The sequence below is a fragment of the Cyclopterus lumpus genome, chromosome 18 (assembly GCF_009769545.1).
Source record: "Cyclopterus lumpus isolate fCycLum1 chromosome 18, fCycLum1.pri, whole genome shotgun sequence".
Classification (NCBI taxonomy): domain Eukaryota; kingdom Metazoa; phylum Chordata; class Actinopteri; order Perciformes; family Cyclopteridae; genus Cyclopterus; species Cyclopterus lumpus.
This window is the reverse complement of record NC_046983.1, coordinates 11,252,560-11,523,287: the sequence shown is the minus strand read 5'-3', so window position 1 is coordinate 11,523,287 and position 270,728 is coordinate 11,252,560. Positions and strand designations below refer to the sequence as shown.

General features: G+C 42.4%; 5 protein-coding genes and 1 non-coding gene across 14 annotated transcripts; 5 read left to right on the top strand and 1 right to left on the bottom strand.

The window, feature by feature from the left end:
• The first annotated feature begins 6,541 nt into the window (after positions 1-6,541).
• LOC117748154 (ADAMTS-like protein 1) lies at positions 6,542-81,487 on the top strand. The gene is made up of 28 exons (XM_034557788.1): positions 6,542-6,657; positions 6,769-6,835; positions 7,210-7,308; positions 26,656-26,772; positions 55,521-55,648; positions 60,623-60,668; positions 61,009-61,245; positions 62,420-62,546; positions 62,995-63,069; positions 63,990-64,147; positions 65,896-66,007; positions 66,194-66,332; positions 66,451-66,501; positions 66,602-66,806; positions 67,818-67,965; positions 68,050-68,134; positions 70,847-71,187; positions 72,411-72,540; positions 74,714-74,924; positions 75,017-75,196; positions 75,328-75,481; positions 75,607-76,615; positions 76,718-76,845; positions 78,216-78,336; positions 78,545-78,749; positions 79,235-79,344; positions 79,501-79,721; positions 80,611-81,487. Exons 1-28 carry the CDS (start codon positions 6,542-6,544, stop codon positions 80,718-80,720), a joined length of 4,830 nt encoding a protein of 1,609 aa, XP_034413679.1. The 3' UTR covers positions 80,721-81,487.
• Positions 81,488-82,802: 1,315 nt separating this feature from the next.
• LOC117747623 (NACHT, LRR and PYD domains-containing protein 3-like) lies at positions 82,803-87,769 on the top strand. 7 transcript variants are annotated; one of them, XM_034556998.1, is made up of 7 exons: positions 83,246-83,314; positions 83,537-83,681; positions 84,156-85,878; positions 86,056-86,139; positions 86,278-86,361; positions 86,781-86,858; positions 86,959-87,769. In XM_034556998.1, the coding sequence occupies exons 3-7, from the start codon at positions 84,212-84,214 to the stop codon at positions 87,275-87,277; spliced, it is 2,232 nt and encodes a 743-aa protein (XP_034412889.1). In that variant the 5' UTR covers positions 83,246-83,314; positions 83,537-83,681; positions 84,156-84,211; the 3' UTR covers positions 87,278-87,769. The 7 variants fall into 7 exon arrangements, with proteins under 7 accessions (XP_034412886.1, XP_034412891.1, XP_034412892.1 ...); XM_034556995.1 differs by lacking the exon at positions 83,537-83,681 and having other exon boundaries at positions 82,803-83,314; XM_034556999.1 differs by lacking the exon at positions 83,537-83,681 and having other exon boundaries at positions 83,199-83,322.
• On the bottom strand, positions 87,401-87,474 carry trnai-aau. Its single transcript has one exon. It is a non-coding gene; the product is annotated as a tRNA-Ile (tRNA).
• A 56-nt stretch (positions 87,770-87,825) lies between the features above and the next one.
• Positions 87,826-94,366, top strand: larp7 (La ribonucleoprotein 7, transcriptional regulator). Of its 2 annotated transcripts, none has more exons than XM_034557003.1 (13): positions 87,826-87,968; positions 88,370-88,569; positions 88,661-88,761; positions 88,872-88,955; positions 89,356-89,520; positions 89,645-89,744; positions 90,200-90,508; positions 90,676-90,829; positions 90,952-91,094; positions 91,562-91,728; positions 92,246-92,405; positions 93,480-93,571; positions 93,955-94,366. In XM_034557003.1, exons 2-13 carry the CDS (start codon positions 88,377-88,379, stop codon positions 94,030-94,032), a joined length of 1,746 nt encoding a protein of 581 aa, XP_034412894.1. In that variant the 5' UTR covers positions 87,826-87,968; positions 88,370-88,376; the 3' UTR covers positions 94,033-94,366. The 2 variants fall into 2 exon arrangements, with proteins under 2 accessions (XP_034412894.1, XP_034412895.1); XM_034557004.1 differs by having other exon boundaries at positions 87,833-87,968; positions 90,952-91,088.
• A 28,790-nt stretch (positions 94,367-123,156) lies between these two features.
• LOC117747738 (collagen alpha-1(XXV) chain) lies at positions 123,157-254,800 on the top strand. Its single transcript, XM_034557171.1, has 36 exons — positions 123,157-123,453; positions 123,621-123,690; positions 200,120-200,164; positions 203,576-203,583; positions 213,949-213,975; positions 215,909-215,935; positions 221,566-221,637; positions 222,269-222,385; positions 223,513-223,548; positions 228,479-228,505; positions 229,864-229,908; positions 231,955-231,999; positions 232,524-232,550; positions 234,482-234,526; positions 239,550-239,582; positions 239,970-240,005; positions 241,844-241,888; positions 243,373-243,435; positions 244,485-244,553; positions 245,311-245,355; positions 245,784-245,828; positions 246,083-246,160; positions 247,261-247,284; positions 248,463-248,507; positions 248,623-248,667; positions 248,851-248,931; positions 249,056-249,118; positions 249,207-249,257; positions 249,569-249,595; positions 250,015-250,095; positions 250,495-250,530; positions 251,027-251,080; positions 251,207-251,260; positions 251,502-251,528; positions 252,720-252,773; positions 254,307-254,800. The coding sequence occupies exons 1-36, from the start codon at positions 123,157-123,159 to the stop codon at positions 254,430-254,432; spliced, it is 2,070 nt and encodes a 689-aa protein (XP_034413062.1). The 3' UTR covers positions 254,433-254,800.
• A 6,086-nt stretch (positions 254,801-260,886) lies between these two features.
• etnppl (ethanolamine-phosphate phospho-lyase) lies at positions 260,887-268,619 on the top strand. 2 transcript variants are annotated; one of them, XM_034557549.1, is made up of 13 exons: positions 260,887-261,016; positions 261,392-261,510; positions 261,950-262,109; positions 263,401-263,475; positions 263,941-264,034; positions 264,542-264,658; positions 265,443-265,525; positions 265,796-266,021; positions 266,678-266,832; positions 267,241-267,330; positions 267,784-267,914; positions 268,079-268,149; positions 268,337-268,619. In XM_034557549.1, exons 1-13 carry the CDS (start codon positions 260,958-260,960, stop codon positions 268,436-268,438), a joined length of 1,482 nt encoding a protein of 493 aa, XP_034413440.1. In that variant the 5' UTR covers positions 260,887-260,957; the 3' UTR covers positions 268,439-268,619. The 2 variants fall into 2 exon arrangements, with proteins under 2 accessions (XP_034413440.1, XP_034413441.1); XM_034557550.1 differs by having other exon boundaries at positions 260,888-261,016; positions 268,340-268,619.
• Positions 268,620-270,728: the final 2,109 nt, after the last annotated feature.

The window sequence follows — 270,728 nt, the reverse complement described above, 5'->3', positions numbered from 1 at the left end:
CCACGTCCCCTTCTCCGTCAACGTGATTGAGCGCCACCGTTTTATCTCGTTGTGTGTTCCCGGACACACAAAGAAGCTCATTCCCTGCGCGCATCATCTGGCCTGCACATTTCTCTCCTACACAGCCCATCACCAAAAAGAAGAGGCGGCTCTGCCTTGGCACCGGCACACGCTCCGAGTTCTGTTCCGTTCTGCCCCGGCCTTGACCTCGGATCCGTCCCGCGGTGCGATTGCAGCGGGAGTGCCGGGGAGTGCCGCTAACGAGAGGGGAGAGGGAGTCCTCGGTTGGGGGAGCCTCTTGTGGCGCCTAATTAGAAGGGAGGGCAGGTGTGTGTGTGTGCGTGTGTGTGTGTGTGTGTGTGTGTGTGTGTGTGTTGAAACAGTACTGTGGAGGATCACTTGAGAGAGGACGAAGGCAGACCGGACAGTCCAGGGGGAGGAAAGAGGAAAAAGGATATTGGAGGCGAAAAGGTCAAGAATGGTAAGCAAGGACAGGAACAAGACAATGGTCATGCTTTATCCTTTAGTAAGGAAGTCAAGCTAGAGGGCTGAAGGAAAAAAGTGTTTTGGGCAAATTAGGCCGTAAGGATTCAAGGATATGAAAAGAAGTGATCGGGTCAAAGCAAAGATCGGTGAAAAAGAATCAAATTGAATAACCTTTTTGTCAAATAAAACAGACAAATATATCAAAATATAGACTTGGAGCAGCAAAGATAGTAGGAGGGGCGTGCCACGCGAGATAGATACAACGGAAGAGCTGAAAATTAATGGAGTGATAGTGATGGCACAATGATGTCTGTAGAAGTGGGAGGAGAAGAAAAAGAGCAATATTGATGGAGTGAGAGTGGAGGAGTTGCATGAAGCGTGCACGGAGAGCAAAAGGCCAAGGCAGGGCTAATGCAGAGCAAAGACCCGAGCGCAGAGCTGGAAAGCAGAACATAAATATTCAGCTCCTGGGAGGAAGTGGAGATGCAGTTATTCGGTATCCACTGGACTTTTTGACTGGCATGAAAAACAAAGACAAGACTCCTTTTGGAAAAAAGGGGAAATGGAGGTTGCACGCGAGCGTGAGAAAAGCAACGTGTAAGGATGGAAAGGAGGACCGGCGGTGCTGATGTCGGACCACGGCCGGCTGCGGTGACCGTTTGCAAGAACAGTGCGCCCCCCCCCCCCCCCCCCCCCATCGAAGCACATGTGACCACGGCGAGGCGCGCAGGGGGGGGCCCTGCGCCCCTCGCCGTGGTCACATGTGCTTCGAGTAAACGCAGCGCCGCCACGACTAAACACTGGAAACCCCGTCACAAATGATGTGCCATTAGGATTACTGTGCGTACGCCCACAGAGGCGGATTGATGAGCATCTCATCACGCAAAGTATAGGTTTGTACTGTGGATCTCTGTGGGAATGCGCGTGCGTCAGTTTCCATGTTTTCCCTTTTTGATTAATGGCCGACATGTGTCGAGCAACACGCATTTGATCCCACTGTGCGTTTGCCTCTCTGCGTCGTAGTTTTTCATTGCATTGAACAATCCGCCTGATCCGTGTGGAGTTCAAATGGTGTGAATAGCATATGCTCAAGGGAGCAGTGCATGCACAAAGGGACAAAAGCCGAGTGTATTCATGTTGTTTTAAAGTCAGCGTTGGATTATTGCTGCGTTGGAGGACATTGTTGGTGACGGGTATCGCCAAGCTCAGCCAGGAATGAAGGCTTGAACCAATCGGGCAACGAATTTGGGAAATGAGAGTTAGATGGTTTCCGTAATTAAATGTGGCTACAGCCAGCAGTCGATTAGCTTAGCTTAGCATAAAGACTGGAAACTTGGGGAGGGGGGGGGGGGGGGGGGGGGAGATACAGAGAGCCTGCTTAAAGTGGCTCGATGTTGCACTTGAGTAAACATACTTAGTTCCTAAGCACTAAATATCTCTGTGTGTGTATACAGTCATGTGTATGTATATATATATGTGTGTGTGTGTGTGTGTGTGTGACCAAGGGACCATTCCCAGGCTATTCACAGGGATTACCGAGGCCGCGGTGCCCTCCATAAAATGCTCCAGCACACACGCTGCGGTGAGCAGTGACACTGCACAGATGAACAGTGGCGGCCGCGGCACAGACTTTCTGGCCCCTGCGAAGAGGCCTGGGTCTCCCCTTTTTTTGAGGAAGCCCGCTGCCCGACAAATCTGTGTGGTCCCGGAGCATGTTTGTGTAAAGTATGAAGTGTGTCGTAAGTGTGTTTATGTGCCATATGTAAGAGTGCGAGGTGGAAAGTGGGAGGTCATGGGAAATAAAGGCGTGAAAACACACAGTGATCTCAGGAGATCTGTTACAGCGAAGGCAGAATTTCAGAAACGCGTGTGACCGAGATTTAGCAATAAACGCGTGTTGTTGGGTTTCAGCTCGTATTTTGGGGCCATTTGATTAGAGCGTTTTCAACCATGAAGATGACATTTCTGGTTTAAGAGACTCTGGGCAGGTCTGAACGAGGAAGGAACTTGACTGTGAACTTGAAATGACCTTTTTATTTAAAGCCTGTCCAGTCTTGTTATTTCTTTTGTCTCGAAAATGATGATTGTATGTTTGACCTCTGGGAATACACCCCCCCCCCCCCCCCCTCCGCGAGAAATAAATGCACCTCGCAGGTCCTCAGCTCGCTGGCGGCCGATGTCTCACCGTGGCGACGCATTTGACGAACCGCCGTGGAATTCCGTCCCAGCATACCACTATCCGGTGACATCATCGACACCGGTGTCTCGCTCTGCTCTCACTGGGGTGTTTTGAATATATGGATTCCAAATCCTCTCAGCACCCCCCTTCCCCTGCCCCTCCCCTCCTCCTCCTTCTCCTGTCTCCCCCGATGACAGGTCTGCAGCTTGAAAAGTATTTGGCAGCCATGACCTGGAGAAGTGCACATTTGACGTTGAGCATATCAGTCACCCTTCATTCCCCCCCGCCCCACCCTCGGCGGGACGTACAGTAATGCCCCTTTTGTGGTTATCAGTGCGGCTTCTTCTCTCATCTCGCCGTGATTTGCCCCATAGCTGGAATAGTTGGGATTGCGGTGACCAGGTGGCCTGTGAAGCCACCTCGATGATATGACAGATACCGCATACTCGGCTCCGTACGAAAAGATCCTAAACTTTGTGTTCAGATCATTTAAGCTCAACGTTGAGCGACGGACGGATAGCCGCTGAAGGAGCTGTGAGTAAGGTGCAGGGCAGGTGAAACCTGCCGTCTGTCTCCCACGTTGACTGCTCTTATTACGGTTATTGACAAGGTCTCTCGACACACACGGCATCTAAATCTGGGACTAGTCGAGCATTGACATCAAAATGTGATGCACTGAAAGGCTTGTTGAAAGGTGTATGTATATAGAGTATATATATGATCATGTATATGATCCATCGTCATGGGATAGAATCAAGGTTTTCACCGTTTTTAAACCCATTTAATTGTTCGATCTAAATAACTGTAAGAGGCCTGAAGAGGTAAAACAATCAAGTGTTTCACAAGAAAAATATAAGTATCAGAACACGATTTGTCTTGCTTTCTGCATCGTTAGTCAAGTCGTGACACTTGGGTTCCAATCCGCAGGTTGGGAAACTGCCAATGATTACTCCAAGAGCCTCTTTTGGGAAAGATACAAGAGTAAAAAAAGGGGAAAAGCAAAAGTTGATTTTTTAAAATTGCTGATTAATTTTCATTAGTGTTTTGTTTTAACGGTAATTCATTTTCTAATAAATGTGGCCTCCCCATCACTGTCAAATGCTTATTAAACATATTTGTTTAATATGTTTGGCTCAGTATTCAGTATTTAGTACCACTCAGCGGAAATCCTGAGTCATGCCTCAGCAAAGTAATTATCCCTTTTATGTGTTTGTTATTCTCCCTCAAACCATAATTTTTCACTTCTGTTTTCCCTCATAGTTTTGCTCCTTGATTTTGATTGTCCATTGTTTGGAATAATCCTAAAATGACCGTATTTTGGTCAAAATAAAGAGGCTATGGGCCTTAAACCTCTACTAAATCTCTCCTGGTCGTCAGGGGGCAACTCCTCTGGTTGCAAAAAGAAATCCAATTGTTTAAGTTAATGAGAAAATGGCTCTGATTCTCACTTGATTGGGGGGGGGGGGGTTGGTTGGTCAATGATAACGGTTTTGATTTGCCCAAAAATGTCTTATTCCGTGATTCAGACGTACTTAGCTCCACCCTCTTCTGTCACCCTCTTCAAGACTTCCAAGCGGCAGTCTGCAAACCACTGGGTGACGTCACGGTCCACTTCCTACATGCAGTCTGTGTGGAGGACCAGAGAGCCCGAGAAATAACACCTCATTTGACAAACACCTGCTGACATTTGAAGTTCCTGCAGGGGGAAAAAAAAACATCTGTCCGTTCATCCGTCACACTCAATATTTCATACGAGATTTACTCCAGGTGCACTCTACCAAATGGATTTTTGATCAAACTTTTAAGACGTCAGAGCAGAATGTCAATAAAATGCAAAACAAACGTGCTCCCATCGAGCATTTTTGATGCCGACTTGTTTTGTTAATGCGGGAGGAAGATGGAATGAGGGAGAGGCTGACAAACAATGGCAGGCTGTGTGTGCGTTAGTACAAGGAGGGAGCAAGAGCCATTTGTATGTTTTTAAGTTGGTGAAAGACGCGTGTGTCAGTGCGTAAGTGCGTGAGCTGACGTTGATTGGCAGGAGGGCGCAGCAGGAATGTGCCTGGCTGCAGCTCTCTGCGGGACAAACTTTCTCTCATCGCATGAGAGAGTAATCGTTACGGGCAAATCATTACATGATCAGAGGGAACCGTGTCCGTGCCAAATATGCACAGCCCTCGAGAATGTCTTTTTTTTTTTTTTTTTTTTTTTTGGTGGTGGTGGTGCTTGGGGGAATGATCAGAGAGAAAAGAATGTATGATACCAACAGGATGAAGATTTTAAGACGGGATTAGTTTGACCGGAGGGTGGGTACCGACTTGGATCAGTGCTGGTCCGGTGCGTGGCAGCTTGGCAAAGGAGCCGGAGCTGTGGGAAAGTGGTTAACCTCGACCAAAAGAGAAGAAACGGGCTTCCCGGTAACGCTTTTTGTTTGAAAAAGAGTCATTTGTATGGTTGTGATAAATCCTTTTGGATGGAGCAGAGAGATGTCTTAACCCTAACCAATAGTTGAAGGCCGATAACACACGTTAGTTCATCATCACCGTTCCAGTGCCAAACATTGTCCCGAAGATAACATCTGTAAAATAAAATCTCAATAAAAAAAATTAATTACAGCAACATTGCACAACAAATGCAATATAAGAGAGGGACAAATGTTTAGTAAACGTCTCAGTGATTAAACATTTAACCACAGAATGTGATGAGTAATGTCCTGATCTGCAGTCCACACACACACGCACACACACACACACACACACACACACACACACACACACACACACACACACACACACACACACTGCAGAGAGAAGACAAATGGGCCCATGTGTCCAGGAGAGGTGACATAAAACCTTCATAGCACGGACTGGATAATGGAAATGGAATAAATTTTGCAAATATTGGCCAGTGAGTTTTCCCACAGCACACGACATGTTAATTAGGAGCCAAACTCCCCAACAGTTGGTCGATCAATCACTTCCAACTTTTTTTTTGTCCGAGCACATCACAGTTCCACCTAAATGTAGCTGGCAACGGGCCTTTTCGCATAACTGGTTTGGTATTTATTGCACTTGCCCAAAGCTTACAAAATGCCAGTCCCTCACCTCGTATTGAATGATGCTCACTCGCCCAGTGTTAATATTACAACGTGTGGTTGTAATTGCCGTGGCTTAATCTATGCTGACAACAAATACTTTTTGCAAGGGGAATATTTTCCTGAAAACCAGACTGAGCTTGCAGACCTCTCTCTAATATATATAACAGATGTGGAATTGGGCAATGCGAACCAAACATTTAGGTTTACAGACCACTGTGACACTGAGAGACAGCTACCCGATGCAATAAAGTAGGGTGGGGCCATTCTTTATGGGATTTAATGTGCCATTAATCAAAGCATGTGCGGCAGAGGTATCGGGTTATTATTTGCATGTGGCTCCAGCTGTTAAGTAACTGGATCTGCTGCCGTGTGCAGGTGTGTCAGGCTGACACCGCCTCGGGGTGCAGCGGAGGATGTAGGTTCATGTTCAACAATGTGTGCCAAAAAATGTCTCGCTTTTTCTTTTTTTTTCTTTTTTATTACTTTTATCCGTGCATCCATGTGTGTCTGTAATGCAACCCGAGGTGATTCCTGCCCCAACATGCAACGATCTTTTGGGTCGCTCCAAAAAGTAAATAGTGTGAGCTTACATGTCTATCTTTTCATTTCACTGCCGATGTTTTTATCTATACTTGATTTACGTCTCCCGCTTTGTTTGTGCTTAATAAGAAAGCCCCGGCGAGCAGAGTTCAGGGACTGTTCATAAATCCCCGTTTCATTTCCTCCCGCTAGCCTTTGCACACTCATGGTTTCGGCTTAGCTCCGCAGTGTGCTCTTACATGCCCACCGGCGAGCCCTGCTCCTGGGTCTGGGGGTTCATCCACAGCCTCTCCCTTTTCCTGGCTCCAGCCCACTTCAGCTCCCCAGGCTTCCTGCTCATCAAAGGTCAAACGCGGTGTGTGTGTGTGTGTGTGTGTCTGTGTGCGGGAAAGAGGGAGGCCGATGACCAATGCATGCACAGGCCATAGGTGTGCCTGCACGCCCTGCGGGGGACCCCACCCTCTAGGTTGCCTCTTCCTCTGCGGTGCGGCTGCAGGGTGAAGGTGTGCATCAGGGCCACTGAGGGCGGGAGGGTTTCCACGAGGAAAAAAAAGACAGTAGAAATATGGTAGTAGCCTTCAATCTGTTGAACGTGTGTTTGTGCAACTCGACAAACGTTACAAGCTGATTTATTAATGGTATCTGAATGGAGCCTACGTGCATCAGGCTAGTTACTGACAAAGTTTCCGACTGTTGAGATAGATTTGGATGCTTCTCTGCGATGATCCAGGGCAGAGGAAGGATTGCTTCTTTTTTCCGCTGCACTTACTGGTTTGTCTGGAGGCTTGGCCAGTTAGTTCCCAGACTTAAGAGTGCAGATGAACCCACTAATCATACATTCACACGCACAGAGCAGCAGAACTCCCACGTAAGAAGGACTTTGTGACTGCCAATCGTTGTCCGACAGGTCAAAGGTCATATCCGTATCAAGCTGTGCAAGTCGAGGGTATTTACTGTTCCTGGACGTCCACCTAACTCGCATGCCCGGGTTATCTGGATGACGCAAGTGAGTCGGGGCAGATCCACCACTTGTGCCTCGTTAATATCAGGCGCACCCAGCTGCTGTCATAGTCCGGCTGCGTGCACGGCCCTTTGTGCTGCCATTGTCTGCTACTTCTGCAGAATCATCTTTCTGTAATATTAGCGATTAGATCAGATTCAATATTGTTTGCTTTTATTCTCCGATGCTCTTTTAGAAGAAGTAGGGCAACAAAAATGCAATAACAATAATTGAAACATTAAAAAAAAACACACACAGTGTTTAAATTTGAAAATCCATAATGCGGCTGTGTATAAAGCATATCGGCACACATAGTATAGTGCAGTCCTGAGATAATAGTAGGTTTCTCAGAGTAAGAATAGTTAAGAAATTCAGAAACCAGAACTAGAAAATATCCCAGCTTGTGGTGCCAAACTCACTCCACAGTTTATTAGTCATTTTTTTGTATTTCGTCAGATGGAAAACATTTTATTACTCTTACATTTATTGAGCTCTTGATCCAAAAGAATGTGACCACTGAAGATTAGTTTTAAATGAGTTTTGACACCATAAATGGTCTATTAACCTTTCAGTTGTTGATAGGAATGGACAAGAGAAGAGAGATTGAAATCCAAAACATTTAGTGGACAAAAAGCTCACGTTAAGCTTTGGAAAATATAAATGTTGCGGTTGTGTTACCGTTGAAGCAACGTTTAGTTTTAGTCAAATTTAAATCATTTCATTATTGTATGTTTGATTTGTTTATTTGTATGTTTTGTTGTTTTTTTAAGCTAAAGGCATTTTAGTCTAGTTATCGTCTAGATTAGGCGAGTGTATTTTGAAGATGATATAAGGTCAATGAAAAGTAATATGAGCAACCGCAGCAGTTGTGGATCTAGAAAATATTCATGATGTAGCAAGAGGGTGGCATGTAGACGTTGATCACTGAGCTTAATGTGGCCATAACATACCATTTAAGTTATGTGTTCATTTGCATTGTTTTTTTTTTGCACTGCTTCTTGTTTAATTTTGAGAATTTTCACAGATTCATTTGGTCTATACATTTTTTTTTTCTTTCAATAACAATGTTATGATAATGTGCCAACTAGCAAGCAACATAAAAAGCACCAAATTCAACTTCTGAAAAAGGGATTTAGTAATTTAGTATTTATTGAAAAAAATAGATGACAACTTTTCATTAGGTTACTAAATAAAACAATTTCAAAAAAATGTTTGTTTAGTATTAGTCTTGTTTTCACTGTGACAAATGGGTTGTCATCAAATGTTTATTGTTATAGTTTTAATTAATGAAATTCCCACTGATGTCAGATCAGTTTTACAGTTTTATCGTAGGCAGTTGTGATCTGAAATAGTCTAAGAACATAGAGGTCAAAAATAGGCGAGGCAATGAAACACATTTCCCCTCCGTCATCACCATACTGTAGCTTGTAACGCTGCTGTCACACACAACACACCCCACACATGTCTTTACTTCTCTGTCCTTTCCGTGACCCATAATTCCCTTCTTCCTGCCCACCTAACTCTTAAAGATTAAGAGAGTGCTCAGTACCTGTACACCTGCTAGAGGCATCACATTTACGGGCACCAAGGTCATCTCAGGGGCCCAGTTGGTTTTCTAATCCTTGGAAACAGAAATGGAGAGCCCGTCCAAGGTCAGGCTGTTCAGTTTCCAAGGGGGATCCGTTATTGGAACAGCCATTGTTCATCTTGGGAGGCCATCTGTATCAATATCAGAATTTACAGTGCCAAATGCAACTTATTGGATATCGTGTTTTCTTGGCATTGCTGAGATGTTTCATTGTCTTGATTTTACCTTGACTATGGCTGGGGCTTTTGTCTCAGTGAAAAGACAAAGAAACACACGGAAGGTTTTTGTAGAGGTCGTGCCCTCGTTCCAAAGCACAGAAGGGTGTTTGGTAGCGGCAACAGTTAGCTATAAAGCTGTACTTGAAGCTTTCATTGGTTCCATCCCCCCCTCTGACTTGAGATATACCCTCAGGATCTCTCAGTGTCACCTGGATGTCTGTAGCCAATGTGAAACCGGCAGAATGCGAAGCCATCTCTGTTACACACACCAACAACAATGGAAGGGCTGCTTGGACCACATTTTGAAGGTTTTGGTTGCAAGGGCAATTTTGGAGCTATCAGATTGAAACTCAAGATGCAAGTCAATTCTGTCAGGAATTTCTAAGAGGGATGTGCACCCTTTTTTGAAAGCCACTTTCTTAATGTAAGAAAAAAAAAGCTTTCATGGCCAGAGAATGTCTATTACAATGGAGTTAAGGATGTCGCGATTGGGTTTTAGCGTCTCAAATGTCTCCAGTGTTGTAAGTACTTTGTGTCTAAATCTGTCTGTAACAAAGCTACTCAGGTATATAGGTGGCCTGAATGTCCTTTGATAAGAAGCATGGTATTATATTTCCATAAGTAGATGAGTTGTTGGGGTGTAATACTATTCCATTCATTTTAGGGGCACTGTTATCTGTTGTGTTATTGAGTATAATCCAAAACTAAATGGACCCTTTTTAGGGTCTGGTAGCTACGTCTCCCTCCTGCACATTCATACTGTACTGAGATTTTCCACTTCTAGCACAGGCTCAACTAAATGATTTATGTGATACCCTCCTGTCTATGTGTGTGTTAGCACTGTAAATCGAGCATGATCCATCTCTTAAAACTTCACAATCCTACAGGATGGTGAGAGAGCGCCGAGTTTGCACACTGTTCCTCCTGACAATGGACCTCGATTCAGTGCACTCAGCTTGTGTCGATTTTAGCGCTGCTGAGAGACGGCTTTCAACCACTTGGATGCTCTTAGGTTTCATGCCACCAGGGGTTTGCTCTTCACTCTGCAAGGATAACTTTTCTTGCACAAACTGAAGCCACAGCCAGCAGGTTTTAAGAGACCGATCCCTCAAATTACAGGGGAAAGCTGCCTTCGCCAGCTCGCCTGTCAAGTTTGTCCTATTGAGAGTAGAACTGTAGTCGCTCTTTCGGGAAGGCATCAATATTGTAATACCATCAGGGCATTTTCTGTCTGCGCTAACAGTTCAAAAGAAAGCCATTGGTAATGTTGTTTTTTTAATCCAGTATTCATTTCAGAATACATCACGCTGTCTCCCATCAAACAAAGTTAATTGGTGCCCAATGGAGGAGTCTAACAGATGATATGATAGAATTTTTTTTTTTTTTTTTACATATCACTAGGCCTAGGATGCCAGGTCAGCGTGCCCCAGAGTTATGATGGGGGGAAACTAAAAATGTCTTCCCATAGTTGAAATGGTGTCTTGTCAGTAATCTTCTGTGAGCCTTGTGCGTTTTTTGACTCGCTGGTTTCCGAAAAAGGGAAGGACCGGGAGCGGGAGGCACCCAGTGATTCTTCGGCAGGCGTGTACTGTAGCTGTGCCCGGCAGTGCCAAACCCCGCTCCCTGCTGAGATGACCCTGGGCACACGCTCCAGCTGTGCAAACACAACTGCATTGCTGAGCACACACTCACGTTCAGGCTGAGCCAAATCCAATTATTGGCCTTGCCTTGAGTTTTTTTTTCTTCTTCTTCTTTTCGTTTAATTTCTGTAGCGCATATTCAGCAAACTTTCCTGCAGTGCATGTGAGCAGCGCTGCCAGGCTGAACAAGGCTGACAAACGCACCTCTGTGGCTTTTCCTTTCTGCGATATTTCTCTCGTGTGAACATTCCCAAGCTTGTCAGCTTAATTTCTCTGCCTTTCGCTAATTTTTCTTCTTCCCAAAACTCCGCTGTGACAGTGGGTATCCATTTTGTTTGAAGAAGAACCACCAAAGTCAACACGGAGGGCATGCGAGACACTCCATCGTCGGCCAGTGGACAAAGTCCAACGTTTTTTTTGTCAGGAGGGCTCAACCCGTCTGAACACAGTCACCCATCCTGTTATGTTACCTTCAATGTCCTGTTGTGCTTCAGGTCATATCATCCAAGAAATAAGAAATACAAGAAATCAGACGCTCATACAAGTTTTAAAGAGACATTGAGGTTACTCACACACGTCCTGCGGGCATTTAACAACATCTCTTCTATTACTGGTCTCCAGTAATTTCTGAGAGAAATATTGGACTCTTTCGCTCCCAATCTGTCAGCCGTTTGGTGCTGGGCAGGTAGCACACTGCTGCAGCCTGAAATTCCGGTCATGAGAGCTGTGCGAGTGTATCAGAAGAGGAAAGTTGTGAGGGGTAAAGCCAAAACACATTGTGTAACAATGGCCAAAACTTTGAAAGTTAAAAGTGGTACTTTAAACATAATTTCCCAGTCTGTTCCCAACTTGCAACGTTGTGTAACTTCCCCTTAATCTCGAGCATGTTTCCAGGTAATACAACCGTCTGACGCTGCACAGATTTCCACTCTGAATGATTCACAAGAGCTTATGAGCTGGGAAGCTGCCGCCCCACTCAACTGATAAAGCCATTAAATTGAATCTCACTTGTGTCCAGCTTGGTGTCACTAAAGGCAGCTCAATTGATCAGTTTACCAGGTATCTGCAGACAAAAGGCTGCTCTCAGCCTGGTTCTAGGAGAACAAAAGCAGTAGACAAAGGCTATCACGTTGCCGTCAGCTTGACGAGCAGAGAGGCAACGTGACAGCAGGCGTACATGAGCTGACATTTTAATGGCTGCAACCTTGATTTTATCAGTCCGAAATGTTGAGGAGAGAATATTACCACAAGTATCCGATTCCAGCTACAAAGACACACACTAGGCAAAGGCAACACATTTAACATGGCGTACTTATCCTCTCATGTAAAGATTACAATTCTAATAAATACAAAAATGTAATTTCCCCCACATATTTGGAAACTGTCCAGTGTTATCGTAACTGTCAACAGCTTGTTTAGGGAAGAATGTATTCGATATTTTTGGGTGAGATCGGTACAAACAATCTTTCCATTCCAGATGAGCTGGTGTGCCCCTCACCCCTCACAGTGTATATAAACTTACCGTAGTAGAAGCTACTTTTGGCTCTGCTGTTGCTTTGGAGCAAAATCATTTTCCTGAGATAACAGAGCGCTTGTCGGCTGGGCCCACGGGGCGCCCTGAGGCAAAAACAAACATATGATGTGCTGTCTCTCCCCGTCGCTGGGCCCATATGGGAATGACCTACCATGCATCGAATACAAACAGAAGTTCCTGGAATTTGCAGGTGTGTACATGCGAACAGAAAATCGTTGGAAACCCCCCCCCCCAAAAAAAAACAAGAATGCAACAAACACATCACCGCAAACCACAGGAATCTCTATTGGGATATTGCTATCGACACGGAGAGTCAAACACTACGTCATTCACAGTCTAACACACACGCAGGATGTAAAATTAGACAAACGGTAGTGGACTCACACACGGTGTCAGATAAATCTCCACGGCGTGTTCTAGGGTTCAAATGGCGCCGCCAATCTGTCTCTTTTTAATACGAGGGGAATTTGGAGGACGTAATGTGCCAACTCACCCAGCAACCCCTCCCTTCAAACGCCACTTTGGCTGAGTCCCAGATGTCAGGGACATCATTCGTCGGACCGCTCCCTCTCGCCGGCAATTACACAAATATGACAGGGATGTTTGAATAACTTTTTTCTTGACGTGCTATCGTTGTCGTAAGTCTCGGCAATCATCCTCCATTATTGCCGTCAACTACCGCGGCTAGAGACACTTGTTTTCTGTGTGTCTATCAGGCAGAGCATTTTTTTTAAGGTTACGTAATTAAGGTATTTTTGATAGCAGATCTGCTGAAAGATTATTTTTGTTCCTGTTCCTTCGGTTAGAAGAGCATCTCTCGGTGTCGTTGTCCGTCAATCTTCTGGAATAATTGCACCCGCTGGAATCTCTGCATACTGACAAGACAATGGACGGACGACATTAAGCTGTCACATTATGTTGACACTGTCATCGTGGACCGGTGGGGGAATACGCCGTTGTCCCTGAGCTGTTCCGTGTGTCTCAGATATCGTTCCTTTGGGTGATTGTCATATTTAGAAGACCCGAGACAAATCACTGGGTTTCCCCAGCTCGTCTGTCAGAACGATGATGATGTTGTGGTTTGTTTGGCCGCAGGAGAATGTCGAGTCAAGTGGGGACGTCTGGGAGTGCCTGCCAGACGGAGACGTGGGCTACAAGTGAATCATGTTATTGTCAGTATCTTTCTGGTTTTAGGGCAATCCGAGACTGACTGTTCACAGAAGTTGGGCCAGAAAGTTGCCTGTATGTATATGTATATGAAGAATCTATTACAGATGAATTATAAAATATCTGTACAATTTCTGATGTAAATTAGTTGTGTTCTCTTTGCTTACATACTAGACACTTGTAACTGCAGAGGCTCCTATCCTGTGAGCTGTACTGTAAATTTACAAAAACACTATCATTATATATATCTATACCATAAAAATGATGTGACAATCATAATTGTAGGTTTAACAGCCTAAATGCAGTGATCATGTATCATTCTGACTATAATGTCTTTAAAAAATGTAATCGCACAACAAATTCATGACTTGCGTTCTATCATGTTTTGTTGAAAGATAGGGTACAGCAAGCACACAGCAAAGAGAAAGCAATTGACATAAAGTTTATGTGTAACTAACAGGCAGACAACTTAATGGTTAACAATTAAAGTTCTTTCCACTTTGTGCCCGTTGTACAGCTGTCTTTTAGTAATGCAAAACCCAATTGAAGAATGGAGGGTGGATTAGGGAGCAGTGGGCTGGATAGTCAAAGATGCCTCGCTACAGGCGGGGCAGCATTTCAGTATTTGCCTCGCTGCCAGCCAGATGAGATCAGGGCTTGAGAATGCCACAGAATATGGAAATTAAGATTGTTGGATGGTCAGGCTACGCTGCAAATGAGGGGCTTAATTTGGGAGCAGGAATGCAGCGGCAATTCGTCGGTAACCGCAGACGGCGCTCTGGAGAGGACCGGGGCTTTTCATGGCGCATGTTGATGTCGGCGAAAACAGTTTGGAGAACTCTGCGGAACACATTTGTTGGCCCCCTCGCTGTGGGATGAGAATCGGTTCTTCACAGATTGCGCTTTTTCTCTCATGCGCTAGTGAAGAGTCCTTTGCACTACCTCGTTGAACACCACCAGGTTCAATCTTTTTTGGCCCCTCAGTGATGTGTGGTCGTGATTCAGGCCAACCAACCGCTTGCCAGGTTTGTTCTGTGTCTAGTTCAAAGAAAACAAAACAACGTTTACTGGATTGGTCTACTGGGAGGTCCGGCATTGGACGGCTTTGCATGAATTTCATGGTGGGATCCACGTTTGGCACGTTGCCACTGTCGATTCCGCAGAGGCTTCCATTGGGATGAATACATGGGTCAATTTGGAGAAATTACCAGATCTTAGGGTGCTACTTGATTATTTTTTTTGACCCCAAAAAAATGGCCAAAGAGTTACCAACATCCAGAATGTGCTGCACCACAGGTCAACATTCAGAAGACATATTATTGAACAGACACATATTTGCAATGTAGCCCACAATTTTATGTTGTTGGATTTCCCAAATGTTGTTTCAAGAGAGTCTTAAATAAGATACAAAAAAGTGAACAGAGCACTTTTCATTTGAGAGGCCATTTCTGCTCCCAGGTCAGTTTGAACTTCAAATGGGCTGCTTGAATGTTCTCAAGCTCATACTCCCACTCAATTATGATGGGATGTTTGTTCTTTGGCAAAATACACTGATGCTTATCAAATAGTTTTATCTTGAATGTCTCATTAAAGTATAAAGTGATGGCAGTAAAAGTATATAAATTGTGACATATCAAAATGGTCTTTTGATTGAATGGAAAATATTTGTATTTATTTCACCTCTTTGATGAGGGAAATGACTAAATCCTAAATGAAACGTTAAGGAGAATTCCTGGGGCGCCTCGACAAAAATACCCTATAGAAACTGTTTTCATCAATCATCCAATGACGGTCACCTTTATGTGTGAAGAATTATCCTGGTGTTTTGTTCAGTGCACACATGCACTGAACAGTGAACTCGTTGGCCTGCGACACGTGGAACACTGTGTTGTATTTGTGCCACCCAGCTGTCAATTATAAACCCTTCTATGAATTGATTTGATGAAGGAGGACAGATGTTTGTATATGTGTGTGTGTGCAGTATGCGTTTATGAACAAAACTCTGAATATGAAATCCACCGCTAAGATTCAGTATGTCTCGGTCGCCGCTTTCGTCCGGGCGGGGGGGGGGGGCCTTTGTGTTTTACGCCCTGGCCATCACACACGGCTTCATTACTGATGGAAGTTAGGAGTCACCGTTACCGAGAGAGCCTCAGATCGGCCAGTGAATCGATCAGACTAATGAAATGCTGTGATTGAGAGCTGTAACACAGCTGCTGCAGGCTCCACTCTGTCCATGTCTGATGGTTGGACTGCTTCCAGGGTTGCGTAAATGTGATAGTATGCAGCGTTCACTCTCTCACTATGCAGCAGATATGGTTCTCAGTGATGCTTTCGGTTAGTTACACCAGTGGTTCTCAACCCTTTTTTCTGTGAAGTACCTCCTCTGGAAAATATGTACCCCCTAACCAGCGCAAAGCATTTCTGGTTGAAAAAAACTTGAGAACCACTGTACTGGATATTGGACTGACTTGTGTGTGGACCAAATTCTAGGGCAATCCATCCAGTAGTTGTTGAGACATTTCATTCAAAACTCAAAATGCCAGTAGGATTCATCCTCTGGGAACTATGCATGTCTGATTGTCCCAATTCATCTAGTAGATGTTGAGAAATGTCACTGGATGAGTGAATGTTATGACTAGCTAGTGGCTCTAGCTGAAAAGTCACAGTATTAACAAATTCATTGGGATTCATCCTTTGGGGACCATGCACTTGTTTCCCAAACTTCATGGCAATCCATCTTGTCGTTGTTGTTGACTTCACTCTGAAGACAGCATTGCTGAAATCTCTCCGGTTATATTTAATGTGCACAATAGCTTTGACTGGTTCAGGGAATTGGCCACAGACAGAAAAACTGTATTTAATATTATCCTGTATTTATTTTGCTCAAACGTCCTCAGATACGGTTGTTGTTTTTCTCTTCATGTTTAAAACTTGTGTACCTGCCCAGATGGTTTCTTGAGACCACCTATCGCTGCCCCCTCAGTGTAACCGATAACATTTGGAAGCTCCTCTTTGTGGGACACTAAATGATGGATTTGGCCAATTTGCTTTTGAGCCGAAGGTCAGTAAAAACAGAGGAGGTGGAGATGGATGATCTTGGGAAACCTTTTGAAAACGTGATTTGGTCAGGATTGTCCACCCTCGCTTGCTTGAGTTTCACACTTTTACATAACCTTCCCGCTCGCGTTACAAGCCGGAATCAGCTATAACACAGGACCAAGGCCATCCATCATAACCAGAGGCAGTAGTCAGAGAAACAAGTGTTTTTTTTGGTCTTTTTTTAAGTGGATTTTTTTTTGTAAGTGGATTTGATGGAAGATGCAAACTGGGTGGATGTCATAAAGCAGAGCAATTATGCTATGTTCTTTCACTCATTGGACTGTTAGCTTGGCCCAAATGATGCTGGGCCACAGGAAATGAACATATTTTATGATTCAGAACCCAAAGTCATGTCAGTTCTTTTCGGTTCTTTTATGTTATCTTGACAAGCTATTCATTCTATCTCAATGTGCTGCCTTAGAAAAATAGTTGTGGCTCTCTACTCTCTGAAGCAATGGACATTATGAACATTATGCGTCTTCTCAGACACAAAACATCACTAAACAGCTTTTAGTCCAGCAATGACATTCCTCTGGGATTGGGACATACACTTGCTGCAGGGTGAACTGGCATGTATCAAGAAACGACATGCTGTCACACCTGTATGTCAAGTTGGGTTTTTGTCCTGTCTCCATGTTTGTTTTGTGACTTCCTGTTTTATTTTGGAAATTAACTCTCCTTTCGTTTCAGGTTCCGTGCCCTTCCTCTTGTGTCACCAGTCTGATTGTCTTCCCTGATTCCTGATTGTGTCCACCTGTTTCCCCACTTCCCTCATGTGTACTTATAGTCTGTGTCTCCCCTTGTCCTGTGCCAGTGTGTCTGATCCCTCGTCCTGCACACACGCCTAGTCATAGCCATGTCCAGGAACCTAGTGTTAGTCTTTTCCAGGTTTTTTCTCCCTGTGATTTTTTGTTATGGAATAAATATACGGTTAGTTAAATCTCCACTCTGTGTCCGAGTCCTCCTCCACAGTTCCCGCCGCGTGACACATGCGATGTGTTCAGATCTGATCTTCCCTTCTCTTCCGTCACTCTGCCTTCAACAGCGCCGCCACAGGAACCTATGTGGGCCTGACCCTATATGTGCTGCTGTTACTGATGTACAGTATAGCCCATGGGTCCAGTGTGTCATTCCCATCATCAGGCTTATTGTACTTTGCTGTATCTTTTAGAGGGCCCGCTTTAACCTTGTTTGGACACAAGTAACACATCTAGTAGTTATTTTTCTCTCCAACAGCTGCAAGTTATCCAAGTCTTATTTTAAAGCTGCATGAATGAGTTTCTTTGGCTACGTACTGTAGTGGCATAACTCAAAAAGCGGATCGTCACACGCGCATTTGATAGATTATTGACTTATGAGATTGATATTGCTGGCGAGAGAGAACAGTTGCGTCTTCATGCACCCAGAGTAATGCAGCAGTATCGGGGTTCATTTGAGAGTGCCGCTTTAAAAAAAATAGTCATCAGAAGAGAAATAAGTGAATTCATACATAGTATTCAAACTGTAGCTATTGGTTATTCGCTGATTCATTGTTTTTATCTGGCTACTGAGCCGAGTCCCTGTTCACCAGACGGTTACAACGGATAACCGGCTCCGTTGTAAAGACTCCCACCCTTTGCACAGGGAGTTTCAGCTTCTCCCTTCTAGACGGAGGTATTTAGTACCACGTTGTAGAACAAAGCGGTATAAAAAACGCTTTGTTCCAGCAGCCATCATTCATTCAAATTATATCAGTGCACTGATTTGTGGCTTTGTGTACTTTTGTCATCATAGTCTGTGTTGATTGTAATGTGTGTCGAGATGAATGCAAACCAAGTCTACCTACGGGGGAAAAAATAAAGTAACCTAACCTAACTCTGTTTAGTTCATATAAAGCGCTGCGAAAAGTAGTCCTAAAGCACCAAAATGATTTTTACACTACCGGTTCCCTTGTCTGGCAGGCAACGCTTTCTTTGAACGGATGCCTGAAATAAGGTCGGTGGTTAACACAAGAGGTTTTAAAGTTTTGTTCTACGCTAACAAGTGGGCGACTAAAATACGTCATCACGCCAACGAGACCGCCTGTACAGCCTTGTTGTGTGCGTGCACTGATGCGACCGCCGTGTAGTTCATTTTCAGCCTCGAGTTAGCTTTTTACTTCTGGGAACCATTGTGACTCCTGTGTTGGCCTACAAAAGTACGCTACGTCATCCCTGCACCACTTCATATTGCCTGTGTACCTTCAGGTTGCTTGAATATTTTCCACATGGAGAGAAAAGCTGTTATCCAGATTTGTAAGGAGGCCTCCTGTAACCACTCCATCAGAAAGACATTTTCTGCACAGCTGCTCGACTTGTGTGTTTTTTTTTTTTTCTCTCACCAGCTCAAACAGGATCTTTGCGGAACGCTTATTTTTTTTTAAGAAACACTTTCCCTGTGATGCTTCTACTGTACAGAATGATCCCATTCCCTTTCCAATCAAACATGTCATAACTGCCACTGAGGTTGAATCGTGTCACCACAGTGTCTGTGGTATCCAGTGTGTACTGTATTAAGAAAAAACACTTGGTTTTCGTGGTTTTACAGTATTCTTCTGTACTGGCATTGTAACTGCACGCCGTGCTGCTCTTTAGGCTGTCAAAACTCTTTTGATGGCCTCATTAAAAAACCTCCACATTAAATGTAATAGCAGTCGTTACCTGACTGAGAAACCGCACTGCGTCTGGTGCAAAGATTAATGTTAGCGGTGGAGCTTTTTTGTTGCATTTGAGATGTCTCCCTGCTGGTTCACGTGTTACAAAAGGCTTCAGCTCTGGATTTCACGGCTCCATCTGTTTGTATTGTAAGCACAGGGGTGTCCCACCACATAATTAGCCCACAACTTAAGTAGAAACTCCATGATGAGCCCTCGGGGGGGCGCCCACACATGGTCGGCAGGTGTACTAACCTGTCTACTTAGCGGGAAATATGCTACCTGCTAACGTGGCACATTTGGACCGGTCAAGCACTCGAGTTGCAGTCGGCCTGTGGTCAGCTCGGGAGTGAGGAATTGTGATTTATTGTACGAGCACAGCCGGGGTGAGCATTACAGTATCTGGTCTCTGTTCGTACTGCACGCAGATATTTTGCGGTCGGAAAAGGATTTTCTCAAAAGCCAGCGGATGGTTGAGGAAAAAACTGTAACAACTGTGTTATTAAATGATCGATGATGACCTCTACAGATGACTTCTCCTGTTGCCTTATACAGAACAGCCACGGGACACAGTCGGTGGACGAATCCCTCACACCCTCTGACTGAAGGGGCTGTTTCTTGGAGCCATCAATCTTGTTCCTTCTTAATAACCGAAGAGACCTTTCCTTCACATCCCAGATATGAGATGGCACCTTCCCACCAAACTCTTTGCGAGAAAGTGATCGATCAATGAATACTAATTATTCCTTTCAATGTTTAAGGATTCGCGTTCGCCGAGCTTTTCATGCCCATCATCCCAAATGAACGTCCATTATAAAGTTCACATCGACAATCACACCATTCGAGAATACTTGAAACATATTTATTCAATATAAAGTATCATAAACTATGAAACATATTTACAAAGCCTTAAATAGTCCACTTTGTGTTGTGAATGTAAGGCTTTTAACTGTCGTGTGGCAGCATTCCACGGTGGCAGGCGTCGATGTCTTGCTGACTGCTTCTTGTCAGATGATAAACACCTAAAAGAGTAAAGCATAAACGGTTGGAACGGATGCATCCAAGGATGTATCATGTGATGCTGCTGGTGTTGACTGATGTTACAGGCTGCAGTTATGATCGTTAGCAGGCCGACCATGAATAAAGGTTTGCAATGTACGTCACTCCAGCTCTGCTTACGTCTTGAGGCGTGACTGTTCGGCCGTCACTGATAATGGTGGCCATGTGAGATTTTTATTGTTCTGCTTTGACAAAATAGTGACGGATCCTTGCAACACACCCTGCATCGACAACACCTCCTTTGCTTTCAAGAACTTTTCAAAAGTCTGCAAATGGAGAATTTACCAATAGCTTTGGTATTAGTTGGTATCTAGTGTCTGGAATTAAAAACAACAACAACAACAATTAATACATTTCTTTCAAATTAATTATTGTATAGCTTCTCTGTAAAAAAAAAAGGTGGACTATTTTAATTTTGAGGCATTTTCTGTTACATTAATGAGGAACAGCGTTCACCTCTTTCTCCTTACTAGCTTGCAGTGCTGTATGTAGCCGCTACGTTCCTGGCAGGTGTCATGTCGTCTCCGTGGCCTGTCCATTGATGATATCTGTCCATAATCATCTTCCTGGCGTGCAGCCTGCTCCTCACAACAGCCAAATCTGGAGGGTACCAGTCTTTGGAGCTCCTCTTCCTCTCACTTTGACATTGTTGGGCCTCTTCGCCATGTCTGTACCTGCACTGGACAGATGGAAGTCTGCGATGTTCAGGGGTAATGACCGATCCTACTGCCATGGCTCCTGAGAAGCAGAAGTAAACACCTCGCATCCGAATGTGCTCCTGCTGGTGTCTGTTGGTGTCTGTTGTTCAAGCGGCGCCGCACGGCTTATCATGCAGCGTCAGGAGCGGAGTGAGGAAACAGTGTCACTGCAAGTCAAGTGCTACGGCGGTTAAAGTCTGGTGTTTATTGAGGATATCGACACCATCAGCACTCTTATCCGTCTACAGTTGATAACACAACTGGAAGTGTTGTTTATCGCATTATCTTTCTGACGTCTGTATGATGTGCTTCTTCCTTCAACCATATTTCAATCAGGGAGAGACCCGTTAGATAAAGAAAGGATGCATGTTTATTGTTAACAGATGATATGAAATGATGAAGTCTCAGAGTCTTTGGCGCTTGGACTCGGGGAGATTTGCAATTGAGGGCCGACTGCCCCGATCAGCAACGAGATAGATCCCCCCGTGGAGTCCAGACCTGGTGGTGATGAGCTGATGGAATGATGAGTTGATGAGGCTGATGGATCCGTGAAGACTGGGCGGAGATGGGGAGGTGGAGGGGTGCGTAACAGCAGCATGAAAGAACTGAAGGTAGAGAGACAGTCATGTTTAAATGAGACAGCACCAAGATGATTGGCTAACCGTGTCATTGTTTCCGTGTGCTTATTGGATGGAGGGCATCAGCTGATCTGCGCAGCTGGTGTCATGATTGACGGCGCAGAACAATGACAGCAAGTAAACAATGAGTGAGCATGCGTGAGGAATGATTGGCAGGAATGTGAGGAATGGATGGCGGGCTGAGGGTTTCGGTCTTCCTGTCTGAACTTGCGCTAGAGCTCCATATGGGTGTGATGCCCCAAACACATCAACATATGGTGTTACAATACTGTCCCACGACATGTTGAAATTAGTCCATAAAGGATGATGAAGTTTGCTGTTTGGCTTGTGTCATCCTCTTGAAATTTGTAGCGGTTAGCGGATAATTTGAACATGCACCACTTTATGATCACTGTCACATATGACTATATATAACAAAAACCAGTCCATACTGGCATACATGGGCCCATTATACTTTTGACAACGCCCATCAATTGAAATGGGCTTTTCTCTTCCATTCTGTCTAGAATTAATTGATCCGCCTCTGCATTATGTTCCGCACCAGTATCCTGTTTCAACAGGAAATGCATCAAATTAAACAGGAACATGCTGTTTCACGAGGACTTTAAACGCCCGTGTCAAAGAAGTGCACGCATCATTAGGAGGGTGCCACGCATCGTTATGAGACATTAAAATGTGAGAGCAACAGAGTGTGAACGCGAAGGGATGTGATGACAGCGGCAGGCAAAAATGTTCATCCCCCCCCCAACACTCCTTCCCTTGAGGCTTCACTCCTTGTGCCGTTCAAGATGAGAAGTGGTTGGAGTTGAAGAGGGCAGCAATGAGACAGTTTGAGCCGCTTGCCACTCTTCTCCTCGCGCTCGCCGGACAGACTGCACTTGGGAGACGAACGTCAGCAAATCAGGTTGAAAGAGATCTGGCAGAGAAATTCCGGGGGAAGGTACATCTTCAAAGGCGATCGGAGGAAGGAACGTGAAGATAACTAAATAATCCATCAGGAATCAGAGAACGTGACGAAAGGGCTTAGTCATGAGCTGTTGCATCGCAGGTATCCCGTGTGAACGCCCAAAGTGAAAATTGTAACCATCGGTGTCTTCTTCCTCTTTTTACGCTGACTAGTGGGGTTGTTGCCTGAGGCCAGCCAAGACTCTGTCATGGCCTTCCCTTTATCAGCCCTGAAATCCTAAAGTGGCTGTGGGCTTTGGTCTGTAATGAACATATATCAAACTAAGTGCACCCTAATCCCATGGTCCCTTCATGGTGAGCGGAAAAAAACGGATCGATTTGCGCGGGCCGGGGACAGATATGGCAAAAGAAAAAAGGGCGCCCTTTTTCTCCTAAAGCTTATGAAAGAGGAAGGGACAAGGAGGGGAAACGAAGGCCACAATGTTTCCTCCTCCAAAATGTGTTAAGTAAAAGCTCACATAAGTCCCCTAGAAAGTGGATTAGCAAAAATATCTTTTCCTCTTCAGGTTTCATTCAGACAGGAGCCAGTCTCGAAAAAGTTGTGTCCTTATCTAAACATTGGACGGACTCTTATTAATCAAAGGCAGCAGTGCAAGAAACATAAGTCTCGGTTTTGGCCTAGTGCAGCATGGTAAAAGTCACTTGCGTTCCACAGTTTCAACCCAAACAGTGGAAGCTGGCACCACGTTATAGGAAAGCTCAATTATAATATCAAGTTGGTGTTATTACTGTTGATTATGTGCTTTTGAAGACCTGACTTGCCCCCGAGTTCACTTCCTCTCCTCTTCCCTGGTTGAGACGTGCTCTTTGAAATCCAACCCGCCACGGAGGTTAATGAATCACCGGCCTGGTTCACTGTTTTACTTTCACTCTGGGCCTTTGTCACATTGACGTACACATACGCACACGTTGGATTTGAGCCTGTAGTTTTGGAGATCGGGATGCCCGTCGGAGTTGGTTGTTTCAATCGCCGCTGACCTGCAAACCAGCAGCGTGTGTTTTTCTTAACCTGTCATGTTCATTTGAAATCAAATCAAACATTGCCTGAGTTTGTGCATGCTTGTACAGAATCGGACACATTCACGTTAGATCGCAGACAGAAAAAAGACTCAATGTGTTGGTGTTCAATAGGGCTGCCCTCATCTATCTATATTTCACAGGACTTCAGGTGACAACTTTGTCCTGGAAAAAAAAAAACGACATTTATATCATGCAATTTAGTTTTTGTGATCGTTTTTTTTCGACAATACCTGCACTAGGCAACTAAAGAGTGATTAAGGCTATGGTGATTATTTGAAGGCAACAAACGCTTTTGATCCCGGACCTGATTTTAGTTTTTTGGCCACTTGGGGACGTAGCTGTAAACACAACATTGACATATTATCCACTTATAAAGTTGTTTTGGCTAATGTGTTAGCAAAGCAGTTTCCTATAAACACATTCAGCAGATGTGTATCAACATCAGTAATCATTTGGAGTTGGGTTCCTGGCTTCCAGGCAAATATAAGTCCAATCTTTACCTTTCTTGTACCACCAATATGTGGCTCTTTAGCAGTTAGCTAATTGGCCAAGTCTAAAACCAAAGGATTTGACCGCATGGTGGCGCTAGATGAAAAGCCATGGGAGCCTCGAACGTTGAATGTCTGTACAAAATGTCTTGTCAATCTATTCAACAGATACAGTATTTCAGTCTGGACCAAAGTAGTGGGCCGACTTCGAGCCACGCTGCTAGTGTTGCTCATGTAAACAGTGGAACGTTGACTTGAAACATTTCACAGGATGCTTTGACTTTTTCAGTATTTGACCAAAACCTAGGATATTTCCATTTACCTCCTGCCGACAATGCCTCTCCTGTACAGGAATGCACAGTACCTGTATTGCGTTAAAAAAATATGAATATCAGTGAATATATGTTAAATAAGAAATAAAGGATAATAGGATTAATAAAGGATGCAGTCAGTGTCGCCAACCCCCTTTCTTTACACGATAGTGTAACCCGGCATTTGGACCCTCTTTTGAAATATCCAGTCCTCTGCCAGATCTTAATGGTTTAGTCCAGTGGGGGTGTGCAGGATGCTTGACATTGGCACCGGACAGCCAGTTTAGTTTGTTTGCTTAAGGAAAAGGGTTTGATAGATCCCCCTTTTGAGACGGCAGTCATGTCAGTACAGCTGTCATGCACCATTAGCCTGTGGCTCAGTCTGGTTCCAGCGTATCGCACGGCCTTTAATAAGGAAGATGGATGCAAACGTCAAAATGACAAGGGAAGGGTTGTCAGATTTGTCCGGCGTTAAGACACTAAAAGGGTGAGAAAATAATTTCTTCAGACGGTGTCAAAAGTCTCTTGAGAAACAAGCAATCGGCATGTTCATCTCGGCCGGGCCTCCATTTAGCCCTGAGCGAGGACATCTGGTCACTGAAGTGGTTTTCCGGCACATCTTAGCCGACACCTACATCAGCAAAGCTTCTCTTAACGATTGTATGCTTGACTTGTGTTGGCTTTACCCCGTGGCTTGGAGTTGTGCAACATTTTAATTTTTTAGCATCGATGGCAGGAAGGACACGCTTCAACGGAGATCTCATGTTATATTCAGGAATCCAATAGTGGGCTGTATTATGATAAAGGTTTTTCATATCACTTATTTGGTTTCCCATGATAAATGCATTCAAGTCAAAGTTTTTTTCTTCTTTTTGTTAACTGCTGAGTCATTCTGAGAAACACATGCTCTAATACATTTCTAGCAATGTGTTTTTACCAGTTTCTCTCAGGTAACATGAGTTCTTTAGACTTGCAGACCCCTACACACAGCCACTTATCATAAAGACTATCATAAATAGTCTCACATTACATTTGTTAAGCGGACTCTTTTATCTAAAGCGACTTTCACAACGCATTCAACCAGCAACAAACATTGGAAGAATTTCTAAAGAAACAGACAAAAAGTTATGTCGCAGCACAACAGCTGCCACATGTGCACACCCGTACCTAAGGATCTCGTACATTAGGATCTTGGTCATCTGAGGAGGCTTTTGCCCACATTTTACTGCAGTGACCTATGTGTTGTTACAGATGCCTCCGCGGTGTAAGTGACGTCCGCTAAGCGGTGCTGAGTGTAGGGCTTTGGACCAGATTGGATTCGTCTTATTTAAGAGTCCATTCGGTTGCTCTTTCCCACACAAAGCTGGTGTACGTTTAGCTGCAGTTGCTTAGCAGCACTTCTGCAACCCCCTACGATGCGAAGAAACCCCTAAGTACCCCAAACCCACATCCCCTGCTCTGCTCTGCTCCGCCTTGGCAGAGGCCCGGGAGGCACGCAGTTGACCCGGGTCATTACAGAGTGTTTATGACCCACGGAGAGCAGCTGAGGGCCTCCGCTCTGTGAATTTGTGCATCCTGGAGAATGCGGGCCCTCTTGTGCTGCTAATGGGCCCTATCCGCGATGCACCTCGACCCCCACCCGTCTCTCTCCCGAAGAGGTATGTTACTACGTCTGCTGGTATCAGATCTCTCGTCTGCTGTGAATTCCTCCAGGGACCTGTAACGGTTCCCCTCATCAAGATGGACGTGGGGTCGAGAGCACCAACCAAAAGAAGAAGGAAAAACATAATCCTCACTAAATGATTGAAAACAGAAACACGAAACATTTTAATACAATGTACTTTGTTTCCCACCATCACCATTGCTCTAGAGTGGTGAAATAGCATGGGCTGTTGGAAAACACTATGATATGAATAACAAAAGCTTCGTTGCATCACTGTGCTCTGGTTTAGTGTAATCGGTTCCTCTTTCTTTTTTCTTTTCCCCCCATATGGACGACCCGTACTTAAATAATAAGTGATACAACATGGCGTGCTCGTCTAAAAGCCTGCTTTGTAACTTGTGTGTTGTTTTATTTGACTTTTGCTCTGATTCGACCGGGCACTTTTTCTTTTAGTTCTCATCGTAAAAACCCAGCTGTCACAGGCTCCTCTGGCTGCGTCACACAGCCTCGTCTCGCGGCATGTTTGTCATCAAAAAGTGCCCACGTGGAACCTAAAGGACACCTCTGATGGATTCTTCTTTGTTTTTCAGGTTGCCGTTTGGGCCAACGACGGGGACGCCGTGTTCATCAGGGAATTCACCCTGATTCGACGAGACCACCTCGCAGAAGAGCCTCTCCATGATGGCAGCCAAAAGGCAGAAGACCCTGTAAGTCGCTGTCAGCAAAACAAAAACAAAAAAACGTTACTTATTGGTGAACTCCACCTGCTTTTTAATTTTCAAACATAAACTTCAAATGTCGAACTTCCCCCCCTTTTTTAAATAAGAAATTAAATGAGATGTCAGATTAAAAACTAAATCAGCCAATTAATCTATTGCGGTGTGTTTACGTAACGCACCACACCAGAGGAGTGAACATTCTGCCGTGTTACACCTCCGTAATGAATACTAGTGAATGATGATCGTGGGACATTGTTGGGAGTGAAGGGCGGGTTGACCCAGCTTGAGGCGAAACACACGCACTTAACACGTCCGAGGGTGGGGTGGCTTTCCTTTCCCCCTTTTTCGCATTGCACTACTCCCACTCTGTCATCACCTTTGATGAGACATGAGTCCCGGCCGGAGCAGGTTTCTGAAGCCAATCTCTCACCCAGATGTTTTATCTAATTAGGTGGGTGGGAGGGTTGAGCCTTTGACTTAATATATAGGATATTTAGCAGCGCGTTGAACACTGATGAAATATAGTGACACTACTTTTGAAACATTCACATGAGCAGGATAGCCTTTCAGATCAGTGGCTGGCAGAGGTCATTTTCAGTTTTAACTGAGGGGGTCCGAGATCATTCTGGTTCTGGTCTCGTGATCTATTATTAAGTGTAATATTCATGTTAACTGTCCTACCAAGTGACATATATTTGACAGTGTTTTGTTCCATCGTTGCTTTTTAAATGCTCGTTGATATCCTAAAGGCAGACTTAATGGAAAAAACATTTAAAAACAATCAGAAGTCAAGAATGCAAGCGCTGTGGTACATGTTTATAGTACTGTCGTTATAAACCACAAACAGCTATATTTACAGCATTTGAATTTTGTCTTGTAACCAAGCAGCAGTGTGATTTATGATCCGCTGACCTCAAGCTAATGTTTTTATTTGCATCAGCGAGCGGTTTTCAAACCAAACATCTCACAAACGACATTTATACATCCACTCCCACATACTGTACGCATGCCATCCAGACTTCAGTTGCTCTTTATGGGTTTCATTATAGTGAATTTGGTTGAATTATTTTGCCATCAGCACACAGGTGCAACAAAATCATGTCAGTTAATGGAAGAGTTTAACATTTGGGGGGCATTCACTTACTTTGCTTTCTTTCCAAGACTTGAGATGAGAAGAGCTAAAGAGCCAGAAGACAGTTAGCTAGGCATAAAGATAACCTAAGCTAAGCTAACCAGCTGGCATATACGAGGGTGCTATTGCTCCTCTAGCTAACCCTCTGCCAGAAAGTTGATACATTTTTCTCGAAATATAGAACTATTAATTTAAACACCTAGTATTTGGCTGGATTATCTAGCTTTAAAGAAGAATAGTACTTCTCCCTTAGTTTGTGTTGTCTGTAATATTCTGTCTCTGTTGACTCTGCCCTTTGACCTTTACATCTGAAGGAAACCGACGGTGTAGGATGACTCAAACCTGTAAACCGCTTTATCGCATATTAATGTCTGTGTCGAGACGGGCCAGAAGGTGGTTTCTTAAAGGGAATAGCCGTTCGCTGCTACATGTATGATGCTAACATGTCTTCAGATGCGGAGCCTGCAGACTCCCAGGAGCCGTACTCGTGATTCCTCTCAGCACGGTTCGGGTCTCGACGCCTGTAGCGCTGCTCTGTGTTGGATCTTGGTTCAATATTAAGCTTGATTCCAGGCCAAGAAAAACGCAGCTTAATTAGCAAGCAACCCAGGAGGCGAATCTCAGACTCCAAAGTGTATTCGCTGTCTCCCGTTTAACTTTCTCGAGTATGTGCCAGGGTCGGCTGGTGGGCAATAAGACTGACCTCCCTAACACCCTTTACCCTATCCCTCAAGAGGGCCACAGATGAATTGTTCTCTCCGAAGGAAAGTGTTTTTCCTGGCAGCCTCAGCACGAGCTACTTCGATGGAAGAGAGCTGTCTTTAACAGCTTAGGCCTAACATACCTTTGTAAATTAACCCATATTTATTATGTGATGGCAAGCATGTACTGTAGAGCTTCAACGATGTCAGCATTAATAAACAAATATCAAGTAAGTTTATTTGGTTGAGAGGTTACTGAATTAAAGTGTGTGGGGGGTCTGATGGCTAAAATGTTAGCCTCTGAGTCTGAGAAAGTTTTTTTTTGTTCTCCTCCGTAACATGACTGAATGAGTAAGACTATGAAGATAAACAGAAAAGCCGGTCATAAATCTCTCTACGACTATTCCCACTCATTGTTTGGCCATGAATGAATTTTTCCAGCAGCAACTAACTCAAAACCTGCAAAATAGGTTTCAAATATGTTTTCTACTTGCGTTGTCAGATTCATTTAACTGCAGGGAACGAACCTATGACTGTTTTATCTCTGAAGGTAAAAGCTGCGTACCTTTCTGTCCCAATGGGGACGATGCACAGGTCAGGTGGCAGCTATTACCCAACCTCGTGGTGATTGAAAGACAAAAAGAAAGGAGGACAAAGGACACGTATTGCACTTCTAATCTTAGATAGAAGAGAGAGAAACAAACAGTCGCTGGTAGAAAGAGGGACGCACCACACGGTTTTCTCCTCAGCTGGCTGCTGTCTAGACGGCAAATGTGATCATCCTGTCAACAGGCAGCTTTAAAGTGTGTTACTGAAAGGTGATCCTTCATTTACCGGAAGGTGCGCGTATGCGTCAGTTTCAAGTTGCATTTGTGTGATATTGAAGTTTCGTAATAATCGCATTAGTCATTTGATCAGTTGTTCATTCTCAATATTGATTGGCGCCGCTTTAAAGTACAAATTATTATAATTACGACTGTTATTTATATCTAAAAGCTCTATACCTAAAGTAAGGGAGTTGTACAGCAGGAGAGTACACAAAGTACTTCTAAGTAGTTCCTTCTCTCTGTAATCGCTCCACTGAGGGTCAGTGTGCACTGATCGCTGCTCTTGGTCACACATAGTGTTTTCCACACCAATAAGGGCCAGGATATTATGGGTTGTGACAGTGAAGTGTTTGGTAATGACATGTCATTAGAGCGCCACTTTGCAGCAATGAGGCCCCGGTGCGAGGACACGTCCACTCTGCCTGTCCTCGCACGCCTCGTGGAATGACGGTTACGACCCTTTGCGTTGTTGTTGTTTTGTTCTTTTTTTTCTTTTCTCACCATCTTTCTGTGAAGATGTTCGAGATTTTCTTAGGCGTGTCTTCCTCTCTGCCTCTCTCACTTCATCACATGCCAAGCAAGTCGGGCCTTAATCTTTTTACACGCTCAATTGCACCTCAGGCAGTAACCGTCTGGGGCTTTTTAAAAATATATATATATATATTTTTTTAAACCTTCAGGGTGAACAAGTGCTGAGACGGTTCCGCCTTTTGGCAGGGTGTCAGGGTTTCGGAGTAATTGAGGTCAGGCGAGTGGGGCCAAGGGCCAGTCGGGGTGGCAAGCAACGGGGGGGGGGGGGGGGGGGGGGGGGGGCACTCAGTGTCCAAGACAGCAGCAGCTCGCAGGGAGAGAGGCCCATCGCTCAGCTGCACGCCGTCTTGGCAGCTGTGTTTTGCATGGAGCGCCAGGTGGAAAGGGCAACGGTCTTGCGCAATTAAACACTTCATTTGTCTTCATTAAAAGGATGGGCATGTTAGTTTTGGCAGGCTGAGAGGATGTTTAGGCTTACGTTTTGGGTTTTTTCCACTGCGTGATTTGCCGCCTGGTGTTAACAGCGCTTCAAGTTGAAGCTTTAGGGGATTTTAAAGCTTAAATGTCAAGAAAAATGCTTTTAGCCGGTGCACACAACCCTTATCGCCTTAAAGGTACCCTGTGGAGTTTCTGACCACTAGTAGTGCTATCGGGCAAGGTATGAGAGAGTGGGTCCCAGTTCTGCATGAGCACATGCATAATTATACACAGTCGTGTCATGGTTTTCCACTTTTGCACAGATTCACTGTTTTGAATTATTTCGCAGAACAATGTTTTTCTTTGCACTTTGCATATTTCTTAGGCCCCAAGAATCCACACAATGTGTGTTTGTTAGAAATAATAAATGCCAATATAATGTAAACATGTTTCAAAGAATAGTTTGACATGTTGGTAAATACACATATTCTGTGTCTTGAATAGTTAGATGAGAAGATTTGGGCTGAGCAATTAATAGAAATGTCATCAAAATCGCTATATGGTCTACTGTAATTTTCAATTCATAGTAGGCGCAAATTCCCTTTTAATTACATATTGACGTGTAGCAGAGACGACTTTGCCGACACATCATATTCTACAGACTTAGGAAAACATCTTTGTCTGGCACAGATCCCCAATCAAGATCATTCCCCACCCTCAAATCTTGAAAATAATGTCGCAATTACAAATATGAGTCAAAAAAATCTATTTTACATTTTCAAGATTAATGCCAACCCATGGGCCGGGACCAGTTGGCTGAAGCGACATATTTACTGTACAGATGAGAGTGATATCAATCTCATCGGCCTCAAACAAGCGTTTTTCTTTTCCAAAATGTGGAACTACTCCTCTAACCTCGAGGATCGTTGGATCAGGTTATTCAAGCAATCACATACAACCATATACAAATCTTTCTTTCTTCAACATCAAACCACAGTGAGAGGTGAAGCATTTCATAAGGGGGGGGGGAAACCCATTCTCTTTTTCTTGACTCGTATCTAATCGATACATGAAGACCCTACATTCAGGATCTGTCCTCGTTGCATGATGCGTTGGACTCGGTTGTTTATTAGAAACTCCATTTGCTTCGACGCGAAACCGCTGCCGTTGGGTTGGAAAGCCGTGGGTTAATAACTGCTTTTCGTGGTTGCCAGTGATCAACCCAGTGCCAGTGTTTAGTTTGACTCCATTTGAAAGTACAGCGTGCACTAGAAATATGTCCGTTGCGCATTTGGAATGGGAAAGAGAAAAGACTGAAGAGGGGAGCGGTGCACGATAGAGACATTTTCTCTTGGAGAAAGTAGCCGAGTGCTGGTGAACGCGGTGTAAAGCCACGTGGCTTTGGACCGGAGAGCTTTCTCTCACCCCGGTGTTTGTTCCATCGACATGTGTGTTCAGTAAAGCCCTGGCCCTCACTGGGCCACATCGAATACATCTCCCCACCTCGCTTGATGTGGTGGTGTCACACCAGTGTGCTGTGGGTACTGCTGAGGTAATACCACCGGGGATAGGAATGTACCACATTACCCACATAACGTGTGTGTGTGTGTGTGTGTGTGTGTGTGTGTGCAGCCAGCGGTGGTGCGTCTGTTGCTGGCTACCGTTGCCCTCACACATTACATGTCATTTAGCTGACGCTTTTATCCAAAGCGACCTGCATTCATACACCGTAGACACAGCGACAGGGTTTAAGTGTCTTGCTCAAGGACACGTCGACTAGGGCTAGCGGAGCCGGGGGGATCGAACCCGCCGATCGTCTGATTTGAAAGCCCGCTGACCCTCAGACTCCCGTCTGCGCTGCGTACCCTCATGTGATCCCACAGTTGTTGTGAATTTGCTTTTTTGCGATACACGGGAATCCACGTGCGTGTGATTTCTGCCCCTTGTTTTTTTTTTTCTTTTCTTTTTTTTTTCGAATTCAACACGATCGCGTGTCACCTCGCTCACGCAGAGCATCCAAAACTATGTCTTTGATTAACGGGTGAAGCCTCCTCCCTTCCCTTTTCTCCCCACACACTCTTCTGTCCTCACCTCCTGCAGGATCTGCTCCTCCTCGGCGTGTGAAGGCACGCACACGTTTTTTTCTGGGCAAGTGATTGATTTCTAATTGTTTACATTTCTCTCCCTGTTGCAGATGTTTGTGTTCTCCTCCAGGTTCGGCGGGCGTTTACACAGGCATGCACGGACACAAACAGGGACGCGCTCGTACAATGGAGACGTGTTGACGCCAAAGAGTTTCATCCAGGAATTTTTGGAGGACTTAGCTCTGGGTTTTGGCACTGCGTGTACTAATTGCCTCCAAGTTACGATTGTTACTAATAAGCCTCTTCTTTTTTTTTCTTTTCTTCTCTTTTTTTGCGTCGGCGAGATCAGTCAAGGCCTTTGCCATGAATGTGGTTTCATTCTGGTTGAATAAGAGGGTCATACGATAAATACATTCATTTTTTTTTGCTCCAGAATATTGCAGCCAAAAAATAACATTTCAATGTAACACGTCCTTGTTCTGGGTGGGAGTCCCGTCCCCCCCTCCCCGCCCGGACTTTTGGACTTAACAGCCGTTAATAAAAAGTCTGGGACAAGATGTTTTTCACTCCTGTGGTTCTCGACTTGACAGAAACTGACTGCAGGGTGGCAGTTACTAACTTTAGTGGCACTCCAATGTAAGCTTCTGTGCGAGGCAGTTTCGTCGAGGGCTCTTGGCTCAGGCGGCCTGCAGTATGTAGCCAATATCCAGTGTAAGCAACAGTGTGAGACCGGGTTGCAGCAGGAATACGCTGATGCCGAAGGATCCATGCCACCCATGCAGAGCAGAGTTTCTGCTCAGCAGTGGGCACGGTGCAGCCCGAAGCAGATCCCGGTGTTTAATGTGGACTTTAATGGCTCTGTGTGGTCGTGACTGGGCATGCACAGTGCAGTCGCAGAGCAAACATACACATCTCCCAGTTTTCCTATCTGGAAAGCCACTGGAAAGTGCTGGTTTGCGCTCTGTAGGGTTGGCTTGCTCCAGTGTATCTAGCACAGCAGTGTGGTTTACAGGAAGGAGGGGTACCAGTCTAAAGGGATGCAGATCCATGAGACTCATAGGCCTGATTGAGGATCCTGATGAACTTCTGTGGAGGTGTTTTGCACTATGCTGTATTAGTCCAGTATTAATGGGAACGTCTTTTATGAAAACGCCTCAAGTCGACACTGTACATAATATCTGAAGATAGTAAAATGTGTCGAAGAAAGAAAACCCAAGATGGAACATATTTCAGAGCTTTTTAATGGATTGGAGGAAAACTTACCAGCAACTATTTTAGAAAAGGATTAATTGTTCGGCAGTGTTGCTTCAGAAATGGCTTAAACATCTGCCGGTTCACTGTGTTTCAGACAAAAGAAGCAGTCTAAGGGCATCAGAACAAAGAGAGATATTATCTGGCAGATTAATAAAGAAAGAAAGTAATTGCTAAAACATTTATATTCAGCAATCATGCAAGGATAGCGTGTAATGTCAAAATGCATATAACGTCAAAATGTAAAAATAAGTCAAAATCATCTGAGAAGATCAGGTTTTCTCTTACTAAACACTATCCCATCGTACAACAAATCCGGAGAATATTATTACAACGACATTGGAGAGAGACTGTAACAGCCAAGCGGCGGATTCATAAAAAGAGTCTTCAATTTCAATCATTTGTCCAACGAGGCATTTTTTTTTCTTCCCCCAGCTTATGCAGTATTATAATCATCAACAGTGTCCATCACCTTGTTCAACAAAGTAGTCGTTTTGGATGACTGGAAGCTTCTTGTGCCAAAGTGTAATTTAAACCTTGTTTTTCTGCGGGGCATATACCGGTGGAGCTTGTCTCTCTGTAAGTTGTGTATTCTTGAAGGAGTTTAAGTCCCTTATAGGCCGGTGCTTAACTCCACATATCTGGTTGCTTACAGCATATTCAAAGAAGGTTTTGATCTGCTCAGTGAGAACGCGGGGGTCTCTCTCTCTCTCTCTCTCTCTCTCTCTCTCTCGTGCATGCTGAGAACCCATCACAGAGTACTGTGAGCGTAAACATGAGAAAGTCAAGACCACGAAGTGTGTGTGTGTGTGTGTGTGTGTGTGTGTGTGTGTGTGCGCGCTGGCCCACAAACACATGCGAGCTCACACCCTCCTGCACACAATCACGGACGCTTTTTCGCTCTCTGGGAGCCCTGGGAGAGAAAGAAATCTGTTCACAAACCGCAACGATTGAAAAATGAACAGTGAACAGTGCTTGCAACACGAGAAGGCGTACTTACACCAAACCTTTACACAACGCGGCGGTAAGCCGTTGACTTCAAATTAGCGTGATTTAAGGATCTTTTTAGGCTGCAGGCAGAGATTCATGCGAGTCTCTCATTCACCTTCATGTTCGCGTCTCATGTTCGCACGCACACACACACACACACACACACACACACGCACGCACACACACTCTCTCTACGCTTCTCCAAGGCACAAAGCAGTGGAGCTTGCCAGTCTGCAAATGGTATTGAAGAATTTTTATGGTCCTTGGCCGGCGCTAAACTCTGCATCCCTGGTACCTCGTTGAAAGGATGCAAAAAAACAAAAGACTAAAAATTCACTGGTGTTTGAGGGGCAAAGTTAAATAACTAGCAGTCACGAGAATGAGCTCTCTGGAGATGTGTTGCGGGGCCGTTTTATTTCAAGGAATCAGTACATTTGACATGGCTCCGTTTTATGATTGTTTGACTAAGCTCTTATTTTATGACCCTGGTGAGTTGGCCAAATATAATCTGGCTTTACCACGCACGAGCAGATGAAGGCCTATTTAAACAATTTAAAAGAGATGTGATTCACTGCTAATTAACCTGAGTTTGTGTTGTTTGATTACAAAACTGCAGCCGTTCTCATCCAAAGTACACAAAGACCTCCGCCAAACAAAGTCAAAGTCAAACGGTCTAACAATGACCCGTACAGTACCGCACATGCACATGTTTGAAGGATATTCAGTGTCAGCAGAATGCCTTTATTACAACTTTCTTTCTTTTTTCTGCCTCTGCACCGACGACAGCCGCGGCCTGAGGCATTATATTCTTGGGTTGACCTTGAAGAAATCCCATCCTTGTGCAGGCAATATTTTAGGAATGCTAAAAAGGGAATTTTGTCAAATTTGGCTGAAACGTTAACACTCGTAGGGGCCCAATTCCAAGCCGACTTCTACACCCTCCCACTCTGTGACGGACCAGACATAAACACAATGTATTTACTTTTTAATCGGTAATGTCCGTATGACATGTCCATATTTCAATCCTTTATCCTAGTTTGACCAGTTTACGGGTCAAACTCGACGGCTGATGTTGACGTTCAGCAGGGGCAGCTTGTCAAGTCGGCATCGATGCACACTCGCTGCTGCAGGGTTTTTATAACCCACTTCAGATTAGCAATAATTGGTTCGGGATGACGCGTAATATTGCGGAACCTCAACCATACATAAACAACCACACAAACAGAAGTGGGTAGAAGGAGGGGACGGGATTGGATTTGGGCCGTGGACTCGAGCATGAACTGAATATATTTTAGTGAACGAAGGTCATCGAATCCTCAGCAGACATGTTTTTGGCCATAATTTAAGGATTAAAATGCACATTATGACAATTTCACACAAATGTCTAATAGGATAACTTGATGAGACTTTTGGACTCAACTTGAGCTGTTTGCAGAGGCGACAACCACGCTAGTTAAACATCTCATCGAAGCAGAAGCAGCTTGTTTTTTTTTTTCCGAAGACGCGGCCTTGTGGTCTTCCACAGATGCACGTTACCGTCTCCATTGTTACAATAACTCCACTGTGGTTCTGGTTTAATTGGTTTTGCTTGTGAGTGCTGATGCATGAGGTTTACGATGGCTCGCGGGGTTGATTGTGAGTATATGGCCCGTTCTCTGATTTCGAACACGAGCGCAGAAACCACCGAGTGTTCAAGAAACCGGGCCTTTCCTCTTCATCCGTCAGCGTGGTATTAATTCCAAAGATGCTTACCAGATGCACACACCGGACACTGAATTTTGAGAAGTTGATATTTTAAGCACAGCAAAAGTAGTCAAAAGCCCACGTGTGATGGATGCCAAAGCGATTTAAAGGATCAGGATTTAAGTGTGTGTGTGTGTGTGTGTGTGTGTGTGTGTCCGGCTTCATGAAACGTTGTGCTTTGGGCTAAGTTTTTCCATGCTTTCGCAGTTTTCTTTTTCAATATTTTTCAGACAGTAGGACTTTGTAAGTCAGAAATAGCACTGGGAAAGGACCTTTTTATAAAAAAAAAATTAAAAAAAGGAAAACTCATATCTATAAGTCCTTTATCGACCAGCATCTGGTGCTTTTAAGCGTGTGCATCCTCCCACAACATGCGTGCACACTTCCTGGAATCCTCCTCCCCAGGTTTTCTTTTCCGAATCCTGACCCAAAATCGCAATGAAAGGTGACCCAGCGGAGCATTGAAGCAGATTTATGAGGCCGTAGTGCGCGCCGAAGGTCCCACGAGGACCACGAGGAACACACTGCCTGGAGGACTTGGGCTAAGAGCCAGGGTGTCAACTATTCACGTTGCATTGTCCCCCAATGAAACGTCTGCATTGTGTTGTTCTACGGTTTGTACGTGAAGATAGTCCGTCCGTGATTTATGATATTAATCTTCGCATCGCCGTGGAGCCAAATGCGAAGGTCTGCAGTAACAATATAAAGCCATCAATCATTTGATCACTGAATAACGTATTAATATTGCGCAGAAAGGTTTAACCGCTCATCTCTATTCAGTTAGAAATGAAACGTATGTGTATATATATATAATTATTTTTTAAAAGGAGATGCATAATTTCCATTTCATTCCAACTGACCCCTCCAATATTGAGCACAGTTTTATTTCCGAAGTGAAAAATGTACCGCACGCTGTTAGGTTATGATTTTGGTTTTACAGGTTGAACCACAAGCAAAACCAGCAACATTTCTCACAATCAGCTCTTCTGGATGACCTCACTGGGATAATGATAGGGGATGAAGTGCAGCACAGGAGCTGCTCTTACACACCATCTTTCACTGGCTTTCCCGAGATGATGGAGTGATGGATGGGCGGGAGGTTGAGGCCGAGGTGGAGGTGGGGATGAGGTTTTTAAGGCCTGGCGCTGTTTAGCCCTCAATTGCATGGTGGCACGCTGCAATACACTCCAATTAGAGAGAAGTGTAGAGTGAAGCCCTTCTAGATGAGCTTAGCCTGTGGCTCCTGTCTGGCACACACACACACACACACACGCACACGCACACACACAGGCACTCAAACGGGGGCCCCGGCTGCTTTTCTTATGTTTGTGTATGTCCTCACATCTACCCTTTTCAAGAATTTGACGACTATAGCAAAGTGGGAGAAAAGCGTCTTGACAGTACCTGCTAATGATTTAAAATGTGCACATGTCTGCGTGACGTATGGATGTGTAAGCTCGGTCTATGGGCGGGGAGTGGGGATCTATTTTAACACCCTCTTATTTTGTGTCTGATGCCAGAAGCTACGGGTTTATATAAAGCTCTGCCACACTTGAGAGGGCTCGGACCACCCCAAACACTCCAGACAAGTCTTATCCTTCTTCTATGCACTCTGCGTGTCTGCGTGTGTGTGTCCAAAGCTACTGGGAATTGAAACTGATATTTGGAGCTCAGAGACCTACTCCGGCAATATAATATGAATGAATATTTCATTGGCTTGTCTTACTAAGAAATAATGTCTGTTCTCTTACCTTCCTCTGACTCTGATCTCTCTGTAAAGGTCAGAGGTCAAAGTCAGCAACAGATCTGGTTGGTTTCTCGTTCATTTGGATGCTTGGCAGACCACCTGTAAGCTGTGGGCTACCCTTTCGCAGCTGTTGGACAATGAATAATATATGCAGTATACTCATATTTCATTTAATAAAGAGATGTTGAAAAGCTGCATGGACGGGGAGCATTTATTGGCCTGCCTTTACAATCTGTTTGGAGATGAGCTTTGAAGGGACTTGTAGTTTTGTGTCTCAGACACAAGATGCTGCTCTTGAGCTTTAAAGGCTGCAACGGAACATAGTTCAGGTGTTCAGAGGTTGGTGCGCTCTCGGTTTTTCCATCTCATAATTGATGGAGGAAATGTATGGGAACACATTTTACAGAGCATTTTCCCTGTATCTGTCCCTTTCTTTGAGTTTGAAATAAATCAAGGTGTCAGAAAGCAAATCTCACCCGTGGTAAAGTTTCAAATTGGGTGTCAAGATAGAAACAAACAATGCGTGGGTATTATTATGGGAAGCATGCTCATGGACAATGGACATTCTTCCCGTTTCCACTCCTCTTCTGGCGTTCAGTTTTACCGTCCGACCGGCTGACCACCTCACTGGTGGGGAGTTCACTACAGTAGCATATTTAGACAGCTGTAAGCCCGAAAGCTCCTGTGCAAACAGGGTAGAGGGGTTTTATGGACGGGGCTGCACTGATCCATTGCAGCTTTCTTCCTGTGCGGTTACTCTTCAGTCATGCATCCAATGGTTTCCTCTCTCCCTCCATCACCTGGGCAAGCTTTGACTTAACACAAACCTTTTAGAGAGGACACGTGCACTTTTTGTTTTGTAAACTGTGAAAGAGAAACTAGATGTGATTTCCATGTTTCAACTGAACTATCAAGGAACATAGCCCAAGGCGTGAGTTTTGCAATATAAACTTTTCTCAAAGTGTATTTAAGGGAATTATGTATTACTTGGCATGTTAACGTACGTAGTCTAGACACACACACACACACACACACACACACACTTTTCTGTCTCTGTGTCTCTCTAGCTCTCACCCTTTATCTTGGATCATGTGATATTTGCCCATGCAGTCGCTACCTAGAGGTTTCAAGACGTGGACGTTGTTTTTGTTATATGTGCTGTACAGGACCGTCATGTAGGCTGCATCGTAAAACTGCTTCCTGAACATTAGTTTTAAACGTCCGTCAACTGATTTTAACACAAACATTCATCTATTTCTACGTGCAGTAGATATAGAGCAACGTTATAATTTTTGGAGTCGTGTTTCCAGTCACCTGAGTCCAATTTTCGCTCTCCTTTTCGCTCTCTTTTTGGTCTCCGTGTGACTCTTTTAGCTGCTAAATGTTCCCACATGTTCACCAGCTCGTCGCTAACTTTGACTGTCTACCGTCAAGTGGCGGGCAGGGATGGCCAAATGTCGACCTTGTGGTTACGCAAGAGGAAAAGGTCAGTTGATCACAGACCACACCGATGATGAAAATAAAGTGAGAATACTCACAAATGAATCGGATAATTGTGTCCGACATAGTAAATGGACCTGTATTTGTAGAGCGCTTTTCTAGTCTTCGGGCCACTCAAAGTGCTTTTTAACACTACATGGCACCCTTCACCCATATACTGATGGGAGGAGCCACCTGCCCATCAGGACTAACTAACACTCACACACATTCACGGGAGCAATTTTGGGCTCAAGTGTCATGCCCAAGGACACATCGACATGGGCTGGCCTGGGATCGAACCGCCGATCCTCTGATTTGAAGGACGACCCTGCTCACCACTGAGCCACACTACGCCCACATGAGTTCCCCGCGCAGCCCACACTGCAGCACTCATTTTGCACCATTGGTCCTCCTGTTTAGTTGGCCGGGATGTGGCGCTCCTGTTTCGCCTCTGGTTACATACAGAGTCGTGATGTCAGCTGTTTTCGTTAGCCATTATCTTGTGGTCATACGTCTTTGGATTCTTGGAAGTTTGTTGAAACTTGGCATTGCGTTGCTGCATCAGCCTCACGTCTTGTTTTTGTTCCACAGCAAAGAGCAGAGCTTTAAAGCTCCTCTTCGCTGTCGGGCAGGAGTGTTTGAGTCGTGTTTATTTTGAGGCTTTGGTGAATAACCATAATATGTGTCCCGTGGGCCATATTTCCTTGTTGACCTACTAGTAAGCGCCTTGTATTTGTTATGCCAGTGGTTTATGGAAAAGAAGGGCAGGACGGCGGGGTGTGTGAGTGCTCTTTTCCATATAGATCCGCAATCTGCTCAATAGGTTTCGACAGGCCCGAGTTGAGACGCTCTCCAGTAAATTTTGTACAAGACGGGCGGAAAGAGAAAAGAAGACCCGATGGAGTGACACTCTGAAAAAGAGAGAGAGGCTTAAAGGGAGAAAATGCCGTCGAAAAGGAAGTGCGTATGGTTCAAATGAGTCACTATAAGTGCGATTTCTTTTGTCCCCACTCGTGTCGAGTATGTCGTCCAGGATCTGTCTCTCGTGTACTTCCTTGTCTCCGAAAAAGGAGTGCTGAAGGCAGCACGACACATCCCTCGTAACTTCACACATTCTAACGTAAAGATGACATCATACCCCCCCCCCCCCCTGCGCCTTTTCCGCAATTCGGTTGCATCTTCGATGCTCTTTCCCAGCTGATTACAGCACATGGGTGAGGAATGCTTGATTGCAGAGCGGCACAGTGGCAGGCTGATGGATTGTTTCCCCTCGCTGCTGCAGGACAAAGCCCAGTCGATGTGCTGAAGTGTGGCTGCTTGAAAGAGCTGTCAGCACTCCAAGCACCCGTGGCAAGTTATGGACAAGGAGCTGTATTGCATACGGATTTATGTCCACGTCTTTAGAAGCTAGTATGTTAATTACATTGTGAAGAAAATGAACCTGGGTATTTTCAGAAACTGCTTAGAGGGAAGCTTTGTGTAGCAACTCATCTCAGCACTGCTGGATTGTGCAGATGTTTTATATCAGGCTGGATTCAAAACTAATCTTCTTCCCCTCAATATAGTTTATTATGAACCATGAAGATTTGTTCCTGGCTGTCCTTTCATAACTCATCATTGTACAATGTATGAAACCCTTAATTGGCCCTCTCCCATCACAAGACATTCCGATTTAAATCTCTATTTAAAAGAGTTTATGGTACATTTCTTCTCTACGTGTAAAGCTCTGTTTGATTGGAATAATGTACCATTAGATATTGGATCCATATCATCAATCCTCTTGTTAAAGAATGCCCTGTCTTTGGATCAGTTGTACATATCCATAATAACCAAGAAGCTATTTTTCATTTTGTAGTCCCGAGAGGCAGATGACAACAGACAGACAGACAGCTGACAACAGGTGGATAGTCGACAACAGACAGACAGCTGACAACAGACAGATAGTCGACAACAGACAGACATACAGCTGACAACAGGTGGATAGTCAACAACAGACAGACAGACAGCTGACAACAGACGAATAGTCGACAACAGACAGACATACAGCTGACAACAGATGGATAGTCGACAACAGACAGACAGACAGCTGTCAACAGACGGATAGTCGACAACAGACAGACATACAGCTGACAGCAGATGGATAGTCGACAACAGACAGACAGACAACTGACAACAGACGGATAGTCGACAACAGACAGACATACAGCTGACAACAGACGGATAGTCGACAACAGACAGACAGACAGCTGACAACAGGTGGATAGTCGACAACAGACAGACAGCTGACAACAGACAGATAGTCAACAACAGACAGACATACAGCTGACAACAACCGACGGATAGTCAACAACAGACAGACAGACAGCTGACAACCAACGGATAGTCGACAACAGACAGACATACAGCTGACAACAGACATACAGCTGACAACAGACAGATAGTCGACAACAGACAGACATACAGCTGACAACAGACATACAGCTGACAACAGACAGATAGTCGACAACAGACAGACATACAGCTGACAACAGACATACAGCTGACAACAGACAGATAGTCGACAACAGACAGACATACAGCTGACAACAACAGATGGATAGTCGACAACAGACAGACAGACAGCTAACAACAGACGGATAGACAGAGGGAGTTCAACACGGACAGATTGAGGACAGTAAGGAGCAGTTACGCTCTCTGCTAACAGAGCTGGGTACTAACTAACCATTTCTTTAATTGAGCTTTAAATGAACTGTATGTTTGTAGTTCTCTGATGGACCCTGGAATGGAGTTCCAGTCGATTGCAACTTGTACAGAAAAAAGCAGACTGACTGAAAGCACTTTTCCTGGGTGGAACAATACAATCCTTTCTACCTCTTGTGAGCCGATATCCAGTTTGTGTAATAACAACTTGTTTGAGCGGAGGAGAGGTCAAGCCATGTATAATCTTGTACATGAGACAGACATGCTCATATGTAATCATGTTCTCCCACCTAAACAAGTTATATTGTTTAAGTATCGGGCAATGATGAGAGAAAACTGATTTTTTTTTTATCAAGATTTTTGAGTGTACGTTTATACAATGACTGTAATGGTTTCAGAGTAGTGTTGCTAGCCTGTGACCAGGTTGTTAAACAGGAAGTGATATGGGTAACAACCATAGAATCCAGTATGTCTTAGCTGCCTCTGTTGACATGTAGTTTCGTGTGAACCTGAAATTAGATAGATTAAATCTGACCCGATTATAGACCTTTTTCACCTGAGATTTGATAATTTTGAATCAAAACGTACTCCAAGATACTTGTATTCAGGTACAACCTTTAGCCTCTCCCCAGATACAAAAACATCCAGTTCTACACGCAGTTCCTGCAGCTTCCTTACTTTGTTGAAATGTCCCGTTAGCTTGTGTAACTGATCCCAGATCATTTTAGTTTTACCTCTCGCTTTTTCTATTATAGCTTTTCCTAATTTCTTTACCACTTTGTTCCTCAGCATAGCAAAATGTTGTCTGTCATGGCTCGATTTATTTTTAATTGCCATTTTTAAGACACAATCCCGTTCTGTCATTAATTTTAATCTATCATTTATCCAAGGAACAGTGTTTTATATTTTTGTGCCTACATTTGCAACTAAAATCCTTGATAGTGTTCTCTAATTTATGTGAGAATGTTGTACTGTCCTCCTCAATGTATATTCCCAACAGTAGTTCATCCCAATCAAGTAGTTGAACAGTGTGTTGAAAGTTTTCTAGATTGTTTTTGGGGATTCTAAAAGATTCATCATCCTTGACTTAAGGCCTAAAACGCTTGCTGGTTAGTTTCCTGGCTACCAGTCAGATTGTGGTCAGAAAGACCGGTTACCATATTGAGAGTTTTTAGAACTCTCTCAGGCCTATTACTAAATATTAAATCAATTTGGGTCCTGGAGGAGTTTGTTAGTCTATGTTGGCCCAATGTACAAGGTCAAAGTCATCAGTTATCCATTTAAGATTCATTCTAGATGATTTGTCCTCCCAGTTCATGTTAAAATCACCCATAATAATTACCTTTAATAGTTTCTCAAATTCCTCATAGAAACTATTTTTGGAAGAGGGAGGCCGATAAATTACAAGAAGTGAAAAAGACATTTGTGGTGATAAAATGATATCTAGACCATACCCAAGTCTTTACAGACGGATACTATCTCTCACATAGATCATGACACCACCACCCTTAGATCCAACCCTTAGATGTAACCTGGCACTATTATTGCTGCTGATGGAGCATTTTTGTGGAGCCAGGTCTCAGATAGACAAAGAAAGTCTAAATTGGAATCAAGCAAAAGATGATGGACTTGATCATGTACTTCTTATGTTCAGATGCCCTCCTTAAGAGACCCTTTGGCTTAACTTTAGGATCCCACACAGTTCTTGAATGATTGACAGTCCGGAAGACGGCCCACTTCCTGTTCTGTAAGATCGCGGGATTTAGCAGTTTCTTGTTTACGTTTCGGGGTAATCTTTCCAATTCTACGTGGACTACCTGAACAGATGTCAGCATTGGCCGGAGCATCCGTGGCTCAGTCAGCGCAGTGTCCGCCTCATTTATCAGTGACCTCCATAACTATGTTTCATAACTTAATGCTATCACTGGAAGTCAAACTTTTTTTTAATAATCTATGAATTAATGATACATTTTCATGCACTGCTTGGAGTATGATTTCCATAATTATTATTTATTTTGTCAAATTAGGTATCATTCAATTATTTCCAATGCACGAGGTACAATAACGTGTTGTGATGTTCAGAGATCACTCAAAGCCTTTGGTTGTATGTCAACGTTTGCAAACATGTAAAAAAAAAAGGTATTAACACTATTAAGATGTCTTAATAAGATGTGTGCACATATCAGGGCCCACTTTTGTTCCTCAGACATGTGTTACTTCAGTGTCGCATACAGTGTGGGAACTTTCAGTGCTGAGTTTCACACCCATTTTTCGTCTTTGAATCTTCACTCCGGATACAAGCGGCCGAAATGAGCTTCCTCCGTAGGGTGGCCGGGCTCAGCCTTAGAGATAGGGTAAGGAGCTCGGACATCAGGGGGGAGCTTGGAGTCGAGTCGCTTTTCCTTTGTGTCCAAAGGAGTCAGCTGAGGTGGTGCGGGCATCTAGTCAGGATGCCTCCTGGACGCCTCCCATTAGAGGTTTTCCAGGCACGTCCAACTGGTAGGAGGCCCCGGGGAAGACCGAGGACACGCTGGAGGGATTATATCTCCCGGCTGGCCTTGGAACGCCTCGGGATCCCCCAGAATGAGCTGGAAAGTGTTGCGGGTGAGAGGGAGGCCTGGGTCGTCCTGCTGAACCTGCTGCCACCGCGACCCGACCCCGGATAAGCGGGTGATAATGGATGGATGGATGGATCTTCACTCCGACATTCGCAGAAGCCTCTTTTATTGACCGTTTTGTAAAAATGAAAGCCAACATGTTTCAGCCCGGGACGAGCCTTCATCAGGACATGAGTAAGTGCTTAAGAAATGTTTTGCTGACAACCTAATAGCATTTGTATAAGAGAGAATGGGAGTTTCTCAAAGGGAATTGGAACAATGTGCTTGAGGTGTCAACCATTTTTCTTTAATCGTTTCCATATTTGTAGGTCAGGCACAGGTCATAACAGGGAACTAAAGTGCACACGCCCCTTTGCTCCGCTCGTTATTGCATCATTATTCAGATTTCAGGAGGATGCTCCAAGGGTTAAAGCCTCCTTTGACCACCTTTATCATATTACAATCCCTTTCTCTGACGGTCCCGGAGCCAAAGACAACACAATACATTATCTAAAATGAAAAACACATGTTTTCGATATGACTCAATTTTGGGGTTAAAAACCGAAACCATAGCTGCACAAACAGGAGATCTGACACGTCTTTCTTTGTGGCTAAAAAAGCCTCAACTCTCTTCAAGTGTAAATACACACTTGCACATCACGAATAATAAGCCGCTGACACAAACCAGGTGCCTTTTTTTTTTTTATTTGGAGTTGCTGCTCGGTGTATCTGCTTGGAAAATTGAACTGTTGTGTCTCCTTTCTTAATTATGGAAGAGGTTAACAAGAGGACCTGTTTCATGTCTGCAGTTCAAGACGAGACGTTTTACAGCTTTGAACTTCGGTTCTCTTAAACTCTCCTGTCATGTATGCAGTAATTAGTCCAAGTCTCTCTACATGATGATATTAACTCAAATTAGCTGTTTGAAGTTGATAATTCCAACATTTCCCGTGTTTTGGAGTATTTATTATGCGTAGGTTTTCCATTTCAACCATTTCATCTTTTCCCCTTTTCTCCTTTCTATCTTTTCTAACTATCTATGGATCCTGACATGACCGTGGATGTCATATTTACAATTCCGCAATCCTGGAATCCTATTGCAGCCAAAATCTTTGGTTGCACAGCGTTGATTACCGCAAACGGCCGTAATATTTATTCATCATGGCGCACAATTTCCCACACAGCCTCCTAAACAAGCTGTCCAGGGTTTGTACTTGTCAAAAGTCTTCGAAACTAGTTCTAAACTACCATGGAAAGCAAACTCGGCCCTCCCTTTTCTTTTCTTTTTAGTAGAAACATAAATTCATGTTCAGAGGAGCCAGAGAGCTGTCTTAACCTGTTGTGTTGCGTATTGTCTTGTACGCACACAAAAATCATCATATGTATTGTGTCTTGTTGTTCTCCATGCGTTTGTTAGTTCAGGAAAGAACAACAGAATGTCGACGAGTGATAAATAAAGGACTCAACGAAAACGCACACCCCGTGCTCTTTGTTCTCACCGCTGCTGCCACTGACTTGTAGCATTATGTCACCAGATAGAAGCGCAAGTTCAAGAGCATACTAGTAACTTTAGAGCAATTTATGTTGAAATGCATGCAACCAAAACAAGTTAGTCACTCAGGAAGGAAGGAGTTTTAGAGGGGAAAGAGACGACACGGCCAGGATGCGTGTCAGATGTGAACGACCCCAGATGGACCAGCGATGTCTTCTGTTCAGGAGAGAGAGAGAGAGGCTGCACAGCCATGTTGTTCCTCCAGCAGTGTTAACTACGGAAATGAAGTATCACATGTTTAGTTATTTTAATAGATGATGCAATATCTGGTGCCGGCACGCTTATGTGAGGTCAATCAACTGGAATTCAGAACCCTTGTATGATTTTATAGTCGGACAATATGGAATTTTTGTAAATTTGCGGGTTTTAAAATAAAGATTTAGCGAGGTTAAAGCTGCATTAGTATTCTTTTGGCCTCTTGAGGGCAGCGCAACATACAGCGCCTGACATGCTATCACCCGGTTTTGTAGTTCTGGTGTTATATTGTTATGGCTAACATGGTAGCAAACATTGAAACTATTTAAACTCACGGCAGACTTTTAGCTGCCTTGTCTTTGGAGCTGTATATTTTTGAGATTTGGGGTTTTTGGAATATTTGGTTCTTTAGCTGCTCAGCTTTTACTCACTAGTTGCGAACCGTTTGCCACTACGAGGCACGTAGTTGACTGTAGGTTTTTATAGCACGGTGATAATTATCCGTTGGTCACCCCTTTGACCGAAAAGTGAGTCACGTACTCTAATGTTAACGGAGAAATATTGATGACGCCGTCAGCTGGTTTTATTGATTCGTGTTTTCAGAAAAGGAAGTGCGGATTCAGAAGACTGTCGTGAAAAGGCTATAAAATCCAGATGATATGGCAATATGGTCTCCATTGGGAAACGCAGGGGATCAGTCAAGCTTGATGCCGGCTAGGAGTCCATAAATAAGCCGTGGTGCTTAGTGTCTCCCCAGATCTAGATGCAAGTCCCACGCTCCCCGTTTCCCTCCAGCCCACCTTGGCGGGCCAGTTTAGTCAACTCCAGCGGCTTTACATGGCTAATTTATACCCATCCCCTCCTGTCATAGCCTCTTTAAAGCGCCACAGTGTCCGTGGTTGGGTTAAAGAGAGAGGCATTTGTGGGGGACTGTCGGTGAAGTGGGACCCTGATGGAGTTACCCCTTTTCATTCACTAGAAAGCTGCTAAAACATATGAGCTCTCCTGGATGTGCTAACGGGAAAAGCTCGGTGCTGAGAACCTATACGGACGCAGTTTCAGGAAGCAGTAAATGTCACTGCTCATTCTTAGTTATGTGCCCTTATTCCTCCTCTGCGTTGTGGGAGTTTTAGATGCTCGCTCAGGTGGGATCGGATTGTGGTTACTGGCTTATTCCAAATGTCACGATAAAGAGCACAGTAAATGATGATAAAATATATATTTAAGGTATACTTTCTCGTGAATTTTCTCGTAAGCAGATGTTTCTCCTATTTCCCTCTTAGTTACAAAGAAATCATTCATTTCTATGTGCTAATTGATTTACAATATACAGTCGATCAGTTGGTCCACCACGGAAACATCAAGTAGAGGGGGATTTCAATGAATTCTGTACAGACATTCATGTTGCACCATCATCAGATTAACACTTCTGTTTGATTCACGATTAGATGTCTGCAACACTAATGTACTTTGTGTTCAGTGCTAAATAGCGAATGTTACCATGCTAACACGCGAGATGTAAGATGACGGACATGGTAAGCATAACAGCTGTTACACATCAGCATGTTGGCATGCGGTTGTGAGCATTTAGTCAAAAAGTACCAACATGCTGTATTACTGTACAGCCTTACATAGCTGATCTTGTTGCTTTAGATTCTCAAACCTGATAAAGGAAGCAGATGGGTTATAGCTCATAAAAAACTCTGTTCAAAACGTAATTTATAGATGGATTCAATTGATTTACAATACACTAATGCCATTGTCAACCTGGCTGTATATTATTTGTCCTGTTTAAATAGCAGATGTAAGATATATTCACCATTTTAAATGTTGAAACTACCATCTGGGAGCCATCCAACACAACGTCACCTGGTTTTCCAGGCCTACGCAAGCGGACAAGACCCCTACTATGCAGCTGCTATTGTGAGAAACAAATCATTTTGTTTTCATTGATGCTGTAAAAAGTTCTGGGACCAATATCCAGGCAGAACAAATGTCTTCCTCTGCGGAGCTGCAGGGAGTTACAGTCGGAAGACCTGCTGGACCGTATGCCGGCAGAGATCGGTCCGTTAAAGGCCCAGTTTGTCGTTCCCTTGAGCGCATTATTTATCCCTAAAATGACCCCGCTTGCAGCACTGTTCTTCCTACCACCTCGGCCATGATACACAATCCTCAGAAGATGTGTTTATGGCTCTGTAAATCTGTCATCTTCAGATTACCACCAAATACTGAAACCAAATATTGCTCATATCACTTGTAGACCAGCATTCTTTTTTCTTTTTTTCTATCACCGTTCCATATATAAGTCCTAAATAATCATAAATAATCACGATCAAGTAGTCCATAAAAAGAAAAAAAGGAAGAATCATTAACGACAAAGAGGAATAAGTCAAATATTTAGGGAGTATTTGAAAGCACATGTTTTATCTGTGCTACTGCTTACTTTGAGTTGCTTTTGCAGCTGACCTCCCATCTGGCTTAAATTGGATTTATCTGATTGTCAGGGAATTACATCTTTATTTTAATCCTCTGGTTTCGGGGGGACGGGGAAGTGTGGTAGATTTTCAGCTGCAGGTTGTAAAAAATCGCTGTCCTGGTAAAACATTTTATACTGTGGCCCAGAAAGCTTTTTAAACAATGGCTTTGGTGTAAATCATGCCCGTTGGTGTGGACGGTGGGACGCTATACCATTTGTCCCAACTGAACAGTTTAAGTCTCCTCGTGGGAGTCGAGGGTTTGGGTTGAGTGTAACTTAATGTGGATTCCTGGTAACTTTAGCTTCATTTGTCCCTCTTTCTGAGAACTCTGTGCCTGTTAACTCAGGTCATCACCCTGTGATATTGCAATCTTTTAATTTGACCCTTCGTTCCTTCACATAGGAGGAGAGGAAAGGATCTGTTGAATTTCTGCCTATAAAAAAAAACATTGCCTGTTTCTAATATATGTTATAATGCACGAGAGACCTTTTCTAGTGTATTTCTACCCCACTGTGAGTGAGCAATGTTGGTAAGATGACGACATGACAGTCAGATGGGCCAAGAAACATGAGCAGCCGTTCAAATATGAAGGTTTTACAGTTCCAGTAACTTATCGCTGTGATACAAATGTAATCAAAGCAAACGTAACCTCGAACATATTTAATTTTCTTTTCTCAATAAAAACATTACAATGTATGTATTACAGCTGTTTTATGACCTCCAATTATTTAATGTGTCAGTCTGAAACCCAGAAAAATGACTTTCACTGGCTCTGTTCAGTGTCTGCTGAGGAAGTATAATGAAAAGGACACTCAATGCCACTGTAGTAAAAACACTACCAACATCATTTTCAATTACTAGCTTATATTGAAATGTACCCATTATTACATTTTACAGTAAAATCCCGTAAAACAACATTAAGACAACAGCCAAAAATGTTCAACTGGCAAAAAACATGCTAGCGGGGTTAGCTCACTAGCACTAGTGCTACCTCAGCTACCTCACGATGTAACACAACCTTAGCCTTGATGGTTTTAGCCCCCACTAGAGAGTCTTTGGTAGCTCCTCTTTCTTGCCCTGTTGGACTATGTTGAAGTGATTTTGCCGTGTTCCCAGATTGCAACGATTACTTTAGGGAGTGCAGTGTTATCATTGAAACGATGGCCACCTCTCCACAAATAGTGTGAGAGCGTCTCGTCTGTGGACAATCAGATCTCCTGAACCACTTGCATGCTTCCCTCATGCAACCGAATACCCACGCCTGCCCTTGTGTAAAATAACAATGCTATATATCGTTGTTTTTTTTCTCACCTCATCGTCTTCATTGATTATTGTTTAAACTGTGAGGAGACACCTCCAGCAATGTTGTGGTAGAGGACTGGCTCCAAGTGAGTGTCAGTCAAACACGTTAATTTCCTCCTCGGGTGTTTGGTTTTAAACTCTGGGCACATCATCGATGCCACGGTTTATTTTCTGTAGTCGTACATTTGCAAATCTGAGAAGGATTTCTTCTGAAAGCAAATATGAGACGGTTATGGATTAAGGGGTGCAAGGAGATATGATTTCTGTGTAGACCCTATGAAAACGGGCACGTCCGCTTCTCTGCCTGCTGGCATCAAAAAATACACACGTGTGTGTGTGTGTGTGTGTGTGTGTGTGTAATTCCCCAATTTGCAGAATGTAAAGCCATCCCCCTCGACCAAGTCAAACAAGCCAAGTCCCATACTGTTAGTAGTAAGTTAAGACTTCAAGACTGGTTTGCTGTGTTTAAGTGATTGTGTGTGTGTGTGTGTGTGTGTGTGTGTGTACTGGTGAAGTGTCGAGAACATCCGCTCCGATGTTGTGATTAGGTTTGCTGACTATTTGCTCTGGAGTGCTGCACATTTCTCGCGGCCTTAATTGATACCAATTATGTGGTTTTTTATTTGGTGCTTGATTGGAGGTGCATTTGAAGGGCACAGGGTTTTTATTGTCTTTGGAACGTCACGGTTGGATTCCTACGTGATAGCCCCGCTACCTTGTCACATCAAGGGGGCACCGTTGGGTTGGCATCGACGGTAACTGCTCTATATGTTTTTTAACTTTCTCTTTCAGACTTTTTTTTTAATGTTTTTGCGCCATTTGGAAAGTTAAAACTGGAAAGTTACCCAGCGTATTGTATATATATTCCCTCTGCGCCAAGAGCTGTCCATTCTTGCTGGTAGCTTTTCTCTAAAACCAGAGGTATTGTCCCTCCAGGGGACACCTGGCTTGTTCCCCACCTCCACAGTGCAAATGTTCACCGCCTTTGACTGCCAGATGTTATGAAAGGCTCTATTGAAGTAGACCTCTGGCTCATAAAGAAATAGAAAAAAGTCCCCGTGGCTGAGAAGTCTCCCCCAAAAGCTTCAGTGACCGGACGCTGTCATCTGATTTACACGAGGATCTCACATGTAACTACTTGGAAAGCAAAACATGGTCATGAGGCAGAAATCCTCCTAAACATGTCTTGTGAGTTTTGATACGATGTGTGTTTGGAGTCAGCATAAATGTAAATAAATGTTTTTCTTCCTCAAGATAATCACAACGTCCAAAACGTGCATGCAGATCATCTTGCTCTGTATGACTGAGATCTTTTTGACATTTCCAAAACCCAATGCCGGCAGCAGACTGAGCAAAGCCGTCCAGAGCTGAAAAGAAATGAGAAACAATGGCATGAGCGCAATAGAATGAGAGAAAAGGCAAGCGGGGAGGGGAACAAAGGGATCTAAGAGGCAGACATCTATATCAGACAAAGAAATGGAAAGAATCAAAGGGGGAAGAAAATTGGTTTACAATTGTTGTCTGTCTGCCATTATTCCAACTCCATGGCGTGCGCACACACACACACACGCACACACACACACACACACACACACGCACACACACACACACACAAACGTGTGAAGTTGCAGCTGGCCCAGCTCCTTGTTTGAATGAGCACGCTTGACTGAGGTCCATTTATTGATTGGCTAGTGTGCCAGACCTGAAGGACTCGTAGGGTCCCCCCCGATTACTCCCCCCACATTCACGCACACAAAAACACACGCACACACACACACACACACACACACACACACACACACACACACACACACAGACGCACACTCCAAGTCCTCCTCCCCTCCCCTTATTCCTGAGGAAGAACAGGAGCAAGTCAGAGAGGAAACGGCAGGCAGACAGACAGGACACACAGAGTGACCCAGAGAAGAGGGCATCACACACTTTTTTACATATACAGAAACACACACACTCATAACTGGAGTGAGTGACTCGCACACTCTGACAAGGCATGGAGCAAGATATTTTATCTTGCAAGCTACTGGTGACCGCTCTTCTTATCCTGGTACTGTAATGTTTTGCTTTTTTCCTCCAATGTTCATCTTGAAAAGAAATAGCTTTGTTTTGTGATATTTTTTTTGTCTTTGAAGCATTCAGAAAGCGTGCGTTTTAATAGATTGCTGTGCGTGTGTGTGCATGTGTTTTATGGTGTTTTATGCGGTAGAAATGCACTCCATTCGGCAGTATCTTTAACAAGGCAGTGAGTGTGACCTGACGTGTCTTATTTGCTCCCGCTGCTGAAAAGTCCTCATGCCTCCTCTGTGTTTTTAAGCTGTTTATCTGAGGGGTTTCCGACGCCCCGTTACTGTACACTATAGTGACTGCTTTTCTTGCGGCATGGCGGCGAGTACAGTGCCGTGCCGCGTGGATCAGACGACAAGGGATTCAACAGATGTGCAAATATCGTATGTCTTGCCGACTGAAAAGGCCATCGCATGCTTATTGACACAGTCTGCAAAAAAAAAAAAAAAAGGAACCAGAGTCTGGTTTCTTTCCCCTGTCGAGGAGTTTTCCATCTTCAAGGAAAAATGCCCAACGTCTCAGCTGCTGACAGGTGACTCAAATAGAATCTGTCCGTCAGAATAACTTAATATGGATCTCGCTAGTCTTTTATCATATGCTCATTTTCTCTCCTCCCACTAGATGTAAAAAACATTAAACGGGTGACAGCCACAGGGGGCTTTGTGGTCATATGATTTACTCAGTTTTTCTCTGTAGTTAAAAGAGCCGGAGAGATAAATAGGTGTCTAAACGCTTTGTTGTGTAAATTGGTGCTGTTAACGGTGCAAATGAAACCCTGGGGGGGGGGGGGGGGAGATCAGAGCGGGAGAGGTGGGACGTGCAGTGATGGAGGGCTCGGATCGGAGGGCTCCAAGTGGATATACGAGCCTTTTGATTATTGGATCCAAATCCCAGCAGGACGAGCGTCCGACTTGCCGAGCCTTGTGTTCCTCCGCCTTCACAGAGAACAATAGCAGCACAGTCAGCCAAACAGCCTCCTCATCTCCATTCCTCCGGCCCTCCATCTACCTCCTCTTTCTTCCCCAGCTTTGTTATGCCTCCGACTCTCTTGGCTTCGCAACACACGGCTCCCAGCCGTAATTGAGTGTAAAATTCACTGATTGCTTTTCAAAGGAGAATTGAGGTGGCGCGCTAACCGGCTGCCCAGAGCACAGCCTGTGTTTATTTACTGTGGATCCAAACATCGGAATAGTTGGCACGCGCAGAAAGTAGTGCCATTGTCGATACGTTTGGCCGCATGCTCCGTTGGCTGCGTGTTTAGGTCTTGCCTGTTCCCCTCTGCCGTACCTCAGGCGTCATCGCCACCGACGCCCATTTATATCAGTCCCCACGCAATAATGTAAGCCCACCACCCTGCTCCACAGCATACAGCGTGGCTGCTTTGGCTACCGTGACCCAAAGAAAATAATCAAGGCAGTGTTCTAACCTCGCATCTACTTTCCTCTGCAAGATCCATTCATGTTTGTAGACGAGGCACAATGCCATGCTGTTGGGGAAACGGGTCAAAATAACTTAGCGTAATCTGAGTTTTTCCTCTCGAATCTCAAGACGCTCACTGTGAACCGTTCGTCAGCTCAGTGGGCATAAAGAACAGGTGTTACACATGAAGTTTGCATAGTTCCTGCCTTATTCACTGTGTTCGGGGTAAGTGGGCTTGTTGTGCCTCACATTTCATTCCTAATCTGCAGGATTTGGGATTTGTAAATCAAAAGCTCTGCGGGATGTGCCAGCTCAAACGGCCGTCGTGGCGGTGTAAAGATCCCGTGGCGGGAGGCCTTCGACGGCGCACAAAAGCTGCATATCTGAAATCTTCAAATATTCTTTCATGCTTCACCGACACCAGAAAGACTCCCTTGGTTTTCTGGTTATTGTGGAAAAATGATAATTTCTTCTCGCATCCATCTCTTCCTTTTCATTGCCATTAAAGCCTCTGTTGAATGGATTATTATGTAGAGTTTGCACCTCTAGTTTTTTTTAAAACCTGCATTCTTGCTGCCATAGGAGGTGGATGATTTATACCGGCGTCGATTCCAAGTTCCAAGTCAATTTTTTTAATATAATATTTTACCGGTTGTTTTTGGCAGCTTTCGGGTGGATTACCTCCACAGAGCTCAGCTGTCCCCTATTTTAGAAAGCAAAAGCAATCTGTTTTTCTATTCATACAATCTGAGCCGATAACGTAGCTCTCTAGCTTCATTCAGTCAGACCTGCAAAGGGCACGGAGAAGAGCTAGGCTGCGGAGTAAAGCCAAGACAAAGGAGCGTAACTCATGTGGAGCAGTAGATGATCCACATGAGATGCCAGTGCCAGCCTCACAAATAAACACCTTGTCTAGGTGAGTCAGTCCAGTCAAATATAATCTGAAAATACAAAAGGCCTTGGAGGGCAAATAGGAATAAAAAGAGTGGTGAGGAGGACTTTACTGTCACTCTTCATCTGAGACGCGCACAGAGAGGACTAACCGTTCATAATCTAAAGGATGACTCAGACATTTGAGATATTCAAAGGGTAAAAAGTGGAGAGCTTTTGCTTACATTTCCCCGTCTCTCTCGTCCTGTCACATGCACTTGCGTTTCCTTTTTTTTTCAGCCGCTCCTGAAATTTAGTTCAGGTTCTCAACTCTGTTTAGTCTTTTTATTTGTGCGCTCTGCAAGACAATCTGTTTCAACAAAAGAGGCCACAAGTCATACGGCTGAGGATGATGCATTCAGGTTGCTTTCATTGCAAAAGGGAGGAGAGCATAAGTCAGTTTTATGATGTTGTAATGTTTGGTTGGGTCTTTGGCAGAAATTGAGACAAACGATTTACCATAAAGACGACGTAGCATTGGTTTGAATGGATGGACTGGAAATTGCACAAGCGGTGTGCGTGACGGATCACTCGTGTGTACAAACTCTTCACTTCAACTCATATCTTCTCTCCTGCTGTGTAGAGCTCGCGGACGGCCCGGTCAGAGGAGGACAGAGACACTCTGTGGGATGCCTGGGGCTCGTGGAGTGAATGCTCACGGACCTGTGGAGGAGGCGCCTCATACTCCCTCAGACGATGCCTCAGTTCCAAGTAAGGCCGCCTATCAGCCACTTCTCCCCCTAAAGCCGGAAAACAAGCTCTGTGTGACGATGTAGTGGGCCACACCATGGTTTCTCAGGTTTTTCCATAGTGCAATATACAGTACAACATATTTCCTGATAATGACTACAACATTGCATATTTGAGATAGGGGTGCTGCATGGAAATTATGGCCAAGTTCTGATGCATTTCTCTGAATTGGATGTTTGATGTACTGTCAGGAATCCTCAGTGATTCTCCTTTTAATGGTAACATTTCTAATTGTCTTCGGCAAAAAATGGTATTATTAGAACCAGAGACATAGAAGAAAATACATTGACATTTACGAGTGCAGTACTCAAAGAATGATACTACGTCTTAGACTTATGATATGCTTACATCACAGGGCAGGAGGATGTACAGTAAATTGAAAATGTCTAATTTCAAGATAGAACCTTGCTGACCTTCAGATGAAGGGAAACATCACATGGACAATTTACTTGTTCAAACAGTATTCGGGGTAATCTCCTCTTTTTTAGAGCACAATCCTGACTGGTGTTGGGCTGGTTTCCATTAAAGTGCCATATCATGGCTTTAAGATTCAAGAGTGGGAAGTAGGAGGGGGGTCGGGGCTCTTTTTCTATTGCTCAAGGTCGTTCAGCCAAATAAATCCAGACAGCATCCCTAATAGTGTGAGTAAATCTCACCAAGCGCTCCATTCCCATGGGCTGGAATGGAAGTGCTCACAATTCCTGTGAATGTTAAATATCCCTGAGGGGTCAACTCAGATCACTTGCCCATCCACCTCTAGACATATGAGCCTGAATGATGAATTCATCAGGGACAATAGGGTTCAGATTTTTGGTTAATGTCTCTTAACAAATGTACACATAACAATCGATGTCCCTTAACAAAGTACATGCCACTTTTAATAACGGTTTTCGGCGATGGACTTCGGGCTCACATCGGTTGGATTCCCACCGCTCATCATCTCGGCTTAAGTCTCGGACGAACTGGAACTTGCACTTTGGACCTCTCGGTCCTTTCATCCTGTTGCCAAAGTCACCCGGTTGGTTAGGCTTCAAGCTAAACCTGTGGGCTTCAAGATTAAAGCTCGAGGCCAAGTGCACTTGGTAAAATGGTCAATTACAGATGGATTTGAGGAGCAGGGGAGAAAAAAAAATGAGAAAGACGGAACGAGAGGGTATGTTTTCCATAGCAATGTTGTCACATTTATAGACTGGGAAATAACTGCAGGGTGACTTCACTGCATTCCTCTATTTTACAGTCCCCCGAATGTTTTGCTCTCCCACTAAAGGTAGCCAGTAAGCTTTGCTGCCAAAGTCACCTCTGTTCCACTGTATGGGGCTTCGTGTTGGTGGTGGGGGGAGCAGCCAGTGAGGTCATAAAACATTACAACTGTCCAAAGACACACTGACAAAACAGGGCAGATCATACATGAGGTCACACTCGAGAAGCCAGTCTGTCTGAAGCCAGGCTAAAACGCATAAGGCTGTCAAACCCTCAAACTCAAAGAGCCAGACCCCCCCCCATGTGCTGCACTGTAAACATTGAGGTCAATGGCTTTTTGAGGAGTTCATTTAATGATATCAGCAGCAGGCATTTCTCTGTGGTTGCCCAGAGTGTTGTGGTCAGGCACACCTCAGAATGCTACTGACTGTAAAAGCAATTGACGTGTTAAGAGGTGTTTGGGGTTTAAGCTCCATATGGGTTGTAGGCAGTGTTTGTGTGTGTGTAGACACGTAAGTCCAAGCGGGTGTGTTTACAAACTTGTACGTCCTTGGGCGGTAGCAGAAATGTCGGTGGTTGCTCGGGGGGGGAAACGTCGGGACTCTCCGTCCCACCTCAGCCTGCTGTTGCGTGGGAATGAGGGAGCAGGAGCCTGGAGCCGGGTGGCAGATCAAACGGCGTCATTAAAAAGCGCAGCACAAGGGGCCTTGTGCTGTGTGTGTGTGTGTGTGTGTGTGTGTGTGTGTGTCTCTCTCTCTTTCTTTGGAAAGACAGGGCTGGAAACGGGCCTGCAAAACACCCTCCAAACCACTCCAATTCCCCAACCTTTAAACACACGCATGCGCTCACACACACACACACACACACACACGAGTATAGGGTCCTGCTGGTAATGCAGTAACGCACAAGAGTTAGACAATCTCCCAAAGGGGCACATGGAGAGTACAGACTAAACACCGATCACCCGGGTCTCATTAGTCCCTTCACTTGATCACAATCTCCATTATTAACAGCATTTGAAGCATGTGTGGACATATGGATTGGGTGTCGTGGAAAGAGAAAGCGCTGCTAAATGTTTTATGAGGCTTTTTTTTTGGTTGGCAGAAACGCAGTGAGTTTTTTTTTTTTTTTTGTTATTTATTTTTATAAAAAGAGCCTTAACTTTATTTTAACTTTGTTAAAATAATTGAAATAGTCATGAACCCCATTGATAACCTTCCATCATCAGTTGCAAATGACTTCTCACGGCTGATAAGGATATTTTTATTCTTAATTGGGCCACTGACTTGCTGAAATTACAGGCTGTGGCATTAAATGACTGTGGCATTTTGTAGTTTGGCCAAAGCCATGCCAAAGTTGCGTTTAAAGACGTGGTAGTTAAAAGTGAATTTTCTCCAAGGCAATGACTAATTAAGTTGCTCTCCATAACTTGGGCCTGGCCCCTTGATTACGTCTCTTACTTCACAGAATACGGGTCCACCCTCTGCGTGGCCTGTGCAGCGCTAGAAACACTCGGTGACACTGAGCCCATGTCAGAATCAACAACAACAATCTGTGCACCTGAAATCCAAATTCAGGTGGTCTGTTCCAATTGTCACTCCATCTAGTCACCTCTGGAGATATGTCGGCTCTAGTAAGTCAGTTCATCACTAAGATACCGGGAATTGTTCCAATCCATCTTGTGTATGGACTTTGATGTGCTGGTGGTGCGAGATGAAAATTCAGAGAATAATTAGAGACCCTAGGATTCATCCTCTGGAAACTATGGTCATATGATCCACATTTCATTCAAATCTGGGCCAATAATCAACGAGACATCTCGCTGTGGACTAAGGAAAAGAAGTAGTCCCCTTTTTCTGTTGTTGCTTCATCTTTCTCAACTTCATGTTACGAGAAGAGTTGATGACATATATATGGACATTATTATTTGACTGCATATCCAATATTTTTTACGAAGTTTCATGGTCACAAGTGATTTGAGTTTCTTTCTTTGTCCGAGGACGTCCTTGGCCTGCTCGAGTTGTAACTGATGAGCCAAATAGTCTTTACTGTCTTTTGTGCTTATTTGGCAGTAAAGAGCAGGGTCATAGTCTGAGTTACGTGTTGTGTGCTCTACTTGTTTTTCCTTAAACTACGATGATGCATGATGAATGTGCAGCCCCAGCCCTACTTCTGCTTTGCCACCACTTTGTAGCTTCCAAAGTCGAGAGGAAATGAAAAGGGAAATGAATTGAATTCACGTTGGCTCTTCTTTTTTTTTTAACGTTAAGTCTATATATTATTCGGCCCACTGATCCAGATCTTTGGTACCTGTCTCTCAACTCTTGGTCTTTTGAAAGTCTCTCGTTTGGGTCCAAGCCCTATGACCTGTTTGGCTTGGCAGAAGGAACTTTCTGGGTACGTCACAGGGTCTAATGTGCTTGCCATGCCACGCACTTCACATCCAATCTCTCGGGCTCTCTGGAATAATATCGTAAAAGTCCTCAAGGCCGCGTTAATCCGTGAGTCCAAACTCTGCGATGTTGCCTCCAATCATGATTCCAGATTAGCTAAGGGCCGATGACACTGGAATTCCCAAACTCAAAAGACTATTCTTTGATTAGCTCCTGCTGGGGTCTTAAATAATTGGCCTAGCGTAGCCACCATCAATAGTTTACCATCACTCAGCATCAAAGCACAAAGGAATCCTAATTTTCAATAAGTGGTGAGCTCTATAATTTGAGTCTTGAGTCAAACCGCTCCAGTCTGTTCAGCAGACGCAGCTCGAAGGGCCCGTCTGCTTTACTACTGTATGTGCAGTCCTGCTGGTTTATAAAGCAATGGTTTGTTTAAAGACTGATGGCGAAGACAAATGAGAATTATAGTTCTAAGTATTCCCAATGAATTATTTTGCCCATTTATCTTTTTTCCCCTCCATTTCATTGACGCTTAATGAAACTGGTTTTATCCACATATATTTGTTCCTCCGGGCTCAACTCTTAACATTTAAAAAGTGGCTGCGACGCAGACAACCAGGCATCAGCTTCTTGGTTGCCATTTTTAGTCACCGTACATTTTGAGTAATTATAGTGAAGTTAGATGCCGCCGTAACGAATTGTGACACAAAAGAACGATAGCTTTTATTACAGCAACCTCATTCTTTGTCATGTTAGTTTAATCTCTAATCCGTTAACTTGCCCATCCTCAATTCCTTATCAACAAAAATGCCAATAGTGCAGCTGTTGTCATGTTCTTCACAGGTCCCTGAAAAATGAATCCAGCAGGTTGGATTGCTCGTTCATCTCATCTCTCCCTTTCAAATGTTGGTTTTCTGGACCTTTGCGCCGATTGCTTGTCCATCATCTCTGCTTTGTTTTGCTGTTTGCTGTTTTATACCCTTATCGCCAAGCCCAGTTCCTCATTCCCTTTAAAAGTAGTTTGAAATCAATCGAAAAGGGTTATTTGAAGACTGATATAAATACAGGAGATGGCAAATACTTTTGTACCTCATCATGCCCCCCACTTCTGAAACCAAACATACGCCCTTGTGTTTATGCATAGTCCCGTTGTGTGAATTCAACATTTGAATCTTTCCATCGTAGTGATTCCAATCGCTGCTCTGCAATTTAAAAAAAGAAAGATGGGAGTAAATGGTTGGAATACCCGCTGCCTCGGGCAAAGATCGCTGTTATGCATTGTGTTTTATTTTATCATTCACCAGCTCACCCACATGTTCATTTTTTTATTCTTCCGCAGGACTTGTGAAGGACAGAATATCAAATATCGCACATGCAGTAATGTGGTAAGTTCGGCAAGCTCATCTTTATGTAATGGATGTCAGTGAAGCTTTCAATTGTTTTCTTATTTAAATTAAAGCCGAGCGAGTTGTGATTGCAAATTATGTGTGGTGGGACCGTGCAAATATGACTAATGTTAGTGATTTAGAATTATGTTGCTAAAGAGTAAGTAAGATGTTGGGAGGAGGAGGGGAGCACTAGTTCAACTGTAATTTAATATGAGGATCACAATGTTGAGTTTCGGCAACCGCAGTATCAACAGACCCTCCGCCGCACAATTTTACAATCGGGATGTGCCTGGCGTTAATTGTAGAAATATGGCTCAATATTTTTTCGGACCCTCAGGATTGCCCTCCAGATGCAGGCGATTTCCGTGCCCAGCAGTGTTCCGCTCATGCAGACGTGCGATACCAGGGTCAGTACCACGAGTGGCTGCCTGTGTACAATGACCCGGACAACCCCTGCGCTCTCAAGTGCAAAGCCAAGGGCTTGGGCCTCGTGGTGGAGCTGGCTCCCAAGGTGCTGGACGGGACGCGCTGTTACACCGAGTCCTTGGACATGTGTATCAGCGGAGTCTGCCAGGTAGGAGAAAGAAGAAATATAGACTTGTTGACTCAACGTATTATAGAACTAAAAATAGAGAAGTAACTTGCTTCTTTAGCTTTGTGTTTCAGTGTCGGGACAGATTTCAAAGAAAGAAATCAGTTGTGATTAATGAAATCTGGAATATGTATCCTCCTGATTGTAGTCTCATACATTGTAGTTACATACATTATATTGAATGCAGTCTTGGAGAACTCAAGGTCAAATATGCTATGCATGTGAAGTGTCTACTCAGCTAGATCGATTAAAAGCTTTCAATGAAGCATAAACACATTGAATTCTTGCAGATACTAATCTTTGGATGTATCCAGTTGAATATAGAATCAAAAAAAGAAAAGGCATATTTTGCCCAAAACTGTAAACGCCGATTTGAAAGAAAATCATATACAATCTCGACCATATACGCAAGGAAATTTCTTTAATAGTATACATTCTAATCAACACAATAATAATATATTTACTGGCTCGCATGCATTACAGTGTATTCAGATTCAAGAGCCACAAAGTAAATAATCCAAGAAAAGCTGGACACAAAAGATTGAATTTCAATTCTAACGTCATGCCATCTGCTTTACAAATGAAAAATGAAGTCCCAGTGAGAATAATATTTGAGATTGGGCTTTTGACTGACAGTCCAGGAAATACTTTACAATGCATTTTTTCTTTCCGCTTGAATGAAATGACGTCCCGAGGCGTTGTGTGTCTCCAAAGACACGCCAGGATTTGAATACACTCTCGTACCGTGCTGGGAATCACACTGCGGTTCTGGTTTTGTCTTACCGACAGGAGTCGCACAAAACTCCATCAATCAACTACGGATGGTTGCAGATAACGCGTGATTTAAAACAACGGGGAACATTTTTAATGATCAACTCCCAGCGGATGCTTCATGCAATTTTAGAAATACAAACAATAGATCAGATATGAATATGGAAGAACCCAAAGGGTTGTTTGGATCATTTAATTATAACATTTATGAATGAAGGAAGACATTTTCTTAAATAATCTCAATGTTAATGTTCTAAAGAAAACTACACAAGTACTTACACTTAGCATCTTAATTGGAGTTTATTTTAAAGCTGAAAATGTGAAAGCAAGTGACAATGCTTGGGGGATATGTTTTTATGTGTATGCATGTGTCTATGTATTATAGATTGTAGGATGTGATCATGATTTGGGGAGCACGGCAAAGGAGGACAACTGCGGCGTCTGCAGTGGAGATGGCTCATCTTGCAGACTGGTGCGGGGACACTACAAATCCCAGCATGCTTCAGGAAAAAGTAAATGTTCTTTAATTTAATTTGCCCTGTTTCTAGTTTTGTTTAAAGTCTGAAAATGATATTCCATAAAGTGCCCTGTAATGGCTAACTGTTTAGATTGTTAGGTAATGTGATAATAGGTAATGTGTTCAAATTGAATTGCAAAATGATGTGTATTAATATAAGTTAGAATTACTGTGTCGTGTTTTCTTCACAAAAACAATGTCAATATCATATTAAGCATACAAACTAAACCAACTTGGCTGCATGTAAGTTCACACCTTCACCAATATCTCAACCAAATGGATACAAATAAAATTCACCTCCGTCTGAATGCCGTTTTACCCTTGGATGCTGTCTTGTATTTTACAAGTCCAATCAGTCTGTGTTCTGTTTGACTTTATTGCATAACTATAAGTATTGATCGATACCGTATGCTATTTTCTTCTCTCTGTCTGCCTGTCTCAAGCTGAGGACACAGTGGTGGCCGTCCCCTATAAGAGTCGGCATGTGCGTCTAGTCCTGAAAGGCCCGGATCACTTGTGTAAGTCCTGGTAGGTCTAGGGTGCCCTTCCATCCAAAACAGTTGTACATGATTTTTATATTTGGCAGTGTTTTTTATTGCTGAATACCTGCACATTAAAGTATTCTGCATGTGCTCTGGGAGTTGTTACTGAAGGTCATGTTGTGTTTTTAAAGACTTGTGATTCAACAAAATAAAATTAACCTTTTATTCTAAAATATATTACATGTGGGGCTCTCTCATAAATACTGCTTATAAAAGTATCTTAGGGCAGAATGAAAAGAGCTCTGAGATGGTTTGAGGCTTCCAGCGAATATGACCGATGTCAAAGTACTGGCATCAATCTCCCCGCTAGATCAAATCGATAAGAAAATAGTCCATCTCCATTTACCTGTCCGTTGCTCCACGTTTAGTTTACAGATTGTTTCCCGAGCCAGGCCAAAAGAGCTTATTTTTTTTCTCAATGGACAACTTTTTCATTAAATATTTCCCTCCTTCTTTTTGGGCCAAGGGGCGCTTAAATTGTAGCCATCTGTCCGCACATGATGACGGCTGCAGATTACTGCCTGTTGCTGCGTTTCCCCGGTGCTTTGGTTTTTCAAAGTCCACGCTGACCCAGTCGGGCCAGGCTTGAAGTGAGGTCAAACAGTGGGAAAGCTCGCTGAAGACCTACTTGATCCCCAGCAGCAGCCGGTCCACGTTCTTTAAGTGACTGGGTCTGACGGAAGGTCTGCGATAAATGAAAATCTCCACATTTTTAATCGCATCTTTTTTTTTATTATTTGTTGTTTGATTCTGTTTTGACACGACGGTGAGGAAAAATGTAGCCAATAAATGATGACTTTCATTTATCACAGACATATTTTGAATTAAATGATACCTACGTATCTATATTGTGCCCATTGTGCTCTAGATATATATCTACTTTATTTCTTCTTTAGACGTGGAGAGTAAGACTCTACAAGGGGTCAAAGGTGAGCTCATCTTGGATAAATCAGGACAGTACCACCTGGAGAATACCACCTTGGACTACCAGAAGCTTTCGGATAAGGAGGTCCTGAGAATCACCGGCCCACTTGGAGCCGACTTCACTGTCAAAGTAAGAGCATAATATATATATATATATATATATATATATATATATATATATATATATATATAAATCGATTCAAGTGACTTAAAGCTGCACCAGTCTATATTTTCATTCAGTTCCCTTTGTGTAATATAATGTATCACCCAACTCTTCAGTTTCCCTCAGCTTAAATATATGAAACTTGTATTTAATTCATGGTGGAATGTCGGTCCTTGAAGAAGAATCTTAACACATGTGCTTTACTTACAGTAAGTCTTTTTTAAACATAACACAACATACATTGAGTTCATAAATACAGTTGCGGCTCATAGGTTGTGTGTGTCAGTGTGTGTGCTTACATTCTCAGACTCGGGCCAGTGAGTGGACATTAAAAAGTTATACGGGCCGCGGTCAGGGAAACGCCTGTGAAAACTTCCCCCCCCTCATAAACACACAAGTCAGGATCGGACAATAAATGAGAATTCAGGAGACAGAAATCTGAGAAGCTATAAATGCATAATTTTCTAATCTGTTACAAGGCAAACAGCCAATTCATATCGCAGCGCTGGAAAAAGTTTGGACAAATGGAAAATCCCATTTAAAAAGTTGCCAGACAGTCTGTCCTCTGTAAACACGTGCATGTGAATGAGTGGCAGCGGAGTTTGACTTGTGTGTGTGTGTGTGTGTGTGTGCTGAAGGTATGGTCTGGCTTTGGGCATTTCTTCCATATGGTTGAGGCGTGATGTTAGAAGAAAAAATGTGTGCTGAAATATACACCTTTTTATAAAATGTCCTTCACAAAACACACAGACTAATAAACATGTGACACAAATGGCCTAATTTCTATAGATGCAGTCTGTGTTCTTTATGTTATCGAAGAATCGTTTATCCTGCTACAACCTGGGAATGTACAATAACTGACATTTCAGGTTACTTAGGGTCAAATTCCTCCAATGTGCGTGTGTGTGTGTGTGGGTGGGTGGGTGTGTGAAATTGAACATCTCTTGAACCATTCCGGTATCTACTACAATTTCAGCTGCAGCAGCCTTTCTCTCGGGTCTTAAGTCTTGACTCCTTTTTATCCAAGAACTTTAAAATGATCTGAAAACACCAGTTTGAAAAATCTAGTTTTACCCGTAAATGGTATTTGGTATTTAATATATCTGTATTGACTTCAGCATGGTCTGAGTTGTAGTCAAGTAATTCATTTTCTTCTCTCCGCCCTTTTTATGTTAGCGATACATAAACAACACCCTGTTCGGTCTAATGTGGGCGTTTTGTTCTTTTGGGAATTGCTTGACAAAAGTAATCTCAAATCTAAAATGACTACATCGGGAGTAGTAATGATAGTTTGCAAAATCATTTTTGACTGTGTGCAATGCTATTCTAGTTTCCGGGTCTCACATGGCTGATGCATTGGCCACTAGGGGGCGGAAAGACTCTGAATCAAACACACACCAAAACGGGACACTATCCACATGTGTCACTTTGACTAGCTTGGCTGCAGTTCAGAAAGTGCTCTGCTAAACCAGAACTTGCTGGGGCTTGAATTGCAGTTGTGTGTTAACAATGTTTTATTTCCTCTGCTAGTAGAAACACATGTGGGACTAACACTCTGCGATTTAGTGCACTTCCCGAAACGTCAAACTATTTTGTTTGACTAATTCTGGTTGCATTCACCATCCCTTAGGTGTATTATGATACAATGAAAGCCTTGCTGAAGAGCAAAATAGTGAAACGATTTGGTGGTCTCACCTTGAACACTGTTTCCGTAGGTGCAGTTTGCCAGTGGAGCAGACAGTGTGGTCCAGTACATTTATTACCAGCCCATCATCCACCGCTGGAGAGAGACCGACTTCTTCCCTTGCTCCGTCACATGTGGTGGAGGTAAGCATGGAGTTGCAGTACTAAGCAAGCTGTGATACAGAAAGGTGCTCTCCTGTGGCAGATGAATGATGGCTTCTTTGATAAATGCTTCATATTGAATAAATGCGCCACTAAATCTTTTTTGCAAGATCATTTCTGTCACTTCCTTTGGGGCGACTTGTATAACCTTTGTGTTTTTGTCTGTAGGGTACCAGCTAACCTCAGCAGAGTGCTTTGACCTTAGGACCAGCCGGGTGGTCGTGGATCAGTATTGCCATTATTACCCAGAGAATGTCAAACCCAAACCCAAACTCCTGGAGTGCAACATGGATCCCTGCCTCGCCAGGTAAGAGACAAACCTTATTGAAAGCAACCGAACAATGTTAGCTCCATGTTCATGACAAGTCAACAGCAGCTTGTATAATTCAAAAATCCTCATTTCCGTCATCGATTATACCTTTCAGTGACGGCTACAAGCAAATTATGCCATACGACCTTTACCAGCCCCTGCCTCGGTATGTACTCAAAAAATATGAAATAGTGACGCAGCAACACAAATACTAACATTTACCAGCCTCCACGAGTGACTTCATGACTCAGCTTTTATGATGTCAGATGGGAGAGCAGTCCGTGGACCGCCTGCTCCACGTCCTGCGGCGGGGGCATCCAGAGTCGCTCAGTGGCCTGCGTGGAGGAAGACATGCAGGGTATCATCACTCCCACTGAGGAATGGAAGTGCCTCTACTCCCCCAAGACGGCAATCCTGCAGCCCTGTAACACCTTCGACTGCCCCACCTGGCTGGCACAGGAGTGGTCACCCGTAGGTGCACCTTTTTTAATTCTGTCTTTTGGACATTTATCTTTTAGAGTAATCTATAAAAAATGATTGTCACAGATTACTATTTGTGCACAGTTTTAAGCCAAAATATATAGCCGGGTGCTGTAAAGCATCTCACAAATAGACATGTTCAGAAAGTTCAGTTAGAAATGTGTAGTAACCGAATGTAAATGGATGTCTCTCGGTTTTCTGTAGCCGTTACCACTTGGGAAGTCAAATAGTAGCGATTGGTTCATTTGTCCTCGGAGTCTGTGAACCACCACAGTGGGTCTCAATTAACCCGTTAGTTAGAAGAAGTAAAAAGACGTGTGATTTTGCCGTCTCTTCGGGTATGCATCAGCTTTCTCAACGCGACATGAACACTCACAGCTGCCTAAGTTAAAACACAACCTTACTGTGTGAGTCTGAGTAGCAGCGCTGACCTCAATTTGAGTGTCCTTCCCCACCCGTGCCCTTGAACACACCATCCAAAATAAACAGGGCTTTAATTAAAACCCCAAAGTCAACAGCACATATTCTAAAACTCTTCCTTTGCCAAAAACATCCAGCTTATCGGGGTTCTGGATCATCTAACACTCCTGGTGAGCTTACTCATTTGGCAGGGTTGCTGTTACATTAACCATAAAAAATCTCAAAGAACTTCCTCGTGGGGATTTTTCGGCCTCGCCAGTTATACAGGCACAAGCAGAGGCCCGAGGAGTCAACTTTGTGGCCCTCTGAAAACCCGGTATGCTATTTACCTAGTGCATTCTTCCTTGTGAACTTGCCTTTTTAAATGCTTGTTTTGGCAGCGGATACACAAAGTTCACTCCTGAGCAGAGAGCTGCAGGGGTTTTGGAAGGTCTCTTTCTTTACTTCCCTTGAGTCGAGGGCTTTCTGTCAAACACAAGCACAGAGATATAACCGTAGGAGTAAGACGTAACACTCTATCCGTGTGTGAAGTTGCTCAGTGATTTATAGACTCCGTCTCCTGAACTGTCCTGTCACCACCAGTGCACGGTGACCTGTGGTCCGGGTCTGCGCTACAGGGTGGTGTTGTGCATCGATCACAGAGGGCTCCACGCTGGAGGTTGTAACCCCACCACCAAACCCCACATCAAAGAGGAGTGCCTGGTGACTGTGCCCTGTTACAAGTCCATAGGTGGGTCCAGATTTTTTTTTTTAGCCAAACGTACTCAACTTTCTCTCGTGATGTTCGACCTTTTTGATGGGGATTTTTCTCTAGATACGCTCCCTGTTGAGGCAAAACCTGTGTGGCACAAGCAGGCCATAGAGCTGGAGGAGGAGATCAGCGTAACTGAGGAACCAACGTGAGTGCTATACACACACATAAGCATGCATGCACACACAAAACAAAAGGATATCTGTTGGATAACAGTGATGCAATATATCTCTATTGGCTGCTTTCGTCTCCATTGAAAGCAATAGGAACTGCAATTCAAACGGCATAATATGTAATTCTATGTTGATTTACTGTCCCTCTGGAATACATACCTGCAATATAGGTTTCTGTTGGGCTCTAATACCACAAGTAAGTTAAGAGGATGCAACTGCTACAGTTGCAAATGTCTCTCAAGCTTCATAACCAAGAACAATAATTACTAAAATAACAGTTTTTACAACCCAGAGCTTCGAATTGACCAGGAGGTGAAACTGGAGCAGACAGGTTCTGGTGCTGCCATGACACCACCACAGTCTAATGGCTGTGTTCAAGTCAACGGCTGTTTACTAGTCACAATGTACTGCTGTAGCCCCCGTGTTCTTCCCCTGGTTGAGTGCATGTCTCCATGTGCACCTACCTGGGTGTGCCACGGGACAGTTTTGTCAAGATGAAGTGAAAGTGAGACGTTTGCTGTTTTGCTCCAGTGAAGGTGTGGATCATCCAATCTAAGTAATGACTTAGTAGGTTATGTAAGGAGGTTATGAAGGTAAAAGGGGAAGCTGATGGTGAAAGAAGGAAAAACATCTTTTTAGAAACCAGTGGACCGTTCAGGCACTGACTACAAGCATTACCTCAGCAAGCCTCAGATGTTCCAGATGTTCTCGTCCCACATATGAGTTGACTAATTAAGGCTCTGAAGGTGGACAATGTTTGGACTCGACCCAGTGTCTTGCATGACTTGTATTAGCAACCATGTTAGCCAGTTCATAACATCTGTTACTGAGAGAGAGAGAGAGATGCCAAAGCATATGACTTTGCTCTGTTGGAAAAAAAGAAGAAGAAAAAACACGTCTTTCCTCCAAAAGCACATAAATATCTGTGTATATACAATATGCAGTGGTTCACAAGCCAACAACAATATCTGCCTACCGTATGGGGCCAGGTTACGGATATGAACGGAAAGAGAGGATAATTCTTATTGCACCTCCATTGCCAGACCTTATGCTTGCCCCGAGCCACCGCTGTGCAATTTTTTTTGAAAAATTCAAACTATATATGTTCCACAACTCGGCCAAAAGGGCTTTTTATTTAATTTAATTTATTTTTTTTGTCACCTTACCACACCACCATGAGTAAAGGAGATATTTCCACTGCCGGATATCACAAAAAATGTGTTGTTTCCGTCCGTGAATGAAACCCCCGACAGATGTACTTTTAACAACTGGTGAAGATAAACATGTCTGCGGGTTCGCTTTGTTGACTTTGTTGCTCGTGTTCCAGGGCCTGACTGCCGGTGATTCATTTGTTTGTTTCGCGAGCAGTCGTAAAGAGCTGCGATCATGAGCTCTTTATTGAGGCGTCTTATAAAACGGCAGGGTGCTCTTGTGTTGTGGTCAGACTGCAACCAACAAAGAATGCGGCACATTCGTGCAGGCTGCCGCGTTAATGGACACCCGGAGGAGATGCATGTGCACTGATAATGAAAGTGGAGCGATTCACGGACTGAGGTTAAGAAACTATATTTCTACCAATTGTTTTGACCATTTTGAATAAACATAAAAAAACATAAGAAATAGCTTCTTTTTTTCTTTTCTTTTTTACATTTAATACCTTACCAAAAAAACGTAACACTCGAAGGGACTTGAACGTTACGATATTCTGAGCATTGCCGTGGCAACAAACGAAGACTTGCAAAACGAGACCTCCGCGAGCACCGCTTATGTGCCGAGCGGCCAGCCATATGCACAACAAATTATTACATCGTGACTGTTTCGGTGCTCCGATGCAAATACAGCTACTGCTGATTCCAAATGTACATTTGGGCTGCCTCCAAACACTTTGTTTTCACCATCAGGTGTATATCTGTGTGCAAAGGGGGTGCACCATGTGGTACAAATGCTGTTTGGTCTTTATATCTGCTTATTGAAAAATTAGAATACTCCCACGGCACGACATAAGCACTTATGAACACAAGGCCGATATGATCTTTCTAATCCGATCCAAACATCATTGAATCCTCAGGACTGGGCTTTTTATTTTGGCCAACCCGAAGATCAAAAGAGATTCAAACATCTGTCTGTTTTACGCTTTTCCGGTTTTATTCATTATTTGACACCCTCCCAAAGCCACGGAGAGGTGACCGTTCAGTTTCTGGGCTCTAGCGCTCACTCAACCTTGAATGGCCTTCAGGCGTTCATGAACGCCAACGATCTACGAGTATTTCCTTCTCTGATCTATTCTTTTTTTTTTTAGGATGAGGAAGGATGAGCACGAAAGACATTTATTCAAGAACGACTGATCCTAATGCTTCACAGCTGTACAATTCTCCACAGCAGGAGAGGATTTCATAAATACTCTGTGGGTTTATGAATTTAGCAGTAAATGACAAAAATCTGTAAAGAAAGAAGGAATGCACGAAAAAAAAAAAACCTGTGACTTTCTATCTTAATACTTTCAAGTCAGCACTGTTGGTTTGGAAACCGTCCTTATCAAATACAAAATGTAACTGCCTTTCCAGGCCTTCTTGCATAGATATGTGAAGTAAACTAACAAAATAAACAGCATATTGTTTATCATTTCGTGCGTTGCGATTTAATCGTCCCGTGTATGTTTTCTCAAACCTGTTGCCTCTCTTCTCCAGCTTCATCCCCGGTCCCTGGCAGCCGTGCAGCAGGACGTGCGGCGCCGGGACCCAGCGCCGGGCAGTCAAGTGCCAGGTCCTGCTGTCCTTCTCACAAACTGTTGCTGAGCTGCCGGATGACGAGTGCGAGGGGGTGAAACCTGCCACGAGTCAGCCCTGCTACCGCAGTCCGTGCTCTGGCGTTTTGGGCCAAGGAAAAGAAAGCGAAAACGAGGACGAGGGAGGGGAGGAGGAGGAGGAGGAGGAGGAGGAGGGGAAGAAGGGGGAGACACCCGAAAGAGAGGAACTGCACGACTGGGAGTACGAGGGCTTTACGGAGTGCTCAGAGAGTTGTGGCGGAGGTATGGATCATTATTGCCCTTTTTTAATATGAGAGAGTGAAGAAATAGAATAAGACGGGACAGGAATGCAAAGTTGAAAACTTAACAAGATTCAGTCTGCAACCACACCAGCAGCTCTGTGAGGCCGTGCTAAGGCACATGTGCTCCTGGGACTGAACAGCTGAGCCCCATGGGAATGTCTCTGTTTGTGCAGATAGTGTTGGACCAATTCAATTTGACCGGATTTTGGTAAAAGATGGAAAGTCAACACATTCATCCTGAGGGCGGACATGAATGCGAATGCCAAATTTCATAACAATTCACCCAATGTTTATTGAGAGATTTCAACGGTGGCGCTAGAGGAAAAGTCAGGAGATCACCTTAAGTCAGCGGGATACAACCACTGGGGACCATGAATGTCGATCTTCCATAAAACCCAGCACAGAGTAGTTTTTTTTATTGTATAAATAAAGCAAATACACGATATTGCTCCCAGGCACTGTAAAACCGCACTCTGTCAGTGTCACTGAATGCGTCCCAGTTGCTGTATTAAACAGAAATGTCACAGCAGTAACCGGTGACCTTATGTCCGTGGATGATTAAAGCCATGCACGTATGTGCTTTGAAGTGGAACTAATATAATATCACATGACAATAGATGGTTTAACCCTGCAGGTCATACGTCGCCGACTCTCACAGCGGCAATGTGCACCGTGCCAGACAGAGATAGCTTTCCTAAACATCCAGCCAGCATTCATTGAGACCCTCTTTAATCTCCCCCGCACTCCACATCCAAGCCCGTATGCCTGAATCGTGCGCCTGTGTGTTAAACGTGTGCAAGTGTAACCTAATTTCTGCACATGGGCGTAGGCTTTTGTGAATGCGTGCGCTCACCCAAACCCAACAAACTCCCATTCGGGGATGATTACGGAGCGGTTTCAGATGTCACACACACACCCCCGAGGGCTGCGCTCCTGTGGACCATCACGCCGCTGTGGCTTTTGATATCTGAGTTGCTTTCGCTGCGTCTGCTTGTGATATTCAGTGATCCATAGTATGTGAGGGTGATACCATGGAAGAGATGCTTAACAAGAACATTATGTGTTTGCATTCTTGCCATTCTTTCTCAGAAGATTTGTTGCATTAAAATATAAAAGCACTTGTGATCGAACCCTGCTCATTAGGTGGTTCTCTCCTTGTTCTTTCAACATGCCTTGTGATTGATTGGTGCTGCCTCATCCCAGGTGTGCAGGAGGCTGTGGTCATCTGCCTGAACAAGCAGACCAGGGAGGCAGCAGAGCAGAGCATGTGTGTGAGCTCCCGTCGGCCCCCGCAACTCCTGCAGGACTGCAAAACTCAGCCCTGCCCACCCAGGTACAGTAAAACACAGGCCCACTGTACATCATTGTCATTCACACATTGTTTCAAATAGTATGTGCATGAACATTAAAATAGACTTGATTGATGGATGCAGTAAAAATGAGGATGAATTGTGGGCTGCATTCAAGAAGAAAATATTAATTAAAAACAGGGCTGAAATCTGGCTCTGCCAATGATTAGTTTGCCAAGACTGTAACCCAGAAAACTATGCAATAAACGGGGCTGGGACATTAATGTACCGTTTTCCAGAGCTCTGATGCATCCCTGGGTTCTACACCTGGAACTGCTTAACTTTCAGTCTGTCAAAAAACACACATAGTTGAATCAATTAATCTCTACTAATCACTAACGGTTGTGTTAAAAACCATACAAATCCTTCTAATCCACTACATTATCCATCTCAGTTTAAATCACTTGGGTCCAAGTAATACTGAAGCAGAATGACAGCGATGAATGGTCGTATCATTGAGAGCAGGAAATGAAACCAGAGGGACAGCTTGTGGAACCTGGTCAGAATCAGGCACAAAATATGGCCGACATGTGAAAAAGTTATTTTTTTCCCCTGGTTATTTTACCTTGTGGTGGATACCTCTGCTGCTGTAGTTAGTATCCTCTTTTGAAAAGCTACTCCAACCAAAAACATCTACTTTATGTACAAGAAATGACCTTTCATGAACATATGCCAAAGGGACAAATGCGCTGATCTTAATCTGCTCAATACATTCTGAAATATTTTGTGTTCAAAGTTGACATATAGCCTAAGATGATGATATCATGACGTGTCCTCTGTACGTATATCCTTGTTAAATTACAATTATTGAAATGCAACTACGACGTTTAATGCTTAATAAGTAGGTTGTTGTCACAGCGTGATGATTTAAGAATGAATGTAATTGTGGCTTAAGTCCAGTTTCTTAGTTTATCCAACTGTCATCCAGTGGACATCAAATTGGAATACTGTGGATAAACAATGAGCACACAAAATTCACCGGAATGAAATGCCTGACAGGTCAAACAGCGTGATGTTTGATATAACTCCGCCATGGCTAAACGGTGAGTGGGTTTCGCGGTAGGCCACACGTTTAAAGTTAACACCGTGCGCAGTGTCGGGGTTCCACCACTCGCTCTTGTCAGAAAACCCGGAGGCTTGCAGCCTGCCCGTGTCTGTTTTTCCAGGCCTTGAGCCTTGTTTTCAGGCACAACAAACGCTGTATTGGACTTGTTTCCTTTGGCACTTGACTCCCTCCCTGAGGCCTCCTCACCCTCCCATATTAAGCTACACTCTTTGGATGCTGTTCCCTCAGAAGGGACACGGCCATAGGATTTGGCTTTGAGTATCGTACCGGTCCAGAAATAAGCTTCATTTCCAATTCGCTTCAGCCCCTGGACCCTTGAGTAAATATGAATAGCTTTAAAAAAAAAAAAAATCACCTAATTTGTCAAGCAAGAAGTGAAATCGCTGCCATCTTTGTCAAAGCCAAAGCTTTTAGATGCCTTTTTTTTTACAGGCCAAGCAAAGACTTGGACACATGACACGTCATTTTTTAAGACTATAATAAAAGTGCTCTGAAATCTTTTGAAGCTGGATTCATTGCCCTGTGTGAAATTGTGTTGGACAACTAAATGAATATTGGTACACGGGGGTCATTTGAAAAATGCTTGTGAAGAAGTTACGCCACAGGGATATCTCTCCAATATCACTACATTCGGTGAGAGATTGAATGTTCCTTTGCCAGGATCTTATCTCATGAATCACCCTTTTGGTTTTCACTCGTATTCACTTTCATGAATTTAACTTTCATGAATTTACACATTCGTAAGTCTGCAAGAGTGTCCTCTCATGGGATCAAGTAAAAACACCAAGCACTCTGAACTCCTCCTGACTGCACTCCTTTATAGATTGGATAATGGGGCTACATATGTACACAAACGATAATGTATGGTGATTAATCAGGAACCGCAAAGGTTAGGAGTTGGAAAAAAAGAAAAAAAGCTACCTTATTATGCTTTCTGTTAAAACGCAAAGTGTACAAATGTGTAGTTAACTAGCAAAAACAGGTGAAAATCACAACAGACAAAGTAACCTGATAGCCAGCTGGTTCAAGTCAATGCCGCAGATCGTTGACCACGACATTCAGTAATTTGATGATAAACCTTTTATTCACAGATGGGAAACAGGGGAGTGGAGTTCATGCTCCGCTACCTGCGGAGTGGGTCTGATGACCCGCACTGTGGCATGCACTCACCGGCCTTCCCGGGACAGCAACCGTACTGAGGTTTTGAGGGATGAAGACTGTCAGAGTCCCAAGCCCAGCCCTGTCCAAGCCTGCAACCGCTTTGACTGCCCTCCTATGTGGGACACACGTGACTGGGGACAGGTGAAGGATCTCACTCAGGAAGTTCACCGGCGCAAATGCTTGGCCAAGCACATACTGTTAATGTAACCCCTGGCGCCTCTGTGTTTATGTAGTGCTCCCAGAGCTGTGGTGGTGGATTTCAAAGGAGGCAGGTCCTGTGCAAACAGCGGTTGGCGGATGGCAGCATCCTGGAGCTGCCTGACACCTTTTGCCCTTCCAAGAGTCCCGCAAACCAGCAGCCCTGTGCCAAGCGCGAGTGCCCTCCTCAATGGGTAACAACTGACTGGACCCAGGTAGGCTTTTTTTTACCCAAGGCACTAACCTACCTTTTTTAAAGTTTTGAAAAATCTCAATGTAATGCTATATGTACATTATTAAAGGGTCTGCTCATTTTCATGTCTTATAATATCATTAATTTCCCCAGTGTTCAGTGACTTGTGGAAATGGAATTCAGAGACTACAGGCAGTCTGCAGAAAACAAAGGGAAGATGGGGGACATTGGACCGTAGACTCTGAGAATTGCTCCCCGATGGCCCGGCCCACCAGAATCCGGCCATGCTCCCTCAGGCTCTGTGAGAGTAAGAGACCCTCTGACTGGCTTTATGTCATCCATTTGTACCGATTTATTGTTTGTAGCTAAAAGCACAGAAATACTTAGACAATAATTCTAGCATTCACTTGTCATCTGTTATTTTCATTACAGACTCCGTCAAGCCCGATCCTACCATCCTGGCTCAGAGAAAGGTGTACATCCAGTGGAGGAAGGGCAAAAAGTTACAGTTGGTAGTTGGAGGCTATGCCTACCTGCTCCCCTGGACAACTGTGGTCCTTCGCTGCCCAACCCGCCACTTCCGTAAGGGCCACACCCGATGGTTGAAGGAAGGAAAGCCTTTGGTCGGCCTCCCACACTTCTCCATAACATCACCAGGATACGTAAAGATTCAGCAGCTTCGTGCATCTGATGCCGGGATATACACATGTATCGCAGGTCAGGCGCAGGCACATTTCGTCCTACAGATCATTGGCAGCAAGCAGAAACTCTCTGCCCCAGAGTCATGGCTCCTCGCAGGTGGCCAACAAAAGGTTGAGCAGCCAGACGCGGCCTCAGCTGGGGTAAGCTCTCAGGAGCTGCCCATCTCTCTCAACCGTTATGACAACATTGTTGAGCATTTGCTCAAACTCAAAGGCTCCCTCCAAAGTGAAAAAGACACTGCTGATAAAATACACTCCAGTGAAAAGAACAGGTCTACCCTGGAGGATGATAGAGCAAGCTCAGAACGTTCAAGCCTGTCCGTACTTATCGCCGATACCCACAGGCTAGATGAGATCAGGACAAGCCTCTCCGAAGGCCTCGGAGGGCCATTGGGGGAACAACTCATCGTGCAGTTGCTCAGTGAGCTCACTATGACACAAGGTGAAACCAATGAGTCGACTCTTTATCCCCCAGAAAGTGCAGAATCCTCCACGCAAGGGCCCCTCCTTTATAAACCAAACATCAATGTCCACACGTCCAGGCCAAGAAGCCCGGTAATAATCCAACGCGCCAGAAAAGTGGGAGTGGAAGCGTCGTCTGAAATGATGGTTCATGTGGGAGTGCCAGTTGTGCTGCAGAAACCCATTGCTAGTTTGGAGCTGAGGTGCGAGGCACTGGGGAACCCTGAACCGACCTTGACATGGACAAAGAATGGGAAACCGTTGCATTACAACAGCAGGTTAGAATGTGATCTTCTGTGCAAACGGCATCAACAAAACTGCAGGTGTTGCCGTATAAAAGGTAGCTGACACGGTGGTTGCGTCGTCTTTGTTGTTGGCAGGTTAGGCCTGTTGTTTACCGGATCACTGAGGATCCAGTCTCCAAGCAAGGTGGATGAGGGTCTGTACACATGCACTGCCAGGAACCGTCTTGGATCGACATCTCTTTCATCTTGGCTACAGTTTACAGGTAAGATCCAAAAAAGGCAGCATCTTGCTGCAAGAATGTTTGAATGAACGTTAAGATGTGTGAATAATGATTGTCCAAACAGGAAAATCTAATGAAGCACAAGACATCTAGAACTTTCCTTAAGGGTTCAAAAGTAGAGAAATAGCATATTTGATGTGACATTTTGGGAAATACGTTGATTTGCTTTCTCGTTGAGAGTTACTTTACTCTCATCTGTAAAGTATGCCGTTACAAAGAATAGAGTCAGAATTAAGCTCATGTCAAATTGAGTAATTCCTAATAGACTCTCATGTCGTCCAGTTTACACTAATATGTGTTGTTCCTTTGTGGTTCAGGCTTTAGGATTCTGGGAAACCGTTATGTTCAACTGAGAAACGCACACACAGGCATAGCCACAGATGTACAGTAAGCCTTCACATACCCTGGTGGCTCGTTGGCTGAGTCACTGATGGGGAATATCTGAAGCGTGCCACAACTCGGGTCGTCTCCGAGCGGCGCTGTCTTTCCTCTCTTCGGGGTCGCGACCTCGCTGCTTTCTCATCAAAGCACCGCCCCTGCCGGGTTTCCTGATGCTGCAGCACTTTTCCTCCCCATACGTCAACAATTAGAGGTTCCAGGCAATGTTTCAAAGAAGATTAAGTGGGTGCACCCCATTCGCCTAATCTATACGGAGGATAAAGGGGCTTAAAGGTGCTGAAAAATGTCCAAACTGCATTTTGTCATATTTTCTATTCAACTCGGTTTAAGGTCGTGTCCAATGCAACCACAAATACCGTGAATGCCTTTACAGGGTAATTGAACTTGAAAATGTAATTCTTTCCCAGGTTCTTGGAAAGTGCAGGCTTATTTCTGAACTAAGAGAGCGCCCTCAGTAGAATACAGATGACAAAAACAGGGTTTTCTGCATCTTGTATAATGCAACACTTTTGTGAATCATAACATATTAGGCATGAAATTAATCTGCAGATGCTCAAGTCGGCGTTTCCCACAGGATGTTGTGGTTGGTGGACTTAGTACCCTTCTAGGGAGCTCCAAAGGCCTGCACCCGCCGCGGAAGGATGAAGTCAAATGCCACCACATTCTCTGTGATTAGTGAGAAGTACTCTGCTTTATAGTCTATTTGACTCTAAATGGGACCATTATTTACTAAATGAGCATCATGCGGTATTGAAGTAGACTTAAAACTGGCAATTGAGACCAACAACTCAAGTTATAAATCAAGTGAGAAGTAGGTTGATTTTCTCTGCTTTACAGCTGAAAATCAAGAGAGAGGACGCTGTTCCTATCATCAGGAATATATAGTACATAGTTTGTTTTCTGCAATATACAAGACCACTATAATATCGTTTTTTAATTTAAACTGTTTTCAGGTGGCAAAGGAAGAAACTGTGTCCACGGTAATGGTATGGGAGCAAATGGCCCTATTTGTTCTGAGAGGATTAACAGCAACCAGTCAGCCGAGCTGTGCCATGGACAAGCCTGCCCCCTCAGGTATCTTGCCACTACTACATGTTTGTGATGTTAAATAAGATCCGTTGTCACTGAAATGCTCCATTATCCGAAAGGGCCGTGTCATTTCTGCTACAACTTTTTCATATTCAAATGATCCCAGGACACTTTTGTGCTGAAGACTTCTGGGCCCACAATTATTAATACTTTATAAATTATTGTCCCCCTTTTCCTCTTCGGTTTTGATTAGGTGGCGAATGGATGCTTGGTCTCTATGCTCCGCCAACTGTGGAGGTGGGTCCCAGACCAGGAGGATCCGCTGCATGAAGGGTCCTGAGGGCCGATCAAGAGAGGTGGAGAGCAAGCACTGCCTTGGCACAGGGAGAAGACCCTCTAACACCAGGCTGTGCAACCTACTGCCCTGTGCCAGATGGGCCACTACCCACTGGGGAGCCGTGAGTCTACTTACATTGACCACAAGCACATCTCGACGCGTCTACACGGACTGTGTCACGGCTGTTTATTTGGGCAAAACACAATCTACCTCACAAACTGTGTGTAGGTTGTCAACCGGCAGAGTAACGGACACTTTCTAGTGTTTGTTTTCCCAAACTCTTTTAAGGGGAGGCCCCCCCTGATAATCCTTCCTTCTCTGTTAGAAACCACATATTTGTTGTAGTTAGAGAAGTGACTTTTTTCTGTGTTCACTCTTTCCCAAGTATATTATGAGAATTTCCCAGTCTTGCATAATATTTTTGATTCCATTAAAAAAAAAAAATGTATAAAATATTTGTACAATGCGACATGGTTTAGATTTAAACCTCTCAGTGAGAGTGTACAGGCTTGAAGATGCCAAAACCACAAGAGTATATACAGTAGTTACTGGCAGGGAAAGTATTTTCAAACTAAAAGCTGAATTTGCTTGTGATTGCTCCTTTAGTGTCACGGTCAATGTGCGGGTCCCAGTTTGGCCACACAGCAACGACATGTTTCCTGTCAAGACACAAATGCCACCAAAGTCCCCTCCAGGATGTGCAGTGGACTCCAGAGGTAAATATGGATATCATAAAATGTGCTGCAAATCAACAGTTGACACGTGATGTTGGTGTCCAGTCCAAAGGACACTGATGCCTCAGTGAAAGAGACGCTCACACAGAGAAAGGGGTCTAAATGTTGTCGTAAACACTCTGGTGTTTGTGCTCGTAGGCCCAGTTCCCTGAGGAACTGCTCCACAGAGGCCTGTGCCCTTCACTGGCACATCGGGCCGTGGACGCAGTGCACTGCCACCTGTGGGCGCCACGGTTTCCAGTCACGCCAGGTGACCTGTGCGCACCGTCGAACTGGAAAGGCCGCACGTGAACATCACTGCATGTGGAGGCCTCGCCCTCCCAGCTGGCAGCGATGCAATATCTTGTCCTGTGGCAGAGGTGAGGGGGAGAAAAAAAGAAGACAATGTGGTTTCTTAATATGGGCTAACATCTACATTATAAAAATGATCCTGAATTTTATTTCCGTTGTATTCAATATGGTTTAACTGCACATGTTGATGATTAACTTCTACGGATAACTTAGAACTCAGTCTAAGTAATGATCCCATTAAGGGCATGATTCTGAGGTCGGCTCCTCAATGAATGCTTTGTTGACATTTGTCAAATTCCACCAACCTTTACTGTATTTGATAGATAGATGATAGATATATACTTTATTAATCCCCAAGGGGAAATTTGTTGTCATAGTAGTAACAATTTACAGACACCAAATGGAATAATAAACTAAACACACAAAATAAAATAAATTAAAATATAAGAACAGGGATGACAGATATATACAAAATAAAAAATGTCTTTATATATATATATATATATATACACAATAGAATACAAATAACTGTGCCGTGTGTATTAAGGAAATTCAATTAAATGAAATGTAAACAGAGTGTGCAAAATGTGCAAAATATGTAAAATATATATATACACAATAGAATACGAATAACTGTGCAGTGTGTATTTAAGGACATTAATTTAAGTTTAAACAGAGTGTGCAAAATGCAAAGTATGTGTAGTGTATATGAAGTGTAAATCAACATAAATGTAAATGTGAATGTGTACAGTGAAAATGAAAATGAGTCCCCAGAGGGTCTGGCCAGAGGTGCTTTGTTGTACAGTCTAATTGCCGTGGGCAGGAATGTTTTCCTGTATCGGTCCTTGTGATGGAAGATTCAGAGGTTCTTGAATCCGCATCATACAACACTGCACGGCTCGATACTTGACTATCTGTGAGCGTGTGTAGTAAAAGTGTAACGCCTGTGTGCTCCAGCAGGAGAGTGTCGAGACAGCACAAGGTACTGCGAGAAGGTTCGACAGCTGGAGCTTTGTCCGCTGCCCCAGTTTAAGAGCCGCTGCTGTCAGTCCTGCCAAAACACCTGAGGGCGGGGTTATAAGACGAGGGCCACGCACCACCTGGAGAGGTCGGGGGGAGATGCTCCGACAGCCAACAGAGACTTGAAACCTCGACGCCCCATACTTTCACCCACAGCTGTCGTCAACGATCAGTCTTGGATGGGTGAAGGAATGTTTGGATGGTTGTGATCTACTTTCCTCACAGATCTCATATGTGTGGGTTTACATTTTTTAAGTTTCGAGTGAAGTGACAGACCCGTTAACGAAAGCTTCGCTTTTACTTCTTTGGAAAAAGAAATTGTCATGGAGCTTTCCTAAATTATGCAAACGTTACGTAAGATATATTTCCATTCTGATTTAATAGAGACGTGTGGTGACTGCGCGGCTCCATAAAGGGGAACTCATAAAGGACAACCTATCCACATGTAAGATATCTGGTGTAATTTTAGTTTTCTTTTCTTTTTTTAAAGAATGGGACAACGATGCTGCACCACCGTCTTTCTGTTGTAGCACCATCACTTCATCTCCAACATAGGATGCATATTGTTAAGCAATCTAGCTTTCAATACACAAATATGCAATTAAAATACAGTTTTTTTTCTCCCAATGATTGACTTCACACCCAGAGATTCTGGGTAGAGCCCTGAGCTCTTTATAACCACTGGATAGTTGTGTGTTTCTTCTTTATTGCGATGACCTCCATAATTGTGTTGATAAATAGTTCTGATGCTAAATGAGCATTTAGAGGTATAGGTAAAAACTTGTTTGTATACAGCACAATGCTGCATATAAACAATATATATATATATATATATATATAATATTTGATACATGATCTGCAGTACATTTGGTATCAGCCACATGGTAAAAAAGACCATGATCTTTGCTATTATTTTTGGGTAATTTAGCACGTAACGACTGGTCAAGTCATTCGAAGAGGAACGGTCCTGGGACAGGGACGTCGTATGTGTACAGATTGTAAAGCCCTCTGAGGCAAATTTGTAATTTGTGATATTGGGCTATACAAAATAAACTGAATTGAAATTGAATTGAATTGAAAGGAATTAGGATTGCAGGCGCAGTAACTGCATTTCTGGTGCAATAAAAAGTAGGACGTGATAAAGATGTATCTTGCATTATGGAGGTGTATGACAGTAGCAAGTCAATTTTGGGGGAAAAAAGACTCTTATTTTGCACTCAACTCATCCAAGTCTTTGTTAAGAACATGGCTTGTAGAGTTTTTGTTTTTCTAGTTTGTAAAGTTTCATTGTTTATATATTTTGCTTTGTGATGTTGTTATTTCGTGGAAAGATAATTGTTCAAATGCCCCTTTAACCACTTTTGTGACGTTTAAACACAAGCGGAGCGAACCTGTTCCTCCTCTTCACCAAATGATATTTTAGCTTTAGTGTGACATTTTGGGGAAACAGTCTTCTCCCTTGGACAGATGTTAGTGTCAGTGGAACATAAAACATGTCAATATGAACTCTGTGTTACATTTGGATATTGATTAAAACAGTAGGGAACATCAGTAGGGAACATCAGATCATCATATCATACTTGTTGTGCAGGGTTTGCACCTTTGACATTATGTTCAATACGAATTCCACAATGCTTCATCATCAAGTGCAACACATGCTGCCTCAGCAGATAACGTGGCCTTTCTAGGTGTGATCTTTTGACTTTGTCAAAGGAAAACATCATTAACATATTACCTATGCTCTTAAGTTATGTAGATATTTGTTTTGTCCTCTCAACTATTTATTTTATGTGTGTTCTTGTGCATAGTTTTGTAAATAATTACAGGGGTGGGTTTTAAGTATTCATTTCCCTAAAGGTTTTTTTGGGGTATTTGATGTGCATGCAATGGGGACCCTCTGCTGGTAAACTGATGTGTTGCTTTCTGCTCATGCCTGGTGTATTATTAAATAAAACCAAATACATTCCTTTCATAATATGTCGTGGTTCTGACTGCAGTATCTTGTGAGAGTGTATTAGACATCTAACTACTAAGTACTGTCAAACCAGTACACTCATCCAACACCTTGTGACACACATACTGTGTGGGATGGGAGGTTCTACCATTAACAGGAAGAACAGGACATGCACGTCAGCATTATCACAACCTCGCTCTTTAATCAACACAGTGTTGTAACGCTTTCCTCTTTCTGTATTTATGACACGCAGTTTACATCCTGCTTCTCAGCCATTTGAAGAGGGACATGCGTTCACAGGATTCCTCTAAATTCTGAGGGGGGAAAATTGCTTCACATGCGCTCCCATTGAAACTGGCACCATCACCAGATTGGTGATGGTGGAAAACGGGGGTTGTAAATCTTGTTTGACGGCACTCGGGGTTCTGCGTGTTTCCCTCGTTGACCAACTGGAGGGGCGGATCGACTCTCTGCTGGACATCTTAGTCAGTCGGGAAGTGTTCACTCGGGATGACCGTGAGGAGGTGTTGTGCCGGTTGGGGCCCCGGGCCAGAGTGAGGACGGTGTTGGATATCCTGACGTGTAAAGGCGAGGAAGCGGCTAAGATCTTTCTCTCAATCAGCAGTCATCAGCAAGAGGCACAGACGCACTCCCAAGAAGGTGACGCAGACCAGCCTCGGTCCGTAGGTAAGTAAGTAAGTAAGTAAGTAAGTAAGTAAGTAAAATGTATTTGTACAGCGCCTTTCGCAGACCAGGGTCACAAGGCGCTTCATAATTACAATAAAACAATACACAGATTAAGAAGTACATACACATTTAACCAAGACAACTCAATGACAATCATAGCAGCCCCAAGGCAATTAAACAAAAGCCTTGACAAATAAAAGGGTCTTAAGTTTCTTTTTGAAGGAGTCAACAGACTCCATTGAGCGCAGGGAGAGCGGAAGATCGTTCCAAAGCCTGGGAGCAACAGCCTGGAAAGATCGGTCTCCTCTGGTCCGGAAACGGGTGCGCGGAGCCATCAGCAGATTCTGACCCACAGACCTCAGAGGGTGTAAGGCTGGATCAGATCATTGATATACGGTGGAGCCTGACCATGTAAAGCTCTAAAAGTTAAAACCAGAATTTTACAAATTGATCCTAAAGGAAACTGGCAGCCAATGAAGTGCTTTGAGAATAGGGGAGATGTGTGTCCTCCTATTTGAGCGGGTCAGAATTCTCGCTGCAGTGTTTTGCACTAACTGCAGACGAGACAGCTCCTTCTTGTTTAGACATAAAAATAAACTATTACAGTAGTCTAAACGTGAAAACACAAATGCATGAATGATCAGCTCCAAATCATTTTGTGACACCATTTTCCTAAGTTTGGTATGCTAGTCATTGGCACATTTAAAGATGACTATAATGTCATGAGTTAAACACTTGTTCATATGAACAGTACATTCTGTGGCGTTCAAGAAGCACTATTAAACGTGTTCTTCAGTTGGCACACAGGACAAATCAACATGACTCCTATCTTCTTCTGCAGAGTACAACAAAGTCAAACAAAAGCATAGAGACGTCCTCGCCCGTCGGAGCGAGGGCATGCTCTTCTACAACACTCGTCACGGAGAGAAAATCCTTTTTTCCGAACATTATGTCAATCTGTTGCTGGCCGACGGACACCAGGGATTGGAGAACAAAAGACACGAGGTGCTGACGTTTGGGCAAAAGCGACTGTCTCTGCAGCAGAAGTCGACGGTGCGGCGGAAAATCGCGCCAGCCAAACTCTTTTCAAGCGCAAATGGAAAGCGTCCGGTCAAGAAGGTTCTGGTGTCGGGGGTGGCCGGCATCGGAAAAACCATCCTGGTGCAGAAAATGCTGTTTGATTTTGGCGGAGACCGGGACCATCTTGGATTTGACTTCATCGTTCACATGACCTTCAGAGACCTGAATCTGATCGACAAACCAACCAACCTCCGGGAGCTGGTCCTGCGTAAAAACAGGCACCTCGCCAAGGAACTGGATAACATCTTAGCGAATGACGACAAACTGCTGATCATCTTAGACGGCTTTGATGAGTTCAAACACTACAGGAGCTGCGACGTGGACGCATTTGTGACCGAGCCAGATGAAGATGCGGATGTGGTGGAGGTCTTTGGGAGTCTGATGCAAGGTGAGCTGCTTCCCAACGCTTCGGTCATGCTCACAAGTCGACCGGCGGCCATCAACCACATCCCTGTGGGCTGCGTCGACCGCTTTGTCCTCATCGCTGGCTTCTCCGTCACCGAAGTTCAAGACTTCTTCTTACGTTATTTCCAGGACGGCGCAATTGCGGAACGCATGTTCGCGGTGGTGTCGGCGAACGAACTGATGCTGACGCTGTGCTATATACCTGCGTTTTGCTACATCGTGTGCTGCATCCTCAAAGAAAGCAAAGACCTCTGTGGAGAGGGCCCCAAGACCATGACGGACATTTATGTGCAGTACCTGGTGGCCATGCTTCGCTCTCACACTCAAGCGAGGGCCGAAACATTTCGCCGAGAGCAAGGAGCAGGGACCGTCCAGGCGCTGTCGGATATCGTGCTGAAGCTGGGACGCCTGGCCTTCCAAAAGCTGATGGAGCATCAGACTCTATTCTACGGCAGCGACCGAGATGTTGCGGCGTTAGAGGGATGCAGCCTTGTGAGCACCTTTCTTGACAAGACCGTGGCACAAGAGCCCGGCTGCACTGAGGAGGTTTACTCCTTTGCGCATCTTACCGTTCAAGAGTTCTTCGCTGCAGTTTATTGTGCAGTGACGGATCACCCGTTACCTGATGCACTTCAGCACAGTGCGGGTCTCGGGGAGGGATCCAGCAACGGACATTTGGACCTCTTCAACCGCTTCCTTTCTGGAATCCTCTCTGAACGCAATGCTAATCTTCTATCAAGGCAGGTGGGGCTGAGTTGCCACGAGGACAAAGTGGACGACTATCGTCAGAGGATCATCCGAGAGCTTACAACGCTGTGTGAGAGTGGGGCCCATATCTTAAACCATTTACACTGCCTGTTTGAGCAACAGGACCCGTCTCTGGCCCTTGCTGTGCAACCAAAGACACTGCAGGTGAATGTCAGCGATGAAATACTCTCCCAAATGGATTACAATGCCATCAAGTACTTCTTGAATCTTACAAAGGGCATGATATCAGAGCTGGATCTGACGGGGACAGGAGTAAGCGGTGACGCACTCCGAGGCATGCAGCCCCTGCTGCTCAGATGCCAAAGACTTTGGTAAGTTCCATGTGTCAGCAGCTCATTGTCTAACTTGTTTTGACATGTTTGCAGTTCCATGTGGGTAATGCATATCGCTCTGCCCGCATCAAGAAGTGAAGTGTCAGGTTTCACCACCACCATGTTGAGAAATATATATTGTGGTTCATGCACTAATTCCACTTTTTCATTTTTAAGGCTTGGAGAAAACAACCTCGATATGAACACTGCTCTAGTCATTGCAGATATGCTGCAAGTGTCAGAAAGTATAACCCACCTTGGGTAAGATGTCAGTTGATGAGAAGAAAACCAATATGTATATGTATGGACACAATTACAAGCACAAAGTGGATATAAATAGTACAATTGTTATTAGAAAATAATGAATCACCCAGACATGTTTCACACTTCCCATTTTAGACTTGGATGGTCAGACATCGGTGATGATGAACTACTGGCTATTTCTAGTGCCATACGGGTGAAGAAAAAACTTCAAGAGCTGTGGTAAGAGACATATCCCAACATGTCATGTGATCAAGTATTGGGGAAATAAATTATTTCATCCCCATCCAGTAAACTTACTGATTGGTTAACTTCACTCCGGCTCAGTATAACAGCTGTACAATTAAACAACAAAACAGCATTTATATTCCTATGAAATGTTCTGTATCTGGAGTCTCCTGTCATTTAGTGCTATTGGGTAGTCTTTTCACATTTTCTTTAGCTTTTTGCTGACTAGATGGTTACATACTAAAATGTTAAGGCACTTAAATGGATGGAAGGCTTATAATAACTACATAATGTCTATTAAAAAAGGATATCATTTCATATTTGCAACCTTATTTGGTTGGCGGAGTAATTCAGGTGTAAAACATTCAATACATTATTCAGGACATGTTACTCAGAGCTATATGCCTTCACAGGATGGAGGGAAACCGAGTGACTTACAAAGGTCTGCTGTCACTTAGTGATTTGACCCCAAACCCTCTGAAGAAAGTTGTGTAAGTGTGACTTGTTTCAACAAATAATTATCATACATATTTCAACAATATGAATTGTTTATATATCAATTACGCTTCTTTTGATTCCGTCTTCATACAGAGCCATATGGAATGACGTAGGTGACACAGATCCAGAGTCATTTTGCACCCAAGAAAGCATAACTGTGAGCTTCACAGATGATGATATGTGGGAAGAGTGGGGGAAATGGGTTTTCAAAAGGTGCGAGGTCAGCAGCAACGAGAAGTTAGTGACGGTACTCCACAAAGTGTGCAACATATCAGTCCACTGCTTAGAGGCCCAGTGGGCGAAGACTTTCTACAAGGAACTATCACAGCTCATCAAGCACAGGATTGAGTGCTGCACTGAGGATGACATGAGCAAGAAGCTCAACAAGTTTGACCAGATATTGAACTACTAACAGGAAAAGGACTACACCCGTTTCAAGTTACAAGATAGAACATACAGAATAACATGTAATGTTGAATGCTTTGCATAAACAAACTCATAGTTGAGGACAAGGCTTGTTGAAAGAAAATATTCATGGCCAGTACGGGGATCGAACCCGCGACCTTGGCGTTATTAGCACCACGCTCTAACCAGCTGAGCTAACCGGCCACGAGACACCCCAGCTCGCCGGCACGATATGGTGTACGTTACACTATCACATCATTACTAAAATATCTATTGAAAGACGTTTAATAATGGGACACTTTATTTCTAGTACTATGTATTATCATATATTGATCTGTCTTCTCTTTTAATTTAAAATGCTACTCCTTGTGAATTCCAACTTAATATATGTCATGTGTGTATTACGTGTTTTTTCAATATTTAATTTATTTAGAAAATCTGATCCGATTTGTTGTAACATGTGGACAATTAACAATAAAATGTTGAAACTTCCAACGTATACGAGGCATCTGTCGCATTTTATTTTGGAATAATTTACCGGAAGTTGTATAAACTGCTTCCCCTTAGTCTGTTCTGACGAATATATTCTGCGACAACTCAAGTTATTCATATGAGGTTAGCCAGCGAGCTAACCCGTTTTTCGTTATATTGTGTATATGCAGCGCTTGAATCTAGACGGGATCCTCATCTAAAATAGGGTGAGTTATCTTTATTGTTATGCCAGTTCAATGTTAAGTGAGCGTCGACGTGTTTTGAAAATGCAGCGGGCATAACTATAGCTTTTTAAAAATGCCACTACCCGCGAACCGACATACAAGCTGTTTGCTAAATAAACGGTAACATTAGCGATAGCTAACACACCAACGGCTCGCTAACGGGACCCACGGGCATCTTACGGTGGTTTACTAACTAACGCTAGTGTGGCTCTTATTTATTCAGCTACTCAAGGGGCGTGTTTACCCTGTTGGGTTAATCTGTGTGAACGTTATTTCACGACCAAAGTGTTCAACGTAACGCTTTACGTAAATGGACTCCGTGAATCTCATTTCCTGCGCTATTTGACGAGCGTGCATGTTGCTGACCTGTGTTACCGTCTCAGCCGCAGGATGATTGCCACGGAGAGGGAAGCTGCGCACGCAGAACCAAGCAGTAAGAACAAGGAGACTGAAAAGAAGAAGAGGTCCCGTGTGAAACAGCTGCTGGGTGATGTGAGGAGGCAGGTGGACTTCTGGTTTGGAGATGTCAATCTTCATAAGGACCGTTTTCTTAAAAAAATCATTGATGAGTCGGATGATGGATGTAAGCGACTATCAATATCAGTACATGTATATTAGCCATCTAATCGTTTTGGTCTTAAACATTGTACCAACTATGTTATTTTTTTTTTTAGATGTTGATATATTTATGTTGGCAAGCTTCAATCGAATGAAGATTCTGACGAGTGACACCAAGCTGATTGCCAGAGCGCTGAAAAATTCTACTGTCGTTGAGGTACACATTTTTTTTTTAATGATGTTTTGTTAATGTTTTTGAGAGGTTGTGCATGGCTCTAAACTAATGTCCCATGAATGTAATGTAACACAAATGTGTTTTTGTTTCAGGTTAACTTAGAGGGAGATAAAGTTAGGCGTCAGTTTCCGATTGGAGACGTACCAAATGATGTTGACGATCGCACAGTCTATGTGGTAAAAAAAAAAAAAATGTTATGTTCTTATTTCACTCAAATGTTATTTCACTCAAAAACGCATACAGAAAGACAAATAATTGTATCTTTAGTTGCAAACATAACCATTCCAAATGTGTCCCACTTAATTTTCTGGTGCAGTGTTTGTGAATTAAAGGACGTAAACATAGACCTAAGTTGTCCCGTGTAAACTGTCTATAGGGAAACATGTTAATGTATAATATAATGTATTAATCCATAATATGGCTGTTCATCATCATAGGAAACGGATCTTACATTGAGCTCTTTTCTGCATGGAGACTTGCATACTCATGAGCTGGTTATTTTTGACAAGTGTTATATGCCTGGTGGTATTAACAATACTGTTGGATCATAAGATAATACTTTTATTTCTTCACAAGGAACTCTTGCCCAAAGACGTGACGCACAGCTGGATAGAGAGAGTGTTCACAACTTGCGGGAATGTGGTTTACGTCAGCATCCCGAGATACAAGACCAGTAACGACCCCAAGGGCTTTGCCTTCGTAGAGTTTGAGACGGGGGAACAAGCACAGAAGGCCATCGAGGTGATAACTTCAATACAATCAATACAATGTCATTGTTTCCTAAAATACCTGATTTAAGTCAGTCAGCCCAGTGTTGGATTTTGGCATGAAGAAAACTCACGGACAATTCTGACCGTTGAAACAGATGCTGAACAACCCCCCCGAAGATGCTCCCAGGAAGCCAGGGATTTTCCCCAAGACGAAAAGTGGGAAGTCCTTCCCTCTGCCAGCCGACAATCCATCAGGTACAATTATATGCAGTTGCTTCATTTACTTCCTCTCTCTACCTCCCCATGAACTGAAAATCCCGGTCTATTGAGAAATCTGATGCTGGCATCATATCACTTTTTATATAGTTTTCAACAACATAACAATACGTATTTTCATACAGTCACTTTCTTTGTCAATGTTTCAGTTGTATGTCCTGGTACACATGATATTTAGGTACAGTGTACAACACACAAAGAACAACAAACATCAAATGGTGCTCATTCCAAGAAAAAAAGAAGAGGGGAAATAAGGATAATGCATACAAAATAATTTAATACAAATAAAATAAATAATAATTGTGTGTGTGTGTGTGTGTGTGTGTGTGTGTGTGTGTGTGTGTGTGCGCATAGAGAGCAGTTCAACCACAGGGCCATGAACAACGTTTTTGTTTTTAAATGCAATTTGTTGCATTGACATTCATGTGCGGCAGGTGAGGAAGACGAGAAGAAAAAGAGAAAGAGAAAGAAAAAGAAAGAAGGTGCCGCAGTACATACACTTGCTGAAGACTCCAGAGAGAAAGAGAGGGACGAAGAACCGTCGGCGCCGAAGAGGAAACGCACGGAAACGGGGGATTTTGAATCGGATGTCGGCGCCACTCGGAAGACACCTGAAAAACTGTCGGAGAAAAAAAGACGTCGGTCCCAGACGGCAGAGGACTCCGACAGTGACGTGCCGTCTAAGATGAGGAGGACGAGTGAAAGTGAAGCTGGAGAGAAGGAGAAAGATTTAACTAAGCCTAGTAAGTGATGGTCCACAATCCGGAAACACTGAAGATGAGAAAACAAGTCAAGATACAAGTAGCTTTATTTCCACTCTCTTCACTTCCTAAAAATCTACAATAGATGACGTTTTTTACAGCAATGAAACCAGGAGTTAGTTAATGTGTTAACTGTGTTCCCCTTTCAGATACACCCACTAAAAGTGACACGGAGAGAGGCGTTGAAGAAGGGAAAGAAAACCGAGATGATTCAGCAGTTAAAGCAAAGAGGAAGAGAAATAAGAAACACAAGGAAAAGCTGAAAATAGGGGAAGAAGTCATCCCACTGCGGGTTCTGTCCAAGTAAGATTCCACTTACGTTCTTCTTCATGTGTCAAGAAGAATGAATTCATAATTGTAAACCCCAGACAGAACCAAAAGTACTTCAACACGCTGACGATTTGTTCCTCTCTTGGCTGCATTAGGAAAGAGTGGCTGGAGTTGAAGGACGAGTATCTGACCTTGCAGAAGGTCAGCATGACGTCCTTGAAGAGGTGCATCAATAAGATCGATCACAAGGAGCACAAGAGTCCAGTGGAGAAAAACAACGATGCTCAAGAAGGTAACGGTGAGTTTTGTCCTTAATTATTTTAGTGATTCCAGTTCAGATGGACAAACTGTTTAAATAAGGGTTTTAAAACCAAAAGATCTGAAGATATGAATTAAAGCAAAAGACGGATGCTGAAATGAAGTCCAATGAAGTTGTCCGAGAAAAAATAAATAAATCAGTTTCTTGTGGGAGATATGTCTTTTGTTTTTATAGCAATTTCATAATTTTTACCAAAACTGGTACGTTTTAGTGCTTAACTGTTACCTTCTAACATTGTTGAAGATGACAGTTAAACCTGTCCTCTCAACAGTACCGACATCAAAGCATTACTCAAAAAACATCAAATCAAACTCAATAATTACGAGTCGGTGGTCATGATGGACATCTTCTCAGCAGCGAGATGGCTCTGCTGCTGCCGGTTGGAATACATAAACACGAAGGTTTCAGCTCTGTTCAATGCAATAATGTTTGTTTCCTCCTTCTAGTTGAGAAGAGCGAGAAGGGTGAGAAGGGTGAGAAGGGTGAGAAGAGTGAGAAGAGTGAGAAGGGTGAGAAGAGTGAGAAAGAGATTGCCCAAGGCCCTCAGTTTACCAGTGGCGTCATCATGAAGATCACAGACAACAAGCCGCTGCCAGGGAGGAAGTTCATCAAGGTACGATGTAACTCGTCCGCCCTGCTGGTAGTTATCCACATCATCTATATCAAATCATAAGAAATGACAAACCAAGATACTGTTCGTGACTAAAATAGAATCTGTATGTGGTACAGGTTTCTAAAGAATCTCTTTTTGATATATAAGTTTCTGTGATGGTATCGAAGCATCGTATCAAAGAATGATTTGCCTCTCGTCTGGATTCAAAGCCAGATGGTTAATCAGGTTTCGTAAAGCAACAGTTTTATTTGGATTAGCAAGAGTCCCGTAACATTCTCCAAACAAGCAACGCTGCACCGGTTGGCGTAAGTCACACATAACTGAGCGCTACAAGTTATACATTTTGATATTCAAGAACGTTAGGCTCACCAACACGCTCTGCTGTGTGAGTCGGGCCCTCATTCATTGTAAAGTTCTAACACAGGTTTACCAGTGTTACGAACTTAAATCTCATTCAACAGACATCTATAAGGTTATTGACCAAAGTTTGAATTCTTTTATATATTTTTTTACGTAGGATGCTCTGTCCAAAATATCCCCGGTAGCTTACATTGACACCTTGGACGGCGATGCTGAGGGTTTCATCCGCTTCCACACCCCGGAAGATGCTAAGACCGTCAGTGAGGCGAGAGCAGAGCTACAGAAAGAGCACAGCTGGAAGGTCGAGATTCTCGCAGGTATGCATTTTTATTTCCCTCGCTCACGGTAGATTTATTCTTTTCATCCCGCAGCGCTAATGTGACTCTTGGTCCCGCCCACGAGATCTCCAGGCTCTTAGCAAAGGGAGTCATCCTCGCCTCGGGGAGTCTGCATTTTAAAGCAATGTCAATTACATGTGACGTGTGTCACAGCTGCATCATACATCCATTGTTGTTGTTATAATGCTGTGTTTTAATGATCAAAACAGTTTTCACAGCAATCACGTATATTTATTTAATTCAATTCACAAAGAGCGTAATGAGACAAGAATGTGCAGACATGCCTTTTATGTATTTTATTGTGTGAAGCACTGCACAAATAAAGAGACACATATAAATATCACACTTCTATATAATAATAATAATAATAATACTTCGAATTTATATAGCGCTTCTCTAGACACTCAAAGACGCTTTAAATATATAGGACAATATAATTTGGTAATAATAATTACACAATTATAGAAGTTGAACTAGAAGTAGCCGATATTCAAGGATAAAAACACAAGTAATATCAAGGTGCAACGTAGTAGGGCAAAAAGTTTGATTGTGCATTTGATCATCAGAAGTAACGACACTCATGAATTCAAAAGTCCCGTTATGGTTTGAGATTATTCCAGCTGTGTGTCCCGGCTCTTTTATACGGGTCACGGATGCTGAATAGACTTCTGCGAAGGACACACCGGTGTTTCCTCGCTCCTTCAGAAGCCTCCTCGCTCGTCGTCTCCTCGCGGTGCATTCAAGGGATCGGAAGATCCTCCGTGGTGGGGGAGGGGGGGACGATGTCCGGGTGAAGGGAGGAGAGAGAGGACGCGAGGAAGCACACGTTGGCGTCGTGAAAAGCACCCACAGCCTGTGCACTCGAGAAGAGGACTCGGATGACTGCGCTGGTTTTCATAATTGATGAGGCTGAAAATAATGTATTGGGGCGGCGCCCGTCAGCTCGCCTTCAGTTCTGTGTTTCAAAAGTTTCTTATGAACCTGTGGATTTAATTTTTGGAGTCGTGGGTAATAATATTGGCATAATAAATCTCCATTCAATGACTTTTAAAGGGGACCATGAACAACGGTACTGGCAGAAGATCCTCGTGGACCGCCAAGTCAAGCTCAATCGTCCGAGGGAAAAGAAGAGGGGCACGGAGAAGGTGGGTTCCCCCAGGAAAATACATATACATACATGTTACTGTGCATAGCAATATATTATTAACTATTCCTTTTTGATTGAATAAACAAGATGTTTACTGTAAATTGTATCAAAAGTAAAAGTATGACAAATCCAAATAATTTGGGATATATAATCTTAGTCTGTGACACGGTATTGACAGACATCCATATACACACTGTTTCATATTGCAATATTCAAAATGTAGAACGGGTGGACAGGATTAGGATGCATATTTGAGCTTCTTCTGAATCCTTTTGGATATGTTATTAATACCTGAGAATAATGTTGTCAGATACACTGTCATTCCACCTTTTTTTCATTTAACTATCGCATCTAATTTCTTATTTTCTTTTAACACTTCAGCTCATATCCAAAGCCGAAAAAATCATCCTGGCCCGGGCCAAGGAGGCCCATAAGCACATCCGTTTCCAAGAAGACTGACAGCTGCCGACGCTGGTTTCTGACGACCGTACATGTTTACCGATGTGGACTTTACGTAATGTGATTTGAAGCGTTGACGTTGAATGGGAAACCTCAACAAGTGAAACCAGTTAAAAATGTCCCCTTATTTTGTGTTTGCACTGGAGTTTGGCAAACTTTTCTTTTTCTTTTTATTTGATAGCTTTTTTTTTAAAACAGTCTGTGTGTGATGTAGATATGACTGTTTTAAAGGTTCTCCCAGTAAAGACGTGTCCAAGTCATGCATTTCCTTTTGAGGATATTTGCCTGTTTTGTTTTTTTTAATAAAAAACATAATTCTTTGATTATCATAGCATTTATTGTTTGGTATTTATAACACAGTTGTCCTTGCCATATGCAGTTTGTCTTTTAAAAGAAATAACTTTTTAAGTGCTCCATTACCATAAGTTGTTTGCGTGTTCGTCCTTGATGAAAAGTTAAACTGTTTAGCAGGCGCAACATTTTTATTTCTACACCATTCAGTAATTGTTGTGATGGACCACGTTTAGTCATAACTTGTGTAAACTCGTTTCCCAAACGCAATATGAAATGCCTTCAATCAAGTAGGTTACACAACACTCGAAGTGAGTTGTGCTGTGGAGTATCAGTGAGCCGCTTAATGGTATAAAAATAGCTGGCGTTACATAATCTCGGTTGCGTTTATGGCTTTTATTGTTGTAATGGTAGAAGCTACCCGGAGTAATGCGTGGCAGCACCACATCTCACCACCAGCCTGGTCTCTAGAAGAGCTCAGCTTCGGCTAGAAACCATGCAGGTGATCATTTGGTGGACCTGAGGGGGATCCCCACAAATTCCACCATCGTTCCAGGACACTCTGTGCAAAGATCTGGTCCAGTACATCCTGGAGTCTTCAGTCTCAGGCCAGTTGCATTCCAAGTTGGAAAGTGCTCCATTCTCATCAGGGCAGTGGTTTGTTTTGGAGGCATGACAGCTGGAAGCGTTCTCATCTGATTTGGGATGGCGAATTTTCTGCCGTGTGGTTTTCTTGGGCCTGTCCCGCTCTTCTTTACGCCGCGGCACATCCCAAGATCTGTAATCCTCCTTCATGGTAGTCGTGCCACCGAAGCGCTCCTTGGTTGTGCCTCTGCTCTGCTGAGACGGCGGCGGGGGGCCCGGTTTGGCCAACTGGCACTCGTGTTCCGTGTCGTCTGCCAGTAGCTTGTTTGCGACGGACCAGTCCTTGAACGCCTGAAAGAACGCGCTGGCCTCGTCACAAATGTCTTGGTCCCAGGCAACCCTTGGCTTCAAAGGCACAGCGGGCTCCGCAAGCAGACCTTTGGTCGGGTGCTCGGGCTTCACCCTGTGTCTGGGCTGCACCGGGTGGGTGACGTAGTCGGATCTGTAGCTGGTGACGCTTTCAAAAGGTGCTTTTCGCACCTGTGGGACGGCACGAGAGTCGGCTGCAACTTGGACCGGAGTGTTCTGGAAGCGACCTTGGGAGGGACGGTCTGTGATGACGAGTCCTTGGGTGACTGTCATGCTGTCAACGAGCTTGTATGACAGGCGCTTCTTTACTTTCCACGCCTGGAAATCGCCTGGGAGGGAGGGGGAGGGGGGGGGGGGGGGGGGGGGAGAAGAGACAGCTGTGGGAATTTGAATCATGGTGTGCATACTTGTTGTTTACTATTCCCGCAAAAAAACACACTCTGCTGCTGGTCAAGTTTGCTTACTTTTGTACACTGATGTGTAGTCCTCCACCTTGGAAGCCATCTGCTCTGCTTCAAAGTGCGTCTGATTGTGTGTGCAGCTGCTGTATCTCCGGTGATGTTTGGGTGACTCGGATGGCAGCGGAGCATTCGGGGGTTGTTTCACCCATTTTTTGGTCACACGGATTGATCTGAAACACATGTTAATGTTGGGAATTTGCCTCCTTTGTTTTTTAAACGGTTAGAGTTTCAAAACGTGTTCAATCCCCTATATTCATTCTCCTTCTGCTTTTAGAAATAATGTGCTAACCAAAATAGCTCAATGTGTTCTGCTCAACATCAGTCTCCTACATCTCCCAGAGTGACTTTCACCAACACACCTGGACACCAGGCACCCAGGTGGGGCAAAGAGGCATGGCCCTGCCTCACCCACCAGGAACAGAACATGAGAGCAACAACGTTTGGATATTACCTCAAAGTGTTCTCTTCATTGCTCGGCCCCTTCAGGGCATGGTACGGGTTCCTCTGTGTGGAGCCCGTGACTATGGCCGTGTGGCAGTGTGGGGGAAGGAACCTCTCCTGGTACTCTGTGGCGATGGAGGGCCGCGTCTGGGCTCTCGGAGAGCAGTACTTCCTGGACATCGAGTTCACACTTTCAACATCGAGGCAATTTGTGCCACAATCTACACTAGACATTAAAATGTATAAGAAACACTAGGCCATATCTAAAAGCATAAATATATAACGGGTCAAATGAAATGGAGAAGAAAATTAAATATAACTTTGTTTGAAAACCCTTAAATTTTTTTTTAAAAATCTGCATAAAACCCCCATGCAGTAAACCTGATCACACATTTTTGAAGATGTAGCTAATCCACCCCGTAAAAAAAAAAAGATTTGGTGGAGATGCCCTCACCTCATGGATGCGGGCTGCTGGTCGTCCTGCCTCGGGGTGTTTTGGGGCATCTCGTCCGGTGGTGCACCCGGTGCGCTTTTTGGCGTCCCGTGTCTCCCGTAAATATTGAAGGCTGCTCTGTGACTGCGCTGCTGCAGGCCTACATATGAATTATTGACCGGAAGAACATGGCTGTGTGTAGCACGCAGCGACCGACAGCTTCTAAAAATAAACCACAGTGGATTACTGCGATGCGGGCCGGTTGTCAAGGCGAGGACGCAGCGAGAGATGGTGCGCCTTTGTTTTTGGTGGATAAAGAGGATTCCAAATGGCGCCTGTCGTTGTTGCATAAAAGTGGAAAAGAGACTTTTTGGCCAATACATATATCCAAAGTACTTTATTAGCCTCGCAATATTATGTTGCTTTTGGTTGTGTAATGCTGGACATGCAAAGTGCAGTTGAGTCGTGCGTTCTGTGCACGTGACTTGTCGCAGGACTCAATCTGTCACTTTGGAGAGAGAGATTTTTTGAACCCAGAGGACAGCTTCCTCACCTGGGAAATAACCCTCCCGTACCTGGACAGTTCCCCCACCAAAGCCTCGTCCTTCACGAACGGAGGAACATTCGACACCGTCACTTTAACCGCCGGTGTGTACAGAGGAGAGACGGGGACGTGCGTGTCGGACACCATACGACTCCGCTCTCCACCACCGCGTCCAGGAAGATGACCACGGCTTTGTTCATCCGCGCTGCGGACTTCACGCTGCCGTGGCCGACCAGCACCCCCACCGCGAGGCTGCAGTCCTCCACCGAGCACGGGATCCCGTGTCTCCTGGTTAAGTAATGCAGCTCCATGCTACTGTTTAGCACGGCGAGCAGCGCGCGCTGCTCGGCTGCACACCGACACAAACACACACACAACCCCGTGAAACCTACACCCCGCTACCCGCTCTCGTACCCCACACTACCCGGTGAAAAAAAGAGACAATATTCAGAAAAACGCTCTCAGCTACCACGCTCCGAACTCTCAGCACTCCTTCCACTCAGATAAGAGAGAGAGAGAGAGAGAGAGATTGATTTTTACAAAAACTTTATTTTTACATAGAATACGAACATACAGACACATTAACTAACTAAACTCAACAACAAAAACCCTCAACACCCTTTGTGTCCCTGAGAGGTGGTCCTGAGACCCCACTCAGTATGGAGTCGGGAGTTTCCTCTTCTTCCACCCTCCTGCAGCATCTCCTTCTCAACCTCCTCCTCCTCCTGCAGCCTTTCCGTCCCGTCCTTCTCCTCCTGCAGCCTTTCCGTCCCGTCCTTCTCCTCCTGCAGCCTTTCCGTCCCGTCCTTCTCCTCCTGCAGCCTCTCCGTCCCGTCCTTCTCTCCCTCCTGCAGCCTCTCCGTCCCGTCCTTCTCTCCCTCCTGCAGCCTCTCCGTCCCGTCCTTCTCTCCCTCCTGCAGCATCTCCGTCCCGTCCTTCTCCTCCTCCTGCAGCCTCTCTGTCCCGTCCTTCTCCTCCTGCAGCCTCTCCGTCCCGTCCTTCTCCTCCTGCAGCCTCTCCGTCCCATCCTTCTCCTCCCCCTGCAGCATCTCCCTCTCGTCCTCGGAGCAGGGAAGCCACCGTCGCCTCTGGAAGTCTCTGCAGGGCCTCCTCACACTCCCTTAGCACTCTCTCCACATTCTACGCTATCTTGCTCAATCTGTAGCCCTCCTGCTTTGTAAAGCTTTTACCTGCTTTACCGGCCACGCTGTACACTCCTGGCCTCTCATTCTCGTCATCAAAGGAGTCACCCTCAACATCAGAGTAGGAGTCCTCCTCCAACCTGGCCTCAGACTCCTCGTCCCCTTTGCCCGAAGCTCCCTTCTTAGCCTGCGAGCTTTCCTCATCCTCCCTACTCTTCCTCTTCAGACGGTGAGCCTGACTCTTCTCCTCATCCACCTCCATGCCAACCTCACCGTCTGTCAACTCAACCTCAGCCTCCTGCCCACGTTTCTCCTTCCCTGCCCCTTCATCTTCCACCTGCTGGACCACCTCTGCCCCTTCTTCCTCCACCTGCTGTACCCCACTTCCCCCCTCCTGTATATAATATTTTGTAATAGTCACTATACTCTATAGCCTGTAGACAGCCTTTTAGCGAAACCTTTATTGCCATCTGGGATCAGATTAAAATATAGCTGTGTGAGGATGACCCGCATCTTTTTACGTTGCGTGTCACCTTCTTGTCTGCAAAAGGATGAAGTAAACAGTTAGTTATTGACAGACCTTTAATACATGCGTGTCAGAGTATATTGTGAAACATGGAGATTGTCAATTGTTAGCAGAGGTATTGTAGTTTAGCCTATAATATTGTCAGTATCGTTGGATAGTGTACCATCAATTTCTATTGACAGATAACGTTACATGTACACTAACCCCATCATCCTAAATACAACTTCTGTATCAAGGCGTGAACCAAATATGGACCAAATATAGTTTAGAAAAAGTTCAGTAAATGTATGTAATCCTGACTTTTAATGACCTTACACCACACATGATGCTCATGTGTATGACCTATTGTCTATGGAACTACCTGTAATAAATACATGTCTTACCCATTCTGGTTCTTCAGAGTAGAGGTTGTCTTTTCCAATGAAGTCCAGCCAGTCCAGTGAAGTTACCGGGCTTTAAGTCCGCGCCAGAATTGCAGAATGTAGAAATCCCGCAATATTTTATCCGCTCCTACCTATGATTGGTTGGGACCTGAGCCTTACCTTTTTTCCAACTTTGTATCCCAAAGATTACGTTCCCCCTGAACTAAAATGTAATTTGCTTTTTTCCTATGCCAAATGCAATATTTTTAATATACTTTGTAGCAAAACATGTGCATTTTGATTTGTATAACCTGTGTTCAGTGAATGTATATAACCTTTAGCTTGTTAGTTATTGCGAAGATTATTTCAGGTCTCTCAAGAATGGAACGCAATGCTTTCTATCCTTTCCTGCTGTAGTTGTTATGGACGGTCTTAAACCCACGTGGGTCGACCACATTACTCGACACTAAAACACGAAAGCATCCTTGATAACTTGACAATATTATAGGTTAACGTTATCTGATTTAATCATTCGCCATTTTATTATGGAAAAAATGATGGTGTTTCCTCGCTCCTTCAGAAGCCTCCTCGCTCGTCGTCCACGCCGGTTCCTGCCGATGCTGCGCCACAGTCCACGCCGCAGTTCCGTGTCCTGTCGGCGCCCCGGTCCACGCCGCAGTTCCGTGTCCTGTCGGCGCCCCGGCTGACCCCAGCTCCTCGTGTCCCGTCGGCGCCCCGGCCAATCCCAACTCCCCGTGTCCCGTCGGCGCCCCGGTCAATGTGATTTGAAGCGTTGACGTTGAATGGGAAACCTCAACAAGTGAAACCAGTTAAAAATGTCCCCTTATTTTGTGTTTGCACTGGAGTTTGGCAAACTTTTCTTTTTCTTTTTATTTGATAGCTTTTTTTTAAACAGTCTGTTTGTGATGTAGATATGACTGTTTAAAAAGGTTCTAGCATTTATTGTTTGGTATTTATAACACAGTTGTCCTTGCCATATGCAGTTTGTCTTTTAAAAGAAATAACAGGTATCAACCTTTTTAAGTGCTCCATTACCATAAGTTACTGTTGTTTGCGTGTTCGTCCTCGATGAAAAGTTAAACTGTTTAGCAGGCGCAACATTTTTATTTCTACACCATTTAGTAATTGTTGTGATGGACCACGTTTAGTCATAACTTGTGCAAACTCGTTTCCCAAACGCGATATGAAATGCCTTCAATCAAGTAGGTTACACAACACTCGAAGTGAGTTGTGCTGTGGAGTATCAGTGAGCCGCTTAATGGTATAAAAATAGCTGGCGTTACATATTGTTTTTTTGTTGTTTTGTTTTAATCTGCATAAAACCCCCATGCAGTAAACCTGATCACACATTTTTGAAGATGTAGCTAATCCACCCCGTAAAAAAAAGATTTGGTGGAAATGCCCTCACCTCATGGATGCGGGCTGCTGGTCGTCCTGCCTCGGGGTGTTTTGGGGCATCTCGTCCGGCGGTGCACCCGGTGCGCTTTTTGGCGTCCTGTGTCTCCCGTAAATATTGAAGGCTGCTCTGACTGCGCTGCTGCAGGCCTACATATGAATTATTGACCGGAAGAACATGGCTGTGTGTAGCACGCAGCGACCGACAGCTTCTAAAAATAAACCACAGTGGATTACTGCGATGCGGGCCGGTTGTCAAGGCGAGGACGCAGCGAGAGATGGTGCGCCTTTGTTTTTGGTGGATAAAGAGGATTCCAAATGGCGCCTGTCGTTGTTGCATAAAAGTGGAAAAGAGACTTTTTGGCCAATACATATATCCAAAGTACTTTATTAGCCTCGCAAGATTATGTTGCTTTTGGTTGTGTAATGCTGGACATGCAAAGTGCAGTTGAGTCGTGCGTTCTGTGCACGTGACTTGTCGCAGGACTCAATCTGTCACTTTGTAGTGATGTCCAGAAAAGAAGAGAAAGAGAGAGAGATTTTTTTGATTTTTAGAAAACCTTTATTTTACATAAAAAAACGAACAAACAAACAGAACATTGCACTCACTTCAAAACCAAATCAAACAACAAAAACAACCAAAACCAACATACGTAACGCTTCTGTCCGCTGGTGGTCCTGAGACCCCGTTTCAATGCCATAGTTTCAGTCAAGGTTTCTCCTCTGGGCTGAGTCGCTCCTCAGGGCCGCTCCTCCGGGCTGCTCCTCTGGGTCGCTCCTCCAGGCTGCTCTTCTGGGTCGCTCCTCCGGGCTGCTCCTCCGGATCTCCGACCTCCTGTGCTTGGCTGCCAGCCTCCTCCTCCAGCCCTTTATTTACCACTGTCCTAATCTTCTGAAGTCTATAGATCTCCTGGCGTGTAAACCCTCTCTTGTTCTTCATGTGAAGCCGGATAGATTTAATGAGTTTTGGTAGATCGGTGAAGTGCTTCTCCACTTCACACTTCCTATTCTTTGTGTCTTTGAGGAACCATTTCAGCCTGGCCAGACTATATTCCCTCAGAGAGTCACTTTCATCAGAGGACCCACTCTCTACCACAGAGTCCTCGTCCATACTGGACTCAGACTCATACCCTTTGCCCAAAGGTCCCTTTTTTTTTTGCGAGCCTTCCTCGTCTCCAACTTTGTATCCCAAAGATTACGTTCCCCCTGAACTAAAATGTAATTTGCTTTTTTCCTATGCAAAATGCAATATTTTTTATATAGTTTGTAGCAAAACATGTGCATTTTGATTTGTATAACGTGTTCAGTGAATGTATATAACCTTTAGCTTGTTAGTTATTGTGAAGATTATTTCAGGTCTCTCAAGAATGGAACGCAACGCTTTCTATCCGTTCCTGCTGTAGTTGTTATGGACGGTCTTAAACCCACGTGGGTCGACCACATTACTCGACACTAAAACACGAAAGCATCCTTGATAACTTGACAATATTATAGGTTAACGTTATCTGATTCAATCATTCGTCATTTTATTATGGAAATAAAGCAGTTTTCGTCATGTTTGGATAAGAAGACTACATTACCCACACATCAGACGGATCTGGACCACTCTGCGGTATTTTTTTTTAAAAAACAGTTGAACTACAACTATGGAGTTGGTGTATCGAGATGCAATGTGCAACTCTAAGGAATTGTAGTTTTCTACTAAATAGTCTATTTCCTAAAATTGGAAGTTGTAAATACTGAATTGAGAATACACAGATGAGTTTAAAGGGGTAATACACACATTTGTGCAATTAGATTGTAAATATATAATTGTTAAATGGGTGAATATTTACTTCAACCATAGCTTGACCATAATGGTCTGCACCCCCAGGTGTTGTCCATACTCACACGACAGCTGAGGTCAATAGTTCTCTATAACAGTTGGATCCATGTCTGTAGTCCATTTTGCTGCTGATTTATAAGCCTTTGGCTATGCACAAAGGTCAAGGTTCAAAGGTCAATATTTCAATGCAACAGCCATGTACAATGTTCATACTAACATATGTCCCTTTGCAGGTTGAGACCTTTCCAATGAAGTATTTAATGTAGGTCTACAGCAACATTTTAAGTTTCCCATCTCTTATGCACAAGTCACCCCACGCATAGTTTCAGAGAGCACTATATATATTTCAATCAGGAGAGACCAGTCAAATAAAGAAAAGATAATTGTTCATTGTTAACAGTTGATATGTGATGATAAAGTCTCAGTCTTTGGCGCTTGGACTCTACAGGGAGATTAGTAATTGAAGGCTGTCTGCCCCAATCAGCAACAAGATAAATCCCCCTGTGGAGTCCAGACCTGTGGTGGTGATGATGAAGATCAGAATCCGAATTAGAACCATTTATTTCCAAGTATGTTGGACATACAAGGAATTTGTCTTGGAGGGCGGTTCATGACATTGGACAATATGGCAAAAAAGAGAGATAGGACAATATGAACACAGTGCAAGAAATTGTCCTGGGGATGACAGAGTCAGTCAGTTGGGGACCCGTGCTCCGTTAATGAGCCTGACTGGCGACGGGAAGAAGCTGTGAGGTCTTGGTCCTGATGGACCTCATCCTCCTGCCAGATGGAAGGGACACAAACAGGTTTTGAGTGAGAGTGGTCGGCTACAATCTCTCTTGCTCGCTTCAGGGTCCTTGAAGAGAACAAGTCCTGAAGGGACGGCAGATAGCCAATCAATCACCCTCTCGGCAGAGCGAATGATACGCTGCATTCTACCCTTGGCAGATGGGGGTAATGATGGTGCTGATGAGGCTGATAGAATGAGTTGATGAAGCTGATGGATATGCGAAGATTGGGCGGAGCTGGGGCGGTGGAGGAGTGCGTAACAGCAACATGAATGAACTGAAGGTAGAGAGACATATTTATCAAGAGTATGGTCTTCCGACTGAACTTTTACGCTGTAGTGCAGCCTTTAGTTGATTAGCCTTTTGTCGTTATTTTGTGTCTCTTCGTACCTGTTTTAAGTTTATTTGTTGTTATGAGGCTCCTACTGGTTAGTTTGATGCTTTGAGTTAACAAAAAACAACAGCAGTCCATCATTGGGATTAAGAAATATGATTTTTTGCATTGTTAAATGATTACCTTCTCTCTTTTGTGTCTGTCCCTTCCTTTCTCTCCCTCATGTTTCTCTTCCTTCGTATGCCTGTTTGTAACGTCGTTATCCTCACCTAGCGCCACTTCACAGCTAGCTGCTGTTGTAGTGGCGTGTTCAACGCTGTGGGCGTTCCTGCCTGTATCCCCAGTCGCCGTAAAAAGTGTGTCATCTTTGGCAGCGTTTCTAAATATTTATCGGCGTCTTTTCTTTTTTCTTTTAATTGAGCTGCTTGGATAACTTTGTTTCATTTTTGCTTTTATTCTTGTCTTCTGAATCGTCTCTGTGTAATTTCCAGTCCTCCTGTCACTGTGTTTATCTTTCGCGCCGCGCACTGTTACGGACTAGTCCATCTCATGGTGAAAGTAGGGGGTGTAGGGACATGACGGATAACCATGAACTGGACATTTTAACTACTACTTCAACGTTTCAACGTATTTCTTAAGAATATGAATACAATTGACCATGCTGTTGAAGCGTTCATGATGATAAGGGGCTTTTTCTTTTCTTTTTGAGGTTGGTTGGGGGCCCCCCTACTACAGCCACTGGTAGGGGGCCCCAAGCAGCCGCCTACCTATGCCTCTATGTTAAGACCGCCTATGATTGCATGCAAGAATAAACGTTGCGTTGACCAGCGGTGTGGCAGCCGGCATTCCAGCCAATACCCGCACAAATGTGCGAGGGCCCGTACATCGCTGCTCGCAGCTTTAATTGTATTTATTTTGAAATATTGACAGACACATAATAAACACTCATTCTACTGTATGAGTGTTCCAAAATGACAGGTTTGTGGAAAAGGAGCCCTGATACAATGATAAAGCTTCCCTGCGGAACCGAAATAACTGCAACGCTAGACTGAAATCTTTTGTGTATCAATATAGCTGTGCCAGGTCTTTTTATGGATATTTTATGCTAAAAACTGTCTGGACCGGGAAGCGATTCCTGTTACATCTCAGGATCAGTTAATATTACTGTAGCTGTATGTAACATGGAACACATAATTGTTTGTGTGGTCATGTGAGTCACTTAAAGTCACTTTAAACATTTGATTCAATTTAAAAAAATTTTTATTGTAGTTCATAGTGTGCAGGACAACCGGAGCACCCGGAGAAAAAGCGAAATAAACCGGAGCAACCCTAAATAAAGATGGATTTAAAGCCAGGATTAGTGTTGATTTTCAGCAGAGAAAGGAAATAACATTTCAAACTGATGGAGCCCTTTCAAATTACAAACAATATGCTGAGACAAAAGGAGTCTCTAAGAACCATAAAACAAAGAGGAAAGATGAGGGAGGGACATAAATATACACACAACACAAGAGACAGACAGACAAACAAATAACATTGACAGGGACCAAACACATGTGTAAATAGAAGTAAGGGGCTATAGCACACATCTACAGCATATTTTTCAAAGAATCAGCAATGTTGACCCAAGTGTCCAAAATCTTTTCTGATGCTCCATTTATGCAAGTTGTTGAGATCTCCATATATATAACATCCAAGAAGGAAAGCGTCCATGTTCGAATAGATAAGTCATGAGGTGGTTTCCAGCGAGTTGCAATCATTCTCTTAGCAGCTGTAAGTCCAGCAAATGCAGCACGCATTTGAATTTTAGAGAGCTGAAAGTCTAGTCGGCTGAATCTTGACAAACCGACCAGATTTGATGCTTAAACTAATAACTTCTCGCCTGAAAACATCCTAAAATTACATTTCGTGACTCAACAGCAGTAGTATTTGGAAAAATTAAACTTTCAATTGTGTATTTTCTCCTCCGCCATTGTTTTCTGTCGCTGGTGCAAAATGCATTGTGGCATTTGCACCGTGCTTGGAGAGAATTGGACTTTAAATTGGAAAATGTACTTGAGCCGCGACTGAAGTCCACAAGAACGCATATTGAGAAACAGCCAAAGTCCGCTTCTCGCAAAGCATAGTGGAAGGGAGGAAAGGAAGGAACGAAGGAAGGGAGGGAGGGAGGAAGGAAGGAAGGAAGGAAGGAAGGAAGGAAGGGAGAAAAGGAAGGGAGGAAGGAAGGGAGGGAGGAAGGAAGGAAGGAAGGAAAGGAAGGGAGAAAAGGACGAGAGGGAGAAAGAAAAGGAAGGAAGAGATGGAGGAATGAAGGGGAGTAAGGAAAGGAATTAAGCAAGGATAGGAGGAAGGAAGGAAGGGAGGAAGCCAGACAAGGAGGCAAGGAAGGAAGGGAGGGAGAAAAGGGAGGAAGGAAGGAATAGAGGGAGGGAAGGAAGGGAGGAATGAAAGGAAGGATGGAAGGAAGGGAAGGAAGGATGGGTAGGAACACGTCACGTGCACATCTTTCTAAATGTTGGTGACTAAACCGGAGCACCCGGAGAAAGCCTTAAATAAAGTTTTTGTACCGCCTGCTTATTTGGGAGGGGGGGAAGCTTGGTGAAAGCAGAGGAGAGGCTGGTCTTTCCCAAGTTGGTCATGTCATGTTTGAGCTCCCTGTTAACTTTCAGGGAGTCATTGAAGTCTCGCAACTGAACTTTTTCTTTTCTGATCCTTTGTGCCTTCAATTTCTTTTCCACCAGGAATAACCTGTCGGCATCTTTTTGAGCCTGGAGGAAGGTTGCGCTGCTTTGACGCTCGGCCTCTTCCCTTTGCTCTCTCTCCTGGATCGCCTTCAGCCTGTGGGCAGCGATAGACTGAAGAGCTTCCGCATTCTTCTCAGCCTTTTCCTTTCGCTGCTTTTCCTGTTGGGTCGCTCTCTTGGCCAAACTGTCGACAGAGCTCTGCTCATCCCTCTTAGCTGTTGCAGCAGCTTGTTCTTTCTTTAAGGACACCAGCTGTTCACTAACAGTATGTCAAGACAACCTGTGCCTTGTGAACCTTGCTGTTGCTTCAGCTTTTCTTTAAAGGAGTTTCCCTTCCATTTCAACACGAGCAAGTTCGGTTCGCTCATCCTCTCCGAAATATCTCTTCCTGTTCCTCTTTGTAGGAGTTCATCCTAGAGATATCCTCAAGAAGTCTTTTGCGTTCTAATTTCTGCAGAGGTTTTTGCTCTTCCTGTCTGTTGAGTTCATCCCGGTTTTTGGCTATTTCTAAATCTTTCTGCCGTTTCTCTTGGGCTTTCTGCAGTGCCTTTTCTTTACTTTCCAGGAAGTGTTGTGCTGCTAAAGTATTTCTGCAGAGCTGGGTCTGAAAGTTCCTCTCCTGATCTTGTATCATAATTTTTTCCCAAGCACTCTGCCCCCCCTTCACAATCTTAAGGTCTTCTTCCGCTTCAGACATTCTTTGTTTACGGATCCTTAATTCAGCCAACACCTGATTCTCCCTATCCAGATGAGACTTTTCTAAACTGTGCTTGACAGAGACAGCCGCAGGCCTGCTGATCAGCTTTCTAACCCGACTAAATGTCTGGGTGTCTGCCTTCAGCTCTGCAGGTGGTGGAGTTGGACATAGTTGCACCATGTCCTTGTGGCCCTGGGTGAGCAACTTGACTGTGTCCAGATGTTTCTCAGTGCTATTTATATCCACCACTTTGCTTCTTTCCGGTATTTCATGTAATTCAGGAATTGTCAATGCTATTTTTACTGGTCTCTTGCAATCCTGCTGCTGCTTCCCGTTAGCTCTGTCACCATGGATCAACAGGGTGGCAGCAGTATCTGCATTGATGCAACTGCTCCCCTCATTTCGGCTAAAACATACTCCTCCTCCAACTGTATGTCTTGCTGTTCTTGCTGTGTCCTTCCTCATCGGTGCCTGCTGAATTTGAAGTTTCTCAGCTTTCAGGGAGTCATTGAAGTTTCGCAACTGAACATTTTATTTTCTTCACAGAAGGGAGGAAAGGAAGGAAGGAAGGAAAGGAAGGGAGAAAAGGAAGGAAGGAAAGGAAGGGAGAAAAGGAAGGGAGAAAGGAAAGGGAGGAATGAAGGGGAGGAAGGAAAGGAATGAAGCAAGGAAGCAAGGATAGGAGGAAGGAAGGAAAGGAAGGAACAAAGGAAGGAAGGGAGGAAGCCAGACAAGGAGACAAGGAAGGAAGGGAGGAAGGAATAGAGGGAGGGAAGGAAGGGAATGAAGGAAGGATGGAAGGATGGGAAGGAACACGTCACGTGCACATCTTTCTAAATGTTGGTTGACAGACGCAGCCACAGGCCTGCTGATCAGCTTTCTAACCCGACTGGATAAATAAACCGGATCACCCGGAGAAAGCCTTAAATAAACCGGAGCACCCGGAGAAAACCCTAAATAACCCGGAGCACCCGAGAAAGCCCTAAATAAACTGGAGCACCCAGAGAAAGCCTTAAATAACCCGGAGCACCCGGAGAAAACACTAAATAAACCGGAGCACCCGGAGAAAACACTAAATAAACCGGAGCACCCGGAGAAAGCCTTAAATAAACTGGAGCACCCAGAGAAAGCCTTAAATAAACCGGAGCACCCGGAGAAAGTCCTAAATAAACCGGAGCTCCCGGAGAAAACCCTAAATAAACCGGAGCACCCGGAGAAAGGCCTAAATAAAGATGACTTTAAAGCCAGGATTAGTGTTGATTTTAGCAGAGAAAGGATATTTTACCTTCTACACTACACTAAACCTAAGCTTTAAGGGAAATGGGGGGAAGGAAGGATGTGGAGGGAAGACGGGAAGTGCTGATCCGATGTTTTTGGACCGGCTGCTTATTTGGGAGGGGGGGGAACTTGGTGAAAGCAGAGGAGAGGCTGGTCTTTCCCAAGTTGGTCATGTCATGTTTGAGCTCCCTGTTAACTTTCAGGGAGTCATTGAAGTCTAGCAACTGAACCGTTTCCTTTCTGATCCTTTGTGCCTTCAATTTCTTTTCCACCAGGAATAACCTGTCGGCATCTTTCTGAGCCTGGAGGAAGGTTGCGCTGCTTTGACGCTCGGCCTCTTCCCTTTGCTCTCTCTCCTGGATCGCCTTCAGCCTGTGGGCAGCGATAGACTGAAGAGCTTCCGCATTCTTCTCAGCCTTTTCCTTTCGCTGCTTTTCCTGTTGGGTCGCTCTCTTGGCCAAACTGTCGACATAGCTCTGCTCATCCCTCTTAGCTGTTGCAGCAGCTTGTTCTTTCTTTAAGGACACCAGCTGTTCACTAACAGTATGTGAAGACAACCTGTGCCTCGTGAACCTTGCTGTTGCTTCAGCTTTTCTTTGAAGGAGTTTTGCATCCATTTCAACACGAGCAAGTTCGGTTCGCACATCCTCTCTCCGAAATATCTCTTCCTGTTCCTCTTTGTAGGAGTTCATCCTGGAGATATCCTCAAGAAATCTTGTGCGTTCTAATTTCTGCAGAGGTTTTTGCTCTTCCTGTCTGTTGAGTTCATCCCGGTTTTTGGCTATTTCTAAATCTTTCTGCCGTTTCTCTTGGGCTTTCTGCAGTGCCTTTTCTTTACTTTCCAGGAAGTGTTGTGCTGCTAAAGTATTTCTGCAGAGCTGGGTCTGAAAGTTCCTCTCCTGATCTTGTATCATAATTTTTTCCCAAACACTCTGCCCCCCCTTCACAATCTTAAGGTCTTCTTCCGCTTCAGACATTCTTTGTTTACGGATCCTTAATTCAGCCAACACCTGATTCTCCCTATCCAGATGAGACTTTTCTAAACTGTGCTTGACAGAGACAGCCGCAGGCCTGCTGATCAGCTTTCTAACCCGACTAAATGTCTGGGTGTCTGCCTTCAGCTCTGCAGGTGGTGGAGTTGGACATAGTTGCACCATGTCCTTGTGGCCCTGGGTGAGCAACTTGACTGTGTCCAGATGTTTCTCAGTACTATTTATATCCACCACTTTGCTTCTTTCCGGTATTTCATGTAATTCAGGAATTGTCAATGCTATTTTTACTGGTCCCTTGCAATCCTGCTGCTGCTTCCCGTTAGCTCTGTCACCATGGATCAACAGGGTGGCAGCAATATCTGCATTGATGCAACTGCTCCCCTCATTTCGGCTAAAACGTACTCCTCCTCCAACTGTATGTCTTGCTGTTCTTGCTGTGTCCTTCCTCATCGGTGCCTGCTGAATTTGAAGTTTCTCAGCTTTCAGGGAGTCATTGAAGTTTCGCAACTGAACATTTTCCTTTCTGATCCTTTGTGCCTTCAATTTCTTTTCCACCAGGAATAACCTGTCGGCATCTTTTTGAGCCTGGAGGAAGGTTGCGCTGCTTTGACGCTCGGCCTCTTCCCTTTGCTCTCTCTCCTGGATCGCCTTCAGCCTGTGGGCAGCGATAGACTGAAGAGCTTCTGCATTCTTCTCAGCCTTTTCCTTTCGCTGCTTTTCCTGTTGGGTCGCTCTCTTGGCCAAACTGTCGACAGAGCTCTGCTCATCCCTCTTAGCTGTTGCAGCAGCTTGTTCTTTCTTTAAGGACACCAGCTGTTCACTAACAGTATGTGAAGACAACCTGTGCCTCGTGAACCTTGCTGTTGCTTCAGCTTTTCTTTGAAGGAGTTTTGCATCCATTTCAACACGAGAAAGTTCGGTTCGCACATCCTCTCTCCGAAATATCTCTTCCTGTTCCTCTTTGTAGGAGTTCATCCTGGAGATATCCTCAAGAAGTCTTTTGCGTTCTAATTTCTGCAGAGGTTTTTGCTCTTCCTGTGTGTTGAGTTTATCCCGGTTTTTGGCTATTTCTAAATCTTTCTGCCGTTTCTCTTGGGCTTTCTGCAGTGCCTTGTCTTTACTTTCCAGCAAGTGTTGTGCTGCTAAAGTATTTCTGCAGAGCTGGGTCTGAAAGTTCCTCTCCTGATCTTGTATCATAATTTTTTTCCAAACACTCTGCCCCCCCTTCACAATCTTACGGTCTTCCTCCGCTTCAGACATTGTTTGTTTACGGATCCGTAATTCAGCCAACACCTGATTCTCCCTGTCTAGTTGACTCCTTTCAAAACTGTTGAATTTTCTGTTAATTTTGTTCGCCATCTGCAAAGTTTAAAGTAAAATAAAGTAAATTGTCAAAATAAAGTAAATCCTTAAAGTCTTGGTTGGAACGTGAACTCTGGTCAAATGGAGTTTTGAAAACTAGAAAAAGCTTCTATTAGTAGAACCCAAGCTGCCTTTGATGCCCACAGCTTGTGACCTCATAGAATTCTAAACATTCTAAAGGTCATGTGACATCACTGTAACTATTGTGGGGGCTTTCCAAATATCATTAAAAAAAAATCCTTGATGCTACAGGACAGCAATATAAAATAGATATTAGAGGGAATTATGACCTGTTTAACTTGGCTCTAAGCAGCTTAAAATACATTATTAAAACTACTAAAGCCTTTTTTTTTTATTAAAGAAAATATTTTAATAGAATACAATCATTTATTTTATTATTTCAATTGTGTATTTCGTTGTAAATAATAATAATAATAATAATAAAAAATAAATACAAATATTTAAAATTTAAATAAAATATAAATAAATAGATGACAGTGACCACATAAAAAGAACTTTTAGGATTTTCTAAAGATTTATTTACCATCTTCTCATGTCAGTCAGTTGAAAAACACCAGCTCATGCTTGACATTTAACAATTATGCACACACACATCTTGTATTTAACAATTACTATCAACACAGTGCAGAGTAAGAGTTATATTACAACTAAAAACACAAGTATTCATGATTGAAAAGCTAAATTGTTAAAGCAAATGACTTGTGCAAATCTTTGAAAAGATGGTAAATATATACAATACATACTGCATTCAGATTTATGTGTGAATCCAAATGCAAAATAAGTGTGCGCTGACCAGGAGAGGGGGAAAGGTGGCGGTGTTCCTCAGCAGGCAGGCTCGGGAGCGATGATGTGCTGGCAGGCCGGGGACCATAGGAGGCACAAGAGGGGACAGAGCGGGATGAGGGCCCGGCGATGGAAAGTCCGGAGCTGGTAGCTGAGGTAGCCCCGAGGTACACTGGTCTTCTGCGGCTCGGGCGGGAGCCGCCAGACAGGGTAGAGGAAGTGGCTGCCGGGCCGGTGTTTTCGGCCCGCTGCTGCTCTCTGGACTTTCTGTTGGGAGGGAAGGGCAACATCAGGCCCAGCCCAGGAAGATGCTGATGGGGTTGGCGGAGGAGGTGAGGAGGGCACACGCCACGGCCCGGACGGCATGACCCGTGACCAGTCAATGGCCATTGGGTCCAGAGGGTAGAGGCCAAACCTCCTGAACCCAGCCACCACCACTCTCCGATCATTCACCCTCTGGTAGGAGTCTCTTAGGACTTAGAAACCAAGAAGGAGTGGCTCACTGCCGACAGCTCTCCTGTAACACCAGAGAAATCTGCCTTCAAGGGTCCAAAGAAACTCACATCCAAAGGCTGAAGGATGTGAGACGTATGTGGTGGCAGGCACAAAAGAATGACCGCCTCCCTCTGTGCCGCCCGGACCAGCTCTGGATCCAGGTGGGACTGATGTCCATCCATTATGAGCAGCAGCGGGCGCTCCCTCATAGCAAACTTCAAGAAGTGCCCGACAAACCACTTCCTAAACAGCTCACTGTCAATATACCCTGCTGGCGACTTCCCGTAGAGGGCATCGGGAACCCCTTCCTTGTTATAGGGGCCCCTTGTAGATGATGAAATCCACCCCCTCAAAAAAAAGAATGACAGGTCACATAATAGACACCATAGTACACCATAAAGAACATTTTGAAACATAAGCAGGTCATCAACTAGCTAGTATTTGGTGGAGATGCCCTCACCTCATGGATGCGAGCTGCTGGTCGTCTTGCCTCGGGGTGTTTTGGGGCATCTCGTCCGGCGGTGCACCCGGTGCGCTTTTTGGCGTCCTGTGTCTCCCGTAAATGTTGAAGGCTGCTCTGTGACTGCGCTGCTGCAGGCCTACATATGAATTATTGAATTATTGACCGGAAGAACATGGCTGTGTGTAGCACGCAGCGGCCGACAGCTTCTAAAAATAAACCACAGTGGATTACTGCGATGCGGGCCGGTTGTCAAGGCGAGGACGCGGCGAGAGATGGTGCGGTGCGCCTTTCTTTTTTTTTTTGGTGGGTAAAGAGGATTCCAAGTGGCGCGTGTCGTGATTGCATAAAAGTGAAAAAGAGACTTTTTGGTCAAAAAATATATCCAAAGTGCTTTATTAGCCTCACGAGATTATGTTGCTGCTGGTCAAGTTTGCTTACTTTTGTACAGATGTGTAGTCCTCCACCTTGGAAGCCATCTGCTCCGCTTCAAAGTGCGTTGGATTGTGTGTGATGCTGCTGTATCTCCGGTGATGTTTGGGTGACTCGGATGGCTGTTGGTTGTTTTACCCATTTTTTGGTCACACGGATTGATCTGAAACACATGTTAATGTTGGGAATCTGACTTTTTTTTTCGTCTTCCTTTCTAAACCAAAAAAACGGGTAGAGTTTCAAAACGTGTCCAATCCCCTATATTCATTCTCCTTCTGCTTTTAGAAATAATGTAAAAAATAGCTAAATGTGTTCTGCTCATCCTACATCTCCCAGAGTGACTTTCACCAACCCACCTGGGGGGGTTGACCTCCTGAACTGCTGATTTTGCACACGGATGATGTCATGGGTTTGTCACCACGTACACATGTTAAATGATGGATTATGGCAGTGGTTCCCAAACCTTTTCTGTCAAGACCCCCTTTGATGATATAGGAACATTGGACGATGGTGTGTGGGCTTGCTTTGCTTTACAGATTTTGTCAAAGCGGGGTTGCTGGTTGGAGATAGCTACTCTCAGTTCATTCTAAATGTTCAACTTTGATCTGTATTTGGTCTTCATTGCAGCAACTGCAGAAAACCCTGTTTCACATAAATAGGATGTGGCAAAAGGCAACAGTATGCCCATAGCTCTTTGGCCTAGTAGTGGGTAGTCTTTCTCCACTCCAATCCAAAACACAGCCAGTGAATTGGATGTGAACTGTAGTCTCCTTGTTGAGTCAGATGTCATGTCAATGTACTGCTCTTCCTCTGTGGTACTGAGGTCTGCAGGTGCAGTTGCTTGAAAGGGGTCTCGTAACCAGTCATATTTGGCAGAATCCTCAGGGAAGTACTTGTGAAAGTGCTTTTGCAGGGCTGAGATATGAGCCTTCATACATGGAATAATTGTATTTTCCAGCTCATTGTTTTCTAGGAATGCATTCAGGTTTTCAAAGGAGTCCACACTCCCCTCTGCAAGCCTTCTCTCCCACATCTTCAGTTTTTTTGTAAAAGATGTTATTTTGTCTGTGAGCTGTGGAAGATGAGTGTTGGTGCCTTGCAACTGTAAATTCAGTCCATTGAGCTTCTGAAATATATCACTGAGATAGGCAAGCTTCTGTAAGAAGTTTTCATCATGAAACTTGTGGGCAAGGTCATTCCCTTCTTCAGTCAAGAGCACTCTAATCTCATCCCTCAGCTCAAAAACCCTGGACAGTACCTTCCCTCGTGAAAGCCATCTAGACTCACTATGCCACAACAGAGCTGTGTGCTCGGATCCCATTTCTTCACATATTGATGTTAGAATCCTGGATTTCAGGGGTCTGGTTTTTATGTAGTTGACTGTTGTGATGACACCTGTCAACACTGAGTTCAGTTCGGGACTTAGCTCTTTGGAGGCAAGTGCCTCTCTGTGAAGGAGGCAGTGTGTCCACTGTGCTTTGGGAGAGACAGTCCGTTGCGTTTCACAGCCATCGCCTGAGCCCCGTCTGTGCAGACTCCCACGCAGTTCTCCCACTTCAGATCTGCCTCTTTCAAATAGGCGTCAATTATTTAAAAAAGTTCTTCTGCAGTGGCCCTGTTTGGTATATATTTGCAGAAAAGCAAATCCTCCTTTATTTCTTCCGCATCAATATACCTGACATATGCTATTAACAAACTGTCTTTACTGCTTTCCGTTGCCTCATCCATCTGCAGAGCAAAACGACCATCTTTCATCTTTTCAATAAGCTGCTCTTCCATGTCTGCAGAGAGGTCACCGATACGCCTTGAAATAGTGTTGTTTGACAATGGAATAGTTTTCAGTTTATTGGCAGTTGCTTCATCAATAACTGTTGAAACCATGTCAATGGCTGCAGGTAGTATTAACTCCTCCGCTATTGTGTGAGCCTTTTTGCATTGGGCAACTCTGTCGGCCACTTTGTAGGAAGCGAGTTGTGCTTTAACGGGGACAGATGCAGCTTTTTCAAAGAAAACCCACTGGGGTCTCTCATCCTGACCAAAACCCACTGGGGTCTCTCATCCTGACCAAAACACACTGGGGTCTCTCATCCTGACCAAAACCCACTGGGGTCTCTCATCCTGACCAAAACACACTGGGGTCTCTCATCCTGACCAAAACACACTGGGGTCTCTCATCCTGACCAAAACACACTGGGGTCTCTCATCCTGACCAAAACCCACTGGGGTCTCTCATCCTGACCAAAACACACTGGGGTCTCTCATCCTGACCAAAACACACTGGGGTCTCTCATCCTGACCGACAATAGTGCTTGTGAAGCCCAGAGACAGATATGCCTCGCTATATTTCCTTGCCTTTACCTTAGTTTGAGGCGTTGTCGAGGTGGTCGCGTCGCCTGTTGCGGCTGTAACAGAAGTTCCATCGGATTTGCGCTTTAGACCAGTCACAAATCTGTCTATCTTTGTACATACTTCCTTCTCTTATCTTTATCTTTCTCTGTCGCTCCGTATCTTTCTCGCTCTGTGACGCTGTGTGTCTCTCTCTCGCTCGCGCTCCCTCACTCTCTCTCCCTCGCTCGGGCGCGCGCTCTCTCGCTCGGGCGCGCGCTCGCTCTCTCGCTCTCTCGCTCTCGCTGGTTTTGCCACAGTCGGTCTGTGACATGAGCCGCTCTGGTGGCGTGGTTGGAACACAGTGCATGTCACGTCGGTTATTTTATATTGTTTTGCCGGTGTATATGTGCGTCTGTGTGTGTGGGTTGGTGATGAAGCCGCGACCCCCCTGTAGTACCACCGCGCCCCCCCTAGGGGTCGCGACCCCCACTTTGGGAACCACTGGATTATGGTATCTACAACATCTAGGGCGTTTCTCTGTTCGTCCAGTAGATGGCGCCCGAAGCTTTAAAATCCCCCTGTGGAGAGAGCACCTGCTCCACATTATGTTAGCACGGACTTCTCTATTTTGTTTGGCTAAAAATATGTTTATTATAATATTTTGTAATAGCCACTATACTCTATAGCCTGTAGACAGCCTTTTAGCATAACCTGTATTGCCATCTGGGATCAGATTAAAATATAGCTGTGTGAGAATGAGTTAAACCGTATTATGAGTTATGAAGATGATTGTTGTTATTAGGCTTTACAACAGCATGAATCAGAACAGAGATAAAACAGATGTGACAGGAGACGTTGAAAAGCAATAAACCTTCGGTAATCTAATAGACCAGATCTAAAAACAATAAAATAACCCCCCACCTAATATATGAAACATGATTTAGCAAGTACATATATAAATGTATACAAATATAAATAACGTTGAAAGGAAAAGATTAATTAATAAACAATGACAACACATTATTGATCATTTCCACTTTGATTTCTGAGGAAAAACTGTCCAATGTCTGTTTTTTAAGAAAAGGAAAGTGAAGATAGTCTCTATCGTTAATAAAAAACTCTCGCAAAATATTCAGTGTTACATATAGAAATACATTGTAGAGGGAGGAAACGTGTCTGAAACGGCCTTGAGACCGTGACATACCAGCAACCCTCATAGAGTTTCAGTTGCAGGGGCAATGTTGCTACATTAGCCTGGGAAATGAAATAATGAACTATAAGTGATTATTAATAAAACACAGCTGAACAACTGTAGTTAATGAACTGTGCAAATAGCGCCTGCAGACTCAGATCTTGGTGAATACCTGGTGCCTCTATGTCAAATGCACTTTAGGAGCTCCATTGGCTCTCATTTATACTATAAATACAAGTGCTGGCCTTCTGTAGTTTTTACTGCAGGCTTCACACGCAGACGGGTGTTTTCAGTTATTCTGGTTTAAGTGAGTAACAGGAGAAAAGCAGGAGGGTTAGGGAGATGTCAATCAAGCAGCCCTTCACCCGAGGAGACCTAATCAGGTAGAACCATCTAAATCACCAGTGTGCATTCACCAACTCATGGATTCTCCACTTATTATATGAAGTATTATGCCAAATAGGTTTTGCACTCCAAGTCCGCAGATTGTGCAACAACACAATAAGGCCAGTGTCTTGTCACTGCAAACAAATGAAGTTAAAGTGCTTTATGATTGCTTCTGTAAATTAGCTTCTGAGGCCGTGCCCAATAAATACATTTAATGGATATGTTTACTTTCATATACTCGCTAGTTGTTTAACTTGCTTCTGAAATGCATGCCAAAGAGATGCTGATTTGATTGCATTTGCAATAATTATTGTTGGATACACTTGATTATTTGGGAACCCCCAAAAGTGCTCTGATAAATAAGTAAAGTCCAGTGATAACTGATATCCTTCATTCTCTCTGAGTGATTTGGACTAAAGATTTACTTTCACAGAAAAACATTAAAATGCAAAAAGGCTGCAGAGGAACCTCGGATTAAGAAGTTAGGAGTCTAAGGAGGTTTATGGATATTTGAAGTCCCATCTTTCCCATTATAAATGTCTGACTGCATATGAAAAATGACTTCTCTATTGAGTGTAGGGATTTATAGTGTAGGGACCCATCTTATTACACTGTAAAATGTAATAAGTTGACTTTACTTAAAAAACGTGAGGAAACCGATTGCCTCAACATTTCTAAGTAAAGTAGCTCAATCATTTTAAGTTCTTAAAGCTGAAAAAAATGAGTTTAGGCAACTCATGTAATTGCAGTAAACATTAGTATAGTTAACTCAACATTATTAATTAGTTTAACTTTAAAATGTAAATTCAGACAACTTAAAGATATGAGTGAAGTTAACTTAAAATCTTTAATTATGTTGACAATAGTCAGTTCAGATAACTTAAAGATCCAAGTTATATTAAGTAAGCAGTACTAATAAGAAAGAGTTATCTTTACTAGTCCAAGCCTCCACATTACTAGGAAATAATGAGGAAACCGATTGCCTTAAAATTCTCAAGTAAGCTGAACTACAACTACTATAAGCTGTTGAAACAAAGATAGAGAACAGTTATAATGGAAGACAACGTTTATTTAGAAGAAAAACAAATATATTTTTGAGTTTTTGTCCTCACACATTTTCTTAAGCTCAAACAACGTGCTTAAAATGCTTGACGTGTTGCCAGATTAAGTTTCGAAACACAGACTATGATAAACAGTTTTGGATTTGCAAAATTCCACTACAGAAAACCTGGCATGTCACATACCATGCACAGATGGACAGAAGCAATAGATGTCATGTGTACAAATAAACAGCATTGCAGAGTTACAACACATTCAATGAATATGACAGAATGTATGAACGGACCTCCACAATCCATATTGTAATAAGTCCGAAGAGTAGGCACATGGCATGTGGAAGACGGTCATGGTCACCCATCACTACTGTTCGGTCCTAGACGATGGCAGTAGCTGTACTCCAGGTGCAGCGAGTGAGGAGAGGCCACAGTGTCTTCAGCATTCACTGTCAGGATCCCCATAGAGGTGTGGGACACATGTCCAGAAGGTCACCGGAGTCCTAACAACAATATCAGCATAAAAAACACAATTACATATCAAATGTCACTTTGCATTTCTATGCTAGAACACACAATGGTTATATTTGTGCCTCACAGCAAAACAAGGCTCCACAAAATCAACCAATCGAAGCATTGAAGAGACACAGACACTAAGACGAAGCTACATTCTGATATTATTAGATAATAAGTAAAAGAAGATGCTCCTCCAGAGTGAGTGCTTTGATTCATTCATTCATTCATCATATGATTCACTGAATGGTTGCAAAAGCTAATAAAGAATATGGATTCTCACAAGGACTGGGGTATTTACATACAAGGATGATATTTGAATGGAACAACAATAATAGCACAAATGTAAATACAACATAATGTAGAAGAGCCTGAGAACAACAGGTTGATGCAGTGGCATCAAACACTAAGTGAAATAGAAATGACAGCTCGTTAGCCCTGATCAGGATCCTTTGGTGTGTTTCCGTAAGGTCAAGTCGCAGCTTCACGCCATCCAAAACTCAAATACAGGAGGCAGATCGGGTTTGCAGCCTACTGTTTTTAGCTGTCACACCTGCATCATATTGGCACTCTACTCCTGAACCTCCTGTTGCAGTAGAGCGAGCATGTTGCCCAAAACCATAAGCAATAAAGAAATGGTGATGATGTTAAGGGAAAATCCTGTTGTTGTTTTTTGTTTTGTAACAGGAGATATTAGTAGAAGCCCTCTACTATCATGCAAACATGTGAAGGTGTACAGATACCCGTTTGACTGTAATGAGTTTTTTTTATTATTCTTGAAGGCATTTGGGTTTTGAATGGGGCGACTTGAGAGCTGCAACTGGACCCGACTGGAAAGACATGAGATACCACCAAAAAGGGCCCCAATCAGGGATAAGTGATCAGTGAATTAAGAGAGATAGATTGGGCAGTTAAATAATGTTGAGTAAAGTCTACTTACAAAGCCTGTCTTGAAGAAGTGTGCGTTCTCATCTCCAAGGATGACAGGAAGGCCACGGAGGACTGCTGTTCGCTTCCCAGTCACATCTGTACTCAAACAAATATCTCAAACACACACTTCCTAAGTGTTAAAGGACAATCAATTCACAGCTCTGCATGCAATGGCACTACTTTAGTAACCACATAAAGAAAAATGACTTTGCTTGAGAAACTTACCCCTGGTGTGACTTGTGCAGATATTCATTAAGTTTCTGGCTGACACTTCCCTCCTTGGACTTGGACATCTCCAGGAAGAGAGGAGGAGTGCATTTGTCGAGTTCTTTGAAGAACTCTGCTTGCAGATTTTTGCTTGATAAGCGACAGAACTCAGCCAGAATCTAAAGGAAAGAGTATGATAATTTAAGATTTAGTCACATTACCTAAACAATACAAAACGTAGAGTACCGCTTGCTGTTGGGACACGGTGCCACTCACTGAGGCCGAGAGGTCCGCCCTCATACGGTTGTTGTTGAATTACTCCTCGTTCAACTTAACTTAACATTACATTTCATCTTCAATGACAGTAACGTTGCGTGACTCGCGTAATGGTGCGTTCAGGGAACACGAGTGACACAGCCACGGTTATTAATACCCACTAACATCCTGTCTGCGATTAACGTGACGTTATATGTTAAGTTACTTTTAAATTGGTAAAAGGATAAACTGGTTTAGAATTTTGACTCGTTTCCCGACGAGGTCCCTTCCACCGTTAACCCATGTAGCTACACGACAATAAAAAAAGACATGCGTACCGAATTCAAGAGTGGCCCTGAAAGATTGACAATCATAATTGCACCCGCTAATAAGCACGCTAAGTTTGCTGAAACAAGTTGTGGTTATATTTACACTAAAGCTCTTCTGGGGTTACACACGGTGGACTTGACGGGTTAGCTAGCTTAAACGCTAGCTAACGTTAGCTTTCGAAATAGAAAACGCAAAGTTAACATCCAACCAATAATTCACATATGAAGAATATGGCGAAGAGACGATGACGTTTGCTAAATAGATGAACGGCAGCGTTTTATTATCAAGCGGAAACTTACCTTAAAATAACTTGACACAATGGCGCTTTCTTCCCGCTTCGTCATTTCGCCTCTCAAAGAACGTCTTCAGTGGTCAACTGCGCATGCGTATTCGAGTCGAGCGCTGCCGAGTGCGGCCGAGTTTCTCCGAACTTTGCGGGTCCTCCTCACTCGTTTTTTTTAAGTAAAGGTTACTTAAGATGATAAGTTTAATAACTTTACTCACCAGAAAGTGTTCTTTACCAAGTTTCTTTAAGTATGGTCAACAAATTAAGCAGACATGAGTTAAGCTCACTATTTTTTTTAAGTAAGGTCAGCAATTACATTTTACAGTGTAACACCTCCCTCTCAACCGGCTGTTTCCCTAACTCTCTGAAGGAGGCAAGAGTCAACCCTCTCCTGAAGAAACCCACTCTCGACCCATCTGAAGTCAATAACTACAGACCTGTCTCTCTCCTCCCCTTCCTTTCCAAAACTCTAGAGCGAGCTATCTTTAACCAAGTCTCCTCCTTTCTCCACAGTAACAACCTTCTAGACCCCCACCAGTCTGGATTCAAGACAGGCCACTCAACAGAGACTGCCCTCCTTGCTGTCTCTGAGCAGCTTCACACTGCTAGAGCAGCCTCTCTCTCCTCTGTCCTTATCCTTCTAGACCTTTCCGCTGCCTTTGACACAGTGAACCACCAGATCCTCATGTCCTCCCTCCAGGACCTGGGTATCTCAGGCACCGCGCTCTCACTCTTCTCATCCTACCTCACCGACCGCTCTTACCGGGTAACCTGGAGAGGATCTGTGTCTGAGCCTTGTCCTCTGACTACTGGGGTCTCCCAGGTCTCAGTCCTTGGTCCTCTTCTCTTCTCTCTGTACACCAACTCTCTTGGCTCTGTCATTCGCTCGCATGGCTTCACCTACCAGCTATGCTGACGACATCCATCTCACGGCTAGACTATTGCAACTCCCTCCTGGCAGGTCTACCTGCTAATGTCATTCAACCTCTACAGCTCATCCAGAATTCAGCTGCTCGGCTGGTCTTCAACCTCCCGAAATGTACCCACGCTCCTCCGCTCCTCCGCGACCTTCACTGGTTACCGGTGGCCGCCCGCATCCGCTTCAAAACACTGGTACTTGCGTACCGTGCTGCGAACAGATCGGGTCCGGTCTACATCCAGGACATGGTCAAACCGTACACCCCAGCCCGTTCACTTCGCTCGGCTTCTGCCAATCGGCTCGTAGCTCCTTCACTTCGAGCTAAACACTCTACGAAGTCACGACTGTTTGCTGTGCTGGCTCCTCATTGGTGGAACGAGCTCCCCATTGACATCAGGACAGCAGAAAGTCTCTACATCTTCCGTCGCAAACTAAAAACACATCTTTTTCGACTATACCTTGAATAGGGAAGGTAGAGCCGTAGTAGCACTCTGGTAGCACTTAAATGTCCCTTACCGATAGCACTTTGTTGTTTAGCACTTTAGTAGCACTTAAATGGCACGTACGGATAGTACTCTGTAGTTTAACGTTATTGAAGAAATTGTACTTGCTTGATTCTTGTTGTTCTGAGTTTGGACTCATGGTTTAATGCACTTATTGTAAGTCGCTTTGGATAAAAGCGTCAGCTAAATGACATGTAATGTAATGTAATGTAATATAGAGATGCTGATGTTCATTAATAAATATCGCTCAAATGAAGAGCAACAGTCTGCACATTTAATTCAAATGTCAGTCTTCTGAGGGAGCGTTTGTCGTATTGATGCTTATGCATGCCGACTAAATATATTAGATTATTATCATTGTGCCATTCATACAAAGTGTTCAGCAGTTATTAATGTGGATTATAGTTGATGCCAAGTGCAGAGGTATATTCATGCAACTTATTCACTCAGATTGGAACCCTGCCGGAATCTCTCAGAAGGATCATCGTTTCTGCCAGTATCATCATTTAATGTGAATCACTGATGGTTTGAATGCATTATCTGCTTCAGTCTGGATGGATATTAACTGACATCTGATCAGAATTCACTGTTCAGACGGGCCAGACGAGGTGGTTCTCTCAACGCCGGCATCCCGTGCGTTCGTGCTGCAGGGCTCCGTGGCTCTCTTCTCTCTACATGATGTCTCTTGAACACAAGCACTCAATAAGATGTGCTATGTGCACAGTTCAGTGAGAGCCTCTATCTACCCAAGAATACCCGCAGGAAGAGCGCTCTGAAGTCTCCCGTGCGTTTTTACGCAGCGCCATGGCCAACACGTTGCCTATACATTGGCTGCAGAGAATGTAACCCTTCAAGTTTAGACAACTCCACGACGGATTTACATTTTTTTAAAATGTTCTCCAAAAAGTAACTGCATTTATACGCATCATTCTGTAACTGGAGATCTGACAGAAATACAATACCCGAGCGCAAAAGGAGCGGGTCAATAAATTATGTTAATCAGTCGGCGCAGATTGGAGGCGTGTTGTTGCCGTAATGAGGGGGAGCATGCCCGCGCCGTGGTGGGAAAGCTCCGAGTGGTAACGCCGTCTCCACTACGTGCGCGCAGCCTTCGAGTTCCCCCAGCCTCTCTCTCGACTTTATTGTGCACACAACAGCAGTTTCCTCCGCAGCGGACTCCATGCGCAGCGGGCTCGGTGCAACAAGTCCACCGGAGCCGTGAGTCAGTGCAGGTTTGACCTGCCTCTGCCGGAGCGCAGTGGTGCTCCACTCCACTCATCTAATATCCGTCGTCGCGACCACGAACGCCACTTGTATACGCGTACGCCGCAATACCGCACATCCACACGCGCACAACGACTGTGCGCCACACATTCGTGACTCCGGCGCGCCGGATGCAGCTCGCGCCCGACCAGCGTTGCGCGTGTGAGTTGTAAGTGAAATGGAGACCGCGGAGGCAAGAGGAGCGTCCAAGTGCGCGGAGAAGATGGAGAAAGAAGCGGCGCCTCAGAAGCGGCGCTATCACCGCGCGGCGCTGCTCAACGTGATCTCGTCTCTATGCTCCGTGGCGTCCGTCGCCTTTTGCATTCTCCTGAGCATCAACGCGGCTGACGTGAAGAGCCGGGTGCTGGACTTGGAGAGCGGGCATGGCGAGCACACCTTCCTCCGTGCTCCTGGCTACTCCATGGATGACTTTAATTCGTTGATTGGACAAAGAGTGGACGAGCTGCTCTCTCAGGTAAACGTTGGCTCTCGCACGTGCTCTTGGGAACTGTTTGTGCGCTTTTACTTGCCCCCTTAATAAAGTGACATTGCTTGAGAAATCCTGCCAGGTTTTATTTTATATGAACGCATCACGGCATGTGCAAAATGAATGAACAATTGTATTCTTCCCCCCAATTTCAGCGCTCCTATGAACATTTTGTCAAGATTCGGACTGCAAGACAAGCATCACCTGAATGCAACTGCCCTCCAGGTAAATACCCCATCCTCAATGCATTCAGGTCACGTGGTTGTGTGCTGGTGTGCTGGATTCGAAGCATGTTTGTGACCCTGTCCAGAGTTGATGTGAGAATGAATTGGGAGCTTTCTGAACAGGTCTCCAGTCGGTGTCATTGAAACCGATGACACGTGACAGTTTGCATAGTGTGTGGAGATCTGCTGTGAAGGATGCAGACAGCTGACTGGCCATCACACTTAGCAGAAAGAAAGGCATTTAACAGCAGCCTATACATAGAAGTGCCGAGAGGTCGTTTGACTTGTGGCGTTGTCTGGTCCCCTTGGAAAAGAGATGTGGAAGTTCTCATTTGCCACCAGTAGATGGAAACATTACTTCCTTCAGTGGGGGTCTGATCATTTTGGGATGGAGTTGAGGTTATTCTTCAGTGTTTCTCAGGGATGTTGGAGGTGAAGCTGCACAATTTTGGGCTGTAACATCACACCTGTTTTTTTCTCTTCTGAAATTGAAATCATACCATGGCCTTTACGGCTGTGCGTCATTGTTAGACGTCACAATGATGCTCCTCAATATGTGTTGATGGCTCCGGTAAGAAGGAGAAAATGGACAAAAAGAAGAAATGTTTCATATAAAACAACTCAGCATTGCCGTCTCCATAGGCTAGAATCTATTCTAATGTAAAGGTCAGATGGTTGTGCAGTTTACAATTTCAATACCTCCATTAGGAATGTTTTCCATCTGTTGTTCATCAAGAACAAGGGTTCTGGATATAACCGATTAAAGTCTTGAATATCCATTCATTGTATCTGCAAGCATGTTTTTTTCAATCTTGTGGAGGTCAAAGGAATATAATATAGTCTTTGTTCAATGAAAACCATGTATTTCCAAAATGTGTCAAGATAAACTGAAGAATTGAGTGTTCCTAAATGGATCGATTCAAACTATCATACTTCTTAAGCTAAATTCACCATTAAAAACCCATTGGATGAAAAATGCCTCGTTACCAAACTGAAAGCAGGAATGTTTTTAGCTCATACAAAGTTGACATCATGGAGATGTATGGCTTTCTTTTAGGACTGTAAGGATATGGGAATTTCTACAGAATTCCACCAGACGTATATTCGAAGTGTTTGCTCATAGCATTTTGTGCTTTTTATTTTTTATATTTCGTTCATGTGAAATATTTCAACTATCTACAAGGTCACAGACGAGCATCATTTTTCAGAATTCCAAAGGTTTGTCAAACCTCGGCCGCTCTTAATCTGGATAAAAGGAGTCCCTGAAATCAGAATGAAAGTGTAATATAATCACTGCATGATAGTAACACATGCTCTCAATGAGGCTCAGATGAGCATTACGCTCGTGTCGGGCAGACCGCTGTCTGTGTCGCTACGCAGCACCGGGCAGACTGCATGCTGCAGGAAATGTGCACGTTTTCATAACTTTTTCAGAGGCTGATGCAGAGGGATCTGTCCATATCACAGCCTCAGTCAACTGCAGCTGGGAATGTAATACAGTAAGTGTGAACATACTGCACGTGACCCCTCTGGAAAGGTCAGAGTCGTGACATTGTTCAGAGTAGCTCTGGTGGTTTGATTTTTTTGGATGGACAATCCAGGTGTCGGAAAGAATCCGTCCTGCAGGAAGTGTTCTCTGGACAGGAGGCTGAATCTTTACTTAAGACAGGGACTGTTCTGTTGTTGACCTTGACCTCTGAGCTCTCTATTGGGAAAAGATTATTTAACAGATTTTCAACATCTATCACAATCAGACATGGGTGAAAGAAGGAACGTGGCCGGTGAAAGTAATAATCCGAAATGAACGAGCCCCATTTTTTACTTTTTGCAAGTGGTTTATCAATTGCGAATGCGTCATCATCTGAGTGGAAATAACTGATTTATTGGGACGCAAGTACTGGAAGTATTAACCATAATGAGACTCTCCCAATCATGCTGCTCTCTGTTCTCAATCCCTATCATGTGTCTGCTATTCATTCTCCCCCGCCATATTACTGTGAGAAATAAATCAATGAAAACATGTCACATCAAATGAAGCGTGGCGACCCAATAGTCAAGGTGGCACCGAACTTCATCTTGGAAACTGGCACTATGTGATGACATTTTTTACTGTCCCTTTTTAAAAAAATGTCTGGTGACATAAAAGCACATATATCAACTGTATAGTGAGTCTGTTGTGTATTTCATATTGCAGTGTTCATGCAGCATACTTTGTTAATCCTTTTGAGGGAGCCTTTTTAGGCCAAATATCTTTTATATGAATGCTGAATGGGTTCACTCAATAGTTATGCTCTCTTCTGTCCAGGAGACAGCCCGTGGCTCAGATGTGGCTTTTCTTTTTTTTTCCTTCTTTGAGGGGAGGACCGTAATGTGCTTTTCACGGTCTTCACTTTATTGCTGTCAAAGAAGATTGAGTGGTTTGCAAAGACAGAGCAATGGTCCATAGCTTCAGGATAGTGTAGAGGTAGTTTCTGAATCCCAGGAAAGTTTATACCATCTTTATCAGAGAAAATCCAGTCGTGAACTCAAAGTATGTTGTGTTCATGCTGATTTCATTCGTCGTTAATGATTTTTTTTCTTTTCTTTCTGGGGCCATTTGTCATTCTCACAGTGCCCGGTACTGCCGTCATGTGACCAAAACACGGTAGCTGTGATTGGGTCTGGCCACACCGGCGTCATGTTGTAGAGATAACGGTGATGGTTGGGTCAACCACTATGGTCCAGAATGAAATATCTAAATATCTAACGGGTATTAGACAGATGGCCGTGACACTTTCACGTAAAACATCCATGAGCACGAATTCATCGGCTTGTGGCGATCCCCTGACTTTTACTCGGAAGCAACTTTGAGGTAGACATTTGAGATTTTGAAGTAGCAACTTTGCTTGTCCTTTAACTCCTACTACTGGTACCATCATCAGGTCACAATTTCAGAATGTCCTCCGGCTTATAACCATATACCTGCAGGGTCAGTTTAAAAGTGAAAAGAAATCTGGTGCTCTTACCAGACCTCTGTAGCCTGCTTGAGGCAGAATGTGTGGATGCTGCATTGATTTTTCACCTGTTTTTGTCATCTTTTTTTCCCCACTGCGAGCCCAAAGATGTTGTAGAAGTAGAATGCTTAAATTCGTGGAGCACTCCTTTCAAGGAACACTTTTGTGTGGATTGTCCGAAGTCACACCCACTCAGTGTGCCACACCGTCAAGTCTCCCTCTAATAATTGTTCCAGCATTGGCGGGCAGTTTTTGTTTTTCATTTTTACTGCGTACCCTCTCCTCCCCTGGGATCTACATTCCAAGCAGAACATGCTGTTTAATGGCACCATAATAAAATGTGCAGTCAGCAGGCACCGGTGCTTTGCTCTTTCCCCGTTTACTTACCCATACATCTCAAACCCCTCCCTCCCCGATATCCCCTTTTCCCACTCTGCAGCATTTTTCTCGCTTCAAAAAGCCTGCCAGCTAAACACCGACCAAAGTGCTCTTGAGAAAACATCCAAAATGTAATGTGCAGGACCCCCCCGACCCCACCATCGCAACCACCGGATGCTGGTTGTCACAGGCAAGGTGCAGCTGGGGGGATCGAATCAGCTGGCTGTTACGTCACAATAAACACAGAAGCAGATGCAACGATATCTGTCTGGCTTGTTTCGTCTAGTCCAGATTTAATTAACTTCAGCGGACACACACACACACACACACACAGTCCATAACATTCTCCACCTAATCACTCCATGTGGCCACTCCCCCTTTCCGGCCGACAAAGTGTGTAATTCCAGTGGCCTGATACAGTTACAGTTGTGCCGATCCCCTCAGATAGCCTCGACTCAGTGGGCAACTGGTAATTAATCACTGACAGCTTTTGGATTTCGACCCTCTGTGTGGTTTGGTGCTGGGAGGTGCCCTAATGGCCATGTAATTACTGAGTGCTAGGTAAAGCTAAGCAGACTTCCAGGTAGCCACTGCCGCCAGCTGCTTTGGTTTAGGTGACTCGGGTTAAGCTGCCTTTGTGAGCAAGTGAGGCCGAAGACAAAACTCTGGCCTGGGAAGTCTTGCCTGGAGGAAACGGTGAATGGGCAATTATGATTTTGATTGCGGCTAAATAGCTTGAAACGTTATCGCCATGTAAATCGCGGGCATAGTGAATAACGACTCATTTAGCTCCGATTTTACACCAGCACCAATAAATTACCATGACAGGATTCATCACGATGAATCATCGGAAGTGGTGCATTTGCTCACATTTTCAATTCTCAAACGAGGTTTATTATAAAGGGGAAGATGCTGGAAATAGCACAGATGGTCTCTTTATACCTTTTTGACACAGCAACTTTTAATGGGAGATGATGAGGCATGCCAGTTGAAAGCACGGGTAATGAGTATGACTTTGGGCTTTGAAAGGGCGGCACACTTTTCTTCGTCTCCTTTTTGCTTCACATTAACCTGAGGGGATGCTATGGGTGGACAGGGTTTTTATATGAGCTGTGATGGATGGATGGATGGACAACAGCACTCCGCTGGAAATGTAAGTACCTCAGGCTTTGAGGATTGGGAGGAAGCCAAAGGAATGGAGCAGAATCAAAACAGTCGTGCCTAATGGTCCGTCTCATGTGTCTTTGAACATTTCCTGGCAGTGATCCTCCAATCGTCATTTTTGTGTGGAATAATGTAGGAAGCTTGGAGATCCTGTTTTGTCTGCTCCTACGGTTACTACTTGGAGTTAAATGAAGGGGTTTCCATCACCACAACATAACGGCACACCCCACAAATGAATAAAAGAATTGTCTCCCGTTTTTATTTGACATGCATTTGCTCCAAAAATAGGCTGCCTTTGTAAGGGAATGAATGTTTTCCCCTTTCGAGTTGATTGCACATTCAGCAGCATCAAAGCGCTCGGGCAATAAGATTCAAACTGTTAAAGATGGAATTATTCCAGTGTGGCTTTGTTCTTTTTCTTTGTTTGAGTCTCTGCACCTTCTTAAGGTTCTTGTTGGTGGGGGGGCGATACAACAAGCCCTTCCATTGCCCTGTAACCTCCAGTGCAGTAGGGGAATCACTGCTGTTGGTTGCCTTTGATGCTCTTTCTCCCAGGATCCAGTGCTCCTCTGTCGGAGCTGGGTGGCAAAATCCTCCACAAAAGACGGCTAACAAACTCTCTGCCTCGTCCGCTGGGTGCCCTCTGACACTGGATCCTACTGAAGTCTCTTTTGTGATGGCTGAGGTTCACCCTTCCACATGCTATCCCTCACCCACCAACATTCAAAGAGACTTTTAATAGACAAGGGGAACCTCTTCCTATGTGGCACCCTTGTGGAACAGCGGGTCTACTGTTCCAGATGGTGATAGTTCCGTGACTGCAATGGCCACTGAATGTCTCATCTGAAAGGTTCCCTGGGAGGTTTTTGACCTCCGGTAGCGCTGTGACGCTGTTTTTCTATGAGTGGGTCCCTGTTTTCTTTATCTTGTGCGGGTGATGTGATGCACATAGCTGCCCCTGGTTTCAACTTATTCCACAAACCTGCAGGTGATAGCTGGTGAACATTAATGTTTAAAAAAAAAGTATTCAAAAGGTCCATCGATGAAACGTTTAATATATATAGTCAGTATTTCCTATTTGTGGATCATTATTGGCATGCCAGCAAACTACATTGTACACGCTATCTGAAGTAGAACGCAATTAAGCCCCCGATGCCTGTCTCCGTGAAACAATTCTTATTTCCTTTCTTTCTTTTTTTTTTTCAATGTAAGAAGGATTTTTCCAGTGTCTGTCATCAATTTCAAATCACCAGCAAAGCACGACGATGCCAGCGTTCACCCGTGTCATGGAAATTCTGGTCTCCAGACAGGCAAAGAAGGCTAGGAACCCCTGAGGCGCTTCCCACATGCTCTCCCACACCCCTCCCTCCCCACCGCCTGTGGCTTTGTGCCCCAGGCCTCTCAGCCCCAGCAGACATGGAGGATGGTGGGGTTAGGGGCGCAGATGCTGCTGCTCTGTACTCCATCAGCCTAATAGAAACAGGCACTAGAAAAAAAGAAAACAGACTGGTGTGTAAAAAAAAAAAAAAAAAAGCATTGCGACATGCCATGGCAGGAAGCTGTAATGTTGCCATGACATGCAAACTATGGATAATATTGTCTTACCATGAAAACAATGCTTGGATGGCGTTTGCGGAGTCTGTTTATTTTTAATGTGTGTATGCATCATTAACTGTAAGTCCACACAGACGGAGGGCAGCATTAGCATAGAGCTGCTTCATATTATGTTTAGTTCTTAAGTTCAAGAACGGCTTACCTTGACACCAAGTAATTTTTCATTTTGGGACTGTAGGGAAATACATTTCCATCTTATTGGAGAGTGGGATGGAACCTTTATATATCGAGTTTTAGAGATTTAAGACCCTCAAACATATCTCCATTTAATCCTCACTTTACAAAAGTGCGACACAATCTTACCATTACTAACTATAAGGCAAAACAAAACTTTGATGATGCATCCAATTTAAACATGTATTATGTTACTAAAACGTGCATTTACACAATGCTCAAATTAGTACAAATTAGCAATTGCTCATTGTCATTGTACAGATGTCCCATTTAATAAATATTCTTTCCACTTTCTATTTTTGAACCATGAGCTACTTAATGAACAGTTGCACTGAATGTGTGAACTGGACCAGGCACCAACTCTGCCTTGTTTTGATTGGCCTATAAAAAAAACAACAAGCTCTTTTATATTGTTATTACAAAACACTTCAAATATACCCGCGCGCTGTGCTCTCAATATGAGCATTTCTGTTTCGGGGCTTTGAGGAAGGGCCTTTGACTTGAAAATCCACCCGTATCAAATGAAATACATACAATATAAAAACTAAAGCAAAAATACGATAGGAATAATAATAATAATAATAATAACCTTTTTTGACACCCCAACTATTTTTTGTACAGTCTCTAACCTAACTACAGTCGGATATTGATTTTATACCTTTAACTCTGATTTGAACATCTTCCAGGCTCTAGCCTCAAAAGATGAAGGGCAATTTGAAATAATGTATTGACTTCAATGACATTTTGATGAATACATCTGTTTAATATAATCTCAACTTCCATTCCTCTGATTTCCATCTGTAATCCTTAATGTTTCTTATAAAATGTAACTTGCCAGGCTGAACACCTTTGTGTGCCCTCTTTGTTTACCTTTTTTTTTTACGTTTCCATGCTTCCACTGGTAACCGAGTTGCTATTGCTATAAATTGTGGGCAATTCCTTTGGGCAAAGTCTTGCAGAAATGCGGACTTACGAAAAGGGTTCATAAAGGGATCAACATGTCTGCGAGAGAGCCCCCAAACACTCAATGGTTTGACAGGGGGTCGGCCCTAAGCCCCTCAAGGACTTTCCCGGAGCGCCCCTCAAAGTCCGTCAGTCTGTGAGTGTGGATATTGGGATCGGGCCATCCTCTTCATTCACATTGCTGTGTTAAAATAGCAATTCTAGTATTGTCTTTTGTTTTAATGTCCAGGGTTCAGAGCACTATCGGTCTACACCTAAGGCAGCACGTTATACTTTTGGAGTATTTATTCATGGTGGTTGAAAAAACATTTTTTTGAGCTAACATTTCAATTTTTAAACCATTTAGTCTCAGCAAAAACCAAGCAAGCAATCCCTCCAGCTATCCAAAGACGGCAGGGATTTCTCAAAGGGGAAAAAGTGTGCGAGTGCGAGTCGAGCACGGCTGATGATGTATGCTCCCAGACTCCTTCGGGGCGCCACCGACATGTTGGACTCAAAGAAAACCAAACGTTTCAAATGGTTGTGTCTGACTGCTGGTGTCCATGGTGTTTGTCAATTCAAGGGAAACCTGTTGCCCCTCCCCCACCCCTTTCCTCTTCCATGTTCGGTTTTAAGACACAAGCCTGGCTTGAGATCTTGTGGGCTCGTTCGGTCCCCCCCCCCCCTGCTTCCCACCGCTCGGTGGGCGACTCGTGCTTCACTTCCTTCTTGAATGTGACATGAAATATGAGTCACGCTGTAGACCTGAGAGGGCAGTAAACACATCGAGCAAACACTTGAGCCCGTGTGCGCTCACAAACATGGCGCATCACAATATCGCTGAGGACGCCACACACACACACACGCACACACACACACACACACACACACACACACACACACACACACGGAGAGACGCGAGACCACGGAAACACGCAGCCGTGCGTGACTGTCCTTCATTGCAGCTTTTTGGAATTTCCATCTATTACAAGTGGCGAGGGTTCTTTGATGATATTGTGGTTTTGTCCATTTTTATTTTCTGAATTAAGAGAGGGCGAGCGCATGATATAAAAGAATTGAAGCCATTCATTCTTAATTTTCTCAACAAGCCTGTGACGCTAACGGCGTGTGATGTGGTTTTCTAATCAAGGCTTATTTCGAGTTTTTTTTTTGCCTTGTATGATTACTTTATTTACTTTCCCCTTTAGCGTGCAATTAATCTAGAACATGCAATTAGATCGTTTTGCTCAAACAAAACGACAGTCCCCGGGGAAGTGGCAACTCGCCAATTTAACGTACCTGTGAATGTACACGTAAAAAGGAAAGATGAATCGATATGCAGGGAGTTGCCTCATGGTCTGGTCGTAGCACAGGCGGTCTTCAGGGCCCCCTCCCCTTGTATCTGATGAAGAAGAGGGTAGAAACAGCTGTGTAAGCCACAGTTAAGGCCTGGAAAACCCAGCGGTGAGGCAGACAACCCTGTGCACTTTAATTTAATTGAGCGGTCATTTGATATGACCCACGCAGGCTAGACGGCTAGTTAAATTTTAATTTTTCGACAGCTTGATAAACGCCGGTGATGCACTGTATCAGCGCCAGGAAACAGGTTGTCTAATTTCTAGTTCTTGTTTGGGACCCTGCAGGCATAATAACTACGTCAACTGTGCTTGTCTACATACATCATTCTCTGGTTCTTTTGTGGACCCGGTTTGAATTGTGAGAACTTGTTATGAATTACTGAACATATTTTGGCCTCTGCTCACTTTGATAAGTGGCTATTGTATTATAGTTATGTATGGGGTAAGGTTGGTAAGATAAAAGTGGGAGTAGGAGATGCAAATTCATGAAACAATTTACCTGAACAGTGATTGTGCAATCATCAGTCATCAGTAACTCAGCAGGCCCGTCAAGGTTTGGGTATTTTGTGATATTCGATATTTTCAAAACTTAAGAGGGGTGTGCCTTATTGTCTATAAATGAAATTGAGAGGAATAGATTACACTGTGTTTTTTTGGCAATTGCTTTGTTACTACACAGAACTTTTAACTGATCATGAAACGGGTTTCAATGTAATGGGGCTACCTCTATATGACCAATCATTTGAAATGAAAACATAGCTTTAAATATGCATGTGATTGCTAGTAATGGTAGCTTTTACATCTGTGTGAAAATAAAAGACCTATTTTCTCAATAATGACCATGAATGTCAAGTGGTAAATCTGCCACAGAAAAGGTGCAGTGAACCTGCAAAAGGCTTTTATGCTGAATTCAAATAAGTGTGTGTAGTCAGCTTATATATTCAGAGTCCAAAAATGGTTGAAGACAGGCTATCTCAGTTGATAATGTCATTCATCTGGATTCATGCCGTTCACTCTGACTTGTTTATGTGCATTCATGCACTGGTGTGTTTTAGGTTTTAATGAATCAGGCATAGTGTGTGGAAATCTTACGAGATTGTAAATCAGAACACCTCATACATATTTGATCAATTTTCCTTGCAAACACAACAGTATAATGATAATTTATGCTGAATGTGACATCCAAATGATGCACACACCCCCAAAAAAATCAGCCAAGTTCCCATTACAGTGTTCTACATTCTATACTTGAATGTATATATGTACATGAACGCACTCATTTATATTGATCCATTCTTCAGGCCTGTCCGGCTTTGGATTACTTGTTTTCAAGTTTGTCCATCCTCTTTGTCTCTGTGACGTCCTGCAAGGCGTCATCTGGATCCAGGTTGAAGAGCTGCTACCTCAAGCGGTTTCACAACTCGTGGGGTAGTTGTCACTGAATTACAAAGTTAACTTCTCAACAAGATTGGCAGTGTCGGCATGCTGGCCCTGAGTGCCATTTATTTCATGCAGAGCGCTGCACTTACCACCTGCTGTGTCAGCGGCCTGCAGGGAGCTTCAGGTAGAGCGTGCGCCGGATAAATTCAACACATGCTGGGTATTCCGTGCATTCACCTGACTGGACGCGTTGACATATATCAAAGTATCCAAGTGTATTTGTTTGTTTTATTCTAGGTCGTATGCGACGCTATCTGTTTTTTTTTGTTTTCTTAAGTGCACATAAATTGATTTGTTCAGTTTAGCTTGGATAGTGGATTTCTGAAGGCTGCAATCATAACGATGGTTTGGAGCAGGAAAAAGCAGATCAATCGGGCAAACTCAAGTAATCAACACCGAAAAACAAATATATGAATGTGCAAATGAGCATCAAACTCATAGTATCGAGTACCCAAATAAATGAATATTGTTTAGATTGCGACCTAAGCGACCACGTTGAAGGCCAACGATAAATTGTGCAAAGTCGGTTGCTTAATTGGAGCCGATCCGGCTCCTTCAATTTTAATGCACTGTAAATGTTTATTGTCTCATAAGTACGGCCCCCAAGTGTTTTCACTGGTTGTGTACAAATTAATGGATAGTCGGAATGCTGCAGTAGATTAGGATGACCAAACTCACTGAAACCTGCAAATCGTAGCGAGTTGGTGGGAATATTGACTGACGGTCTTTTTGCAAAGACACCCCACCATTGGGTGATTATGTCTGAATCTAGAGTCAAGTGTTTGTAGTCAAGGTTAACGCTTATTGTCAATCTTTGAATAAAATAAAAGGTTGTAGGTGATTCTTTGTAGATTATGTCAACGTGACTCATTTAAAGGGCTTCAGGTAGAGATGATCTCGTTCTCAGTGCTCAACAGCAAAAGATGAGTAGGAATCCGTCACCATGACCATGACCTTCAAAACTAATTACCTTCCCAGCATTCTCCCTGCCTCTGCTGCCACTGTTCAGCATTAGAGCCTTTTTTTAAATAGCCATAGGAAATAAATGATAGAGAAGACACGTGATTTTACATGACGTGCATTTCAGCTGATTAAATGTGACATGACACGCCAGTAGTTTGAACTTGCTACAGTAGTTTCTCGCCCAGGGAGAGATGATGACCAAATTAGTTCATTTTCCATGTAGTGCCAAATGCACTGTAATATCAATTTTAGGAGTCTATAACATTTCATATACATACCAAACACCCAAATTGTTTCAATCTCAGCGTGCATTCGCTGTCAGCCCCATCGTGCTTTTTTCCCTTTCATGTGATATAATAAATGAGAGGGAAAGTCTCGCACACGTGTGGGTTTTGCAGTCAGATCCTCGGCGTAATGGACTCGGATCGCGTACTTGTTATTCTTAAAGCAGTTATTCATGCACCATTGGCTATCCCACCTATGAACTTGGAGTCACTTGTTGAGGCGGAGGTCGGTTGGAAGAAGCCGGTGCGTTACTGAAAAATGTCAGGTTCTAATAATATGAGGGTATAGGGTTCGTCTGAGGGTGAATAGGGAATAACACAACGTAACTCAATGCAACTCAAGGTTTAAACCAAAGAAATACAGAGTCCCATAGGAGGTAAGGCACTCTTGCTTGAGAATGTTATACCAATAAATCTACATCTTGTCTGCCTAAGCCAGTTGCAGGCTATGACTATGCCGCTGAATCGAATGAAATGATAAATAGTAAATAATATAGCCAGTCCAGGCTGAAGTGGATATTAAGGAATGGGTAATCCTTTGGCGTTTCATCATGGAGTGAATACACGTAGATGGCTGAAACTCATCACAGCCCATTAACAGTCTTTTTGCCTCTGCATTGCTTGTAGTGGTGGTGGCATGACAAAGGCAATGAAGCTACCTCTGAGAGGTGCCGCCTGAGGCCGGGCGCAGTGCTGTCAGAGGTCAGAGGTCAGAGCTGGAGAGTTTTAGGTTGCAAACTGTCCCGCTGCACCGGCCGTGATGTTTAGCAGGCTTTGACGAACGCTTTCGTTTCGAAGAAGCCTGCGTAGCCTCTGTACATTCAGTCATTCTATTCGGTGAGCCGGATGGAGATTAGGGATTCAATATTTGACAGTTTTTTGGAAACATTTCAATTTGTGGTTACCTGCTGGCTTTTAAGAATAGGACACTGAGAGGCTAAGATGTGCTGGAGGTCCAAAGGGGCAACGTTAGAGAGCTTACAAGAGAAGAAAAATTGATTCGTACTGCCATTTCTTTATAGTTTGCTGACACGGTTCCAGGTAGAGTGCTCCCCTCCGGCCTGTTCTCGGATTAGCGTGTGCTGGCCAAAGTCAACACGGGAGGAAGTGGAGAAACGACTTCCCTCATTCGCACCAAGGCTGCTAATGCCTCGCCAGATCTGGTGTCAGAGCCGGTGATTTGAGATGGATAATTTGCGCTCAACGTAGAACAAATTTCCAACTGAGGAACTAATTTATTTGTTCTTTTAGTTAATTATATATTCCGGTTGGTGTTGGCCTTGGGATTACAAAGTTAACATTTATACAAAGAGGCTCTTAGGGACAAAACCAATGCTGGAAGATGTGGATAAAGAGATAATGAAAATATTTGGAGAATATGTTGATTAGGCAATTCTGGGCAAAATCCAGGAAACTTGTAATGGCATCCAGAGTTTTACATCCAGTACAGAGACCAAAACGGAAGGGTAATAAGTCTGAAAATGAGGCAAATTGCTTGTAAAACAGGTTACACAAAAGTCACCAAAAACTACATCAAGGCGCTGCTTGCCACCTCTTGATGTCAAAATTGGGTCATGTTCAAGATTCCCAGTATGGCAGTACAATATTTCTTGTTGAGATTTGGTTCCCAAACCCACCCCGTGTTTAATTGCCATGTGCTAAACAATTTCCCATGTGCACACAAACCATACAAGTCTGGATGCGGCCTAATAATTGTTCGCTCAAATCGCCTCTTTGTGTAGCTGTCTGCAGTCGGGCTGCCAGGATTCTTTTTTCTTCTTCTTCCCCTTTCTGCACTCTTCAAATGAGATCTCCCCACGCTTGCAATTGTGTCTCCGAAGTAGCCGTTGCAAAAAATATTCTCTAGTTGACGGGGGTTATCTGCTCAAACAGCCAGTGTGCCGAAGACCTGTCTAGCTGTTTGATTACCACCAGGAGCAAAGCTGTCTTTTACAAGCAATCTCCGACTCACAGGGACATTTATCCCTTCCTCTACCAACCAGCCCCTCCTCTGCTCCGTCCAGTCGCCTCTTTATCCTGCTCAAAGGCTCTCTGCAGTCAATAAGAGGAGCACGGGGAAGCAAGCTGCTTGGGGTCTACAGCTATTGACTTGATTTATCGACTGGGAGAGACAAAACAAAAAAGTGACCAAAATTAAGCAGCAAAGACAAACAGATTGAGGGGGAGTACAAAAAAAAGAAGCAGCGTGTGTGTGTGTGTGTGTGTGTGTGTGTGTGTGTGTGTGTGTGTGTGTGCGCTGCTGATATGGATCCCTCATGAGAAGGTTTCAGGTCACTAAATCCCTCCTCAAACAGGCCTCAGAAAAAAAAAAGATTTATTTAGATTTTTTCTAAGGGGAAACAAACAGTTTTTTTTTTAGCATGCTCTGTGCGAAACGGTTGTCTGCGAAGCTCCAGAATGATACATTATATAAATGTCTTTGGAGGCCACATTAAATGGTTTATGAAAACAGCATTCCCTCTGAGAGTTGTGCCGTCTCTGTGCAGCATGCTTTGATGATGGTAAATGGTGCACAGTTTCATCTGCTGTGACAAAAATGTCAAAGTCCTGCAAGAGGACAATTTGCAATTTTCTCTGTGTTTGGCACAGCAGTATATCAGTGTGACTTTTAATGTTTTCTTTATGGCATAGCTAGCTGAGATTTCACCTGTACTCGCATCCATTAGAAAGCATCTGAAACTCTAAACTGCCACAGAGATGAAGGTTTTTCCCGATATTGATGTCTTATGATATTAAATAAGTCAGTTAGGTCTTGTAGCTTGTTTGGCTGTTGTGCGTGTCAGTGTGTGCGTATAGAAATTCAAGCTCATTTTAGACAGACTGTTGGCATGGCTCCCAGTTCTCATCCAGAAAGCAGCCCCTGTCAGACTCTCAAAAGCCCTCGGCCCGGAGATGAAACCGAGAAGAGTGTGTGTTTGTGTATATATGTAATGCACTGTATGTGTGCGCCGATGACGCCTGCGCCTCATACTGACATTTCCAACTGGTGCCGGTGTAAATAAGACTGCCAACCACAGCAGGTGTGGGGAGCAGCGCTGGGAGCAGGGGACGTCTGCATCCCTTCAACTCCAGGGACACGCAGTGGAGAAGTCAATATTTGCGCTCGGTATCAAAGCCGGCCCTGTTTTTGTATCAAAAACCATGCTGTACAGAAGCAAGCTTGTCCATGAATCTAGGATATGTCTGGGATGCAACAGTTGCTCTGGCGTCATGCTGTGTGGAATTAGCATAAACCTTCTATTGGCTATGTATTTAGGATACATTGTTGTTTGTGTCCATCAAACAATGGGTCAAACAATGTGTCATGAGAAAGATGTCACCCGCAGGTCAGTGATGTCTGGAATTATCACTTTTTAGCAGTTTTTCCAAGACAATCTTTTTTACACAACTGGAATAAATGCATTCCAACACTTCTAAATGAAGCAGAATGATCCCTTTAGGCGTGTTTAGCTGCTACTCTTCTGTGACATGAATTGTACCTTGTTTGTTGAAGCCCTCATCTGCTGTAATTTCATCAAGGAATTTGCATTCATATGTAATTCTGTGGGCAACGGGACAAGATCTTGGTGTCAGAAGCTTCCTGGATCCCGTTTTGAAGTGTTGACCAATCCCGTTCAAACCGGCTCTGGTTGAATGCAGGTAAACGGTTCGCGTGGAGAGCACAAGATGCGGAATGATATCGAGACTTCCTTTCAACTCTTTAACTTTGTGCAGTGCATGGAAATCCATTTTGCTACCCCAGAAATATAGCCCCTGGCCCCCAGAGGCTTGTTCCGAAACAGCTGTACTTCCAGTGTATTCTTTTCTGTATACATTTTCTTTTGCGGCAATCTTCAACCAATATCAATCTGTCAGTCTATCCTTATCTTTCAATGCCGCGGCTCTGTTCTCTTGACCTATTTGCTGTGATAAATCGCACTTCTCCCTTTTTGTAAACAGAGCACACATTTTCAATTCAAGACATTCACAGGACGCCCAGACTGCACTGGTGTCTGGATTCATCCCTCCCTGCCTCTTGAAAGTGTGTGGAAAAACACTTACACAGTTTTGCTTTGATTTGCAGTGTGTGTGCAGAGGGGTTTCCATCAGAGCCTCTCTCATGTGGTCCGCTACTCATGGCCCTGTCTGCTCATTGAAACCATCCTCTCACTGGGCTCCAAGACAAGACCGTGTCTCGACTCTATCGCAGACCATCGCGCTGGATTTTATTTTTTTTTTCTCCAGGTTTACACAACCTCAGTTGGAGTGAGCCTCTGTAAATGTACTGAAGGAGGCACAGATTGGTTGTTAATACGCCTAAAGACACCAGTGAGAAAGGATTACACATCGGGGATAAAAACATTAGTAGTATGTTGGAAAATGTAGCAGCACACAGATTCCTAAAGTAAACAGGCTCTCGAAGGCCATTATACAATTATACAATAGTGAACAGACGATGTGTCACAGGTTTAGGTTAACACTTGGTGAGACACAGCGAGGTCCAGTTTAAAAAAAAATGTGCCACATTGGTTTTCAAACACTTTCTTGCATGCGAAGCAAATCAGCCACACTCAAGCTATTAGGGTTTCACATTAGCTTGTGGTAAACAAGCCGAGCAGGGCACCGCTCGCCCCGGCTCTCCTCCGTTGCAGTCTTTTTTAGTGTCCTTTTATAGCCTCCTTCCTTCCTCCTCACACTCCAGTCTCCCGAGAGGCCGTGCAGGCACACTGGGGAGTAAGGAAGTCAGCATGCTTCATTAAGAGAATGCGCCGCACCACGCGTGTCAATGAACACAAACAGAGGCTCTGTTCGAGGAAAGAAATGACACTTAGAAATAATAGTGAGCCAGAAGCTTCCTTCAAGGACTGGCTGATGGTTACGAGGCCTCCAGCTGCGGTTCACAGATTTTTGTTTTATATTAGCGAGCTGGAAATGTTTGAAAAAAAAGGCCAATTTCTTTTAATATGGAGGCATCGAATCGCACAGCATTTGTAAGGTGTTATGTTATAATTAAGTTCACTTTATATGGTCCCTACCTAAACTTGAACAGTTTTTATCCATTTCTATTCAGTGTGTAACTTCCTGATATAAGTCAAGATATGGTTTGTGAGGCACTTCAATTTGATTAAGCAAGTATTATTTTATAGGCATGCAGTTCATTTCAGTATCCAATTTTAATGTTGGTCGGTCGGGTCATGTATCAGCAAATGTTTGAAGAAGAATACAAGATCTGCCTGATGAACAGGCAGTTATTAAATAGAGGATTAGCGTGGCACTTGTCCAAAGTACCTATACGGCTGCCAAGATTGAGGATTAACACCTTTTCCGTAAAGTTAGGTGATGTTGCGGATAGACGTCCACTAATCTGACTCAAGCCCACGGCTCACACTTGGAATGTCGTCTGGCTGTAAAAAAGTTGTCTTTAAAACTGGAGGCATGTATTGGATGCTATAATTATCAGAGCTCTAGTGTGCACTTACCTTTCTGTCAACTCGAATTGTTCCTGTTGAGTAAACCAGTGTGGTTGTGACAGGAAATCAAGCTCCCACAATTTTGACAACCTATAGATTGAAGGTTTTCTTGTACATTTACAAAGGTTATGTTTGCATTTAGTGTTTCTTACCAAAGCTCTCACAAAACTTTCGCAAAGCAATATTTGAAAGCCTACATCGTTCTTCTCCTTCACTACCGTTGATAATACATTGCCACTCTTCTTCATCAACTGCTTATGAGGAATGGGAACACTTTGAAAAGAAACTACTCAAAAAAAAACCAACACATTACTCCATCGCGCAAAATATTAGGATTTGCTCATTCTATCATTTTTAAATTAAATATTGGGGTTTTGGGTTATTTCCTTCTCGTATTTCTTTGTCTAAATTTACCAATTGTTTGAAGGAAAAACAATCTGTGATGAATCAATGCAGCAAGTCCTTGCAGCTCAAATTCATTGAAGAAATACAGAAATAACTTGGATTGTATCCATGAACAGGACGACGCTTGGTGAACAGATTACATCTTGGTTTAGGTGTTTAATGTGTGGACGAGACTGAGAAGTCCCTATAGACAGGTGCATGTCTTCGGCACCTCCTGGGTGGCTGTGCTGGGGGGGGGGGGGGTTAGAGAAGGTGAGAGTGTTGGAGCTCTGCCGCAAGGCCTGAACCGGCTGCTGCTGTTTAGCCAAGACTGCACCAACGAAACAGAAAACAGATGAACGAGAGAGAGAGAGGGGAGCTGAAAAGGCTGGCTCGTGTGTTCCTTCTGTTCTTTGTCTGTGTTTACCCTCGAGGGGTGTCATTAGGATATGGCTACCATATTGTGCATAATATTGCCCGTGTTGCATGGCGTGGTTCCTCCATTTGCCCTGCTTTGCTAGCGTTATTGTATCATCAGTCATTCCCAATACATGCTGTAAAATCCAATAATGACTCATCGCCTACTTATGTCAAAACATGCTCAAAGCTTCCCTCTGCTCAGATGCGTGGAAACCACCTCAAATAATTAAATCCTCCGTCTATACTGTGTAGATATTCTAGTTCATATTCTATCCATCATAACTCGCTCAGGACATTTTGCCAGTCCACTCGTCTTGCAGCTGTGCAGTGGTACATATCAAAGTGGCTTTGGCAAAGCCTGACAGCCTCACTTAGGACTTCTGTGCCACTTCAACTGTTGCACTGGCTGAACTGGTTCCTGCCCTAATCTTGCAGGATCATGTTGTGTTTTTGCTGAAGATTTTTCTAATTATTTTATATCATGGTCATTATTTTTTTTGTTGCTTCCCCAAAGCCATGAGCCTAATCTCCATATCCTTGAAGGTTCTACAGGATACTGTCCAGGTGTTTTCTTTCACCATCGTGCAAGACCATGGAGCGATTAATACCCAGGTTTGTGCGAATGGCTTGTGAGTTTTGGCAGATATTGTGAATTTTGGACACCAAAGAGAGCACTGCTCCTTGATATTAAGACACTTAACAATATTTTTCGTCCAGGGCTACCAAATGAAGTCAAATAGTCAGTCATGGTTGAGAATACTCATTCAACTTAGTGTTTATTTGTATACATGTTAAATGGATTACTGCAGAGGTACGTGCTGTTACATTGGAAACGTTTTCGATTGACACTCATCAGTGATTCTAACATTTTTATTGGTTATTCAAATGTGCTGTAAATAATGATTCACTAAATGTACTTTAATTAGCAAAGCATACCAGCTTTTTAATTGGTGCTGTTGTTTGAATTTGCGGACTAGTGCAACAATGAATCCAGGCTGATGGCTGAGCGCCAGGTTGCACTGACCTGAGGTCACCACACACTTGTATACAGCACCGTGCCGTCACGTCAGCCACTCAGCGTTGACAAGATTTGCCAAAGTCTGGACATGTAGACGGGTGGGCGGGCAGGCGGAGAGGCAGACTCTAATATCTGGCATCGACAAGGCTCAGAGACAGACGGCCAAGCCACGTTTGATGACTCCCCAAGCTCATCTATCAATCGCCACCTTTCCGAACACTCAAGGATCTTTGGAAATGCCACAGTTACTGTACACTGACGTCAGAGCAGACAAACAGAAGGGGAAGTTGGGAAACGGCAACTCACTTGTTTATGCTCTAGTGCCCTTAGAGTGGACAGGGCCTTTGACCTTAGAGAGCTCTCGTCAGAATTGTGAGGCAGGCAGCAGAACAACACTTGAGACTAAAATAGTAACCGGGTGGGGGGGGGGAGAAACATGAGATTTCTACCCATCTGTTGCAATGCTTAAGTCCCAAAGAGATGTTGCTGAAAGAAATCTTACAAAACTATTTGCAGTATCTCTATTGTAATACACTGTGTGTATCAGATGCATCCACACTGTACAGCGTAAAACAGATAGTTATATAATTCATGTTATAAAAGTGATGAATGACACACGAATGTTACTGGAAGGAGCCCACACACTAGTCACTGCTCCCAAAAATTTGGGGGAAGTGATTCCCAACAATCTGATCTTTTCATAGGAAAAAACAACACGGTCAACTATCCACACCAGGAGATTTCAATAAACACCCATGTCAAATTAGTTTTTTTACGACTGTCTCTACGTACATTTTGAATTGTTCTGGCTGCTCAAATGGCCTTAAATAAGCAAACTACTACAAAATGCCAGTGTTTCTGTCTCCGTCAAGAAATGCCAAGAGACATAAGTGTCTTGGGTTATGTAGAAGAGAATATGTTATTTAGTTTTTTGCCCCAAAACCCAAATAGAATGTTGGCCTTCTTTGAGCATATTTTCTTTCGCAAATGTGGTACAAACCTTGGCCTCCAACATATTTAGTACATTTTGTGGAACCAGTTCATGTGCTGTGCCTCGTAGCTTCGGGGGCATGGGTTCTCATCCCCGAGCCGCTTTCCCTCGCTCTTAAGTTACCAGCACCGTCAGACCAAAAACAAACTCTTATACCATGGGATTGATGGGTGCCAACGGTTGCTGCTTCTTCTGGGAAACATCCCCTTGAATAAAGGCTTGTGTTGAAATGTTTACAATGTGGGAACTATTAGAAACCTTCAGAAAAAAAACAACCCAGCATGCTGTAATCAATACTTCTTTTGTTTGTCGAACCCACACACTCAAACCCCAGAGTTTTCAGCTTTCCGACTATATGGCCCATGTTATATTTTTGCAGTGAGGCAGCTGCTTTGTGTATCTGATGTAGAGTGTAATACTAGAATTTTAAGAACATGTAAATGGGCTTACTCATGGTATCTAGCTTAGCGCTGAGAATACGAATATTGTATCAAAGCTTCGAGGTCTAGAATTGCTTTGCTTTACCCAGAGGTCGACTTTGTGCAAATCTATCCTCAGCAATAGATGCCGGCAGGGAATAATTTGGAGAGATCAATGAGAAAACTTGTGCAGACTGTGTGCATTGGTACCCTAAGTTAAGCACGGGGTATTTCTGTATCCATCCCCATTTGCAACAGCTGTACATGTGTACAACATGCTCATTTCCGTGTGGTAAATGTGTCATGTGGTAAAGACCCACAAAACCCTGGATACTGAGCCTTTCAGCAACACCTGCTATTGGAATTTGAGGATCAACACACAGGCTAGCAGCTGATTCCCCCTTTTTACTCAAATCCCAAATGTATCGGGATGATTGATGAGTTGAACACATGCAGAGTAATTGTTTATCTTAAGCATCATTTCACACCTCTTTGAAATTAGTCTCTCATGTACCTTTGTTGTGTTTAGCTTAAAGTTTGCTCTCAGTCGCACATAGTCCAGCAAGCATCCACAGTAAAAAGTGCCATGCACCTGTTCCCACTTTGGCTCCCTCCAAAGTCCACAACAACTGGGCTCAATGCCGAAATCATTGGGACTGAACTGAGATCAGTTTGCCAATAAATTCCCTGCAGTTTTCCGTACCAAATGTCCCTCTGCAGTGTATTTTCATCCACCTGTGAAAAAAAACCTTTTAGGACCAAGCCTGTGACATACATAGTTGGATTTCTCACATTTTAATTTCACACACTGAATTGAAATGCAGCGTTTTCGCTGTGAGGATTAGTAAATAACCTCAAAGGTGTGAAAGAAGCAATTTCATGGAAAGGTACAGATACGATGACTTCAAAGCAGGCAGATGGGTTCTGTTTAATGAGGGTTTTCATTGATTTATTCCGGCAGGAAGGTTACCTGCATAGTTAGAGCAGTCCAATTACTCGGAACATGATTTTATTAATTCATTCACTCTCAATAAAGTTATTGTGGCAAGGTCAAATAACACTTCTGAACTCCGGGTATAAAAACACTACATGGCAGATTGGGTGTCATAGATATACAGTACAAGGCGTTCTTCTCATAGGTAAGCCTGCTTGTATAACTCGAACCACCCTAATAAGTCATATAAATAATACGTTAGATTTTAGAAAGACGCATGGAGAAGCTGCTATTACGTTTTCAGACGTGGGAGTGCATGGTGATAGCTGTCCACGCCAACGAGGCGTGGACAGCTGTGAGCACGGGAGCCATAACAGTAGCTGCGCACCTTTGCTTTTTTTAGCAAACCTACAGTCATGTCTAAGGATTGAGTATGAATTACAGCCCAATAACTTTTTAACATTTTACATGATGAGTGGGTCATCTGATTAGATTGGCTGTTAATCTGACAATGACGTCACATTTCTATATAGAAATATATAAGTACATGATGTATTTTAAAGATACACAGCAATATTTGCTCTGTAGTATGATACTATACAGCACAATACTTAATTAATGTGCTTTGTTCTTTATCAAAATAATGAAACAAAAACCTGCATTGTTTAAACAATTCAAATGACTGTTGAATGTTTTATTTAATGTGTAGTCAAATTCACGTGTTGCAGAAACAACCATAAACAACCACAGCTAACATTTAAACTCTGACAATATTAATGTTCCACCAATCTGCTCACCTCACAGTATGATTTTCTCACAGGTGCACGCCTATGCCAATGCCATTGCCATTGTTTTATTTACATGCACTTAACAGCTGCAAGCCACAGCAGCAGTCAGTTACGAAACATTGTGCGCTAATATTTGAACACTGTGTTTGTGTCTGAACTATGCACTTCGCCAAATCAATCTCCGGCCAGTTTACAACACCTTGCAGCTGTTGACAGTTGGTTGGCAGATATATGGCCTGTGGTTTAAAAAGAACAAAGTACTTGTGCTTAATCACCCAAATAAAAAGACTAGTGCTTGTCTACAACTTTTCTCTCGACACAACAAATGAACAGTATATCACCAGAACAAGAGGATACTGTCAACTGTGAACCAGAGAAACACGCATTCTTGTTCTGGTCCATTTTGCATATCCTACCATAAAACCTGCCGTGTTATGCACATATTGATAGTTCAGCAGAGGGTTTTACGTTTTTCCTTCGAGATCTCTAGGCACAATGTCAAATCAATTTGGCCGGTTAGTTATAAACCTAGTCGTGAGCTTTCGTCATCATGACATACGATCGACGCCGATGGTATTAGTCAGCCCTGTCTGCAAACACTGGTGCTCCGGGACTGGACAAAGCTACGCTCTGACTCTTGAACCAGCTTGGTGTTGTGCTTGAATTTGAAGTTGTATACCAAAGGCAACTCAAGAGAAAGTGCCTGCTGTCTATGACTACATTGCACCATTGAATATCGCCATCCTTTCTCAGAACACTACCTCATACTGTACGCTGCAGCCAACCAGTGCTGATTCTATACAGTGCAAACAGCTTATTGGTTTCGTTATGTTACGAAATGCATCAGTCAAAACACAAATATATATATATGTTTTACATTTCTGTCAGAGACTTGAAAGAACAGGCCAACCTTTTGGAAATCACACAATACAGCAGTGGTTGTTGTAGACGCAGCTGGTGGAGATCTGCACTCTACTTAGTGCACTTTTCTAGTTTAATCTCTACAGCACCCAAATCCCGGGTTCATTTGTGAGGTAATTCTCTGTAGTGTTAGTGACAGAGTGGTTTCTGGTGTTCATGCTAAGCTAAACCAACGGGTTGTTGGTTGTAGCATCATATTTAACGGGAATGTGGTAATAATTTCCTTACAAAATAATTACTATGCGTATCTCCCAAAATGTTGATCCATTGCTTTAAGTTTCTTGGTGTTTATCAGCCTGTGTTATCGGCTAATGTAGCAAATTTAAATGACCGGCTTTTTAGTGGTTTATAATAAAGAATAGTGTAGTTTGGCACATTGTTATAGGTTATATTGTATACATGTTATCTTTACAATTGAAATAGATAAAACCATCTGATTAAGGGCAAGAGTCTAAACAGGTAATGCCTAAATTGGAGATGGATCAAGGAGGCCTCAAAGCTCACTCTTCTACTCCTTTTTCAAGACTTGGCCAAGAAAGAAAATCGATCATTGATGTTGACAGTAACTTGTCCATCTTAATGAAATGTCTGAGGGATTTCTGACCACCCAAAAACATGTTTAATACCACTAGTTCCTGATCATACAAAGACCCCATATGGAAACACCGATGGAGCTCCATAAAGTGCTGGTTGGTTCTACGTTAAAGAGAACCACATATCACATTTTCATGAGGTACTCGATGCAGTCTTTGTGTGGCATTTTAAACCGTAGAGACTTAATCGTGGTAAGGTCGGGCACCAGGCTGCAAGGTTAGAAATAGTGCCCAGGGGACAGCACCGAGTTAGAACTTGGCGTTGATCAGATGGGGCTCAGGTTACTACCAGCTGCCCACCCAGATTTGCTGGCAGGTTAAAGTGTCCAAAACCAAATTCCTGCCAACAGTGAGCTCAAGCCCAAGCCCTGAGGAGAGTATTGTGTCTCTGGCACAACCCGATGTTCAGCTGCAGCAAAAGCCTTAATGGAGGGAGTTGCGTGTTCATACTATGCCGAGGTTAGGAAATCCACAAATCAAAGGTACTCCTCCCCTGGAAAGAGATGCCCCATAAAATTCTGGAAAATGTGTGTATACAAAATCGAATATAAATTGCTTTGGATATAATAATTATTTAAAGACGCCTAAGGGATATTGGAACTTAAAAACAAACAAACATGCATTTCTTTCTACATTGTGTAATAGTTTGTAGAGTGTGTACTGTTTCGTTGGTCCCCTTTTAGGTGCTGCATTAGATCTTTACCCAACACTCCAGCAGCTACTGATTTCACAAAGGAAGTGTGAACAGCTTTATTGAACATGAAGAGTTATATAATTTCCCAGGAAAACACAAACTGCCTGCACACTGACATATTGACCCTGGATATGTGAAAACTAATACTTTTGTGGGAAATAAACTCGGTGGACCAAGAAGCAAACCATTTCTGATTTTAGACTTTCAGGTTGAGTCTTCGACTAGCTTGTAGTTAATAGAGCTTGAAATTAAACATCACAACTGCAAGTGAACTGTTTTCTTCTTTCATGATCTTTTGCCTGCATCTTCACTTTCATTGCCTTCCCCCTCCTCATGCAGCGGTTACTCAACAACCCCTGCTCCTCTGTCCTTGTTCCAAATAATTTTAGTCAGAGTTCATTAAGTGTATTTGTATTTCATTTGGATTCTGGACAATAGCCTTATGATGGCCCACATGTTGGGCATTGCTCGTTTTGTATTTTTAATGTCATAGGAACGAGTTGTGGCTCAGGGTCCAGTGTGGAGGGTGGGGGGTGTTGGGTCGACTTTGGAAGTACTCATGACCGTTCAATAAAAGGCCAACATTGTCCGCATCCCAAAGATCCCTTTTGTGTGTGGGTGCGTTTGATGAGGACATTGTGATCTTCACGAGACAGTATGTTTGTGCACTCACGACGGGTGGCCTTTGTGAGCACCGGCAGTTTGCTCCAGTGCAACACTGTCTTGTACAGTGTAGTAAAGTACAGTGTGTCTCTCAGTATAGTGATATTTTTATCCATGCTACTGGCATGGCTCCATGGATAGCATTGTGGCCTGGCAGTCGGTTTGCCTACAACTTTGGTCCAGGTTTAAAAATCAAACAACTGTTGGGATGCATTGGCTTAACATTTTGTACAGACATTCATGGTCCTCAGTGAATGCATCACAGTGACTTTGGTGAGCCCCTGACTCGAGCTTCATGTCAACATTTTAGTTTGTCCAATGCTTTGGTTCATGATAGCTGCAAAACTAATGAGATTCCCATCATTCTTAGCTTTACATTTTGTAGTAGACTTTTAGTGTATGTATAATTCTCCTTTATCAATATTGCTATTCTTTCTTAAACATCCACTTTCATAACAATACAATGGAGATTACATTTGAACATTTGCAAATGCACTTTCTCCAGCTGAAAAGCTGGTTGTACTGTAATCCTGAGAACGCTAAATTTAAACTGGGGATTAAATTGCTATCGAGGCATATTATCAGATTGAAAGAGGAGCCGACCCTTAAAGAGGCGCCACAGTCTCGAATCCTGTCATCTGGAGATGCTGCTGAGAGTGAACAAGTGTCCACTGTGGACTTGGGGGTCTGCTGGAATCACTCGAAACTTTGCTGGAGTTATTTGTGTCTTCCCTGATCCACTTTATTCGCAGCTCATGGTATCAAGTGTTGTGAATGTGTGTGTGTGTGTGTGTAGGTGGGTGTCGGGGGAGGATTTGATAGGGAAGTTGAGATTTGGTGCATGTTGGTCTAGTAGTTGGTCGTTGAGGTACGAGAGCAGCTGGTTACTCCACTCTCATAGTCAGGACTCCAACCATTCATTCCCAGTGAGAGCAAACACAACCAGGTCAATATCCGCCATCATGGTCACAACACTTTTTTTTGACCCGTGGTTCTCAAAAGAGGGAGATTTTTACTGTTAGTATGGCAGTACAATATTTCTTGTTGAGACTAAGGCTGGCCAAAGAGGGGCCTGTGGGCCAAATTTGGCGCTCGGCATCCGTTTTTGTTGGCGCTCCAACAAGTTGCAAAAAAGTAATATAGTGTTCTTTATTTGCTCTAGTTAAATGTAATTTAGCAATATCTGAGGTGTGTTTTGATTTCTTCGGGCATTTTAAGAAGCATTTCAGCGACCAAGGAAAATGTTCTTACTTTTGCATTTTAAGATCACTGAGGAGTTGAGTTTTATGCCGTTGGCCATATTACAATTTTAGATTTCTTTCCCATATCCCTGCATTTGAAGCTCAGGCTTTATCATTTACATTGATTGCAGAGTAGGTATTTGACCTGTTGCATGGTTCACAATACAGCAGTCAGTTTAGAGTGAAAATAGAAAAATGTAGGCAATAGTTTGACCAGCCGGCATCCACTGGAGAGTACGACTGAATTTAAAATGTTCGGGCCGTCACATTAATCTCCACGATCAGTAAGAGGCTTTCCATCCGTCAGTTTAAGGGCCGCTGTGATTAATGGTGAGGAAATTAGCTCGTTTGACGGAGTACATTGAAATGGCCCGATCGACTGATGGTAGCGCCGAAGGCCTTTAACTAGTTTGTCTTGTGTCACACGGTAAATGAGGCAACTAATGGAAGAGCCACATTGCTTGTCCAGCTGAAATCTCTTTTTAGGGCATTTCCACAACACTCTGTCTGACTCAGAATGTTCATACCATATGTTAATGTAAAATCATTTATTTATGTAATGTGTCATTTGATTTGATGCAAGTGCACTCTTGTACGTGTGAGGCCCAAGATCTTACAGAATTTTGCAAGATGCTAAAAATGCCTTGGTGCCAAAATGGCCTTACAACGGGCACAGAAATCACTTCTCTTGGTTCACTGAACACATTCATGAAAAAAGAATCCTTTTGAAAATAAAATAAAGCAACTTCCACTTTGCGTCATCAACCCTCAGGCCAAGTGTGCGATCCACTGAGACTCCTCAGAGTTGTCAACATCAAGCCATAGACACATTTCTTCTTCAGACCGCACACATTACCTGGCTGTTTGGAAGGCCCTTTTGTTGCCCAGCATGTTCAAAATCTGACACTGGAGCAGTTGTTTGAGAAGACCCCTTCTCATAAAAAGACATAAAATCCCTGCCGCGCCTCATCTCGTCCCAACCACCTTGCTCTGGATGACCCACACTCACAGGACGGGGGCCATCACTCACAAGTGTCACAACTGAGCTTAGGTCACAAACATGTGTCAACTGAGCATGACACTCTGCCCGGCATCAGGAGACCAGAGTTCCAGATCTTTTTCATCACTGCCACTGCTGACACCAACGGCTAACCGTCCTCCGGAGAACTGCCCCGTTTGATTTATGACTAAGTGATTCTGTTACCTTGACTATGTTTGCAGCATGTATTTACTCTTCAAGTGCTGTTGCTGGACCTACATCAGAGCATAGAGTTTTGGAATGGATCAGGGAAGATGCTTCAGAGGCTGAGTCAGCCATTACTCACACCTGTTATTTAGTACCCTATTAAATTCGTAATCCTCCGTACCATCATTATACAACATACCAAAATAAATCCATGCATACTTTGTTGATCCTGTCGCCAAAGGACAAATACCAACACAGATAGAAAGATTTGTAAGTTAGACATACATTATGTCACCCAAATATCAACTTACATTCTGTTTCATCAAGCCATTTTCCATTAAATTAGCAAACTATAATTGCAGAAGGCAGGTTTCTTTGACATTTCTATCACTGCCGCGTCCGTTTGCAGTGCCTTTCCTTTGTGACATGCAGTGGACAGATGGTGAGCGGGTACCGATGACAAGTCAAGGTTCCCATGTGCCAACCCAGACGTGATTATTCCAGACAGACAAGGGGATGTGCTTTATTTTAAGGTGAGGTGCCTTCTCTGAACAAACAGCTGACCCAGCCCTTCACTTCAGTGTGTGTTGTGAACACGCGTCCGGAGCGCAGACAGCTCGAACCATATATCTGTGAATGGCAGAAGGCTGTTATCACCAAAACAAAGCAGTCATTAACAAGTTTCACCCGTGGTAGATGCCTGTGGGTGCGAACATCTTACCATTTGCCCCATGATGGGACATTTGAAAGGGTTGCTAACACCTTATGTTAAACAGCAGTGGTACAAATAATTCTGTGTAGTTTTTTTGATATTTTGTTGTCGTTAGAGTTCTTGAAACAATTTTTATTCCTTCAAGAACCGCTGAAACAATGAGTTGATTAGTTGACTGTCAGCTAAATGAATCATCAATTATTTGATCATTAGATTTTGTATGCACTAATGCCAAATATTTACTAGTTCTTGCTTGTCAAGTTTGATTGTGAATGTGATTTGCTTCTCCCCCCTCTCCCTTTTTCACTGCTTTTTATTCCAGTGTAGTGGTAATATTTGTGTAATGATGGTTATCCAACTATATACTGCCACATTAGTTATTCTTAATTTTTAGCTTGCTTACCTCATCAGCTTTGCACTCGAAGAGCGTTCACGACTAGCAGGAGCGGTCACGACTAGAAGGCGCTCTTAGAGGGTCTATACTCATAGAATCGTAGGTTACAAAATGTAACTACGGTTTTGCTATGAATTATTTGGACAACTCAAAATGTGGTTCTCAACTGTGATACGTTTTAGTGCACAGAGAGGAAACTAATCAAGTGGTTTGGCACTGGATAACTTTCAGAAAGAACCTTGAGTACTAAATTGATAAGCAGAAGCAGTGCAACAAAAACAACATTTATTAACAATGTTAGTTTAAAAACGTTAAACTACAGAAAAAGAACATCAAACGAAATAAAGCTGCAGCCTCACAGCGAGCTGCCATCTCAAATATTTGACTGAAACTAATAATGAAGCAAACTTAAAATGTTGGGGAACATCATAGTGAAAATGTACTATATTTCTGCTATCTATAGATGCCAGTAAACTCAGCCAACTGACACACAGCAGAAAACATGGCTAGTATTCTTTCTAGCCCATATTAACCTACCAGCCCTCATAACCAATACATGGAAATTAAATTGAAAATCAGCTCAGAGTTTCTTTAAACTTTCCAATTGCATCTAAATAAATTAAGTCATCTGTTTGCATTAAGACATTTTGAGGTTGCGTATGAGACCTAACTTGAATAAATACTGCCTTGTGTACCTGAAAGAAAACCCCATGATAAATCACAAAGGGAAATCATTAGCAATCCTTCCACAAACACACACACCATCCAATTCCCTCAGCCAGTGTGCTCACAGAGAGCGCAGTATTGCCGCTATATATTTCACAGCATGACTGCATTTAATTTTGTTTAGAAAACTGAAATGTCTGCAACTGAGAGATGACTGGGCAAGAAATGACTAATGCTGGGTGACGAGATGCTGATCTCCTTTGCGTCTCTGGAGGGGAAGTGACTTGTGGCTGGGACTTTCTTTTCAATTTCAGGTATTCATAGCCTCCATGATTCACGCTACTTATCAGAAACTACTAAGTCTTGAGCAGCCATTCCCCTCCATGAACTGCTTAAACAAGCTTTGGTTTATTTCACTTGCTCGAGGAAGTTTCAGTCTCTCTATCTTTCCTTCACAAGAACATTACAATATATATGTCTCATTTCCTTCCTTTTTTACCACCAGCTTTCTTACTGTGATCTTTAGCCTTTCAAATGAGAAGAAGGTAGACTGAAGTCAAAATAAGCCAAGTCCTTGAATGCCCTGTGCTAACGTAACAGTTTTCCTCTGGAGTAGGTAGCAGTGTGTCTCCTATGATTAAGTGTGATGATTATGACGTTACTGCATACAAAACCAATATCTGCCACCCAAGTGAAATGTAATGAAAACATATATTGAGAGTGTACCCTCAGGGAAACATATCAATTTATATTATAAAGCTAGTTTAATTTATACCATCATCAATACTTTTGTCAAGTTGTGCATTTTGGGCCATATGTTTGTGGCCTTTTTAAGCGGGGGTTATATGATAAAAAACAATTGTTATGTCAGCGCCGTTCAATACAGAGATGGTTAAAAAACTAAAAAAACTAGAAGCAGTGGGACAGGCTGGCTCTGTGGCCGACTGACTGCTCCGAATCGGCCTTATTTACACATTGTATGCTGTTTATTTAACACATGTAAAAATACAAAGGGACGTGTTGTTTAACAAGCAGCAGTTTCTATCTTAACATCCAGCAGACACGGAGCAATATTATCAATGTGTTGTGGAGTCTGGTGTCATTTTAGTTTAGTTTCCGTCTCCACCATCTCTTTCTCCAACTCTTCTCCAAATATCTGTCTCTTTAGCCGCTAAGTGCTCCCCTATGTCGATGTCTGTCTGCTTTTTTTGTGCAGGGCAGGTAGTGTATGGTGGGTTTGTTGTTTGTTTTGTTTTTTTGCTAAAATGAGTTGCCAGCTGGAAATGAGGTTGATAAGTTAGGATTTTGTTTGAACACTTAGAGAACATCTATAAGTATATTAGCTTGAATAAGTTTGTATTCAAGTGCTACACGTCTTGTCAAAAGTATCAAATGAAATGATATAGTGCATCACAAAAACATATTCACTGCTCCACTGGGAGCTCATTAGTGGGAAGGAAGAGACTGACTTTGGCACGGTTTCCTCTAAGATATTTATTATTTTTGACCCAGAAGGCACCAAGAGCCATACAAGTGGATCCTTCACGAACAATAGAATGATCATAATAATAATATCAAAACCTTGTAGGGGAAATATGTCAATGTATTTGGCATTTTGAATAATGTATCATTGAAATTCGCAAATAATGTAAAAATATTTTCAAGATTATAGATTACAGATTTCTGTTCAGAAGCACTTAAGACTCGTCCTCAACAACCGAGACAGCAGCTACTATCTGGTGCTCCTCATCAGGACTCTCATCAGTGTTGTCAGAAACCAACATCTTGGAGCATCCTATTGTCCCGCACCAATCGCTTTATAGCTCATGTGTTCAGAAACCGTTATTACAAGTTATACACTTTATGTATAATGCAACCATGTGGGTAGCATACATTGAAAACAAACTAACACCGCATGGCTCAGAAAAGTTGCAGAAGAAACCTTCTGGCATTTGTGGTCAAACAAAGACAATGGAGACGATTCTTTCTCTGACAATGGTTAAGTGGGTAACTCGATCTACAGTATAAAACAATATGGGCAAAACATAATGCAGTTCCCAAATGTAATTCAACCTATTATGTGTTTTTTACATTTAGCTTCAATAGTTCCGTCTTCCAGAGTTGTCGTGCTATTTGATGAGGTGGATGAGGATGCTTTTCATTATGAGGATGCTTAGAGAAACACAAACTCAGTCTTAAAAGCAAATGTATCTCCATCAGATAAGTGAGTCTTGTTGCAAGCTCTTTTCACCCCCAAAGCATTAAAAAAGAACGTGGCGTTAATCGAATGTGCTGATAAGACGGTGATTAATTGAGCAACCGCTCCCAGTGTGACCATACTCTCATAGTTTGCTTTGCCATCCATTGGAGACCACTGTCCAGCATCGTCATTAGTTGAACCACTTTAGTCCCCCTGTGTACAGTCTCACTTCCCAGAACATGTTTACGCTTCCCCCCGCCCCGCTCATTACTTCAGCACGCGCTTCCTGAGGTTTCCGCCTCATCCGAGATGCATGGGGCCTTTGTCTGCAGCGCGCAGATGAAAGGTCCGCGGTGGAGCGGCAAACCGCGTGGAAACAAAAGGATTCTTTCTCTTGCGCTCACACATTGGAGCAATCTCAAAGACAGCTGTTCGCCTCCCGGGTGTCCCAAAACACTGCGACTAGATTTGTCTCTCTCCCTCTTTTCTCTTTCTATCCCATCCACCCTGCTCGTCGCTGATTTATAAAAATATCAAGGAAATGAAAGGGCCCACCAAAGTGGTGCAGAGAAGAGACATGTTTAACCAAGCCACTCCTCCTGTTTACTCTGTACTTAGCTGGTCAGACCCTCCCCCCACCCCCAGTTCAGATAACTGGGATTCTGGAGCAGTGGAGCTATCCAACCACCACAGAGGATGCCCTCCTGTCACAAGGTCTCCAACTTGTGGCCGATGACTTTTCAGCACCAACAGATTTAACCCATAGCGGGCGTGTCTGTGCGTAATGAAGGGCCGTGAAAGTAGTAGTAGCTGCAGCATGTGGGTTTGTGCTTAAAGGCAACGGGGCACTCCAATTACTGGCGCTGTCACCAAAGCATGATGAAAGTCCTCTCAGCGTAGAGTGCTAGTTGCTCAAGCATGAGCATCAGTTCAAAGCCTGTGTTACAACGTGGTACAAGGAAGGGCTGTGAAGACAGCATGCTTTTCATTCATCAGTTTCTATAGTTATCGCTTCCTCTGTGCCTGCAAAAGGAAAAGAAGGCTGGCAGCCATTAAGCGATCCAGTCGTCTGCTGAAAAGTTGTCGAGAGCAGTGTGTCTGCGTAGGGAAAGATGATCTCCATTGCACTCTGTTCAATTAAAGGACAAATTCAAGCATCTTGTAAGTTACATCATGATATTGAATATACTTTAAAAAACTTTTTTTTTTGAAGAAACCTTCAGGAGAGCAACAGAAGGAGGAACTTGTGTCTTAAAAGAGCACACGCAGTCATTATAGATGCAAGGCCTATTATGTGTCCGTGTTTTAGTTTGTAATGCCTTATTATGTTGCGTTGGTTAGCTGAAATAAATGTGCAGAACTTGCAGAACCAATTCATGTGACTCACGGGACAGGTTTCTCCAAGAAAATTATGAAATATTACAACCGTGGCAATCTCCAGCTATACCACAAACAAGCTCACACAAATAATAATGATGCTTTTAAACTCCAGCACTGCATAACATGTGATATTTAATCAGTGTTTTCTGCATTAGTTGAATTCCTGGATCTCATGCCTTACATGAGTAAGACAAAGAACCAGGAAAAATCAGGTCACCGTCGGGCTCTGACCTGGCAGCTCACCACAAACCAGCTCACAACTAAATGGAGATGGAGTGAAGAGCCACTTGCACCCTGGAGCTTGGAAAAAGGGCCGGACTCCTTAGCAAATCCAGGGCGCTGCCGGTTTACTAGTCATGAAGGCAAGAAAATATTAGGAATCCAAACATGGGATTTATGGTACTTCTTAAAGGCATCTGGCACAGCTGAACTTTATATGAAATGTGTAAACACTTATGCAAAGCTAAAGTACCTCCGCAGTTAGTTGGTCTGTGCTAAATTGAAAAGTGCAGGGCTTTTCTTTAACTGTATCTTCCCACCGAAAGCATAACTCATCTGATCCCAAACCATAAATCCAAACACAGGGTTGGAAAGGGCTGCAATTTGATCTCTTTCTATAAAAATTCAATAAAATAGGCCCACCTGTATATCTTTCTTGACTGTATAAAAACCTCAAGTGTCACGAATGAGGTCTCTGATCGTCGTGCAAATCACTGTTCAATGTTAAACATGGGTCACTCAAATCTACCATAACAACTCTACAATTTATTAGTAGAGGAGGGTTGCAAGTTCAGGGAACCTGGGGCTGAATTCACAAAGACACGAAAAGCAACTTTTTTCAGGAACCGAGATGAAAAAAGGGATGATGATGTTGCAATGGATGGCATCTTCTGTATTCACAATTGTACACAGTGTATACAGTGACCTGTCAGTGAATGTAGAATAACATCGTCATCATTACACAGGAGTGTGACATGGATAGATTGAATACATCTGACGGATGGCTTATAGATATTTCAATAAACTGTTCCTTTGCCACCTTCACTGGTTTCTCTACAATGTTGCCAATCTCTAACAACCCAGTGACAGGCACAGACCACAGCCTTGAGCCGGGACTCGTGCGTAGAACAACATTTCCACTCTAGCATGTCTGGATTATAGATCAGTGTGTAGGCTGCTGACTTCTGCAGACAGTCGTAGATTCATGATAGCGCAGCAGTACGAGGATTGATCAGCTTGAACACTGCAGTGGTCTCAGGAAATACTTCAGCTAATCATTTAGTGCAAGCATGCTTTGCCTTGGACGAACAAACATACACAGACAAAACAATTAGTGTGTTAAATAGGGCAGAATAAGGCACAACATGAGCAAATATTCAAGGAGTGTAACATTTTTTCCAGCCATGGAGCTGATGTAATAAGGACCTGCACGAACACACCTCCCATTCCCAGTGTGTGACAGGTAATGAGCAGAAAGTCTAGTCCAGCCTAGTCCATAACTCCGGGACCAGCAGGACTCATCTGAGAGGAACCTGTTGCCCCTGAGCTGAAGAAGAGAGATCATTTTAATCTGGAAGACACTCACTGTGCCCTCCATGGATGTCTAGAACTCATCAGATGGGAATTTGGGATTGTATGTGTTCAGTCAATATCCCATGTGTGTATGCAACAGCACGGCTACAAGGCCTTTTAACAAAAAAAAATAAAAATAAAGTGTCAACAAATCCATAAGTGTAGTTTTTTCAGTCAGGTAATATATCTCTAAGTCGACACCCCACCAAGTGTCCAAGCCCCTCCCCCCACCAAGTCCTTGCGTATTCATACCTTACCGAAGAGTGAACCGGATACTTAACATGGAAGGCTCATGGTCCTTATTCGATGTGTCAGCATTCAGACACATGTCAGAATGAGATGAATTGAAGGAGGAGGAGAAAGACAAGGGATGAACAATGGTCCAAGATGAAGTCATGTGTTTTCCATTAGCTTTGCTGAATCATGTCTTTCTCTCTTTGGGAATGGATCTGAGAAGATGTGTTTTTAGACCAGTTGCTTCAAATAGCATCTTGTAGAAGGCCGATGTGTTCCTGTTTGTGCTTGAACTTGACAGAATGTTGCGTATATATGTTCAACTGACATTTTGTTACAGCCACTGGTCTGACATGAAATAAGCTTGCTGAACCTTGTAAAAAATACTAAATGTTCTCTTTCTCTTTCTTTTCATCCCCTTTGGCTGGAAAACCAACTGTTTGTCTTGGGTCGCCTTGAATGACATCAGGTATGTAAAAATCATGTAATACCACTACTATAGTATCCCACCTTTCAAATGGTAGTTTATATAAAAATGGTTGTATTATGAATCAACAAATGACGTTATGCAGACGACGTGGTTCAGATGTGGAAATGTTGTGTACTACCATCAGTGAAACTTAGCAGAGATTTGAGATAGCATCTTGTAGGGCAAAAGGTATTATTTTAATTCATATGTAATGTAGATGAGCACATTACCCTGCTGAGTACATTAAATCAGGCTTTAAAGTGGTCAGAATACCACAGAACTTAACGTTTCTTTCCCGTCAGTGTGAAACACTTGCACTCTCTGAGTCCTTGTCTTCTCATTGCATAGCTATGTGTTCTGTATCTCTGTATTGCGTAAAAAAAATTAATTTTCTCCCCAGTTTTCAACCAGAAAACAAACTTGAGAATTTGGTTGCACACCAAGCCTCATCTAGTTTGCATCCCCCCCAACAGTGCAGGAATGTTTTTGTCAATAAAAGCCGAGATTTGTGCAACAACACAGATATGGCAAGCGGAGCGAGTCTCTGTTATATTTTCTTTGCAGTTTTTCACTTTGCGAAGTAATCATAACCTATATTTCTTGTCTAGCACTGAAGGGAAGGGATAGGGAAAGAAAAACAAAAGTTGTCTCCAAAGACAAGTTGGGAAACACCAAAATGAATAATGACCATATTTTAGAGGGGGTTTGCTTTAATGCTGACTAGAGAGGCTATGGGATCATTTTTACTACTTTACTACTGGGTTCTGGCAGCCGTCTGAGGCAGCAAACAACACCAACTGGAGCAATCAAAATCTCATCAGTCTGCTTGATATGATATGGTCATTACAGTAGTTCATATGACCCCCACTTTTGTAACCATTACTGAGCTATAACTTCATTTACTTTGAAATATCAAGGATATTGTGCTGAATGGCTGCTCAAGAAAAAAAACAACAAAAAAACAGTTCCATACAAAGCAAAAACTAATTTGTGATTGGTTCGAGTAATTAGCAGACGGCGCTCAGCACAGCGCTGTCCTTCCCTCCACACTCTCCATCATGCCTCTTCCCTGATTTAACCTTTCTTTTCCTCATGTTGCCTGCTCCTCAAAACATTCCCTACCTCATGCTACCACATCCTTTCCTCTCATCAATCATCTTTTCCACAATGTCCTCTTTGTCTTTCTCCCCGCTTCCCCATCTGACTTTCATGTCCATTCTACCCCCCCCCCCCCCCCCCCCCCCCCCCCCCCCCTTGATTACTTGTTTTTCTTACCTCTTCCAGTTTCTATCCAGACCTCTTTCTGGTTCATTCCTGGCCCCCTTCCTTATCTAGCTCACTATAAATAATGCCACCTGTTGGGCTGATGCCTTCATTACGCTCATTTGACAGTAAATCAGTGAGGAGGAGGGCCAGGGAGGGTGCCGTATACAGGCTAGGCAAGTCATACCACTGGCACTGAAAGCTATGCCTGGCACCCACTGACTAATGCGTTCGCTAGTGAGGCCGGAGGGAGAATAACTGGAGCAATGAGGCCAAGGTTAAAACAAACCCTGATTCTCTGCAGAGACGGGATTTAAGATAGAAACCTAAGATGGTTCGTGGTGATGTATATCACCTCAATACTTTGGACACGAAGACCAACGTGATCTCAGTGTTTTAAGAATGCAGATATGTACAGTATGTTGTAAGCAGGATGAAGTTGCAATCCAATATTGCTACTCAAAAGATCTCCGGAGTAGCAGCGATGCTCAGCCGAGGTAATCGATACACGTTTCGCACTGAAAGCCGAGGGCACGGTGCAAGGGTGAGAGGGTCGAGCACTTGAAAGCACGCACAGTGGGACGTGATCAGGGTGCGGGTGATGGGGTCAGAGGCCAACTCTCTCAAATAGCCTCGGTGAGTACAACGGGCCATCGGCTCCTTTGGCTTTGAAATGGGAGGCGGCGCTGGCAGCTTTCCCATGCTGGACCAGCTTTCTGCATACCACGGGCCCCGCCATCAAACACAGTTGTCGTGTCAGGTGTCTTCCTGGGAGAGGTTATTTTTAAGATGACGAGGGAGGGATTTACGCGCGTATTTGACGATCACATGCTGTATTTGATGTACAATCAGCAAATTAACAGGACAGTAAAGGGTATGAATATTGATTTGAGCTTGTAGTTATTCCATTCCTGCAGTGCTACGGCAACACCCTAACACAACACACACGTACTGTACACTCGATAAGGATAATTCGTTTCAAATCATCAGGCATGTAAATGTGACAGCTGTGACTTTGGTGGCTGGTTTGAGTTACTAGCTAGGAGGAAGATATGTTTCTGGTTAATTAGCTACCGCTCCCTTTACATAAAGAACACAATGCCAAATGGCTCCAAATGACAGCAAATCACAGTTTTTTCATGATATCTGTCTCGGGGGCACTTTTTGTTCATGCTGCTAATTACTGTCTGATATGTCTGCAAGGAACAAAACTGCTTCCCTTTCTCCTTCAAAGGGACACACCATGTCAGCTTGTTTTGTACTCTGAATGAATTAGTCATCGAAAGTCCCTCGGAGAAGAACCGTTAACCTTTAGCTCCATCAATGTTTCATTAGTCTTCCCCCTTTTCCAGGACCTCATTTTCTCCCTCGCTGAAATAAAAGCAGGGCTTGCGGAGGTTAATGTAAATAAAAACATAAATGCGGTCATTAGTATTCTCTTTGTCCTCTTAGATGTGTTGTATCGGAAGCTGTTCAGATGAAATTGCTTTTAATGAATGTCTCTGAACTACTTGCCTTTATGGATTATTCAGAGAAAAAGAGATCATGCTGCTGATTGTTTACATGCCATAAAATCAACTCCAGTAACACCCCAGTAGAAGTGTTTTGAGCCTCTTTCCTGCTTGGTCTGGTACATGCACACATTAATTCTCCACGCTGGTGACCTAAAAAAAAGAAATGAATAGTCTCCAAAGGTTTTTTTCTCATACTGACGTGTATTTCAAATAAAATAAACAATTGTGGTTTGTAAGAGTCCGGACGGTATTGTGAAAGACAAAAGTACAAACAGACGAAACCGAGTGTATCCCAGTTTTAAAAGGTTTTAGAAAGCGTTGTGTAAGTTGTCATCAATGTGTCGCATCTTTTTAAAGGAAGAGTTCAACATTTTGTTAAATATTATTTTACTTCTCAGAGTTGCCCATTAATTAAGAGACTAAAGCTAGGAGACGTTTAGCGTGGCTTAGCTTGTAGACTGGAAGCCGGGGTTAACAGTTTGAGCTAAAGGTTATACATTATTATTTGATATCTCATTTGTTAAATCCAGTGTAAAAAATTGCCGGTGTGTTTTTTTTGTGAGGCTAACCGTCTCCAGGCTGTAGCATCGAATAAGTATATTTTTTTAACTTTTCAAACTATTTCTTAAAAAACAAATACTATATACTGCCATTAATAATGTAAATAATGTACATTTATGAGAGGTGTTGTTTTTAAGAATTCTTATCAATCAGTCTTTTGATTAGTTATCAATCAATTGATTAACTATGTTATTACGCATACATGTAAACATATAAATAGTGTAATAATTCTCACAGCCTCCAACAAACAGACCAAGACCCATTACATTCACAATGCTATTTTTCATTAGCAAAAGCAATAACATTTGAGAAATTCAAACCAGACAAACATTCTAGTCAATTGATGACGTAATCAATTAAGTGATTTATGGTCTGGTCGCTAAGATAAGATAAGATAAGATTTGCTTTTATTAGTCTTGGGCATTCAAGAGAAGACCGGTGACGTAGCAGCACACAGCATATACTCGCAATATATCTGTAGACACGAACAATCAAACTACAGTAAATGTTCAGTAACGCACACTGATCCATATACACCACAACATACACTCAAGCACATTGAACAGATGCCCTACTTCAAAGTATGGCGCATTCAACGCCACAACATTAACATTCAAATTGCTTTACTTTCTGTCTTTGTAGACGTAAAAAAAAAAATCCACTCTCATAAAAATGTGAAAGCCTTTACAAGACGATTAGTTAATGATGTACATACGCAAAGAAATAATATACAATGGCAATTGCGAGCACTGTTCGCATCAAGCTGTATCACTCTAAACATTAAGCTGGAGCACATTAACAAAACTGTCATCTCCTGTTGCCAGTACGCCTTTTTCCTCATGATCTCTTAATTAGATCCTAGACGGGTGACGGCTAGGTGGGAGTTCCCCCCTCCCCACAAAGCCCATTCTGCCCTATCTGCCTGCCTGTCGTGCCCCTGTCCCACTCCATTAGGAAAGCTGCAGCAGCAGGCACAAGCGACCGCTCCACAGAGCAGGAACAGGAGGCCGGTCGTCTTCTTCTTCCTCTTCTCTGCGTCGAGCAAAGACTTGTTGGGATATATATGTCAGGCAGACAGACTGCAGCTGGCTGTGCCTTTAGCTCATCTAATCACAACACACAGCTTCAGCATGTCCTTATTTCCTAAAGGGCTTCCCTCCATGCCTGAAACCGCTTATAGTTGACATATGACAGGGTAATATGGGTGAAGTTTGGAGTCATTAATTCTGGCATTGTCAGCACCCACATAACAAGCTAAGCCTGTTGAAACCAATGGAGAAACGGTGCCAGTTCTAGAAAATCAGTGAGGAGTAGCTGTTTTTACGAAATCCCGAAAATTACAGCGTATCGTAAGAGTAGGGCTATTTCTACATTTAGTACCTTCGAGGAAATGACTTGTGTCCGTATTAATACAAACTCCTCAGAAAGGACTTTAAATGGAGAACACAACAGGTTGAGGTTCTGTATAGCTGCCTTGGGGTTTCACTGTGATATTTCAAAGATTTGATTGATTTGCAGTTCATGCGAGTGCATTCTTGCCTGGTTTGCCCAATACAAGGTCTTTATTTCCCTTTTTGTAGAATACAATATTGTTTCAAGTAGTATCCTCATTTTTTATTTTGACAAAAGTGGCCATGTACTTCATTGCTAAAGGAAGCCATTGAATTCTAGTTGAAGTCCATCTCATTTTACATTCTTTCTGGAGTGAACATATTGCATAATCAAAATAAAGCCAGAACTTAGCCGACACCAGGGTCCAAGGACAGAGGATCTTGTATGCTGTACGGATTGTAAGGAGATTTGTGATATTAGGCTATACAAATAGGATTTCATTGAACAAAATAGCAAATGGAATTTGAGTTCATGCAATAGCAAGACTTCATCTCTTCTTCCTCTCAACTCGCAGATTAGGTAAAAAAAATAAAATAAAAACTAAACATGGAGGAGGTTCCCCCACTCAGTTTCCTGAAGAAAACGCGTTTCATTTCAAAAGGAAGACCTTTCGTGTCTCGCGGCGTCTTCCTTCAGAATGTCTTGTTCAACGTGTCTCTTAACGATCACGATGTGGTCAAAAAAGGTTGACAATATATTTTTTTGTTGCTCTGTATTCTTTTTCTCTTCCTCGTTATCTTGGGTTTGGTCCTGCTCTGACTCATTAGCAGTGACACAATTTGCCAGCGAGGGGCAGCCATGCAGACGGGCAAAGGTTCAAACTGACGGGCTTTGTCACCTCACATTAATCCAGCTGAAGATGATTAGAACGAATACGCCGCCAAACATTCCTAATGATTGGAATGCTCATCCTGATGAGAAGAGCCACTGCAGAAGGTCGTGCTTGCTTTCCCTTATTGTTGCGATTGAAGTCTCTACCCGGAAAAAATTCGAAAAGCATTAATGAAATATCCCTGGCAACAACACGATAGGCAGGGAAATAACTGTTGTTGATTAAAGAATGGGACCTTACAGTGAATCCCCAGTCACAGAGTAACGATAATAATATACAATAATACTGTTATGTAAGTTGTAAGGTGGGCCATGTAGTGGAACTAAGAGCACTTTAAACCATCAACCAAATCTTAGAGTGAAAGTATGAACATTAGCTGTCTTTAAATGTAGTGCATGTAGTTTCATTTTGCTATAGTTTGGAAACCATTAACACTTTTCTGTGACAAATGCACTTGTTTTTGTGACAGACAGATCACACTGTGTTCTCATCTATTTCAAACTTCCCAAAAAACACCCACAACAGTCTCCATGGAACATGGAAACATTACAAAGACACTTTAAAAACAAGGAACAGTGTGTTTAATGATAACTGTTTGCTTTCAGCATGTTTTGTGTTTGTTTTAAAAAGCAATCCCCTAAAGTGTGAGGGTCTGTGCTTGACTGATATACGCTGACTAATATTTGAGTAAATAATGATGTCCTTCATTAAATTGAAGCCGTCTTCATCTCTACTGGTCAGTTAATTGCATTTTGAATAAACTGCTCATTAGGACGAGCTGTCACGGTTCTGTTAACAGCGAGATGCTCTGACATTAATTGTCTTCTAAGAATATTATTTTGGTGGAACGTCCCCTTCTAATTGTCTTAAATTATCCCCACAATTCAATGAAGCTCAAACATGCCCGCCTTGTGAAGTCGCTTTATGGATTCTTGCACATTGTACTCTCAACGAGAAGATAATGGAACAAATATATGATACTTGTGTAAATGATTACTGGAAGAATTGCGAATCATCGTCACCCTACTCAGCCTATCATTTGGGGTTCATAAACGCTGCGTGATGTATGATCAGTGGCGGGGAGCCAGTTCAGTGGGGTGCCATCAAGGACCCGTCTGCTCTTATTTGAAGCAACCCCATGTGATTCATTAAATGATATTGGTGACCCAAAGAGGTTTTGGGAAGGAAACCAAAACCGCAGGCATTCCCACCATTTATTCCAACCACCCATTCCAACCACCCATTCCCACCATCCATTCCCGCTTGGAGATGAGAAAACAAGTACTCATGCTGGAGACACGCCACAGTGGCTTTCTCAACTCCATTTTCTCCCTGTGTTCCCGACAGTGTGCTAAAATCCATTGCGAAAAAACTGCAGCTTCCGACAGACATACAGTATATCCAGAGAAATCAAAAGCCAAAGATCTGTCTAATAACTCTAATACAAGAGTGATAATTACGAAACATGTTACCATATTTGTCTTCTATCCAGGGATAAGTTTGTGCTGTTCAGAAGTAGAGGCTGCATCAGACCCTGAAAAACCCCACCAGCAAAGTGGCAAAGCTACCAGTCCCAGACTCTAATCTAGTCGTAACCCAATCCCTGCACAGGGCTTCTTGTGTACAAACGAGCCCTCTCAGTCACTTCAGCCCTGGAGCTTGTGGTCTGCATACCGCCTGTCGTAGACACAAGCTGTCTAAATAAATGCTTGCCGTTGCCTCTTTATTCTGGTGGCAGCTTGTGTTCGGGCGGCCTCTGGCGCTTTCATGCCAACATCCATGCTGCACACTTGCTGGTGAACATCCGCAGACCAAAACAGTGGCATGCTACCAGGCTAACACATACAGCACACAGCAGACACCAGCTGGGGACCTGTTAACAGCCGAATAGCGTCGGTCTGTCAGTGAACAGCTTGACGCTGCCTGTTCATTCTTCTGTTGAGCTGCATCGCCTGCAGTAGTGTAAGACTTTCAGTTGGCACTCATGTTTGCCATCACATGTGCTAAGTGTCAGAGCCAGACACCATAGCCTTGTGCATTCTACTCAGGCTATACAATTAGACTGGCGGCCCAGTCCTCTAAGACTGCAGACGGCATCTGCTAGGCTCCACGAGGGCTAAATTGGTCCCATAGTCTGTTAATGAACAATCCGATTTTAGTTTGTTGAACAGAACTTATTTTGGGGTTCGTAAAATAATTAAACCTGATCACTCTCTTGAATGCTGCTGGGTCAAAAAAGAAGGCTTCATTCATTCAAAGCTGCACCTTTGTTCTAAGCCCAGATATTTTATGTATTTCTGATTAACTTTAGCTGCTTGCCTGCAAGTCAAACCTCTAATAACCTCCTCCTTCACACTTTTTCTTGTGTGGTCCCTCTTGTAACATCCCAGAGACTCCACCCCTCTACCAAATGCCAAAACATGTCAAAGACGCAAAAAGGCTTGTGACAGCAAATTATTTAATTTCATCAGCAATAATTGAACTGTTTGCAAGAAGGAGACTTCATCCCTTATATAATGAAATAATGACGGGGGAGAAAAACAGGCAAACTGAGCCATCCAAGAGACACTGGATGTGATTTTTTTTTTTACAGATGTTCAGGTTTAAAAGTAGAGTTGATGATACTCTTCTTGAAATGTCATCTTTAAAAGTACAGCAAACTGGCTTGTAATTATTGCTTGGTTAAAGCCATTTTATAAAAATGATGATATCCCCTGATAAGGTCAGAGGGAAATCTACCTCAAGATGTGACACATGTGACTGGTATAAGGATGTATAGTTTATTAGAATGACTTAGAAGCAGTCTTCGGTTTCTTGACAATATGATTTAACACTTTCGTTAATGCATCCCTCTCTTGTGCAGTTAGCTCTGTAGCAGTCAATACATTTTTAAACACCTCTTGAAAATGATGGAAAAATAATGAACCTCTTGTGTTTGGCTACAACTTTGACCAAACACAGAACTATTAGGGCCTGTGTCCCTCAACACAGTTTTTCCCAGCTTTGGTTGGCTGCTCGTAGACGGACTATCCGCTGATATGTGGGCGAGAAAACATCTTCCATCGTTTGGTTTAGAGTCAGATCAACTTTATTATAACACACGAGGAAATTTGTTTGGTCCAGTGCTCTAGAGAACACGATAACTGAGTCCACAGTAAAAAAAACAACACAATAAGATCACTACATACTCATAATAAAACACACTTGATCACGTCTTGTTGGCAGGCTACATGTCTCCGCTGTGATTGGACAGCTGGGTAATTAGTGACAAGGACGAGCGAAAGTTGAATATTTTTGGAACTTGGCGACCAAAAACAAACGCCAAACATGCAGTGGTCATGTGCGGGCCTCAGGAAAAAACTAAGATTTTTGGTTGTATACAGTATGTGTCAGTTTAGGCTTTCTCTGTTTAAATGTTGTGTTTTTGACCTTCCTGGTAACCATAGATGGAGCATATGGAGGATAAGACTTTCTGTGGAACCGTAAGAGTGTGTAATTCTTTCATTAGCCTGCAAAAAGAGCTCCAGCAAGTGTGTCGACTTGGAATCTCCAACATCCCCCCCCCCACGGGGGCCTGTGTCAAGCGAGAGAAAGAGCCAAAGCTTTGGTGAATCAAAAGCACACATTGACCCGGTTCCATCTCTTGTCATCGAGTCTCATTAAAGGCTTGGTTTTTGAGGCCACAAGCATCTGGATTTAAAAATAGGACTCTAAATTGCCTTGTTGTATCCCCATTTGGTTTGTTTATTTATTTTGTATGCATCATGCAAAAGCATTTTCTTGGTAGCCTTGTGTTCATTACATTTGTTTGCACATTATTGCACATTGGTGCAAATACCTTGATGAATCAAACCCAGATGTTGGGGTTTGAATGCCAGAGGTAGGCCTTGGCACGTGGTGCCCTGGCCACCCCTCTGCTCAAATAAACTTTCAGCATGTAAATTATTTCTGCCTCTGTGGCCAGAGTCAACAGCCACGCTGTGCACTGTCCAGCAATTACATATTTCAAAATTAATTTTATTACAAATCTTGACAGTGAAAATAAAATAGTAATGCTGCTGAGTTTTAAATGTGGCTTCTAATGACTTTCTAGCAGCAGTCGTTTCAAAAACTGACTCAACACCATGACAACGTTTCAGCAAGCCACATTAGAAAGAGCAAATATATTTTTATGACAATCATTGCCATGAAATCACCACACGATCCAACGAGCTTTAGTGATACTGTCAAGTATCAGAGATGGAAACTTGGATCCATCTTTACTCACTCTTTCACACACACGTTTGTGGCTAATTTCTTTGGCGTGCATCGTAGAAGCCACCGGGTGACAATGAGGGAGTGTTGGGTCAGAACAAATACAAAATGTGTTGTCCTTTCCTTATTGTACTTGTGGAAAGTGCATACTCTATTATACATGAAGAAAGCAAATTCATTCAGTTTAAAAAAGTCACAAACTGGGACTATTAGTGTGTCCTCCATCATTGAAATAGAGTTCCAACAAGTGCATGGTGGAAATCCCAAAGCTGATCAGCTTTTGCTTTTCTGCATCAGTGAGGTTTTACATTAAAGTGGAAAAAAATGTTTAACTCGAGGGGAGAAAAGCTGTTAATTTGTGTATTCCATCGATTTTGTACACTACTTTCTTAGTCTTTAAATGTTCAAGGTGGAAGTATTCACCCAAGACCTGCTGAACCTGCTTTGCAAACCATATTGGAGATCTGAGTTTGAATTTTTAGCTGCTTGCTGCCACCTCCCACTGCATATCTTTTTATGCATCAGCAGTCTGATTTAAAAAGGGTCAATGCTGGCTTGCCTCTTATGTCAAACACATTTCCCCAATCCTGCTTGCCTGTCTGATCTCAGCTACGTTTTGTTCAGCTCAGCATTTCTTCTTTAAGAAAACTTTACACAAAATGCCCATGACTGTTTTCATGAGTATTCAACTACAGACCGCTGCCTGACATGCATGAATATGACATAAATTATGAATAGTAGGCATGGACCACGATCCAGATTTCCACAATCCATGTAAACAGAAGGGCACACCTGATTCAGCCCTAACTATAAGCGCTATTAAAGAGGAAAGTCTTAAGTCTATTCTTGAATGAGGTGACTGTGTCTGCCTCACGGACTGAAAGTGGAAGCTGGAGGAGCTTGATAACTGAAGGCTTTGGCTCCCATCCTACTTTTTAGGACTCTAGGAATCACGAGTAGCACCGCATTTAGTGCAGTCCCTGGGCTAGAAAGATTTAAGAGACTTATTTAAGAGACTTATTAGAGCAGCCTGATAATAAGGAATTGCAGTTGTTTAGTCTGGAAGTAATAAATGCGTGAACCAGTTTTTCTGCATCGCTTTGAGATGATTTTTTAAATGTTACGTAGATAAAAAAATTCAATCCTTGAGATTTGCTTAACGTGGGAGTTAAAGGACAAGTCCCGGTCAAAGATAACGCAGAGATTCTTTACAGTGGTGTTGGATGCCAGGGCAATGCCATCTAGAGAAACCACATCACCAGATAATTGATCTCTGAGGTGTTCAGGGCCCAGTAAAATAACTTTAGTTTTGTCTGAGTTTAACATCAGGAAGTTGCAGGTCATCAATGTTTTTATGTCTTTAAGACATGCTTGAAGTTTAACAAGCTGGTTGGTCTTCTCTGGTTTGATCGATAGATATAAATGAGTATCATCTGCATAGCAATGAAAGTTTATGGAGTGTTTCCTGATAATGTAGTCCAAAGGAAGCATATATAAGGTAAATAAAATTGGTCCAAGCACAGAACCTTGTGGAACTCCGTGATTAACGTTGGTGGTCATCGAGCCTTCATCGTTTACAAAAACAAATTGAGATCAATCTGATGAATAGGATTTAAACCAACTTAGTGCGGTACCTGAAATGCCAATAGACTAAACCAGTCTCTGTAATAGGATACAGAGATGAGTCCTTTATCTGATGCAATCAGAAGGTCATTAGTGATTTTCACCAGTGCTATCTCTGTGCTTCCAGGTAATAATTAATTAAGGTAATATATAATTGGGTAAACTGAGAATAATATAATATGCACACTGATACAGTATAAGAAACATACAAAGCACATTTTACTATTATGTATAGTACACATCTACAACTTGATTTGATTTATGATACATTCCGTCTCTCCCGTGGTGATGAGGTGACTTCTTATGCAACACGCTGGATTACCTCTATGGATTTGCAAATCCCCAATATACATTTGGAATATTCCACAAGGGCTCATTTTGTCCCAGTTATCGTTTGTACAGACAGATACATTGACGTTCCCTCTCACTTGTCCATACATAGTTACTCAAGACTATTACCGTAACAATCTGCAAACTACCCTGAATTTAAAGTAGACACCCTTGCAGTCCATGGGCCAGGAACTGAGTGCTCAAGGGCAATCTGCACTTCAGCAGACCTGCCTGTCGATAATTTCCCAATCCCCTTCTCACTTTGCAAAGCAAACACACGTCAGCTGTCCAATTAACAACTACAGTTCCCTGAGTGTTATTTGTGTGTGAGTAAATGAGGGCTACAATTATTCAGTGCACTTCAGTACAACCTTGCAGTGCAATAACATTTTTTTAATATACATTTTGAAGGAATGAATATGGTCTAGCCTCCAGAAATCTCTGCTTTGTTCAAAACATCTTATGTTGCCCAATGTGAATTCAACAGATATGTGGTCTCATCTTATTATTGTGCACTCTTGCCATTACCTGCTCCATAGAACAAGCTACATTGTGTGTAACAAACTTAAATGGTTTGTGTTGAATTGAACAAAATGTGGCTGTATAAAGCTCCTTTTTACACTTACTCATAGAGTAACAATGTAACACTGTAAAAAGGTTCAGTGGTATGTGGGAATGGGGTAATTGGTGCCTCTTAGCAGTGGTTTTCTAAGTAATGTTTTTTTGTCTATTCCCAGTTCAATGTGAACAAAGCTGATGGTACAGTTTTAAGGGGCAGGTGAAGTGGAATTACCGGAGTAGCTCATCAGGAAAAGGAAAAATAAGAAGCAACAGGAGGTTGTAATTAGCAAATGAGTTTGCTTTTCATGGGGAAATGGTCATTAATGTGGCGCTTTATCAGACCTGTTTCCTCTGTCTGCTGTCTGTCGTGCTCTGGCCAGATTTATAGCCCAACTGCTTTTTTTTCTCTCTGTCTCCCCCCGTCTCTCCCCCTTTACTCCCCCTTTACTCAGACACAAAAACACAAAGTCAGCCACGGTTTTGTGTCGTCGGAGACATCACCATGGTCAGCCTGTTCTCATTCAGTTTTTGTACATATGGCTAAAAAATAAGTAATGCACTGTCACTCTAATGTATGTCACATTATTGTGAGCCAGGATGTGCAGGACTGCCACTAAGAAGTCAGGTGGAGTATGACAATGCCTCCTTAGAGAGGAAGTCTGGTGAATGGATGGATCAAACGGGAGTGAATAGCTCCTTCCTAAACCTAACCAAGTGCCTTTTGGACCTAAAGCTAAGTTCCTATGAGGACAGAAGTTTATTTTGGAAACAAACTATTAATGTAATGACACACCGTCCCTAACGCGTTAAAAACAGACGCCAGAGGGGTTCTTATGCTGAATTAACAATTTGGGTTGTTTGCTGAAACCTTTGTGATTAGGACTCTTTTTTTAAGAATTAAGTACATTTTACACAAATCTCAGGCTCAATAGTATCTCTCAATCTTTCCAGAATTGGAAAATAACTGCTGTGTTGCTGTGAACCTGAAAACCTACTCTTGTCTTCTGTATATCCTCTTTCTCTCATTTCTCCCCTCCACTCATCCATCCTGCATGTTATCAGCAGTGTCTTCATCTCAGCAGAAGGCCCCACTAATCAACATCTTGTCTTTTTGTCCAATGTTGACACGTGTTGGTTATTATTTGTTCCCCTCTGAGGCTGCTCCTCTCAAATCTATCCTCTCCCATTTGTTATGGGCTCAGGGAGCGCTCAAGCTTTTCTATCACATATGATAAATAAACCAACAATTACTGCCCCGATGACCATTTACATAACGTTAATACCGTTTTTTGGGATTGCTCCACTTTCAGTACGTCGTCTCTTGTTTTTTTTAAACATCTGGTTTATAAAAAGTCAGAATAAAAAAACGACACTTCTAAATGCCCAAACTTTTTTCTTTTTATCGAATCAAATCTGTAATTTGAAGCATACGCATACTTTTGAACAAAGACAACTATGTTCTCTGCTACTGTACCAACTTTCCAATCATCACTGTTGAAGACGCTGCCTCATTTCCTCTTATTTATCTGAATTCATAATTTTGATGAAAGGCAGGGGTTGCTGGTCCAAATGTGGGAGAACGTCTTTGGTGGTTTTCCCCTCACTGTAATTGATATACATTCATATGCCTGGATTTAATCAAGCCTGCAATATCAATGTTAACACAACAACACTAATTAGCTTCCTATACAGTAGGCAGAATAGGCTTAACCTTTGCTGGCAATCGACATTTGCCAGACATTATATAAGTGATGTTAAAGCTAATATGCCTTGACAACTACAATTAACTGACAAAGGTGTCAGCCACGTTTCTGTTCTTTTAAAAATATTTTAAAACAGTCGGAGCTGTTGGAGCTGCAGAAAATGGATGGCGGGTTTTTTATGGTTAATATTGCTAAATACTGTTTTTGTGATACATTTTTTGACCTCAAGCCCCAGGCACATGTTCATTTGAACTTGATGGAACACATAGTAAATACTGTTCTACAATATTGGCTATACTGCATAGGTTTGATTACCTTTTCCATGTTCATTTTCATGGTTTGTTTCCACATCATATTCAACCTGCACACTAGTCCAAGTCTCACGTGGCATTCTCTACTCTCTGTATCGTATACATGTATCCAACTTTGCTCTAAGGTAGTCTACGTACTGCCAACGCTCCTGATGCGTATATATCATTCATAGGTAAGATCCCCCATTCTCCACTGGACAGCTCAGTGGAGAATGCGAGCGTTTGTGCCAGGCTTCCTGCTGCTACATGGATTCTGCAACTCTACTCACAACTGTCATAATCAACTTGGCCGCAAATGCCACTTCAAGGTGGAGACTGGTGTTCTATTGGCTGGCTATGGACTGTGGTGACTAGATCTAAAGGATATATTCCACTGAAATGCCAAGGAAGTGCCACTACTTCACCACACATAGCTTTGCCTGGAATTACTGTCTTTACTTAGCAAGGCAAGGCAAAGCAAGTTCATTTATATAGCATATGTATAAGGCAAATCAAATCCCTTTACATAAAACATCAATAGCAGTCACAGTGCAAAAGATGCACATATATAGGGACATTTAAATACAATTAAAAGTGTTCATTAGAAAATAAAAGGCAGCAGCAACCAGAAAAGATTGTTGATGCTGACCCACCATTTTCAGGGAGTTTATTCCAATATATGGTGCTTAAAAACTGAATGCTGCTAGCCCTAAACAATTCAACGTTTTATAACTCAACAGTAGTATTTTGAAGAAAATTCTTGGACAGAAAGGAAGACAGACGCAAGAACTGAAGTGAGGGATTTTTTGGTCTTAGTGAGGACTCGAGAAGCAGTGTTCTGAATCAGCTGAAGCTGCCTAATTTCTTTCTGGGAGAACTGTTAAGACACTGTCACAGTAGTCCAGACTAGTGAGGATAAATCAAGTTTTTTCCAAATCCTGCTGAGACATTAGTCCTGAAATATTCTTCAGTTGATAGTAGGCTAAATTTACTTAATGTGGCTTTTGCAATTCAGGTCTATGACAACACCAATATTTCTGGCTTGGTCTGTGGTTTTTACATTGCTGATTGAAGTTGAGCGCTGACCTTTTAATCGTTCCTCCTTGACTCATAAAATGTCTTTTTTTTGTCTTTGTATATTTAAAGAAATAAAAATGATGGCACATCCAATAGTTGGATTGTTTATGCACTTACTCAGTGATTGTATGCAGGCTCATAGTCCTTTGGCAGTATGGTTTTGTGAATTTATGTGTTGTCTGCATAATTATGCTTATTTAGTTGTTTTCCATAATCTGAACCAGTGGAAGCAAACAGAAGAGTCCCCAGAGAAGAGCCTTGGGGAACATTTTAGTAATGTCTCACAGGCAGGCTTGTGGTATGTGGTACATGAATTTTGGTGAATTAATGTTTATCTAGCACTTTTATCCAATGCACTTTACAATGTGTCATTCATTTCATTCACACATTCACCCACAGACACACTCATACACCGATTGCAGCAGATATGCCATGCAAAGTCATTGGGAGCAATTAGTCTTCAGCTTCTTGCTCATGTATATGCTTATGTACATATTCAATTCAATTCAGTTTATTTTGTAGAACCCAAAATCACAAATTACAAATTTGCCTCAGAGGGCTTTACAATCTGTACACATACGACATCCCTGTTCCAGGACCCCACATTGGATCAGGAAAAACTCCCCAAAACTACTTACATATGTAAGTAAGAGCCAGGGATCAATGTGCCAACCCTGTGATTAGTTGTTTTACTTCTTGTGTCTGCTAGCTGCTATAGATTGTTTGGCCATTATGCTACTTCATGATGTCTGTTTCCATAGTAAGTAAATATGCATTTGTGTTTGAACTTTAATGTTTGTAGTTCTTCCTATTGTGGTGATGTTGCTGTTGTTTAGGAGGGGATATTTCATATTGGTGCACTATATTCTGGTTTCTTGTTGATAGTAAATGTTGTATATTGGCTTTATAGATGTAAACATATCTTTTCTTCTGTACACCACTATCTTACATTGTTATTTGCATACTGGCTTCATGGGGAACATAGTCACAACATAGGATTTAGTTACAGTAAAATGTTCCACACACCACTTTCTTTACTCAATTTCCTCATTAGGAAAGAAAATGGGTTTGCTCCAGGCTATGGGTGTTTTTGATTTAAGCATGCATAGTTCAATAATTATGTACTGCATTGATCACATTTTATAGCCTACTGCTGCATATTAGGTGGGTTGGTGGGCTTAAATATGTGCATCATGGTTTATAAGATTAAATATTACCCCCAGCCAACAGAGTTGTTCTGTTGGTTTACGGCCTCATGGCTAGTGCCTGGTCAACATATTGGACATTTCACATAGTTCATACAATTTGGTGTGGGAGTTTATTATCACTATGTTCTAATCTCCCCTTTGCTGAGCTTTGTCTAAGCTTGCAGGAAGTGACAAGGTCAGAGTCTAGAGGGGCAAATATCAACTCTGTAGCCTACATGCTCTGGATTCACCCAAACTGAAATATTCATACAATTTCCAAAATATCCACAAAACAAGAAAATTCATCTTAATAAGCCTTGCCCCATGTGTGCTGTTTCGCTGAAGAAGACCACTTAGTCCATGTATTGGGGAAAAAGAGAAAATGAAATAGTTCATCTTTATTGTGCCATGGAGAGGGCATTCATAGCTGCTTCATCTTTAAATGCATTGCTGTCAAAGGTATAATGTAAAACCTAGGTCTAATGTCATCTTAAGTTTAGCTCTCTTTTGTTGCATTTGAAAGGATGGATGATTTGGCATGTTATTACCTCGGCTGGGAAAGATCATGCCTTATCTCTGCAAAAGGCTAAGACAGAATACTGCAATTACCCTGGAGAATTGAAATGTCAAGGCAGGTTTAGCATTTCCAGCAATAGAAATTGGATTTTAGACATAGCCATAGCCTACTTCCAAACTTCGATAAAGTAAGATATTGAAGTCCATATTCTCCAGTGAAAATGCGGCATGACCCCCTTACTCATAAATAAATGTGTTTAACTGTCTATTCTTGGTGAACCCAAAACTGTGGCTCAGTTTATTGCAGGTTAATGTCATATAATGAATTGCAATTCATGGGCATGCTTCTTAATAACCTGATGAAACTTAAATGACCGAAGGTTAGTAGTTAGTGAGTAAAATTCTATCAACTTCCTTTTAATTAGTAATCAAACCTTTGGTTCTGGTGGGTGAAAGGGGCTAAGAGACTGGGGATTAATTTATTTCGAAGGTCTTTGGTCTAATAGAACACTTTTCCTTGATATTTTAGTGGGTCAGCTATAATTACGCTAGTAGCTAGAGCAAGTAATTCCATTAAAATGTTTGAGAATAAAGATACTTAATATTGAATTTGGTTGGGGGGGTGATCGTAGGAACATGAGATGGGAGAAATGAAAAAGAAAAGATCTGACATACAGTATATGTGAACATTTTGATGAAGCCATAGGTTTTTGCGCGAACCCAGAAAATGAGCAAGGCTGAAGATTATCATCTCATGTGCGACTGGTCAGTCTAAAAGTTTGTTTGCCCACCCTCTCCCTCTGAGAGATTCGAGACCAAGTCAAAACCCCTTTTGCTTGCATGCAGCTGTCACCACCTGCCAAAGACTTCAGAAAAGCGTGGTAAAACAAAGAGTGGTAAAGTCAAAACAGCCTGTGACCTTGTCTGAAGCATCTAACCTTTCTCCAGGTCTCCGGTGTTCTGCATTTTGCACCATGGGAAGCACCTGTCTCCCCAACTTCCTCTAAATACACTCAGGACATCACCCGCTGCTGTTAAATTACCCTTAAAGGAGCCTTTAAAAGTAGTCCAGAAGCAGGGCCCTTGGAGAGGTTTCTGTCTATCCATTTGGCATATGCTGAAGCATTGGAGGATGAGACCGGAACAAAGCATATTCAGGGGGAACATTTAGAGGGTAAAGGGAAATGTCTCTGGTGTGGGAAATTTCAGCTGTCTGACATCTGCTTTCATGAATGTGTCAGCAGAGGGCTTATTGACGGAAAAGGGACATTCAGAAAAATGATCAGTCAAATATATTTCCACTGAAATCCTTTTATATGTTTTAGGGATTTTAGAATGTTATATATTCATACTTTGTCTGATAAACCGAGAACAAGAAGAGCCTTCCCAAGAGGTCGCCAGTCTGCATTGATAGAAGACAGATCCACTTACATCCTCTCCTGTCTCTTTGGGTGAACATTGAGTAAAGACAGGTTGCTAAGGTTAGAGACTCATGTAGAGCTCTGAATTCCCACACCATTCTTCTAGACCCACTTCTTTTTCCTTTGCATCATATGCCTGGCACAGGGACAACGTAAAGCAGGGCCCATGATCTAACCCCAGCTAACGCACTTCACAAATCACACAACAACAACGGGTGAAGGGGCTTTTATGCCGGGGGTGTACTCTTACCCTCTGTGGTAAAGCTTCACATGCGTAATGTCTTCTGGCAACGTCACACCCATGTCTTACGTCTTGTCTTGTAATGTGACAGGGTAACAACTGAGCTGTTTACTGATTGTACAACAACTCTGAACAATTGAACTATTGTGTGCTCTTAAATAGCTTTCAAGGTTCCATGGCTGAAAAGCAGGCTACAGGCAGACATTGAGGATTTTTTGGTACATTTATCCCTGTGTCAGAGAAACCATAGAGCTGACTTCTCATTAAACATCTCTGTGTTTGCATTGGGTTTGTCTGTGTTATCCATCAGGACTTTTGGGAACAGAGCCACTGTTTGCTTTTCTAAAGCAATAGTTCAACCTTCTTGCTTTTCCGCCAACAGTTAGATGAGAAGATTGATACCATTCTCATACCTGCACTTTAAACAAATTGAATTTTACAGTAATAAATGTTGATATTTTGCCATTTTTATAATAACAGGCATATATGTAAAATGACAGCAGTTATCTCTATTTTAACATTGAAAATTACAAGATTGTTCTTTAATTTTCAGGTAATGTGGCATGTGTACGTGTAGGCATGTGTACTTTTTGTACATTAAAATGATGTAAGACAACATGTACACTGTAAAACAATGTATATATCTGTTTAATATAATGCTCCATCCAGCAGCCGGTTAGCTTTGCCTAAAACAGGGGTGAAACCGCTAGTACGACTCTGTCTTAAGAGAGAGTGGAATTGATTTTTTTACCTAGCAAAATATAAACTTCTATAAAACGTGTCATTTTCTTTTCAAAAACACAGTATTGTTAGAATGGTTTTACTAATTATGTTGCCGCTTGTGTCATATATCACAGGTTTGGTGATGAGCATTGTTTCATAATAAACATTGTAGAAGTACGTACACACAGAACAATGAGGTAAACCTTGGCAAAGCCCAACAAGAGCCACTTATTCGCCCGGTCCGAGCCCGGTCCTGCCCATAAAGGCCCATTCAATCAAAAGATATGTGGAAACCGTTGTTGCAGGATTATTGTAGTGTGGCTGTAAATAGTGTGTAAGGCTCATTATCAAGGGGCCCTTCCTGGCAGAGCTTTGGCACAGGGGACCCCAACAAGCCTGGGCCTCACCATCTGTAACTGGGGTATGGGGGTGGGGGTGGGGTGGGGGGGGGGGGACCTTGTGCTTCCACTGTGTACATGCATTAGAGAACTTTTCTCTTGGGCTAAGGTCAAAGCTCGACAAAGTTTCCCAAACTTTATTGGAAATGGTAAAACCTTTGAATATAGTAGATCCATCTGCAGGGAGAAGTGATACCAGTTATACAGCAGGACGAGTGGTGTATATATTTGATGTATGATGCCGTTTTTTATATATGCTGTGATATGTTTATATAAATATACAGTTTGATGCAAATGACCATTATTGTCTTTTATTTCGAGACGATAACAAATAAAAAATGCTTATTTATTTAATTAAATCTGTTAATTATTAGTGTGATTAATTGATAATTAAACGGATGAAAGAAGAGGAAAAACAAAGAGACGCTAAATTGTATTATTTCCAGCGTTTTAACTTATACTACTTCATTTTACTACAATGCAAATGACATAAAATAAATGTGGACTGTGTGGTTAACTCAAGCTGAAGAGATTTTTTTAATGTTTTGTTGTACGTCAGTAAATACCCTGCTCTTGAATTTGAAAGCTTCTGGCTCAATGAGACCACAAAACGTCATCATGCTAAACACTACTCCGCCTTTCCCTTCCGTGGCGGTGACGTAAAGTCATGCAGTCGCAGTGTATTTAATTCATAGCCTAACAATTTCTTTGTACGTATTTTTGCTTCAAAAATGTTAATTTGTATCTTGATGAACAAAATGTGTAAGTTCATACATGTCTCTCTGCCGCTCAGCTTATTTCCCACAATAATCAAACACCCAGTGGAAAAAAATCCCATTGCCTTTTTTTGGAGTGAAACCAGTGCGATGCTAACTTTCAGGGTTGGCCTACAAAAATATTGTCATCCCTGCAGCACTCTATTTTTACTCCATTTTGTGAAGTATCAATGTACCCGGGACCCTAATACATCTATTTTACAGCTATATTAGCTCAGAAATGATTTATGTCTGTTACATTGTTTTTAAATTAGAACCTGTAATTGTGGGGTTGCCTCTGCCCTTTTTTTTTCAGCTGTAATGTTAGTGTCCCTCCCTGACCCCCCAACTTCTTTTCAAAGGCTTACTTCAGTAACCAAGGGCAACGCAATTTCCTGTAATTCATCACTTCAGCTACACAAGGCTCGGCATTGGCCCCTTGAGACGTTGCCACAGTGTATGCTGTGCGTCATAACATAGATCAAACTAATCAATGATGAAATTTATATGACATTTTATTCATGCACTGGCTATCATAATGGGTTCTGTCCACAGCTGCGGAAAGGAAGAACTTGGAGATAACTCTCATGTTTGCAGTCTGCAGGTGAAAAGGGCAATCAGAGACTCCTCAAGTGCTGCAGTCTGAATATTTCACTGAGAGATTTCAAACTCAAACCTTGGGCCCTCTCTTGTGATTCTCTGTTGTCAAAATGTGTTGATCAGAACAATGACCATATTAGATTTTGAGGCACAGAGACATGTGTTATGGTGAGTGCCTGGAAACATGAACAAAACCTTTAATGGGCTGATAACACTGTCAGAGACAGATTTATCGACTTGAAAGGAGCATGTTGACAACCTGCAGTCAAAGCCATGATGAGGTATTAAGATAAAAACAAGATATGGCTCTCATGTTAGGATTTTCCAATAAAACGTCTGCATCCATTCAGCTTTGATTCCCTCCCAGCTTTGTCATATTTCAAGCCGACTGAATTAATGCCGCTGTATTGCTCCAAACTGGCTGTATTAGTCTGATTTGGTGAATTGTTGCACTATAAATAGCTGTTATTAAAGGGTCTGTCTTTCTACCATGTAATGAATCACATGCTAATCCGACTAGTTTCTCATCAAATTACTGCCTTTGAAAGAACAGTTTGACATTTTGGAAAATATTCTCATTTCTTTTAGATTTTAGATGAAAAGATTGATACTATCTTATATATCTGCAGATGGTTAGTTTGGCTTAGCAAAAAGACTAAATTGATGAAAGCTACCATATATTTCACACTCATTACAGAATATAATACATTCAAAGGCTGTTTCAGATTTGTTGACCTTAAATATTTTATCTAATAACAATAATATATACTATAACTTAAAATGACCTTGGTATTGTTAACCACCCATCTAATCCCATGAACATCAAAGGAGTTTTGCAAACAAGGTCCGATCATAGGTTGATTAGTAATTTTCTTTCAAAGATTACAAATAAATGGAAATGTACAGTATAAGTGTTCTATCTTTGAACGACAGTACATCATTACAGATACCAATACACCTTCTAGTTCTAGTAAAATCTTCTGCTCCACCTGTTTCTGATAATGCCCATCTGTAAGGGTTTATGTAAATCACAACTGCCCTGGCACGCACATAATGATCCACCCAAATGACTTCTGAGGGCCTCTGTTCGGGCACTTTTCCAGTAATGATTGATACAGTGGAGCTTGTGGAAAGTGCAGCCTGCCAGGGTAGGTGTGATGTGTAAAACATCACAGGCAGTTAAGCAGACAGCACACGACAGCACTGCTCATGCCCAACCAGTTGTTGTGCATGACAAGCGCTGTGAAAACTGGGAATGTTGGAAGGCAGATGGATGCAGCATCCCATCGTTTCAGAGGCTGATACATTTCAGAGAGAATTGTCAAGGATGACTTGGTGCTGAAGTTGGACCAGAACATCTTCACATGCAGGCTATGAATGATTGAACCTCTCTTTAAGAGTACAGCAACACATTGCCTCGCCTTTCATCTGCTTCCCACCAGTGCAAGGCATTGACAAGTTCTCATGGAACATACGCAGCAATAAACAGCATAACATGGCAATTGTAATGCGACCAGTATGCTGCCACTCGAACGAGTAATTGACTTCAGCAGACCCCAAATCAGTGCCCTGTTTGCAGAAACTCCCTTCCCATAAGAGGGTCCAATATAAAGACAAAGTTTGGCTTTTCGTCTTCTGCACTAGAATCCACTATAGGTGGGGCGATTTGATCTCAGTCAAACAATACACATTTTGTCTGTGTTTTTTTAAAAACTTTTAAACAGAACAAGATGAAAGCCGTCAACACAAACCATAGTCTAAATGTTTTTCCTCCTCTTCAAAGAGTAGCGATCAAAAAGAGTCGTCCGTTATCGTAGCATCTCTGAGGATGTCCATCTTTATTAAAATGCTCAAAGCAAATGGCCTTTTACTTTCTGTGAATGGAAAGTGTGTGCACGTCTCGTGTGCGTGTGGTCCAGTTGATGTTCCAGCGGTCCCCTACTGTAAATAACAAAACATGCATATACTACTGTCTATTGCCATTTTCATTAGTGTTTGGAGACTCAGAAAGAGATGCCAGGTTCGGTACGAAAAAAACAAATCTGATCTCCTCCCAAAACGTTTCTTTTTCAAACCCAAAAGTTTCCTCAATGTCATCATCTCTGGCCCAGTTCTGTCTTTTAATGGAACAACCAAAAGCTTTGTAGTTTGATTAAACGGAGTCTTTGTGAAAGGTGACATACATGTTCGGTGCTCTGCAGACATGAAAGACTTATTTGGATGAAAGATAACGAACCACGGCATTAAAAAAATGCAGCTCACGAGCTGCTTCAGTAGAAAAACCACTAGCTTACGTGTTTCTCCATATTCTGTTAGTGTCGCGGCTCGTTATGCCATGGAGGTATAATCCATAACAGAATGCGTTATCGTATCCTTGTGGACACACACAAGCTCTAAATAAGAATATATTTTTTATCACCGCCCCGTCCAGGAACTCAATAGCTACATTGTTTGCTGGAGGCTTTCTACTTTGGCTTCTACTCGAACAAATGGGTGGCCTGACAAAATAGCATCCAGGTTTTGCTCATAAGCCATTAAACCAAAAGATCCTCCGCTGCACTGCTGGTTTTGTTCACTGTTTATCTAATAACAATCTTGACTCCTTTCTTTTCGGCCATGGATATTAGTTTGTTTGCCATTTACTGGTACAGCCCACCTCCTCAAATCTCTTTTGTAAATACCTCTCATACTGAGCTCAGGGTATTTGGTTGGTTTGCAATTTCCGTGTTGCCAAGGTTATGCGAGGAGGACAAATTGAATCTTGCATGTCTTCTTGTGATTTACGGTGGAACAGAATAGATTCAGAGGCCCGATCTCCTATAATCTCTCTCATTACGGGAGATGTAAGAGGAGATGATTGTCCACCATAATTTAAGACGTCTGCAAGTTTCACATAACCTCTTTGATTCTGCACCGGCTCTCATTTGTTCACGACCGATTTGTTATGTACGGTGGGCAGCTGGACCATGTGCCACATAAGGTGTGCACACCAAACTTTAACAGCTCTTTAATTCACAAGCTCATTAAAATGCTGCAGTTTACCAGAGATCCCGTAGTTATTTTAGTGTAAAACACACAAGGGACAACCACAAGAGTGAAGATCAAATAAAGGGAACATTTATTTTTCTCATGTTATCTAATTTTCCGTGTCCACCTAGTCCTTCATACAAAGTGACTCCTCTCCTTGGTGTTGCTAAATCCTGCGCTCTAATGGTTTTGTCCACTTCCTACTGAAATAGTTGGAGTCTGATCATGAGGACACAAGTAGTCCTCTGAATTACATGTAGGCTCGTTTCCAGGACTTGTGAGTCACTTTCCATGTTTACCATGGTTCACCTTGCCCTCCCTGCTCATGTTATGTCCTGCCCAAACATCCCGTTTTACTGGAAATGTGTTAGTATGGGACAGTTGTAAATTGTATTTCATGTCATCTTTAACAATGTTTACAAGAATGCATTAAGCAGCATAGTTTAACAATTTTGGAAATTTGATTTCTTGCTGAGACTTAATTGAGCAGGTTGTTATTTATTCTGTAAATAAAAGAATGCAGCTAGCAGCTGAGTTTAGCATAGTGGAAATGGGGGAAACAGCTAGCTTAAAATCCACACAAACCTAAATACAGTACCGATTTGCATTTTAAGAGGGATTATGTCCTGAACTTTTCTATTTTTAACTTCTGTAAGTCAACTCTGGTTATTTAGACGGATATTTACTCGGATACGTAGTTGTTGGCTATAGCGTCATATTACGAATACAGAAATGAAAGGGGGTCCTGAGCTTCTCATGTAACTCTTTGCAAGAAACAAATAATAATGTCTATGTAAATCATGTTTCGATGCTTTAATGTTCATTTAATTTTTTTCTCGATGTAGAGGTAGGTGACTCACTAACAGTTACATAAATGTATATAATATCCAGAGAGAAACAGTAACTGAGCATGCTCACCTTTTGTCAGCAACTTGTCTGCTTTGCGGTCTCACCTATAAGCTGCCCAGTAAAACCACAGTCCTTTATCAGGCTCCTGAGGAGCTCCACTGGAGCAGTCGGGGGTTAAGTGCTTCGCTCAGGGGAACTTTGTAATTAGCTGTGAGGGAAAGTGTGTTATTAATTTACTTTCTCCACATGTTCTGTATTTTCACAGAAAGTCTGGGGGTTTAAATTGACAGCCTTATCACTTTCCCCCAAAACTACTGTAAATTCATAGACCGGCTTGCTTAAATATTTATAAAAACTGCATATATATATATACATACATACACACACACAACTCTAAACCTAGTATGTACTATATAAAAAGGAGATAATGTTTATTCTAAGGCGGCCAATACTCTGCCAATACTATGTCTCAGAGCTGAGGAGTTGTTAGCACAGTGGTATTTGTGGCTTCTTAGCTGAAACCCTGAAGGATCAAACCCCTAATAAGAACAATGTGTACCAGTGAAGAACCGGGCCCCACCACAAGCTTTCCTGTGGCCCTCCAACCACCTGAAACTACAGGTCAGGATTACAAATTGTCCCATGAGGATGAACTTCCCCCTCCTCCTCCTTTAACCTTTGACTTGGTCAGTTTGACTGACACACAGGGAGGAAACATGATGCAGAGGCACCTTGCCTGAACGCTTTCAAAACACTCTTTATTGTCTTTTTAGCTGAACTTCAAGGGATCGTGAAAGAGTCCACTTATTTTTCATGTGGCATTGTGTTACCGTGTCTGGCACTTCTTTGTTAATCACAGAAAAAAGTCTTCCAGACCCCGATTGTCACATGAATTGATGTATTCTTTTATTGTTTTGTTTTTTTTACACACGCTTGTCCCTTTGGTATCTTACAATCTTTGTCCCAAATATTTGGGGAATTACAATAGTTATTTTTCTCTTATGACGTTAGGCTTTCCAATTGTTTGGATTATATTTGCATGGTGGCGTGTGCTCTGCGTTTTGGTGTTTCTCAGAGCATGAAAGCGGCGGACGCTGTGGTTCACCGATGGTTTTACTTTCACATATTCCGTTTCTTGCAGAGAAAAGATTGATACAGCACTTAGAAATCTGTAAAATTCACAGTGAAAAAGCAGGGGAGGCGTATTTCGCTCCCTTAACATTGTATTTTTACAAAGGTAAAGGTAAAATAACGCTACGAATTCTTGTATTGACTTATTTTGTCTTTTTTATGGTTGCCAATTTCTCACTACCAACTAAGGGACAAAGGTGTTGTGCTACGATGTTGTGGTATGGTATGAAAATACAGTGTATATTCATATTGGAAAGGCAAAGAAGTGCATATACCATTTTGTAATTGGTTGTTAGGTATACTTATTGTCATGGAGTAACAAAAGGCAGGTATAGTCCCATTTTGCTACATGGGAAAAAACACACAAAAAACCTAAACAAAACTACATTATATGCAGAGGGTGGAGTCCCAAAGTCTGAGGAAAGAAGCTGCTCTGAAGTCTGGTGGTACGGTACAGCAGATGGGAACGGGCTGTTGCTGGAGTGGGTATTGTCTTTTAATATTGATTTCTCTCTTCGCATGCACCTCGTCACCAAAATCACTGATGCTCAGTACATCGGTTCTGTGTGGTTGTAGTAACCCAGTACAGATCCCTTCCGTCCTGGGCGATGCACTTTCAATGCCAGTTTGTAATATCTCCAGTCAGGATGCTATAACTTGGCACAGGAATTTTGCCTTCATAAGTTTCTATAAGATATACAGCAGTTTAAGAGCTTTTATTCTTTACAAAGGATGTGGGTGTCTGATGTAGATTATGCAAGCTTTTGTGAATAAACCTTAACATTAACGATCAAATAAATCCCAATTTTCCAGCAAAAGAAAAACATAGAAATACTGCAAATGCACAAAGTGAAAAAGAGGGGCATCATGACTCACCAAGTTTACTTTTTCCATGGATTTTTTGTGCTGCTCTTGACTGATTCAAGCGGTCCTTTGTCCTTTTGCAAAGCCAAAGACACCTTACGTTACATGATGTAGATGTTTCTAACATGTGACTCATCATCCACTGACAGATGGTCTCAGATGTGCTCGCAGGTTTTACGTGCTGGATTTTCTGGGCAATTAGATTGCAGAATGTCATTGTTGGCACTGCTAAATAAATGGTTAACACAGTGGTCTTTTCTAAAGTTGACATTAGCATTATCTGTTGAATATGCTGTGATGTGTCTAATATCAAATTCATGCTTTTCCAGACAGTTCACAAGAGCTTGATATATGCCATTTTCAGTGTCACCACTGTCTTCATAAAAGTCAAGTAACGTGCACCGCACTCCATCAGACACAGATAAGCTTTTCTATTTACCTTGGTGGCAACTCAGACATACACAGGCTCACCTTCGGTCTGGGACAGATCATACGGGATATCCCAACATTATTTAAATCATCTCAGCCAAGTGCCTCCTCTTCCTTAACATTTGAGTCATGAAACAAACCATGAGCTTCACAAGACAGCCGGTGCTGTAGCTGAGTCCTTGTCCTTGTGGCAATTTCCACAGTAGATGTCATGAAATACAATATCGCTTGCACTTTTCAGCTAGCTTGGTCTGATTGTGTATTTTGGTTGTAGCATGCTGAGTTGGGTCATTCTCATCTCCATGGCCCATTGAGAATTCCCAACGTCATACATAACTGAAGGCTTTCATTGAGTCACCGCTTTAACCCACAACTTTTGTGCTTCCCAGTCTTAACCCTATCTTATATTTTTAGCAGGTTAACACATATTTGCACATGCCTTATTGACTGAACATCTTTTTTTTGTGTCAGCTATTCACGCTGTACACTACTGATGCACATAATGGGGCCTGTGATTGGATTACTAGTGATTGCACCTGTGATGTGATCAGCAAATGATCTGAATGTGATCAGAGTAGCTCCCAATACGAGACTATGGGAGAATCCAATTTATATATATATAATGAGTTGGCTAACCTGTTGCACCTTTTGCAACCAGGGTTGACTTGAGGTAGTTTAGTCGCTGTGCCTGAAGAAGAAATAGTCTGTAAGAATAGTTATTAAGATTAAGAAGTGCTGGGAGATGAATTTTTGAAACTTCGGAGAAAGCCAGGCTCACTGTTTTTCCTCCATTTCCAGTCTAAGCTAGGCTAACCGGCTTCAAGCTGTAGATTCACATTTACGTCTAAGTCTGAGAAAAAAACCCGAAAAGAAACCTTTAAAAGAAATGTAGAACTATTTCTTTAATAATGGCAATTTGCCCCAAGAGGGGAAAAGAGGGAAATTACTGCATAAACTAACAACCGACGGTCTGATATTTTCTGTGTAAATCCTTTCGTACTTGACTTTTAGATTGAGCTGTAATGTGTGTAGGATTGGGCAACTTCCGTGGAACAACTTGGTGGATAAATGTTTCAACAAGGTAAGAAGATGGAATTAACTTTTTTATAAGACTCCCCTGACTGCAAAATTGCTTTTACATCATGTTCTGCAGTAAAAATGTACAAGGTGTATATAAAGCCTGTTGTTATCGGCCATGACTCAGCTCCGGAAGAAGGTCTTGCTTGAAACTGTGATTGCTTTGGCTCACAAAAGTAAGTGAAGTTGCAGTGGTTTGTGTTTGTTAAAAGTAAACATTGACAGAGGTGAGAAAAACAGGAGCCGTGTTCATTTGCAGTGTTTTTCCCACTAATTTATTTCCACTCAGAATTGCACTCTAGCTGCATGTTTTCTGTTCTTGATGTATCTTTGTTTACATCATTGCAAGTCCATAGAGGCAAGATTGCCATACTTTGTGGTCTGTAATCATTTCTAATAATAGTGGTTAGTTTGGATTTAGTTGTTTTGGGGATGTCTTTCGGAAACTGAAGGAGAGATGCACAGTCACAGAGAGCCTTGTAGAGGGGTTTCCTGAGTTGGGAAAATAAATTGGGAGCTGGCTGACAGCTCCCAATTTAGAGGATAAATATCACTGTTTTCTGTGGTGTGTCAAATCGCACGCAACAAAAGGGAGGCTCCTCTGTAGTCCGAGACGGCAACCTTTATAACTATTTTTAACTTTGACAAAGGTAGCATATACCAGATCCACTCATTAGCTTCTTACCTACACAGTAAAAGACATATACACTGCATAACTGTTTACCAGAAATAACTCAAAATCACTGTCATATGCTGCTCTAGCTAGAGAGGATCCCGGTAGTTAGTACTCTGGCTGGGAAAATCTATAACCTTTTATTGAAAAAGTGTTGCAACTGTCGTACATTTGCAACGCTGCTAGTAAGAATAGTGTTGTATTTCAGGTGTGTATTTGACCATTTTATTTATTTATTTATCCATCGTGTGTGTAAAGGCCTTAAAAGTTAATTAACATTCACTTTTCTTTGTTCATGTTTTAGTCATGTACGTGCAGACAGACAGGCAGCTGATTAGTTGGTCTGATACCCAGATGTTGTTTGTGGTAACTGTACACCTACCTGCCCTACTGAAACATCAACCTCCCATCTCAGTCTGTCTGCACCCGCTGGTCTGTCAAGTTGAGGCCTCCCTGCATTCTTAGGCTGGACTTTATATTTAATAGATAATACCATAGCTGATGTGACATACTGCACTATTATTCTATTCACTGGAGTGCTAAATGGAAAGATTATATTGTATTTTCTGCAGCATGTGCCGAGCAGAGGGCTAAATTGGCACTCGTCTTTAGTGAAGGCAGTTTTGAAACTTCAGTGGAGCATTATTAGTTTGATGAAATCCTAGCTTCAGACTTAATCATTCTTTCATTTGAAATGATAAAAAGATCCCTCCGCTGTCATTTCATGTCCAACGTACATTGCCAGAGTGTAACAACCGTAACATCTGCCCTGACTTGAGGAGTTTTATATGAACAGTGAATTCAACAACTTCACGCAGCAGACTTAAAACACAGACTCTTAGCTTTCCATTTTGCTCCTAAATCTTTCATCCCTCTTTTCTACTAAGAGATCTCCCTCCCAGCGTCTCTTCCGCCCCCTTCTCATTACAGCCTCTCTATCATACATTTTCCTTTGCTGTTGACAAGATAGGGTATCTATGACATAAGAGCCTGTACCCGTCACGCATGCGTACTCAAACTGTTGCAGGAATAATCCAACATAGGTCATGCAATGCTCAAGTAAACACCAGCCTTAGACCACCAAGGCTGGCAGATCAGTTGAAAGATAGTGAAAGGCAAGCCCTATGAAGCTGTGGGGATGAAATATAGTTAAGTGTAGAGAAAAAACAATATTGCACTCATAACCATAATGGGCAAATCAAAGGGGATGGAAACCCCAGTGAAATTGCAGGTTAGTAGCAGTATTATTTTAGATCAAAGGTCTTTCTAAAGGTTTTTGTGGTGTTATACCATGCCTGAGGTTTGTGCATTAAAAAAACAAAACACTATAAAGCCCCTGAAAACTTGGTCTGAAATAGCTTCACATATTCATGTCAAATTCTCTTTCAATGTGTTAGTTAAAGATAAAAGACAATCATCCTATTGCCATTGTTACAAGCAGCAACAATATGACTGCCCATGCTGTGTGTGTGAGTCATCAAGGCAAAATGTGTTACTGGAGATACCCACTGCAGCAGGAACTACCACAGAGGAGATTTTGGAGTACTTTGCGAGGTGTCTGTCTGTCTGTGGCGTGGCAGCTGTGCAAGATGCAGCCAAAAACCTTTACAGGTGTGGCGTTGAAATCAGATGGAAGACAGACTAGGAAGATGTTCCTGGCCTGAGCTAAGGCGCCACAAGTAGCAAGGGCTAGGTAGTGGGAAAGGGTTCTCCCCAAATAACGCCCCCAGAGCGATATCTTTTGATGACATTGATCCAATAATGACCCACAGCAAATTTGGTATCAATCAGTGTAAGAAGAGTTCGCAATGATGGGTTTTTCACGAAATTCAAGATGGCAGAAAATGGAATTTCGGTGGAGCTTAATGCTCCGATTGACTTTTGTGTAGAGCAGACACAACCGGACATATGTGTCAAATTTCAAGGCAATCGGTCGTTGAGATCAATGGGTGTGGCCAAGAGACTTCTATGGGGGGCTAAAATATCACATTTTTATTATTAAATTTGGGTTAAACAACACAGCACGTATTCTGTCGCAGTACAGGGCTTGACAATCTGGGCAAGTAGCTAAGAAGTTTTACTCCCCAATAGCCAAACTTACTAATAGGTAAATAAATAAATCTTTAGAAAATCCTAAAAGTTCTATTTTATGTGGTCACTGTCATCTATAGCAGCGGTCCCCAACCTTTTTTGAGCCACGGACCGGTTTCGTGTCAGACAATATTTTCACGGACCGGCCTTCACAGTGTGGGCAATAAATATGACGTAATAAAATGATACGACCGGCATAAAAATACAACTCACCACTACGCTGAATTAGTGGGAGCCGTGAGCTTGTTTATCTGCAACGAGCCGGTGCCATCTCGAGGTGAAACATTTTTACAACTTTGATAAAAAAAAAGAAGTTAGCACAGCATAGGACGTGAGCACCGAGCAGCAGGCTGACACGCCAGCAGAAAGCACGGCACGCAGCGCTGTGACGCTTCTCCGTTCCCGACTTGAGTTTCCTGAAGCACGATGATGGCAACAGACCAGCATCGATGTTTCTTAATGTTCATTTATTGCTCAGCTCTTTCAGTCTGTTTGTGTGCGCGCTCTGCTGCAGCAGAAAGCGTGACGGCGCTCTTTAACCTGCCGTGTTCTGCTGCAGGAGCGCGCACACGCAGCCCGAAGTACGAAGCGTGACAGCGGTCTTTACTATAATTTATAATTCATAATACTCGGCGGGCCGGATCAAAACGCCCAACGGGCCGGATCCGGCCCGCGGGCCGTAGTTTGCCCACCCCTGGCTTAGAGCATGGTTCCAAAATACTTTTTATATAATAAAGCCCCCAAAAGGGCAATTGAATTGGCAGAATATGAAAAGGAAAAAAAAGGAACATGACGGTTTCAACAGGGCCTTCGCTGGCCCGTTGTTGTCGGTGCTCGGGCCCTGATTACATGACAATACATAAATAAAGTATGATACAATATGAAAGTACATGGTATTTGTTATGCATAATCCCAAAGAAGCAAATATTTAAAGAAACTTTACTTGTGGTGCACAACCAGTGTTAGTGGATAGTTATTTGGGTGGAGAGTATACCTTACTGTATGCCAGTCTATTGAAATGATTTATATTAACATTTTTGAATAGCACGCAGTTGGCTTTACTCCAGTGACTTTATCCTGGTTGAGGAACTGCAATGACTTTCCTCGGGCAGTTTGGGGCCCTGTGGTCCATGTTGTATAGCTCTGCTTCTCTAAATCCATCCGCACACGCACCACAGACACATACGCACACAGCACATACTGGCTCACACATCCCTGACAATGATGAGGTCAGCCAGCAGTCATGTCATCCGTTAGCAGCAGGTATAGGGTTACACATGATTTCAATGTGACATCCAATAGCCACAGAAGTCTTGAACACAGATAAAGTATTTCATTTGAACTTGAACAAGAGGGGGATCATTTCATGCTAACCATGCACTGTATGTCCCATTTGCCTTTTGGCATCTCGGTTGACAATTTCTTTCAGTGACCAGAAATGCTCTTGCAGCTATTTAAGCAACCCAATGCGCACATAGAAGAAGACACACACACAGATCTATGCAATACTGCGCATATCGCCATCGGTATGCCTTGTACAATATTCATCAAACACACCCATGGTCAGCTTCAAAAGCAACCGTTGCCTCTTCCCAAGGAAGGAGTCACATTGCCACGTGTCATTGTGCTCATCTGGATGCCATCAAGTCCCTTTTCAAAAGGATAAATCAGGATTCTACCGTCTGGAATGATCAAATGACCTACTAAAATAAGCACAGTAGGTATTTACATAAGGGATATTGACTGACTATCAGGTCGGAAGCTTAAATCAGTCACTGACTGTAGCTAATCAATGCTAGGTTAGGCTGAGGTTGCTTTCCCCTCTGCATGCACACGCTGAGTGGATTCATTAACTTCTAGTCTTGGCTCTTCCTCAGTGTTTAATATGCGTGCTTGTGCAAATCAGATTCCACAAATAACACCTTTGAGACCTTTTGTCGATAAGATATTGGCTGCTGATGTTTCTGTTAACATGCTTCCAACACCTAGTGGTTCTCTTGGAGGACAATATGCAAGCTGCTGAACATGCAGACTGCTTTCAATGGCCAGTTTTTCTTGACAATTAAAATTGGGGTTTATTTATCTGGTAGATTTCTCAGCCGCTGTGCATCCATGAGTGTTTTGCCAAGATATAACTTGGAAACCATTCATTTTCTCTGTGGATTACACTTCCGCCTGGCCTGGCTAGGCCAAACTGGGCTCTCGTGTTTCCCGTTTTCATTTTTCACACATGAAATTGTTGGGATTTTTTCAATTTGTTTTCATATTTCCAGTTAAGATTACAAAGTTTCCTAAAAGTAACACTCATGAACAACCTTCTGTTACTAGCGGTGTCCTAAGTCTACAGCGAAGCTCTCTGCTAGGGCCGCTTTCACCAATTTAACTCGCAACATAAAGCGATGGGACTTGGCCAATCGATTGGCTTATTACTGACAGAGTCAGTTGTGCTTCCATCACAACCGCAGGCAGTACTGTGGGAAGGATAATTGCAGTGTGTAGTGCACAGGGTGGGTCTCAAGTATCCCAGCACTCAGCCTGTTGCCAGAGGAAAACACATTGATCTCTGAAGGTGATGAAAAGGCTCTCTCAAAGGCCCTGCTTCCTCCTCAGGAGTGTTCGAGCCTTGACACTGAACCAAAGGAAAAACGTAGATGATCCATGCGTGCCTGCCAGCTATAGTCGTACTTGTGTCATTTGTCTTCTATGAGTGTGTGTTTGACAAAGAACTAGAGAAGAGCTGCTTATTGTGAAATGCTTTTCTGTCCTTGGAACCATTTGTTAAGAGTGTATGACTATGTCTGTGTGTGTCTTTGTTTTGGTGTTAGGTGTAAAATGTCCACTGCAGGACTGCAACAACTCAATTAATGCAGAGACTCAAGTGAAAAAAGCACTTACATTGTCCGCAATCAGTGCAGCACCGGGCAAGTCTATTTTATTGTGGTGGTGTGAGGGGAGAGATGCATTTTTAATACCAGTTCAATCTGCCTTACGCAGTGTTAATGGGGCCTGCAGCGACAGACAAATTCCTCACATCATAACGGATGGATTCAGGGTTTAATGAGCTGATAACTGGCATCTGGACAAACAGAGCGTAGAAACCAACCGACAAACTCACACACACAGGCACGAAATTGCCATATCCATTAGGGATGGGTTTAGAAATTAATTCATTTCAAGTTGATAACAACCTCTGATCACTACTGAGTGTACACACATAGTAACGCTTGCAGAAAGTACGCATCATTCATTTCTTTTTTAATCAGTTGTTGCTCTCTGCGTCATAATGAACGCTGCTTCATATAATTAGTTTCAGATTTGTGTTGGGGCGATGTCCTGGGACTATCTGACATTAACAAGTGTCCTGTTGGTACTGTGAACTAGTTTCAACTTTAACATACTGACAACAACACTGGCATGGACTCTCAATTTTATGTCTTGTAATTGAAAACTGCGGAACCAAGTTCCATTTGTTCTGCTTTCTGTCTCTTCATCTTTCTTAAATGGAAAGGGTTTGAGGACATTAAAGGATTAGTAAAAGTAGTTACGGTCATTCGGAGTACAAAGGGGTTCCTTTCCGGAGCGAGTTTGCTGGGTCACAAGTTCAAGGGGACCTTCCTTTTACTCTCAGCAATGCCCAGACTGAAAACCTCAAGAGGAGTTATAATCTGGATGAGACACAGTCCAGATCTTCATCTCGTCCTCCTGTTGTCTGTTGACTGTGTTGGACTTCCGATTTTTAAATTGGGAGTTTTGCCGAAGAAACACAGGTGCAGTTTAATTGCAAAGTTAAACTTTTGTAACCTCCAAAGAGAGTTACAACCAGTAGTTGGATATACATGTGATGAGCTAAATCAGGAGCACACAACTTCACGCAACTTATTGAGTGCATACAGAGAATAATAAACTACAGTAGTGCTTTCTAACCAAGGGTACTTGCACCAAGTTGGTAACAAATGGTTCTGAAAAGTGAAGCCAATGCCAAAGTGTCTGAAACCTGTCTTCTTTATCATATATCAGGGGACAACTCCACTGAAGTCTATGAGAAAATGACTTCCTACTTGAGTTATTAACTCAGTAAACATGAGTTTATGATCTTTTGGCAAAGGGGAGCGATTTTGAAGTAGCTCAACTAATTGTGAAGATAAAAATGTATGATTGGAGTCAGATGTAACAACTGAACACCACCTGTTGAGAGTGCATGAAACTTGTTTGAAAGCAAGCTGAAAAGTTAAAACAGTTAAGTGAAGGATAAATGTTTAAAATAGCTAATAGTAAAGGGGAAGTTGTGGAGATGGATAGCTATAAGTAATGTATTAATGGTTGAAATGTGTCACGGATGGGGTATTTGAATATCTGATATGACAGGATTGTGGGACAAAAAAAAGTTGCAAACCGCTGAACTGCTGCATTGGACACACACATTCTTAGTATTTAAAAGTAATCTTCGCTATTGTCTGTGAGGTTTCACCGAGAGCTCTTGAGGGGAATAAATTGCAGGCTTGACATCTTGTGAGGAGAATATTTTCTCTACATAGTTCTGTAAACGTGCACATATTCCCAAATGCGTGCAAGGCTGTGTGAGTTTGCTGTTTTGACAACAATACACATCCCCTTTCAGATGACGACAGCAGTGACATAAAGTTGGGGCTGATCGTAAAATGGTGGTTCAATTTGCATTTTTCCCCTTGGACAGTGGAACCGATGTTTAATGAATTATCCTTTTATGTATTGATTTATTCATTGTCATGCAGAGTAATAAGGATGTTGGATCAAAATTGTTGTCCCCTTTGCCAGACGTTTCCACAAAAATATACTTGTAAAGTAATAAATGATTGTACATTAGGAAGCCAGGTTTTGTGCAGCTTTAGTTCCGTTGACCTAGATACCCAATAGTTGCCAGGTTTAATAAACTTATCCATCCATGTTGTGGGTTTAAATGGACTATATTAAAGTCCATTTTGACTAAATCTTCCTAAATCCATGGAATGCTTGTAAAGACATTGATCATCAGACTTTTGGAGAAATATTCTGAACATTTCACCAAAGCTCCCAGTTATGAGCCTAGTGTGGAGGCCCATTGAGATGGCCCAAAATACTGTACCCTTGATAAAAGAAGATAGTGCTGAAAATGAATAAAGACATTTTACAAATGTTATAAATTAATATCTCTGAGATATATTTCAACTGGGAGTTGAAGTTGAGTGTTTCTAGAAAAGCATACAAAAGTGTGCATAGGTCTTTTTTATGAAACAAAATCCAAGATGCTGAGTAGAATTTACGCCAGCAAAACAATGTCATGTCAGTTTCCTAAAACATTGGCACTAGAATTATTGAATTGCAATGACATTTTTTTTCATTCTGTACCATTTTTTGTTACAACAGTTAGGTCAGCATGTGGCATTCATGAAATAGGGTGGTGGTCTACAATTTAGGATGACAGCAAGGAAAACTAGTTTTAAATTGAAAATGTGTCGTGAATCAAATATGAAATCGTTCTATGTTTGGCACTAAGTTTTTAATAAGCAGGTGTTTGTTTTTTGTTTGTTTGTACCCACTGCAACACTGTATGAGTGCGGATGGCATTTTAGCATCCTGGATAGGATAAGCGGTTCAGATAATCATGGATTGGACATTTTAACATGGGACAATGCAAACTATATCTCAAACATGCTGAGAAGTCTAACGCCAATTCTCTTCAAACCTGATTTACTTTGGAGGTTGTAGCTGGTACCCAGTTTGCTATTTTTGGCATAACCTTTAGTCTGAGGAATGGCTGTATTACTTTGCGAGAGAACCATTGAGTGGTCTGATTGTGTACATCAAGCTCTGAAACAATACTGGTATTGTTAATGAGTCAGTTCCCAAGGCTGGTTCAATTAAAACTGATTGATTTGGAGGAAAAAGAGAAATAGAGCAGAGCTGCAGTTCGTTTAGCTGTTCAGAGCAAATATATATTGTATGGATGATGGGTAGAATTAAAATGCTTTTGTGTCTCAAATGCATGAAATATAAACACAAAATGTATTATGTCTGGGCAATCCGTAACTTTGAATCAATGTTGTAATGAACAGCATGAGCAAAAGTACTCACAGCAATACAGCCATGGCTTCAAACCGCATGTTACACAATACTGCCAATTACATGGGATTCTTTTCTGCCAAATAGCATTAAAATTAAAACTTCTTTCAGTATTTCAGACAAAAAACCTATGTGGGATTGTAAACAGTCTTGTGTATTTTTACTGTTCCTACAAAAGCAGATTATGAATAAGACTTGAAAACATTGTGCTGATGGGTCCATGCTGCTCTCACTTCTAATCTGGTGACGTTCAATCACAATCGGTTACCATCATATTAACAGATACTATGTTCGTTAAGTTATATGGTTGATTGTATGTGACCAGAGTGTCAACTTTTATGTGAAAAACATATGTATCACTGCTCTCACATGAATAACCTCAATCTTGAATATACTTAAATGTCCTTGGACATAGCGGTGTATTCAGTTGAGTCTGTGGAGTGTTAGCATGCGTTCCTTTGCTAATTTGCATTGAACACAAAGTTCACATGAGGCTGATGAAAATGTCAGTAGTTTAAATGTTTTTGGTCAAATTTCAATTTTGATGTGATGCTGGAACTAGTTGAGGCATTAATGTATCACAATGTTACAATGCACCCTTTGGGGGGGGACATGCATGTCTGAATCAAATTTCATGGCAATCCATCCAATTTCAATCCAAACCACAAATGTAAATTGCGTGGTGGCGGTAAAGGAAAAGTCCGTTGGACTTATCCTCTGGGGACACGGATGTCTGTACACAGTTTGTTGATGATCCAACCAATAGTTGTAGAGTACAGTATACTGTATCTAGAGCACAGTTTTGAACCGACTTTGCCATCTATAGAGCCACACCAGCAGCATGGTTTAATGTGAAGCCAAGTAGCACTTACAATGTGGCTTTCCGCTGCTTCCTTTCTAAAATGCAAGACCCGCCATGTAACACAACGTTAAAACACAATACACAACACCACAGGGGCCATTTTCATATGTCAGACCACAAACTCTGTCCGACCAGACATTTGAATGAACGTCGTCACGTTCACTTTGATTTATTTCACTTTCAGACTCGAAAGCTGTTGAAAAGGTTGAAAAGGTTTCAGCAGTTCCTAGTGTTCATAGTTGTTGACCCTCATCATAAAATTCCCTGTCACATTTCTTCTGAAACCACTGTTCCATGACAGTACTTGGGATGCTGTGAGAAAATAGTAGGCCAAATACAATGTTTTTGAGCATGAATAAGGTTTTACCTTGACAGGCAGCTTAAGATCTCTCAGTACATCAGGGCCCAGTTTGAGTCTGATAGATTTTATTTATGACAAAAAGCTTCACAATAATTCTCTTTTTGTCTTAATTGATAACAAAACAAACATCTGAGAACTCCCTTTGATTGGTCCTGAACTTTAGGTTATTCTTTCTCTTGTGTTTCATAAACTGAAACTTTATAGCATTTTTCTTGGCATATTTCTACAACATTTTAAATGTCACTGGTATAGTTGCTTGGTATCTCTCCTTACAGTCTATAATCAGAGTAAAAATATTAAGACAAATAAAGTAAATCATGATGATATCTGGAAATAATGTTGGGTATTTTGTCTTGACCACCAACTCCCATGTGTGGAGTGTTTCTCTGCAGCTGTCAAAAATATACCACCAAAATCAGGAGGACGTCGTATCGACACACAAAATATTCCTCTGAGAGGTGTCGAGTGTCATTTCAAAGTGAGCAATAATGAAGTGACGGCCAAGTGCAGTGAACCCTCTTCTGTTTCTTTTAAAACCTTGAAAAACAAAGCTATGGAGAAACCAGGGTTGATGTGAATCATAGTAAAGTGAGAGTTAAACTCCACCTGTGGTTACATACTTTAAACTGTGCTTGGACCCTTTGCTGGCAGAGCCTGACATTATGCTGGAAACCGTCCAATCGGAGTAGAGTTGGAGGCTGAAGTGGAGCCAAACAGTGGGGTCAAATTGAGGACTAAGAGCAATATATTGCGCAATATAATCCTGCATTTTGCACCCCTGTAACATATCTGGAGTGTCCTAAAACATTCCACTTCCTTATAGAGGGATTTATTAGATGGTAGCAGGAATGTTTATTTGATGACATACTGAGGTTTCTGTCAGGGTAGGACATTTACATATTTTTTAGGGGGCATTTAAATGAAAATATTCAATATCATATTCAATTTTATTCTTATTTATTTGTGGTTATTTCTTATTACTATTATTATTATTATTATTAACAATTATAACTTTTTTATTTCTTTTTTTATAATTCAAAATTATATTTATTGATTTTTTTGTGTACCTACCTAGTACAGGAAATACAGATAGGACAGACAAAACTAAGAAACAAAAACAAAATGCAATAAAAGGGCTAAAACTAGATTAATTCAATTCAAAGGGGCAAATGTAATTTCAGAAAATTAAAAGTGTACAGTGTAGAAAAATAATAAATATATACATATATGAGTGGCTTATTTGTCAAAAAGCACCAGTTCATCATCATCGAGCCATTGGAGAAGTTGCTGGTCTGACCTGGTGCCTTGTCCCAGCTGCATCTTCTTCTTCTGGTCCCTCCAGTGAGATCATCATTAGGTCTTCCACTGTGGCACCAGTCAGTTTTACTGATTGCTTATTACTTCATGGTTCTGTAAAAACAAAAATAGTATGTTACATGTGACAAGAGCTAGCTAAAGCGAAATAAATAATTTCAAAATGATTTTTACTAGTTATCACTCACCGTAGGCGATGGCATGTCTCTTGGTCGCCTGGTGACAAAAGGCCACGTATTTCTTGACGTTGTCGCTCCCCTTGATGAAGTCCGCAGAATAATTCAACCTGTGCTGGGTTGACAACGACATGCCTTGCAAGAAATGTGTGTCTTTTTTCCCTCGTTGTCTTCCTCCACCCCAAGCCAATCTATATTCCATTTTTCGATGGTGGCTGGGTGTGTGGGTTTTTTCTTTTGAACCTGAGATGGTGACGCTGATCCTCAGTTCTCCTCACACTCGCAGTCCCAGTTCCCGGTTCTGATCAAGCGTTCCATTCGGTTCTTCACCCACATGGCACACGGGTCATATAGGCTACGATGTTTTTGACAAGTTCATTAAATTATCATAATTATTCGAGGAAATTATGAGGGCATATTTTGCCCCTCTCCTAGTGATATCAGGGGCAAAATTATATTTCTTTCGGCCAGTGTTGCCCTTTTCCCTCGTGTATTTCCGACGCTGATTTCTGTACAGTTTGGGCGTTGTAGGTTATTATTATGGTTGTTTTGTACTCTTTTAGCGGATGATAAAAGAGTAAAAAAAAAAATTTCACCAACCCTATTACACTAGTGTAATTATGTTGAACCTGAACATGACGACAACATTTTATTCTTTGACGGTATGGGTGTTAAAGAGTCCCCAAAACAATTTGCATAATAAAGCTCTTCACAGCATTGTTGCTGCCTGACATTGGATCTGAATATTTTTCTGTGATGCAGAACCTGACGGGGAAGATTGTTCCTCTTGGTTTCATTAACTTCCAATCTTTTTTTATCCTGACAAATCTTTTCATGTTGATTGGAAAGAGCAATTTTGATTGCTAGATGTTAACCATTGCGAGTTGACAAGCCTTCTCAAATTTAGTGGAGAGTCCCTGTGTATTTCTGTGTAATCATAAGAGCCCAACTTTTAATTTCCAGCTCGTCTAAAAGTCATAGCTTTACTCTTTGAATATATTGTCAATGCACACGCTTTTTTCGGGCAGAGAGCAAACAAAAATGCCAATGCCTGAAAAATGGTTTCCAGCTGCCAACCTCTGGAAAAGCCTGCATGTATTGCTGGGAGGAATGGATCATTTTGGAAGTGATGCTTCCATTTTCCAAACTGAGAACTAAACCTTCATACAATAAGACCCAGTCAGGGTCTTCTACATGTAAAACCTGGCAAAGCGTGTAATTGTTTTACTCCTCCAGCTGTGCTTTAGCAGATTGATGGCGCTGAAAGAAAAATGGCAAACTGTAAAACACTGTCTAGGTAAACAAATTAAAAGCCAGGGCATCCGTGCTGAAAGGAAAAAAATGGATAAAGAAACATGGTTGACAGCATGAAACATAGTGTGTGTATTGTTTTTCCACCTCATTTTATGTATAAATAGAGCCTAAATACTTAATGAACCTTAAGATTTGAAAGGTGTTTGTCATCCAAAGGCAATATGTCTCTTCCTCATCCTGCTGTATTGTGGTTAGAATGCGAGAATACTTGAACAATATGAAACTGATATAAAACAAAAGAAAAATAAATTACTAACATGTATTTTTTTAACTTTTTTTGCAGGACCTCCGGGAAAGCGGGGAAGAAGAGGCCGCAATGGAGAACCTGGTATGTGTGCAAGTGTGTGTGTGTGTGTGTGTGTGTGTGTGTGTGTGTGTATGCGTGTGGCCAAAGGTCACCGACGTCTCAATCCAGAAACATTCAAGGAGTAATGCAGGACGACGTCAGCAAATTATACTGCAGATTCAGTCATGTAAAAGTACACTGTATATCTTTGGAGGCCAAAATAGGTTATAGATGTGTAATTTGTGGCTTGGTGGTTTCAGTTTTCACTTGGATTGTTTCAGCTTCAGTCGCCATAGTAACGCTACATTTTCACAGCAAAACTGTGAGACAGTGCAGTTTGAGATGATGCCCGAACTCTTTGAAGCAGATGGCGTCCGTCTCCAAGTTTTGAGACACACTGACCCTCCTATGGAGATCCTACCATGAATTTCAGCACATATAATAGTTGTTTGTTTTTCCCAAATTCAGCAACAATCTGTCGTAATACGTTCTCCGATCTTCCCTCCCTCCTGTCACACACTCTATCTCTCCTGAGCTGACTCAACAAACTTGGCACATCCAGGTGAAGGACTCGTCCCACAGACGCGTCGCAACAAATCGGTTTCACAGCGAGAACATGCACTTGGCGAGGACCTGCATCCACACTCACCTGATAGTGAAAGTGATAATGGGCTCTGGAGTGGGGCAGTGTTCCTGTATTGAGAGCGCAGCCAACGTTTTAGAACAAAAGTACAGCCCTCTCTCTAAGAAATTAGAGAGAGAGGGCAAAGTAAGGTCCCAATTTGAAGTGAGGTAGAGTAATAAGGGAGCGGTTTGGTTTCACAGCCTAAGAAACAAACACGGTGTAGGGAGGAAAAAAAAAACATCTGCTGGTTTTACCAGCAAATCCAGCCGCTACTTCTTTTAAAGTCACAGGAATCACTTCTAGTAAGCTGTTATTTGAGTATTGGAGATTCTATTTCTACCTTCATTTTTGATTTGGCCAAGTTAGTTTTGAATCCCATTGTGGCCATGTTGAGATCCGTGTGGTGGGGCTCTCTGCCTTTCCTTTTTCTGAGTAACATAATACTAAAGTAATCCAGTGCATCACTTGAAAGCCAACGGACGGGGAAAAAAATAGAAATCAATTGACAGATAGACAACAATTCAATGTCCTGGTTGGATCTGTAATATCGCCGGTCTTTGTTGATACAGCGTTTAACTTTCAAAATACGCATTCATCGTGCCAGCATATCTCAAATGGCACCATTGTGCAAAGACACTCTCTGGTCAGCCAGAGAAAATGTGGTGAATGTGAACAGCTTCCTCTAAACAAGTCAATTGGAAACAATCAAGCAATCATAACCCACTCACAATGTCTGGACTTGAGAGGCAGAGTGGCTTTAGGAAAGACAATAGAGAACAATTGGGATGACAGGCCTTACCACTTTGTATAACAGCCCAAATTCCACCACTAAACAAGGCTGAGGTACGTTGTCAAATCGGAGTGACCTGACGACCTGAACGAGAGAGACTGTTTTATTAATGTCAGCGATGCAGTGTCGACGGCAGCTTTTTACCTGCATGTTCACTGGTTATGCTTAGCGTCACCTTCATGCCATTTAAATGGCTTCACAACAATCGAAATGAAAGCTTTTTAAAGTCCTTGTACAGAGAATGTCATTTTAAATGCGGGCACTTTAAATGGCCCGAAAGGTTTTTGCATATTAGCATATTAGCATGCAATTATAGCTCAGTTGTTTCTGCTACATTTACTGCTTGGAGACGTTGGCGGGCATATAAAAAAAAAAAAAAAGGTTCACGACACTGGTTGATGTTGAAGGAAAGCATATTTAATTCATGATTCGCTTTAACCAAAAGTGAGTAAGCCGCAGTAAGTTTCCCCCAAATTCAGGCTGAGGTGTTTTGCAGTTTACTCATCTACAAAGGGGAAGGAAAGCTCTCGCCCAGACTTGGCTGCAACTGACAGAGAGAACAAATATGAAAAAGACACGGTGATATTTATATCTATGTATAAAAAATGAATAGGATACTTTATTAGGATCACTTGTTTGTTTTCTGGTAACATATGGAAAGGAAAAGTGTGGCATGACAGTTTAGGATGAAAACCAGTGAAAGCAACACTCTCAGACAGTTCCAGCAGCTGGAAAGTGTAAAAAGTTTCCTCCCATATTTTCCCCTGTGTGAACAATAGGCACTTTTTACTGTGGAACTTGCCTTCTTCACAAAAGGATGAATTGATGCTCAACTCGAGCCGGTTGATTCAAAGTGAGCCTCATTGTTCACCTTTATGTTATGTTAGAGCATAACAACAACATTCATTATGGTTGTTAACGATCACACGTTCAATGAAATGACTGAGTAACCTTTTCATTCGCTGATGACAGCAGGAAGTTTGGCAAGCTGTGGAGGAAATGACTAGCGGGTGCCAGTGTGGGAAACAGAAAGTGAAACTCAAAGTGAGCTTTGAGGGTGGATTATTTAACATCACAGACTATTTCATTTTACAAATATTATATTTCTTCAAATAATGTTTTTGGTCTAACTAATGCCATCACATTTAAGAATGCATACCTTTTTGAGGTGGCTATTATGTGCTTTGCAGCATATTGCACCTTTTTATCACATCATTTCTTTGACTTTCCATCATTTGTACCGAGCCATTTGACACAGTGGGACAGGTTTATTAAAAGCAAAGTGGTCTACTGTAACTCAACGATCAATGATGCGTCGCTACAGAAGTACAGCCCAGCGAGCCTCAAACACACGGCTCCTTAAATGCTCCAGCTGTTGGAATAATTTGCACTTTCCCCTGGTCATGAAGAAGAACAGTTCAAGAACATAGGACTTGTAAAGAAAAAAAAAAGAATCCCTTTTATTTCATGGGTTAAAGCAGCTGGGTACCTTTTTAATAAGAACCTAAAGACCCTAAATGATTTGCAGGGCCCTGAAGTGCGTTGGCACACGGTCCTTTGAGCAGCAGTAATTGGGGAAAAGACGAGTGTCACCTCGCAAGAACGTGGGAGGACTTTTTAACAAGCGTGCAACCCCATGTAGTCGTGAAATTAGAGAGACTTACGAATGTGATCGCCAGGCCTGGTGGCCATTGTTGGCCAGACTGCATGGAAAATAGATTGGAATCTTTTGCCACAGTGCTATTGTTATATATATATATATATATATACCGCAGGTAGGTAGAAATTGGAGGTGGGATTATGGAGTTACACTGAAGTAGAAAGCCTGTGTATTCTGCATAGTCAGTGAACACTTCATAGAAGAGACGCATCTTTATCGAATGTTCCTTCCCAAAGAACAAAATGTCAGCAAGAGCCTGATTTCCCATCGGAGTTATTTGGAGATGTGGTTTTAGTGGAACATTGATGATCTGAGTCTGTTTGATCGCTGATTGAAAACACACTAAGTACTTATTTTTTTTCTCCTTTTCTCTTTCAGGACCTCCTGTAAGTATGCCTGCCTCACATCTTCCACCACTGTGATGCCCATGTGAAGGTAAAAACAGTAAAAGCTCACTGCAGGATGCCGTTCAGCTAATGCTTCTTCACTGTTCTGAAGTCAGGAGCAATTTTCACGAATTGGTACATTATTGCCGTAACCATTAGGTTGCCAGGTAACCAGTGGAGACTGCATGTAAGTCCCTGCAACCTGCCCCCGTAAAACTACAACTTTAACAAACGAGATGTAACATATTAATTAGTGAGCTTTAGACTTTGTACGAGGTGGATGTTAAAAAGTACAACATGTTTTTACAACTGATGTAAAAGACATCCAACTTTGACAAATGTGCTGGCAGAAATCTCTGTTGTACCACGCAGTAATACTATTATTAAATTAATCTCTTTATCCCTGCCTTCACCTAATGGGGACCCTGGTCCCTGTCATTTAGGCAGTCTGGTTCGTAATATCCTTGCTACCATCCTCCATCTCTGCCCGCTTGCAGCACCCCAACAGATTAGCTCACCTCATTACACTGCCGGATGATCACAGATCCACTCCCCTTAACAGATGGAAAACTTCAGAGTTTCCCCCAAAAGATGAAGACAAACCCATACTTACATAAGCACCGAGGATTGTGACAGTTGGCTGTATAACCGGGTCAAGCGGGCACTGTATGCGTGTGTGCTGTTAAAATTATTTATAGTCCGGAGGCATGTGCGATTGAATAGGTATAATAGCGTGTGCCGACTGAGCTGTAAAAGTTGTAAGTTAATCCTCAGAGCCTTCTCAGGCCCTCGCTCCTGGGGTTCTGGGACGTAAGTAAGTGCAGGTGGTCTCACTTCTTCCACTCTCTCGCCAGGCCATACATCTGACATGTAAAATCCTACTGTGAGATGTCTCAAGAGCCGACTGAAACCTGCAAAATATTGTTGCCTGTAAATGTATGGGCTGACTGTTTTGTTTGGTACTTGTAGGATTGTTTCCTTTGGGTGAGACATAGTAAATCCAGTGCACAAAAAGGAGGTACGTGACGATGTCCGAGTTGTGGCCAGCAAATCACTCTCTGACTAAGAAAAGCAACCGGGTTCATGCAGAACGGCTACTGCACGAAGCAAAACAAGCTTATAATGTACAGTACAGACCAAAAAAAAACCTGAAGGCTGACTACTGTCTCTTTGTGAAGAAACTTTGGCTGAGTCATTGTCAGATCATTGCAATTTTTGAAGACTATTTTTGAAGTTTTTTAATGTAGGAAGTGACCTCATGCGGTTTCTCATTTGGTATGCCCACCCGGGGGATGGCAGGGGACAGATCTCTATGAATATTCAACAGCTCCCTTTTATAACTCTGGGAACACTGTGTAAATTGTACACAGCCCTCTCAGCCAAGAAAATTCTCGGCCGCCGATGAATGGACAGGGCCCGGCGGCTGCAGTGAGGAAATAGATCTCCTCTAACAAAGCTCATCAGGGAAGATCTTAATTCGTGGCTTGCAGGTAGCGTTAAGACAATTATTTGGTTTCATGTAATTGGGCTTTTGTGTAAATTTCACATGGGAGCACAGGGTCAGTTGTCACGTGATGTTTAGTTGGATATCTTCTCTAGTCTTTCAAACACATTGGGAAAGTATTAGTGGTACATGTTACTGATAGGGGTCGAGGTGATTTTCAACGTTTGCAGCATCCAAGGAAGAGTATTTTGGCTCTTCTTGCTACTGAAACCAGAGGACGTTTTTTTTCTTCTTCTCACTGTACATAAAAGTTAAAGTCTTTGACATGGCAGCCGAGGCAAGAGTTATCATGTCTTTGGTTCAAATTTGAAAAATCCTCATATTTCTGCTGCAGAGCCGGAGGAGCCCCGTGTCAAAACATCAACCCCAAGCACCAACCGCTGTGTGTGTGTGCGTGTGTGTGTGTGTGTGTGTGTGTGTGTGGGCATGTGTATGTGTACACACCATTTAGCACCAATCAGGTTTAAAATACCATCCCTAGGGCTGCACAAGATTACCCACTAACACCACACACTGACTGTACTTGAAAGAAACATGTAGAGGAGGACGCAAGGGGAAATACTTAAATGATACAATGTCGGAATAGCAAACCCACTTCAACATGCCTCTGCGCCACACTGTAGTATCAAGCCAGGCAAACTTACAAGTCAGTCATGTTAGCAATGAGGTAAATAAAGCCGGTTGCGTCTGTATCTGTGTGTGACGAGTCGTTTTCCACCCCCCTGCTTCACAAGCGGAGATTCCAGAGATGCAGGTTGAGCGTGAACTGTCACAACGCATGAATTATGCAGCTGTGCCACAGGGATTAGAGGCAATGTGAGGGTGAAGCAGAGGAGCCCAGACGCCCTCCACCTTTCATCCTTCATCTGCTATGCGGCGCAGCTCCACAGCTGTTAATAAATCATATTCCAGCTGGACTTGGATCTCATTTCCCCCCCCCCCTACGGAAAGGGGAGAAGGCGTCGGTTTATCAAAAGTGAGACCCTAGTTAGGTGGCGTTGGCGCGTATCGAGGCTCACTAGGAGCGGCAAGGCCGTTCACTTGGGCCCAGAAGGGCAGTGGCGCCTGAGGAGGCCTACTGCCACTGTATGGGACAACGTTAAGAGTTTGACCTTTCTAGATGGCAGTCCTGTGCTCACGCTGTGCCCATCAGCAGCACTTGTCTGTCAGCGAGTGACGAGAGGCAGCGCCCGGGCCAAAACCGCGAGCCTGACTCACGGTGATTTGATTTCTCATAATTCAAAAAAAGCCATCGGTCGCTTTCTCATTTTTACTTTAAACTGTCGTCTGAACACCGAGTTTCTTTATCTGGAACATCCACTCAAGAAACGTAGAATGTTCTGCTGTAGGAAGCCTACTCCTAGCTGCCTTTGAGATCTGGCATCGGTTGACATAAAATGCATCAGGGTTGCAATGAAGCACGAAAGTTGCCACAGAGACCGGACACGACAACTCCAACATACTGCAAAATACTCTGAGCTTTCCCTTGTAGCAATAGGCTTAATCAGCATTATGTGAACTCGTTTGGCAACGGCTTTAATGTAACTGGTGTTCATTTGAATATAAATGTACAAGTCCTGAACTCCAGCTTTAAGAAAAGGCTTTTTAAATTGAGGCGGATTTTCCATCAAATGATGAGAAATGTAGAGCTGCCACTATGTGGTTCTAATTGAATCAACAGAAGTGAAAGAAATCTATTTACAACTGGAACATTGTACCTTATTCAACATTTCATATCCAGATGAAGAATTTTGTGGGTCAGAAATTTGCTTGCATATTGTGCAGACATAAAAAAAAAAATATTGGCTTTGATTTTAGGCTTTTTATGGATACAATTTGGTTAGAGCTTTTTAAAATGTTTCCCCTCTTCGAGAATGACGAGACCTTCCCCGACGGAGATTGTGAATTAGAATCTCCTCCTTGTTTCTCGCACAACGCCACACCTATAGCCAGTCACACCATCAGTTTCAGTCTCTTCAGTTCACGGCGACCCTGCTCCCACAGGAACATCATACACATAACAACTAGCACACACCCACACAATCACAAACACATACGCACACATTAGAGTCATTTTATGCCGGCTAATTGTGATACACTGTGAATATGGGAACCAGATGCCATTCCCAAGTCAGTTTTCCAGTGTGGTTTTCCTATCCCTGCCTAACCTCTGCATGCAGATTCCCCCGACGAGCACCAGCCACTTGTGGTCCGCCGCTTCTGCCCATTCTTCTCTGATTACTTACATCCCTGTCCTCTTTTAGTCCCCCGCCTCCCAGGGCCTATGTAGAGCTAACAAATAGAAGGGTTCATGTAGATGTGCACTTCCCTTTAGTAGTGTTTTTACTGGATGTGTGTGAATCTGTTCCAAATTCATTCATGTTTGAAATTGAGTGGATTTTTGAATTTGTTGCAGTTTGCTTAGCGCTATTTTCACGTTGGCATTGGTGCAAAGGATCAAATCTTTGTATCCAAATGAGATATTTTTGCTGGCGAACAATGGAAAGAGAATTAATGCTACATTATTATCTTTCCATTGTGCAAAAATAATGAAATGCTCTTAAAAGCAACTCATTGCTGGTAGATTGCAATCACTGAAAGAGGAGTTAAGCATTTTTGTAAAGACATTCAAATTTGATTGCACTCACAAACATATTTCCTAAAATGTACTTTTAAAAAAATATATAAATTAGGCAGGTTAAACTCAATCCAGATTGTTGTGGAATCTAGACCTGGCAAACATGATGCATCACTTGTGAGTAAGTCAGGGTTTAGTCTTTGCAAACCCTTTACGGTGACCGTGCTCCCACTTCTGTGGTGAGCAGCACTCCTCACCTGCCCCCCCCCCCACCCCCCCCCCCCCCCCCCCCCCCCCCCCCCCCCCCCCCCCCCCCCCCCCCCCCCCCCCCCCCCCCCCCCCCCCCCCCCTCTTGGCCTCACTCTTTCCCTGTCGACACTTGGTGCCTGGAGCTTTGCTTTGCTTAACTTCCTGTGTACACACATGTTTATTAATATTGTGCTAGCTGTGTGAGGAAAACTGTTTGTTGTTTTTTACCCCCCGTTAAAGAAGAGGTTGTAATGTGGGTAGTTGTTGGTTGGCCTGTTGCTCTCAGAAGATGCCCAGTGCACTCCAGGGTGAGATTGATTGGATCCATGTGGCCGGCAGTTCGGGGCTCCAGCAACTGCAGCCAGGCCCCACGTTGGCCCAGGTTCCGACAACGCAGGATATGAGCTCCGTTTGATGGATTGGTTCTCTGGACCCTCGATACATTTAACAGGTCACGTGATGAAAAACAGATACACAGACAGATCCCCGGTTCCTGACTTTTTTGCATCTCGTTGGATTAGGTAGATTGCGGTGCGAGATTGTACCAGCAGCTTGCAGCCAAACCCACGAGAACTACTTTGCTCATGTCAACAACAGCTAAAGCTAAGGCCGCGAGCCAGCCTTTCTCTTTGCAATGCTCAGTCAGGCGAGCAATGTGAAGCTTTCATTCATCATGTTTTAGTAAATTACGGAAGAGTAGGAAGGTGAAGAATGGATATTCAGTGTCTTCCCTTCTATGTGAGACATTGTGAAAATAGGCTGAGACATTTTACCTGGTTACTTAGTGGACTTTGCCGAGATATTTATTGCGTGATAGATGAGAAATTCACTTTGTTGGCCTTCTAATTGATTTTTGATTGTAATCACCTTATTTGTTGGCATTTAATCCGATGTCAAAGTCAACTCCTTACATCTGATCACCAGCACCAAGTCTATACAATGTGCATACGTTGAGATATCCCATGACTAAAGTATGGATGCAGAGAAGAAGTTAAACCTCACATTATCAATGAACGTTATGGGTAATCTGGGTATTTGACCAGTGCCACATCGTGAGGCTATTTATTTATCACATTGTGTCCTACACATGCTCGAGGAGGCGAATACACGCAATAACAAGGAAAATGCCATACAATTATTTTATGCCTGTTTCACGCTATTCTGCTGATGCGGAAGCTGGTTGTGGTCATCTGCAAAGAAGCGGGACAATGTGCCCGGAGCAATATTTACTGAATGCAAATTATGATTACTTTTTCTCTTCCAGAAAAACTCCATTGTGTCGAAAATATTTCCAAGGAAAGGCATTCACTTTCTTACTCATCTAAGTGAACTGAGAGTGTATTAATACTGAAGAAATGTGCATGCAGAGGCATCTTGGATGCACGTAGATAATTATTTTTGATAAACCCACATCATCCGCACTACAGTAGGAATTGGTAAACATGTTTGAAAGTGTCACAAGTCAAAATATATATAACGTATTGTGACTAAGATCAAGTTTGAACTAAGGATGAAATAAAGACCAACACAGAATACAGGATATCTATATCTCGATTATCAGCATTGCAGGAGCCACATGAAATGTACCTCGATGCCAGGATTGTTTTATTGAACATCATTCACTCTTTAATATGAAGTGAAGTAACTTGCATTGTCAGATATGCATGGCAATGTTCCTGTTGCTTGCGGGTTTGGCCCCAGTTCACTGATCGTTTTTATATTTCCCTGCAGACCTTTCCATATTCCTCCCCTACTCTGTTTTAAAGGTGGCATGGGGTTTCCTCTTCTTTTTCATACCAACAGCTCATTTGGGCCATTGCAGGAGACAGTGGTCATGGTTTGGCTTAGAATGGTCATGTTTATGGATAGAAAAAAAAGCTTAATCCTGATCCAGTGGTCCACCAAAAATGTGACAGTATCATGCACACAGGATGTTCTGTTACAAATCATCTCATGATGGAAGTTTGACATAAGTTTGCCTGGCGCTAAGCTACAGAAGATGTGAGGCTTTACATCAATGTGATATGTCATTTCCAATAAGTGCCTCTGCTTTGGGGGTGTCTACATTCCGTTTATCACCACATATATGAAACATAGATATTATTTTTCAGCTCCCTTACAGAAACTAATCTTTTAAAGAGGCTTTCTGCAAAATAATTGTCCTAACCCCTACAGTAACAGTGAAATACTGTCTGTACACCAGTACACCACATTTAAAAAACAAATCCAAAATACATATGTTTAGAGCAGTAATGTTCTTATTTGGAAATCTGTGAAAGGAATAAAAGATGTTTTAGGAAAATGGCTTATTTGTTTTTATTGCCGAGCTTTACATGAGAAGATCTATGAAAACATGAAGTTACACCAAGCAGCCAGTTAGCTTAGCCCAGCATAATGACTGGGAACAAAGGGAGAGAGCTAGCCTGGCTCTGTCCAAAAGTCCAGCAAGGACCTCTAAAGCTCATTAGTCAACACAGATTGTGGTTTTACGGAGGGTGAAGGTCTCGCACTATTTTTTTGAGGGGTAGCAGTACCTCTCCGGGGTTCTCCGCTGGATGCCTAGCAACTGAAGAGAAGGCTCCAGGAAGTTACTGTGGTTCTGCAAGAACAAAGCCTTAGCCATACTAACTGTTTCTAACTGCCATTCAGGAATCGAGTGTGATCTGAATGTAAAGGTGTCAAAGGCCCTATAGGGTCTACCACATCCAGCAAAGTAATGCACGGTGAGCACGTTCGATCCAACAGAAGCAGCCTGATGAGCTACGGAGCACCTGCTGGAGGGCTGCTTCTGAAAAAGAGCCAGAGCAGAAGCAGTAAAAAAAGACGTGGAAAGCTTCCACAGGTGCTGATTACAAACCTTCCTTGAGGCACACTGAAACCACAAAGCTGCAGAGAGTGCTTGACAAGTCGACACCCGCTGAAGTACAGTTCGCTCCTTTTCTTGAACTGGTCCTTGCAGGAGAGCTGTTTAATAGTCTCTATAAAAGACTCTCATTGTACTGGTTAACACATTTTGGAAAGGCTCCAGTGGGTGCTGTCTGTCCATGTGATGTGCAAATGATGGGCCGTATAACGAGCAGGTGCAGACTGTGTCGCAAAATCATTTCCACATGCTTTACAACCAGATGGAGGAAACAAATTAACATTCTTTTTGTGCACAATATGGTTAGGTGTGTTAAGAGCAGCATTCCACTTGTGAAGGTTGAATCTAACATTATGTGCAGCTTAGTAAAGTTTTTTAATACGATTTGGTGACCATTATACATAATCAAAATATGAATTAACAAATGAAGCTTACATGTATGATAGCATTACTTAGCTCCCGGATTAACAACAATGTCTGCAGTTACTTTGAGGTACATTGGAACGTACAGACAAACAACAGGGAAAAATGAACTAAGACATCATAAAACACAAATTATAACACAGCAAAGCCATTCTAAAAAAAGTGAGTTTGATGTAACAGAGTTTGCAGCCCCTCAGGTAGGCCATTCCACAGTCTAGGAGCGCCGACTGCAAAGGCTCGATCCCATTGATTTATGCATCTGGATCTTGGTAAATCAAGGAATGACACATCTGAGGTCCTTGGGGTGCGGGATAAGACAGGCTAATAAGAGATCTGATAGATAACTTGCTTAGGGCGAGGCCTCTCGGGGCTCTGTACGTAATTAATAATATCTTTGAATTAATTTTAAGATATTACAAGCCAAGATGGGGAGATGTGATCATGTTCCTAGTCCAAATGATTAGCAAGCAAAGTTAAAACAGTTAAGTAAGTAATGGATTAACAGAAGAGTCCGCTGAAAGTAACTGACAAACAGTTTGAGTAGTCGAACATCAAACAGGATACTGGCTTAGTTAATCAAACCTATTAGTCTATTAGAATATCTACTGTAGAAATACCAGTGACTTCATTAATTCCATCACATACCAGGTGATGGAGGTTCAATATGGATTTCTTTCGCTACGTTGTTGCACTAACAATCTGGATTTATTGAAACGCAAAATCTGTTTATATTTTTGATTTCTTCCCACAAACTTATAATGCCCAGTCATTTAGCCCAGTCCTTTTGTGTGCCAGCTATGTGTATTTTTCAGTGCCAGATATAATACATTAAGCAGGCTTGTGCAAAAATTTGCAGTGGGTATATTTATGTATTTCTTGTTGCAGACGTTCAGCAGTAACAGCTTGTCAATAGCTTATTGTCCAAAGGCAATTTTCCTCTACAACAAAAAAGCCTGCACTGCTTTTCTTTTGCTGCTTTCTATTTTCAGGAACATGCTGGAAACATATTTAGCCTCTCTGGACTGCATCTACATCATTGTAAAAGTAAAAGTCACATTTGATTCCAATTTGTTGCCTGTTATTTCCCCCTTGGGAACCGCAATCGGAAACATTGTTTTCAAAATGGCGCATTTTGTGTTTACAAGTGTGTTGAGCCTCTTTGTATGGTCCGACAAGTAAGCAGCAGGACCTCCTTGGATGTGTGTGTATTAAAGCTGCATTTCCCATCAGCTTTTGTCTGGGATTGTTGAAGTAAATACCTCATATTTGAATAAATGGGACCATGCACTACACATACTTGCTGTGCAGGTTCATATTTCATGACCAAAGGCAAATTGGGCCTGCATATCCAGTTGGGAACGCATGCTCTACCATACATAGACAAAAAGCTACGGATAGTTAACTGCGCATTAAAATATCATGTCCGAAGGCACTGAGAAGGCTTCATCTCAGAGCAGTGTGGGAAATTGGCTGAGGAAAACTGCTGGACTACTACTTCTGGAGCATTTCAGTTCTCGACCGTGCTATTGTGTGCCAGTGCAGTGTATGCCGGTCTACTGTTCTGGGTCACTGGAGGCCATCCCTGTGAGTCTTTGGACCAAACACAGGTCTTCGACTAATGGCATGAATCTATGGATTACTGTCAGCTGACTTTTCTCTGTGAGTCTGATATCTTTGGAAGCGAACCACGTTTGACCGGTGTTAGCCTGGTAAAGAGCCAACCGCAAGCGCTATTACCATAGTTGTATAGGTGACAGCTGAACAACTTGTTCTTTTCACCTGAGGACGTACAGGATATTTTGGCAGGTACAAAAGAGCTGCACAAACCTTGGACGTGATTGTGGAAGATTCAGTTCTGCTCTCAAATATTAACTTTGTCTTAACTTTTCCTACCAAAATATAGGTATTTTCAACCGAAAGATATATTTCACAGACAGCTTTTCATGTGAAATTTAGATTAGCAACGACATAAATGGCACAGCGGTGAGTTTAGTCACTCTGCTGTGCGGACACTGATCGAATACTGATTTTTACGATTCAAACTTTTTCCAAAGGTTTGACCTCAAAGGAAGAAAAGGGAGCCTTGGATTCTGGCTTCGTCCTCCAACTTAAATTAAAAAAGAGTGTTTTTCAGCACAAGCTCATTAATCTCCAGCGTATGGATGCACACCTCATTGTCAAATCCTCTATTTCAGTGATGATCTTTTATAGAGCCCACCCAGGAGCCCCCGCTAGCTGATTGACAGAAGTTGGATGCAAAAACTGCCTCACAAAAACTGCTGTGTGTTCAGGGCACAGTTTTACAATGTGCTTGCCAATACTTGGTTGGAGATTGCTGGATTTGATCATCTAAGTAAACACGGACTTGATTTGGGCCTGCTTTTGGTTTTAATTTTATGTTTTTTATAAGCCCTGCCGTCTACAATACATAAGGTTCCCACTCTGCGACAGGGCATTTTAATCAAATGCTGAAAGAGATCTCAAAAAGTGCACAATGTTAGTTTCATCAAAACTCAATTTGTTAATCTTTTGATTTCGCCTTCTCCCTCTTAAGTTCATGATGTTCACACTTTGTGAAATAGCTCTGTTTGTTTGGTGGAAAACATAATTGGTCCCCATGGTTTTATAGACGTTGTCATGTATTGTGCCTTTCCACAGGGTGCTTTGGCACCAGAGTGATTACAAATAACTGACATGGATCATAATTTGTGCAAAACAGTTTGATAATCATTGCTTTTCTTTTCATAGGGCCCTCCAGGTACCCAGGGTGAAAAGGTGAGTAATTATATGATTAGTTTGATGCTTTAACTTGTATACTATTGATCTACTTTGTTATTCTGTTCCACTGCGTAAAGCAGTGCTTCCACATTTCGGGAAATCAGCTTATTCTCTTTCTTCCAGAAAGTTTGGAAAAAATACTGATATGTGTATGCTAAGCTAAAGGCTGCAGCCGGCTAGCTTAGCACAAAGACTGGAAGCAGGGGAAAACAGTTAGCCGTTTTTTCCTAGTTTAAGACAATAAAATAATTATTTGTTTTTGCTCTGCCATCAGTTGATTTTGTCCATAAAGAGTGACATTTTGCATTTGCGGCAATATTTCCCATTCATATCATCCTGAATTTTTTTATTCTCCTGTCGTTCACAAATCCACAGCACAGCACATTACTGACTGAAAGCCAGAGTCCAAGTTGGAGCCCTTAAATGCATCGCTGAGCATTCCTCAATAAAACAGCAGTGGAGCATGAAAATAACCACACTGTCTCTTTATAAGTCTGCAGGACTTTGGGACAGATACATATGTGCCCATAGCTTTGCTTTGAAAGAAACCCTGACATCCCTTCATTCACACTAAAGTTGATACAAATCTCTTTATTCACTCATAAGAGAAACAAGTGGCTAAAAGTGCATACTTATAAAATGGGGAAGAGCTGTTCTGTTTTAATGAATAGTATTTATAAAAGTATTTATAAAAAAAATGGTATGAGGTGAGCAACTACTTGGACTGTATAACTCAAAATAGGATTTGTGGATTATTGTGCTGTGAAATACAAGACTTAAAAAATATAGCGTGAGAGTGCTAACCAGAGCTCAAACACAGAGATACATTTCCCAGTTGTCATCTGCATCCAGTCACACGCTTTGGTACCAGATGATTTTGAGTAATGGTGTGGGATGATATTGGTTATTGTCACTGACCAACATAATAAATCCACAGTGGGATCTCTTATTTGGTGCCCCTCAAAGCATAAAATAGAACCCGAGCACCCATTCTGACAATCGTAAATAACCCTGTCGCTGATTAGATGCATGTTCTTGTCTCTAATGTGAACCCATGCATCTGCAGTTTAATGAAATGAAAAACAACTGTGTGCACTCCTCCCACCCAAGACGAATACAGCGTGCATCAGTGTGGCCATTCATAACCGTTTCCCCCATTAAATCCGGTTTTGGAACGACTGCCCAATGAAAAATTACAAATATTCCGGGATCTGTTTCATTTGAAGTTGCTACAGCGTTGCATTGAAGTTTGTTTGTGCAAAATTGCCGTCCATGTGTGATAAGTTGCCCCGGCTCATTTTTTAGTGCTGTGGCTAAATTGTAACTCGGCCAGATGAGAGAGCAGATGAGATGGTTTAAGGGTGTTCAGTTCTACGATTCGAGACGGATTACGGCTGTAATTCAGCGTCCAACATTTGGCCTTCCTTCAATTGTTTCAAACAAAAGTGTGCTTTTGGTTCGGTTTCACTCTGATGCAATAAACCCACAGTCTTCATCAGGCAGGTTGATTAACAACCAAATATTTTCTCCTTCAAGAACGTGCTCCGTCCACAGAGATCTACCCCCAATGAAGGCGGAAAGCCAAAGATCTCTGGGGCATGAAATCTGACCTGTCAATGCAGCCACTCCCCACCAAACCCACCAAACCTAACACCACTGCTGTCTCTCTCTCTCTCTCTCTCTCTCTCTCTCTCTCTCATATACCCGTCATGTCAGACCATGATATCATTAGTGATTAATGAATTAGTGAATAGTTGAGGGTTCCTGTATTATTTTCATTATCAATGTGTTCTGAGTTACGCCTCGGTGATTTCGGTGTGAGTCTCGACTTATTATTAGCACTGCACTTGTGTCTGTGTGTCTGTTCACTGTGTGTTTGACCCTTGCATTTCAAGAAGCGTTTCAAAATTCCTTTTCTTTCCTTCTGCAGGGGGATCAAGGCGACCAGGGACCACGGGTATGCGGTTTACTTCTGCTTCGTGTGATTAGCTGATGAATGTGACTGTGTGTGTCTCCCCCAGCAGAATTGTGGGCAAAACGTTTGAGATGCATGAAATTCCTGGGATAGTGTTCTTCCCATCTGGCCAAATACAACAAGCATTTCAGCACCCCTCATTTCTACATCAAGAATGGTCTGGAACACGTGCAAAATACGCAAAGACCTTCTCTGTACCTCTTGTTTTCAAATTGAACATGAGTACAAGCGTTTGCCCATCAGCAGAAGATATCTGCTTAATATCAGCTGTGATCAAAAGCCAACTAGCTCTGTCTCGATAATTACTCTTGATTCACTTCAATCCTCGACGTGACACGGTGTATTCAGACCTTTAATCATTTCCAGCTCTGTAGTTTGACATTTCTATGAAAGTGCAGTTTCTAAATGATGATGAAGTGAGTGCTTTTCCGTGCTCGACAGACTCTGAAATGAATTACTCCATCTCTAACTAACAGCAAGCGCGCGCATATATTTCTCAAATAATGGTAGAAAAATGAGGCCTCTTTGAAAAGCAGACTGCACAGGTTTGTTTAAAGTAGATTGCATTAACTGGGATCACATGTGCATATGCACACGTTTTACCTCCTCTGTATCTGCTGTCATCATCAAGAGTAGATGGTATGGAGTCAAAGTCACTTTAAATGCCTGTAATTGATTTGAATAAGCAGGAAAAGATCACATCGAAGGTTGGAGCACAATAAAACAGAGGTTTGTCTTGTCATCAGAACACCAGCCATCTCTCAAGTGGATCTGATCCCGATTCTGTGTTGGCGCCCAACCAGACGTTAGTAGTTTGCCAATTATCTTTGTCAGCTCACCTCCAGGCCAGTTCTGCATGCCAAAGCACCGCAATTCTTATGATTTGGAAGTCAATACCAATGACCTTCTTTGTAAAATTCGATTAGTGGTCCCAAAGCAATACATCTGGGGAACTCCTCAAATGACAGCAAAGCTCACAGAGATTTGGGATCTCTTAGTGGTTTCACACTTTAACACAATCTACAAGTACACCTCCAGCTTTGTGATATACTTAGTTCATTTTAATGATATGAAAAGTATTGGATAATCATTATAGTTGCAAAGACTCTAAAAAGACTAAATGGAAATATCTTTGCTCACTAGCTGAATTGAGTAAACTATTGCTGCTTGGATAGAATTTCTTGGGTTTTGGTCATAATTTGTACCCTTTTAACCTAGGAAATGGAGTCATCTGTCTCTATCAGTAAAGTGATTTACAATTTTGAAACAGCAGTGTGGCTGAAAGAGTTGTTACAGGGACCAGCCAGGCCCTATTTGTCTTGTAGAGTAAATACATAAACTGTCCGCTTCAAGAAAGCATTTCATTAACTTCCAATTACAGCAAAATTGTCCCCTAACAAGTACACATTAACACACAGTCACAGTCACATATGAAGGAGTACAGGGGCATGAAAGCAGTCTAGGTCACCAGCAAATGATATTACCTCCCCAGAATGGGATATTGACTTTGCACATTAGATTAGTAGGTAAATGTAGTGGAACAATATTAGAGAGATTTCCTTAATAAATGAAGGCATAAAGATACAAGTGCTACCCGACCTTGACTCTATCCCGCTGGAAATTAAGTATTGTGTGTACAGAAGCTATTAAACCCATATGGAGGTATGTGTAAATAATAGAGCATGTTAAGAATATGTGCCCTCCACAACACAGTTTGCCACATTACATTAAATCTAACAAATTCAAAGGACAGACTACTTGTGTTTGCATGCTTATACAATATGTTTGTCTTCAGGTTAAGTCAAAACCCCTCACTCTCCGTGGCCAAAGACGTGGTGGCCTCACAGACACATACTTCCTCTGCCTGTTCCCCACATGTCAGGGTCAGCCATTTGTCGGCCTTAAAAGTCAAAGGCCACATCCAAACACCAAAGGTTAAACAAGCAACAAATAATGAATTGGCTAGTTTTGACAAACAAATGTTTGGCCACCTTCGGAGCTCCACTGGTGGGATATCATTAACAAGAGTTACTATGGCACGAGAAAGGTGTGTGGTCTTAGTGTGAGATATGCACAAGCTACAGGTGTCAGGCAAAGGTTGCTCAATTCCTGGGTCAGCTAGAGGAAACATTCCTGTGATTAAAAGCCCTTGTTTGTCCACTACTTTTCTTATCACATTATGGGATTTGACCAATTTGCAATGTTCTTACAAAAATAAAAAGACTGTGATAATGTAATTTCCAGGATTTTACTTTTCATGCGTGAACAAGAAGTGAGACTGTTTGCACATAAAATAATATTTCACTTGAGATACATGTGATGAATCACATTGATGCCAATCTGAGGCTTTAAATGAATGTACTCTTCCTCTCCTAAATGTATTAAAGCCATCTGTGCTCAGAACTGGTAATCCCCTCCAAATATAGCTATTCAGAAAATGCCTCCGCCTGCATTTGGTTGGGATGTTTTGTGTGTTTGGTGTGGTCGTGAAGATGCTGGTTCTGGCCAGTGTCCTATGACGGCTGTTGCTGATTGTCCTCATATCTGGTTTTTTGTTTACTACAGTTGCAGTCATCTTGCTGCAGGCAAATACATAGCAATAGAGCTCCTTACCAAATAACCGACATCCGCTTTCGAGGAGAGAAAAGCAAAACAAATCAATCTGCGAATGGTTAGGATTCTTTGTCAACCGCCATGTCACTACCATTCTCACACATAGACATCAGCGCAGAGCCAATGCGGGGTGAGCACTGACACACACCTAGTCAGGCTTTTATCCGCTTTACGCTCATCTTCTGCACGGAAAGATCGAACTATGTTTTTTGATCAGACAATCATTTTGTACACATTTCAAACACACATTCGTCAGTGGAGTTGCTTCTCTTTAGTGTCTGTCAGTGTTGGCAATGTATTGAAATCATTGCAAAAGTTAAAAGGACACATCCCAGAGAGCGTTCACGTACACCAGCCTGCATATGCGCCACACTAGATTTTCCTGCCTGGACTATTTGTCTTTTCCCCCTGACCATAATCTATTTCTTGTTTTCCTTTCTTTGTCCTCAAGATGTTTGAGGCTGTAAATAACTTGGGAAATATTTGCGCTTCAATCCCAGTCACACACAGCATGGCTATTGTCTCCAGTTTAAGAGTATTGCTCTGCTCTGCTGCAGGGCGGAATTAAATCTGCCTGCCTTGAAAGCCATATTCTTAATGAGCCATGCTTTTTGAATTATCTTTGGAAAACCAAGAGTGATGGCACCAAAGCCCTGTTTGGATAGGACAGATTTTATCTTCAACTTGAATATGAAGGGATATTGGTCTCTTACAGGCCATGTTTATGCTGGTGTGCCAGTCTTTGAAGAATACTGTTCAATCGGGTTGGTTATTTATGGTGAAGCAAAACCTGCAGCATAAAGATAAACAAGAGAATATGCAATCATTGTGGGAGAATCTTTACATGTTCTTCTGTAGACTTAGCATTAAAGGTAAAAGCATTCATGCGTTCGTCGTCCACCTATTCTCTTTTTACACAGTAATGTATGAAACAATGAGGCCTCTGTTGTGTTTTTAGTTTTGAAATGGCTAAGAAAATAAGACAACAACATCCAAACTCTGACTATCACTCTAATAATAGCCCATAAAGCCAAAGCTGGACAGCGCTGCCGTGCCTAGTTATGCATGCTGGGCTTTGACTTTACAAGCGCAGTTCGTGGGAGGGGTTTTCCAAGCGGTCAATTCATGTTTCAGTTGACATTAATACTGCAACATGCCTGTAAAAGACGAATCAATATCAAAGACCTTGACAAGCTTGCACGACAAACTACTATATGTCTAAGTATGGACAATATACCCTTAAAGAATGATTGATGACAGTCAATAAAACTAAACAAAGTGTATATATTTGAGTGTAACATTCAAAACCATGTTTGGCTGACAGTATGTCAGTGTTTCTGGATTATATACACATGTGTCTCCTCTTCACAAGAAAAAGTCCTGATGCTTCCTTCTTATGTTCAGTTTTCATGAGTTGATCACATCTGTCATGACTGTTGTTGACAAGGGAATTGGGAAACCATTTGATTGAATTACCAGTGAAAATCATAATCCTATCATGTTCCCCAAAACTCCCCAGCTGCTCAATTTACCAGCATGATATATTGTTCAAAGTCTGTTCTAAGATAATCTTTTGACCAAAGGTTCTGCCTGTATTATTGGAAGAAAACAACAGGAAATGGTTAGATTAGCGATCACAAATTAGCATGCATTCTACACTGCCTCTTGGACTTGTTTTAATGGTGGATGTTTAAAATGAAATGTTGGTCATGTTTATGTCTGATTTGATATGTCTGGTCCTCAAACCAAATAGTTTGACAGTTAAATTTGATGTTAGCTAGTTTCAAGAAAAAAACCTTTGAATACATGTTAAAGTATTTCACATGTTATACCGCCTGTTTCACGGATGTGTGAGAATATTTAGAAGTAAGATGCATCTTCTTCCTGCTTTAATTGCTTTTGTTCCCCCAGTGTTTGAGTGTCATGCGTGTGTTGTGCCATATGTTCTGCCGTCTGTCCCTTTTAGGGATTGCCTGGTCTCCCTACGCTGGCTGCTTTGCACAGCAATCAGATCCTGACTGTCAAGGTTTGTCGGTGGTGGTGCGTCCTAGCTGCTCAGTCCGACCCCTCCGCGGCACCCACTGGGAGTAAATAAATCACTGTCGGCTGCTTTGTCTCAAAGCCTGACGAGAGACTAGGCACAGGAAATAAGCCCATCTAATTAATCACTGCCAGTCAATCGTTATACACTTCCCCTAATGCCGCTACCAGTCAGTCACTCAAGATCTCTGTTCCATGCCTAATGCCAGGTTCCCCATTTAAAGCAAAGGTGGCCTTTTACAACCAAGAAACACGTGGCTGACTGGAACAAGAAGATGTGGTCTGGCTTGCGTCCATTGATGCTAAAATGAATGGAAGGAACTCCGAGAGGAATACTCGATGATGAATCAAAGTGGCAAAATGTTTTTTTTAAAGCTCATGCCCATGGTTCGCCACAAATCCTTCAATCCACCAATTTGGCATTTAGAATTTGGGATTCTTTCAGCAATGGATGAAGCCACTTAATGCCAATGGACACTAGCAGAATTCAATGCATGCATTGAAAGCAACAAGGTTGGAAATCAACCTCGACGCAGAAGGTCAGCCACGCTGGTTTCAGTGTGTGCAGCTCCCGAGGTCTGACTTAGCAGCAGGCGCAATGAAGATGATGACAGTGCTTTCACAGAGGAGGAGAAATTCCCATTTTTCCGGGGTCTGCGAGCCCATTGTGGCGACCTCACACCCCTGAGGTGGTAATTATGGGTTCTGGCTCCAAGAAAAAAAAAGCCCAGACTTCCGAAGCAAACCACCTCCGTGCTGGAAAAGTGTGGATTTGTCCCTCCATCTGTAAAGGCGCTGAAACGGGGTTCATGAACACAGACCTTTTCTAACAAAATCTGTTTCTTTTTGCATTTGCCTTCCTCCTCCTCCTCCTCCTCCTCCTTCTTCTGGGACCTCATCCTTCTTCAACCTTCTCTCACCTCTGACCTACGACCTCTTGACCTCACACACCTGCTCAGATGGTCTTCCCTAAGATCAATCATGGCTTTCTTTCCGCTGACCAGCAGCTCATAAAGCGACGGCTCATTAAGGTAGTGGCTGTGTCCTCTCTCGTCTCTCTGTCTCTGTGCCAAGTCTCACCGAATCACTTCTCTCTGTGCATTCTGCAGTTTGCATGCAAGCCTTCTGAAAGACCTGTCAGTACTCTTTTATTCTATTGCTAAAGGGAAATCTGTTTTTAGAAATCAAGGTTTCATTAAGGCCAAATGAATTACTGTGCTGGCATTACTTCAAGCACTTTCCTTCCAAGTTGGATTGTTGAAGGTTTTCTTAGAGTTTTTTTTTTATAATCCAGTAGAAAAATGGACCACATATTTTCAGTGTATTTTCACTCTGATTATTGTAGCTCCACAATTTGTTTTGGTGCCTAATGCACAAATATTTTTTAAATTTATTACGTCTATTTAGGAATGCTTAGATTTTAGGGGATTACTGTTCTAGCTATGAATCAGATTTAGCTCCATCTTGTCTGCTAGTTTTAGCCATAAGACCTAGAATGCAAACTCTCCTCCATGTTACGAATGGAGGCAGCCCATAGCCACCCACGAGATCACTCCACTACTCTCTTTTCATTATCATTTAACTGCAATGGCTCCAGTCTCAGTGGATCCAACAATATCACAGAACATTGATGTTTAAATGTGTTTTTTTTTTGCCGCACAGGGAGATCAAGGGCAAGCTGGATCACCTGGGCCACCCGGGCCACCGGGACCTCCTGGGCCGAGGGGGCCTCCAGGGGACACGGGGAAAGATGGACCCAGAGGTGTACCCGGTCTGGCAGTGAGTATTGATTTTTACTTGATATATGAGGAATTTGGGATAAACTGAACAAAGATTTGCAGCCAGTGTGTTATAAAAATGGCATTTCATCAGTACAATTCTGGGGCCTTTTTTTCTCTAAAAAGTACTGCAAGTACAAGTTCAGCTCTTTATGCACTCTTGTTCAATTTGACGAAAAGCTTTCTAATGAAGACTAGACCAACATACATTGGCGTTCATTGCCCTGATGTGTTTAGCTGAACATGAATATGCTCCCGAGAGAGTGCCTCACTGTATGGATTTATGTTTATTTGGTTGTTTTTCATTATAACGTAACATTTTCCATGTATTTAAGCCTGTCACTGGCATCACACTAATTTATGTGATCTCTGCCTGAGTGAAAAAAGAAACAGAAAAGCCTATCAATTATGTTCAGCCATAAAACCGTCTGAGGGCTCCAGCTGATCTTTATTGTTTTGGCAGAGTTCACAGTGGGAGTGCAAAAATATTAAGTGTTGTTTATCTGAATCTTTCCAAGCTTTTGATGATTATTGTTTTCAGTTCTTCCAGTTGCAGTTGCAATAGTTGTTGTCCAAGATATTTTAATTCTCTTGCCGGGGTCCTTTAATTCTCCCATGATTTATTTCTCCTACTGCGAATGCCATAGACGGATGGGAGCAAAAATTGCCCAGTAAACGTCACAAAGTTAAAAAAAAGAAAGAAAAGGGAATAATGTTCAAGTGTGGCTTTGGCATAGAAATCTGGCCATGGCAGATGTCTCTTTTCAAAAAGTCACATTCAAGAGCCAGGCCTTAACCGAAAGCAGAGACTAGAACCCGGTTGTTGGACCGAGACAGTGAAGGCTACAGGTGTCACAGCATGATGAAATGCCTCATAGCCAAGACGCTATATGAGAGGAACAATGCTGAGCTCTATTTGGCAACCTGGCCCCGTTGCACCATAGCGGCTGTTAAAACACACACAAAAATGGGCAACTCAACTATATTGTGGAAAACTCTGTACTTTTTCACCATAATATTTGACTTGTTTAACTCAGAATGATGTTTATGATCTTTTTCATTCGCAACTTCCCAAAGAAGACTTGGCCCACTGCTCCTCCATTAACAGGCTGTTTTGTATTTATATAGGGTGATCCAGGGCAGATTGGAGAAACAGGAATCATGGTAAGCACAAACATTTTTCCTTTTTGTGTTATTTTTATGCCTGAGCTTTTGTCCGGAAGAAACAAACAAGATATGTGGTAATTAGAGAGCTTTAAAGATGCTCGGACTGACTGACTCCCTTTGTTACACTGACAAATTGTTAAAACTATGTTTTGTCATTTCTTGTTTCCAAACGTGTGCAATTAGTTAACAAATCAACATCTTCATTATCAAAAATACACTATTTATTTGGATTTTGTGGTTAAGTGGAGTTTATTGATATATATTTTTTGTTTTTAAAGCAATCGTGCCACTTAGGATGTTTTTTATATGTGCATTTCATTTACGAGATATTCATAAGGTCTTTGGGCAATATGGTGAATAATTAAAGACACATTTGCAAAAGCGTTTGTTTTCTCCAAGAACAACTCCTTATACAGTAGGGACACGCTCTTCCAGTTAACAGCAACTGGATACCACTTGTGGTGTTCAGCAAATATTCAGCATTTGATTAAAGTTCCCTCATAAAAAGCTACGTCAAATAGGTCAAGCCAAAAATTCCAGAGAAAGCAACGACGGAAAACGTGACATGAGAAAAGTCTTGGTGATGTCAGTTTTCACAACTGCAGGGGGGGGAGTGAGTAAAGCTGACAGAGGAGGTGTTATCACGCGCTTTCATCTCTGATTACATCTCTGACCCTTTCCATGGTGTGGAAAAAAGGACTGGAAATAAATGGACAGAGAAAATGAAGGATGGTGAGGCTTAAGTGGCAAAAGAGAGGCGTATTAACTCGAGAGTAAGAGGAGTTTAAAGCTAAAAATGTTAATCATTCTTCACTCTTTACCCCTCGTTCTGCTTTTATGTTGCTCCAGTTTTTAGCTTTTGTTGGCTTTAATGATACGTTTTACCCATTATCCCCCCTTGTGCTCATCGCTGTGGAAGCAGCATATTTTGGAGTGTCATGAATGTCCAATTTGCATCAGATTTCACATATATGTCTCTAGTGCTTATACAACCTCTCACGCCAGCAGCTGGAGTATTTCTCCCAAAAATGAATGCTGAATCCCTATTTAAAAAAAAAAGAGCTCAGAGGCCTCGCGCAGAGCTTTGAATAAAAAATGTGCGCCGCTCACTGTATTTCTTGAAATAAAGCATACTCAGGAGTATACAGCATGACACTGATGCACTCTTAACGAGGAGTAATGTCATCATTTAGGAATACCCCCGTAAAGCAGCGTGAGATGAGCACGTCTCAGAGGTTGTAAAGAGATGTGATGTGACATGGCCGCTCGAACACGGTGGAGTTTCCTAGCTTCTGTTTCCAGCCAGCAGCAGTTTGTTTTGCGATGATAAGACAAATGGATTAGAAAGAGACGTTTCTGTAAATGATAATGTGGGTTGTTAAACCTCTGGAGAGGGAATAAAAAAGGAGAGGGGATAAAAAGAAAAACTCGAGTCCACACCCTTGATCGGCCTTTGGAAATCAATATGAATTAGATGTGCATAAGTAACGAGACTGATAGGCTCCAGTTTGTAGAGCAAGCTTAAAGGATAATCTTTGATCTGCACAAGTCAACTGGAGGTAGGGATTTTGAGGTTGGTCCTTTACCAACTGTTTCTTCTTTTATGGTGCTCAAGGAGCTAGCGCCCACTTGACGCAGCTCGGCGTTTTTGATGTATATGCTATTGTTAAAGTATATTCTAGAGTTTTCCAGCTGCCTTCCAGAACATATGGTGCTGGTTAGAAGGATTAAGCCGTTGTGGAGCAACAAGGAGGAGGGGGGAGGTGGGAGGAAGAAGAAGGAAATATTTTCAGGACTCAATTCAAAAACATCAGTGCCATAAGGTCTCTCTGGGGTAAATTAAGAGGGTCTTCATCTCTATAAAGGTGGCTCGCAGCCTTGCACACGGTTTTCATATGCGACTTGATTTTGCTTCAAAAAGATGAAATGAGAAAACCATTTGTGTATTGTATGTTGTGTCTGTGAACAAATATCTCCCCTGTCTGTATTTTGGTGCAATTTCTTTATTTTGCTGATCCACCTATACATCCTTTTCATTTCATAACTACCCAACATGCCCCAGTGACTCACATTATTTGTTTAAAAGAACAACAGACATGGATGTAGGGATTTAATAGACTTATTATGCCTGTATAATGAAGGCATACCTATAATATGTTGGTGTCCTTGACTAAGTTTCCTTTTAATGTGAAGCCAAACATGAGGAGGAAAGATGTGAGTAAATGGCTTCGGACCTGCTCTGTGGACTCTTGTGGCAAATGTTGACATCAATGGGTAAAACGTTTTTTTTGGCTGGGAAACAGGAAATTTCTTCTTTTTTTTCTTTTTACAACCGAGCTATAACATACATATACATACATATTTTTCTACCAAAACCTCCTTTCATTCTCTCGTCAGTTTTTCCAAATTGATTGGTTTTCTCTGTTGTATCTTTGGTCTCCAGAGCAAACGATTCATCTACAGTGCCAAGTATGTGACCCTAGTGGAAAATACTCAATCCTAACAATATTGAATATATAGTTTAGTAAGTATTTAGTCTAAAATATATCAGAACCAGCTTTAAAAAAACGATTATTGTATTCAGAGCCCCAGATGGATTACCTAGGAAAAGACCATAGTAAAGTAGTCAACTCTGTCATTTTCACACACTCCTCTGGAATCGAATGAGAAACAAGGGGATGCAATGCATTTTAGAAATACTTCTTAGTTAACATTTGGGTTGATTGGGTGGTCATAAGTCCACAATATTCTTGCTATATAGCTACTGCTTTGTTTACAGCAGCAGGAAAGACAGTGTGATTGAAAGGTCTTACAAGATGAAAAGTCATGTACACAGTTTAAATAAAGCACACATGTGCAGTACATGTGTTACAGTACTACAGTGATGCTGGCGAGCCCAATGTTATGCTACTTCGACCGACCTTAAGGTAACAAAAAGGTTCTCCAAAAATATTTTTCCTTAAAAGCTGAATGTTCCTTAAATTAAGGTAAATAGCTGTGCTATATTGCGAAGCGGCTTTGAATAGAAAGCTCCAACATGAAGCTCTTCTGTGCTTTGATCAGCCGACATAGTTTCCCCGTGAACGCTGAGCGAGAAATGCAGTGGCTGAGGGTTCAACTGCAGTCTGAGTGTGGGAAGGGACCTGCCAATTGCTTCTTTGTTTGTCATTTCCGAGTCATGAATGAAAGCCCCGAACATTCAGCGCTTTGTATTTGTGCTCGGTTGCTCGACTTCAATAGGCGTCCTGTTGATATTGCCCATTTGCGGATTTTTCTTCTTCTTTTATGCATATTAAATGAGGCAGCTGAGGTGCTGTATGCTGAGCATGTGCTATCATGATGAATACTTTTTGTTGCAAAAGAATTCTCCTTTTGAATGAAATATGTTTGGATTATTCTCCCATTTTAATTTTCTAGGGCCCAAAGTTGAGCACAAATGTGCCAGAACCAAGAATTCCTCAAGGGCCCTTGACTTTGCGAACAATCTCCTTTTCAGCCAGTAGCTCCTGAGTGCTCTCAGATGTAGCCAAGCTAATTAGCGCGCAGGCAAGTGGCACATGCTCTCACATACCAAGGGGGTGATAAAGATGTTTACCAAACCCTGCTGTGGATAGCCAACAAAGACTTTTAAAGTTAAGCGGGAGGGAAACCTTTTTCTTGGTCAGCTATGATAATGAAAGTAGTTCATTGAGGTTTTTGTTGTGCAGATGGAATTCACTATAAATGAGCTGTAACTGTGTGGGCCATTTCTATTAATGTGAGAATGTGAAATGGAAATTTGCGAATGGGCAAGTGTAGAGCTTCAGTTGCTTGGTCGATCGCCTCGTTTCATCAACAAAAACAAAACAGGAGATCGAAGAAACCGTTTATTCTCAGAAAATGTGCCAATTATTACGGTCCTTTTTTGCGGAGCCAAGCATCCGTTGGTGCTTTGGTTGCAGGGCATACGTTGGCCACCATCAACCTACAGGTCTTCTTCAAACAATGTGCATACCTGAATGGGTCCTCGTTGGCTACTTTCAAATACAGGTACACAAACCTTTCACACCCATCAGGGGACCAAATCTTAGGTCATGTCAATTAAACTGCAATCAAGCGAGGAAAAGCTGTTGTGGGGTATAAGGTCTGCTTGGCCTTGACTCAACTGAGAGTGATGAGCCAGATAACTCCGTTGGTTGTAGATCCTGTTGACACTCATGTTGGCCAACACAAGTGTCATAACAGCCAGGCGCAAAGGTGTTGATGAACTGCCGCGGTACTGCAACGGTTCTGAGACTTGTGAAGTTCAAAATGGAAGAGACTAGCTTTCAGCTTGGTTTCTCATTTAGGTCATAAAGCAGTCCAGGTTCTGGTGGAGGAGGTTGAGGGTTTTATCTCCAGTTTTACTGGAGTAAACAGCAGGTTGGAAATAGAAACTGTACTTTTGGACTCATCTTTCACCGAGTTAAATCTCAGTTAGGGATGTTGGAGTGCCTTTTTTCCTGTTTAACTTATTAGCTGTGTAAGGCTTTCCAACTATTTCCCCAGTTAGGTGATGAACCTCTCTGTGTGTCGGACTCCAGGCTTAAGAGTGTGGAACAGCCAAACACAAGTTTTTTTTTACAGTCGCTAAAATTAATAAAGAAAAAAAATCAACATGAAACATAAAACCGTAAAAAGATTGTGTTTTTTCATCTATATAGTGAAGCTCAATGAAAAGAAGGCACAGGGGGATTTTCTTTGTCGGAAAGTAAAACAAGGGATCGATTGTGATTCGGTTCTGCCCGAAGGGTGTGTGCTCACTGTATGGAACCCGACCAGAAGCCTTGCCAGTCTCTCTACTGTGACCGTGTTGGCTGTGGAAATCATATTATTTCTGACATGGACCTTTTTTTGTTCTGTTTCTCCTCAACTCTCTCGCTGTCTTTGTCTCGCTTCTCATTTATAGGGACCTGAAGGGCCACAAGGGGTGAAAGTAAGTCCAGAGAATCATTTCTTGTTCCACTGACATTTCTTTTAACTTTTCTTTTAATTTAAATAAAATAAGATTGCCTGACTTAAGTTATCTACTAAATGACTGAAAAAGGTTAAAATTTGAACATAAACCCAAGGAGGATTTCTGTAACAGTAGAATAATGTTTTGGATTTGATAGGAACTGCACAAGTTGCACAAATGGCTGTGAAAACACGAGCTGGGCGTTGAATACGTTTACTTGGAGATTAGTGATGCAGGGCCATAGTTGGGGCAAGTAAATGGACAAGAGGAGAGTTAATGCTTGAACAACACTAGGAGGGAGACAGAGAACAGAGAACCTGGAGCTAAGCGCTGCGATACAGGCCCCGGGTTCCCCGGCGGCGCTGATGTGGGGAACAGATGTAAGCCATATCCAGCCATCAGGTAGCTGCCAGTGTTTGTTCAGTGTAACCCAATCAGACACTTCCTGTCTGCGCTGTCATCTGTCGGCGAGGCCTCCCCTCGGCGTAGGAGGGGCGGTGTAGAGGGGTCAATGATGACACACCGCCGTGTTAATGACTCATAAGCCAGGCCCCGAGGCTACTCAGTCAGATCTGTGTGGTGCTGCGTTTAGAGTGTCAACAGTTGTTCAAGTGGAATCACCTTGCTGATTGATTTGGTGTCACAGCGTGATAAAAAGTAGAGTGTGAATCATATATTTGAACGTATGCATTTAGTGATAGGAACATATTGTATCTGCTTTCACTCCGTAAAGTGATCCATTCTCCTTCATCCCATGTTATATATTTTTATATACAGTATAACAGATTATTTAAAGAAAATACTTTTTCATGACTTCAAGTCTACACTCCATTGTTTCACCTCATCTTTGAGATATGTATAACTGTGACCACGGTAACAGTTATTAATTTTTTATTATGAAGGAGCCAACATAAGCAAAGCTTGGTACAGCCTCAAAGTCCAAATCATCTGTAAGTTAAAGGAGCACATGCAAACACAAGAGCTAGTGTATATAAAACGTGGACTCGCTTTCTCTTCTCTCACAGCAGAGTCATGCCTGTGACAACCATAACATAGCTTAAAATATGACATGCAATATTTATTCTGGCCAGGTTTTTGTAGTAGGGATGGAAACAATAGACCGGTCTGCTTTTAATCCAACGTGTCAACATTTGATGGTATAGTGGTATAGTTTTGTTTGTGACTATTCTTTGAACAGCAAAAGTTAATTGTCATTTGTATATTTTAATGTTTGATAACCATCTCTTTGCAATGTTCATTTTCTTTGCAAGCAACATACAGTGTGATGTTTGAATGCAATCAAACCCCTAAAGGCCCCCCTGTGTGTTATTTCTCAGGGTTCCCTTGGGCCTCCTGGCAACCCAGGTGTTGATGGACTGAAGGTGAGGCCATTCCTATAAAGATATATGCAAATAATACAGTTGATGATTGTTGTACACATTTCTAGACTAGAAGTTTAGATTAGTTTTGTTAATCTCCTTCAGTTGTAAAATCCAAATTTAGAATCAAGCAAGAGGATTTGCAAGCGAAGCGGGATGTCAGTTCCCTTTTTATTAATAAAGGTTTTTAAGGAGAGGTTAACTGTCTTGGTCAGATTGATATTTTTATGCGAAATAGAACAGCTTCACAAAATTGAGCCTGAACATGGTTTAACGCTTCCCTCACAAAATAATACACATGAGAAGTTCAAAAGGCTAACTTTCCTCCACACCTGAATGTATTTTATGTTCAAAAGACTGACTTTAACATACTTAGAGTTTTTCATTAGTCCTTTTGGCCATGTGTTGCACTTTTCATATTAAAGCAGTTCTGCCATGCATTCTGACAATTTCAAACCGCTATCCTATTTGGGAGAAATCCCCCTTGGGCTGCATCCTCGACTCTGAACCACAGAGTGCGGTTGCCTGTGAATCTGCTCACACTCATTTCTGAATTTCATTCTCGAACCGAATAAAGAAGACACATTGCAGGTGTTTTACAATGGGTTGGGGGGAGGGGGGGGGGGGGGGGGGGGGATAGGAAAGCATGTTTATTCCAGAGCAAACAAAAGTGGAGGGGAGATGATTTGAGAGGCGCCATCTTCTTAATCTCAAGCATGCATTTATTAAGATATGTGCGCAGAGGCACGCATGGCTGTAATAGAAACCAGAGTGGAAGGCATACTGAATACGGAGACAGCAAAAGCTGAAGGCATAATTCCACACTTGTGTAAGGAGTCTGGTTTGCCAGCATGAAATAGAACGCCATTGCTGTGCAATGCCTTTATAAAAGAGAATCTGTTATGGTATGTAACCATGCAACTCATGCAGAAAGTTGAAGTCTAAAGCAGAAACGGCTGCTCTGCCAGCAGTGGCAGGTTGACTGGCAGACATCATATTGATCTGACATAGATATCCACCGAAAGGGGATGATTACTAATGCAAACCTTATCAGCCCCAGTTTAGGGCTTCTTAATCAGACGCCATCATCATTATGGCAATATATCATCACCATTATGTCAATGGCTCCCATATGTGGGCTGATAGATGATACATGATTCCAGTATTTATGAAGAGTTTGACCGCGAGCGTGTAGCTGAGGGGATACTCTCTATACACAGATCATACACAATAATTAATGAAAACAAAGCATTGTGGGAAAAGATTTAAACAACAAGGCAGCAAGGAAGTAAAATAAGCACAGTTTGTGACCAAAAAATGTAATAAAAGCGCATTCAATCCCCCAGTTAGTGACCTGGATTGGATCGACTACCGCGCTGATGATGCCAAGGTTAATTACTGGCCATAATTCAACAATATGGCCAGTATTGAGAAGCCGATTGACAAGTATTTTGATTTCAATGACAGATTTTCCATTCTGGCTACAATCATCAGCGTCGTTCAGTTACAGTTGTCTCTCTTGTTTGAGAAATAGCTGCTACTCTTCTAAAAGGCTAATGATGTGGTAGATTTGCAAAGGTCACAAGGTTAATTGTTTTTGGCAACAGATGGACCGAGGTTCTCGGTGACATCCGCGGCGAACTGCCATTAATCAGACGGACTTGGCTTTCTTCTTTTGCTCATGTTCAGAACCAGACCAGAGATAATTAAGCTTCTAATCAGACTGTTTATCCTCTCTACTTTCAGATTTAGTTTGCGGCTTTTTTAGTTAAGACTTTGAGAATTGTATAAAATGTATTCAGCTGCAGCTGTCAAGTACTATGCGGAGAGGCCATTCCTTGCAATACACTGCAGTAAAATACACTATCTCTCATATCTATTGCTCTGTTATCAACTATCCTGCAAATGCATAACACCTGTCCGGTGTTAGAGGTAATCTCTATATAACGAACAAAATGTGAAGCTTTTTGCATCCCCTGACCTTAAGTCAGAGTTCACACCGCTGAGACACTGAATATGGCCACTGTGTGTGTGTTATGCTGTCCATAGGGGGATGTTGGCATCCCAGGATTGGACGGTGTCCCCGGAGTTAAGGTCTGCTCCTATTATTATTTCAGTTTTGATTAAAAAATGTCATCCTTTCCCATCAAAGAAACATTCTCTTTTCTTTTTTTTCTTTTGGACACATTTTTTTTTGCCTTTTTCTGCATTATAATTATATTTTCTTTTCTTTGGTTCTTATTTAGAAAACATACATTATACATATATTTCGTCTTTGTTCACATAATCTGTATGTGGCAATATACGAATAAGATATTTATGTATGTAATAAAATCCGATAATGGTACCTACAAATAGGTTTTGATTCATTTAAATTGTGATTGGATTCTGGCCTGTTGATATAGAAAAAGTTCAGGAATGTGCACGTTTAAAAAATACTACACTACTGGTACTCTGGGGGGGGTCTGTCTGGGGGAAAAGCAGCCATAACGCAGGATAATTTCCTTAATCTATCATGAATTGAACCCCAGATACTATCAGGCTGCCGTAATTCTCGTACTGAACATAACTCCCCCTGAGCTTCTCCATGTTTAATACTCTGCTTTCTTTCCCAAAAGGGTGAAATGGGAGAGCCAGGTGAAAAGGTAAAGTGCTAATTCAGATCACCAAATATTATTGTTGGCATCCGTCTTGATATCCCAGCATGTGTAAGGACAGCTGTCATGTTTATTTCACGTCGTGTTGTGACACCCATCTGAGATTTGGCCACCAGTGAGTCAATAATTCAGCGAGTCACAAAATTGAACCCAATTTCTTCAACTCCAAGCCTCGGAGAAGACCAAAAAACCCACACAATAGCCTTATTCTCTCCATTCCCTAATTGTAATAGCGCCATTATTCGCTGTTGTTGGACAGCAGCTGTTGGTGAGAGGGGAGGTGATTGAACACCGACCGCATCAATAGTGAAACAAGATGGGGAGGGAGGTAATGACTCACTGTTCTCCATCGACCACAGAACTGTTGTTCTGAGTTTTTCTTCAAACCGGAGACTCATTCCCGACTGTTAACACATTGGATTCACTGTAATAATGAGGCGACCACTGCTCACAGCATCGCCGGTGTTCAGTGAAGAATGGGTCCAAGTAATGGCTGTACAGTTAGAGAAACTGCATCTAGAGGAAATTGCTTTGGCGTGAGTTCAGTTCAATCGGGTCAATAGGAAGCCATGTCATCATTCCTTGGTCTTGTCATGTCTACCAACCAAAAGATTGATGTTCCCTTCCACGATTAATTCTTTTGAAGAGTTCTACAAGCATGAAATGGGAACATCCATTATTTTGTTATTTCAGAAAGAAAAACTACTTTTACTGTGTTGGAATATGTTAAATGTCTTATTTCTAATCTTCGTATTCATGTTGAGTCCCTTCCCTCAGGCTGGGAATTGCAGACTTCAAATACTACACATTTTTTAGATGTGTTAAGATAAAATGCAGTTTGGGGGTTAGTTCATTAAAGAGCCAGCCGTGACTCCCTGCTAGTCATCATTGTAACCTCGACCCAGTAGATGGATTAAAAAGTAGCAATGCCTGATGTCAAGCTTGTTGCAGTAAGCTCATTTAACTTCCTTGTTGATGTTCTCCATAAAGACACAAGCTTTTCATTTCAAATTGTTGGAATTGCTACTCATTGTAGGATTCACAATCGTTTAGGCTTTAATTTACAACCATGTGGATTCATGAAAAGTGAAGGGCAATCAGAAGACTGCCAACGACAGCACTGAAATTCACGCCAACGTACAACAAGCTTTTATTTAGAGAGGAGCCAAATATGTTAACATAAACTATTGTTTTTGGCTTTAGTGCCAACTAAAGAGCCACAAGGCAAATCCAAGAAAGCCGTGCCAGCCTCTGACTGATAAAAACTGATTGTTTGAGAAGCACAGAGCATGTTTCAGGAGGCTCATTTCCTTGAACTCCTGACATGAGTATAGTATCCTCCACAGGGACATGTTCCTTTATTTAAATCCTTGGATTTGCTCAACTTCAAATTTGGAACATTTGCCGAAATGTTTTTGATATGAAATCAACTGGATTTGAAACAATGATAAGTTATGTATCAGCGAGAGCTCTGAGCTAACATCAGAAACCATCCATCGTTGGGGTATTTCAGTGTGGACCAAACCGACATTGCCATCCACAGTGCCGTGGCGCTAGCGTGCTGAAAAGTTCTTCTCAGTCGATGCCAGGACTTTAGGACCTCCACAATGCTCCTCAAAATGTGTATTGCGTCACCTGCAATCATATTTGAACCATGTGCGATGACTCAGCTAGTGACCGAAGTGAGTTCAACGTGCACAATGCACTTGGCTTTTTTCTCCAAGCATCCATTACGCTGTTTTACACGGCACTCAATCACAGAAGGCCCTACCGTGTGTTGTGCATCTTTAAACAATCTGGTTTTAAACAATCGTGTTTAATATCTTTTTATTTTTTTTGCCGTCTCGTTTATTTCAGCATTGACACATTCTTGCGATCAATGGACTGACTATGATTACCTCTGTGTGATTTCATCACAGGGCGATTTGGGTGAAGATGGACCAAAAGGTGATATAGGGGAGAAGGTATGTACATTCCACTTTAACTTCCCTTCTCTGTGTTTATGTCTTGGAAGCTGCACAGAGAAACAGTCGGGCTGTGGCTGTAAAACATAAAAAAGAAGGTCATGTTAACCATCTGAGCTGAGACCTGTGGAGAGCAGCAGTAGCTGAGGTTGAGTCCCATCACCTGTAGTCTAGGCTGCACAACAGCATCCTGGCACTTGATGTGTCTTTTTTGCTTAATATGGACTTAATTGCTATGCTATGCTGATGCTGCATTTTCTGGTCGGATGGCTCCTGCATTAAATGGGGACCATTTGTCATCAAGACCGCTTGTCAAGTTGGGATCCATTTCCAACAAATGGAGTGGAGCTGACTGTTCGGAGCTAAAGTAATAGATTCATGTTTCTGTCCATGTTTCTTTTGTTTCAGTGCATTGACATCCTGTCCTGAGTCACATAATGCATTCAACCCAGGACTTTTTTTACACTGCCTTTGCTGTTATTGTTTTGTTAAAGCAGTATTTATGAAAATAGGTCACAGCGTCAATTATGTTGGGCGACCTCAAAAGACGTGGGCCTCTTTACCCATCAAATTTGTTTTAAAGCATTTCAGAAAACCAAATTATGATATGGATTGCAATAGACAATTCTTTGAAAATGTGGATTTGGCTCACGCCAAAAATTGCTCACGCTGCTGGGAAAGGATAAAGAGTCCTCCCAAAAGTTACTAAGAAAAGACAGCTGACAGAAAAGAGTCGTGGTTCTTTTATTCACTGGAGATGCTGCTTTTTGATAGAGATGCTGAGTTAGGTGTAACAACAAAATACAACTGATAGACCAGCATAGGACGAGAAGCATTGTACTCAAAATGTCACTGCCAATTTATTGCTGTTCAGCGGAGAACAACTTTGATAACTTCTCACTTTATGGGAACTCGGGTTTTTAAAAGACTGCTGAGCACGGCTGCCAAAAAGGACACCATTTGAGGGAAACAGATGCAGGATATCATCTGTGGAAAATGAGTGAACAAAAAGGAAAGTGGAGGCCGATAAAACTTTGCTGCTCTCGGCCGCTTTGATCTGGTCTACCTCAACACAGTAAAAGCAGGGGGAAAGCGCTGGGGAAAAAAGTGGAATTGAGCACCGAGGGAATTCAGACTTCTGTAGCCAGTCACCTGCCAGTCGTTCTTCAGTATTTCGCAATAAAAAGAGACAGAAGGTAGTGAAAAGACTTGGAAACTGTGATTTTTTCATATTATCACTATGTATGGATAGGATTACCTCATCTCCTCAGCTCGTCAATGTCAGAATGTAAAAGTGAGCATAGTGCACAACATATGGTCGAAGTAATTGTTTTTCAATCAAGACGTGACTCACTATACGGATGAGTCTAACACATGTCGCACACACAGAGGATTGATTGATTTTACAGTAGAAGTAAAGAGAAAATGTCTCCTGCATGCTTATATACACACACACACACACACACACACATAGGGCTGGGTGAGAAAACGACACGTCTTTCCACAAACTGAGCCTTCTGTCACCTGAGTCGTGTGTCTGATCAATCGCTCCACCCGATATTATTGTCTCGCTAGGCGGAAGAGGAAACCAGAGAGTAGAGGGGGTGACAGAGGAGTGGAGGGGAGAGCATCTCGAGACTATACCGCGCTGATGATGCCAAGGTTAACAATACACAGCACGCACTGCGGGGGGAAATGTGGTTACGCGGGTCGAGAGGGGAGGCAGTGAAAGTTTCGGTACGGTGAGCGGAGAGACCTCGGGGAGTGCAGAGCGGGGAGAGAAATGGCAGAAAGCTGTCGGGCCGGGCTTTGCATGATACAAAGGGAGCTTGTTTTGACGGCGGGGGGATCTGCTGGCTGTGAAGGAGAATAATTGACAGGACATATATGCTCTGGCACGTTTATTCTATCTCTTTAAATCTCTTTCCCTCACCACCTAGAACACATTGGTCATCAGGCGGCGACTCCTCTGGTTGCAAAAAGAAGTCCGATTGTATTGAAGTCTATGAGAAAATGACCCTACATCTCACTTGATTTATAAACATGAGTTTCAAGTGTTTTTAATTCGAGCAAGATGTGTTTGTTATTGTATATTTCTTCCCCTTTTGTTTTATTTTATTATATGCATAAATAAATAACTACAACTTTTTGGTTAGCTCTGTCCAAAAGTAACAAACCAACCCTACCAGCCCCCTCTAAAGCTTATTTACGAACAAGATATTTTATGGGTGGTTATTGTCCTCGGACCAGTAACTTCCTAGACCCAACTATTGCTGCCTGGCAACTGTCTCTCGCCAAGAAACAATCTGACACAAACAAAACGTCAGCTTTTATACGAGTTCAACAAAGATATAACGTGTTAATTAGTAAGCTTTGGGGATGCTTTAAAAATGTGCGTCACTAAAATACTATATCATCTAACGTCCTGCATTATAACCTAATCTTCAAGTGCCTTGTGTCAAAAACTAGTTCAACACTTAATATTAGTGTGCTCACCTGATGCATATTCCTAAATAATGTTTAATCAAACTGCCACAGAGAAAACCTGGAGGCCAGGTGCAATAGGGACTCAACAACAAGGTATTTAACAGATTAAAATACATCATATTTGCTAAGATAATCATGTAAATGTAAAAGTGGCACATTGCAAGTATCTTACAATTGTACTTAAGTGCAGTTTTTGAGTAAATGCCATGTAACTGTACACCTTTTTAAAGTATACATTATCTGAAATTATTAAGCCATCATCAACTATGACAAGATACATTTTCAACATCCTCTGCTATCCCTGGCCTCATTTATAACTAGGTGTGACTCCTCTTGTTGAGAAAGTTAAACTTCAGTGATAGGTACGTTCTTCAAAGGTTTAAAAGTCAAATAAACTCTTGAATTGGTTTTGGGAACTTGCAGGCTGAGCTCTTGGCTCTGGCCGGTGTGGCACAGTGGTTGGTATACTCTTTGAATCCTGAGATCCGGTCCCAGCTCTTATGAACTGGCCCCGGGAGCCAATCACAATCTGCGTCGACTCCCACATATTCTCACTCAGTCACTGAGGTCGACATTCAGCTGAGGCCGCTACATTTGGTCATCTTTACTAATGACCATAATTTGAGTAAGAGTCATGTTTAGAGGGCTGTGGTGACATGTAATGGTTATATTCACAACTCTGCTCTGGCTTCACTGCTCGCCCATTAATTCTCTCCCTCTCATTGGCTCTCACACAGGCAAACAGCTGGGAAATGGCCGGATTAACCAAGTATTCATAATGACATCTCCATGCTATTAGCTATATACATCAGTCATTATGCAGCGACAGCTCTGGGTCCCTATAATAAAGTGGAGCTGTGGTGACAGCTCTCCGTCCTGCTCTGCTCTGTGGTTGAATCACAGGCTGGAGCCTCACCATGATAATTGGCCCAATTGGGACATTTCAGCACTCTGTGCCACACCTCAGCTCACCTCCCAATTCCACCACATTTCCATCTCGTGGTACATCATTTGGAATAGATTAAACTCGTGAAAACTCTCACTTGGTTCTTGGGCTATGTGTCACTTTTGTCTGTTTTGTCAAAAATCTTGGCTTTACCAGTTCAGCAGCAGGGGAATGAAAGTGTTCATCGCACGTGTGGCATCCCCCAGTACTTGTGTTCACATATCTCATGGTGGCTTTTTAATTAAAAGTGTGTCAAATGCATTGCAAATTCATATTATCCCCAAATCTGCTGAGATTAACAATGAGAAAATAAAAGTTAGTCATACTTACGTGTGTAGAGTCCCGAGCCTGATTATGAGCTAAAGTAGGTTCTTTTTTTGTCTGAGATGTAACAATTAAGTACAGATGTGAGGCATTCTTCCATATCTGTGTTGCCAAAAAGCAGGTGTACACCAGCTCTGACTTTGATGTTTGTTTTGTTGAAACAATTACTCAACCAAGACTCAAGAAAGTCGGAATATCGGGCCTCTCTCTGTATAAAGTATCCTGTTTTATTATCATTTATAGGTCAACCGTCACATGTAGTATTTTACCAAAAACATTTAACTTCATCACGTCAAAGTCTTTCATTCATCTTTGATAATGTAATACGAGGAGCCTGTTTGCAACTGGAAAAGTTCACTCTCTCAGATCCTTTGCACCCTCAATAAAATATCTATATGAAAATGCCCCGATACAAACGGGAAGGATAACTTTTAGAGGCACTATGCAAAACGAAGCCCAGCTGTAAACGGTAACAGTTAAAAAAAAATTAAAAAATGCTGCAATTAAACATGCCTTGTGTGCTATGCATCGTAATGACTCCCATAAAAAGCTGAGGGCGAGAGGCATTCCTTCAGCAACGTCTGAGCAAGGCGTACGTGTAGTGAAACCACAGAGCTGAAGACCCAGCCTCCTCCCCACTCCCTTTTCCCACCAAACGCCCATTATTACGCTTATTGGCCCCCTTTTTTTAATGTATGTTTTTACTGTACCTTGCAATAGTAATGCAGTGCATAGGAAGCAGCCTCTGCGTATTTAAATGATTTTGCTTGAAACAAATGTGGTTTAAGTAGCTCTGTCCACTTCCTGTTCAGTACCCTACTTAAAGAGACGCAGTGAAAAGGGTTCAGATTGTTGTCGTTAGTAAGTCCCTTACCTTCTATACGGTCGGGGATTTCTTTGTAGTGTTTCATGTCATCACCAGGATGCAGCTGCAGTAATGATTCACAGCAGAGTAGTTCTTAAAAATGCTGCCTCAAACTTTTGTGAAAGGTACATTCAATCTGAAGACCGCTTAGAATAGCAGACAATCAGCTCACTAATTGGATTTCATACAATTTCAGACAACTCAGGACGACAACTCAGTTGTCTAATTATGTTCTGCATTGTTCAGTGGCAATGGGCTTCTTTCATATTTATGTTACTGTAATTGCACAATGATGTTTGTTCCTGTGCAAAAAGGACTCATTCAGTCTTAATACTGGACAGTTTTCCATTTGTGCCTTTCTAATTTAATTTAATTCTCTTTTTTTTTCATCTTTCTTTCAGGGAGATTCAGGCTCTTCTGCAGCAGGCATCAAGGTGAGGGCTACGCTACGCTACGCTAAATGCTAAACGCTTTTCCATGTCCTGTTTGTATGTTGCTATGGGTCATTTTTAGATGTCATCGAAGTAGAAGTTTGCACTACAACAACTATTTCTTACACAATCAAAAGTTATTAAGAGATATTTACTGAAGGAACTTCCAGGTATAACTAAGTGTTCCCCCATTTACACTGACATTAGCTTGCTAACATATGCACAGTAATTTAGTCGACATTTCTGATCTTTTATAGTGATGGATTTTTTTGTTGCAACTGAAAAACTGTTAACATTTGTCACAAACTTAGGAATGGATTTACGAATAGCTGGTGGCACCCAAACCAGAAATTAAGCAGCTAAAAAGTAAATTCTTTGCATGTATTTCAGGGTGAACCCGGAGAGTCTGGACGGAGTGGACTAAAGGTAATAATTGCACTTAGCTACACTTTGGATGGTAGTAAATTAAAGTACAAAGTAGTCATATAGAATAACCATAATTTGTTGTATACATAGTGTTTAATGATAATAGGTCTCTCTATTTGTAAATGACTATGGGGAAAAAAACTTCTCTGCACTAACAGAATCTGGCTGAACATATTTCTTATGTATTCATCAATGTGAATACACACATCAAAACAAGGTTTAACGTAAAAGGTGAAGCTCTATTGTGCAATATTTAGTTTGGATAAGAGCATCCCGAACCTCGTGGTTTCAAATGTAATAAGGATGGTGGTACGTGGGTACAGCTTGAACTTTAGTACATCGCAGTGCTCCAACTCGTCTTACATTTACTTTGGCTTGATACTTGTCTTGAGCCATCATAAGGTCCCATGTATCATACTATGACTTCTGGATATAGTCTTTGCTAAGGTTTTTCCTCCATATTGTTATTGTTAAAATTACTGTCTAAAACCACAAGATAATCCCAACAGTTTTCTCTGCATCAGTCCTACAGAAGTGTTTTAGTTTTTTTAAGCAACGTCTGTCCGACATTTTTTATTCTGGTGTTTCACACTTTCCAAGCATATTGTTAAGGAACCAGTTGATGATGAGAAACTAATAAAACAAGCATGCAGCAGAAGAGGAGCTATTTTCCTAGCAAATTATACCCATTATTTGTCCCTTGACCAGACTGCTTCGAGATTGCACCAGTGTCCCACCTAATTACACTTTTTAATCCCAAGTGCTGCGCCCCATTAATTCCCCTCTCTTTTCTCTTTTTGGATAAACTGGTTCCAGACAGACCGAGTGACTTTTTTTTTTCTGCTCTGGTGCAAATGCAGCATTTGTGGCCGGTACTCATTTTTTAACTGCTTTATCTTATCTTTCATTTTACAGCCGTTCTGCTTGTGCTGACACACTTACAAATTATATTTCACATCAAAATGGCCATCAGGAGATTGAGTTGTTGTTCCCCCATTTAATATTACCATTGGACTTCATTCAAGTGTTGGAGGAGTAGCGGTCCACAAAAAAAATACTTTTATTCATTAGTTTGACAGTGCGTTCATTCACCACAGTGGAAATGTGCAGCCCTCTTTCTGAGGGACGTTATAGTTGATGCTTCTCGGACCACGTTCATATGCCATAAATACAACGGTCTTAATAGAGCGTTAAATTATCCAGTCAGACATTTTGTTGTGAAAGTCTAGCAGACGCCTCACAAAGAGACTTGACCTCTGATGATTTTTCCACAGTTGAATCAAATGTGAATTTTCTTTCCCAATTTTTCAAACTTGCATGTAATGGGAGTTTGGAGTTCTCAACTTGACAATGATCCCGACCCGAGTGACAAAGAAAGGGGCCAACTTTTGACTTCCGGCGACACGCCAAACTCTAACGACCTTGACGCGACGGCAGCTCTCTCAAACAGCTTTCGCTAATTTAATCCAAAGTATCTCTTCCAGGAACCATAACTTTTCACACCTGCCCAAACCAATACAATCATAAAAATACTGCACTTTGTGAAAGGTTGAGTGTTATAACAAGCACTAATCACGCCGTCAAGCCAATGGCTGCATGACTTGGTTTGAAAGTGCATGTGCAGTACCTTCTGCTCGTGCTGACCGCCAGCAAACGAAAGGCAACATATACGCTTACGGACAGCAGGCCGCTTTTCACAATCACAGCAGCTTGATAGCCAGAGAAAACACAAATATAAAATACAGTGTATGGCTACTAGAACCCCGAGGAGCCCACACATGAGGCTTGACTCAGCTTAGCTTGGCTTGGCTGTAACATGTCACACTCTTCCTGTGTAGGGAGAGCCAGGACTTCCAGGGCTGCCTGGACTCCCAGGGATAAAGGTAAATGCTTCGCTGTTTTTATCCCCAGTCATTCCCCCCCGGTGTTGTCCCTGTCCATCCTCTCCAGCCCGTCTGTGGCAGAGTTCAGAGCGAAACTCCGCTGACCTATCGTCACGCCTCGCGCACGACACATTAATTAAGGTCACGCCATCCTGCTCCTCCCGCTGTGCAGGATTTGTACCTCGATTTGTACCTGCGAGGTTGCATCTGATTAAGTGGCAGACGCACAGTAACAGCTGTACATTCAGTGCGGTGAAAGGCAAATAGCTCAAGAAAAGCGACATGGTCGATGCTTTTGATCTGAACACGCCAGAAGGAAACGCTCTCATTTAGGTTCAGTGTAGAGGCCTATGGATTCATTATAGGAACAATGCAACCATTCTACTTCCTGAAAGTGGCATCAAGAGACTCGAGGCAAGAATGTGTGAAAACTACCTTTAGCTAATGAGAAGTAGTGCTATTTCTATTTGATTATTTAGGCTTTTCTTCATTTAGTTAAATAGCTTGTTTGTTTATTGTATCATTAAAAACCAACAGCAGATGGGGAAACAAGGGTCACACAATAATTAGCTGCCTTCTTCTGCTTAAAGAATACCAACCACTTCCAGTGTTTCTCCGGATCATTAGCTTGAAATATATAACGTGAATGCAAGGAATGCTCACACGGGCATGATGAGATGATGCTTGTTGCTGTTTTGGTTTTGTTTTTCTCCTTTTGTGTGCTTTTTATGTGCTGGCCTTAGAAAAAAAGAAGGAAAAAAAGATTTATATACTCCTGTTTTTACTTAAGAGGCCTGAATGCTTGATGGATTCTAACAATATTTTTGCTAACGTAGCAAACTTGGGTTCTGAGCTCCGCTTGCACTTTGTTCTGCTTTGTTCTTGGCTCTTTATCCAATCAATGTTTCAAAGTTTGGGAGGCGAGTGTCCATTACCTCTTCAAAGGCTTCCAGAGTGCCTCAACTATAGTAGGTGGGATCTCTGGTTGCAGATGTTATAGCAATACAGTTATTTCCCCAATCACATGTCATGCAAATCAAATCAAGCATCTCACCTCATACTGGAAGCTCACTCCTCATAAGTGAAAGTGCAAATGCAAAATATGAAAGCGTCTTCATAGGTGGCAGAAAGCCTGGTTTTTGCACACACCTTTAAGCAGAACGCTTCTTGTGCCCTGATGACTTTCTAACAAGTTGTCACGTCTATTAAGGCTCATAAGAGGGAGTCATTAATAGATGTGAAACCAGGGTATGCATTAACAAGCCAATTATGATTTGTGTGCGTGTGTGTGTACGTGTGTGTGTGCGTGTGTGATTGATGCACGTGTCCCTGAGTGTGTTTGTGTGAGCAGTAAGCGCATGCCTGTCGTTTTGAATATGCCATTCATCTTGTGTATATGTTCAGTTCTCATTAAACAACGGTTGCCGGTAACGCTAAACGCACCCGTGGGAAAATAAGTGATATCTGCTTCTTTCTTTTCCCAGGGTGAGCCTGGATTCCTCGGCCCCCAGGGAGAGCCAGGGCTTCCAGGACTCCCGGGAACTAAGGCGGGTGACCTTTGCTTCGTTGCAATAATCTTGTTCATCACATTGTAAGAGTGACGCGGTGCATATTTCAGCGGTGACAGATTCTTTCAGTGTGATCGGCATTGGAATCCTCTGGGTTTATGGCCTCATTATCCATTATTATCACTTTGCAGAAGTGATTAAGCCCCTGTTTCTTCAAAATGTCACTTGGAAGTGGTCAGAATGAGGTAATCCCCGCCGCTCCCTTTGAGTCTTGACATTATCACACTGTGGAGCCAGCGGTGATAATCCAGTCACGCTACAATTAATGTTCGCGTTGTCCTTTGGCATCAGGCTGTTTGCATCAATAATCAAGGTATATGGGTTTTGCATTGTCATCTGGCATATTGCTCACTCAAATTGTTGGGTATAGCTGAAAAGGAGGAGCACTGCGGCACATACTTTATGTGATAGTTTTTCCCGATGTTCCGGATTTGCCCACAGGTTTGAGACAACATGGGGTTTATCCAATTTTTCAGAAGTTACTGCTGGAGTTCTTGTTTTTTTTCCAGAGAGTTTGCAGATTTATTTGAGCCATTAAGTTATCATTAGTAAGCAGCTATTTGAAGAGAAAACCAAAGCCTAATTGACTCAACAATGTTAAATGATGGATGTGTCCCACTTGGTTTTTAGGTATCAGAAATAAGTAGTCGAGATTATGGGTTTTGACTTACACCACACACCCCTCTACTGGCTAGTTTAAGTCACTTTACAAAAGATTTGCATTTGTCTTAAAATATTCCCCTTATATTCACATCAGGACAAAGAGAGACAGATGTTTTTTGTATTCATTTAAATATCTCCGATTCACGATGTAAGTCTGCCGAGTAAGCAAACTCATGAGAAGGGCGTGGAGATCACGTCAATACTGCCAAACATTAAGGAAATTGAAGTTCATGCCTGATGTTCAGTCAGAAGATGCATCGCAGCTCTTCTGCTGACAAGAGGAAGAAACTGGGCCTTGCTCAGCACTTCTCCACGACGAATACTGCAGAGGTAACTTCTCTTCGTCTGCTCTTTTGTCTGTGTAGGGAGATAAAGGCGACCACGGCCCACAAGGAAAGGGTGAAAGAGGAGAACTGGGACCCCTTGGACCAAAGGTCAGTTATTAAGTGCATGTGTGCAAAGCGTATACAAATGGCATTAACTCTGGATTAAACTGGATCATTCAGCAGCATGTATTTAAAAAGCGTTCTGCTTGTTCACAACTGTCTCTTCACCTATCTAAGTCATAGGTTGTTGCTGCCATCTAGAGCCAAGCTGATTGAAGCACACGCCATAAAGTTCCCAGAGTTTGGGATAAGAAAGAGTAGAATGCATCCCAAAACAAGAGCTCATTCAATCCGTCAAATAGTCCGCTATCTTAACAAAGAGGGCTGGCTAACCCATTACAGCCTGTAATAGGTTCAAGGCTTTCCCTGGAGCCTGTGAAAAGTAAACCAAATATAAATGAGTTTACCATTGTTTATGTCTGGCACTGAGCCAGCAGGTAGCTTAAGCTCCAGTCTAAACTGAGACGACCCACAGATTTGCTTCACATCCTATTAAAAACCCCAAAAGTGAAACCCCTTCTTTATCAATGCCAGAGTTCAAATAAACACTTTCTCCATTGCTTGGCGGCGATGGAATATTAAAAGGTGGTTATGTCAGTGAAGCTGACGGTGTTGAGTACAAGAGCTTGAGGATATTCCTTTGTGAGATATGCATTTGCACTTTTTCTTTTAATAGTGAATTTAGATTGAGCCCATAAAAAGAGTATTTTTATCAATTTCATGTTTATATCTCAAGAAATGTGCTTGTCTTGGTTAAAATGTCCCTTGTGACTGTTCGTCATCTATTTTTTTGTCCTTGCGGCAGGGTTCACAAGGGGAGTCTGGTACACCCGGTTCTAAAGGTTCAAAGGTGAGCATGGCAGACGTGTTTTCTTTTCATTTGGTGAACACTTTATCAGCTGATCCTTTTGTTAGATTTCACAGGTGATTTCCCTTACTTTAAACATGCCATCTGAACCTTCAGACAAACACAGATACATGCCCTTGTACCAGGTCCCCACATTGCAAACATCTGAATTCAAAAAGGAACATTTCAATTGCATATTAAGTTCCCTCAAATAAGACATGATGAAGAGGGAAAAAGTCACATACAACATTATTATGCGTCATACCGTGTTGGGATTCAAAATAGCGTAACTTCCTAAACCATAATGATGAGTTATATGTGATGTATGACTCCAAAACATAATCCACGTTATTGCTTTCTGCAAAGGAGAATGTACTAATAATATTAGTGGCAATTCTTTAATGTTTTTTGTTTGTTTTTTTCACATTAAGGGGGAAACTGGCGATAAAGGAGAACTTGGATCTTTTGGCCCGAAGGTAAGCGATTATATTGCCTCTATCCTTCGCTTTCTTAGATGATTTACTGATCCATGCTAAGTAACATTAAATGCTTTAATTTCCCATGACATACAGCATTACACATTGATTACCACCAGGGGGCAGCAGTCTAACCTCAGCAGTGTTTCGCTGATATTGGTCATAAATGCGGGAAATGGTGTTGTGTTTAGTGCAGTATGAAAGAACGTGGGTTTAAATGTGTTTTTTTTATTTTTTATGGCAATAATGTGCAGGGCCCCCCTGGACAGAAAGGAGACCAAGGAGCCACTGAAATCATTGACTACAATGGAAACATTCAGGAGGCTTTACAGGTCAGACAAGTAATTAACTGAGCACATTTCTGTTGTTTGTGTTGCTTCAGAAAGATCTACATCTGCATTCTTAGGGGACTAAGCGGGCAACCTCAGAGATGAGGAAGACCAGACTTTGGTTGTAGTATATAGTTGTATTTGTAATAGGAAGATTATAAGATATACAAATTGAGAAATACAAAAAGCTTCAAACAAAAAGTCAAAAAGCTAAAAGACCCCAAAAAGGTGCAAAAGCTTACAAGCCAAATAGCCCTAAGACGGAAATCTAAAAAGGCTTAAAAAGAGCCAAAAAAACCAAAAGATCCTGAAAAAACGATACTTTGTTGTCCCCCCCTATTTAGACATCTTTACTTGAAGCATCTCTCACCTGCAGATCTGTATATGGTTAACAACTGGAATGGCACCAAACTATTGGACAATACTTTTTACGTAGCATCTTTACAATCTCTGAAAGTATAGTTTTTGAAGATGGTTAGGGGTTCTGTCTGGCTTTCATTGGTCAACTCTAATAATGATCAGGAGTAAGTTAGTTAAACAAGACTCTCCTAGTTCAACACATTTCAAAGCACCCATAATTATACACATGTTGTTCAGATGTAAAAACACATACTTGTCATCACATTAAAGGAACACTAAGTAATATCAAATTAAATGAGGAGTAAAATCATGGAGCGCAAGATCAACTTATCAAAAAGAATGAAGCTTGAATAAATGAATTCAAAATAATGCGGAGGTTCACAAAACCTGCCGAGTTCATCTGCAGTACATACATGACACTTTTACTCTACAGTTTTTTCCAACAATATTGCTGCAGTTTCTCAATCAGGTTAGCCAATTTAATATTGATTAGATGAACCTTGCAGAGATATTAATACAAAGGAATGGGTCTATGGGTTCATAAGAAAATGTATTCCTAAATTAAAGTGCAATGCCTTTCAATTAACACTATTCAGGGTACGTCCTCTACAGATAAACAGGCTAATAATGATTTTTGAGGGTGTATCTGTGCCGAAATGTGACATAACGGTTTCTTTCCCGTGTGACCCATGCATTCTTATCTCTTGCCTCCTCCCCATAACCACTCCTTCGGCCTACGGCAGAAGATTACCACAATTACAGTAACGGTAATTAGGCTCTGTGTATTCTTTGTGTCATCTCCATAAGTGATTGATCTCTGACCTCGCATGGGCCCAACCAAATCCCAACCCTGGTTTGCATTGCCTTGTAACGCCCAGCTAGTGTTTGCTTAACAATGAGTGAAAACAATATTCAGCGCTGCGTTTATGCTTCTGTGTGATCGTTTTTTTTTCTCCAAAACTCACCTGTCTCACTTTTTGGTCCAAATCATTCTGAGCACATAACACTCGTGATTATATCGAGGCTAGATTGCCAAGTAGACAAAGTGTGCTCCAGAACTCCAAGGCCCCGACTTATGTTGATGTAACTGAACTTTTGTTTGAGAATATGCACCAAGCATAATATTGATTGATATGATAAAACCATACATTGGGTGCTGCTTTATCACCTAATCTTTAGGCTCTGTTCAAAATCGAGTTTCAAGACCTTCATTGTTTCGTTTTTTTCCTAAATCATAATATTCAATTCATATGTAATTAAGCTTGCACATGGCAAATCTGGAGCCAGGTAGTATTCCAGGATGAGCAAACTGTACACATTACAGAGAAAGTGGGAGGAAGGGGGTTATCATGCCACCGATCCCGGACTTCTCCGGTACCAGCCAAGAATTACATTTTAGTAGCCGATAAACTAAGAACGCTGAATGCATACCATTTATTTTTTGTTTGAATTAGAAATTGTTCAATGTTGACTAGTTTTGGAAAACACAATTTGGAAAACAAGTGAAGGTATCATTTGTGCAACAATAAATATGATGTTGGGTCGCAATGCTAAACATTAGCATGTTTAGCATTGCACATACTAAACTGAAATTGTCTTCGAAAACCAACCTTATTTACCAAGACTCAACGTTATTTGGATCATGTTGGTGATCTTGGTATGGAATCAGTCGGTTTAGTTTCACACATTCCAGCATCATTCTCGCGTTGAAGCCGCGTGTGCTAAGTGTAGCTATATGTTTATTAGTGAGTTTGTTGCTCACTCTTCTGATTAAGATTGTTATTTATCTCTATGTTGTAGCTAACATGTTTTTGACTTTGGCATGTGTCTTTCAGTTGAGCGTCGTGGTTCATCACTGATTGCTAACATACGTTTGATATTGAAACAATACAACCCCAATCAAAAGTATATTTCCTCAGTTGAGCTTCTCTCTCTCGGTGTTCAGGGGCCTCCTGGACCTCCTGGGCCGACCGGACCGGCGGGTATAAAGGTGAACTCTATGATGAGCAAAGCTCACGTTGACTTCAACAACAACAACAATCACAACATATTACTGCCCTGCAAAGAAATCAACTGTTTTTAAATGTCTATTGGTTCTCTTCCAGGGGGATCGTGGGATGCCCGGTCTGCCTGGACTCGATGGGGAAAGAGTGAGTTCATTATCTATACACACTTTTTACATTTTTTATTGTTTTAAAATGTGGCTATTGAGGATTAATTCCGATTAATGTGTATTACTATATACAAAAAAATATTTTTGGGATATCCACAGGGTGAATAACTGACCTACAATAGCTCCTTTTCATTATCTGTTGACATGTTTCCCTTCTCAGGGCTACAAAGGTTCCAAGGGTGACATGGGAATGCCTGGAGCTTCAGGGGAGAAAGGAGAAACCGGTTTACTTGGCCTACCTGTAAGAATCTATAGATATATATTCCATATATGTCCAAAGACTAAGCCTGAAAAATCTTTGTTCATGGTGGTCAGAATACCTTAGATAGAAACCAAACGTGTCTCATAAAGCGTTTGCTCCATAGGGTGTCAATGGGGTAAAAGGAGATAGGGGAGATTCAGGTCTGCCTGGTCCTCAAGGTTCTTCAGTAAGTAACATTAAAGACATGTATTATGGCTCACCATAAACATACAAGTCGTTTATTAAAAAAATGTTGTGTGTTGCAAACTTCACAGATCGTCGGCACTCCAGGGCCATCAGGGCCCCATGGACCCCCAGGACCCATGGTGAGTGTTTCTAAAAGGTCTCATCATATGTTGTTATACATCCTCCCTTTCCATACTAACTCCAGGTAACTTCTAACTGTATTCTCAGACAGCATAGCTTTATTGACAACAAAATATGCCTGTTTTTGTTTGTACACTATATTAATTATTGTACTTGTGCACATCTTCACCAGCAGGCTATTGACAGTGATTTGGACAATAAGGGAGGAGGGTAGAATAGAGGTAGAAAGACTGGGGAAAAAACAACTTGGTTTAGTAATAAATATTGATTGTGAGGTCAACCACTAACTAATATGTTGTAATGTTTTCAGGGCCCCCATGGTTTCCCTGGACCAAAGGTAAATCTCAACAAGAAAGTTTGATGGTGCGCGTATGATAACAACGTTCAGGTTCAAATGACTGTAATGAAACCAAGACGGGGCCTTTTTATGATTTATTCTCACCATTACCTGTACTTGTAATACCCTCCTATTAAATATGTGTACATTTTTGTCATTCAAACAAGTAAAAACACATATTAACCATATGAAAACAAACTCTATGAGTGTCCATCTCCATAAACAAGCCAATTGTTAGTTTTTACTTTCCATCACTGATGTATCTTCACTATTTATTGTAGAACCCACAGGAATGAGCCTAGATTTAATTAGCTGCTTCTCTCTAACGTGACTAACAACCACGTGGGTGCAATGCAACCCCAAAAGGTACATCATCAAATATGCCACAAATGTTTCCCTTGTTTCCTTTGTTTTTTTAGGGGGAATCTGGTTTGCATGGCGTGAGGGGTATTCGAGGAGAAATGGGACACAAAGGGGATCGTGGACCATTGGGTCTCCCGGTGAGTACCGCCGTGCACCATGGGACATCTCCGACCACTAAGCCCTGTCCTTGATTCCCTTAGACATCCGTAGAAATGTCTCATTTATACATTTGTAGTCCTGTCTGTTTTCTTATTGTATGCATTGCTGCACACATTTAAGTGAATTTGTGTGTGTATGTGTGTGCGTGTGTGTGTGTGTGTGAGAGAGAGGGTGTGAGTGTGCGTGCATGCCTGTGTGTGTGTCTATATGGCCCTCTCTATTTTCTGTCTTCATCTCCATTTGCCTGGGCTGACTCCCTGTAGCACACAGTGTAATTTAGTTGTTGTAAACCCTGCCATCAACCTGTCCTAATAACAGTGTTCATCTGGTACTAATCCCGCCTTGTTCATGTCACTCATACCTCCATAACCACGCAGGGAGCCTCCGGCTTGGACGGCAAGCCCGGAATTATGGTGAGTGTCAAGTGACTAAGAGGCTTCACCAACCAACGTCTGCCTACTTTTCTTCCTCTCACCCTCCATACAGCCCCCCCCCCATCACCCCCCCTCACACTTACACACACTTTCCCCCAAATCTGTTACCACTATAAAATACCACTTGTATTTCACTGTGAAGAGAAAGTTCTATGAACATCTGTCAAATGTTTACATCTCAGCTCAGCTGAGTTGAATTAAGCCACACAGAGTTTAAAAGCGACCATGCAGACGGCTGTTACAGCATTTCAAGGCTCTCCTTTTGTCCCGTGTTGCATTAACTCAGCATTAACACACACTCATGCATTAACTGTGTCGGCAGTGTTGTAGATGTCCTTTGTGGCCAATGCACGTGTTCTAGCAGCAGTTCTGTGTGCTTTCCATCTGGTATTTGTTTGGAAAAATAACTTTATTTTGAAATACCTGCGATAGTCCAATGATGTGAAGTCATCCATGACAACGCTACTCTTTGCAGGGCACAGATGGGCCGACGGGTCCAGCTGGGCCAGCTGGGCCAAAGGGCGACATCGTAAGATCAACATTTAATTTTTAACTCATTTCTGACTAATGATACAGTACATTTTGACTTTCATTTAAGTTTTTTGAGTTTTTTTTTAAGTTTCATGTGATTGCAACACTGATTAATTTGTGTTAGGGTGAGAGAGGAGCATCAGGCGAACCAGGACCAAGGGGACCGTATGGACTACCTGTAAGTACAATAAGGATGTTGAAGAAACAGTATCTATATATATATATATATATATATATATATATATATATATATATATATATATATATATATATATATATATTTTTAAAAATTTCAGTTGACATGTATTGAACAAGGTATGATCTGTGTATTTGTGCAGGCTTTCATTGTTAGATGCATGTTAACATTTGTGAAACTCCGTAATGGTGATGAAACTAATTATTATTGTATTTATTTGCAGGGAGCTGCTGGAACAGCAGGCTTGGATGTAAGTATCTTTAACTTTGTTTGTTCAGTTTTCCCTGAAGTCATAGGTGACAGTGAATGCATCTTCCAGTACAGGGGTGCTTGGCAAAAAAAAGCTTTTAAATATAGAAAAAAAAGAACATAAAAAGCCTTTTTCTTTTTTAAAAATATTATCCAAAAAAAAGCTTCATGTGATTTGACCTCTATCATCAGTGATTGTCTCATTAGCAGCAGGTGTATAATTAATATAGACAGAAATCCAATCCACATGCACAACTTATTGTATGCAACAGCTCAGTTTATCATTACATTTTAAATCCCATCCAACAAATATCACACATATGCCAACGCTCTCCAGTAACATCATCTAAAATAGCCCTTAAATCCTCAAACATGTACATCCAAAGCTTAAAGGTAACCTATGAATATAATCTGCAGCTCGTTTGCACATTTCCACAATCCAACTGATTCAGTGAAGAGTGAGATGACAATTCTACAAAATGCATAAATCCTAAATATCAGTATCCCAGCATCTGTCATATTACTTCTTCCTTTCATATTCAAACGCATGATGGTTGACTTTATGTATATTGAATGGTGCTCCACACATGGTGCTAATTATCTAATCAGTGAGAGTAGAGTAGAGTTTGCTGTTAAAAATTGCATACCAAATAGTTAGTATAGTTAGTTGTATGATGTAAAATTAATTATGTAGTGCGTCCCACCTGCACAGTATGTGGATTTGGTTTATGTGAGAAATGCCTGGATGTATACAACATACACTAGATTAGCAAGAATGTCTGATTATGAAACGTGAGTTTAATGAACATACTCAACCGCCCCAAAATGCATTGCGGCTGTTCAGATTGTCCAAGTGTGAACTGCAAGACAGATGGTTTACATAATTACCCATGATTAGATCAAATAATGACCAATGATGTTGAGTGTCAAAATGCATTAAGCTTGTTTTTTTTTCTTCTGTGCATACGTTCTGACAAGTGATTCGGATGAATTGGGGCTTTTCTTTTTCTACATTTAAAAGCCAGCTACATATTGTACATAATATACATGTTCTTGTTGCGCATCCCTCCACTTTCTCTTTTCCTTTAGTTTGATCCTGATGTGTTTCCTCCAGCTTTGTCAGGACAAGAACACTCTCTCTTGTCTGTGCCTAGTAAAACCAGAGTAATTAAGTCGAGTTGAACTTTTACAGGGGTTGGCAGGCTTAAGGGGAGAGAAAGGCGACGTTGGGGAAAGAGGAGAAAAGGTAGATGTAGATAGGATATTGTGGCTTGAGAACCCTTAACATATGGCACAGGACTGATGTCAATGGACAGTGACAGGAACTATAGAGGTGTTTTATTTTTTAGGATACGTTTATTTTTCTCCTCATCTGTAATTCACAGATCAGAGTGTATATGACTGTTGGAAGGAATTGAGTAGTTGACAGGAATCTTGAATTAAAATGTATAAAGAATATGTATGTGTATGCCTTCTAATGAACTACTTATGATGTGACAGATACATAGCATTTTGACTTTCTTAAGAGAGTTACTCATCAAATATTTAGTATAATTTAAATAATTGGATAACAAATCCATACAATATAATGTATTTCCTTTGCATAAAGTATCATTCGCAGTCCTCTCAAACATGTGTCTTCCACTTGAATGATTTTACATCTCATTTCTCAAAAAATCAAATCTCATTCTGGGGCATAAAAAAAAAAGAAAGAAGTCATTTCCACATGTAAGCCCACACAAGTCCATTGACAACAGGCTCTTAAGATTCACATTTGTTTTTATTTCTGTTGTTTTTATGCATGAACATACTTAAAACCTGTCACTTCCATGAGCTCTTGAGCCTGTTGTTAACATCTCCCTTGTTTGTGTATACAGTAGTTTACTGTTTATTTGTCAGTGCGTAATCTGTATGTTTCCACAGTTACTAACGCGACTAATGTGTTTCTTAAATGTTTGATGTGTTTGAGAAACTGTATCCCATTGCTAATACATAATTACGATTTGAATTGGTTTGCCAACACAAAATAGATCCCAGCACTGCTTCTGTTCCAGTTGTTGCTAAACACCTGCAACACAAGCAGCGGGATCTATGTTGTGTTGGAAAGTGGTTGACAAATACAGTCAACTCTGAACTTGAAAGGTTATGGATGACAGAAATTTAATGACAATCAAGGAAAATGCTGCAGGTTGTGAGTTAGTAGTACCGGTACTAACTTTGTACATCTCATCCCATGAGGGCTGAAATGTAGCTCTGATGTTACCTCTGTGCACTTTATTACAAAGAATTTAGAATTTTCACCTATTTTTATTTTAACCTCCCAACATTTGATGTCATCTTTTTAATCCTGTATTTTGTTATTCTCTCATGCATGTTCTAAATGACATAAGAAAGCTAATTATAACCTACACTTGGAGGGATACAGTTTAAACCTTTCCAGTGTGTAGTTGATTTAATTCTGTCCTCCTGGAGGTGTTTTCCCCTGCTTCTCTTTCTCATCCTTCCTGCCCTTGAAACACCTTATGGCGATTAGCTCTGTTTTTTTAATCCTTCCTATTGTAATGTTCCCTTTTTTCGTCCTCTTCCTGCCTTAAGGAATGTGTTTAGAATACCCATTACTGTCTGGTATCCCCTCCTATCTAACGTTGACCATGTGTCTTTCTCCTATGTGAGTCATAGACTCCCTTTATAATCACTCCCCTGCTAATATCAGTGCTGTCCCAAATGTAAAAATAAAATAAAAAATGATGCTAACTTGACCACAACATTGTATCCACAGGGGGAGAAGGGAAAGAAGGGCAAAAAAGGGCCTAAGGGCGAGAAAGGAGAACAGGGTGCCCCTGGATTAGATGCACCCTGCCCATTGGTATGTCCCAAGCTGGAAATCGCCTCCCCAGCCGCGTAGAGCAGTCGTACCCAAACAAGGATGAGCGCCCTGTGGCTAAACAGATACCCAGCGTCCACCAGACCATAACAACGTGAAACACAGAGTCCATTACTCTCCTGTAACTCTGCAATTCAGACACAAAAACATGCCATTAAATGCTGAAAAACATATAATTGGGCTGGATTGTGGTATCAGCAAGCTCACAGGGCAGCTCCTCCCTCGTCTCCGTCGCCCTTGTGTCCGTCGTAGTGAACGGATGCAGGGGTCAAGGGTCGTGCGCCTCTCTCCCAGTAACACTCCTAGGTCATCTTTGCAAACAGGGTTTCCGGGGATTTAAGGGTGAAAAGGGGGAACCGGGTCAGCCAGGTCTGGACGGGCTGGATGCCCCGTGCCAATTGGTACAGTATTTCTCTTTTTCCTGCACCTCTTACCCATGCATGAAGCTCACCTTCAGTCGTTGCTGAAACAAAAAAAACATGCATGACTTTAACAGGCATGAACACACCTTATTTTTATTTATTTTTATCACAACTTCATTTTCCATTTATGAATTGTTAAAAAACAACATCCACCAACATGTACCTTCATATACTAACTTCCTGACCGCAAGCAGCCTCTTTTAGATAATACACATCATTACAAGTGAATTACACAAAATAAACACATCATTATTGATAGAATTGATACTATCTATCCTTCTAACTGAATCCTTTCATTCCCTTGATTAAAACTGAAAGAAAAAAAACTTAAATCCTGTTTCCTTCCCGCTGATTCCTCCATTGACCAGTTACCTTTTAACCTGATATTAACACAGAATCCTTGACTGGTGCCCATGGACCACTCCTCTACTCCCACTTTCCCCCTTCCTGTAGTTGTACCAATTGGGCCAGACCATGACCACCGTAGATTAAACTGAGTATTGCTCCAGACTTATTCATTTGAAATGTTATGCTTTTTATGATGCTTTCTGCTTCTGAAAGAATGATGTGTACTGCATGGACTGTCTTACATTATGGGTGGAACTTTTAGTGGTTAAAGTATTCTAACTAATTTCAAAAGGCCATAGTGATTGTGTGTACTGTGTGTAGACACGGAAATGAGGTCTTGTAGGTAAGAAACCATCTCATATCACAAATGGCATTTCATTAAATTACATCTAAACCAGCTGCAATAACTTTATTTTAAGATAAATCCCCTTGATTTTGTCATATTGTCCCCAAATCCAGCTCATTGTGGTTTTGCAACGTGACTGTGGGGCAACTATAACAAAATCAGAGGGCAGAATCATCAACATAAAGACGTGCATGAGCTATATTTCGCTGTGTGTTACGTGCATGCATATGAATACACTTTTGCAGCTGCCGTTACGCCTCGCATATGTCATACGATTTTATCACAACGCCCAGAGGAAATGTGTTAATCTGCATTAATGTTGAAGAAGAATTACAAACAAGCAGCGTCACATTGACAGTTTACTGTAGGTTACGTTCCTGTTACACAAAGATCCTATGAAGAGGTTCATTTCAGTTTGCTTGCGGTATCTCCCACATGTGATTTGGGCTTATTGTTTGGATGTTTCTGTTAACACCAAACCTCCCATTCGTCTTTCAGTACTCATGTTTTCATTTCCTTCCCTGCTACTTTCTCTAAACAGGGCCCAGATGGATTACCAATGCCTGGATGCTGGCAGAAGGTAAGATTACATTTGAGTAACATGACGCATTTCAGTAAATCACCCACACATTTACAGAGTGAAGAAAATATAAAGCCACAGCGACAGTAAAGTGACCATTTTCATACCTTTTGTTTATGGAAAAAGGTTTGGAAAGATGGAATCAAAATGGTTGGACTGTGATTCAATAACTCTTTCTTGTTAAATGACAAGTGCTCCTCATATTTTGTTCACTCTGTCGTGTTCATTATTTCTTTTTTCATGCTTCTCTACGTTCGCATGGGTTGTCTGTGAAACATGTCGTAACAACGTTTGATTGTGTCACCGTGTCAAAACCGGATTGTGCCAGTCAGCCGCGAAAGTATGTGAAAACACATGTTCCATCTTCACGTCATTCTCTCTCCTGTGTTTTTTTTCTTGCAGTGATCGCCCTAACCTGAAACGCATGGAGTTTGTAAATAATGCTTCTTTTATGGTATTTATAGTTTTTTTTAATGGGGGAAAAAAAAAAAAAAAAAAAAAAAGTGTGAAAGCAAAGAAGTCTATGTGTACAATGAAACAAAAAGAGATAACCATCCCGCGTCTCACGCTCTAAGCTGCTTCTACTCACATCACCGTGTGGAAACAAAACCCAGACACGTGTGTCCGCTTCCTCACATCTGCTTCGTGGTGGAGTTCAGATCCTTGTCTGGCGGGCAGAACTTATCTCTTATAGTCTTTGCATGGCTCAGACTGGAGCTTCACGGCCCGGCCAGATTCACAAAGGGTGAAAGGAGATGAGGAAGGAGGAGGAGGAGGAGGAGGAGGAGGAGGAGGATCTGGACTGGCTCTCTAACACCAAACGCTAGGTGTTCTGTGTGTTGTTTGGTCTCAACAAGCTCACCGCCCATTCATGCAGCACCATTTTCTAAAAGACAAACAAACAAAAACAAAAAAAGAACTGTGCCAAACAGAACATTGCAACCCTGATCCTGCAAAAGCATGACTAGTACTGAAACTATATGTATATGTATTGTACAGACATGTCGCTGTTGTGTGGTTGCGTCACGGCTTCTGCAGAAAAGAAAAACAACACTAACACACACGCACACAAAAACAACAACAACAGAGCTCTAAATTAGCCAATTCTGCTTTCCTTTAATCTTCCCAAGGGAGTCACGCCATGGCTGGTAGCCTGAAAATCCCCAGAAAGCAAAGCTGTTGGGTTATTGTTGCGTTATTGTGGTGATGCCTGCAGAGGGTATGATATCAGCAGGTCTTCGCTGTTGCACTCATGCGGCTTAAGCATCCTCATCATCAGTGTGGCACCTCCCACACCCACATGTCTCCGGACAAAAGGGGAGGACTTAGCGGGGCAAATCGGGCTCACGTGGATTTTGAGATTGGACAGGCCTGCTATGGACCCCCCTCGGGGCCCGGGAATGGATTCAGCAGGAGAGTCGCTAAGAGTCTCATCGATGTCCATGGAGATCAGCCTCGCCAAACAGCCAAACGCTTGAAGATCTACTGAGAGCGCCAACAGGATGCGATCATGTTTATTTCTTGTTGCTGTTTGCTCTCATTCGTTGACATTGTTTGTGTTTTTGTGTATGATAGCCTTTGGTGCCTCAAGCTTTTATTCATTCCTTTATCAGAAATGTACAACTTTATAATCCTATTTTCAATTATTGGATTGGTGTTTTTTTCAGGAGGGTAAGCTATGTTTGGTAAACCTGGAGTTTTTTGTGAGAGTATTGGAAAGGCACACTGTTTTTTCATACAAAACATGTGTACACATGTTGAAATAGCATGTAGGATCATGCTTCACCCGAGGGTGCAGTATGAAGACTGCGTCCATCTCCACTGCCTCTGATCCTAGTTATGGTTTTCAAGAAGCTCATATTGTTTGCGCATTGTAACAAATATGCTACTTGTTCATTCTGGACTTGTTGTTTGGGATCATAGTTGTACAATGTTGTCAATTCACTGCATGTACACAATGTATTGCTTATGGATTTGTTCAACATTGAAAACAAGTACTGATTTGAGCAAGTCTAAAGGAGGCATTGAGCACTGTTTCAGCGTCGGGGTTCATTTAGCTCCAACACACTGTTGCTGGTATTTCATGAAGGCAGATCATGTTGAACAGAACAATCTCAGTTGCGTTACATTGCTCTTTTTACGCCTCGTGTATTGTCTTAAAAACATATGGAAAAACATGTATTTCAGTGCAAGAAAAGCTACATTTGACAGTCAATTGGTCCACTTCCATTTATACACCACAGTCTGGCCATTTATTTCACATTCCACATCAGATGGAGCAAGAAAATGCAGCAATATCTTTATTGTTCAACAGAGTGTATCCATCTTTTCATATTTCTTCATTTCAAATTGCCTTCTGACATAGTAGGTGCTATGCAAGGTGATCCTCGCGGTACTTCTTTTCTTCGACATTAGACACACGCATGAGTGATTTACTGTGAGAGCAGATGTGAAACACCAACATGTTGATGTAGCGGCGACCACAGGTGGATTCAAGAGGATTTATTCCCATCGGGTTTCCGTTTGATTGTACAGTTCATCTCCTCGTTGAGTGGATGCACATCCGTATGGATTATAATGGTGCTATCTGATAGCAGGTCAACAATAGCTCAGTTGGTGTGCTCTACCAGTGGCAAGAACTACACAACAGGTTTCTTTATTGTTGTTGGGGTTTTAACTTTTTTCTGTGCATACATTTGTGTATTTGTCTCAATATTTTACTTGCAGGTCATTATTTATTTTTGTATAATTTCCTAAATGAAGGCATTTTGGTTCTAAACAGCATTCCTTTCAGTTGTTTTGGCTTTTCGGTTTCCGCTGTGTCTCTCTTGACGGTATGAAGAATTTTGGATCATCCTCAGGCATCACATAACAGTTCTGCAAATAGGCCGGTGTGAATGAAGGTGGTCATTTACCCAAAAAAAAAAACAGACCAGTGTGTATTCGCTGTGCATTTAATTCAGATGATAGGCCTTACAGTGGTTTGTCTACTTTTATTTAATTTTGTGAGTCAAAAAGCTAACTATGACAACAAAGTACTGACGGCCTGAGTGTTGACAGGCCCAGCCAATGCACCGGCGTAAAGGTCAATATCACAGCTTCTTCTCACTCTTCCTCTTCTCTCTCTTTGCATTGAATGTAGTTTGATATATGTATAGTGGATTATTAATGTACTGTTAAACTGTGTGCTCATTTGACAAGAAGTGCAATTTATACTTTGGTTAATGTGTGTAGCATCAAATGCAGCTGAACTATCACATCATTGTGATTTCTAATAGCTCCATTTGTTTAGTCGTGCTACCCTGTATACCACTACCTGGTTTATTTACCAGAAGACAAAGAAACCAATGTAAACATGGACCTTTCATTAAATCTCAATTTTTGATTGGTTTAAATATTTCCTCAAATTCTGTTTTCATCACTCGTGTTTCAACATGTTATTTCTATCTACTACATTTTTGCAATGGGTTTAAAATTGGATTTTGTGTTTTGATTTCCAGCCTTTGTTACAGGATTTGTTCTCACAAGTTTGCTGTACCTTGACATGTGCAGCTAATTTTCTATTGATTTTTTTCTTTTCTTGTTTGATTGTTGTGTTTCCTTGTTAACTATTAAAATTTAGTTTATTCTGCTAATCGCAGAATGTACATTTATTTCCATATCAGTATTAACAGAGCTGAGAAGGGGCTCAAAAATGACTCACTGTGTGTGTGCGTGTGTGTGTGTGTGTGTGTGTGTGTGTGTGTGCGTGTGTGTGTGTGTGTGTGTGTGTGTGCCTGTGTGCGTGTGTGTGAGTCCAGTCTTCCTCAGTAGAAACTTATAGTAGCTTATGCCCATAGGCCACACCTGACTCATCAACACTTCTTTGATTGTCGTAGAAGTCGCATCCATCTGCATTATTCTAAAATATATTGTCCTCTTATCAGTAACTCTTACAGATTTGTTTCCTCCAATGCACCGCAGCCTTACTGAAATAAGTGTATTGCCACACACTCTCCAAAATAAAGTGCAGTCCTGGGTCAGAAGCAAAACAACTATAAGCACATTTCACCTCACGGCTTTCTGTTTAAACTGCTTTTTCTTTTGGTTGTGGTTTTTGTTCACTTTGTGTTTGTATCATTCAATTTTTTTTACCAACTTGATTGACATTTCTTTAAAGACCCTGGTGTTCATAGCCACTGTATTTCAAGATGACATTTCATATGACTGTACTGTTGGAACCAAATAAACAGTCTTTCAATTTCATAAAACAATAGATTTGCTGTTATGTTAATCCTCAGTGTCCCTTTAAGTGTCGTAGTTACATTACCATTGTTATTATGATGTTTTATATATAAGTAACTGCAGCTATAATAACTAGAAATTATATTGATTTACACTTAAAGCTTGCACTGTAGTGCACAATACATACAAACTTTACTATGCGAATACAACTCCTGTCAGTGTCATATTAGCATCTTAAATTATTGGCTTATTATTACTGATACTTTAATGCTAATTTGTTTTTAACATATATTCTTTTGTTTATACATTGTTGAGGTGTGGACGAATAATTTGGACGAAAATCCTTCTGCTTCTGAAATATAGTAGTAGAATATAATGTAAATCTATAAAAGTATACACAAGCTGTACAACAGCTGTTGATTGAAACACCTGCGGCAGCTGTTCAACTTCGGAATCTGCAGCGTGAGTGCGCGTCTCTCTCGCGCGCGCGCTCGCTCTCGCTGCCCGTGCGCGCGCGCTCGTGGAGTACAGCCCCTTGACCATAGGTACAGCTGGGTTATTTGTGCGCGAGCAGATGTTGTAATCATCGAGTCGGTGCGTCGTGCGTCGAGCTCAACAACAGCGGGATGTCGGCGGAAACATTCGTGAAAGGGAAGACGATAGAGCTGAGGAAGAAGCACATCGGGTAAGATGATTGACAGCCGGTTATCATGCGACGCAAAGTTTTCAATACACAATACGAGCGTCTGTCCGTGTTTTCAAATTACTGAAAGACTTTCTCGAGGTGCAGCATGAAATAGTGGAAACTTGGTGGTTTTTTAATACCGTCATTTCAAGAATTTTCTCCCCTTAAAAATGTCTGAAATTAATTGTAGGCCTATTTATTAATTAGGTGGTGTATTTCTAGCTAAGCAGTAGTTAATTTGCAATTCATTTCTGTTGTGCCCTTCACAGCCAGTATGACAACTTCTTAACCACTGTACAACATACACAACCTGCTAAATCAGGGTGATGGGCACATTTTGCATGTGTGGAAATATCAATATTAGCTCCTCTGCAGGCCATCTTGTAAGATTTTCTTCAGCCATGACCCTATCAAGATTGTGAAAGCCAAAGGCCAGTACATGTACGATGAAAAAGGACGCCGCTATCTGGATTGCATCAACAACGTGGCTCACGGTAAACACACATTCAAAATATGATCTATTTTAATACCACTTTGATGTCCAACATTTAAAAGAGTGTTAGGCTCAAATGTGCCTTCGAAGCTATAGAGGTGTTATATTTGAGGACTTCTTTTCACTGGAGCATGAGCAGACTGACTTGACCAACTGATCTGCTCTGCGATGTCGTCATGTAATGCCCACCTCATTCGGAGTGGCTAAAGCTGCACTACGGTTTGCAGACAGACAGGAATGTATCACAGGATGTCTCCTGAGCTATCGCATTCACCACTCACTTTCATTTAAATGTATGGCCTCCAATTATGTGCCTTTTTTAATATCAGTTGTCATGGTACGTTTTTGGCTTCAAATTACAGTTCGATGATTTTTGTTGTTGTTGTCCTGACCGTGAGGACCGGTTGTACATGTGTGCATCCTTTCTTTCCATTCCCCAGTGGGCCACTGTCACCCGGATGTCGTGAAGGCCGGAGCTCAGCAGATGGAACTGCTCAACACCAACTCGCGATTCTTGCACGACAACCTTGTACTGTATGCCCAGAGGCTGCAGGCCACACTGCCCGACAAGCTTTCTGTGTGCTACTTTGTCAACTCAGGGTACGGGGGGGGGGGAAATTGATTGACGGGTGCAATTATCATTTATTCATATCTTTTTCTCATGTCGTCTTAAATTACTTGAACTGTATCCCGAGAGACTGGCTATCAATTAACTGTAATCAAGAGGGGACGACACACTTTGGATCAGCCTCTCGCCCGTCTGTATTTTTCAAGTACGATAGTTATGTGCAACAACAAAAGAAGAAGTTGATGAATACAAACACAATTAAAAGATTAAAGTTAAAAGTGAACAATTCAGGCCAGCCTTCCTAGAGACCGTATAGGATCACGAGACAAAAGAACGTGATGCAATGCTTTCTCAGCCTTGACAAAGGCTCTCGAGACAACCCTTGTTATCAAACTGGACCAGTCTGGCTTGGTTACATATTTACATCCCTTGCGTGTTCTGCCGTGTAAACAGGATTTACCCGTTTCAGGGTTGGAGCATTGAGAAACATGAAACAGACAAAACAGAGATCTTAATTGAGGGGTTTTCTAAAAAAACCTGTGCAACAGGTCAAAAGTGCACTCATGCGCAATCAGATTTTACTGAAGACAAAGGGGGAAGGTAACCCGTAGTTTCACTTCAGGGAAATGCCACAGCATACAGCAACATTATAGACAATATTACACTTCCAACATTGAGGCGTAACGTGTGGGGACCATTTCTTTATGTCAACATGACCCATGTCAACAATGCCCCGAGGAACGTTTTCTGAGTTTGGAGAGTAAGAACCTGACTGACCTGCAAAGAGAGCTGACCGTAACCCCATCGAACATCTAACATCTAACACATAGGCATGAAGGGAACACCTCAGTCATGTTATTGTGGTTGAAAAGAGGTGAAACCTTGCAGCCAGGTTCCAGAATCACATTGAAAGCTTTCGCAGAAGAGTTTTGAGGCTGTTATAGCAGCATAATAATTAATGCCCATGGTTTTTTTATATCATTTTTGTGTGTCCACATAGGTTTGACCTTAGCGTGGATGAAAAATAGTCAATATGGAGGCTGTGTATTTACTCTCAGGTCGAGCCAATGTACCAGAGGCTGATATTGTTATAAAACAACAACATACGGGTTGGGCAATTCATTATATTACTAATTGAGCTACAGTTTCACGGTAAAAATAGCTTCAATATTTCACTCAGATATTCAAGCATAATTCCGCTTTTACATTTTTATAAATAGGAGTCACTTATATCATATACGTGCTAGTGACATCCACGGCTTCCCTTGTGTATTCTGTAGTGACTGAGTAACTCAAAGTAACCCTTGCCCCTTTGAACTTCAGCTCTGAAGCCAACGACCTGGCCCTTCGACTAGCATGGCAGTACTCTGGACACAAAGACGTCATCACGTTGGAAAAGTAAGTGTTTTTGCCTGGTCGTTGTTCAAAAAACACCTGCTACAGTGCCAGACGAGCAAAATGGATATAACTAGATGATAATGAGTCCTTTTGTAAACAATTGTATATGGTATACTTTTGTGTGGTGAAAATAGTTCTGTCTTATATGTCACATATCCATGTTTTTGCACACTCCACGTGATTATAGGCCCTTTTCACAGCAGCCGGGTTGACCTGTCAACACAGGCGTAATTAATAGTTAATAAATAATAAACTAAACTAATAAACTAATAGGCTGTGTTTAATTGCGTCCGGGCCCTGGTTTTGTGCATGCTGGCTCACTAGAATGGCTGCGTCATTTCATCAACTACACATGTGTCTACCTTGCTAGGACATGTCCAAATGGATGCTGGGAAAAGGGCGTATTGCAAGTGAGAGAACTGACCCGTTTGGTCCGTGGCCTGCATGTGTTTGCTTTGTTTGCAGTGCGTATCACGGCCATGTCTCATCGCTCATCGCCATCAGTCCGTATAAGTTCATCCAACTGTCAGATACTGAGCAGATTCAATCAGTCCATGTGGTGAGTGCTTTTTCTTTCCCCGTCCGCCTTCCTGCACACTATTAAAACACCATAACTCAACTTGCACTACCGGGCTTTCAAGAGGCTTAAAAAAAAACACGTCAGTTATTTAACCCCGCCTCCCCCACCCACACCTCCACCTCCACCCCTCCCCTCCCCCGGCACAGTCAAAGAATCTCGACCTGAAAAGAATTTGATGTAACAAAGGATAATGAGATTACAACTGTCGTCGTTGTTTTCCAAGATGTTCGCGGAGTCGTCCTGTCGGTTTTTATATTTATTTTTCTATCCCGAGGAGCTATTTTCATTATGTGTTGCATTTTTAAGAAGGTGTCCATCATCAGTCAAATATTAAGCAAATCTAGCATGAATACTCTACTTTTCCTATTAATTGATTTGCCTCTTTTTTGTTTATTAATTTGCCACACACACACACACACACGAGGACGCAGCCATTGCCCGTGACTCGGCTTTATTAATCATCTCAACGTCTCGCCCCTTACACAGGCTCCCAGCCCAGATGTATACAGAGGCAAATACAGAGCAGACCACCCTGACCCTGCCTCAGCATATGCAGATGAAGTCAAAGATATGATACACAGAGTCCATGAAAAAGGAGGCAAGGTACAGTTTGTGTTTTGAGATTGCAGAAGTCACTGCAGAAATATGGTGACACATATTATTTGCTGGATTTTGCATTTTTACATGAATCTTTTTTTCTCCAAGGACCATGGCCCTGAATATCAAAAAAAAATGTATTATGCAAATGTCAAATTTCCTTGAGTATGAAAACAACATGGAATCATTACCCCCTTTTATTCACGAATACATATTAGATTTACCTCCTTTTTTTCTCTTTCTATTTCTCAGGTTCAGGCCAAGCACTCTGGTGTTTAAGGTCAAATTCCAGTTCAAAAGAACTCATGTAGGGGACTCTTATTGCCCAAGGTTGTTGGCTCTTCATATATCGTATATTGAAAAGCTCACGCCAACCCTGCTTCCACTGGCGAGAGGGACGTGATTTCTGCCCAGGGATTTTACAGAATGTTTCTAACGGATGTTTGTGCAGACATGCGTCTACAGGAGGAAACCAACGAAAGGAGTACAATAACCCATGTGATACTGGAGAGATACATGTATGTGATTAAACGTTGCACCCTGCTGATCTTGTCAAATGCACAACTGTGTACTGTTTTTCAAGTGAATACCCAGCCAGCATTTCTGTTTTGTTTCACTCCACAGTGACCGACAGTACATTAAAGTTCATTTCTGTCCAAACGTTCCATGATCGCCTCTTTCTCACTTGAAAGAGGGAGATCAACAGGTCAAAGATGCTAGAATTCCTCCTCGTTTCCAGTGTATCCGTCTGGCTTCAGATTGATAGGCCTGATGGGTTTCTCTTGTGCAGATTGCCGCATTCATTGCTGAGTCATTGCAGAGTTGTGGCGGGCAGGTCATTCCCCCGCCGGGCTATTTCCAGCAAGTGGCACAGTATGTACCCGAGTTACTGCAGAGATTAGTTCATGTGTGTGTTTGCTTCTTAAATGTGTACTTTGCACTTTGCAAAACAAATGCTTAAAGCAAAGTACAGAAAAGCATATAGCAGCTGCACCAGAATGCATAGTTATGGGTTTAGAATGAGTATTCTCCTGTGACGACCCCAGACAGCACTGCAGTATCAAAAGAACATTGCATCATGTTGCTTTTGTGAGTTATTGAGAGAATGAGTAGCTAATCCGAGTGCATCCCCACACTCTACAGGCACGTCCGCCAGGCAGGAGGCGTTTTCATCGCTGATGAAGTCCAGGTGGGCTTTGGCCGTGTTGGCACCCACTTCTGGGCCTTCCAGCTTCAGGGAGAGGACTTTGTGCCCGACATCGTCACCATGGGAAAGCCTATTGGCAACGGTCACCCAATGTCATGTGTCGTCACAACCAAAGAGGTGGCAGAGTCCTTCATGGCGTCTGGAATAGAGTATTTCAATACGGTAAGAGCGTGAGGATGGATTGTGCGAGGGATATTATATTCTGAAAAAATGATTGAAGAATTATAACAACAACAAAAAACACAAAGGCAGAGAAGAAAACATGAAATGACCCAAAATGTCACTGACCCGACCTCGTCCTTGACATGATGTTCTTGTCTATTTGCCAAGCGTATCAATTCAATTCAGTTCAAATCACAAATTACAAATTTGCCTCTGAGGGCTTTACAATCTGTACACATACGACATCTCTGTCCCAGGACCTCACATCGGATCAGGAAAAACTCCCCAAAAATAACCATCAACACATCTGTTTTCCACATTATGTGGGAAAATACATTCTGTCCAAGACAGTATGTTTTGCCTCAGATTACAGTTACTTCTTGTGAAACAAATATAGTTTGGAGAATGTATTTTCAGTCAGTTTGCTGCAGTTTGGATCTTTTCCAGTCACATGCTAAAAGAAGTTGAGTTGAATGTGTTGCCAGTTTAGCATAAGCAAAAGAACTGAGCGGACTGTGTGACATTGTGAGCCTGTTATATATTGAGTGTTGTTCTGTCCTCAGATTGTCGTGATGAGCAAGCAGCTGATTTCCCAGGTGGAGTGAGTGTAACCGCGGTGTAATCTTTCCTCTGTGTGTGGGTTTTGCATTTCTCAGTTTGGTGGCAACCCGGTGTCGTGTGCCATCGGCATGGCCGTCCTAGATGTGCTCGAGAAAGAGGATCTCCAGGGTAATGCACTGCGTGTGGGGAGATACCTGACCGGTCTGCTGGAAGAGCAGAAAGAGAAGCATCCACTGGTTGGTGATATCAGGTAAACACACACACACACACACACACACACACAAACACAAAGTTATTAATACTAGAATATGGTTACGTTGGACTTCCAGCTGTGTTATGTTCTAACAAACCCCTATTGAAAACATTCCCTGTCACTACTGTAAGCTATTATATTGAGTACTTAAACAGCTGTGGGATTGTTGTGCGCCTACACTTTACAAGAGTAATAAAACAATAAAAGCCTGAATACTGCTTCCTAGAGAGCTGTTTAAGTACTCAATATAATAGCTTACACTATGATTAAAAAAAATTGGTAGATTATTCATTAAAAGGTATACATAGGATTAGATTACTTTGATCCAAAACATGTTTTGGGAGAGAAACCCAATCAAAGGACTTTCTATGGAATAATTTCCATTTGCCATTTCCCATCCTGCAGGTGTCAAGGCCTCTTTGCTGGGGTGGAGCTTGTGAAGGACAGGTTGAAGCTTACTCCTGCTACAGCAGAAGCCCAGGAAGTCATATATAGGTAAGTGTGAGAACTCAGATTAGTGATTTATGTCATATCAATAATAATAAAACACTTGATGCAGCATTTAAAGCAACAAGGCTGCTTGATAACTGAACCATGAAAAGTTCCACCAGCGTTATGATGGCTTTAGTGCACTGCGAAGAACACTTGAATCGTAATGTATAATATTTGCCAGATAAGAACTCCTCGTCATGATATCCCCATTCATTTTTAAATCAAAATGCTGCACCTTATATTCACTGGTAATTAGTATTATTAAGATGTCAGTATTAGAGGCGGGTCCACTTGGGTGTGCCTGCTGTTGTTGTTGCCGGCGTGAATACCATCGCTTCCACCTGTGCTTTTCCTGCTACGTGCGGTCAAAACATCTGTTTAGTTAAATGCCAGATAGTTTATTTGAGTAAATCGATGCAGTGAGGAGAGAATAATTCATACCCCCCCCCTCCCCAGGCTAAAGGAACAGTGCATCCTTCTTAGTGCTGACGGGCCGCATCGCAATGTGCTCAAATTGAAGCCCCCCATGTGCTTCACGAAGGAGGACGCTGACCTGTTGGTGGGGAAACTCGACCACATTCTCACAGGTACTCGCAGTTCCGTCCACAGTACATTTTTGTTCTCGGGTGTTGTCTTGGATGCGCTGGAACACGTTGTCACCTTACTGGTTTTTGTGCATTACTTACTGGGATGTCGGTAAAAAATAGGTCGCCCACTATCACTCTCATTGTCTGTGTTCTCGTGTTTCCAGAGCTGGAAGAAGCATTGGGCTTGAAGTTCCACAATGCATTGAGTGTCGAGAATGAAAGCAGTAAAAGAAAGGTGTGTACGACTCTGCTTATTTGAAATGCCCTTTTAATGTCAAACATTTTCTCCCAAGTGTCCGAGAGGATTCAGTAAACTTTAGGCTATTAAATCCTGCATGAAGAAGACACTTGTATAATGGACAACTACAACAGATGTTTACATTTTCTTCACTGATTTTTCCATATAACTTCATCTCCTCAAGCAGCCAACTGATGAAAATGGCCGCCAGCATCTCGGTGGTTTAGCACACGGCGGAGGGAGCAGTCAGGAAGATCCTCAAATAGCCAAACGCATCAGGTCATGACGCTGCCTGCAGACAGAGTCAGAGCCGGGGCATCGCGCCACTGGTTCCCCCATAACTACATGTCTGTTATGTTTGTTTCTCGTTGTGCAAAACATTCCCTTAATTGTGCGCGCTACCACGCTACGTGTATTCTTAATTTTAATTTCTGACAACGAGCACTGATTTTCAGGGAAGCCAGGTGTAGGCAAATCAAAAGGTATTATGTGAGAACAAAATCAAATAGTGTCTTAATGTCTTAAGCATTCATAAACAGTTTCACTGATTTATTAACAATTTAAAAACACTCACTTTTGTTGAAAGTGTGGACTACTTGTTCAGACTGTTGCATATTCTCTGGTGATCAATCTTTTTTAAATAAATTACTGTATGTGATACTTTGTTAATAAATGGTGGGAGGTCTGACCCTGACCTTTGCCTTCTGGGTGGTCAGATTGAATGGCATGTATGCGGAATAGACATGAAGGTGAAAAGTAGCTGTACTGAGAATAGGCCGACCGCATACGGTATCTCATTGCACTCTGTCTCAATCAAACAGTGTGCAACTGTTTCCCAATGTTCCATCTCAACAAAGACTGGACCAGGTTCCCCAAACTTCCTTCTGTGCATGTTCTAGTAGTGCTCAGCCAAAGAGAGGCCCTTCCTTTTGGTGCACAGAGAAAAATAAATAACGGAGTACATGTGTGGTGTTCATGAAAAGACCAAGATGTTCTCTCAGTCGCTGGTGGCTGAGAGTTGACTGAAGTCCAGTAACAGTGAGAGGAGACATGACGCTAGTGGCCAAACAGACACAAACACCATTTTATTGTACGTGGATGATTTGATGTCTTTCAACTTGACTTTTAGACATTGAAGCTTTGTACTTAAATGAAAACAAAGGAAAATGAATACCTCGTAGACAAATCCAAGAGCCACTGGGAATAATTTATAAGATGAAGGCAGAGAGGGACAATGAAGGAAGAGACAAGTGAGTGGAAGTATTATATAGTTTGATTGAGCATTTTGCAAAAGAAATTAACATCACTGATGTATCTGAGGGTTAAAAGTACAGCAACACTTTATGACTGCTTCCCCTTTTAATACTTCCAATATGTAGATCCATTGTATTTTACTTCCTGAGTGTATTAGGCAATTATGTACCATCAGTTTGTACCACATGTATCTGCACTTGTACAGTATTTGGACTTGGGGAGGTACAGCTGTGAACGGCCTTTCCCATGTTGCAGGACAGCTCCGTCTGATGCAATTATAAGATCCGGGATTTCATTTGGCAAACATCTGACGTAATGAGTGTCTAGTGACCAAAAGCTGGAAAACAAAGCAGAGTTCCTCCACTCACTGCAAAAACAGGTTTGCGAGGAGGTGTTTTAGCAGACACTGCAACTTAGTGTGTAATGGGGTGTGTAATGGGGTGTGTAATGGGGTGTGTACTTCATGCACTGCTGAACTAAATAGTAACAACTATGCAGAACTGTGAGGTAGATCTAATTGGAATCTGAATAAATATATTATAAAAGGATAACAACTTTATTAAAATATATTATAAAAGAATAACACTTTAAAAAACAAAGTCCATGGGGATGTATTTATATTATGAAATCTTAATAACCCTGAAAACCTCTGGCATTGAATTAGGGCACAACAACCATAAGCGTCCACTTAAATTGCCTGTGGGATGGATAACCACGACTTATACATATCTATATCACATCAGCGTCAAAAGGCTCAGAACTGAAGTCACATGACTGTCCAGTGTTGTCTTGATACTGGAAGTTTCCCCTCAGTACAATGTGTCAATGGCCAGGAAACACTGCTGCCTGGTAGATCTGTGGCGCCATCTTTTGGAGGACAAATCACAATTCTTGTGCACTTATCTCCTACAAACAGGCCACAAAATGCATATAAATCCATCTTTGCCTGGTGTAGCTCTTGAAACGATGTAGAAAATAACTCTAAATGTGTTTATATAAACAACAGTACACATATACATATATATACACACACACTACTGAAACACTTACACACATACTACTGAAACACTCGTACACGAACTACTGAAACACTTACACACATACTAATGAAACACTCTTAAACTCACTACTGAAACACTTACACACATACTAATGAAACACTCTTAAACTCACTACTGAAACACTTACACACATACTAATGAAACACTCGTACATTCACTATTGAAACGCTTGTACACTCACTACTGAAACACTTACACATACATACATACATACTCTGTAAATACTCTTACGCTTACATGCATACAAGTGAAACATGTATA

Bases quoted from the DNA above. Each gene is read 5' to 3' on its own strand.
- LOC117747623 (XM_034556995.1), top strand. From the start codon at position 83,005: ATGGTGGAAAACGGGGGTTGTAAATCTTGTTTGACGGCACTCGGGGTT. The intron at 83,315-84,155 runs GTAAGTAAGTAA...CTTCTTCTGCAG, and splicing joins AGACCAGCCTCGGTCCGTAG to AGTACAACAAAGTCAAACAA. The intron at 86,362-86,780 runs GTAAGAGACATA...ATGCCTTCACAG, and splicing joins AAAAAACTTCAAGAGCTGTG to GATGGAGGGAAACCGAGTGA.
- etnppl (XM_034557549.1), top strand. From the start codon at position 260,958: ATGTCGGCGGAAACATTCGTGAAAGGGAAGACGATAGAGCTGAGGAAG. The intron at 262,110-263,400 runs GTACGGGGGGGG...TTTGAACTTCAG, and splicing joins TGCTACTTTGTCAACTCAGG to CTCTGAAGCCAACGACCTGG. The intron at 264,659-265,442 runs GTACAGTTTGTG...TCTCTTGTGCAG, and splicing joins TCCATGAAAAAGGAGGCAAG to ATTGCCGCATTCATTGCTGA.
- LOC117748154 (XM_034557788.1), top strand. From the start codon at position 6,542: ATGCCCACCGGCGAGCCCTGCTCCTGGGTCTGGGGGTTCATCCACAGC. The intron at 62,547-62,994 runs GTAAATGTTCTT...GCCTGTCTCAAG, and splicing joins CCAGCATGCTTCAGGAAAAA to CTGAGGACACAGTGGTGGCC. The intron at 79,345-79,500 runs GTAAATATGGAT...TTGTGCTCGTAG, and splicing joins ATGTGCAGTGGACTCCAGAG to GCCCAGTTCCCTGAGGAACT.
- larp7 (XM_034557003.1), top strand. From the start codon at position 88,377: ATGATTGCCACGGAGAGGGAAGCTGCGCACGCAGAACCAAGCAGTAAG. The intron at 90,509-90,675 runs GTAAGTGATGGT...TTCCCCTTTCAG, and splicing joins GAAAGATTTAACTAAGCCTA to ATACACCCACTAAAAGTGAC. The intron at 91,729-92,245 runs GTACGATGTAAC...TTTTTTACGTAG, and splicing joins CAGGGAGGAAGTTCATCAAG to GATGCTCTGTCCAAAATATC.
- LOC117747738 (XM_034557171.1), top strand. From the start codon at position 123,157: ATGGAGACCGCGGAGGCAAGAGGAGCGTCCAAGTGCGCGGAGAAGATG. The intron at 221,638-222,268 runs GTAGTGGCTGTG...TTTGCCGCACAG, and splicing joins TAAAGCGACGGCTCATTAAG to GGAGATCAAGGGCAAGCTGG. The intron at 241,889-243,372 runs GTAAATGCTTCG...TTCTTTTCCCAG, and splicing joins CTGGACTCCCAGGGATAAAG to GGTGAGCCTGGATTCCTCGG.